Genomic DNA, 281,137 nt, shown 5'->3' with positions numbered 1-281,137 from the left:
TTCTCAGAAATACTCAGAGGAGTTAGATGCCTGAAAGCCTCCAGAAGTGAAGGGCTTTGAGGTGAAACCAGCTGATATATTTGCTATATGGTGCCAGAATTTCCCCGAATGGCTAGAGAAAAGGGGAAGCATGAAAAGGGTCAGCCGGGAATATATGTGCACGTGGGGGAGGGGGGTAAAGAAAAGGCAAAACTAGCTGAGAACAGGCTCCATTTAAATTGCATACAGACCTCACACAAAGCACAGAGAATTGGTCAGTAGATTGAAGCCATCTGGCTGGAGGAGCCATAAGAGGAAAACCCTGCTGGAGATCTCTCCATCACATCCCAACATGGTCCAACATCAGAGCACAGCACGGGCTTCCCCCACTCCAGTCTCATGGAGCTAAATATGGGAAGAAGAGCATGAGGAGGACTGCAAAATGCATTGTTATGACAGAGCCTCTATTCTTCTTACACAGTATTAACCCATCTGGCACTCTCCCACAAACTATTCCAGTCTTGACTCTACAGCCTTGTTACAAAAATCCCCCTTCACTTAGTCCAGGTGTTTGATTCCAGGTGGGAACAGGCTCCAAAGCCAGGTCTGCACTCAGCCAGCCTCATGTAAGTCTTGGCTGGAGTGATCAGAGGCTGAGGTTTTGGATACTGCAGCACTCAGAGACAGGGATGTGAAGCCTGCAGATGCACAGACTGAACACTCAAATGAAGCAGTTTGACAGCAACAATGTCAGTTTGCCGGAAGGAAGGATTTGGCATCACTGCTTCTGCCAACACTGTCCCAAGGCCACTATAGTGAACCTCAGGCTTTGCAGGCAACAAGAGAGAAACTGAGGGGAGCCTACACGTGCTGCAGCCAACAGCAAAAACACGGACACAGGCAGCTGGCTTCAGGCTTCCATGAGTCCCTAGTGAAACACCACCCCAGGGCTCCCCTCATGTGAATGAAGCAGAGGATGCCAGGTCTCCTCCTGCTCATCCCCAACACTTATAAATATGTCCTGTTGAAGGCAAACTCAGTATTTGTTACAATCTAGCCAGAAAACATCTGAAGGCACAACATTTTTATTATAAAAACACATAAATGTGCTTTAAAATGTATAAGATACATTTTATTTTTATACCCCAGATAAAACCTATGTTTTAACTTCAGTTAATGCAAATTAACACTGCTTGTCTTGCAGCTCACTAGTATCCAAACACTCAATGATGTGATGGTCTTTATTATACCAACCACTCCTTACAAATCCAATGTTTTTCATTGTCTGTTTTCTGAAGCCCCTCCTTCACCTGGGTTGGAAAAAAAAAGGCACTTAACATCTGGAAAAATTAAAGTTTTGGAAGTTTGCCGGTCTGATTGTCATGGTGTTGTTACAGACTTTTTACTCCTTATGAGTCTCCATGCAGCCCAAATATTAATTGCTAGAGATCAAATCTCAGTGCAAGTGGTTCGGTTGTTTTCCAGCATTTTGACTTGCCCATATGGAACAATCCCAAAATGTCAAATGTCATTAATATTTTTTAAACACTGAAAATCTCAGAACTTTTCATTTCTGTATCAGAAGTGATTTTCAGCGATCCTAAAAGTTTCCCCTTCTAACAAATGCCACCACTGAGGTGTTTCAGCTAGTGTCAGCAATGCCACAGATACTGGGTACAGGCACAGTAGCAGTGAAAACGTATAGAGAGAGAGGCTGGGGAGAAACAGAACTGAAGTGCTCTTGGAAAAGGCAGTTGGATTAATTTTCCCACTGGATTTTTCTTGTTTACACTTAGCTTGAAATCTTGGAAGGAAACATAATGAAATTATTTCTTGGTTATTTTACTTTGAAAAATAACCATATCCACTGGGAAAATAAGAAAACCTTAAAAATATAAACAAGTTCTTTTCAAGTGAGTCGCTCATTCTCCTACCAGAGTGCCATCTCTCCCTCCTCTCTTTGCAGCATTTCCTTCTTGCTATCTCCAGCCACCTTTTTCTTTCCTCCCGCACTTCAAATTATTACTTTCTGTCTCCCTACCACTCTCCTCCACCCTCTAAAGTCCATCTCAGGCTCCTCACCCTAACAGACTCATGATACTGTTCAATTTTCAGAGAGATTTCTGTATCACAGTAGTTGAGTAGGATGAACTGCATTTTTTCTGCAACATGATTGTTAGTTATTCCCTTCTCTTATTCTGACTAAAGAGGGTTTTGTCACTTTTGGATTTTTACAGTCAGAAATTTGTTTTTAATTATCCAGGCATCTTTTTATGCAACCTTAAAATACTACTGAAATATGCTTTTTCTGAGTATGGACTTCCCAACAGGATAAGCCTGTGAATCTGTGCCTTTCTTGCTGCAACTGAGCATCCCCAGGATAGTTCTTAGGATCTGTAGTATTTAACACATGTACGTAGCAAACAAGGCATTTTGAAGAGCTCACTATATTTCCTCATTTAAAATCCTGGGTTATCAATTGTTGGACCTGAACACATTTCTTCTGCTTTTGAGCACACAACATCAAATTACAGGCTATAACAAAAATTCTAGACATTTTGCAACCTACTCGCCATCAGATTCAGGTCTAACAGTTTTTAAAAAAGGGGGAAGAGGAAGGCTTTTGGATGCAAAGTGAATACTGACCTGCACTGACCCCTTCTGGAAAGCACCAAAAATGTACCATTGGAAACAAACCTGTACTGGTCCAGGGGGCCCGTGTGGGAACTACGTGACCTAATAGCTTTTTCCATCTTGATTTCTATGACTTTCAATCATGTTTGGTTGGAACAGCCTCAGCCTTCATGAGCTATTTGCACGGGTAAGGCTCTGGAGCAGACATATGTGTCATCCATTATCATCCAATGGACAAGAAAAGGCTCAAAGGACCAGAAAAGTTTCTTTGTAGTTTGAAGCAGAAAATAGTAATTTGCTATAGGAAATAAGAAAAATAGAAAAACATATTCCGTTTTTTCAGACAAGAACAGAAGACAACTTAGCACGAAAAGAAAAACGAAGCCTTACAGAACATCTACAATGTCTAATGCCAAAGCACTTCAAACAGGGGGTACTATTCCTTTGAGAACAGTCCCTAGAGGCCATAAACCATTAGAATTTAAGTTTCTCATCCCAAACATGATACTCCCTTGCTCCTGACCAGATCCACACTTGGGAGCACAGGTTTAATTTTAATTCAAAAGGAAAAGGAGCCATTCTTAAATGACTGGTGGCATCCTATTTGTTATTTGGAAATGTTCACATCTATCTAAATTGGATGACCTTCCACAGTGCTGACAAATCACAGACCATGGCTGAACTGACTTAAAGAGAGAAAATACCTTTCTTTTCTCTTGTATACGTGGCCATAATATTAAGGTTTATTTTTCTTCTCTCTGAAATATGAGGGCTTGATGAAATAAACACATTCAAATAGTATCTGCAAGAAATCAGAAATATGTCAAATTTCCAAAGTTGGACAGAGATGATGGGCTTCAACTCAACTTGGCACATGCTTTGTTTATCTCCTTGAGACTCAAAGGTCTGCATTATTAACAGTTGTAGAAAATATACAGAACACAAAGAAAGCACCTTGGGACAAGAGACAATTTGCTCAGAGACTGCAGGTTTTTGTAATTTTACTTTTTACTTCTTTGCAGTAAATTATATGTTGTTTAGGTTCCTTTAGAGACAGTATTTGTTGCAGGTGAGCAAGTGGAATATTCACTGTATCTGAACTACAACCAGGTTGCTGGCCTCTTTCTGTCTGACCAAAAGCCATAGTGCTGGTTAAGTATCTTCATGAAAAGACCCTGCCATGGAGAAACTCCTGAGCAGCCACTAACCTTCTGTCTACATATCTTTATCATGGTGAGACTGCACTGTGCTTAACAACTGTTGGTTCATATCCCATGAAGACAGACACCCCTATAGTTACCCCACCACAAGAAATAAGGAACACAGCAGAAGAAATTGCATTTAACTTAAGCCATTAACTAAACTCTCCTGTCAGTTTGCTGCAGTCAAACTCCTTTCACTACGATAAAACTCTCTATGTAAAGAAAAAAATAAAAAACATGAAAAATAATTAAAAAGTGACTGTGCCTAGCAATGTTCCTTCTCCTCTTAAGGAAGTTATCCCTAGACTAGATGGCAGTAAATATTTTATTTGGCTTTCATGTTTAAGTTTTTGGGCCAAGATAAAGATCACCCTGTTTCTAGAAATCATTATATAGCATAATGCAGTGAGAGAGGAAGAGGTCTCTTTCAGCAAGCATTCTTACTCAATTTGTTCTCTGAATAACTGAGGTGGCCCTGTTTTCATTGCTTGGCATAGAGCACAGGAGCCTGGACAGAAGCCCTGACTTCATTCCCACTTCTTTGCAAAGTCCCAGAGTGCTTAGGTCTGCCATAGAAAGAGATCTGCAAACAGGACTGTAACAAGGAGCAAGTGTAACACACACGAGGAAGGAAGGAGATCAAAGATCTCCATAAAGAGGAAGATCAAATTTTATTTTACATTTGTCATAGTTTAAATTTTACACCACATTCTAGGTAGAAACTCAGAAAAAAACATCATCTTGCAATGAGCATTTTTGATCACTGATGGAACAGAACAGCATGAATACCCATTAATGCACATGACTTCCAAGGTATTTATCTAGCTTCGTTAGCTATGCTTCCTGGGATTTTTCTGAGAGTTGAAATGACAAAGAGAAAGCAAACATGCACTTGGAAACCCCATGAATGACCTTTGCTATGGAGTACAGTTCAAGTCAACCTTAAGTACACACGGCTGAGGAAGTTGGGTCTCTTCAGTTTGGAGGAGACTGAGAGGTGACCTGATTAACGTTTATAAACATGTGAAGGGTGAGCATCATGAGGATGGAGCGAGGGAGTCCTCAGTCACGTCCAATGACAGGACACAGGGTAATGGGTGCAAGCTGGACCGAGGGAGGTTCCTTGTAAATGTAGGAAAAAGCTTCTTCACTGTGAGAGTGGCAGAACACTGGAATAGGTTGCCCAGTGATGTTGTAGAGTTCCCTTCTCTGGAAACATTCAAATCCCTCCTGGATGTGCTCCCGTGGGACCTCATAGGTGATCCTGCCCCTGAGGGGGGATGGACACCATCATCTGCCATGGTCCCTTCCAACCCCTCACATTTCTGTGATTCTGTGTGATCACCATCTAAAATTGTTTGCTGGTGTCTGAAGTCCCACCTATCCGACATGCACCTTCAACTGGCACCTGTAGGCTACTTTCCACCAAAGCAAGAGGAAAAAGCTGAAAAATTAAGTATGATATAAAAAATTGTGGGAAAAGGGATCTCTCAACTGCCTGTAAGCTGCCCCAGACCTACCAGAAGAGATATTAAAACAAAAATGGAAATAATCTAAGATGGACCTACTGCTTACAAGTTTACAGCCTGGCAAAATGCTGCTTCAAATCCTCACCTGCCGAACTGCATAAACCCGTGCAGGAACACGCACTGACCTAAGCATCCCTGGCAGGTACCGATGTGAAACAGTTAGATTTGAAACAAGCCCCTTCCCTGCAACCCTACAGCTGGCCCGAAACACTCCCTGATGTAGGAGTCACTCTGGAACTCAAAACTCTGTAACATGAAACCAACACTACCTCTAGATTCACCTCCACACCAAGATAAATCAAGATTTTAAAATTAATTAATTAATTAATTAATTAATAACGGCTCCCCTCCCTGTTCTTTCCCTCAGGTGACAGGGGCGGGTACAGCTGCTCATCAAAATGGCGCTAGCAGAGCCCGCCTTCGCGCCGGCGGAACCGGGAGTGACGGAAGCGACGGCGACGGCAAAATGGCGGCGCCCGCCCTGCTGCGCGGGGGCTTGAAGCGGTTGTTCACCGGGATCTTCGGAAATGCATGGCCCTCTCCGCCGGCCCGAGCCCTCCGGGAGGGTGAGTCCGGGTGCTGCCCTGCGGCCTCGCCGCCGTCGGGTGTGTCGGTTGCCTTCAGTGTATTTGCACTGTTTCGCTGAGGCTGTGAGTCTCATCCTGTCCTCCCTTCTCTTTTTTTTTTTTTTTTTTTTTTTTATTGCAGTCGTGGAGGTGACGGAAGGCAACACGACCACAGTAAGTCCCGGCACCCTTTCCCCTCAGTACCTGCCCCTGAGTCGCCTCTCCCTCTTTCTTCCAAGCCTGTCCCCCACTCCAGAAAACAAAGGGCAAAAGGCTCTTTTTTGCTGCCTGAAAGACATCCCAGGGTGTGAAGGCAAAAGCAAAGTAGGAGTGCGGTGTTTGTGTGAGTTATGGGTCTGGCACCAAGGGTCAGAAGAGTCCCCATGTTGCTGTGAGGGGTGGGTGGCTTCAGTCAGAGCCACCCATGAGCACCAAACCTCTCCCCACACCGCTCAGAAAAGGTGGAAGTCCTGACCAGAGGCATTTGGGACCCAAAACGTCAGAGGCAGTTCCTTAGTCACGGTTTTGTCAGAGTAGTGACACTTGGCATGATTTTGGGTGGGAGGCATGAAGGAGGTTTGCCTGGTAGCTTTGTCACTTCAACCCTGGGCCAGCAACATGATATGACATTGGAAGATGGCTCTGTACCAGCTGTGTACTATGCAGGTCACTTACCTTAGATCTGTTTTGGGTTTGTTAACTACTGTATGTGCCATCGTGACTGCTGGTGATACAAAAAGCTTGCATCTTGGAGCATATTTGGTAGGAAACATCTTTCATTGAAAGGGGAATCATCAAAGAAAGGTGTTAAATACTGTAGGAAATCTGATCCTGAAAATAAAATTGAAGTTCTGAAATAACTGATAAAGAGCATTTTCTGAGCTATGGTTTAAGACAGGAAGGAAAAGACCAAATCAGTAGAATTAGAATTTTACTTAATTAACACTGTGTGAGCTGTTGAATTCTGTCAAGAGAATTGTCATTTTTTAAAAGAAGCACTGAAATTACTGAGAGGGGAAAGAAGACTGCATTTTTCTGCTCATGTTATATTTATACCAGTAGTAATCTATGCCCTGGCTGGATTCAGGTAGCACAGATATTTTGAAATGTTGAAACATGACGAGTAGAGTGAAGCAGGAATTATTTGGAAATAGCTAGAAGACAGTGCTAACCTATCTGTCCATAAATTATAAGGAGGAGACTGAATTTTTTTGCTTGCTAATGAAACAGACAAAGCCTTATTGTTCATGCCTTTGAAAACTGGATTTTCCTTCTTGTCGGTAGTTGACTTATATAAGTTGACTTATATAATATCAAATAGAATCAGAAGTCTGCAACACTAAGACTGTCAACAAAATTAAGTATAAGGTGTGATGGAAAGTCTCCTTTTCAAGTGTCACACTAGTAATCTTTATGTAAAGAATTAGCAAGCATGCCTTGAAATTGTTATAAACAAAAAAAGGAGGGGAGGAATGTGCACACCACCATATAGAGGATTGCTGTACTTTGTGCTCAGTCAGTTCAAAAGAGGTGTAAATTATAATCATTGAGTTCCAGCACAATAACTGAGACTTGAAATACAAAAGGTATGCATTGCAGTAGCAGAGCCTAAAATAAACAAATAAATAAATAAAGACACCACAAACCCACATCTTGTAACAGTTCTTTCTTGAATTTAATATTTGCTCAGAATTTTTCCTTATTTATCATCTAGCAAGACCGTGCATATTTTGGTCTACAAGGTACACCTCCAATTCTGTGACATTCTCTTATTCCCAGAAAAAAATGTATTTTAAAGCTTCTGCCTTAAGGGCCACTGGAATTTCAAGGCATGGTGGTTCAAAGGAGTACTGCAATAAATGGAATTCAGACATCTATGAGGACTTCACACTGTGAACTAGTTCACACTTAGTAGAACATATACAAGAATTCGCTAAATGGTTCTTTTTGCCCCTTAAATTTGTTCTTTTCCTCAAAGTCTGTGTAAATCCATAGTGCTTTGTTTATCTATGTTTGAGCAAGTTGAATAATGCACATACTGTTGCCCTTACATCTGCACAATACTGGTCAGCATGTTGTGGACTTAGGAAAAGCATTTATCAAGTCAGAGGTGCAGGTAGAGGTCCAAACTATGCCTGATCATTATAGCCTTTGAATTGTTTTCTAGATTGAAGGGAGAATTCTGGAGGATGCTCCAGCACCAACTCCTCCAAACCCCTCTGGCCAGTGTCCCATCTGTCGCTGGAACCTGAAGCATAAGTACGATTATGTGGTAAGTTTAATGAAGGAGAGTTCCTCTATTCTGATAGATAAATGCTGCTCTGAGATCTACATACTGCACAACCTACCCCTCCTGTCTTCTGCTGGGTGTTGTAAAGATAGTTAACTCCAGTTTTGCTTCTCTTGGGTGCAACAAGACTTAATTGCTTGCCTTGGCTGATGGTGTTCCTAGGAAAAAGAAGGAGCTCATATCACATAGGAGATGTAGAATTATACGCATGGCTATCTGATCCAAGAAAGTTGTAGATCTCTTTTGTTCCCAGCTACCTTTCAGCATTGATAGTTCAGGAGAACCAAACTGGAATGCAAAATTTAATTGATTCATTCAGGCCTGTTGTGATTCCAGAGAAAAAGACCTGAATACATCAATTGTTTGTCTTCAAGCTCTACCATTTCTCATTAAGTCATTGTCCACTAAGGTAATAACTAGTTTATATACCTTCTAAAACTCTTGGTGGCTATGAAAAGAGTATGTCTTTACTACCAGACAGAAACAGAAAAACACAGAAAAAAACAGGTTTCATTGAAGATTTTTGCAGAAAATGTTAATGAGAATTCTATTAATTAATGAGAAGATCACTAACACTAAATGTAGAAGATGGGAAGAAAATAAGATGCCAGCCAGTCAGGAACATGCTGTTACTAAGATAAGTAAGAGAAAACTTACTCTAAGTTAATGTCAATAGGATTAGGTTGAGAATGATACAAATGCATCTGGAGGAAAATAAACCTTTGTGAGAAACAAAATCTGTTCATGAGAGTAGAAAGGGACTGAAAACCACCTTGGCTGCAGAATGAATAAGTTGTTTACATGTAGTCCTAGCACACAAGAGAAAAATTATGGTTTAATATCTAGATAGTGTTGGCAATCCTGCAAATGGAAAACAGCAAGGAAAAATAGGTACAGAAGCAACTTAAACACTGAATTAGTTACAGACCAGTAGGCCTGGATTGCACATAGCCCAATTATCATAAGAGCAAATACATTACTTCACTTGCCATATTTTTTTAAAGGGTGAAAAACCATTCTAAGGAACTACCAAATGGCTTGAAAATAGCAAGTAAGATACTAAGTACTTGAGAGAAGAAAGAAAAGTGGATAATTAGCACTTGGGAAATCAAACAAAGCAACTTCCAAGTAAAATGATATAAACTAGGAGTAAAAACAACCACTTGGATAGGACTTATTATGACTCATGAATTATGAAGAACATGAGTACAGAATTAGTGCCAGACAAAATATGTGCAGATACTCCAGGCAGGTGAAACAGAAGATGAGATGTAAATTAAATACCAATTTAGTGTCTTTCAAAGCCTGTGTTGCAGAAATTAGGTTGTCTAGAGTGTTGTCAGTGAGTCTGACTCAAGCTGGATGCAATATTAAGCAGTAAAATAAGTTTGGGACAGGTGGATATTTACCATTCTCTGATCTAGTTTCTCAACAGTCTAGGAAAGCTCAAAATTCAATTAATTTGCAGATGATCATAGAATCATAGAATTGGCTGGGTTGGAAGGGACCTCAGAGATCATCGAGTCCAACCCTTTTACCACCGTTGCGGTTGCTAGACTATGGCACTGAGTGCCACATCCAGTCTCTTTTAAATAACTCCAGGGACGGAGAATCCACTACTTCCCTGGGCAGCCCATTCCAATGCCGGATCACTCTCTCCATAAAGAAATTCTTTCTAATATCTAACCTAAATTTCCCCTGGCACAACTTAAGACCATGCCCTCTTGTCTTGTTGAAAGTCATCTGGCAGAAGAGACCAACGTCCACCCGGTTACAACCTCCTTTCAGGTAGTTGTAGACAGTGATGAGGTCTCCCCTGAGCCTCCTCTTCTCCAGGCTGAACAGCCCCAGCTCTCTCAGCCTCTCCTCATAGGGTCTGTGCTCGAGTCCCTTCACCAGCCTGGTTGCCCTCCTTTGGACCTGCTCCAGGACCTCGATATCCTTCCTGAACTGGGGGGCCCAGAACTGGACACAGTACTCGAGGTGTGGCCTCACCAGGGCTGAAATAAATTAGATATTAGATATGATAATAGATTAGAAGAAATGGCAAATACCATTAAGGTACAAAAAGCACTACAAAAGCAGATCCAGTTTGTCCTGTGGTGCCCATGTTTGAATTCAGATGTTTCTTGCCTCTGTTTTCTTCATGGTCACTGGATTACGTTGTGACCAAAACAGACCAGTTACTTCCACTGGAAAGTACTTTTTTAAGGCTAATATAATTTTATGTGATTTTAAATGTGAGGAGTCAGCATCATCATTAAAGAGTAGTTATACAAATTTCCAATGAGCATTCATTAGCAGATTAACAACTCCAGAGAAACTATGAACTGATGCTCAGGGGTGAAACATGCCATGGGAATGGGTTAAATCTTGGAAATGTATGTAGAGTCTTTTCCTACTGCTGCCTGTGGTAGAAGACTATTGCACATGGAGATAACAGTGCCACTGAGAACCAAAGAAGCAGTTTCAGGCAATGTGATGCTGTAGAGCCCTGAGTACCAGGATTAGGAGGAGGTTGTTGGTCCCAACAATGTAAAGCATGTGTCTTAAATATGTTTGGAGAGTGAACCAGGGTTATGAATTTTCTTCCATGCTTCAGTTTCATTTTTAGATCCTGATTTCTACCGTTAATTATAGAGGCAAGAGAAAAACAAATGTGAGGGGAGATCATGCAGCCAGAATCCTGAGAATCATTGCTGAGATTGTTACTAAGAAATCGTAGTCCTGAGAGACAAAGTAGGAACTTGTCCATCCTGGCTCTCATTCAGTTTTGAGTGCACATGCATCTGATGTATGTATATTCAGTACTTCTGCTGCAAAACAAGGGAGAACTTGGATAAAAAGCGAAAGGGCAATGTGAGTTGGAATTTCAGAACTGTAGAAGGTTCTTACCTCTGTTTAGCAGTTTTCCTCTGTGTGGCTGATGAAAACTAGGAGCTTGCGTTTCTGGAGTAGACCATCTCTTCTACTTGAGTAAGTCCCTTGTATGTTTAAATGCTTTGTACCAGCCATGAGTTTTCAGGCTTTTAAATTAAAAATTTTCTGCACAAAAGTGCTCCAGCTATTTTGTTTTGCTGCAGCAGTGATGAGCAGCAGAATGTTGAAATGCAATAAAATGCAGGCATTTAACTGCGTGGGTTAATTAAACAGTGGCACAGTTTACTCACTGGTGGTTAATTGTCCTAAAAGTCTGTAAATTGAGAATAGCTATTTTTGTTAAAGATATAGCCTAGTTCATACAGCATAACCTCTAATCTGTACTTGGTAAGAGATCAGAATAGATGGATCACAGTGGCTCCTTTGAGATTGATAAACTGAGATCAGTCAGTTGCACAGAAGGGAAAGTGTGAGCTTTTTTGCTTGGGATGCTTGTAATTGGACTGAATGAGGCACTATGAAAAGGGAAGTGTTGAATTAGCCCCTGAGGGAGCTGAGTAATACGACCTCATAGGACTTTCCTTTTGTCATGTGCAACTAGCACAGCCTAAAGTAGTGGCATAATGAGTTACTTTGGCTGTCAGAGAACTGGGGGACCAATGTCTCCAAAGTTATTAATCAACTGAGCAGGCATTGTGCACAGTAGCAGGTCATGATTCCAACCTGCCTCAGCTGTAGTGTGGAGGGCTGCAGTTGTCTTTGCCAGTTCAGACCTTTGTCTCTGCTGAGGCTCAGGATAACAGAGCTCAAGGTATAAATTCCCACAGTTTGTGGTTTGTGTGTGTCTGCCCATGGGAACTGATACCTCAGTTGTGGTTTTTTTCATGTTCTTTGGAGATTAAAAATTTCTGCAGTCATTGTTAGGATGCAACAGTATTGAAACCTGGAATTCTGTAACAAAATGCCTGGAAAATGGTGTACAGCTCACTGGAGTAAGGCAGAAAGAAAAAACTAAACTATGTAACTGGAAATAAGGACTGGCAAACATGTCTGATACAACCCAGTAGTAATTTGGCTACACAGACAAAACTCTTCTAGCAGTAAATGAAGATTTTAATGAATCGTGCGTACACAGTCAAGGATCCTGCCTTTCAAAGCATCTGCAGATACTAAATTCATAAATGCCTCTGTGTTTTGGTTGCCATCCATTCACAAGAACATGCTGTACATAGTATTTCATTTAGCAAGTTTATCCAGCCCTCTTATAGGTGAAGGCTAAACTTGTTTTTTGTTTTCCCCCTTATCCACTTCAAACATCATTAGTCTGAGTAGGCAGTAAATATGTCATCTTGCTTTGGCAGCAATTAGGGGAAACCAAACTGTGAGCTTTGCCTATTAGCCCCAGATTAATTCAATCCAAGTTGTTTTCATCAAATGCTGCAGATTACTGGGGTGGGAATCTGGGTCCAGCCTCATGGGAGCTGTCCAGTGATTAAAGCAAATCCGTGGTTACAGGCTTGGCTGTTCACTAGCACAAAATGTGAATTTCATGGAACATGACGGCACCATGAGAACTTGCCAGATGTTTGGGTTTTTTTTTCTTTGACCACTCCATGTACTGCTTCACTTCCCTCCACAGCTGCCCCATAAAGTTGGCTGTACCTGTCTGCTTTCTCCCTGTGGTAAGACACATCTGTGCAAGTACTGTGGGAGAGGCACCTGGCCTGTTAACTGTGGAGATCTTCAGAAATGGACAAACCTCCTGTCGAGTGCACAGCATTTTAAGCCAAGCAGCGTAATTTGGAGCTGCAGCAGCTGGGACATAGATGATTTCAGTCAAAAAATGACTGCCACACAAGGGCGTTGGTCAGTTGGTTACACTGTTGGTCAGATGATAACAGCGGATTTTCCTGATTTATTTTCCACAGGAGAAAAAGACTGTCTCCCTTTGCTTCCCACCTTCCCCCTTTGCATGGAAACACTTGATAACAACCCCATGACTCCACCAGGCGTGGTAGTAATGAGAAATCACTTGGACCACACACACCCTTCACAAGAGCGTGTGGCCTACTTAGGCTTTCACGGCTGCAAAGACTGGAACAGCCTCAAACTTGCCATCAGCTCCCTTTTTCCTCTTCCCCACAGAGTAATGCAGCAGGCTAGCAGAAAAGTCTAGAAAGTTTTTCTAGGTACGTTGAGTTGGATGGCCCCTTTTTCACTTGGGGAAGTGATATGCTTGTGTTAAATGGCAAACTGAGCTCTTGGTGATTTTGAGAACTGGGTGACCAATGAAGAGGAATAAAGGGGATGGTGTCTTGCTCTGGTTTCCCCAGTCCAGTCCAGAGCATTTCAAGAGTGGCTGAAAGCAGTGCACTTGCACTCTGACTGGCCTTAATCCAGTTTCCACCAGCACAGCTGGTACCAACTGGTCCCCTGGTTACTGATCTTATTAGCAAGACCATGCATTAGCTGGACTGAGGACACTTCACTTCCTTTTTAACCATAGATGGCCTCCTAGGAGCTTTCTGATAGTTGCTCAGATATGCTTTTCTTGTTCTTTGGACAGCATCACTCTGTATGGTGGTTGGTAAGTCATTTTTTATGAGTGAGAAGTTGCCTAATGTGCCATGTTTTCAAAGGACCTGGGTCTGAAAATCAGTCTGAACACATTCATTGTAGACAAGTGGAGGTAGAAAGGAAGCCAGATACGGGAAGAGGGAAGTTGTGTGTTCTGATGATATTAATGAGGGTAGGATTGAAAGCGAGGGAGGGGAAGAACAAAAATAAACCACAAAACTCAAAGCAAACAAAAAAAACTTTAAATTTTGACTGCAGCATTTGTGTGACTGCATCTGTCAGAATCAGTCATTCTCACAAAGCCATACTGAATTCCAGCAGCCCCCTTCGGAGCTGGTGTTATGCAGCGGGGGTGGATGTGTAATTCCTAGATAGCTAAGTTTTCTGAATATTCATTTCATATCCACATGTGATTGTTTGCTTTTGCAAGGGCCGTAAATGAAACTAGAAATGCTCCAGGGAGCTCTTTGTAAAAGGGCAAAGACAAGAGGGTGGGAGCAGGTCTGGGAATCTGTGAACAATGAGCAGACTCTGGGTCACCCAAAGTGAAAAGCAGCAAGTACTCTTTGTTCTTGCCTCTTGCCCTAGACAAGAAGGGGTGTAAAGTGCTGAGGTACCTGGTTTGAGTTCCTGTTCTGTCAGGGTGTTTGCTGACCAGTCCCAGCATGCAGGCAGCCTCTGCATGGTCCAGCTGGCTCAACTGTGAGCATGTTTGCAGCAGTGATGGTGAAGTAAACTCTCACCCAGCCACAAGTCTATCAATAGATGGGGAATATACAAGCACAGAGTCTCCAGAGACCCTTTGGGCCAGTTTATGCTGATGTCAGCATCTCAAGGGGACATGCCCATATTGGTCTGGCAGGGGTATCTTTGCAGTGGTGTGTGTATGTGGAGCATGTATCTAAATATGTTGTACAGTTAATGGGATGCTTGGGGAACAGCTGTTGCTGCTGTTTGCCATCCCAGTTCTGTAATACTATCTGATCCTAGAGATCCCTTTCATTTTGTTTTTGTTAAGAGTGCTTTCTATTTCTAGAGCTCTGAATTGGAAAGGTAAACAGCAGTTCAGTCTAAATGATTCCTGAATCACAGACAAACCTTTGGCATGATTGGAGTGCTCATTCCATGCAGCATGGCTGTAACATCCCCATCTCATACACACACAGTCAAAGGACTGAAGTCAGCAATTTATCCTATTGGGTCTTTCTTATCAGCATGGGTTCTTTTCCTACAAAAAGCTTCTTCGTGCAAGATCTTGGACCATTTCTCTGCACTCCACCCCTCCAGAGAGACGTGAGGGAAGTTCACCATGGGAAACTGGATGAAAGTCTGAAAAGTAGATAGCAGAGAACAATCCTGCTCTGAGGGAACAAGGAGGAGGCCAGAGGTGATCTAACATCTGTGACCTTTAGGATAGCAGCTGTGGTGGCATTTTAAGTTGTGTAAACACTGTCCATCTGTAGGTCTTGTGTAACTGTGCCTGAGTACCTAGGACACATTATCTTAGTTAGAATCTTGGAGCAAGTGACAGTGAAGTAGCAAGGATTGCAGCTGACATCATGTGTTTACGCTGCTGAAGTCAGAGGAAGACTCAGACCATCTGAGTAACCTTACTGAGCTAAGCTAGCAAACAGAATGACAGCAGCAAAGACCACTTGTTGTCAAGCTGCAGCCAAAATGCCTAGGAGGGAATCATTGTTTTGTTTTGAGTTCTGTACACAGCAAGAGGGCTCTCTGTACACAGCACAACACCTCGGAATCCCAGCAGTTAAAGTAGCTGTAGCACTGATCATTTTGCCCCTCACTTGCTCTCTCAGGATGTTTTGCTGCTGAGCCAGTTCATTCGTTCTGATGGGGGGATGCTGCCACGAAGGATCACAGGCCTCTGTTTGGAGGAGCACAAGAAGATTGCTGTCTGTGTGCAGATGGCTCACCGTGCAGGTACCACCTCCTGAAATAACCTTTTACTGTGGGGTACCCATAGAGCCTCCTGAGAGGGGTCTCCCACCAAGTTACTTTAGTTCAGTGAGATGTCGTTGTCCAGCCACCCAGCAAAATCATTCTGGTCCCAGTACTGGGACAGGATGATAGACCAGAGACTACTTGTTCTGGTTTTTATGTGTCTTGGCTTCCTTCCTTGGCAGCATACATTTATTCCTGCAGAAATATCTGAGAAGTTGCTCAGTCTCTAACTAATGATTAAATACTAGCTTCTGAAATTGATTTAGCATAAGCTGGACCTACCCCATTAATAACATGCACCTGTCTGTTGTCTGGCAGGTGAAGACTTTTTAGCTTTACCCTGGTAGTAGGACCCAGGTTGACACAGTTGGAACATTGTGCTGTTCTTCATGCCTGATACCTGAGTTGTAGCCAAGTTAAATGGACTGAATTTTGACAGGGCACTGGTGTCCAATCAGAAAACAATTCCAGGGTGAAAATCTGACTATGTCCTCTCAAAAAGCCTCTTTGATGAGGCCAAGTGGCTGTGTCTTTGGTGTGTATTTGCACTCCACACCCAGCAGAACCTCCTAGCTTCTCTTTGGCTGGGGTGCAGGTTCAGCAATAACTAAAGATAAAATACACTTTCTGCTGCACTTGAGTTTTCACTGTGCTTCCCCTGTGTTGCCTGGCTTATGAGCTGTAATGCAACTTCTGGATACTACAGAAGCCAGGAGGCACCGAAAAATATTCTCATACCTTTCGTTTTCTGTTTCAGGTTTGTTGCCAGACCACAGGCCTCCACTTCCTGAAGGGCATATTTCCAAGAAACCCAAGCTCAACAGGTGAATAGTATTTCCACATCTTTTTTCTTTGTCAGGAGTAGATTGGAAGAGGAAAAGCAGTTCTTTTATAACTGGGTAAAGCATTCCTCAGGCAACAGGGTTTGTAAAGCTTACTCAGCATTTCAGAGGAGGAAGGTGTGTCACAGTATTCTCTTGTTAATCTTTTAAGGACAAACCACATCTCATTCAAACCATTTATCCACACAGGATTAAAACTGACACAGGTTAGTCTGCTCTCCCTTCCTCAGCCACACTTGCCTCCTCATCACTAACACTCAGTAGGGCAGTCACAGGAGGATGCTGCAGAGATGGAGTCACAGCTTCAGAGTAGCTGAGGTTGGAAGGGGCCTCTGGAGATCATCTAGTCCCAGCACCATGCTCAAGAAGGGTCCCTGAAGCAGGTTACCCAGGACTATGCCCAGTTAGGTTTTGAGTATCTTCAAAGTGTGGATCCTTCACACTTTCTCTGGGCAGCTTGTTCCAGAGAACCATCCTCGTAATGAGACAGTGGGTTTTTTACATTGAGATAGAATTTCTTGAGTTTCATTTTGTGCCCATTGCCTCTTTAACTGTCACTGGGCACCACAGGGAAGGCCCTGGCTCTGTCTTCCTTACACCCTCCATTCAGGTATTTATAAACATGGGCAAGACCCCTCTGAGCCTCCTTTTCTCCAGGCTGAGCAGTCCCTTGTCTCTCAGTCATTAGTGCCTGGCCCTCAAGAGCAGGAGGGTACCAAGGGAGGGGTTCCAGCAGTGAGTTGGGGGGCTGAGCAGCCACCAAGAACCTATCACAGGTTCCTGTTCCACTCTGCTCCATCCCTCCCTGCCCTTCCTGTGCAACAGGGTCTCTTCCCTCTCCCCAGCCTGGATGGCCCCTGGCCTTTGGTGGGCAAAGGGAAAGGCTGCCTCCTGCACTATGCTGGGCCCTCAGAGGTGCTAATCCTCTGTTTATGACCTCACACTCTGTTTCCATGGGGATGTCAGAGCAGTTTATGAACTTCGCATTAGCAGGCCATGGGGTTACCAGAGGCCATGGGGCTGTTGCTGGGAGAACTTAGGCTGCAGGGCTGGGGGCAGCCAGAGACTCCTGCAGTTCAGGTCTGGCTCTGTAGTGGAGATTTGAGGTAAGTTTTTGGAAGTGTCCCTTGTATATTAGTAGGCTGCACACTGGGTAGCAGTGAGGCTCAAATTAAAAGAATCTACAATAATACAGCCCTGTAGCCATCAGATACTTCACCTCTGAAAACTTCTTTTTTCCTGGGATTCTTTAGTAGTTGTGTCTATCTAGCAGCTGTGGGGTGGAGCACATTATCTAGTTAGCATTCACATAGCAACCCTGCATAGCAGGTTGAGACAGGAAGTGGTAAATCCTGTATCTTGCTGGAATCACACCAGAACTCCAGATCTGATGCCCTGGCTCTTGTAAATTGTTCCATAGAAATGTAGTGAGAACAAAGAACAGACACCTCCGGGTATGTTCTCTATGCAATTAGGTGCTACAGCTCTAAAATTAAGATACTTAAGTTGGAGATTAGTATCCAGGCCCTCCCTATTGTATAGCAAGTCCCTCCCTACACCACCCTTGTTGTTCTCCTCCCAGCAAGGGAATGCAACAAGGAGGGTGGAAGCAGAGTTGGTAAAAGAGATCAGAACTGTTGCTGAGGAGATGCAACAGCATTGAAATATGCAGGCTTTGGGGCCTGGGTGGAAGCAAGAGTATAGGTTCAAGAAATCAGATTAAGAGTTTTGGTGGTGGGGCTGGAACTAAACAAAAGAGTCCCAGAGCCAGGATGGAGTGCATAGGTGCTTCAGGAGTGCTCTCCTGGTCATTCATGATACTGTCTTCCTAGCCTGATGGAAGGGGAAAGCTCTGTGTTGGGGAGCCTTGTGGAATCTTGGCCATTGCAGTTCTGTGAGAGTTTTGACTTTCATAACCTCACCTGTGCTTCCCACATTGCTGTGTGAAACAGTAGCTGGCACCTCTTAAGGCAGGAGATATAAATTGCTTCTTCTAGCCTGAGGGATACCCACGTGCTGAAGATATTCAACTAGTACTTATTTTGAGAATAAATCCAGAGCTTTTATTAAAAGTTTCCCACATAAACGACTTGTCCAAGCTTACCTTGTCTTTGCCTCCATACTTGTTACTGAAGTTTTATGTAAGTCTGTAGTAATTTGGGAAGCACTCAACCAGGGGTGGTGCTGCCAAATGCAAGGGAGCTGGCAGGGGAGAGCAGAGGCAGAACTGGGCTGGGACTTTTGAGTGGAACAAGCTGCCTTGTGAGTGCCATGAGAAAATGTGACCAGGTCAGCCTGTAATCCTGTCTGGTGTAATATCAGGGCTGCACACGTAACTTAACCTGTCCCTTCACTGCCTTTGTGTCTCCTGGGTTTTTAAGTGTCAGTACATGAAGGGACAAAAGAGATGTACCATATCATAGTAGTGAACATATCATAGCAGACAGTGCACTGCACAGTTCAGTGATGCCTTTTCCAAATCCTTGAGACTCAGCTCTTCTTGAGCTCACTGTATTGGCTGCTCACCTCTGAGCCATGCTTACCTCTGGTTAAATGAGAGGTAACAGTGCCTTTTTGCACTGCCACTATAGCCCTGGGAATGCCAGTGGGGAGAAACTGAGGTACCCCATAATATCCTTGGACCCCTTGTTAAAGCTCTTCCGAGAGAGGAACACAGGTAATGTACATTCCTGAACATGAGTTGAACCACCCCTTGTGCTCTCCAGCTCTGCCTGCAGTGATGGATTTTTCCATGCTCCACCAGTGGGGGTCTTCTCTGATTGTGGTGTCCATCTCCTCTACAATAACTAAGCAGACACAACTTTAGGAGCAGACTGAAGTGACAATGTTGTAGATGCTAGAGCTATTGAATTGCCACCATCTGCTTGAGGGACCTTTGATCTGATCTGTGAAGGAGCCAGGAATCCATGCCCAGCAGCTTGCCCATTGCTGTCCACTGATGTTTGCTAAGGAGAAAGATGTGTCACTTGGCTCTGTAGCAGTCTGGTCCTCCTTGGTCAAGAAAAGTCATGTGGAAACAGGAAACAAGCCAGCAAACAGAGATGGACACAGACTTGTATCAAGGCTGCAAACTGAGATGGAGAGTTCCCACAGGTGGGCTAGTAATATCCAGTATATTGGGAATGTAGTCCATTCCCAGTCTCATGTCCTCTGTTCCTCCTGTCTCTCCATCTCACGCACCTGCACTTTTGTGCCATCAGGAGCTTGCACTGGACATGGAAGAAAGCTTTGTGTACAGAAGACGCTGTTCCTGCTATACTGTTCTGAAATAGGAAGGTGAAAAGAATACACAGAGCACCACAGAGGCTTATAGTCTGTCTCAAGACTGTGACAAGCTTTGCCCTACTGAAGGACAGCATTTATTTCAGTCTTGTCTGTATTTGTGTGCTCACCTCTTCTGCCTTGAAATTCCTCTCACTGCCCCCCATAAACCATCTGTTGTCTTAACTCTTCACTCTGAATGGAGAAATCTTTCGCTTTTAAAGGAGGGACTTCTCAGAAGTCACTGTCTACTCCAGATATTACCCCATATAGTTCTATGAGAATTCCTGCTTTCTGGGGACAGAAAATCTTGCACACAGGTGAAGAATGTTTTGGTGATGGTAGAGCTCTTGACATCAGTTGCTAGGGTGACAGGCCAAGATGAAAGCCTAAGATAACTTTAGGGACTCATTCTACTTTCACCTCCTGAAACTGAAGGAGAGTCACTGGGGAGTGTAACTTGAAGTGGGAGTCAGAGCCCAGCACCTCTACCATAATGTGACCTGAGTATTCACTTACTGCAGGTAGATTGTGGATGCTTAGCAGACACAGAGCAGCACCCCTTGCCTGGCTGAAAACTGATTCTTTTATTTCATTGATAAAATTCTTACTTCATTTGGATGAGCAATCCTTTTCATTCCTCTCCAGTCTTGCAAAGTTCTGGTTGATGATCCATTTAGCTAGTTTTTTTCCAAGATTGTGTCAGTATTTTTGAGAGCAGCTTCATCTGCTGCCAAAAGAGGGACAAACCAGCCTGATGAAAAACTGCTTTGTCTCTGCTCCTTGCCCAGGGGATAATAGATGGGACAGCTTCATAGGAGAAGATCTATGGCTCCTGGGCAGAGGTGCTAAGGAAGTACATAAAGAAGGACTGAATGTCTATTTTTGAGAGTACCCGAAAAGCTGCTACTCAGCTCTTCAGTGGCTGCACTTGTGGCATTCTTGGACAGAATGTTTGGCCCATGTCAGGATCACTCTGTTTAAAGTGATCCAGCTTCAAATACAAAGTGTCTGGAATGCACTAGCTATCACCTAGCTGAGATTAAAATGTAACATGCCGCCGTATGGAACTATCAGCAAACTCTCTTGTTTTAACAAGGGTCAGGGGTGTTGCCTTGCTGTTGATCTAGTGATGGGAAGTGTGGATTTATCACCCAGAACCCCTCTGCTTTCTCTGCCCCTCCAAAAGGTGCTCTTTTGGTGCTTCCACAGTGATGTTTACAAAAAAAAAAAAAAAAAAAAACCACAAAAAACCAAACACCGAAACAGTATCCTTGCTCTGGTTTCTGAAGTAGTTTTATTGTGTTTCCATTGTATGAACTTTGGACATTTCTGCATGCCCCAGATTACTCTGCAGAGAGATAAGAATATTCCTGCTTTGCACTGGGTCACTTGACAGCTGGGCTCCCCCTGCACACCTCACCTCCTGATCCTATTTCTACTATTGAAACGCAAGAGGAAGAGCAGAATGCTTTGGGAAGAAGTGGCCTCCAGCTCCTGCCTTGTTCTTGGTCATCCAGCTGTCTAGCACAGTAAGGGATCACCCATCCAGGATGTAAAGTAACAGAGAGGAGGTGACTGGAACTGCAGAAGAAGGAATTACATGAAAGTGAAATTCCTGTTTGAGCCAAGCTCTGTGTCCTAGGGGTGGTAGGAGATGTGTGAGAACACCTCATGGTCAGAATTCAACTGAGGACCACTCCACAGCTATCTCTTCTACCCCCTGCATTTGGGACACTCTCACCTATGGCAAGGTGAGGCTTGCCATAGTATTTCTCATTTCTGGAACTTCAGTTCTTTGCCTTTTTGCTTTCTGCCTGGCTTGTTTTTTGACAGCAATAGCTCATTAATGTTATCACTGAACTACTTTACTAGCTATGGACACTTCTGCAGAAACATGGCCATTGGAGTAACCACATCATCCATAAACTCGAGCCTATCATCCTCCCTCTCTCTTCTGCATCATTTGTCTGCAGAACTTTGAATATGGAAAACCCATGAAGTTTACCCCCATCAATGCAGAATTACTCCTACAGTTCATTTTCTCATGTTTGGCCCAGGCTAGGGCTTTCACTGTTTCCAAGAAATGATTCCACAAGCAAATGTGTCTTGCAGCCAAGGACTGTTCCCTTATCTTTAGCCTGAATTCTCTCTTTCATAACTTCCTGCTGTTATTTCTGCTTCCATTTGTGTTTCAGCCTGGCATGTTCCAGTGAAATGCTGCAGAAACAAAATATTTTCACTTGCCCATGAGGCTGAGGAAGGTCTTGGGGATTTTACCAGAACTGTGCAGAGTAATGGACTGTTTTCTTATTCCAAAATCATGTGTGTAAGGCCACCATACACCAGAACCATTTGGGAAATGGTCAAGCACAGCTGCAGGTCAGACTTATTTCCTTGCTTTCAGGAATGGAAACCTGAATAGCTCAGCAGTTTTCTTTCCAGCATGGAAGTTGTCACATGGATAGTGTGGACTAATGCTCTGTCTGGAACAGTCCTGAATTCCGGTCAGCACCTAGATGGTCTCTTAACGTAAATATAGCACTCATTTTCTTCTGGCCAGTTCAAGACACTTGTTAAAGTGCAACACTGAAGTTCTTCCCTTTCCAAAAGGACTAAGGGATGTCACAGGTTCCCCAAGTCTGAGGCTTCTACAGGAAGAACAGAACTTGGCACAGATAATCTCCAAGTCAAACCCTCTTCCATCACCCAAACTGAAGAAATTGTTATGTGTTAGGAAGGAGGCAGGTTCCATATGAACTCCTCATGAATTACAAAATTCTCAGGCCCTGTGGACACCTCTCATCCCTGGGAGCAGAATCTGGTTTCACTGCTATCAGCATTTTACTCCAGCAGCATGTGGTTTCTCTCATGTTCATGGAAACTCTGCTATGCATAGCATGTGAATTCAAAAGCAAAGAGCCAGAGCGGCTGCAGGTGAGCAAAGCCAAGAGGTGTCGTGGGAAGGGATGTGGCAGGGAGGAGGCAGTCTTGCCAGCACTTTGATCGAGTGCTTCCTGCAGTCTGTAGCCCTCTGCCTTCTGCTCTTAATCCAAACAAAAGCCAGATTGAAAAAGTTCAGTGAGGGTTCAGAAGTTCAGCCTTGAACGGCACCGATGTGGTCTTTGCTTGGGCTGTGTTCAGGACTGCAGTTGCCCCATGGGTAGGTCATTGCCCTTCCCCAGCACATGGAAGCCCTGTGCCTACTCCTAGGTGTTAAGCAGCAGCCCCTGAGTGGGAAGGCTTTGAGGTCCTTCTGCTCACTAAACAAAATCCATGGAAACAGACTTCCACATGCCACATAGAGGTAGTTGCAATGACTGCAGGTGATTAACCACACTCGTTTCCATCCTGTTTATCTTGCCTTTTCTCATCAGAAAAATCCCACCAGGATTCCCATCACGTTTTGTCCAATTTGTGCAGCTGGAGTCTGGAGATTCTGCTTGTTGCCCAGGATTCTGCGGTACTCAAGGGGGCAAGCAGAGCCCTTAAGTCGGTTGCCATCCCTGAGATTGGGAGTTCTGTCCCCATTTGTCCAGAGTGAGAGCTCTGCACACTGTGATAGCAGGTTAGGAGAATGCAGACCAGCTGCATTTGACATCATCACATGGAGGCTCTGTCCTGACAGCCCTTGTCTGGTTGAGAAAATTCAGACCATCTGCCAGTGTGTGTAGGTTATTGTAATAACTCCCCAAGACAAACCATGTGATGGGATACAATGGGTAGTTGGGTGACTTAGCTAAAAAAGGGGGTATGCTTTTGAGAGTTTAAAGAAAAGTCCTGTGTGCTGGGCTTTGAAGCTCTCATGTGAGGTTTGTGGATTGTTTTTACTCCCAGGGAAAAAAAAAAATCTGCCTGTGAAACAGTAGGAACTGGGGTTAGTCAAAGAGGAAAAGGAACTTTGTAGACTGACTGCTCCCAGGCATCAGGCTTTTGCCACTGCTGAATCAAGGTAAAAAAATTAAATAAATAAAAGGAGGCAGCAAACAAAATAGGACAAGTTTGAGTTAGGGACAAAGCAAGTATTAAAAGCGCTAAAAGCAAATGTGCTCCAGGAAGGGAAAGCGTCCAAATGTCTGTTTCAGCTAACAATGAAAAGCCCCAGCCTGCAGTCCCCAAAGGAAGCCAAAAGCCTGGACCAGAGGGCTGGATTAGACCTGCTCAAAAGAGAAATAACAAAAGCTTTAAAATCAGGCCATTACTAAATCCTCCTTCCTATGCAGAATTGGGGTGTGCACTTCCAGCCCCCACACAGAAAAAGAGGGATTTCTTAAAAAGCCACTGTCTGTCTAAACCTGCACACAGCATTGATGTGTATCTCACATTCACACATTCACTTCTCTCCCAGTGAGATCATTTATTATCACGGGAGCACTTTCCCGTAAGCATGTAGACACGTGACTAGAACCACACTTGGCACACTGATGCATGAAAACAATTTGGGATTTTTTTCCCCTCCTTTAAGTGCAGCCTTGCAATATCAAAACTCACACTACAGACCTTCGCATGCAGCAGAACGGAATGTGAAAAGAAGGACCTAGTCCCATGCACCCCTAAAATACCCCTACAGCTTCTCCCAAAGGATCTGCCTTGCCATGGTTCTTTGCCAGATTCCACACTGGGAACCTGTGTTTGGACACTGAACTCCTCTTGCATGTGAAATCAGAGTCTCTCCTGCTTCCTGTCCTGATGCTGTTATGTAAGGGATTCCACTTGTGCACTAGCATAACATTAAAGGTCAAAAGGGACTAATTTAATGCACACATAGGAGAACAAGTGGCTCGACGCTGTCTCTCAAATACCTCCTGCTGTTGCTTCTAGGTGTTTTAACTATTATGAACTCCTTAAAGCAAAAGCAAAGCATTCCAGAAGTGGCTTTGTTTCAGTTGCAGGAGCCTCCAAATGTGATTAATTTTTCAATTTGTGCTGTTCAATATTGCTGAGGAAGAAAAGTGCTTAGAAAATGAGCTGTTGTTACACAGTCTGTAGCTGCCCAGCATAGAAAGCTTTCTTTGTAGTTCTCAGGAATGTGCCAGATGCGTTCAACAAATGCATTACATGGTCTCTGCCCAAAGTTCTTAATATCTTAAATTTGCAGGATGCAAATAAAAGGTAACAAAGCTGTTGGGGAGAGGATGACTGATTGAGGTTACATTAAGACCATGGGATTACTCAACAGAGGCATGCAAACATCGCTGGACAAAGTTTATCAGTCTGTTCCAAATTCTAATTTGTTGGGAGCATTGTTTGTGAAGATTATGCTAGGGTTTCACTTTGGATCTTTATTGTCTGAAAAGACTCCTCTTTCTCTAAGGGTCTCTATTCCCTTTGCTACTGGTAGCAAAAGATTTAAAGCCTAACAAAACTTCAGGCCACCCAGCCACAGGGTAAGATTTCCAGTAACTGATTCTGGATCTGAAATTCCTTGCCTGTTTGCAAAGCCAAGTTTAAAACTTCAAATGGTAAAAAGCAGAGGGTATTTGCCAGACTTCGCCTTTCACAGAGATTTGTAGATGTGATTATAATTCCATTCTAGTACTTCTTATATTGTAGGTTTTGACTTCTGCACTGGTGAGCTACAAGAGTATTGTATAGAGAATATTAAAGCAAATTTGGACAAATGAAACTACAAGACTAGGCCATAAACCCATCATCTCATGCAGAAAAAATAACCAATCATCCTCTGAAAGTAAACAAAACCTTTATTAGAGACTATGTCTCACTGTGAAATCTTGTAATTAGCTTTCCTTACTGAGGACAGCTGTTGAAATAACACCTCCCATAGAGACTGGATGCTCCTGGCACTCCAGGTTTGCTACAGGTGGACAACTTGCCAGCAGCCTGTAGATTACACCTGATTTGTTTTGTGAGACTGGAAGTCAAGCAGGTGCCAGTGGATTTGGTACAGAGGTACAGCTTAGAAAGTTCCAAACCAAACAAAAATTCCTTTCTAGTGATTCCTTCTGAATTAAGGGAGCTCTGCTTACAGTTATTCCCATTATGAAGAGATGTGTGGGAAGGCAAAGGCTGTGGTGCCTGCTTCTGCTTCAGTCTAAACATTTTATCAGTAATCAGTCTCAAACTGAAATGCATTTGTGTTGTTTTGGCAGGTATCTGACTCGCTGGTCCATCAAATCTGCAAAGCCCATCTGGAGGAGGGGCCCGAAGTGGTGCAAAAAGACCATGCCAGTCGGACACCCTATACTGCAGGATAATGTCAAATATACACACAAGCCTCTCTATTTAAACCACTAGTGGCTTGATTTGGCACAGTCAGTAAGCACAGCTTTTTTACACTGTTCTGCTTTTTTTCCAAGTTTGTCAGTATCTAAAATTTTCTTATTCCAAAACCATCATCAGTACTGTCAGTACTGTCTCCTGTGAATGAGCTGCTGTCTGCTGCTCTAGAACATAATATTGAGCAAAGCAAAGTTCCATGTGCAGAATGATTTGGAGAAAGCATGGGGCAAAGAGTTTTACTTCAAAACCAGAAATTATCTGAAGGCTTTTTGCCTCATTGTGGTCCTGGACTGGGTTTTGAAAAAGTTGTTTTCCTTCTTTTTCCAGCAATGAATGGTGCTTCCTTGTTAAGATGTGTTCCAACTCAGATTTTCCTCATTTCAGCTTTTGTACCCATGACACTGACAGAAGAAAAAGTCTCCTGCAATACTAGGTTTCTGTGGCAGTGACATAAATTATTAATTATTACTGTAATTAAATATTTTTTCACAATCTGTATTATCCATGCTTTGCAGCAGAACAACTGTGGCAGTGGCAGACAGGCACATGTGCACCTTACATGTGCCCCGGGATTCCTAGTTTGTGCTTCACTCCTGGATCTAGCAAATACAGAATGCTGATATCTGTGATGATTTGGCCTGGTTTTTTTCCCCTTGGAATTACATTTTCTACAACTCTTCTCTGTCAGTGATACAGCAGCTTCCTGGGATGATTTGGGGCTGATAGGTATGCATAATTTTCCATCCTGTAATTAAAAGGTGGCAACATTTCTCTCCCATGTACAGTACATGTATGCCTTCCACCTACTAACCACTGTTGTATGAGGAGTGCTCCTTAAGGGCCTGTTACAGGCTCATTGTATTTATCTGGGTCATTATTGCTTTACCTCCATTTCTTTGATATTTATCTGGGGGCTACAAATCAACACAACTTTTTTATGGACTGCTATCCCACTTAACCTTACACTTCTTTCATCAGAATCATCTATTAATAGTTGTTGGCGTGGACAGGAACAAAGAGTAAGCATAAACACATTTTTTAAAAGAAATCAAATTATAGAATCATAGAATCATAGAATTGGCTGGGTTGGAAGGGACCTCAGAGATCGAGTCCAACCCTTGAACCACTGTTGCGGTTGCTAGACTATGGCACTGAGTGCCACATCCAGTCTCTTTTTAAATATCTCCAGGGACAGAGAATCCACCACTTCAGTGGGCAGCCCATTCCAATGCTTGATCACTCTCTCCGTAAAGAAATTCTTTCTAATATCTAACCTAAACTTCCCCTGGCACAACTTAAGACCATGCCCTCTTGTCTTGTTGAAAGTCATTTGGCAAAAGAGCCCAACCCCCACCTGGCTACAACCTCCTTTCAGGTAGTTGTAGAGAGCAATGAGGTCTCCCCTGAGCCGCCTCTTCTTTAGGCTGAACAACCCCAGCTCTCTCAGCCTCTCCTCATAGGGTCTGTGCTCGAGTCCCTTCACCAGCCTGGTTGCCCTCCTTTGGACCTGCTCCAGGACCTCAATATCCTTCCTGAACTGAGGGGTCCAGAACTGGACACAGTACTCGAGGTGTGGCCTCACCAGGGCTGAGTACAGGGGCAGATTCACTTCCTTGGACCTGCTGGCCACACTGTTCCGGATACAGGCCAGGATGCCATTGGCCTTCTTGGCCACCTGGGCACTCTGCTGGCTCATGTTCAGCTTCCTGTCAATCCAGACTCCCAGGTGGTTCTTTTTAGCCTTACCTTGTGAAATAGAAGCTCTAAATTAATCCCCTTGAGCTGCCCAGGATCTTCTTGCTTTGGGAGACAAAGCCTAGACTTTTTTCACTATATTGAGATAAAATCTCTGGGTGACCATCTCTGTTTTATGAAACTTTGAAAACTTCAGCCTTTCAGAATAGAAATGTATTTCATCTCCTACATACATAATTTACTATGTCTTCTAGCCCAGGTCTTCTCAGTGAGCTTTACTAATGGAAAAGTCACTGGATTACACCATTGCATTGAAATAAATCCCAATCAGCACATTTTGCAGAGGACCAGGTGATGCCCACAGTTAATCTTTTTCTACAGTTAAGTTCCATGAGCTGGAAAGATCAGTATAATTTTGGTGAAACCCAACATCAAAATACTCTCTTCAGTATGCGTCTCAGGAGTTCAGGGTTTAGTAGAGATCCCTTACAGTAAGCATAAGCTTTCTACTCTGACTCCAAGTCAGAAACTGGTTTTGTTTGTCATTCATGGATGACAGCAAGCATTCATTCTTCTTGTTTCCAAATGAGGTTTTGTAGCTTTTTAATCAGGCACATGGCCTAGGTTTGATTTCTGACTTAGGGCTTCACCTGTCATGGAAGAAAATCCCATTTGTTACTATCTATAGGATCTGCAGTGACACATTACTGGCAATTCAGTCTGGAGGGGAGGGCTGAGGGATTGCACACAGTCAAGTCCTAGGAAAAGAATCGGGGCTAGAGTCCAGGCACAGAAGAATCCTGCTCAAAGTGCAGTGGTTTCACGCATTTATTAGAACAAAGAATAAACAAAAATCTAAGTAAAAAATCTAAATGTTCTCGAGTGCTCATCCCAGTCAGGAGAGTCACAGCATGAAGGGCAGATCTAAATTCTTCTCACCAGTGCCAAAGTAGAGGTAGCCGTACTGCTTGGTCATTGGGACGTGGTAGAATGTCAGTCCCAGCCACAGCAGGCTTCGTAGCACCACCACACTGTCTCCTCTCTCTAGCTGGACAGTCCAGGACCCTGTGCAAGACATATGCTATCGTGAGTCACTGCAAAGGAGAAAGAGACAGCATTCTGGAGTAGGCTTTCCTTAAGCTAAGAGGATTATGGTGGGTTCTGCATAACCAGTTAACAGTGCACAAGGCTGCATTGGACTTTGTGACGCCTGAGAAGAAGGAAGTTAGGGAGACCAGAAAACTTGATGCCCATTCTTCTTCTGTCAGCTCAGCATTTCAAGCTGCCCTCATTTCCAGATGTCTGCATCTAGCTTCAAACATAGCATGTTCCCACGGCTATGATGGTAATTTCAGATGCATCACAAGAAGGGACCCCCAGAGCTCCAGACTTGTATTCCTGATCCCTAGGAGAGGATACAGCTATTCTTGGCTTGTGAGTGGGCAGTAGTTACTCTAACAAGCTCTGCCACCTACTACTAAGTCTAACTAACAGCTATAGAGAGCCAAGATTAGCTATAGCAATCCTGCACAGGTATGAAATTTCTTCTTAAAATAAGCTTGTAGCATTACTAGTGGGAAGAAGGTGGCACTTTTCCCAGGAGGACTGTTTTTCCTGCTGCAGCAACTGGAAAAGAGGGAGAAAGTGAAAAGCAGGGTGTTTCCTATCTCAGAGAAGTTTACAGAAATGGTTAATTCTCCTCCAGTCTTTCTTGGCTTCACCATTGAGGAGGATGTGCGTGGTAGGGGCAAAGGGATCAGTTTCCACATTAATTTTGCTTTGGCGCTGCAGAGGAGGTTGAGAGCCAGTGTGAAAATTCAGTTTCTCCTGGATGCAAGGAGCTCTGAGCGACCAAGTATTTATTTTGCATCTGACAGGACAGCCTGGGAACAAGGCTGGAGGGGAAGGGGGCTGGAGTATCAGCTTGGATTCAACACCAGAGGGAAGGAGCTGCCAGGAGAAAAAAGTACCAGCTTCAGCACCCAATCTGTAATGCCTGGAGGCTACAATACAGGGAAGAAGGTTCCTACTGAATGTCCATCTAAAAGGAAAATCAGCAGATCCAGATACAAAAAAATGCAGTTGGAGCTGTCAGGCTATTACTGGCTTAGAGTCAAGCAGTCAGCCTATCTGGACCCAAAGCCAAAACTTGCCAATTCCAGAGTAAGCAGAAAGCCCATAATGTGTTGGGCCAGTTAGACAGTATTCATCCTTGTAGATAATTTTAGGCTCATCAATTTATGCTATGACTCATGCTTACTCATGTCATGGTTAGACTGGGGAAGGGCTTCTGTGATTGCTGTCAGCTGCCAGTCCTCCCCCTCCCACTAACTTCTGACTCTTGGCCAATTTTAGTCACATCCAACAAAGGGCTGAAGGGCTTCAAGACCCCACGTTCCTACAAGTCACCACAGGACGTGGCCCAGGGGTTGACTGCAGCTCCTGAAGCTATTTGTTTGGTCTGCCAGGAGGTGCAAGGAGGCACAGGCTGTTTGTCTTGCTTGGCAGCCAGAAGGCAGGAGCAGGCTGGGCAGTTGGTGTTTGCCCCCTCTGGGCTTTTGCATACTCGCAGTACATGTGGCCTCTGCTGCACTTCATGGCAAACTACAGTAGTTGAGGGCTTGGTAGGAGGGAGGTTTAGGGGCAACACCAAAAGGTAGCTGTAGAATCAGAAAGGAACACACCACAGTTCAAAGACCTGTAAAACCAGGTGTCATGTTCTGCTGCTCACCTGTCTCTTTGTATTTCTGCACTTTTCAAAATTCTTTTTGGACACCACTGTTTCCCCTCTCTCCTTCAGTAGTAAGTTCCTTGGGTTTGTTATACCATAATGTGCACAACATTAAGTCCTGTGTCACCTTTGTTACCTTTCAAAGTACCCTCTCCAGTTATGTGCAACTAACCCTCTTCAGTTATGTGCAACTAAATGAAGAGTGAGAACAGCTGCCTCCCCGACTGTCACTGAAACTTCTGACAAACTGACTCTGGCTGCCTGGACAGAAGTACAAAAGAGACATTCACAATCTTTAAAGACTCAGGAGATTTCTGCACTGGAAAGCTTGCTTCTGACTCACTCAGCTCCATGTTTCTACTAAAGACTAACATCTGGAACTGCAGTAAATCAAAGCACTACTTAATATAGGGCAGGATCAGTACAGGTGTTTGCCATCTTTTCACCTTCCTTACACTGTGACGTTCTTTGCACAGGTCCTATTTAAAACATGAGCTAAGGTCATTCACAAGCAGCAGTTTCACCTACAAGCCAACCCCAGTCTGCCATGCAGTCTCTCCAGTGCCACTCATATGGACACAAACCAGATCAAATCTTTGTCATACTTGGAGCAAAACCACATATTTACAGTTCAGCCACTGGGACTACAAATTCTGACTGACTGACTGACTGACTGACTGACTGACAGGATCTCCAACAAAATCTGCATGTTCTTAAGAAACTTCACTGTTTGGAAACTCATATGAAGAGGACTTCTCTACATACAGTGGCTGAAGCACTACAGCTATCTGCTGTCAAAGGATATCTTTAAAACTGCTTTAACTTTGCCTCCACAAGTTTTCAGCATTTACTAGTAGCAATAGCTAGAATATGCTTAGGAGTGTTGAGCAACAAACAGCAAGCAAATAGATTTGCAGGAGACTGTAAACTTTTGGAAGAGTTTCTCTGACAAAAAGATAATAGAATGAGGATTTAGGGCCAGTCCTCTGAGAAGCAAATCTATCAAAAATAGGACTGTGCCTTGCCTTGCTGGATGGTGGAAGCCTTTAGGAATTACTTTGCTAATGCCTCCCAACATACTGGAAGCATCCAGCAGCCTGGGTACATGTGATACATGTGAGAGCATATATATATATATATATATATATATTTTTTTTTTTTTATATATATATTTCCATGTGTAGAGATGAACGTCTGCCCCAAACTATTTACAAAGAACAAAAAGAAATGCCTGGAGCATGACAAGTGGGAAAGGTGAGTGGGAAAACAGGGATATTAGTGTTCTCAAAACCTACATCTGGATTCAGATTTCTTTTTGTAGGACAAATTCACAGAGAAGGTAGAGTAAATCAAGTTAAACTTGATTAAATACCCCATATCTATGCTCTGGGGTAATACAATAAATGGATCCATGGTCTCCTCAGAGCATGTGCCCAGTGTCACACAGACCAGTGTCTGTAAATTATTCATCAGCAGTTAACTCTGCTGATCAAAGGAACTTCCCATGCACCTTCAGTCCTGGCAGAAATGGACAGATGTAATTGAAGACAGCTCCATTCTCTTTTATGCTAGATCTCTGAAGGCTGTGATGTACATCTGTTTCATTTCCCTACCGTCTGTCCAAGCTGCAAACTCTAAAAGGGCTCAAATTTGTCGTTTCATAAATGTGAGGCCTTTGGAGAACATTAGATTGTTATACTTATCCAGCTTTTCTCTGATCTTCAACTCTGCATCTATTTCTATGCAAATATGGATAATAAACTTTTGCTGATGCTGCACATATCTTCCTCTGAAATGAGAACCTGAACAAAACAAGCAGGTTACTTAAGGGCAATCCCAACTGGCTTGACACAACATAGGTTGAAGACAGGAAAAATTATAATAAACTGCCTGAAACTGTAATGTCATTTTCACTCAGATCATGTTTTCAGCCAGAATGATTATTAGTCATAGAGCTGCTCTTTCTTTCTGCACAACCAAACAGCATCAGCACCACCTTCCACCTTTTACTAACCAAGTCAGTGGGGACATTTTTCTAATCCGACTATCAAAGGTGATTTATTCAGTATACTTTTCCAGACTGGATTCTTTCAACACACAAAATCCATTCAGAAACTGCATTTAATATACAATGCTAGTGTCTGACCTCTAAGACAACATCACATTACAGTTCTGGAACCTATCTGCTTGTTTTGGTCCTTTTCTTTAGAGGAAGAAATTAGGGCCCATTATCTCAGTACTTATTTTTACCATACCTCTCTATATTAGCATTTGAGGAAATGGTCCAGAAAACAAAAATAACATTTAAACTCATGATACATGGAGAAAGTTGTTCTCCTTAAGATCCAAGACAACTGTATTCTCTTCCATCATGGTTAAATCTCACAATTTTCAAACAAGAAGATGCTTTTTCAGGCCCACCTTTCTTGTAGGAATTTAAAATGTCAATGTGATAAATCACTCTAAAAGTACTTTAAATCAGTAGCTAATTAAGAGAATGAAATAATAGCTTAAAATGATCAGCCTTCTTTCCTCATTCTAGAGGAAACACCTTAGAAATCCATTTAATAATACCATATAAAAAGAGAACAGCAGAATTATGAAAAGTAAATGCTTTTATCCTTTTTTTTTTTTAACTTCCCTAATACAAATGGTTCTTGGAGTAAAATCATTGCATAGGTAGGTGGAAGTCTGTATTAATGTAAAAATAAAGAAGGAAGATGCTAGGTTGAAATCTTTTCTAACACTGACTTAGAAGTCCCTATGCTCATCATTGCCTCTGTGACAGACAACTTGTCCCTTACTGAAAGGCTGGGAAACTCAGAGCATCAGTCTGAGAGTTACACAAAGACTCTTAGATAAAAATCGTCAAAAAAAAAAAAAAATTATTGTTTTATTGGAGAGAATACCGATAGATCTAGGAGATAGCAAGTAAAAGATGGCTTTCCTAAGGCTAAATACTCGTTTTAACTTCAATCTACGTGCAAGATGTAGCCTGTAATGTCCCTATACCAGTCAGCAGAGTTGACTTCACTCATCATGCAAAGCTTGCTGAGGTGCAGGGAACTGGAGGTCATTGCTCTCACGCTAGAGATTTCTCACAGTAACACTGCTCTGGTGAGGTTTTCATTCCTTAAAATACTTTTGTTTTTAAGGAGCAAGTTAATTCTTAAGCTGCACCCAGAAAACCTAAGGAAGCAAAGCACTGTCTGTGCTGAAACTAATGCCTGTTGCTGCTCCAGAAGGGAAGGGAGGGAGCTGCTGTGTGGGAGGAAAGAGCATGGGAAAAATATCCGCTGGATGAAGATCTGGAGCTTCCTATTCCCTCTTTGGATCAGGCTGCAGCCTCCACCCCTCCAAACACAGGCAGGAATTCTGAGCAGTTCCTTACATCTTTCCCAAACAAGAAAGTGCTTTGAAGATTCTGATGCTCACCCAGTGTTAAACCACGGCCTTTTTTATGGCCCTTCAACAGCTGCCAGGACACCAGGGCTGAATTTCAAAAGTCAACCTCCCTTCCCAGCTTCTTCTTCCTTTCCAGTCTCCAATAGAAATCCCTGTCTCATCCCCCGCGTCTGTCTCAGCTACAGGCTCAATCTTGAAATTCACAGAGGCAATCGGGTGCGTGAGATATTAGCTTTTAAACAAAAACCTTTTAAGAGGGGTGTTCACAGAAGAACTTTCCTGCCATAACTGGTCCACTTTAGTATGACCTCCTATAACATCGCTGCTTTGGAGATGATTCAGCAACGCCTCGTTTCAGTGCAAGCTTGAGAAGAAACAGCTTTGAAAGCTCGACAGCCTGATACAGCAGCTCCAGGTCACAAAAGCTCACAGAGGGTCATAAAAGTGACATTATCAATTCCTCTTCAAAGGAGGAAATGTCTCAAGGGAAAAGCAAATACAACATGGTTGCACTTCCCATTAACACAATATCCTGCCTCAGGAGCAGGTTATAACAGATCTTGCTACAGTCAGCCCTGAGTGAGAGTGAAGTACTGAGCTATATGACAAATATTAACGCCCAGAGAGAGGCAACAAAACTGCTTCCCTTTGTAAAAGCAGCCGCTGCTTGGCTGCATGACCCCAAGCACTTAGGTCTGACAAAGCTACACTACACCCATGGGATTTGGCTTCCATTTCCCTCCAACAGAAAGTCCTACATTCAGGAGAGCTTTCTAGTTCTAATTTGCCATCTGTAGGGAACAAAGACAAATTGCAAAGAAGAGCAGCTGTGAGGAGAGGTCACTGTGCTCTGGCTCTCAACAAATTTTGCCACACGGACATTTCACACACAGCCAGAGGGACACATCCAAACACTATTCTGTGGGGCTCTGACTCCTCCATGCCACTTACTGGCTGCAAACTAAATCTCTTTTCACTTGCTTGACACACCACCTGCACCCCATATGTTAACACTGCTGTCAATATTTCCAATTCTCCTTATAACTATTTAATAATAATTAAATAAAAACACAGACTGGTTGCAGGTTTAGTACTATTTTTAAAAGCCACCAGAGCCAGGAAAACACAGCTTACAGTCAGTCAGATGCTGCCAAGAGTCTCTAGCATGGTCCTAATGCCTGCCACATTTTTTACACACAAATACAACCATGCCCAAACCTCAAAGTAAAATGATCTTACTTCAGAGGCTTTTTCTCTCCATTATCCTCTCCCACTGGGGATGCCTCTTGCAGCAGTAATGATTAAGACAGGCCTGGGCCTTTCGTTTACACACAGAGTACCTGTTTCCTGCTGAAGAGGAAGACTCAGGGACTGAAATGCTGTCCCAGATGAACAGTATTCGGGTGCCTGTGAGTACAGGGTGAAATTCAGACCATACTTAGCAGACATCTGACAACAGAGCTGATTAATCCAGTTGAAGTGGCCTCCACCCTCAAACCCTTTTTCTCCCCCTCATCACCTCCATCATAGAGACCACAGGAGTGTTTATTTATTGCTCAGTGAACCAGGTCAGGGAAACAATCTGGCTGAAAAATAGTATAACTGAAAATAAAGTTATTTTTCCAGCTGGAATCTAGCTGCACAGCCAGCAGTGCCAACAAAAAATAAGGGACAATACACATACATAAATGAGGAAGAGAGGATGGGAAGGATTATAAAAGCTAGAACAAAGTTAATATATGTCAAATTAAAGCCTCCCTTATACTCAGTTTTCCCTTTAGTCCTAAATTCATCTGATAATTAGAATAAATCTCAAATCCTTTTTACCTTTTTTGCTGTTGTTAAGAAAAAGATGCAGACTTTGCAGAGAACAAAGATTTGGAATGGGTCTGTGCAATAGAGGAAAAAACAATAAAATATGCAATTAAAACTTAAAAGGAGTAGGAAAAACTGGTTAAATCTCTGCTATTTGGATTCTGACAAGGACAATACAGATCATTGTATCTTGGATCTTCTGTAGTAAATTTAGAAATCTCTTAGCGTGGCAAAGAACCTTCCTTCCGAAGCACAGGTTTGCGCTGGATCCCGTCACACTCCATATTTCTTGTTCAGCTGGTCGCTGTGGAAACGTTTTTGGAGCGTGCCAGGAGTCACGTAGCATCTACCTGGGGAGCCCCTGCATTAATCCGTCACCTTCGTGGGCTTCGTGAGCCCATTGGTTGGTAGGAAGAAAAAAGAAGGAGTCTCTCGCCCCTCCCTGCTCTGAATGAAAGACGCTTCCTCTAAATCTTGCTACAGGATTTCAGGCTCAATTCAGCTTCTTTGGGGCTTTTGTCACCAAACAAATGTGATGTCTTTGAAAGAAAGATTAACAGTTTGATGAAAGGATGCAATGGACAGCTTTGTTCTAGCCTGCTTCCCCCTAGAGCTTTCGGTCACTGTCACTTTCTTACCCATGGGAGAATATCTGTCTGACTCTCAGAGGAGATTATGGCCACCTTGTAAGATTTTGCCTCTCCTGGTAACAAAGCACTGTCCACTTTGAGGAGGTGATAATGATGAACTGGGGCTGGATTAGGGGCAAAGAACCTCACATTGATCTCTGGATTCTAAGAGAACACAAAGCAGTCAATGCTGGAATTCAAAACCCACCGAATGCTTAGAGCACATCCAATTCACTCTCCTGCAGGAGAGGCAAGGCTACAAGCCCTACCAGTCCCCCAGTTGCACTTCTTACCTCATCATCAAATTAGCAGGACTAGTTAAAAGGGGTTAGGATGAGGAACAGATGGCACACATTATAAACTGTTGATGTTTTTACACTAAACAAGAAACGAATTCTGGCCTAAATTACCTGAAGAGTTTAACAGCTTCTGAGAAGACTGTCACACAGCACAGCTCAGTTGTGTTGATATTCTAGGTAATGCTGAATATGGTTAAGGATCCTCCAATGAATGGGATAACCTAGCTAACTGCACTGCACAACTGCTGTACAAATATACCCACAGATATCCCTTGTCCTTTTCCCTCTACACACAGACAACACACCCCTTCAGCATGCAGAATTCCAATTCATGTGCTATTTATGCACAGTAAACCAACATCTGTTGACTTGCTCCCTACAAAAGTGCTATGGCCAGAAGGGCATCCATCAAACAGCAAAGCAAAGCTATATGCAGGGCTGGCACCAATGCCAACTGCTGCTTGGGCAGGAGCTGCCCCTTCAGAAATAGATCACTCCTAGCAAAAGATGACCTTGTTCTGACTTCAGTGACACACAGGCTGCACTAGGCTTTCCCCGGCAAGTAATTTTTCATCATTCCCTAGAGAAAGGATTAGGCCAAGGCTGGATGATGTGGTGGTAAAACTACAGCTTCTGGTTCTACGAGGCTTTACCAGCATTTCCCATCAGTTCAGCAAGAAGTTCATCTTTTCATGTCCAATGAACCAGGAGCTGAAATGGAAACAGGGGGTAGGCAATGATTTCTTTTACTGTGGAGGAAGAAATTTTAAATTCAATGCCTGGAAAGTTGCTATAAAAGCTGCTTCTCTCCTCACTGCAGCAGTCAGGATGGCAAAAGACTCCACCACAGCTCTTTTGGTGGGCAGTCCTGCTCAAGTATAAACCCATCCAAGACTTCTGACTAACAAGACCCCTGAAGCAATACAGACCTGGGACCCAAAAATGCACTGTTTTATTACCCAGAGACACAAAGCCCAAGGAAAACAGGCTTCTTTCTAGAAATCAAGGCAGGCCATGGACAGCCAGTCAACAGCTATAATATTAGCTGGCTCTGGAGTTCTCCTGCTGTGCTGCCACGTGAGAGGTTCCAGTTTGATCCTGAACTCAAGCTGGCAGCACCCCAGCTGTAGGAGGGACAATATCTCGTATCACAGGCAACTCTCCTGGGTCACTGCAGGAGTGGTCTTAACAGCCCCTAAAGGCTCTCCACTCCACATATCAACAGCAAAAATGAGGTATCTCTGCTTTTGAAGGATGTAGCAGACTTGCTTCTGCATTTCTCTGTGTCCATTAACATGCTGGTGGCTGCTCAGAAAGTTGAGAAAGCTACTGAAAAGTCCAGCGGCCATTCCACTTATTGCCTAAGCTTGAAAGGGACAGTTTCTCCTCCATACGTACAGGAGGTCAGTATACCACACACAGTTTGGGAGCTCAGGCCTTACCTTCTCCTCAATCTGATGCTCTTGATGCTTTTCTTTCTTATTTTACTTTTTTGTGGTTTCCTTTTCTGTGCTCAGAACTGACAACGCTGGCGCCATAGTGCGCCCTGCTGGAAGGCAGCAGCTACGGCCATCCCAGAATATTTTTTAGGGCTAGTTGACTTCGGTTTTAACAAAGAAATTAATGCTCTAATTAATAACCCACTGAGCTAGCTATTCACTTTGATTCGCACATCTGAAAGCCGACTGTTCTGATGCACACCAATCTGGTTTACTCTTTCTCTACAAAAAAAGTGTTACAAAACTTGTATAAACCTCATGTAACTCCTTGGGATACTGTAGCTGAGTGTCACCCATTCACCAAGCCTAAGGATCCCCTCTCCTAACCACGAACGAGGATAGCTGTGAGCCACACTAGGTATTTCGGGCTACGTTTCAGCTACCTCTTTTTTTTATCCTTGCTAAGTCGAAGCACTTCCCTCTCATTCATTATGGGTCTTTTAGTTTGGATTTCAGTGAGACAGCTTGAAAAGCCTTGTCCCCGTGTGGCTCTTGGCAGGCTAAGAAGTAAAGTGCTCTCGCTCTCAGCTTTCACAGAGCTGGGGAGGTGCTGCTTATTGTTAAGCAATGAAAGGGGAGGGCTCAGGTCACATCTGTGAAATGTTAGCGGAGAAGGGAGGCTGGGTGAAAGTAGGTGGCCAGCACAGCAGAGCACTTTGCTGGATTTTGCAAGGCCGCTGGGGAGATAGGCAGCCATTTGTCTTAAGGCCCTGATAACCACCAACTTGCTCTCTGCTGGCTAACTGGGGCTGTAAATACCTCAGCAGACACAGGCTCTTCAAATGGCTGGAGGCTGATAGGGGAGTAATCGTTTGGATGGGGGGGAGGTCGAAAGGGAGTTAATTAGCTGTACTAATGCATGGAGATAAAGCAGGTTTGTGTCTCCTGCCTTCCTCCTTCCAGCACCTGGTGGGCTTTTGGAGCAGCCAAGATGGGGCTACCAAAATGTCCCTTGAGAGTGGCCAAAGGAAAATATCTCCCACTTAGAAATGCAACCTCTCCATTTTCAAGGGCCCATTAAGCACCAGGGTTTGCTAAACCGATAAAAAGCATGCTAATGAAGCTCAGAGGACAGGAGGTTAGTGTTCTAACCCAGGCTACTGTTCAGCAAGTTTACAGAAAGCCTAGTGTCCAAAGCATTCAGCCAGGGAAACAGCCATTAATCCTTTTGTCTGTAATGCTGTATAAGGAATGCTACAAAACCACTGCATTTTTGGGTGAAGAAAGAGAGCTACAGGCTTGAGTGACTGTCATCTCTTCCACAGACAAAATGATAAGAAAACTGGAAATTATCTTCTGCCTGGGCACTTCTCCCTTCCTGCTAACTGAATCTTGAAACACCAAGTGGACAAGACTCACCATGATCCACCATATACCTATTTAGAATGATGCTATAAAATCTCTCCCAGCATTACAGAGTCAGCAACTCTTTCTGAGGGGTCTTGGTTCACCCTCCACAATGGAAAGTGGTAAATCAGGCATCTCCTCAGTAATAATCATGTTCAAGAAGCAAAGCCAGTTGTACTGCAAGTCATGTGCTTGGAGTCACTGTCTCATGAACCCACTTGCACCTTTGTGTTATTGTCCCTGACAATGAAGAAGCCTGGGCTAAAATATCACAGCAGTCATCAAGCTTGCAGCCAGGAGTACCAGAAATCATCTGTTCTGGACCTCCTGCATACCACTAAACTGAACTTGGTTAACTCATGTCTGAGTGATTGCAATTTATGTTTGCATTTGGCTAAAACACAATTCCCAGGAAGACATCCAGCACCACGCTAAGATAGAAGAGACACACTTGCTAGCTGGTTATAATTTCACTGTTAAAAATTGTGTCTTTTTTCTTAGTGTTTCTGGCTATAACTTCTAGCTGCTGAATCCTGCCTTTCTTTGCTATACCAAATAGATCTTCACTACCCAATACTTAAACTCCACAGAGTATTTACACAGTGTAATACAGTCATTCTCATGTTTTTTCTGTAAGATAAACAGTTTCAACTGTTTATGTCTCTCACCAGCCACTGAATCATTTTGTGGCTTTTTTCTGCAACTCTCCAGTTTTGCAATGTGCAGTAATCCAGTTCTGATACCACTAACAGTACATGCAAAAGTAAAGTCACCTCCCTGTCCCTATTTGCTACACCGTTGCTTGTACATCTACAAATTATCAAATTAGCCCTTTAAGTCTCAGATCAGACTGGAAGCTGATGTCCAGTGAGTTGTACCTGGATTTCCTTTAAGAGCCACAGATTACAGAATACAAGTCCATTTTATAGTTCCTGCTCTTAGATATGAAGGTAGCTACACCAAAATGTAATCCATTTTAGTAAGCTGAGTTTGCCAGATCTCCGTAGCCATCTTTCCCTCATCATTATTTGTCTCTCCACCAAACACTTTCTTCTAGATCACTTCTAAATAAGTTGAATAGTGTAAATTATGCTATTGTTCCCAGCTAAAGCCCCTTCTGACCCCTTCCAGAAATACACCACTCAGTGTTTTCTGAATCACAGTTACTAATCAAGATCAGTTTAGGGGAATATCTCCGCAATGGTGGGACTCAATAAAGGTTAGCACCTTTTGGTTTGCCAAGAGATTCGTAATTATTTCAGGAGTACATCTGGCTTTGCCATTTCCACTAGCTGATGAGCAGAAAAGGTTGCCCAACTACTCTCCCTTAGCAAATAATCTGAAAACTGTCTGAAACAATTATTGTCTTCATTTGCTGTGACACCAGATACTTTCAAAAAACAAACCAGGAAAAAAATTGAGCATATCTGCTCTTTCACATTCTTACCAGCCTTTTTACCATCACCATTTAGTGACAGTTTAAAGTACCACCAGTACCATTACTGTGCTTTCATTTCCTCTCAATGTATTTTTTTTAAATCCTCTTTACAGTTGTCATGGATTACTCCATGTTATCCTGGTTTCCTTTGTAATTTTCTACTCATTGACAACTCAAATTTATATCAATCATTAACTGCTAACAACTTTCTGCGTTTCCTTTTATATTGCCATTTTTTTTTTTACATTCTAATTTCTACTCTCACTCCACCAGTGCACTGTAGCAATCTTTCAGCCAAAAGGAGCTGTTTCTGGACTGGGAATTATGGCTTCTGAAAAAACTCTACTCAAAGAAATCCTGCTTCCACCCCTACCTTTTCCTATCTACATTTTTCTTTCCCTTTGCCTCTCACATACCTCCCGTCCTGCATCAGTTTTTAACAGGACCCTGTTGGTGTCTGTCCCTTATCTCCATATCAAAGTGATCTGAGTCAGTAATTTGCCAAAACCTTCAGAGTCAAGTTATGGCTTTTCTGAACTGTAGTCTGAAAGCACCAAAAAGCTGAATTCTCCATCTCCTATTTTACTTCCTCCCAAGCTTTTCATTCTGTACAAGTACCTTAGGTTTTCTCCCATTCTCTTAATTTATCATTGCAGAACATAGCATTGTCTGATCTGATTCCTTAATTACAGTAAAATCATCCATCCCCCTCCATTTATTTTCAATCATCATGCCAATTCCTGAAAAGTAACTTTATTTCATATCAACACAAAACTAGATCAAGTGAAAATGCTGTAGGCACGCTAGGAATTGTTGCTATTTGCTTTGCCATTCCATTATCAACAAGCACATGTAAAACTACCACAACTCCAGTTGCTGGAATGTTATGGCCCATGGTGCTGAACTCCATGCAGCAGAAAGGACCAGGCTGGCAATCTGCCAGCAGCTGAAAGGCTTCATCTAATTGTGCATAAAGTTGAGCAGATTGTCTGCTTAAACTAGAGCAAACAAGCTTATCTTTAACGCAGACATATGGCCAGCAAAACCTACAGATCCCAGCATGCAACTTTCTGGCCAGCTGGCCATTTGGATCAAAATGAAGCATTACATGATCTGATACTGTGGTGACAGAAGATTAGTGTCACAACCCCTCTGTGCTCAAAAATCATGAGTCAGGCCACTCAAATTCATGATTATGGCTCAGAGAGATGAGATTTTAAAGGGGATAAACCAACTGAATTTGCTTTTGAGACAGGGTTCACATTCTCCCACTTTTCTCTACAATCATTATAAAAATGTATTTTTTACTAAAAGCTAAGTCACCCAGTCATTTGCTTCTGGAAGCTGAGACACCAAGAAAAAAACAAAACAAAACCATACAAAAAAAATTAAAAAAAAAAAACAAACCAAAAAGCACCAAACCTACAGAATCACAGTATGTTTAGGGGAAGAACAGGAACATATTCTCAGTCTTAAAACACACAGATAACCTGGCAGATAGACAAACAGAATCTGGAACCTGCGATCACCACAGACATCACTGGTAAAGATAAGGGTGGCAGACAGTCTTATTACAAAACTCCAGGTTTTTCCAACCTTGCACTAAACTCTCTGCTTTTAGCATTGTTTCCTGTGTTCAACCCTGGTTTAACTTCCTTTCTTCCCACCTCTCAGCTGTCATATAAAATTTTCTCTCTGCCTCCAACTTTCCATTCTGTAAGACACCTCTGCGCTCCTGCAGTGACACACCATACATTTTATGACAGTCACCTCCTTGACAGCCGTCACAGATGCTCAGTCTCCAAATTAATAAAGAAAACTATTGCATCAGACTTGTTACTTTTAGTTGGTTTAAAATCAGTCCCTAATCTCTCAGTCTTGCTCTTCAGGTCTTTTAAGATGCTTGGGGAATTTTAGACAGTGCAGGCTGGGAACAGCACTCAGACACCACTCACCCAGGGTCCACTTTTTGTGTATTTGTTGAGGGCAGAGAGAATTCTGTCTTGAGTCACAATTTTAGATGCAACATATTTGGAAATCCCTACTTCTGGTCTGACGATCACTCTTCAAGAGAGCATCTAGACAGGAAAGGAAAGGCAAGAAAAGCTTCAGGTTTTGATATTTGATTCTTTTTGTGGGTTTTGTTTTGTTTTGTTTTGAGGGGATATGCCAGAGCTATGACCAAAATGTCAGGAAACAGAAAAAGCACTGCCTATGCTGCTTCAGGACCAACACACTGGCAGAGTTAAAGAAAGGTAATCTAAGAACCAGGGTTTGAATGCCCTGCAACCAGAACTGAGTGAATTTGGCAGAGTCCTGCTGATAAAATCAGCAGAAAGCCTGTGTCTGCCCCCTGCTCTTCCCTTCCTCCACACATTTTCACAAGCAACCAGTACTTTAGGCAATCTGAATGCTTGTTAAAAGGGGGTCTTTAATGATCTTTCTTTAATGTCAAAGCTCCTATCTGCATGTGATAGAGTGCAATTAGACAGACTACATGTCCTGCTGATCTTGTAGTAAGTTCCTGTCTTATTTCCTTTGCCTGACAAGCTCATTCAATCAATCCCCAGGTTCAGTCCAAAAAAAGCAGGACAATACAGCCAGAGCTGCACAGGCACCACGATGAATCTTCTCCTAGTCCATTAAGAAGCAGTCAGGTGCACTTGAGCTCAAGTAGTCTTTGAGAGGTAACCCTTTTTGAGGAGACTAAGATCAGTGCTAACAGCAACCACCTCACGGGAAGGGGGCAAAGGTTCCCACTTATGCAGCCATAGGGAGACAAATATGGCAGTGGCAGAGCTGAGCCCCACATTCTATCTACCACTGGGTAAAATACAGCTACAAGTCAAATTTGAGTCAAAGACTTCCACAAAACTGTCGTGTTCATGTTTAACATACAGCATGACCTGCCAGTTGCTTCATCCCTTGAACTAGATGAGAAACACTGCAGTATGAGATCTGTAATCATTTGAAGGTACCATTCTCCATCACAGCTGAAGGTGGCTGAACACAGCTCTGTGATGCAAACTAGTCATCAGGCTCTTAGCCCTTGGACCCCCTTGGAGCCTGTTTTCTAGTGGAAACATAGAAAGCGTGGCAGACTTATGTGCTGCTGCAGTGATTCTGTTATTTCAAGTTTCTCAAAAATAAAGTCTCCCTACCACAAACCCTAGGAAAAAAGAAGGAAAAAAACCCATGCAAACAGTAGCAACACCTGAATCACCATAAGATTCTGCAGCTAAAATATTCTGAGGAGGTATATAGAATCTAACCCCCCTTGCAATTTTTGAGTCAAAAGGGCCATATCAAAGAGCCAGAGTATGTAAAAACGTGCGGTCTCTCCAGACGACACTTCTGGAAAATGACTGTATCAAGGACGCTCTCAGTAAGTGGAATAATGGTTTAGATTTTATCACTGCTTATGCTCTGAACAGTCAAAAATGTTCAGAATTTAGGCAGGAGCTCACTAAGTTCATTCTCAGTTTATTTTTGCCAAAGGAAAGATTAAGAGATAAAAATACACACACACACATATATATGTAATATATAAAACAATATCTGAAAAGCTATTTGCAGCACTGCAATCCACTTTCCAGCCAATTCCATCTGGCACAGGATGTGTACTATCCTATCCTGCTACTCCAGAATAGGAAATAAAATAGCAAACCTAAGTTTTGGTTGTGTCCCAAGAATCTTCCTAGACAGCAGGATGCTTGGGCCAATCCAAAAAAATGCAGCAAATCAGCAAAAAGCTGTTAGAAAAAAATAACAAGTAATTCCTGTCTCCTTAGAGACATTTCCTGCCAGAGGAACCCCTGGAAGAGGCTTTACATTTAACTCTTGTCCAGCAGAACTGCAGAGATGTGAACTGAAGATACATTCCAGTATGTACATCTCTCTTGCTTTCTCCTTCCACGGTGTGTAACACTGCTAGAGCACAGACTGTTCCACACTACAGCACTTCTAACACACTTTATCAAAGGAAAGTTTGAGTTCAGCCTCACAGAGATATCAGCTTAGTGTTAATGAGAGCCCATTTAGATAAAGAGCAGCAATACTGGGTGAGACAAGAGGTGTGAAATACTTCAAACCACATAAATTCTCTCTATCACTGGTGGAGTTATCTCCTGGTACAGACATTGTCACAGGCTTTACAGAAATCAGGAGGGAATATGGCACTCCTAACTGCTGCAATGGTCAGAAAACCTATAGTGAGGATGTGACAACCCTGGTACATTTACATCTTACCACTGTAAGTATTTATAATCTCTTTTTAAAAGGAATAAAGTACAATATTTAGAAAGGATAAATTTTTTTTACAGATTCATAAGACCTTCTCCCAAGCATACTGACTCCACAGTAACCCCCACCTTGTCACCCTGGCATTTCCCAGACTGCCTTTCCTCTCATTGCAGCTCTTTGCATCTGACCCTGCTACCTTTACCTTGTGGGATATCATGCTCCAGCGAGTCTAGAAAGTCAGTGGATGGGTCCAAGTCAGCCTTTTCCAGCAGGGTTTTATTCTTCAGGTTAACAGGCTCAGTAAAATGGAAATAGGAACTTAGCTTTTTTGCTTCTGTCAAAGAAAGACCTGCAAGCAACCATCAGTACCATTAATATAGTGAGCTGGGCTAACATACATTATACCATCAAATATCATATTGTTTCTCTAATGCCCACAGCACAGGGCAAAATTACCATCTTTCTCCAATGGACTCCATAGAAGAATAAAGACTTGCCAGAAATGGGTGGCAGTACTCCCTGATGCTGTGCAGAGCAAACCATGCTGACTGCAGTCCCAGGTAAGCAAAGGGCACTGAGTCCAGACCAATTCTCTGAGCATCCTATATCTAGGGATTCACTGCAGCTATAATTGCTAAACATTGACATAAACTACGCAAAGACAAATTAAACAACAGGTTTAATGACTCAGAGCCATTACTGACTTTCCTCCCACCTTGCAGAGCTGAATCATGCACCTGAATATCAGTGGCATTGCATTCTCTCCTCTCTGTTCATATTACCCAAAGAAAAAAATAAACCTTAAATCCAAACTTCAGCTAGAGAAAAAAAAAAATCTTTGCAGCCTTTATGATCAACATACAGTTGATACTGATAAAGAGAATTTACCTTCAAAGTTTCTGTTTTCACACACAGACCCAAGAGGAGTCTTCATCAATGCCCCCCGAGGGATGATACCAACTGCTCTGTCTATCTGATCAATTGTAGCTACTAGACGGGCCTCCTCCTTCATTATGGACTTTAAAGAAAAATAGGCAAATTTTAAAGGCAGGGCTTTCCTTATTGTAATTTCTGAAAATAAAGTCAAAGTGACAATAAAAACCACAATGGACTCATCAGTTTGGAGCCAGGTGACACTAAGATTACCATAAATAGCATATTATTCTCATAAGAACGTGGCTAGGAGTAAGACAGTCTAGACTCACCAGAGAATTAACTGTCCTTCCCTTCATCTATCCATTCCTCCCTCTCAATTAAGCTATTTATGACGTGTCTATTCAGTTCTAAAGTATGGTACCTGAAGTTCCATTGTAAAGCTTCAGACACAGCAGTGAGGATCTGCATTTATTGTGCATAATAAACGTACAGGAGAAAGGATATTCCTGAACTGTGTCTAACTCCAGGAGTAAAAATTCAATCACTGAAGTTGGAGGTCAGTCAAAGAGCCATTGCTACACAATGACAGCAACGAGGGAATTGTGTGTATTCTGCCCAAGAACTGCCTCGGCCTGCTTACTGCAAGCCAGGGGGAGCCACCACCTGTCCAGTGTGAGGGGTACAACTGTAATGAAGAGTTCGAGTGTTTTGGTGTATTTACCTCCTTAGCAACTTCAGCCACTCCTTCAGCATCTTCTGCATCTGCCTCAGGGTTCTCATACTCAAAAGAAGGATCCCCCTGGAAACGGCCCGTCAGCTGCTCAGCCTGAGCAACCATCTCCTTGGTCGCTGGTGGCAGGAGGTTCCACTCCACACAGTTCAAGCTGTCAGCGACAAGCACGACACAGCCCCGAGCCCGTTGAAGAACCGGGTCCCCGTGCAACCTTGTACAGCACCTCAGGGCACAGTGACGCTCCCTCCAGGAGACCTGGGCAGCCCCCCTCGTCTTCCCAGCTCCCATACCGTCCTCCCAAGGCCGTTTAGGCCTCCCCGGCCCCACCTCCCCAGGGAGTCCCCCCTCCCCTGCACGGAGCTGAACCCCACACCTGTAGAGGCGGCTGCGGGGGGCAGCGAGGTCTGGGCCCAGCCCCTCGGCGATATAGTAGGCGCCGCGCACGCCCTGAATGCAGCCCCAGAACCAGACCCGCTGGAAGCGGTAGTCGCGCTGCAGGAGCACCAGCGAGGTCCCCAGCGCCGCCCGCTTCTCCGGGCTCAGTCCCAGGCCGCCGCCGGACACCAGATCCAGGCCAGCGGGGACCGACAGCGACTCCATGGCCTCTCCGCGTCGCCGTTGCCAGGCAACGCTCCTGCTGGGGTCAAAGGTGACGGCGCGGTTCCGCTGCAGGGGGACGGCGTAAAACGTCAATCAAAGTCAGCGGCCTAGCAACCGCGGGGAGGGGCGGGGGAGCAGCCCGCCTCTAGCTGCCATGGAAACGGCGCCGGTGGGCAATAGCGACACCTCCCCGCCGGGACCCTGCCCGCCGGGACCCTCCCCTCCCCGCTAGCCCGATCCGCGCTGCGCCACCGGTCGGGACCCCCGCCCGGGCTAAGCCGAGGGGAAACAGTGAGGGTGTTGCCTTAGCACCTGAGTGTATGAAGAGACGCGGGGCGACGGCGGCTCCCGTGCGGTTCGACCCCCGCCTGGGCCTGGGCCTTCCCCTCGCGGGGAGTTGAGGGGAGCAGGGCAGTCAGGGCAGGGGGACTCTGTGCCGTCTGTGGGTGAGCCAGAGGGTTCCTCTAGGCAAGGAAGGAGAAAGCAGGTGTTCCTCGATTTCAAGAGGCATAAATCCAAAGATAAATTTTAAAAAATGGGAGGGCATACGATGGTATTGCACCTTAGACGAGGTATCACAAAGGGCTCCACTTTCCTCCTTTTTTAAATGAACAGCAGCAAAGAAAAATTATCTGAATTTCACTACTTACAATGTAATTTTTACACATCTAAGTTAGCTTGTGTGCTATAAATAAATGGATTATTTATACATTTTCAGCATTTGGATCACTCTTTGGGTGCTCATTTTGCTGAATCATGTACAGGCAGACAGATACCCATAAAATTGCTCCTGGCATATAAAATCTTGCAGTCTGGCTTAATACAAAATGCCATAAATAAGTAATGAGACTGTGCAGCTGCTTAGACAAATTTAATTTCTGTTTGACGTCTTCAGGAAGTTTAAGCTTTTATATGTGTGCATTATATAAATAAATATATGTGCACTTATGTTTAAATCCATTGGCACGTCATAAATTCTTGGATTTCTTTTTCATCCATTTCCTGTTAACTTCTAAAGAAAACACTGATCCTGGGACCGCTGCCTGCAACAGTCATCACCTGCTTCTGTCAAGAGAGATGTTTAGCAAGTGGTACAGCACACAATCTGACCCATTAGCTTTAGTTATGCTGCACAAAAAGCAGCTTAGATTCTTGAAGCTTAAACACCTCTCTTTGACGTGAATCAGGCAGAACACGCAGCAGTGACTGCAAACTTTTTGTCCACGCTGTCACCTACCACTGTGCCATAGTCTGATTTTCCCTACGGGAAATAGGAATTTCCAAGCTTTGTAAGCTCACTTAATCACAGATTTCTCTGGAACCCCGTGTTAATGTTTTATGTTACAGCTATTATCTGGCCGGTAAACAGTAGAACCACAAGCCAAACTCGTTCCACACGAGTCCGAGAGGCAATCTGAGACCATAATGAATTTCTGACACTGTCAGCCACAGCTGGATTCAAACCAGATGCTAGCAGCTGAGAGTCTCCTTACCCTATTAGGAATCTCCTAAGCCACCCAGCCTCCAGTCTTTGCCTGTCTTGACTGGAAATTATCAAGAAGGAAATCTATAGCTTAAGGAAATTCTTCCTGGTTCAGTAAAGTCTGGTGGGTAACTGTACTCTGCTTTGCTTTGTCTTGACCCCAATTACTAAACACCGATAAGGATCGAGAAGTAAGTGGTTGCATTATTTAACAAATGAAAGGTCAAAAGCGCTGCTATTCAGCAAGGTCAAAGGTTACCATCACTGTTATTAACCAGTTTGAAGGCAGTTTCTCCCATCCATTGCCATCTCAGTCTCAAACAAGGAGCCGCTCAGGGTCAGGCAGCCAGGAAGGAGGAAGTGGCACCAGGCATCACTCAGCTGGGTGGCTTTTCTCCCGGACCTCCTTCATGGAGGGAAGGTCCCGTGCCCCAGCAGTCCACAGCAGCTTCCCTCCCCTCCAGAGCACTCAGCAATCCTGCCCTTCCCCAGAGCAGCATAGATCTCTGTGTGTTAAATCGTTTCTGTTCATCCCCTTAGGGCTAGCATTCTTCTAGGTGAGAAATCAAACTTGGTTTCCCTTGCGCTCACCTTGAGCAAGGCTGTGAAACTTACAGAGGTATCTGCAGCATCAAACATCTTGAAATCCATGCAAGTTGCTGCTGAGTGTACAGTAGCTCCTGCATGCCCTGCACAGCTTTATAAAATATTTTTAAATGCCTTTAATGCTGTAGTCATAAGTGAGTTCACCTTCCTTCATGTTTGTTCATATACATCTCAAGGGAAAGAAAAATAGTTGTTAATGGTGTAAGTCACCATTTCTGCTAGTACAGATTAAGAAAGCTGCCCTCAAAATACTCTTGCAGGACAGCTCTAGTACCTTCCTTAGCAAGCATTAGGCTGATGCTGCTTGCAAGTTAGACTGCTATGCGTCATCCAAGCCTTCATGCGGTGGGGACAGTCTGCAGTTGGTTCTGATGCAGCAAAAAATAGCTGGGGGTTATTCCTCCCAGGTGTATTGAATATGATGTCTGATTTTCCTCCCAGTTATGTCAAAAGTTCAGGCTGTCTCTGACTTTAGAAATATTGCAGCTTTGAATCATTTTCCCACATGTAAGTCATTACTTTATAAGGCAAATATAATAGTAAAAGACAGTAAACAAGAAAGAAAAATACAGGGTTTTTCTCAGTAAGGAAGGCAACATAGATGGCTGCTTGACAGAGGAGATTGTGGATGACAAACAGTTGAACAAACTTGAAGAACGGCAAAGTGAAGCCTTGAGCAATGCTGATCATAAAGTAAGGAGCTGGAGCCAAGTAACAGTTTAACAGCAGGAGAAGAGACCAGGAGCGTCCCTGCCTGGTATAACACAAGCTCTTTCTGCTGTCTTGGAGATGGTACTAAACATGTCAAATCTCTGGGAATACTTTGACTGCAAACTGTTCAAAGAAAATGTCTTTTAGCTTGCTTGGGACAAATGCCATTTTTTCCTTTGGTGAGACCTGAGCTGGCTGTGTGCTGTCACTGGGAGGCTCAGAGAGGAAGGGGTGAAGGTACACTGCGTGCCGTGGGCTGGGCTCCTCCACATCTGGAATCCCCGCAGTAGCATTCTTAGGAACAAGTCAACAAGAAATCAGATTAGTAGGTCAGTATGGGAACAGCTGTGCTGAGATAAAGAGAAAATCTGTGGGATGACTGTGACAAGCCTTCCCTGGAAATTCTTTTTGGCATAATCCTTAGCAGGCAGTATGCCCACAAAAGTGGTTAATCTGCCCTAGTCAGGAAAAGACAGGCACAAGAGTAAAAGAACTTTGTCATTTTGTGAAATGAAGTTCTCTGTGTCTTTCATCACTTTTCTAATAGCATCTACCTTCCTGGCTGCTCTTGGCACAGAGGACAGGTAAAGAGTTTACTGGGGTAAGAAGTACCAATGTGCTGATTATATCATCTTGCCTCAGCATCACATGAGTAGCTGTGATTCTTCCAGCTGGCAACTGAACACTCACGTCTGTCTGAGTGTTTTTCAGGTACCCAGAGGGGTGAGATACAGCCTTCTGACCTTGCACCCACCATGCTGCCTGTCAAACCACTGACAGTCTGAGTAGGAAGACACTGTTAAGGAGTTCTGGGAAGGTCAAAACAGAGAAGCTCTGTAGGTGTAGTCCTGACCGTGGTTAGACTTCAGAAGTATTTAATGCATTGATATAGGTATTATCCACATTTCAGACTGCACATCATCCTATTGTCTTGGCACTAAGAGTTGATATATTCACAAATAACTAATACAGGGTTTTTTTTTTCCTGACATTCTAAGCAAGGCTAGGTACTGCATGAAAGATTGCTGAATCGTTTTGGTGATTCCCTGAAAGCAGCTGTTGACAATGGTGTGTGGTCTTTATGAGTTCATTATTTAGGACTGACACTTGTCACTACAAGCTGCAGTTGCTACAGCAAAATGGTGGAAAAGCACATCTTACAGTGGCAGGGACCTGAATGATTAAGGCTTTTCAGAGCCATGACCAAGACTACATATCACAGAGGAAAAAATCAGCAGCCATCAGTAAGCACAGTCTTGGTCTAACAAGGTTGAGTCAACTTGTCTTTGAAAGCAAGCCCAGCAAGTCAACAGCCTGGAGGTGGCTTGAGGCAGAACCTCCCTAAACCATTTAAGCACAGGGGCAACAGAGACCTGGATGATGCGTGAGAAAAACATGTGGTAAGCTGATGATGGAATGAGTGTTTCTGACCTATGGCCTGAGAAGCTGGAGCAGAAGCAAGGAGGTGGCTCCTGGGGAGTTCTGAGAGCAGAGGTGGACAATTCACAGATTGTCATTAACTAAATATGACATTTTAAGAAAATATCCTTCCTCGAGTAAGCGTTGCTTTTATCTAGGCAAAGCTTATTTGTGTTGGAGACATCTGTGTCTCTCCCTTTTCCAAATACTCAGAGACCACTTGGCTTCTTCTCATGTCCCTTTCTGTAGTGATTTCAATTTCCAAAGCTTTTTTCTTTTTTTCTTTTTTCTTTTTTTTTCCTGAGGAAGATGCTTCCCAATGTGAAATCTCTGTTCAATCCCAGCACCTGCTTAGAACAATTAACTTTTTAAAATGTGCAGGAGCCAGAGACCAATTCAGATTAGGTGGGTGGCTTCAAATGACTTCCTGTGCCCTCCAAGCACAAACATCTGGAGAGGTGATTGCATCCCTGTCTCTTGGGCACTGACTCTTGTCAGCAGAGTTCAGGCATCTTCTCAAGGAGCCTTTTGCCTTTGTGTGGATTCACTCTTCCCACCTGCTGCTGAACTACTTTGTTTGGACAACACAGCTGCGCCGTGCTGACACTTTTGTGTGGTTTCTTCTCACAGTAATAGATTGGAGCCAGGTAAATTAAATCTGAAAAGGGGAGAAAAAGAGGGTTCCCTGCACAGCCTCTGCTTCAGAGCATGCATGTGGCCCTCGCCAGCCAGCCTTGCAGTTCTGCTGACAAAGAAGGGTTTCCCTCATTTTTACTGGAAGACTGAGAAATATGTTCTTTCTAGTTCCAGAGAAAATGTTACTTCTCTGAAATTTCCAGCCTTTCTTTCCTGCCTGTGCTCAGTTCTGGGCAGAAGCTGAGGAAATCTGAGATGACCCAGGAGAAAGAAGAGCAGAGACCTCTGCCTAAACTGTTTGAATAGTTAATACCCTTTCCAAATACTGGCACCTGGGAATCCTTTAATGACTTGGATGGTGCTTTGCATAGACTGAATATCTCCTTTCAGAAACAAAGACTTATTATTATTATTATTTCTCTGTCTTAAATCTTAAAGCAGTTAAAAAGTAACCCTTTCTTCTAATATATTCCTGCCCTTGTGCTGGATATCATGAAGCCAAAGTGCTCTCTCATTTACTCTGATTTAACAACATGTGTAAGTCTAGCTTAGGACAGATACTTCAGGTTTATGTCAAAATTTCAATGAGTAGAATGTTTCCCTATTTATTTAGTAAAATCTTAAACACACACTGCCCATTCATAAGGGAATTATATGTGAAAAAATCCAAATATTAAATAGATGTGCACCTCCACTGTAGCTGTTGAAAAGCTAAGCAATTGTTTGCAACTGCAAGGAGAAGAGTTGTCACTGAAAGAAGTAATAGACCACCCTGTAAAGTGTGTTTTAGCCTCTGTGTTGGGGAAATAGTTTTAATCAACTGAACCTTTATTGACATTTCTTTATTGATAGAGCTCTGGTAGGATAAATTTTTCTTTCTTGTCTGCTTAGAGACTCTTGCTTGATCTAAAGAGAGAATGCAGTCTGTGGTTTTATGGGCATGCATGAAGACTCTTCTTAATAACCTGATCCAGAGTCATAATCCTTTGAAATTAATTTCCTACTGGTCTCCTTCTTGCCTTGATTTGTTTATCATTGTCTGCATCGCTCCCAAGACCTGATTAGCTCTATAAAATCATAATTTGTAGTCTTGACGCACACACAGCTTCTTGCAGAATCCATCCTTTTTTGTTTGATCTCTTTTCCAGTTCTCTGATCTTTAAATAACTGAAAGAATTAATAGCAAAGAGGGTGAACAAGCAAATGCTGCAACAAGCAAATGTAAAATGCTTTACATGAGCCCTACTTACACCTGTGGACTGTAAGTATGGAGAGTCACTCTGTGTTTGTTCAGCACCTGGCAGAATTAATTCTCACCCCAATCTCACTCATTGTCTTTAGTCCACATGGGACTATAAGTAGTGTCACATACAGTAATGATAATGATGACCATCAGCTTGCTTTCCTGCAGTAACTGTTATATTTGCCTTTGCTTCTACTGGCATCTACCTGAGCATTTCATGTAGCATTATGACTTTGCTTTAGTCCAGCAAGGTGTGGAGGACACTGCAGATCTGAGCCATGGAAGCTTCCTCAATGACCATAAGAGAAAGCACATGCCCAAACCCCACTGAGTTTGCCAATGCAGCAGCACAGCGCTGCGCCAGTGGGAAGTGGGGTGGGTCTCACACAGTCAGATGTTTGGGCTCTATAGGCAGCCACAGGGCAGTTTCATGCTCACAATAACCTTTGAGGCACACAGGTACATCCAAAATGTGAGGCCTGGGACTGTTTTCCATCTGGGAGGCCCAGATGTGCACTGCAGCCACATCCTGCTTCCCGTCAGCATGCAGCCCAGGGGTGGAACTGTCTGCCCTCTCTTCCCTCTCCTCCCTGCCATGCTTCCTGCTTTCCATTGGAAAGAAAACCTGGATTGAGTGGAATGGGTGCTGTGGTGGACTCCTGGTTTAGACAGTTATAGTGAATCTTCCAGTTCACCTCAGACTTATCTCAAAGCTTGACCTGGCACAGTACAGTCTCTGTGGGATGGGCTGTTGCCAACTTCTGAGCATCTGAGACATCTTGGGCTATAGCAGTGCTTTTGAAGCAAAATTCATTTCCCAGAGAATTACCATGAGGCAACCTCAAGCACTGTTTTTTTCACAGCTAGCACTTCTAGTAGGGGTAAGTTAAGGTGCAAATGTTTTGGGAGAGAGCACTTTGGGTCAGTACTGACTGATCTGTATGTCTAACTCCAGGACTTCTGGTTCTCTGTGTGTAAATGCTTAATCAGTTTCAAAATACAAACCAATTAAGTTTCCTTTTTGTTTGATCACAACTTTATTTTTGCTGCTGTTAACCCAGAATCACATCTTGGCAGCTTGAGATCATTACTCTGAAATGATGGGCTACAGCTGCATGAGCTTGGCTGAGGGTAGGTGAAAGCTGCATCTTATTTCAAAACATTACCTAATTGATGCAAGCAGAAATAGGAGCTCAGGTAGGCTAGTAGTTGTGTGTGTTGCTGCATGATTGAAAGAATTGTGCTGTATCTGGGCTAAAATATAGGTTTAGTGGCAGCCAGAGGATACTGATCAAAGCCTGGGTCTGGCAGAAGGGAATGGCAAAATTTCATAATTTTTTCTGAATTGGGATATCATCTGTAGAGAGCAAGTGAGGAGCCAATGGAACAGCAGTGGCAGAAACAGCAGTAAAAACATTGAGGTAAGGTCAAGTACAGTGTTTGATGTTTTTCATGGAGAAACAAAATTCTAAAAAGACAATATGAACTTGATAAAAAAGTTAAAATGGTTGTCAGGTGGCTACATGCTCTAAAGAGAAGGTGTAAGATAACACCGTGGGAGATGACAAGAACAGGACCTGGGCTTTGGTCATTGGGAGTACCTCTCTCCCAAGAAAGCTCACAGCTGCTCCATATTACTGACTAATGTGGACTCCTAAGGGGAGAGATGCCTCACAAATTTCTTGTTGTGAGAGCAGCACAGCATGGTTCGAACTCCCAAAGGACTTCTGGTTACAATTATATAACAGTGGTAAAGTCCATTGGACTGATTGCTTAAGCCAGAAGTAACCTTGGCTGATGACTAGCTCCCTTGTATGGTGTAGAAATCCTACTTTATAGGCATTCATAAATTTTGTACCCACCAGAGCACCCCCTCCACTCCTTCAGCATGTAGAAAGAACATCAAGGCTCTCGTTCCTACCCTGGAAGAATTGGTTTGGGAGAAGGCAGCAGGCAAGAAATCTCTTTTCTGTTCAGTTTACACAGCACCTCCTCAGGTGATATGAATAACTCATGAATAGTAGATCATTTCTGCTCTCCTCCTCTGCTTTTAAAGTGAGAAATTTAATGCTGATAGAACCTGAAGGTAGCAAGGGAAGACTTTATTTGTGATTTAATAAGTACTTAGGGTTTTAAAAATAATATTGTATAATGATTCTTTCTTCACAGCGTTCTGACTTTAGAAAAGACCTAGGGTGGATCAAGGAACCTCTCTCTTAGGTGCTGTTCTGTTCCAGAAACCAATGTGAGTTGTGTTCAGTGGGCAACTCCTGTCGATATATTTTTATTTAATTATTTTATGTTACAGCGGCTGGCTCAAAAAAATAATGGGTCTAGTGAAGGCAGTCGAGACAGCAGGGCTGTGAAAGTAGGGAGCAGGCAAAGGAGCAAATGTGGATTTAACTAATCTGATTTTGTACAGCAAAAGCTTGGTAAACAGTGCCCTCTTTGTGTTACGAAGAAGAACGCATGTCTCGGAACCTTGTCTTGCTGTTGCAAGAAGCAAAATTTTGGCTTAGCAGTATGTTGAAGGGATGCCAGCCATTCAGCCCGTCCTGCTTAATCTTTGTGTGTTTGAAAATCCTGCGCAAGTCAGGGCTCCTCCAGCCCAAAGTGGAGACCACAACAAATATTTGAGCATAGACTTCTGTGTCCCCACAGGGAGATCTATCAGACGCAGACACACAAACTTTTGCCAGCAGCAATAAAAATTATCTTTGACCCTTTGTAGGAGCATCAGAACTGTACTCGCTCTAAATGCTGTTTGAATGCATTTAAAAGGCCCTTGGAATCTGGACCCTCTGCAGGACCTAACTACAGGGATACAGTGAGATCCTCACTTTATATTCCCCGTGTCTCTGCAAGAGTCCAGCCAGGCTTGTCACAATCTGCAACAGTCTCGTTTCAGCAGCAGAAAGAAGCTGGGTCTTCTCGGGACCCCTCCTGTTTGAAAGAAACACAAAACACGGAGGTGCTGGGGGCTAAGAGCAGAGGTTTCATGACGTGGGACAATACAAAAATTCCAGTGCTCAGGAGCAAACCTGCTTGGGAAGGATCTGGAAGTAGCCTTATTCCCCAGCGGGGTGGAAATCCGTGCAGCAGTCAGACTGTGCTAGGCGTCAGGGGATGCAGTGGCTGCCGTGCCCGGGGGGTGCTGCCCTCAGGGTGCTGCCTCGGCCCCTCACAGTTCCGGGAACTGGAGGAAGAGGCTGCCAGGAGGAGCAAAGAAAACACAAACTGCATAATCGGGAAAAGGAGATAAACTGTGCTGAGTGGCAGCTGGACTTTAGAGAATGGGCTGTGTAAATACCCCGAGGGCCTTGTGCATCATCCCTGGGAGGCAGGTCCCCAGAGATGGGCTCAGCTGGATCATCACCACTCCACTCTGGAGGTATGTTTACTTCTGCTCAGCCTTCAGTGTTTCCTGTGAGAACATTCCCCTGCTCATAACCAATGTATGCTGACCTTCCAACAAGCAGTGTTTCCTTTCTGTGTCTGTACACATCTGTCTGTGCCAGAAAAAGCCTCCAAATAAATTATTTACCTCTCATCCTCTTCTAGGCACAGAGGGCAGAGGTGCAGGCCAGCCCTTCTTTTCTCAGTGTCAAGTGTGGGGAGACCAGCCACCGAATAACAGGGTTCTTCACTTTGTCTTTCATGCTTGGGTGGCATACAATGTCTTTCTCTACCTGTATGTTCTAACACTGGAAGCAGGTTGTGGAAAAAACTTGCCTGGCATAATTTTAAGTAGCATGTAAGCTGCCAATGCTATGCTGATACTGTTGCAGAGTCCAGGATGGGTAGCTTTTGGAAGAGGAATGCAATTTGCCAGCACAGTGAAGTTTCAGTGCCTGCTGTTAATGTTACTTCTGGCTGTAGCTGTGCACACCATCATTAGATGAATATTTAACAAAAGGTATCACCAATTTGCCCTTATAATTTAGGCTTAGGTCCTTTTTGTGTCTGCTGTGTCCCTTTCTTTTTCTTTTCTGTCCTTTGCTGTTCTTTCCCTGCCCTTTGTCTGTCCTTCCCCGGGACCTCCAGCAATCTGCTTTGTTACATTCACACCCTGCACTTCACTTGTAGTGATGGACTTGCCAGTGCTGGAGGCACACAGCAGGTTGGGCACTGGCCAATGTAATCTCCAGTGATCTTGGAAACAAGAACTGACCCCAGCCTGGAGCTGTGGGTGTCCTTATGGGACTCTGCAAAGACCCCACAGAGCAAGGACAGCAGAAGGAGAGGAACAAGCTGAAATTATTTACTGTGAAACAGTTGCTTTGTAGAAGCTGAGGTTTGGATCAGAAGACCAGTGCTGTCAAAGCAGTGCTTAGGTGCCTTCCAGCTCTGCTTGGTGCTTGGGTTCTAGCTGTTGTAGCAGTGAGATGTATGGTCTTCCAACCAAATCCTTGGGCTGTCTTCCACTGTCCCTAAGATACAGTTTCCACCCTCCTCTTCCATGCTTTTTGTTACCTGTCATCACCCAATATCTGGTTCAGAGAAGGAGCTGTCTAAGAGAAAACTTTCAGTGACCGATTTACTCTAGGAGTATAAGAAACTCTTCCTACTACAGTCCAAACCAACAGCCACACCAATAGATACACCCTGCTCCCTGACACAGATAATGTCCCTGCTCTGAGAAACTATCAGTCTGATTTAGAGATGAAAAATGGCAAGAGACAGCAGGGAAGAAGAGGGATCTGTCCACCCTCTGAAGTATGCACGTTGCTTAGTGTGTTTATTCCATACAAATGAAAAGGAATTGGGGATTAACTGTTGCCTTTACTCTGGAAGTGAGATGCAGGTAGTAGGAACAAACCAGAGAGGAAAACAGAAAGGTAAAGAAGGAGCTTGGAAGTTCAGAAAATGAGGTGAAAGTGATTAATTGCAGTGATTCCTGGGATCCACATCTGAATTTACAGTTCCACTCCCTTGTTCCCTAAGATCCATACAATGTCAGTTAAGGGTCTGAGTCATCTTCTTATTTATTGGGTGTTGGTGATGCCCACAGGCTCTAAATGAGAACAGATAGTTACTTGCATTTACTGCTGTACCCAGGAGCTTCTGCTGTGCATGAGAATGTAATTGTTCTAGGAACACAAACAGAAAACACAGAAGCCCAGGAAAAAGCAAAGTCGCTTTCAGTCTAAGTAGGTAAAAGGAAGAGCTGGAGAGAGAAAGCATTATCACCTCCTTTTCATGGATGAGAACTAGAGCATTAAGAGATCAAATAACTCGCCTAGAGTCAGAGAGAGGGTGGGCTAGGAAGTGAACCCAATCCATCAAGACCCCTCGTTTGCAATTCCATCTCTTCTTTACTTAAGGACCCTGCTCCACTCGTGCAGGGAATGTGATAATTTAGCTACCAGACAGTAGTCTGAAAGGAAACATAGAACTCCTCATTAATATGTAATTTAAGCTGTAGTTTTTATAAGGTATAAGAAATAAACTCTGGATTTTCTGTAAGAACGGATGCTGCTAATGACTGGTATGCAATTCCATGGATCCATGAGAAGGACTCAGTGTATTTCTTTGTTCCTTCTCACTTGCACCTATGGCTTGCCTGAAACTTATAGGAGGAGCAGTAGCCACCCAAATACTAACAGTAATGTATTAGGACAGAAAATCAGGGGAACTAAAGACTTAGAATAAATCTCTGTTTTGTGCTTACTAATTTCAATAGTAACTGTCTCAAATATCCTCTTGAAGAAAGCCTGTCTGGAAGTTGCTGAGTGGTGGGAAAGACAGCTTGTTTTTCCAGAGGCTGAAGTGATTGCAGCCACTTGTTGTATTGCAGGTGGGCAGTGGGCAGGCAGCTGGTGGCTCCTGTGAGCCCATCAATTTGCCACTGTCATCACAGCTGTAGGAGACCCATTCCTGCATCCTGCCCTCTGTAAATAGCAGCTCATAACCACAAAGCACCAATCATCTCTAGTCCAGCATCAGCTCAGGGAGCCAGAGAGCTGCTTGCTGAAAGCTGCCTTCTGTTTGCTTGAAGATGTGTCAATATTTACTGAGTGAGGCTCCACTTTTGCCCATCTGGAGCATGACAGCTTTGCCACTCTTGCACTCAGTGGCCCTATCTTCCAGCATTAACATCAGGAGGTGATGAGTGACCAGGCTGGCCTGGTAAATGAGAAGAGATCTGCAAACAGAGAACAACAAACACTTCCTGGGGGGCTCAGGACACCTGCTGAGAAAGATGTTGGGGTTTTTGCAAGGATCAGGTAGCATACAATGCTGTATCAGGAGAGACACAGGAAAGGTGCCATTGGTGGTGCTGGGTGCTGGGCAAGGTCTAGCTGTGACCGGGGTACATGGGGAGCTGTTAAGGTGTCCCCATGGAGCAGGCATGGTGACATCTCAGAGCTGTAGCCACGATGCTTCTCAGAGCCTTGTGCATGAAGCAGCCTGGAAGATCTGTCCTGGGCACTCCCAGAGATGCAACAGCAAGGATAACCCCATCTCCTCTTTCTGGGTGTGCAGGAGATGGGGGAGGCAGGATCTGTGATACAGTTGTGGGAAAAGTGTCATCAGGGACTGGGAGGCCATGAGCTTCACTGCAGGGTTAGAGCTGCAGTTCCTCTGTTATCAAACATGCTTAGGTGAGCCATTATATGCAGACAAAATCAAGAGGCCAGTATAAGTCTTCAAGCTTAATTCTCTGGGATTTCACAGCTATTTGCAGGTACTATAGTGGCAGGCACATTACAATGTTTGAATTTGGCTGGAGCTTACTGGTGTGTTCTGCCCCGCATTAGGCAGACAATGGCTCCCAGTGGTGGGGACTGGCAGAAGGGAAGGATCAGTAAACAGTAGGAAAGGCTTGGAGATATTGAGGGAGAATATTCAAAAAACAGATAAGCTGTTCAGTTTGGGCTATTTCTTCTTGGTTATTTTTTTTTCATCCCTCTCCATCAGGACCATCTCAGGAAAGATATTTAACTGACTGAAGACTGGGTCTTTCTGTACTGTCTAAATGACACAAGTGCATAAGTTCTCCAGAAGCTGGCTGAAGCACCGCTGCAAATCCCTCAGAGCAGATGTCAGTGTGGGTGGAAGAATTTCTCTGAGAATTTAGAAAAAAAAGAGAGGATGTTATGAGGAGAGGGAGTCCAGCCATTGTATGATTAAGTGGTGGCTTAATACAGCAGAATGTAGAATAAGGGAGGCAGAGTACTGAAAGATAATAAAAGGCAGGAAAAAGAAATAAAAATGGGGAATAACCCAGCTTATGCACTGAGTGAGCGAGAGAAAAAAAGTTTTGGTAGCAGATCTGTGTATAGACTCAGGCAGCATCAGTAGCCTGCTCTGCCTTTCTGATGGCAGCTTTGAATCATGAATGGCTTGACATGGCTTGGGAATAATGAGCCAGTGGTTCAGACCTCCTGTCTATTGTGGATCAGACGGTTCACCTCGGTGGGCCCTGCATGCCACCAATGCTTTTATCTTATGATCACTGAGGTTCATTGAAATTAATTTTTACAGAAAGGTCGCCCCATGAAACCATCTGCCACAGCAGAAGAGGGTACCAGCAGGGCCATACTCAGTACTGTCCTCTGAAGAGCAGTGCAAGGCTCCAAGGATCCCAGCCCTGCTACCTTAAGCTAACAGAGCCTGGGGCAGACAGCAGCTGCACGGAGCTGCCTCCCAGGAGCAGAGTGGACAAGATCAGCCAACATCTGTTCTCCTTTAATCCGTTGTTCCTTCATGTTTTGGTGTAGCACATCTGTGCCTAATGAGCTGCGTGCTCTGGCGCATCCCCAGCGCGGGGCGGTGGTTCCTGGGGCAGGCGGTGCTGCCCGGGCTCAGGAGATCTCTGAGGCCAAGATGTGTCAGGAGACACTGAAGGCTACAGGCTCAAGTGTGGTTCTGATGACTCAGCTCCTCCTGCCCCTCCATACTCAGCAGGATTCCCAGGGTTCACCAGACCCCATCAAGAAGAAAGATGCATGCAAGTAGGTTCCCCTCCATGTCCCTGCTTCCAACTCTTTTGGTTACAAGGGGTTCATCTGAGGACAACCGCTGGGGCTTCCCTCTGCTCACACTGCATGACACAGCCAGTGTCAGCACCTGCAGGTCTGCTCACCTGGAGCCACTGGCACTTTTTACCTTCATGCATGTAACATTGGACATACTTCATTGCATCTAGAGAAATGGAAAAGGGGGAATAATGTGCTACCAGCCTTCCACAAAGGCCTTCTGCTTTTTCAGCTCCCACCACTGCCTCCAAAAATTCACTGCAACCCTGGGAAAGGAGCCAAAGAGTCTCCTGCTGAGAAAAACCCTCAAAGATACTCTGTGGCATCTTTCTCCATTTAACCCCCTGCTGAAGGAACTGGAAAAGCAGCATCCAGGGCAGCAGCCTGGAGGGTGAAGGCTTCTTCTGATAACAGAGGGTTTAAACAGATTTCAGGAGGGGATATGGGGTTTTTTCGTCAAACATTGTATGAAACTCTATGTAACTTCATTCTGTCTTGAATGGGGTAATGAATGAGAGGGCAATCTTGGTTGCCTTCCACCTCTGAGCCTTTTGAAACCCCAGGGCCAGGATCCATGCAAATGTCTGTTGTCCAGGAAATCACCAGCAAGTGGAACATATACAGGACTGAACTTCACTGAATGAGTGAGGCACCAGCTTCTGCACAACAGGAGCAGTGATGATGGTGATACCACACAGGGAAGAGCTGTTCAGATGGAAAAGAAATGTCAGGAATATGCAATGGGACAGATATCGGAGGCCAGCAAACCCAGAGCATGTCCAAAGGATTGTGAAATGACCTTTCTCCATGTCCTTCTGTAAGACAAAGCTGGCTGGATCTATATTCCCAAAACTCAGAGCAAGGGAGGATGAATAAAGTGTTGAGGCCCTAAGCAGAAGGGGCTGCTGGCTTCCAGATTTCCTAAACATAATTTCACTCTGACCAGTGTGTCTTTACTTTGGTGGATGTGTCAAAGGGGGAAAGAATGGAATAACAGCACCCTGCAGCTAAAGTAAAAGCAAGAAAACACCTGGAAGGCTGAGCAGCTGCCCTGCTCACTCATCCAAGAGACAGGAGCCAGCAATGGCTGTGACCTATTCATGATGCAGCAGCAGATATTTGGATATGTTTTCCTGTCCTCATCTCTGTGTTAGGGAGAGGATGCTGGACTTTCTCGCACCTCCTCCCTCAGGGTTGGTGCAGCAGGGAGGGGCTGTCATGGCTGGGGAGCACATAGAGCTGTGCAAAATACTACTGTTTCAAGGGCTCAACCCCGTTTTGTTTTTTTCTTTCACACTCACAGCAGCTTTATTTCCCAGCAATCAGTGAAAACGGTATGATGAAACCAAACTAACCTCTCTGACTGCTTCTCCCAAGAAAACAGCCTATGGGCAACAACTCTACAAAGCCAGAATGGAGCTGCCAGGAAAAACAACACTGTCTCCTAACAGTCACTTCCCCTCCAGACAGGGGGACCTCTGCCATGTCTTCCAGAACAGAACAGTTTGTACCTCCCTCTTCATGTCACTGCACAGGTCAGGTACTTCAATGCATTATCAGATCCACATTGTGTGGGGCTTTGCAACAGTGGAACCTAAGGGTAGGAGATATTAGAAACCATCAAAGAACAATAAACACTTCAATACTGGTCTTCTTTCCCCTTCTCATCCTTGGCTCAGAGATACCCAGTTTGGGAACCTGCAGATGATATGGGTGAAAAACAGGGTTTTACATTGCCAAGAAAGCCATGGGCTAGTGCTTTCTGTTGGAAAATCACTTTGCCTTTTTTCTTAACAATTTCTTCTTACAGTCTTACATGGTCTGGGACACGCTCTGGGTCCCAGCTGCTGGGACTGGATGCATGTGGACCATTTGGGCACAGAGTTTGCCACGCTATCCAGAAGACAGAAAGAGAAATTTGTCTTCTTTACTGGGAACCAGTGGTTCTCAAGACAAATGAACACTCACTTGGTTTTCTTTCCCTAAACAGAGACCCAGGCTTGAATTAGTATTAAAGTCAAAACAAAAGCTGTTTGCTTTTTGATAATTAATCTTTAATGGGAAACTGAAAACAGTAGACTGTGAGGATAATGCCCTATTGGAGATGGTGCATTATTCTGCCTCCAGGGTATGAGATATGCATATATTTCAGTGTTGACTCCTCAATTTCAGGGAAAGGATACTGCTTCAGACTGTAGGAAAGGGATTAGGTTAGCCATATTTGCAAATAAGCCCTCTGAGAGGAGACAACAGCTTTGCCCATCTTTTTTTTTTCTTTTATTGAAAACCTGTCATTATTGGTAAAATCTAGTCCTATAATGGGACTGCTAGAAGACTTAGGATTTTCTTAAGTAGGGGATCTGGGAAGGGAAGGAAGGGTTGTTTTCTTTTATTTCTTTCTGCTTCAAGTCAGTTTAGTTATTTGAGCTCAGTTTGCTTCCTAAATTTTCAGGCGCCGTCACACTTAGGGCATTCCTACCACAGCATCAGTGTTTAATTGCAGCATAGCAACTGTGGATAAACTCTGACAAGGATGAAGTAACAGCAAGACAGAGACTTCCAGAAAGACCAGTCAAGTGTAGTCAAGGGCTTGAGCAAGCTTGTTAGACTACACTGCTGTGGCTTCATTGCTGCTGACATCCCAGCTACTTGGAGCTAGATGAGTCTGGTGGTGCAGCGTTCCCCTCTTCAACTGCATTTTGAATAAGGAACATCTTGCAGATCCTTCTGCAAAGTCCTTGTGTAATTTGGGCACTTTGCACATTGTAAAGGTCCAGAATTGCTCCTTTTTCCAGGGCTCTGCAGTGGCCCCAAATCACCCTGAAGCTTTTGGCTCTGCACTTTTTAAGAAAATGAATCCCAAATCCTGTGCCACTGAGATGCAAGTCTACAGCTGCTAATGATTTCCCCCCAGGATTAGCTGAGCTCCCTCCACTTCCATCTACCAGCCAAACACATATGAAAATTCTGGACAGCTTTCTGTATTTGCAGGGAGCTCTGTGCAAAAACCTGGTTTTCATGCTGATGTGTTCCAAGGACTGGTGTGTCCTCATCAGTAATTAAAGGAAGTGGGTGGACAGAGAGGGAAGAATGGGAAAGCCTGGGATGGGAAGGTTTGAATTGGGGTGCTGGGTGAATGACTGACAGAAGGGGGAGAGGGCAGAGGGGGAAATGGGGAAAGAGATGGCTCTCAGCTATGCCTGTGTCCCTCAGACCTCACCAGCAAGGGATATTGAGAAGGAAACAGAGCAAGAGAGATGGGTTGGTGAGGAATAGGAACTCCAAGACCTGCACAAAAATGCTCACCCAGTGCCATAGGGGAGCTGGATATGGCAGAGGTGCAGACTGGGCTTCGACAAGCAGATGGGAGGTGCCACCCCTGTACTGTCTTGGTTTGTAACTCTTACTTGATTGAGCACTGCTAACCCGGGCAGGCTGGCAGCTCCTGACAAGTGATGGGCTGTGCCTCTGCCTTAGCAGCATTTTACTGTGTTGTGCTTACAGGGGCACTCAGTGCCCCCCCCCCCCCCCGTGAGCATTGCATAAGCTTTCCCCTTCCTGAGCAGAGGACGGATGCTGACCTACCCGAGTGCCACGGCTTTAGCTTTGCAGCTTAGCTCTGCCTTCAGCACTGGCACAGTGTGATCCTGCCAACTATGTACGCTCCCAGGCTACTAAATCCCTTCTTTGGAGAGGCTCGGGCAACAATTAGGGCTTGCAGTGCCACAGCTCTGCCAGCTTACCCAAAGCATCCAGCTCACTCTATCCTATCTTCCTCTTCCCCTTACTGAGAGATTCCTTGTACCTCTCTTCCACCTTGTAAGGCAGCTGGGGAGGGCTGCCTGCCTCTGAGGAGGGACCAAGCTGGGCTGCTTCCATCATGGCCATCCTGTGGGCTGTTAGAGGTGCTCAGTTGTCAACAGTGGATGGTGCCTGGTTCTCAGTCCCTTTGGGTCTATCCCAGCCCACCCCCTCACTACTGGTTCATTAGCACTGCAAACACTTCATCACCCACTGCCCTGAGGCTCTGCCAAAGTTCTGCTGTGGTGGACAAATCCACACAGTGAAGAAGCCAAAACTGGACTGCAGGGCAGGCAAGGCTTCTGTGTCTCCTTTCTAGACCTGACTGCACGTGTAGGTGGCACTTCATGTGAATACTAAAAATTCAGTGCTCTCTTCTACACCTTGTTCTAGGGACCAGCTCAGTGTTTTCCCAGACGAGGATGCCTCCACTCCCTTCCCTACCAGAAAAGTAATTCTCCAGAATTGGAGCAAATGAAGATGAGCCCCATGGGCTGCTTCTAACCACTGTCATGCCCAACCAAGGACCCAAACAGATGCTTCCTTAGAAAGGCATGGAAAAGTGGAAAAGTTGCTCTGGACTGAAATCATTACTGGTCTAGAGCAATCACAAAAAAATGTCATAGGCTAGCAAAGAATCAAGCTCCTTCTTGGGACTTTATGTATTCTGAAAGTTGTGGATGGGGGAGAACAGCTTGGATTTCCTGGGATTTCTTGTACTTTTCTTGGAAGAATGACTTCTCTTTTTCGAAGAACTGACTTTATGGTATCCCTATCTTCCTGCCCCCTAGTGGGTGCTTCACTCACTAGCCATCTCCTGACTGTCCCACAGACTATGAGCTGTTCTTCTTGACTAAGAGTCTCTGTTCTGGCCCATCCTATGCTTACCCTTGACACAGCCTTCATCTTTCATTAGAGAACCTGAATATTAGTCTCTCCAATTCACAGCCCCATGTCTCGCAGGTAGGAAAAACACAAGTGGAAGGCCAGGCACATTTTGTTTGCCTCATTTCCACCAATTACTCATAGTTCTATCTTCCTTTATTATGCTGAATAATTTCTTTTCACTCTTCAAATATTTGGAGACCAGGATCCTGCTCCTAATCCATCATCCCCTAGGCAAACTAGATTTTGCTTTTGTAATGTTTTCCTGCATAGTAGCTCCAGCCTTCTAATCGTTGTTGCTCTTCTTTTTGCAGCTTCTCATTTGTCACAATTTTTCTGGCAATGCTGTTCCTGGAAGCGAGCACAATATTCCAGGCACAGGAGCACCGCACATTGCGAGTGTGATGTTGCCCTCAGGTGGTTACTCCAGAGAGAAGATGCAGCTTTTAAAAAGACCTCCAATATCTTTGGGAAAGAGGTTTGTAACTGCATGGGAGCTGCAGAAAGGATAACGTCGTTCTTTTAAGTGATGCCTTTGTGGCAGAAACAGGATTACACTGCCTTTTGCTAGCTGCCCATCCTCAGCTCTACTTCTCTTTATTTTAAGCACATTTCTCCATGTGGACACTGCTGTGCTTAAAGAGCGAGAAGAATCTCAGCTTTAGTGAGCTACACAAAGCTGAATGTGAATCCTAAGACAAGAGGCTCAAGAACTGACAGTCTGTCAAAATCACCAACTTTATTAATACTAATTTTATCACTACAGCTACCTGTTTTGGTCACAGTTTTCAGCACTTTTGTTTGTCTCAAAATTCATGCATCACAAAATCAGATTTCCTTACTTTCTTACACCAGGTGTTGTGCAACTCCTAGATTATAATTCATAAAAATCATGAAAGGTGCTCAGAAGGTGACAAGAGCCTTTATTAAAGCTCAAGTTAGAAATTCATTGTGCCTGTCTTCCAACTATTCTCAAAGCTAAATAGTCCTTCTTACCCATTCTGTATTCTTATCACAACTTCCACTGTTCTAGTGGTTATGGTACAGGTTTATTGGGGTTTTTTCTTCTTTTTCTACTCTTTTCTGCCCCTTTGTTACTGAAGTGACCATACCTAACTCTGATTTCAAGGTGGAGACACACAGCTTATTTACTTAGGAATTATTGTGTCAAAAATAAATATATACTCCTGACCTATTTAATACGTGACATCTTAATTTGCTTTGCTTATATTAGTTTTGCTTTGCTCTGCACTGAGCTTCTTCTCTCAACACAGTGCTATCTACAGAGCTGCCCAGAACTTTCCCCTGAGATCAGCTCTAACTCAGATTTTTTTCATTTAAATATTAGGTAAGTGAATTTTTTTTTCATCTTCCCTTAATGTATACTGGCATAAGGAGAGCACCATCTCGCACCACTTTGTCCCACTTGCCTAACTTGTGGTTCATTCTGCTCCCACCTGATGTAAATGCCAAAACATGCATCAGGTTTAAAAAGAGCAGCCTCTACTAGAGCGCTCTGATGTTTTTCCCAAATCTTCTGTATCTTACATAGATTTGGCCCCCTCACTGAATACTTCATCCTCTGGATGTGGTGCAAAAGTGAGCTGTGGTCTCACTAACAGGGGCTGGGCTAGATCCTTCTTGGCTGTTCTAGGTCTCAGTGCTCCTCACAGGGGATGCCTTGCAACTCCTATCAGTGCAGCACTGCTAAGAAATGGATCCTTTCTCCTGTGTTTTCTTGCACAACTTCACTTTAGTTCCTTGCTCCCTGCAGAGCTGATGCTTGTACAATCACTTGATGTGTCCTCCCAGCAGCTGTCTGATCTCTTTGCTGATTTCAACAACTTCAGCAAGCAGGGATTTCAAAAGTAGTTCAGAGAGGTGTTTCTACATGTTTCATGCAAACTGATTGCTTTGAGAAGTGTAATTTTATAAATATACCTAGAGAAACCAAAATCTTTGAATAATTCAATTAGAAAGTTTTTGTGTTTGTACTTGCAGTGTACAGGTTGTTCGTATTTGCCAATCGTAGCTCTATTTTGCAAATATATATAGGAAATAAAGTTTCCTTAGCTCTACTGCTTGTGAAACTGCTTATTAATTTTAGCAAAGGTTCATCCTGCAAGTTGTTTTTGCCAACTTTTCTTAGTACCCACTTTTAAAAGATTTTATTCTTGTACCTTTGGGAAGGGCCAGCCAGTTATGTATGTTAGGATTTTGCTTAGATAAGTCTTTCCAAGAATGCTGAAAAGCTGGAGGAAGGACAAAACCTGTTTACTGACTTACTGATAGAGTCTTGTTTACCATATCCAGATTGGTATCTTAAAATACAAAACCTAATTATTTTCCCAGCTGTATTAATGGGTCCTTGTATAACATTTGAGGTCCATGCTTTTTCTTTAAATGAGATGACTGCAGTACTGTTATTACATTATACTCAACCACCCCTGGTTTTCCAGAGTAGCTGTTTTTGATGAAAAATGAAATCATATCCTTATGTTAGAAGCTCAGCTGATTCAGCCTTCATTTTCTTAATGCCTCTGGACCTGAAAAGTTTCTTCATATAACTGTTGTTGTTGTTGTTATACAATGTAGGCATAACAACTAATAACAGACAGTAGGAAAAAACCATAGAAAGAATAAATAATTAATCAGAAAGGAACCCGCAGAAATATTTCCATATAGCTAGCACAGTTCTCAAAAAGGGAAGAAATAGCACACAGGATCAGAGCAGAAAACTTTCCAGAATTTCCAGTGAACTGGGTACATCGTGAGACCAACTCCTCAAAAACCACATCTCCTTTTGTGCATTTCTTCAGGCCTGCAAAGGGGAGCTCACACACTCCAGCAGCCTCTTGGCTGCCTCCCGTTCCCACTGTGGGAGCTCTATGGGTGCCCAGTGCTCAGCTGGTGTCTGTGCAACACCCATGCTTAGATTTAGGCTTCTCCTTTCCCTGGGAAGCCCTTCATTGTGGAGCTGGTTTGGGGGAGCTGGCTATGCAGAGCTATGGCAGAGCAATGGGACAGAGACAACCTGCCCCTATCCAGCAGTGCTCCTGCACCTTGCAGCCACTGGACACTGATGGCCTCCCAAGGCAAGACCTGGAGTTTGCCAAGAAAAGGATGGAGAAAAGGAACTCGGGATCTGGCCTGTGTTACCAGTTACGATTACAGGAATGTCAGCAGTGGTTATTGAGAAAGATGAAGATCATCCTCTGCCATTTCCTTTTGCCTCAGCCAAATATGATAATTGTTTTTTTTAGAGTCTTTTCTTATTTCTTAAATTATTGAGTATAGACCCCCTAAGCACACTGATTTATCTGCAACTTTTGGTTGAAGGCCTTTTTCTCTGCCACCAACATTCCTGTCACTACAGTAATGACAACTGACAGAATATTCTTTTCCACAGGATATTTATAGCTACATTGTCCTACAGATCTTAATACTAGCCTCTCCTAAGTGCCTTTGGTCAGTTGCACCCCTTTTTAAAATGTAATGCTTTCATGCTTTTTTAAATTAAATGCTTAATTTAATTAATGCTTTGTTTGCAAGATTATAATTTTACATGGCTTGGAGCAACAGTTAAGGAGATATACAATTCACTCCTAAGACTGCAAGACCACAAAAATGGCAAAACTGACCAGGAGATTAAATTTGCATTTGTACTCATAGTATGGGGTTTCCTTCTCTATAAGAAATTCTTCATGTCCAGGCTGCTGGGCACCCAGGTGAGAAGAGCTGAGCCGAGCCCACGAGCCTCCACCACACTCACTTACCAAAACTCTAGCAATGTGTCCAAACCCAAGAGGGCTCTGTCTCACATTAGGCTCCAGGATTAATACTCCTAATCCTGCACAGCGTAGCAGGATCTATATCCCAAAGCAAAGAAAGGACCCGTAACACGAGGCTTTTCGTGCCTGGCCGGGTGCACACGACGGACCCTCCCATTTTGTGCATCAGGACTCTGCTCAGGAGCTCCCAGCGCCTGCTCCCTGCCTCCCATCCCCGATATCCTCGGGATTATCCCCAGGGGTATCAGTGACCTAAATACACTGTTTTGGACTTGAAACTTGCTTTTGTTTTCAATGTTGCTGAGTCTCTACCAGCACACGTAACAAGCTCCCTGTTTCCAAGCAGCTGTTGTGTAACTTTGCTCCCCACCCCCAGAGATGTTCCCTGCCATTCATTTAATGGGCTCGTTTCACTGGGAAGTGCCTCGGGGAACCTCTTAGCTCCCTAATTAGCAACAGAAGGGGCCAGTCCTTGCTGGAGGTAGCAGCGAAACATTTGTGAGGTCTCCTGAGAATGAGGGAGTCAGAGAAGGGGCCATTTGCAGCTGGGAAAACACTTATTCAAGGTACAGTGCAAAGCAGAGGATTAAAGAGAAGGTGTGGAGGGGAAGGTACCTACAGAAATTATGATAGGCTTTCTAGGCAAAAAAAAGGAGCATTTGTGAAAGGGGAGGAGGGGGTGCTAGAAATTGGCCCTGGCCCTCCCAAACTGTTCATCACTCCTGCAATCTGAATTTTATATGCCATGTGGTGGAGCAGCTCAGACGCCTGGTGGGCTGGCTGCCGGCAGAGGCCGGAGCAAAGTGTTGCTGTGAACTGTTCTCAGGTGTCTGAGCTGGCTCTTGTTAATAAGAGGCAGGAATTAACAGCGTGGAAGTGCTTAGGAGCTCAGTGTCCTCCAAGGACTTGACCACTGAGGATGAGCACAGAGGCTGCAATTCAAGGCTGGAGTAGACTTCGGTGCAAAACAAATGTCTACCAACCAGCTGAATGTCCTCAGACTTCACTGAGAGGGTAGAAACTTTGCTCATCCCTTGCAGGTAGGGTGATGTGCTTGAGGTTATTCCTTAACTTCAGGACACAGTCACACATGGTAAGCCATGGTAATTTTCCCTGTGCTATCCCTGTTTTTTTTTCATACAATACCAACTGAGTATGTGTGCATGGACTGTCCCAGATTGGACATGTCAGACTGTGGAGGCCATTTTCAGAAGTCATGCAGGGAACTAGAGCATTCAGTATCATTGGCCTGTGAGACTAAATATTCAGCCAAGCGAAGGAAACTTTGTTAGTCTTAAGGATATTCCTTAAAAGCAAAGGAAGAAGGTAATGTTCAAAGATAGTGTGATACCATGGGGAAAGCAGGGTTGCAGGAGCATGCAGGACCACAGGGGAGATCTGAAACTTCAGACATTGCCCTGCCCTGCAACATCCTAGGCACACAGCTCCCTGGTAGAGGCTGCTAACCAGAGAAAAAGGAGAGTTGGCCCCTGGTGTAATTCAGGAGACCATATTCATAAAGAGCCCTTGTTACTGAGGACCATTTGCTCTCTAGTAATATTATTTGTGAACCTGATTTGGTGCACGTAAAAGAAAAACTCTGTAGCAAAGCCTTCCAGATGAAGGGCAGTCTATTACAGCCAAGGCCATAAATCCTAGTGAGGGTCTTGCAATGGGTCTAACTGTCAGAATAATAATTTCCAAATTGCCACACCATCTCAAGCTTTAACAGAGCTATGTGCAAAGCTTTTGTGAACCCTTACCCCTGTTCACTAGCTCATTTCATAATCAGAAGTCCCCAGCTTTCCTCTCTGTGTCTCAGGTTCACAGCAATCATGGAACTGTCACGTGTAGAAAAGACTTCTAAGATCACTGAGTCCAACTATCCACACAGGAAGGAAAGAAGGAAAAGTAAAAGCTAGAAAAAAGCCTAAATAGAAAAAAAAGTTTTATTACATGCACTGTGAGCTCCTCTGTCCCATTGGAGGGCATTATTTGCACATTATTTGGAGGGCACATTATTTGCAGAGGCTTCTGCTTGTCCCTTGGGTATTTTCTCTATCTGCTTTTGGAGTAGCAGGTTACACTACACCAGCATTGCTGAATGGGCCTGGAAGAGTTGGCAGGTTATGTCATGTTTGTCTCCTCCTGCTTGTATCCAGCTGTTAAATCAGATGAAAAAATACAGAACAATAACATTTCCATGTGCCCGTTTTCTGCCCTTGCTGTAGGGGTGATCCTGCAGATCTGTGACAAAAGCAAGAGAGAAACATAGCAAACAAGCTCTCTGTTAGTACATGATTTGTTCAATAGAAACATATAAAAAGCCTTTATAAAATTATGCCAGTGGTAAAGAGCCTGCAGGATGGCAGCAACTGGAAGTTTAGATGAAGATGCAATAGTGAGTTACAGTACATCAAATGTTATTGTCTTTTTTTTTTTTAATCCCCAGGCCAGAATGTCACAAAAATCAGCAAAATCACAGCACTTGGACAGGGGCAGAAAATTTTCTCATGGTGCTATGAGGAGGTTTTGTAAAAATGGGCTTGCTAAGGCAGCTGAAATTAAGGATAAGAGATCCTGCCCCAGTGCGGGGAGATGCTCTGAGGCACTTTTGCAGACCTTTTCCTGTGAGATTCCTCTTTCCATTTACGGGACTTACATCCAAGTCTCTTGGGAGGCAGCCTAGTTGACCCCAGCAGTTTCTGCCTGTATATGTGCATTTTGGCCACTAGAGGTTGTAAGAGAAACGGGAAAAACTTGTTTTCCACGGACAAGTTGCTGCAGCAGCTCAAGGCGGGATTTCCTCCGGGGCGCTCTGATCTCTGCCCATCAGCACTCAGGCAAAACTCCCGCACATACACTGCATTTCAGTAGAGGAGATCCTGACATCTCAGTTCTTTCAGATTTTTCAATGGGTTGTGGGGTTTTTTGCCTTTTAGCCTCAGAGTCTTAATAGCTTTGATGTGTCCCCTTCTATCTTAGGCAAAAGCTGTTCTGATCCTCCCAAATATTTTAGACAGAGCAGCAATTTGTATCTTTTCTCTGCAAGTTTAACTAGCTCTGCTGGCTCTTTTTCCACATTCCTGTAATAGATAATTTCACTCTCAGATGCTTAAGCCAGACCCTCCTCCACCAGTCTTCATGCTTTTTCCCAGTGCTACGTAAGAAATAGAATATTCCCAAGGCCTCTTTTTCTCTTGGAGGCAGCCTGGCAGCTTCCAGGGGTCCTCAGCTACCATCTACATGGGTTGTAATTAGATCCTCTTGTTGCTAATTCTTTAGTCTTCTGACTATAGTGCCTCTGCAATCAAGGATATCCTCTTCCAAGAGGCCCCAAGAGAGACAGTTTTGCTTGGGAAAGAGGACTTTAAAGCTAACCAGTCCCAGATGAACATAACCAGAAATAACAATAGTTACTGAACTTCGACCAAATGCAGAATTTACAAGGTGTTTTTCCTGATGGCTCTTTTTGATGGCACAGTGGCTGCACATGAACTTACAGCAGTATAAGACTTAATCACCACAGATCTCACTGGTGATGGTACTTCACTTTGAGCATCACATGGAGATAGGAATTGTTTCCTCTGACAGTAAAAAGTAGCTCTCCCTGGAACAAAGCACAGCAAAGACACTGCAGCAATTTAAGAAGGTGAAGCCTTTATCCAGTGAGTTTTTACCAGCCATAAGGGAAATGAAATCTAGCTCCCTGAGCTAAAACAAATAATTGATTTCTGTGGGAAAAGGAAAACTTAACCTTTTGGGTTTTGTTTTTCAGGGGGTTTTTTGTTTTGTTTTGGGTTTTTGGCTGCTGCAAATCACAGGTACACATAGAATAGAGCCATGTTATACAGTGGTTGGAAGGCTGTCCTACCTTCTGCTCTGAGCAGGTCAAGGTAGGTCAGCTAGCTCAGTGCCTTGTTCCTGCCAAATTTTGAATGCCTCCAAGGATGGAGATCGCACATCCTCTCTGGGCTGTTGTCCCAGTGTCTGAATACCTCCACGGTGAACTAATGTCTCCTCATATCTGACCAGAATTTCTCTTGTTGCAATTTGCATTCATTGCCTTTTGTCCTTCAGCTGTTGCTCCTCTATGGTGCCTCTGGGTCCATTTTTTCCTGTGCTATTAGTTAGCTATAGACAGCAATACAACCCCACCCTTTGTCTTCTCCAGGCTGAACAAGCCCAGGTCTCTGTCTCCTTGTGAGCTGTGTGCTGAAGTCCTCTGGAAGCTCTCTGGCCCTACACTACCAAAGTTTGGCTTAGTTCAGTCCTCCCTTTATTAGTAAGGCCCGACCTGGACACAGCACTCCAGATGTGGTCTGAAAGTGCCGAGGAGAGCAAAGGATCACTTCACTCAGCCTGCTGGCTAACATGCCTGCTCTATAGCCCTGTGCACTGCTGGCTTTTGCTACAGGGACACCTTGTTGACTCAGGCTCAGCAGAGGACCTCAGGCCACTCTCTGCAGAGTTGCTGTCCACGCATTTGGCACCCAGTACCTGTGCTGGTACACAGGGTTATTCCCTCCCAACGCAGGACTTTGCATTTCCCTCTGTTGGATTTAATTTGCAGCTGCAGGCTTCGGCAATAGGTGGCACTCATGGATGCTGTAGCTTGCAGTGTCACCCAGAGAGCGTCACTGCCGAAAGGAAATCCAGCAGAGGAGGGACCAGGATTGCCACGGTCGGAGCAGCAGCCAGGCGAGGAGGAGCAGACATGTGGCAGGAGATCCTTCCAAACGCCTGGTGAGATCTTGAGAAGCGGGATCTGAAGAGGGCTCGGAGTGGGAGGAAACTCCTTCAGGGTCACCAAGCCATCGGAGGGTGGGAGCATGCGGCTGAGTTCTCCTGAGCATGAGCAGGGGTTTATTAGGAGGTTTTATTAGGCTGAGCCTCCTGTTGTGTCACTGAGAGAGCTGCTTCTGGGACTGCTGTCTTTGTTAGCAGTGCCAAGTTTGTGCTGTTGCCATGAATGACTGATTTCATGCCTCTCACTCACTAAAATCTGGGATGTAAGTGCAAGGGGATATTATTGCCTTTTCGATAAGCTGCTCAGCCTCTGGGGAGGTGGAGGTTGTCATTGTTTGCTCTTAGGAGCCATGTTCTTCCTTCTGTGGGAGAGGGTGAAGGAAATACCTCCTCAAAAATCACGCACGGGCCGTCCCAAGGATTGTTACCGAACAGCCTCGGGGACTGCTGGGGTCTCCAGTGCAGGCACCAGGTTCTGCATCGCAAGTGGCAGTGGGAAACAGTATTAGGCAAAAAGAAACAACCAGCAGACTTGGGTTTTTTACAGAGCTCCGTGTCCTCTTTTGTTTTGTTTTTTGTCTCAAGGTATTGTAATTATGACCCCAAATGACCCCTTAATCTCACTGCCTTCCATAAGGCAGAGTAATGAGACCTTTTCGTGTTGCTTCTCATTTTGCTGGATTTTAGACTGTGCTTTTCTTGCAAGAGACTTTGCATTTCAGCACAGGCTGAAAGGGAACCTAGGAGGCTGTTTTCTTTTCCTTACAGGCAGATGAGACCTTAAAGCTTTGTATCCCGTCAGGAGTAGTTACATGTATGGAAGGTCTAACAGCTCATTGAACTCTGAGCAGGGGCAAGGTCCCGAAAGCCTCTCCTCCTGCCAGTCCCCAGCAAAACGAGACCATGTGGCTTGCAGCAGAATAACCCTTGAGCTTCAAAGTCCCTTGCCAAGGCTGTGCACCTATCGCTATGGAGCAGTCAAAATAAAATCTTTTCCTGGCTGCTCATAGTACACCTACACAGTTGTTTAGTTGCCTTTTATCTAAATTGTGCTGAAGGAGGGAATATTATGGCAACAATCTAGCTAAAACACAGCCCAGGAACAGTCTTTTTGTTCAGAGGCAGTGTATTGAGCCTGTCTCTTTCTGTCCCATCCAAAAAGTAGGAAAAAAAGCATCAGGTCTTGCAGGGCAGCTAAATAGCTGGTGATCCCACGGCTAGGCAGTAAGCAGTGCAAGTAGGTGACCTTTGCACCATCCCCAAGGGCTGATACCATTCAGACAAAACTATCAGAAGATAAAAATCTTTTTTTTCCCTTTTTTTCCATTTCTAGGGAGACCATCTTGTGCCAGATCAGGTGAGTGAAACAGCTGCTCTGTGCTGGGCCCTTCATTTTTTATTAGCACCCTGATTGGGGCACAGTTCCTTCCTTACTCTGCATGACAACAACAAAATCTTCATTCAGTCCCCTTGCAGCCCCCTGCAATAGCCCCAGAGACCTCTACTAATCCCCAAGGGAAGCTGGAGAGCTTGAGACACTAGTCAGAGGGATGGGAAGGTACACTGCATTTAGAACTCCTGGTTCAAGCATTTGGATGGTTTTGAAATAATGATGCATGTCTGTTAAAACCAACTCTGGTGACATAGCTCCCACACCTTAAGAAAGCCTGAAACCTTGCTGTCTAGAACAGAAACAAGAGCACCAGGCAGACAAGCTGAGACCCTTACCCATGGGAAACTGTGGTGCAGGGTCAGTGTTGCCCTAAAAGATGATTGAATCTTTAGGGGAGCTCTGTCTAAAGCCCTTCCAACAGAGGCATGTCCAGCACACCCAAATCTCTCCAGCATCTGAGGATCTTTGTCTCCACTCTTGCTCCTCAGCCCACTGTCTGTGCAGTTCTTATTCCTGGAGGACTCCAGCTGCTCCTATCTCATTAACTCCAGTACCTTCCTCAAAATAGACCAGTCTATATCCTATTGGCCCTTGTCCCCAGGGCACCCTGGTTTCCAGGAGAGGGATGAGGAAGCCTTTTGATCAGAAAGTCCTGATCAGCAAGGACTTGAGGTCCCTAAGAAGTTCTGGTAGATGTAATCCCCAAGTCTAGCCTGTGATCTTGAAAAGTAACAGACATTCCCAGCCCCTGCTGACTCCATGGGATTTGCAGGCATTCTTACTGCTCAGGCCCAACTGATGTGAATACAAGCCTCAGTGTAGTCCCTTTAACCTTAACACTTCAGTTGTTGAACAGTTTTATGTCTCCCCAGGTCTTTTGAATATTCTCAGAAGAATGCAGTCCTGGTCCCTGCAGCTGCCCTGGGGGTTGGAGTGGTGATGGTTTACTGGCTGAGGTCTAGACGTAAGATCAAGACGATTGAGATGGTTGATGGATGGTGGGGCTCAGGTCAAAGACCCCTAAAAGGGAAAGAAGATGAAAGTATTCGTCCCTTCAAGATTGAAACATCTGATAAAGAAATCGAGGTACTGGTGGCTGAAATGTAAGGAGGGTCAGAAGGCTGCAAGGCAGAGCCATTGCACCACACACCTTACTGCTTCCGGATTGTCTTGAGGGTGACAGCAGTGCATTTAATATATGCCAGTGTAGCTACCTACCTCCATTAGCAGATGCTCTGGCTCACCCTCCTTTATGAATGGGATTTAAGCTCATACTCATTGCACTGCCCCATAAAGACTTTCTGAGACCATAGGCCCTCCATGCAGCCTGCGGTTGCTCCTGCAGAAAGGAAATATTTGGAGCAGCAGACTTTGAGATCGAGTCTGCAGGTGGTGGAGCAGGATGGGAGGGCTCCAGGACAGAAGCTGCACCAGTTGGCCTGCAGGACTGAGGGGCCTGTACGGAGGGAAGGTCTGGAAAGTTGAAGAGGGATGGGGTCTTGACTGGGTCACACCACCTCCATCCCTACAATCTCTATCCCCTGTTATTTGGCCATCTAGCAGTTGGCAGCTCAGGCTGAGCTTCTTGCCCAGGTAGCCAAGAAGGCCAATGGCATCCTGGCCTGTATCAAGAACAGCGTGGCCAGCAGGTCCAAGGAAGTGATTCTGCCCCTGTACTCAGCGCTGGTGAGGCCACACCTCGAGTACTGTGACCAGTTCTGGGCCCCTCAGTTTAGGAAGGATATTGAGGTCCTGGAGTGGGTCCAAAGGAGGGCAACCAGGCTGGTGGAGGGACTCGAGCACAGATCGTATGAGGAGAGGCTGAGGGAGCTGGGGCTGTTCAGCCTGGAGAAGAGGAAGCTCAGGGGAGACGTCATCACTCTACAACTACCTGAAAGGAGGGTGTAGCCAGGTGGGGGTTGGTCTCTTTTCCCAGGCAACTCTCAGCAAGACAAGAGGGCACGGTCTTAAGCTGTGCTGGGGGAGGTTTAGATTGGACATTAGAAAGAATTTCTTTACGGAGAGGGTGATCAGGCATTGCAATGGGCTGCCCAGGGAAGTAGTGGATTCTCCATCCCTGGAGATATTTAAAAAGAGACTGGATGTGGCACTCAGTGCCATGATCTAGTAACTGCAGCAGTAGTGGTTCAAGGGTTGGACTTGATGATCTCTGAGGTCCCTTCCAACCCAGCCAATTCTATGATTCTATGATTCTTACTCTTCTCCTAGCTGGCAGTGCCATGAAGATCCTAAGTTAGCACCAAGGCAAGAGTAGGACCCTTGTTACTCCTTGGTGCCCTGGGGGCATCAGTAACTTGTCAAGAAGTAGATTCCCCATATAAATGATTCAGGAGGTTGTGCAGGGAATGCCACTGCTTCAGGAAGGGTCCTGGTATCCTAGAGAACCTGTCTGTGCCTGCCCTGCCACAGGACACAGGTGGGCAGCCTAATGAGAAGGGGTTCATTCCCTCCCAGGACCTGCACCGGCGCCTGGATGATGCCCGCTACGCTCCCCCGCTGGAAGGGGCGGCCTTCCACTATGGCTTCAACTCCAGCTGCCTGCAGAAGGTGGTCGCTTACTGGAGGAACAAATTCGACTGGCGTGAGAAAGTGAAAGTCCTGAACAAGTACCCCCATTTCCAAACCACCATTGAAGGTTAGGAGGGGGTCCTATGGCTTGAGCAGGTCTCACTCTGAAATGCACAAAGAGAAGGGGGATGGGTGGAAGGGGTTACTGTGTTTAGGACAACAGTGCGTGTGACAGCTCAGTGATACCAGTCCCCAAGATAAAAAGGATGTGGACGTGTTGGAGTGAGTCCAGAGGAAGGCCACAAAGGTGATCAGGAGGCTGCAGCACCTCTCCTGTGAAGATAGGCTGAGGGAGCTGGAGTTGTTCAGCCTGGAAAAGAGAAGGCTCCAGGGAGACCGTCTTGGATCAGTGTTGGGCCTAGTTCTGTTTAATATCTTCATTGATGATTTAGATGAGGGGATTGAGTCCACCATTAGCAAATCTGCAGACAACACCAAGCTGGGGGGAAGTGTTGATCAGCTGGAAGGCAGGAGGGCTCTGCAGAGGGACCTGGACAGACTGGAGAGTTGGGCTGATTCCAACGGGATGAGGTTCAACACGGCCAAGTGCCAGGTCCTGCACTTTGGCCACAACAACCCCATGGTTGTTGTCCCCAGCTCCAGGTTGGGCACAGAGTGGCTGAGAGCAGCCAGGCAGAAAGGGACCTGTGAGTCTGCGTTGACAGGAAGCTGAACATGAGCCAGCAGTGTGCCCAGGTGGCCAAGAAGGCCAATGGCATCCTGGGCTGTGTCAGGAGCAGCGTGGTCAGCAGGTCCAGGGCAGGGATTCTGCCCCTGTACTCAGCCCTGGTGAAGCCACACCTTGAGTTCTGTGTCCAGTTCTGGGCCCCTCAGTTTAGGAAGGAGATTGAGGTGCTGGAGCAGAGAAGAACAAGGAGGTCCTGTGAGGAAGGGCTGTGGGAGCTGGGGGTGTTCAGTCTGGAGAAGAGGAGGCTCAGGGGAGACCTCATCACTCTCTGCAACTCCCTGAAAGGAGGTTGGAGCCAGGGGGTTGTCGGTCTCTTTTCCCAGGAAGCTATCAGTAAGATAAGAGGGCATGGACTTAAGGTCTGCCAGGGGAGATTTAGGTTAGATATTAGGAAGAAATTCTTTACAGAGAGGGCAATCAGCCATTGGAATGAGCTGCCCAGGAAGATGGAGGATTCTCCATCCCTGGAGGTTTTTAAGAAGAGACTGATGTGGCACTCAGTGCCATGGTCTAGTCTAGTGGATCAGGGGTTGGACATGATGATCTCAGAGGTCCTTTCCAACCCGGCGGATTCTATGATTCTATGAGACATTATAGCAGCCTTCCAGTACCTGAAGGGGCCTAAAGGAAAGCTAGGAAGGGACTTTGTATAAGGACATGTAATGATAGGACAAGGGACATTAGCTTTGAACTAGAAGAAGGTAGATTTAGGTTAGACAACAGGAAGAAACTGTTCACCATGAGGCTGGTGGGACACTGCTGGCACAGGCTGTCCATGGAAGCTGTGGATGCTCCATCCCTGTAAGTGTTAAAGGTCAGGTCGGATGGGACTTTGAGATACCTGATCTAGTAGAAGGTATCCCTGCCCATGGCAGGAGGTTGGAATTAGGCGATCTTTAAGGTCCCCTTTAACCCAAAGCCTCCTATGATTTTTGAGTGAAATATCACTAGTGAAGGCTGTATTATTAATAACCTTCTATAGATTAAGACCATTACACAGTGGCAATGAGATTAAGTCTGCTACAAGATGGGTTTTATCTGGCTCTGAACCTGTGCTGACTAATGATGAGGTTTGCTATTGCCTTGAAGCCTCCTTTGAAAATTGCAAACTTTACTCAGATTCTGAGTCTAAAATTTCCACCACCCCGTCTAGCCAGGTGAGGTTACACAGACTTTAGGTAAGTGATTTGTAGGTTAAAATTTGATATTGCACTTTTTCATGTTTCTCTTCTTATCATCCACATATTTTGTAATTTTCTCATGGTTTTGCATGTGCTTTTCCTGCATTATACTGTTCATTTAAATGCTGCTCTACTTAGGTACTGTGAGACCAGTTTCTCACGAGATGGAAGCACAATCTCCTGTGACCTGAGTTTCTGGGGCTGGGGTCAATATCTCTGTCTGTGTGTAAAAGATGAGACATAGGTACAACACCAGGAAACCCCTTTCAGCTAGGCATCTTGGGTTGATGGTGTAACTTCTGCTAGGAATGCTAATTAGTTTTGCCACCCTCCTTTAGAACCCAGAGCAGAAACTGTGATGGAACCAGAGCTTTAATTTATCTGTGTTTTATGTGTGGCAGGGATTGATATCCATTTTATCCATGTGAAGCCCTCCTATGTCTCTCGTGGTCAAGCTGTTCAGCCTCTACTGTTGATCCACGGCTGGCCTGGCTCCTTCTATGAGTTCTACAAGATCATCCCCCTGCTCACAGACCCTGCTGGGCATGGCCTGAGTGAGAGTGACATGGTATTTGAGGTCATCTGCCCATCCATCCCAGGATATGGCTTCTCAGAGGCACCACACCAGAAAGGTAAGGAATGAAAAGGCTCTGTTGGAATCAGAAGGGTTTTGGAGTAACACTTCAGCCATCCCCCGCCCCCTGGGCACTGCAATTTGTGAATGCAGATGCTTGGTGCTGCACTAACACTCACGTGGCTCTAGGGCTGGCTTTGGAGACCTGAAAGGCAGTGGTAGCTGGAGGGCAATGGTAGTTGGAAACCAGATCTGCTTTCCACTGAATTTCTTTCATCTTTTGTTCACTTTATTGCTAAGGGGTGAGGCAGAACAGCATAGCACAGTGTGCCCTCACACAACTGCATGCTCATATGCCTCTGTCAGGCCGCGTCTTTGGCCAGGGGATGAGCACTAGGACACACAAGTCTCCTGTGTTTCTCTTTTCCCTACAGGCTTTGACAGCATAGCAACTGCTCGGATATTTCATAAGCTGATGAACAGACTGGGCTTCAAGAAGTACTACCTGCAGGGAGGAGACTGGGGATCTCGTATTGCCACAAACATGGCCCAGATGCTGCCACAGTGAGTAGCAAAGGGAATCAGTGCAGAAAATCTGCCTCCAGTTCTTACCCTATCTTCTGACTCCATGGTATTGGTCCTGCCTTTTTTTGCCCTGCCTCTTATTCCTTTCTGCCTTCTTTCCTCCAGGGACTTCACCACCCCTGTGCATACAGTTGTATTCATACGCTTCTCATTGATAATGGCACAGTTGTCATACTTCCTAAATTTCAAGACTATTTGGCTTCTCTTTCACTAGCTGTGGAAGTAAATTCTGCTGTACTTTGATTTGAGACCTCAAGGAGACAGATCATAATTCTAAATCAGGAAGGAGGTAAATTTAAAATCAGCAGGGAGAAAAGGAAGGAGCTCAGCCTTCCAGTAGCTGTACCATGACGTATAAAACCTCCCTATCTAAAATGCCAAATTGAGACTGATTAGAAAAGACACAAAATTCCTTAGAAGATGGTATCACAACTCATTGTTTAGTATTTAATAAAAAGCTGGCACTACAGCCATACTTATGTGAGAAGACAGATATAGTGGGAAAACTCTTCAGACTAAGTTAGACTGCAGGCTGAGCAGCTCACTGGTCCTGATTGCAGTTGTGCACAGTGCACCCAGAGCACTGTGGCCACACATGATCTACTCAAGCATTTCAGAAAATACCCAATGCAGCCTGGTCCCTGCAGCATGGAACAACAGAAGATCCACAGACAGAGCTCCCAGCATGGGGATGCCACATCCAGAAACTGAGTACCTAAAGCTAACATCATACCAATGGCACAGCTGGGTGGAGATGGCACTTGCTCTACCAGATGAAGAAAGGACAACTAGAATGGGGGGCATATCAGAAAGCTGTCTGGGCAGCAAGTGACCTGGTTAGAAAAGCCAAAGCTCAGTTAGAACTAAATCTAGCCAAGGAGATCATGGGGAAAAGCACAAATTTCTATAGGTATATTAATGGGAAAAGGAAGACTAGGGAAAGTGTGGGCCCCCTCAGAAAGGAAACAGGAAAACTAGTGACAAGTGATATGGAAAAGGCTGAGGCTCTCAATGAGTTCTTTACCTCAGTCTTCACTGGAAAGGGTTCCAGCCACACTCTTGAAGTCACAGATGTCAATGGCAAGGGTTGGAAGGAAAAACTGCCAATTGTAAGTGAAGATCAGGTTTGTGACCATCTGAAGAACCTGAAAGTGTACAACTCCATGGGACCCAATGGGATACACCCTCAGGTACTGAGGGAACTGGCAGATGTGGTTGCTAAACCACTGTCTATTATATTCCAAAAGTCATGGCAGTCCAGTGAAGTCCCCACTGACTGGGAAAGGGGGAACATAACCCCCATTTTCAAAAGTAGAAATAAGGAAGATCCAGGGAGCAACAAGCTGGTCAGTCTCACCTCTGTGCCTAGTAAGATCATGGAGCAGATCCTTCTGGAGGCACTGCTGAAGCAGAAGAATAATGAAGAGGTAACTGGGTACAATCAACATGGCTTCACCAAGGGCAAATCATGCCTGACAAACCTTGTGGCCTTCTATGAAAAGGTCACAACATCAATAGAGTAGGGAAGAGCAACCCACATCATTTACCTGGACCTGAGCAAAGCCTTTGACACAGTCCCACACAACATCCTGGTCTTCAAGATGGTAAAAAATGGGTTTGATGGATGGACCACTCAGTGGATTAAGAACTGGCTTGATGGCTGCACCCGAAGAGTGGCTGTCAATGGGTCCATGTTCAAGTGGAGGGCAGTGACAAGTGGAGTCTCTCAAGACCAGTGTTGGGACTGGTCCTGTTTAACATCTTTGTTGGCGACATGGATGGTGGCATTGAGTGCACCCTCAGCAAGTTTGCTGGTGACACCAAGCTGTGTGGTGCAGCTGACACGCTGGAGGGAAGGGATGACATCCACAGGGACCTTGACAGACTGGAGAAGTGGGCCCATGCCAACTCATGAAGTTCAACAAGACCAAGTGCAAGGTCCTGCGTCTGCATCGAGGCAATCCCAAGCACTGATACAGGCTGGGCAGTGACTGGCTTGAGAGCAGCCCTGAGGAAAAGGACTTGGGGGTGTTGGTGGATGAGAAGTTCAACGTGAGCTGTCAGTGTACACCTGCAGCCCAGAAAGCGAACTGGATTCTTGGCTGCATCAAGAGAAGCGTGGCCAGCAGGTCAGGGAAGTGATTCTCCCCTTCTGCTCTGCTCTCCTGAGACCTCACCTGGAGTACTGCAACCAGTTCTGGAGCCCCTGTTACAGGAGGGACACGGATGTGATGATGGAGCATGTACAGAGAAGGATCATGAGGATGATCAGAGGGCTGGAGCACCTCTCCTATGAGGACAGACTGAGAGTTGGGGTTATTCAGTCTGGAAAGGAGAAGGCTCCGAGAAGACCATATTGTAGCCTCCCAGTATCTGAAGGAGGCCCACAAGAAAGCTGGTGAGGGACTTTTTAGGATGTCAGGTGGTGATAGGACTAACGGAAATGGATTCAAACTAGAGGAGGGTAGATTTAGATTGCATGTTAGGTGGAAGTTCTTCACCATGAGAGTGGTGAGACACTGGCACAGGTTTCCCAGAGAGGTAGTGGAAGCCCCATCCCAGGAATTTTTTAAGCCCAAGCTGGACAGGGCTCTGAGCAACCTGATCTAGTGGAAGGTGTCTCTGCCCATGGCAGAGGGACAGGAAATAGATGATCTTAAAAGTCCCTTCCAGCCATGAAAATTCTATGATTCTGTGATTTCTAAGTCTCATAATTTATTTTTATTTTGAATCATGATGAACTTGAAGGGCTTCATGTGCTTGGCTCAGTTAAATGTTTCTATTACAGCTCCAGTCAGAATTCTTTTATAGAAAATTTACTGACAAAAAAAATCACTTAATTTAACCTTCTATTCATTAATTTAATTTTAGATCTGTGAAAGGGCTTCATCTAAACCTTGTCTTCATTGGCAAACAAAGTTTGAGACAAATGATTTCTGTGATGCTTGGGGCTTATGTCCCATGGCTCGTAGGCTTCACTAGGGAAGATGTTCGTCGAATGTACCCTTTCATCCAGAAAAATTTTCATGAACTTCTGCAAGAGTCTGGATACCTGCACATCCAAGCCACCAAACCAGACACTGCAGGTAACAAACCTTCTTTATATCACTATGAACACTGTATACTAACTGCTTATAGAATCATAGAACGATAGAATGGCTTGGGTTGGAAGGCACCTCAAAGATCATCCAGTTCCAACCCCTCTGCATGGGCAGGGGCACCTCCCACTAAACCAGGTTGCTCAAGCTCCCACCCAGCCTGGTCTTGAACACTTCCAGGGAGGGAGCAGCCACAACTTCCTTGGGCAACCTGTTCCAATTTTTATACACCATAGGTTACTTTTATACATTGTGAGTTTTTATACACCATTATGTGATGAGTGGTGTTCCTCAAGGGCCGGTGGTTGGGGCAGTACTATAGATGAAAAGAAGAAGAATATTGTAAGCAAGTGCAATATGAAATTCAGAGAAAGGAAGGCGCAGCCCTAACACCTGAAAAGCCAAAAGCCTAACATAGTGGGGGCAGTAAAGAGTCTGAAGAGAGCTATGGTCATCTCACAGAACTTTATTGAGTTATTTATATTGGTCACAAATGGTGAGGATTATGGGATATTCCTTTATTGAAATAATCTCTCATCAGGAAAGACAGCAGAACTGTCTCAGACTGGTGTCAGATGTGGAGACCATGAGATGAATAGCTCCCCATCCTGGCAATTCACTGAAAAAGGAGAAATTAAAACTGAAATATCATCTAGTACCTAGCGTATTGCTTGAACTAATCACAATACCAAAGAAACAAAAGGAGACAAACAAGATACCAGGTTGGGGTTGAATTTTTATTTTTTTTTTTAAGAGTCAAACAGTGAAGATAGCCCCAAGAAAACAAAGACCAGTATGTCTAGTTTCTGATCAGAAAACTTGCAAGTAGGAGAATAGATTTACAGGTCATAATGTCACAGGGAAATCAGGCATCGAAAATCAAAGCTCTGGCAGAATCAAACAGCTGTGGACCCAGTAATGGAACATATTTCATGCCCGAAGGAAGTTTTGTTGAGGTTCCTCTTCCAGTGTTCTTAAATTAAACCACCTTAAGAAAAGGATTAAGTTCATGGATTAATAACTAGTTAACATGAGAATCCAAGCATAGGAATAAGTAAGCAAGTTCTAGGGAAGGGAGGGAGAGTGTCACAAAAATCTGTGCTGGCACCTGTAACTTTCAACATGATCCTGTTTTCTTGACAGATAAAAGTTAAAGGTTAAGTGAATATTTGACATCTATCCAGGGTCTGTTTTAATTTAAGCATAACAGCAGAGAGTTGCAAAAGCATTTAAGTGATTGACTGATTAAACTGGCCTATAAAAATGTATTTCAAGGCAGTCCAAAGCAACTTAAGTAGAGAAAGAAAATCACAATATGGTCTAGTTTGGCTGCTGCCATATGAGAGAATCTGAATCAGGGATAGTGCTTTGAAACATCAGCCAGCTCAGAGTTTAAGATAATCTTACAAACTCTTAAAGAAAGGAAAAGGAGACCAAGGCAAAACACTAAATCTATTATATTCAGGATCTGTTGTATCCCTATTCATCCTGTTTCATAAAAATATTTTAGAATCAGAAGAATACAGGAAGCAGAGAAGAGGAAGACTGAAGTGACTGAGCAGCTTTTGTACAAGCACTGTACATAGTCTAGCACTCTTCAGCCTGGAAAAAAGAAAAGTAGGGATGTTGTAGCACACAAGTGTGAAATGTAGAAACAGGGTAAAAAATGTATTCTCTACTCAGTCTCAAGAAATATCTACCTTATCAGTTTAGTTCTCATTAGGCAGGTTTAAAGCAAAGCTAAAGTATTGTTATTCACAAGTTGTGATACCTAAGGTATGGCACGGGTTGAATGACTAATAAGCTGCAAACAGTACTCGTATTTTTGAGCATCTAATCCACAGACATTTAATACAGTGGTTCAGAGACAGCTTTCAGCCCAGCAAATGCTCGACTTCAGATGGGTCATGAGCTAGCAGGTACATTTTAGCCTGCCCTGCTCTTGCTGGTCAGAGCATTCACATGACTTTGATCTGTAGCAGATCAGTCTAGGCCTGCTGTGCAGGGAAACTCTTGTGCCAACACACAAATTTACTTTGTATTAACTCTGTACACCATTAAATTGAGACTATGTTGTGCATCATCTTCTATAAAGTCACTCAGTTCTGAAGTCAGACTTGAGAGCAGTCAGTGCTGGGTATAGTGTGTGGTACAGGAATTTTCCAAGGCACAGAAGTAATCCCTATCCCTGCTTTTCAGGTAAGGACAAAAATACAACACACTGTGTACCTGCTGTGTTTAAAATTTTTGTTAATGCTCCCCAAAGGCAGGAACACAAAACAGATACACAATGCTCCATGTTTAAATCAGATAAAGTGATGAAGAGCACTCAGGGTCCTGGTTACTCACTGTAAGCAGAACAGAGCTCCCAAACAGTTTCTCTGAAATTTCTTTTCAGAGCATAATCCCTTTATATCTGAATTTGCTCCTTGTACCACACATCACCAAGAAGCCAACAGAACTCTTAGCTTACTTTGTATGGGAATTACCCAAATTTGTAGTTACTGTTCCAATTACAGCCTGAATTCCACTGGGGTAAACTTGTCAAGAATAAAGTATTACCAGGGCTAGTAAAATAAACAGAATCTACCAAATTCTCATAGAAAACTCTGAAGAATTCATGAAAGTCCAGTTTAACTTCCATTGAAGCATTGCAGTGCCAGGCAATTTCATTAGCTCTCCCCTTCTTCCCCTGAAATAGGCTGTGGACTGAATGACTCCCCTGTGGGCCTTGCTGCATATATTTTGGAGAAATTCTCTACCTGGACAGATAAATCATTTCGGCATAAAGAAGATGGAGGTTTGGAAAGGTAAGAGAACAGAAGCTTCATTTAAAAGACTTTACATACTGACTGCTAATGAGTTCTTTATTAACAGAAGCTTCTCATTAAAAGAATGAGTGATAACTAATGGTAAAAAACTGGCCAGTCAAAGCTGAATTTTAAGGATGAAAAGTTATATGTGACAAACAGTAGTTTAAACTTACAGCAGACTGCCTACAAACTACTGCATCAGCAGTTTTGCTCTGGGCACATGGGTGCTTGTTTGCTACTTGAAAATGAGTGAAGAACAAGAGGAGCAACTGTTCCACAGGGTGAGCCAACTCTAGCATATTCAGAAACAGCTTACAATTAAATTTCTGAATCTTTCTCTCTCAACAGCAAATACTCTCTTGATGAGCTTTTGACCAATGTGATGATTTATTGGGTGACGTCCTCAATTGTGTCCTCAATGCGATACTACAAGGAGAACTTTGGCAGTGACCCTTATCTAACTCATGATGCCAGGTAATGAAGTGGCAGGTGCAAGGTGCAAGAGATTTGCAAACGTATAAACATATAGTTACATTTGCTGTTGCAAGTGAGAGTTAAAAGAAGAAAAGCCAATTTCTTATTTTCTTTTGATAAATACAGTTAAGGGTCACTTTTGGTTTGAACTTATTATTCACACAAGGCAGCTTGAGGCCAAGACAACACAGAAGACTTATAAAGTCTACTCCATCTTATTCCTGTTCAAAATACAGGTCCATGTACTTATTCACCAAACAAATGTAATCTGTGGCTCAGTTTGGTAAAACCAAACAGAAAATCATGAGCATTTCTAAGTATAAAGCAAATTAAGGAGGATTACTTTTGGATAAATTAAGAACTACAACTATTAAGCACAAACTTGGGGAAGCAATATGGAGACCATACTTTAAAATCAAGAACTGAACCTTCTAGCAGCCACTGGCTTTGAGCTGACCATGAGAGGCTGACCAGCAAAATGCTGCTGAGCAGAATTCTCCAAGCAATTGATTATACAAACAAGTAGGAGAGTCTTTTTCTTTGTAGACTCAATGAGTTTACCTTTCCTCTCCAGGGAGTCATTTGTTACACTGGTACCATAAATTCTAAAGTAAACATGAGCTAGCTCATTTTTTACTTTCGCAGAGGTGGTTGGCATCTTGCCACATATCACAGAGAACTACAAAACAAGGTAAGCCCCAAAATGTGAAACCTTTCAAGATTGACCTGTGTGCAGAGTTGGCTCTACCTTATACATCTTCGGGTATAACACTCATACTCGAGACCACAAAAGAGGTCACTGTGGTGACATCTTGCCAGCTGACTGTGGCATTTACTGTAAGTTTTTAAAAAACTTTCTTAGGGAAACTTCTTTCAATAATGCCATTAACTGATGTCTTCCAGGTTTCCAGTGTATGTTCCCACAGGGATTGCAGCTTTTCCTCAGGAGATAGTACATACACCACGTGTCTGGGCAAAGAAGACCTACAAGAACATCATCACTTACTCTTACATGCCACGTGGAGGGCATTTTGCTGCCTTTGAGGAACCAAGACTTCTGGCACAAGACATATTCCACTTTGCCAGTAAGGTGGAACGGTTGTGAACCTGCAGTTTAGATACACACATAGAATGGATTCAAGTTGTTCTGCTACCAGCAGAATCTTTACTTTGAGGGATTAAATAAAACCAATGCAATCACATACAGAAACCAGCATTTTATTTTTATAACAATTATAGTACTAAACATGTTAATTGACTCTAAAGTTAAAGAAAAAACCAAAACATCTTGTCTTGTTTCATTCCTGGCACCATTTCATTGCTGCATTCATTGTTCAAGTATAACAGAGTATGTAAACAGTTTAATGCAGTAACATTGCACTTATCTGGGGAAAAGAGCCGAAAATAACTGGCACCCTGTTCCTCAGAGCTAAAGCTTGTGGTCAAAAGCTTTTTTAAATACACGGAGTCCTAGTATTCTTAAATATACATTAAAAGCAATTGCAGTGGAAGTGTAAAGATTCTTGATCTCCTGAACACAAACACTACTGCTTTCAAGTTGTATTTAATTCAAGTGACCTGCAATTACATATTCCAGAGGGCAGCTGCACATAAGACAGCAGCTTTCTTCATTCTAACAGTCCTTCCCTTAGAGCTAGTATTATAGCAGTTACTATACATTATAAACAGTTGTTAAGGAAGAGTAAGGCAGAGACAGCACTCTTAGCATTTTCCAAGCTCAAAAATACCAGCTTAATTTCCTTCTAGTTCTATAATTTAATTTCATTCCAAAACGTGAAAGTTCAAATACACACCAAGTGCAGAGGGTTACTTCAACCTTTACCTTCCTTTTGAAGGATTTTTACCACCCCATTGTGCAATTTTTTTATAGCATGAAATTGCAAGCAACATCACTACCAGTAGGTTAAAGTTTCTCATCAAATGGAACAGAGCTCTTAAGATCACTACATTACAGATGCATACCCAGCATAGTTCCTGCATCTATCTAGTTCTGACACCCTGTGCTCAGAGTGTTTCTTTCCTTTCCTGTCCCATTCTGCTCTAGACACCAGGCCAGAAGAAAGGGCTCAAGTTCTAATTCCAAGTAATACACTCTGATTTAGAACAGGAAATTTGACAGGTATTGATCACAGTGATTTTTATCATACTCCCCTTTTTTGTTGTTGATTTAAATCAGAATAAACTAGTATATTGGGGCAGGAATCCTAACTTCCTCTAAAGAGAAGAAGAAACTGCTTGCTTTTAATTTTAAATGTATTCCTAAGCAATTGTTAAAGCTGTTGGACCAAAGGTCAGTAAAACAAATTTAGGAAGATGCACTTCCTCATCTTCACAAGACTCCAGCCTCTTTTCATCATCAATACAAAATCGTGCTAAGACCCCCCCCAGTTGCTTGAGAAGTCTCACTCTCTGGAGCATTAAATAGCTGAAATGGAGTTATGAGAAAATCTAATTTTAACAAATGGATGGGCTAACACTCGAGTACTTAAGCCTGTTCTGACTGCAGGGAAGGTCTTCTTTTACAGGAATAGTGTAGGTAAGAATGTTTATGGTCTTCATAGTAAAGACAAAGTGTATGGATAATCACATACATTATCTAGAGTCCCAAAGACTCAGCTAATGCAGTGATTATTACCAGAAAAATGGCTGCACTAAAACTCAGGAGAGATAAAGCTGTAACCAGTATTTGCCAGTTCTGTAAGTGGGTGTCAGTAAAGTTTTACTCCCCAACACACTAATTCATCTCCTATGCCACAATTCATGTCCCTAAAGAATCACTAGATTTGTGTGCAACTGTGCCTTTTTTTTTTTTTTTTTTTTTTTGCTTTCAACAATATTTCAGGAGATTAACACAGTCCAACTATAGGAAAGCATCAGATGCCCTGGAAAAGAGTTCCAAATAGAAGGATTATAAACCAAAAACCCCCAAACAAAAAACCAAAACCATTTGATAAACTCATCTACACTTAAAACAGAACTAAAGATTATTCAATATTCCATTAAAGTTCTACAGAAGACAGCTTATTCACGAAAGCCTTTGATTGTCACGGGTGCTTGAAACCATATGTAGTCCTCCCAAGTAGAATCCATATCCATAGGCTGTGAAGGTGAGGCACTTAGGTTGATATCTCCACCACAGGATAAGTTAACAGTCAGTTTCCTCCCTCGGGCTGGTACTTTATAGTTGAGCTTGGGGTGGAACCAATCAACACCACAGTCGCGGTGTCCTTGGATCATAACAATAGTGTCCATGACCGGGAGAGCCTTAAGTTCACTGAAGACATCAGCAATAAAGAGTGAGTGGAAGAGCTTGCGAACACAGGATGCAGTTTTCAGGCTCTCCTCAGCACTGCCCTCACAGACACCCTCGAAGCTGAGCTCATAGAACTCCTTGGGGTTCATGACATTGCCTCCAAGTAGAATAAGAACCCGAGGAACTGGTGTCAAATGAAACATTACTTCTAAGTGATGGAGTACCCTCTCCAGGTCCATCAGTGCCTGCTGACACTTCTTGCTTGCCAGGTCCATGGAGTGTGGCTTCTTCATCTCATCTCCATCCTAGAAAACAAACCAAAAATAAATTAGTATACTTCATTATTAGGATATATTAGATGGACCCATCCCATCCCTGAAAGCAAAGGAGGATACCAAGTGTTTTAAGCTCCTTTTAAGAGATGAAGTTAGAATCAGGAGATCCAAGAGGAATTTAAAAGGCTTCTCTAAAGTTCCTCACTTTTAACCTGAATCTTACTGCTGTTGAATTCCCACAAAATGTAGAAACATACACCATTTAAAGAAGATATTGCTTCAAAACCACTTAAGATTTAGAAAGTCCTAACTTTTCTTAGAGTTGTTTGAGCAACAAGCAAAATAGTGTATGCTTTGAACGGCGACCGGGACATGAGATACATAGTAACTCGCTGAATCTTTTAACTGCCTGCGACCATTTTTTTTTTTTTTAAATGAGGTTGTGGTTACATTGAAGACCACGGCAGCAGCGTGCTCTAATTTAGAAGCGATCGGCACCTTAAAATACGAGTTACTTAAAGTACAATTATTTAGCTGACAAGTAAACCTCCTCCCCACCTCCCACGCCACTGTTCCAGGGACCCTCCCGGCCGCCCTCCGCGCGGCCGCCACCCACTCACCTGGGGCGGCCGCCGGCAGAAGAAGGCGAGCTGCTCGTAGGGCAGCGGGAGCTGGTGCCGCTGGTGCAGGATGTGCTTCAGGAGCTCGCAGACGAAGCGGCAGCAGCTCTCCCGGGTCACGGTGCCCGGGAACACCACCGACACCGAGGGGGAAGCCGCTGTGGTCCCGCTGCGCTGAGGCGTCATCCTGCCGCCACAATCCAGGATCGGGGGCGCCTCCGCAATGAGGAGGGGGGGTGTGGGAGAGCCTGGGGGGGCGGCACCGGGCACCACCGCAATGCCGGGAGCCGCCATTTTCTGCCCGGCGATGAGCGGCGGGCTGGGGTTTGAATGGCCGCCGCCGCAGGGCAGCATGGGAGGGACGGAGAGGCCGCCCCGCCCAGCTTCCGGGGGAGCAGGCGCCATGTTTGGTAGGGTGGAGAGGGGTTTCCGCCCGGCTGCACGTCCCGGCCTCAGCCCGGCAGGAGAATCGGTGGGCATCCCAGCCCCGAGGAGTGGAGCGGACTGACCCGTCCGTTCAGCCTCTCCTGCCCCGGGCTTGGCAGCCGCGCAGGGAGCGAGTGCCGGGAGCGTTGCCGGGCCGGCTGCGGCCAACGACCGCCGCGCTGCAGAGTAACCGAAGCGTCTGCGGCAGCCGCGGCTACCCCAGCCCCGCCGCCGCGAGCAGCGTCTGCTGCCTTGCAGGGCTGCCCAAAACAGGACAGCGAGAGCTTTCCTTCCGCCCTGTGCAGCCCACACACAGCACAGCCGCAAGATGAGGGCCAGTGCGATGGCAAAGCCCTGCCGGCCACCCCCGGGCCGGTGAACACGCTCCGCCCCTGACTGGCAACCCCGACAGCGCCGGCGTCTTTGCAGGGGAATTCCCTTCGCCCCGCGGCGAGCTCTGCTTTTCCGCCAGCTGGGAGGCGGAGCCGGGGAGCGTGTGGTGCCTGGGAGCTCCCCTGTTTGGAAACAACGTGGCTGAGGCCCCATTGGGTGCAGCCTCCAAAGCACAGCCGGAGGAGGGCGGTCGCTGTCGGTGGGAGGCGGGAAGAGCCGCTCCCTGGTGTCGGGGGAGGTTACCGCACAGCAGCCTTGGCTGCCTGCTAAAAGCGCCAAGCAGCGTGGCAGTCGGGGGACTTATAAGGTACCTCCGATGCCAAACACCTTCAAAAACGCCTTAGCTCGCTGTCGCCGGTGTGAAGGGGTGCCGGTAGCTCGCTGTCACGGAGCGAAAAGCAGCCGTAAGCTCAGCAGCGCCGCGCAGACCACGGAACCACGAAAGGGCAAACGGCGGAGTCCCGCGGAACGGCTGCACCTCGTGCGCTGCAGTTCGCGGCCGCGAGGCGGCGCCCCCTCCCCCGGACTCCAACTCCCGCCCGTCCCCGCGGAGGGAGCCCATAAGGGCGTGAGCTGCGTGCGCCGCGGAGCGCGCTGGGAGTCGTAAGTCCTGAGTGGAGGGGCGCGGGGCCTGCTGGGAGTTGTAGGCGGGCGGCTGCCGGACTTCGATTTCCCGTGGCGCCGCGCGCTGGTTTGCTGACGCCAGGGCGGCGGGCCGGGGCCGGGTCGGGTTTGGGGAGCCCGGCGGGGAGCGGGAGCCGCACCGGGGCGGCGGGGCCGCGCCGGCAGCTATGGACTCGCGGGTGTCGGACCTGTTCGGGGGCTGCTGCCGGCCAGCGGGCGGCGGGGCGGGAGGGGCGCTGCGAGGGCGCGGGGGGGCCGCGCCCGGCGGCGGCGGCTCGAAGGCGAAGAAGAAGAACGGGCGGAGCCGGGGGGGAAAGGCCAACAACCCGCCGTACCTGCCGCCCGAGGTGAGCTCCCCCGGCCGGGACATTGGCCGCCGCGTCCTGTCAGCCGCGGGGGAGGGGGCTCCCGCCGTCCCGGGGCCTGGAGCCGCGGGGGCCCGCGCTAGTCCCCTCAGGGCCGGGCAGGGCGAGGGGCGCCGCTGCTGCGGGGCTGGCGGGAGCGGAGGGACGGTGCCCCCCGGGTGCCTTGCCGACCGGCAGCACCCTGGACCCTGTCAGGACTGGGCGCGGGTCCAGCTGTAGGCGCTTTCTGGAGAGGCTCGGCCGAGGGTCCCGTCCGGTGTTGGTGTGGGGTCGGGGCGGCAGCCCCGGCCGTGGAGCTGTGTGCCCTCCCTGCCCCGCTCTCTCCTCTGGGGGTTTTGACATGGCGGCACCCAGTGCTTGTGCCCACAGTGCCAGCCAGCTCCCTGCCTTGTCCACCAAACCCTGCTCCTTGGGAGTGTCTCGCTGCCTGGTGTCCGTCTGCGAGGGCTTTGCTACCAGGGAACTAAAGAGCTTCGGAAATAAATCTTTGCTCAACTGGTAGTCAAGAGCATCCTCTTCGCCTCTGTCCCTGAGAGCAGATCTGGTGGGTGTAAGTCCCTTTCCACATGCCAAACTTGTAGACATGGCTCAGCAGGTTCTAGTGACTCGCTTCCCAGCTAATTTGGCAAATAGTGTCTTAAATGGAGATGTAGACGATGCTGACAAGGTGTGAAGCACTTGCCTCTTGCATCAGGAAAGATGGCATTGGTAGTGGGGTGTGTTGGTTCGTTCAGGCAGTTGGTGATGCACTAGCAAGTCTGTCACTGTGGGGGAGCATTAGATTGCCCCAGAGTCAATTGCTTGGCCTCACTCAGTGAGCTTTCTGTAAAGTATGTAAGAGCCTGCGCTGTGAGGGAGCAATTCTTCCACAAGGCAGGGCTGTGACTCTTGGCAAGAGGGGAGAAGAGTGCTTTGCTACTGTTAGATCTTCTCCACGGGCAAGGTTGTCCCCTGCAGCCACAGTTTAGTTTTTGTTCCTTTCAGCTGGAGGCTGGACAGCCCCCTGTGGTTTCAGCACAGCTTTCTGTCCCTGGCTACCCTTTTGCTGTGTGTGGCACAGCAAGTCAAGGCTTGTTGCTTTTCTGGTCTCAGCTGCAGTGGAAGGGACCCACCCCTGTATTTAGAGAGCAACATAGTACGTGAATGCTGTGATTTTCCTAGAGCTAAAAAGCTGGTAGCTGGTAAGAGGGGAAAACCTGCAAGTAGGCTTCTCTCACTGCATAGCTCCACTGTCCGGGAGCTGAGCTGACAGTTCAGAACTTCCCTCTGTTGGCGTTTTGCCACTGTAAGCACCGCTGTGGTTAGGAGCTGAGCTAGAAGGCAAGGAGAGGGCTGTTGCCTCTCTTAACATGCAAATTGGTGTCCAGAGGAAAAGGAAGTGCTTAGTGTTGGCAGCTCAATTTAGTCTGCCAGAGTATGTGGCTTCCTGCAGGCTCCAGCCCTTTCGCAGTGGTCCTGAGGCTGAATCAGTGGGAAAGTTACTTCAGTATTCACTATGTGTTCTCTTCAGAAGTTGGAGTCTGTTATAGTTGGAGCAGCCTTGATGAATACCTGTGCTTTTCTGCTTTGGGCTGTGGCAGTACCTTCAGGCTCGAGCCCTTCCTGGGAAAAGAAGCATGTTCTGCACAGACAGTTACAGTAAGGTCCTGGTTCTCCAGAACTGCCAGGCTAGTGACCAGCTGCTCTACTTCAAAGAAGTCAGTAGCTTGCTTTCTAACGTCCTGCAGTCCTCTCCTACAGAGCAAAGTTGCACAACGATATGAGAAGCATTATTTGTGGGAGGGAGGGTATCAGTGTGCAGGAGAGAAGACAGTGGCTTTTTTATCCCCATTTTCCTGTTTCTATGCACATTGAGTGGGTGGAAGCTGCTGGATAGGGTAGAAGTGGGGTGCTGTAGGTGGCAGTGTGGCTCATGGATGGGTGAGATAGGGAGACTAAATCATCTGTTGGCCTATGCTTTTCTGAAACTGGAATTCTCTCTCTGTGACTGTTACACTGGTCCTATTCTTTACTGGCAGTAAAAAAAAGTCCCCCCAAAGCAGTGTTACCTCCTGCATCACTCTAGTTTTATCCTGTGGTTTTCATCATGTGGGATGTGAACAGCAGAAACAAACCTAAAGTAAGTTCCAGTTGAGTGTAGGAATGAATGGCAGAGGAAGCTGTGACCAAACACAGTATATTTCTGCCATTTTTCCTCTCTCTGAAACCATCCATACAAGCTGCAGAAGTCCCTGCTGAAGCACAATCTAACCTTTGTGTCTTGTTTCATTCTCTTGACCAGGCAGAAGATGGGAACATCGAGTACAAGGTGAGCTTTTTGAGTTTGCAGAAGGAGGTCTTCCTCTCAGTGGGTTAATTAACAGTAATTTCACCAAAGACAGCAGAGAGAGAACATGTCCGAGGAAGGAAGAGGATACTGGATGCTCTGAAGTAATCTTCTGTCTGTACCTAGCAGTACTCAGTACACTCAGTACTGGATGGGTTTGATCTCAGTAGTTGTTTTTAGAAAACTTGTAGGAGGACTCACTGTCCTTTTCCTGAAGACGTCTTCCTTTTGAGAGATAGGTGCAGGTGTCCCCTGATAATAACTTGTCACTCTGTTGTGACTCTTCTGCATTTGGTTGACTCCTTTGAAAATGATAGGCCCAGCAGTGCTGTCTTTACCCCCACAGTAGGCAGGGTACAGATCCCTTTGGTAAGATTCAGTAAAGTGCTACTGTCATATGTATGCACTTTTATGAAACCCTTTATTTCTCACCTGTCCTATGACTTCTGTGCAGACACTAATGTGGGCTGTGCTTTCTAGTGGCATTGCTTGATGGTAATGGGTTAGGGAGTTGCTTCCTTGGGCAATGGGATTCCCTCTGCATCCAGGCTGTGACTGTAACTACCCCCTCTGTTCAACAGCTAAAGCTGGTGAATCCCTCACAATACCGTTTCGAGCACCTGGTGACACAGATGAAGTGGCGCCTGCAGGAGGGCCGTGGTGAGGCCGTCTACCAGATCGGCGTGGAGGACAACGGGCTGCTGGTGGGCCTGTCGGAGGAGGAGATGCGTGCCTCGCTCAAGACACTGCGCCGTATGGCAGAGAAGTACGTGTTGCCTTTCAGCTGCAGGACCCACAGTAGAGGCTCAGCCCCAGGAGTCCCCTGAGGATCCAGTGCCTCCACTCTACAAAGCCCCCGTATGACTGAAATTCCCTTTTCCTGAGGCTCTGGAAATAAAAAGGCAGTGATAGAGTTTTTCCCTGGTATCCCCAGCTTTCATCCCATTCACTTTGCCAGCTGTGATTCTAGAGGTGGAAGAACTGCTGAGTAAAACTGTGTCTCCTTCTTTCTGTGCTTCTGTCAGGGTTGGGGCTGACATTACGGTGCTGCGGGAGAGGGAGGTCGATTACGACAGCGATGTTCCAAGGAAGATAACAGAGGTGCTTGTCCGAAAAGTGCCTGACAACCAGCAGGTAGGGACCTGCACTGCTTGGTCATCCTCTCCTGCTGGAGACTTAGAGGCTTCATACAAACAACTTCCTTTTTGGCTGGGAGCCCAAACCCTAGAGGCACTTTGTAATAGATTGGCCCATAGCAGATGCTATAAAGAATTGCCAGAGGGAGACTTGATGATAAGGCTTTTTATCTCCAAGATTGTGGTTAAGGCAGTTATCAGTAGAGAAAATTGCCTGGGATCAGAGGTGAGAAATTATTTCACTTCTAGGGAAACAGTTTTGATGCAGGCCAGTGTGCTGACAAGGAAGCATTCAGACTTCCTGCTGCAGCAAATAACCTTTTTTGTGGTATCAGAGTCTGTGGTATCACAGGAGTCTGATGTGGTATCACATCACGACTCCTGGAAGCAAGAGCAGAATCTAAACAAGAATAAACTGCACAGTGTCCATTGTGGAGGGAAGGTCTCTGAGGCCCAGTTCCATTGTTACGTAGTGTTCATGCACACCCAACTCAGCAGTGGTTAAGTTTAATGATTTATCTTCCTGTAGTTCTTAGACCTGCGAGTAGCTGTGCTGGGGAATGTGGACTCAGGGAAGTCAACCCTCCTGGGTGTCCTAACACAAGGAGAGCTGGACAACGGGCGGGGCAGAGCACGCCTCAACCTCTTCCGTCATCTCCATGAAATCCAGTCAGGAAGAACATCAAGCATCAGCTTTGAGATTCTTGGCTTCAACAGCAAAGGAGAGGTGAGAGAGTGGAATGCTGAATTCAGAAAGCTGGAGGGATAAGTCTACCTACTTAGCCTAGGGATACCATCCTGTTACAACTATGAGTGGGACGTGAGGGAAGAGGGACTTTAGCCAAACCTGAGTGCTACTTCTCCATTTGCAACAGACTCTCTTTCTTACACCCATGGTGGATGATCTCTCCTCATGTAATCTGAGGTCAAAGTGGATAGATAAGAGTTGGGTTTTCATCACTTGCCTGCTGAGGCTCCTTCTCTCACTGATTCCTTATGTTCCTCAGGTGGTAAATTACAGTGACTCCCGAACAGCTGAAGAAATCTGTGAGAGTTCTTCCAAAATGATCACTTTCATTGACCTGGCTGGCCACCACAAGTATCTGAAAACAACCATCTTTGGCCTCACCAGCTACTGCCCAGACTTTGCTATGTTGGTGGTTAGTGCCAACACTGGCATTGGTGAGTGTTGCCCTGCCTGCATGGATTGACAGCAATATATGAAGAGAAATGGAGAATAGGGGGTGGGGGCCCTTGTTAGCTGAGACTAGCCAGAAAAAAAATATTAGTCTGGAAGCATGTACTGATTTCTTGTAATCCAGTGCCTGGGAGGGGAGCAGAGCTTGGATCCTCCTACCAGATGTAGACCACATGAAACTGTACCTTAGACAGAGAGGCTTTGTTTGGAAATTGAGTGTGTTTGTCAGGAAAACAAAGAAAAAAAACCCAAACAAAATCAAACCAACCAAACAAAAAACCCCACACAGCAAAACTTTGACGTGTTCTTAGGGGTGCTGAATCCTGAAGCTTTGTAAAAAAACAGCTGGAGTTCTCCCACATCTTTCTGTGACATTTCTGTGGGTCTTTTCTAGCAAACTTTAGCCCAAGAATGAAAACTGCTGCATCTTTCTGAATCAAAAAGATCCAAGACAAAAATCTTAGTTGCTTTTATTTTTCTGGACTGATGTTTGGTTTTGTTAAATAGAAAAAATCTACTTTTTCATCATCTGATGACCTAAGCAATTAGGGTGACATCTCCAGAGCAGGCCTGTGGGAGAGCCATGAGACATAGCTGTCCCATAAACAAGCAACAGTGGTGGCTGCTACTGAACCTATGCTCTCGCTTGTCTCCTGCAGCAGGCACAACACGAGAGCACTTGGGCTTAGCCATGGCCCTCAAGGTCCCCTTCTTCATTGTCATCAGCAAAGTTGACTTGTGTTCAAAAGCCACGGTGGAACGGACAGTGAAGCAGCTGGAGCGAATCCTTAAGCAACCAGGCTGCAACAAGCTCCCCCTCCTTGTGAACTCAGATGACGATGCTGTTACAGCAGCACAGCAGTTTGCACAGTCTCCCAAGTAAGGAATAATTCTGTTTTTCTTGCTGGGAATGGTCAGTTAAGACTGGGCTGTTCTATGGAGCTGGGGCAGGGTGACTACAGGGGAGACGACTGTCTTGAACATCTTGGCTCCTCATCAAGTTTCCTACCTTTGCATCTCCTGGAGGGCATTTTTACCTCCCAGGCCTTTTTCTGGCCTCTGGGAGCAAAAGGTGCCCCAGGCTACACTGGTGTTACTTGTCCACTACAGAAGTGTGGGTTGGCAGGGGAATGGTGCCTCAATCAGCCGTTGAGGCAGGGGTTACTGCAAAGTTGTACCTGGCCCACGTGCCTCTCCGTTCTGGCCATTTATTGCAGTAGTCTCTGTTCTCTTGCTGTACTCAGTAGATTCAGAATCCCAGCCACCTTCCGCAGCTGCTCTCTGGCCTTCTGCTTATTCCTGTTTGTTTGTGTCTGACAGCATCACCCCCAATCTTCACACTGTCCAGCGTTTCTGGGGAGAACCTGGATCTCTTAAAAGTCTTCCTCAACATCCTCCCTCCACTAACCAACAGTAAAGAGCAGGAAGAACTAATGCAGCAACTCACAGAGTTTCAGGTGTGTAATTGTAATTTCTTTCCAGTTCTGTTGCTGCACTCATGCTGTGACATGTGACAAACATCTGGGCACTCTGGACACCATGGGGAGGGGGTGTGGTGAACTCCCAACCTGTTGGGAGACATTTAAGTAAAGGAAAGACTCGATCCTCAAAAAAGCCTCTTAGGCTTTTATCCCCGAGATACCTGTCTCAGGTAAGATTTATCTGTTTGGCATTTAAAAGGCAGAGGTCCCTCTAATGGGAAGGTAGTGGGAGCTGGTGAAAGCTATGATACAGTACCTGATGAGCTGAAAGAGAGCTTGCCTCCCTCCACACAAAGGATGGGCACCTCCTTCTCATTCTGGGGTGCTATTTTGGCACTTGTTCTTGTTGTCTTTCTGCAGGTCGATGAAATTTATACTGTGCCAGAGGTGGGGACTGTTGTGGGAGGAACTCTGTCGAGGTAAGTGTGTCCAGGCAGACAGGAGTGGGTGCGAATGGTTGATAGAGCTCCCACAATGTTAGAGTCCCCCACTGGAGACAGGAGCAGTGTGAGGCTCAGTCCTGACTGTTGCCAGATGACTGAGTCAGGTGAGGGTAAAGCCCTACAGAGTGCTGGGAGGTGCTATTGGTCATATGGTGGCAAAGAGAGTCTGCTCTGAAGTTGCTGGATTAGAAATGTGACCTGTAGTGTGCAAAAGGAAGGCATGCTGGGACTCAGAGTTGGCAGAGATCAGCTGTCATCCCAAGATGTTGCTTTCTTCCTTCCTCAAGCAGGGGATGTGAGGAAGTAGAGTGCTCTGATCCCAGCAGAGGTTAACTGCATGCAACCCTGTGAGAAGGCAGCTGTCTCAAGTGTTCAGGTGTGATCAGAGCCCATCCATGCAAAATAGGCATCAGCTGGAGCTTCTCCAACAGAAACAGTGCAGGGTGGCAGAGTACTGGTGACAGAACGGTCCCTGTCTGAGGGATACTGGGTATTCTTGGGAGTGGCAGCATGGCTTTACTCCTGCTGTAGGAAATCCCCATTCCCACCAGCTTTGCATCCCTGTTAGTCTCAGATAAGAGTCCAAAGACACCTCCTTGTCTCTGGGGAGCTGTGCAGGTTGATCTTGGAGGGCAATGATGAACTTGGTCCTGCTTTTCTACTCTGGGCAGTGGGATCTGTCGAGAAGGGGAGAACCTGGTGGTTGGTCCCACTGATGATGGGAAGTTCCTCCGTCTGAAAGTGTGCAGTATCCAACGGAACCGCTCAGCCTGCCGTGTGCTGAGGGCTGGGCAAGCAGCCACGCTGGCCTTGGGGCCCTTCGACCGCTCCCTGCTCCGGAAGGTGAGTCCTGGCTTTTCCAGGTGCTTCTTGGCTCCAGTGAGCAGGACTGGAGGCTTCCCCGGAGAGTCCCCATTAGCAGTGTGGGAATGAAGTTGAGCTGCTTGCAGGAAGCTTGCTGGAAGGGAAGGGAATGTCCAGGCTATGGAGTAGGATGAGTGTTCAAGGCTGAGAATGGGATGCAAACCCAAGTCCCAACGTGGGAATGTGGTTATGGTTTTGGGGACTGTTAAGAAGCAAGGTGACTGGCGCTAACTGGTCTGGACTTTGGGTTGTTGTGCAGGGCATGGTCATGGTGAGCCCAGAAATGAACCCCACCATCTGCTCAGTGTTTGAGGCTGAGATCGTGCTGTTGTTCCATGCCACAACTTTCCGGAAGGGGTTTCAGGTGACGGTGCACGTGGGGAATGTGCGACAGACTGCTGTAGTAGAGAAGATTCACGGAAAGGTAGGCATGGAAGGAAAGGGAGAAAGAAAAATCACCCTATGGGGCTTTTTGGGTTTCCACCCTGCTTTCTAGTAGTACTAGGGGCTACTGGTGTCTTGAGTAGCTCTTTCCCTTCTTAGGAGCACACTCCGTCCCTTTATCCTTGCCCATTTGGTAGATTTTCTTCCCAACATGCTATAGAATTCCCTCCTCACAAAACAAGCCACATGGTGGACTGCAGAGGGAGGTGAACTCTCCATTTGCTAAAACTTGTGACTTTGTTTCCCATGATGTGATGGGAAGGGCTCAAGCCATGCAATCTGAGGGAGGCAACCTGCACATTTAGCTCATTTTCTTAGCACCCACATACACCTCTCTTGTATGCATTGGGATGGTAGATGGGTCCAAGCTCTGCCCTTTTTCTTTTCAGGACAAACTGCGGACAGGAGAGAAGGCAGTTGTCCGTTTCAGGTTCATCAAGCATCCTGAATACTTGAAGATTGGAGCCAAGCTGCTTTTCCGTGAAGGAGTCACCAAAGGCATTGGGCATGTCACTGATCTCCAAGCCATCACCACCAAAAATGGCCTGGAGGAGTCCCTAGGGCCTGGACAGCTGAACTTCTGACTACCACTAGGTCAGAGAGATCTCCACTCACCAGCAACCAGGGAGAAGGATGAAAGCTCTCATGGTTCTCTGAGTAATGCCTGGAGCTTGCTGCTGTCCCGTTCTGGAGTGGGCGTCCCTCCTTCGCACTGTGAATGGAGCCTGAGAGAGTTTCTTGCATTCAGTGCTGTACAGGGGGCAAGTTAAGCATGTTTCTCCACGTCACCTGCAGCTTTATTACCCTGCCCTCTCTTCAGAATACATCAGAGGCATCTGCAGACCTGGGCAGGCGAGTTCTGGCTTTTGTTTACTGTTTGAAAATTACTGGTTGGGAGGAGCAGAACCTTTGAAGACTATCAGTGAAGGGACTTTTTTTTTCCATCTCTGACACAAGGTCTGGTTCCATTTCTGCTCTCTGAGCACTGGGTTGATAAGAGTCCTCTCTTGAGTCATCCTGCAGCCCATCTGGACAGGGGATGGAAGAGGCCCTGCTGCCCACAGCAGGGGTTTTGGTTGAACCTCTCAAAAATGCATTCTGAACACTTTTTAACCGTTTTTATGCTTGGTTGGCTTTAACCTGCTGTGTGTCCATTTGTGTTGGTTTTGTATTACTCCAATTTGAGTGTCTTACTGGACAAGTGGTCCTGTTCCCCACTCACAAGTACACACTCCTTCATCATCCCACTTTCTGACTCCATGTGGCAGAGCCTCCAACATAATGTCGTGAAGGCAGAGTTAGCACTTTCATCTGTTCCTTGCAGCAGCTGGGCAGGAGGCTGTTCTGTGGAGCAGAGCAAGGCCAGGACCTGTGTTGACACGTGCAAGTTGTCTCCATGGATGTTTGGCTGCAGGTGTCACCTCTGTGTCAGCAGCAGCAGTTTGCAGTGGGCTCCTGGTGTAGCTCTTACAGGGCCAGCCCAGCTCGCTCCTCACATGCTTGCCTTAGTGTGTGAGGAGGGCAGGTGGTGTCACAAACAGAACCAGGGGACTTGTGTTGTTTAGATGTGATTTGACAGTGGCATTGGGGTGTTTTTTTTCTGTTTCTCATCAAGAAAGACTTTTCTTTCCCTTGCCACTGGGCGTTTGTTGTCAAGAAGAAAGCTGGGGTTGCCAGCAAGGACTTTGTACACAAAGAGTGGAGCACGTGCAGCTCCCGTGTGATCCTTGCTCCAGGTTCCTCCTAGCCTGGGGGGTGCAGCAGGGGCCGTGTAGCTGTACATAGGCTTTTGGTTGTATTGCTGACTGTTAAGACCAAATGTATCAGCTGTGAGTTGCAGGCCTTCAGACAGCCACATGGCATGGTGTCCTGCCAGCTCTGAATGAAGAAAGGGAAAGGGTCTGTGACAGCACTTGGACACCCAAACAGCCCTTCTGCCACCCGGAGAGCAAGTTCTGGTGCTAGGCTGCTGGCACAGGCAGTGCCTGCAGGGCTGAGCAGCCTGTGGTGGTCTCTGGGTGTGCTGCAAAGTGATGCTCTCTGCTGGCCTTGGGTCTAGCAGGTGGGGAGGTGGTGGCTGCACCCTGTGAAGGGGTGGGGAAGCCAGTGAAGTGATGGTATATATGAAGGGATTCAGAGGCAGCTCAGGAGTGAATTCTCCCTTGAGAAAACAGCACTGACCCAGCTGAAAACTTTGCTTCTTCCCATCAGTCCAGCAGGGAGACAGGAGCTGCTGGCTTAGGGTTCACTGCTCAAGCAGGATCCTTCTTTCTTTACTCCTGGCAGGCTCCTCCCTTTGGTGCTAGTGGGTCACAAAGAAAGCTGCCTGGGGGTGAGGGGGACTCCAGCTGTTTACAGCAGCCCTGGTGTTTTTCTGCCCAAAGCAGGCATGGGTGCTGTCACCTCTGAACATCTCACCTCATCCCTGCCATCTGTGGCATGACTGTTCTTGGTGCCATGCTTTTCAAAATTGTTTTGTTGTCTTGAATTTTTCTAATGCTGGGGGTTGTCCCCATTCCCCAAGCATTTCTATATAAATGTACAGAATAAAGATGTTTTATTGAGCTTGCTGGCAGAATTGTACAATGAGTGAGGGTAGAGAGGGGCTCTTGCCCTGCTGCCCTTGGAGCTGGGTCATGGTTGGAGATGGCTGCCCTTCACTCCATCCTAAGCTTCCTGCATTCAGCCCTATAAATAGCACAGTGTGGTGTGGAAGGAATGCAGGAGAGCTGCTGTTTACAACCGGGTGCTCCCGGCTTATCTCTGCAAGCCTGGGTGTGCAGCCTGGGGTGACAGGCAGCCACGTCACCCTGAGCACAGCACTTGAGGCTGTTGTGGGCGGAACAGGCTGTGACGAGTGCTTCCTCGCAGCCACAAATTCCCTCCCGAGCCTTATTAAAGGGATGCTTTCTAGGGCACATACCTCCAACAGGCAGTTTGTTTTTAAAATAGCTTTGACCTTATCAAGGGGTTTTGCAACTGCCCTCTCTCCACAAGGACAGGTTGCTGGACAAGCAGCATCAGAGGGGCTTCCCTATGGAGGTGAGTTGCATCACGGAAGGGATTTACCTGCTCTCAACTTGTTTTTGTCAGGCAGTGGCATCTGCAGAGTCCGGTCCTGCCAGACACTTAAGAAATGAGACGTGCTGCTGCCACAAGGAGTGTGAGGCAACCCTGCCAGACTGGTTGCTGTTTCTCTTTATGGCTTTAGGAAACGTGTCACTTTGAACCGTGAGGACTATCATTAATGGGAGTGACACCTTAATTCCTTCCTCTGATGATTACCAGGAGAGCTGCACGCACCAGAATGAGCTGCCTCTGCTTCCTGAAATCTTGCAACATTTGTGTTCTCAAGCATTAGACCCCCACTGATAGTAAAGGCACAGCTTCTCAGCACAGGCTGCCTGATAGAAGGTGAGCAGCTCAGCAGCTTGTAAGTAGGACGGCACAGGTCAGAGAAGGGGAAACTGCACATGCAAATACAGCTGCACTTTGCATCATTAGCTACTGACAGGCTCTTTCCCCTGCTCTGGGAGGGGGAAGCCTCCAGCTGATGAAACTCACTGCAAAGTCCTGTCTTTGAGCCCCACCCAACACTGCCCTGGACGTGGCACGTTCCTCCCGCTCTAAAAAGCCGAGTTCAAATTATTGGCAGCTGAAGTGGGGGAAGAGGCAAGCGAGGGAAGTGGCTGTGAGCTGAGCCCTGCTGGGCAGCAGCTGAGGGCAAGCACAGCTTTTGCCCTGCAGCTGGTCAAACCCACTCAGTGCCCGTTTGTCCCCAGCACGATATTCTGCTCTGTTGACTCTACTGTAATTTGTGGAGTGCTGGAGCTGCCGCTCTGTGAACTGTGTGCCAGAGTCATCTGGCAAAGCTCAATGAAAACATACCTGTCATCAAGTTACATGTAGTATCACCAGTCTGAAAAGGAGGAAAAATGTGTGCTGTCTCTCTGATGGAGGAAAACTTTCAGAGGGCTGTGTGACCCTGGCATGTTTTCCATCCCTTCCACAAGTATTTTAACAGAGGACTGTTTATATATCAGTAGCAGTTTCCAGGAACTGGTGCTGAGATTTCAAAAAGCCCTCCAAAAAGTATGGCCGAGCAGAGCCAGCTTCTTCAAACCTTACTTGACAGGAGCTAGCAATAAACATCACACGATGGACTGCTACAGAGGGAACTGCCAAACTTTCTAGAATAAAAATCCTGGTGGGGGGATAAAAATCAGCATCTTCCAGGTGGAGAGAGGAGAAGAAACCACAGGACTAAGATACCATATGTAAATTATACAGTAAGGACAAGGCCTGCAACTGCAGACAGATGAAGAACCACCATGAGGTGAAGGCTTCATACTAAGTAGCCATATAGGGCTTCAAGCCTCAGCTTGGCTGAAGATTCCCTTGGATAGGCCACTGTGCTTACATTCCTGCTTTTCATATGTAGGAAAAGAACAGAATTACTGATCAGTGATGCTATAGAAATACCCATGGCAGGAGATGTAGGCCAGAGTATGATGCAGTTTCTGGTAGCACCAAGCAGGCAGAGGCAAGCTAGCTGTCACCAGCTCAACTGGGTACATGCAGCATCATATGCAATTTACAAGTTCCAGTTCCTCTTAGATTTAGGGTAGAGATAATTTATTTTTTTTTCCTGCATTAAAATCTGACCGTCAGTATAAAAAATTTAACCATACCTAAAAACACTGGTCTAGACACTCCCAAGTGGCTGGATGTTACGGAGGTAAGCGCTTAAAGAAAAAATCTAAAGTTCTTGTCACACCTTCTCTTGGTCGTTTTGCACTAGATCCTGCTGGAGTTTTGGGCTTGGTCTTTCCCAAGGAAGGAGACCTGGAAGCTGCAGCTTTTGGGGTGGGAGCTTCTGCTGGAGCTGCAGGAGCACTGGGCTCCAGGAAGGAGCTTTGCAGCTCCAGAGCAAAGTGGTAGTCCATGTGCTCTGGGAACTCCCACACCAACACAAACTGGCCACACTTCTCACAGTGCTGCTGGTCCCCTGGCGAGGCAGGCAGGAGTGGGGCGAGCTCAGAAGAGGGTGGCAAATTCTGCTCATTTCCCTCTATAGCTGGCTGTAATTTCAAAAGGGTTCTGGAGCTGGGTGGAGTCAAGGGTGTTTGTGTAACAGGAGACAGTGACTCCTCACAAGGAATCTTCTTGGAAGGGGAAGCAAGACTCCCATCGCTGGGACTCTGCTTCACGGGAGACTCCAGGTCACTGTGCACAGAGGCAAGTCCAACACCATCTCTCTCTTGGTGCTCTGGAGAGCTTGGCACAAGTGACTCTGCACTGGCAGCAGCAGGCAGGCTGGTTGCTGCCACCATCTGTGACTGCTGCCTTTCTGACGCCTTTTGGAAAAAATGACTCAATAGCATTAGCTGGCTTCTGCCTAGGCTCTTTGCTTGGGCTCCTGAAGAACTTGACCTTGGTTCTGCCAGATGTGTTTTGGCTGGTGGTAGCAGTGCCATCAGGCTGGGTATCACTTGTCAGAAAGTTGGTGATGCCTCCAGAGAGGGTAGCAGGCTCTGAGAACTTGCTTGCTGAGAGAAGCACTGATATAAGTGGTGGAGACCTGCAAAGGACAGACCAACATCAGCTCATACATAAGCCTGGGATAAGTCTCTTGAGGTAAGACTTTAAGCAACATAATGTTCAGACGCAGAGGACAAGGGCACTGCAGTGCAGGTATCTGGCAAGGGGTAGGAGAAATGTTTTCTCCAAAAAAACGTTAGTATTGCTACTAACAGACTTTCACAGTGGCAGCTGACGTGGGGTTGAGAAGAAGCCAGGCTCTCAGAGCTGCCCTGCTGGTAACAAGTGGATGTCCCCATGCTCCACTCTGCTCTGTGTGTGCTGAGGATTGCTTTTCCTCAGTCAGTATCACTCCTGTTCCTTTCTCACAGGTCATTAGTTGACCCTGCACCTCCTGCAGCAGAACAACCCCTGACAGGGACATGAACCTCTTCCTCCCACACTCACCAGGCTGCCTGGTGAGCTCCAGCCATGTTGCAGTTTTGGATGAGGGCAAAGGCATCGTTGCAAATCTTCTGGGCATCATAGCGGGTCAGAGCACAAATGCGAGACACCCGTGTATCTCCTTGCATGCGGATGACCACCATCAGCTGCTTGGCCACCCGGTGGTTCTGCAGAGAGAAGAGGTAGCTGAGTTTCAAGTGACACCTGCAGGATAGAGCAGGAACAGCCAAGATGGTCTTGCTGCCCAGAACTTTGTGCTGTCATGATGCTACCGCAGCTTGTCCTGCCTGCCTTGATGTCCAAGGGGTGAGACCCAGGACTGCAAGTGCTTCTACAGCTCTGCCATGTTGGATGGGAAGTGGTTAGTCCTTGCTTTCCTTCAAAAGCAGCTGAGCACATTTTCTTGTCTCCCTGCAGACTAATCTCACCCTGGCCTGCAGTCTACCAGCTGGATGGGAGCATATTGCTTCCTCCCACAGCACAGGTAGAGCTGCACCAGCAAAAGGGTTGCAAGGGAGCAGCAGTGCTGCAGCATGAAGGTGTGGTGGCTTTCAGGTCCCTGCCTCTTAAGCATGGGACAAGTGTTCTGTGGCAAAACCATCCCTCCTGGCCAGGCTCTTGCATATCTCTTTTCTTGTGGCACCTCAGCAGACAGGTACACATCTGAGGATGAACAAATCCCCCCCCCCTCAACACACACCACCCTCAGCCTCTTGCAGACAGGTCACAGTGCAAACACACTGCGTGGCTTCTTGAAGGCCAGCAGGGAGAACACTGTCCCCTTCCTTACCTGGATCCTGTCCTTGCTCAGTCTGGATTCCAGTTCCAAGGCCAGCTGCAAGAGCCAGTGTTGCACCTGGACAAAAAGAGCAGAAACACAGGTTGGGACTCTACTCACAGGACTGCCACCAGGCCAGAGCAATGCTCTGCACAGCAGGAATGCTGGAGGGGGATCAGGCTGGGATAGACACAGACTGTCACAAGGCCCTGTATCTGAAGTACTCCTGGAGAAATCAGCCGAGGTGAGGATGCAGTGCTGGAGGCAAGACATTGCACATACAAGTCCTACAGTGCTACTACTAGACATTGCTAAGTAATCTGTGTCCCCTGCCCTGGATCTCTCTTTGCATCTCTCCAACTCTTTGAGAACCTCACCCCAGCTAACAGCTAAGGTCCACCCTCTTTCTTTGGGCTTAACTAGCCAACTTCCTTCTAACAACCAAGCCCTTGAGGGTTGGCACTATAAATACTTTTGGAACAGCACGTGCCCACAGTTCTGAAGTTGGACCTCTTTGTGCAAGAGTTCATCAATGCATTTCTATCAAATGGGAATTTTCCTTATTTCTGGGGCCCAAATCACTTTCTCCCACAGCATTCCTAGGCTGAGTTTCAGGACACCATGACACAGAAAAGCATCAGTTTTGTAAGCTAGTCTCAGCTTTCAGTGTTTTCATTTTCTCCAGTGCAAAGTCCAAGCCTAAAGTGCAAAGTCCTACCTCTTTCTGGGTGGCCAGGGCTATCCTCCCAGGGAAGTTCTTGCTACAGCCAATGGACTGGGGCAGGTGCCGATTTTTCACAGGTTCCTCTTCAATTCCTCTGCACAAATCATAAAGCCAGGACCTGGAAAACACAGAGGAACCATAATGTGAAGACATTCACAGACAGGCAAGCATCACTGTGCAGCAAGTCAGCCTTCTGCTGAGCCATGCTTTCAGCTCTGTGCAAGCTGTGACTCTGCCTCGCATCCCCAGCTCAGCATTTGCAGCCGCAGCTGGACAGGCAGCTTCCTTCAGGCCACAACTGCCTGTCAGTGCAACTCCTCTGCCTCTTCTGAACTGGCAACAGTTCTCCAGTCTGCAGGGCACCCCAACCACTGCTCTGGGCCCAGAAGTGGTGTTTCTGGATTTAGTCAAGCCTTGTAATTTCCTCTGTAATAAGACTCAAGCCTGCCTGCTTCCCAGCCTGCAGGGAAGCCCTTCCACAGCTTGGCCCCATCTTTAGACACTGCAGATGAGGACAGAGGAGCTGGCTGACAGCCAAAACTTTATCCAGGGGAGGGTGCCTGGCAGCAGGCAAGACTGAAACTGGTTTGTGGGCCTGCCAGACCAATGCTTCTCAAACATGTCACTGAATTACCTTCCAATGTTCCTAGTCACTGCAGAACCACCTGTGACCACACAAAAGTCTCAAATCCTGCCAAGAGCCAAGTTGTGGTGAGTGGTTTATCATTACCCAGTTTTGTCTCCAAAGTGACCCTGGAGCTCTGTCTCACTGAACTGTGTCAGCTGCCCGATGTACTCTACTCCCAGGACATCTGTGATGGCAGTGCCAAGCTTGCCTCCCAGGTTACGGCTACAGCACACAAAGAAAGAAAAACAGAGAATGCAAATGAAGCATCAAGAGGAGATCATGCCAAATCTTTATGCAGCAACTGCCCCTAGAGTAAAGGAGTGCTAGGAGCAGTCAGAAAATAGTAGGACAAAAGAGAGCAGCTGCTCTTCTGCTGATAGTAGAAAGACGCATAGGAGCTGATGTGGGAATTGTTCCTTAGCACACCCAGTTTCAGTGTTTCTCAGCTCCATCTTCAAAATGTGATCCCAAACCATGCTTTGACAAATGCTTCACACATTCCCTGCTTCCTCCTACACGAGCAGACCCTTACCTATACACTCCCTCTCCATCCCTAGGGAGACACTGAAGGCACAGAGCAGCACTGCAGATATGGAGAGCAAGACCAGGTCTCCTTTCCTCTAGAGCAGTGGTGCTGGTAACTCTTCCTCCACCAAGAAAAATACTTGTGCAGCGTGGATTCTCAAAACCAAACCACATCTGCTCTCTGGGAGCACAGCTGTGACTCACACTGGGGCACAGTGACTGCTTCCTTGCCTCTGGTTGTTCCATCTTACTCCTGTGCACCCCAGCAGTCACCCTGAGCCCAGCTCTACACCAGGAAAGGCTGTTCCCCCAGGATGCCAGCAGGATTTTCCATTGTGATTCCTTCACTGTCAGGCTGCACCTCCTCCTGAGGGATTACTGTCAGGATTTCCTCTCCATTTCTTACAAGCATTGATGAGATATTTCTGTGGAGTTGAAAGACTTTGATAGCTGCTATCAATTAGCATCAAATTACTCGCTGTCGAGGTGGCCAGGAACAGTTTCCTACCCTCAAGTCACTTCACTTCTGCTCACACAAGCAATGTTGACAAACCAGCAGAAGCAAGTACAACAATGGAGACAAAGAGGGCTTTCTTCCTGAAAAAAGCCAAAATTGCAGAAGCACAGTACCAGCATTTTGAACAGATGCTCCTGCCACAGAGCAGCTAAATGTGAGCCCCAGGCTGCACATATGCAGGCAGCTCCCCAGTACTCACATGTTGCTTACAGGCAGTTGGCTGAAGAGCTGTGGGACGAATTGTGAAGACACCAGTGTCTGACGGTTGGGTTTGTTTAACCCACAGGCCAGTTTTGCCAGTGTCTGTAAGAGAGGAAAGGGTGGAAAGCCTGTTATTACAAACTTTGCACTGACTTTATTGTGACTCTACCTAATGGCTTGTCCTGAATCGCCTCTAAGAGCTGCCTCTGGAATAGCTGCTGGGAAGGATGTACATGTTGTACTGCTACTTGCTCCCAGGCAGTACCCACCTCGGGACCTGGCACGCACTGGCTGGGTATTCCAAAAGCACTGCTGCTTCCAGACTTCTAGCTGTGCAAAGGGCTGGACTCCTGCTCCAGGCAGCCTGGGGAATCTGAGTCTATCTACTGTCAGTTGTCTTAGTTTTCCATCAGGCCAGCATCCTAGAGTTTCCAGAGCATCCCCAAAATCCTCCCCAGGATATTTCTCTCACTACATCTTACTCCTCCATCTTCTGCGCTTATCTTGCTTTTTCTCAACGCCACTGTTTTAATCTTCTCCCTGTGAGGTCCACAGCAGCATAATGCTGCAAAAGAAAGTCTGTAAAATACAGAATTCTAGCTCCTATACAGCTTACCCTCCTGCTCTACCACAGGATCAAGAATACATGGAACAACTTGAAATATATTTAGCTGGGTGTCTAGATTTTTTTTAACAAGTCTAAACAATTTTCTCTTTTACTGTTTGGCATCAGTGGTTCTTGATAAAAACATGGTGTTATCCCTCCAGGTGATTCCAAATAGCTCATTCAAGTATTTAGTCTCAAGAGTACACCAGGAACCCAGCTGATCAAATAGCAAGTTACCTCACTAGAAAGAAAAGCCCCCCAGGACAGTTTGCTTCAGAAAAAACATGAGCTTAAAGCAGGAAACCTCCACCTTAGAGGCAAGTTTCAGGCAAGAGTGGCTGTAGCCAAAGAATGGTTTTTACTGACACAAATTCCCAGCAACTTGCAGGAAGAACACCACCAGTTTGGGGCACCAAGGTGAGCTGGGTTGCTTTTCCTCTTTCTGGTCAATGATTGTTTTCACCCCTGCTGGCCACGCTCTGAGTGATGCTCAGCCAGCTGCTGAGAGCAGCCACTTCATGCATGACAGCAGCTGCAGAAACAAATAAACAGACTTTGATGCTGCAGCTATAGAGGGCTTCCTGCTGGGTGAAGTGCAAGGTGGATTATTGACAGCACCAAGCATTCATTTCATTCTCTGCAGAAAAGGATTGCACCTACAAGACCAGGCTATGGAAGTGTTGTAACGTGTTTTGCACAGCCACATTTAGGCTCTGGTAATCTCCGTGTTGTGCTTGCTCTTGCAGACATACAGTTCTGCAGGGATGGCTCAGCACATCATAGTTTCTTATTCCCTTAAAAAAAAAAAAATCAAGAAAATGCTAGCATAGAAAATGGAAGCTGGGAGAAGCTGCTAGGGATAGCAGGGATGTTCTCTGCTATTCCTGATTAATGAGAGCAAAATGGCAAATCAAACATCCATGCCACTGGAAATTTCTGTGCCAATGATCTTCCCCAGCTAGCTCATTTTTGCCTATCTGCTCTAGTTTCAAGGTGAGCTGGTGCAAAACTAGTATCTGCATATACCTGGTAATATTTTCAGTTGTTTCTGCAGTAGCTCAAGTTAAAATTTCTCTTCCTTAAGTTCCAAAGCATCCATTTAGTTTTTATCCTTCCCTTTTTTAATTGGACCCTCCACTTTCCAAGTTGTAAATGAACAAATGAGCCCCTTTTGCAAAGAATGTAATGAAATGAATGCTTGGTCCTGTCAATAATCCACTCTGCACTTCACCCAGCAGGAAGCCCTCTATAGCTGCAGCATCAAAGTCTATTTGTTTCTGCAGCTGCTGTCATGCATGAAGTGGCTGCTCTCAGCAGCTGGCTGAGCATCACCCAGAGCGTGGCCAGCAGGGGTGAAAACACTCCTTGACCAGAAGGAGGAAAAGCAACCCAGCTCACCTTAGTGCCCCAAACTGGTGGCGTTCTTCCTGCAAGTTGCTGGAAATTTGTGTCAGTAAAAACTATTATTTGGCTACAGCCACTCTTGCTTGAAACTTGCCTCGAAGGTGGAGGTTTCCTGCTTTAAGCTCATGTTTTTTGTTGAAGACACCTTTCCTGGAGGCCTTAAAACACTTTTCTTCTAGTGAGCTAACTCATTCAGGTGCACCAGGAATCCAGGCAGTAAACTAACTGAGTGCTGACTGCACAGGCCACATGTCTAAGAAAAAAACTCTTCCCATTTCCTTATGTCTTATGATTTCCCTACAGCCATGCTCACACAGGGCTGCATTCCCCACTCACCTTCTATGGGAGACTTGGGGGAGTGCATAGAGAGTACCTACAGACCATTCTGACTCTGCTGCTCAGAAGAAAATCAGGCTGATGTTGTTATACACGTACTTTGTTGTGTGATATCCCAGCTGAACACCTGAATCCGGTGGCTGCTTCTACAGCCACCCTTATTTCTTCCACAATGACAGCACCCATGGTTAGCTGCAGGTCAGGACAGTCCAGGTTATCAAAAGACAGCAACGCCAGCCACTCCTCCAAGCCACGTTGCCGCTGCTCCTCTAAAAAAGGGGCCAAAAGGGGATTTCATGCGGAGCCCAGCAAAGGAACCATCCGCAGCCAACAGCCGCACACGCCAGCAGAAAGGAGGAGAAAGGAGCCAAAAAAAAAAAAAAAAGCCACCCATGGGGGGAAGCACAGATCGCATTTCCCATGCTCTTGCTTCGGGAGAGCTGAAGCAGCCCAACTTCTGCCGATGTACCGGGAGCGGGGAGAGGGTCCGCACAGGGGGTCCGAGGGTTGCAGCAACCCGCTCCTTTCTCCCTGCGTTGTGCGACCTCAAAGCAAAGCCACGACAGCCGCCCCCCACGGTCCGCGAAGCCCCGGAGGGTGACCCGGCGCCGGGTACCGATCGATGCGTACCCTTCCCGCCGGGCTGGGGGCCGGTGCCGGGCAGCCCCTGCACGAAGGTGGTGGGCAGCAGGGCGGCCGCCAGTGGGCGCCCGCGCAGGGCCCGCAGCCGCTCCCGCACGCTGCCCGTCAGGTCCAGGTACGCCTCGTCGATGCTGGCCCGCTCGATGGCGGCGAAGCGCGACAGAACCTGCATCACCTCCGCGCTGGCCTCCCGGTACCTGCCGGGCGGTGGGCAGGGTCTCAGGCACCGCTCGGCGTAAGGGGGCCCTTCCCCCGCCGCCCGCAGCCCGTCCCGATCCCCGGCTCCCGCTCACCGGGTGAGGTCGGCTTTGCCCCGCGCCTGGGGCACCCGCGCCAGGGCCAGCTCAGGACACAGCGCCCGCGCCTCCGTCGCCCACATCCCGCGGGACACGCCGAAGGCGCGAGCCTCGTAGCTCACCGCGATGATCCTGCAAAACACGGAGGACGGTGCAGGGCCCGGAACGGCCCCGTGGCGGGGAAGAGTGCGAGGGGACGAGTGACGGCCCGCCGGCGGCAATACCTACCCTCCACCCTGCCACTGGGTGTACTGAACAACGGCGCAAGGGCGACCACGCAGCTGCGGGTCGAGGCGCTGCTCCACCTGCATGAAGAAGCAGTCCATGTCCACCAGGGCCACCACACGGTCCCGACCCCGCGACATTCCCCGGGCCCCGCCGCGGCCTCCAGCCCGACTGATTGCCCGCCGTACGGAGAGGGGGTGGAGCGCCGCGCCGCGCCCCGCCGAGCCCCGTCCCGCCCCACCCCAGCGCCTCCGTCGCCCCGCGGAGCACGCCGGGAGTTGTAGTTCCACAGTCGGCCGGGAGTTGTAGTTCCTCAGTCGGGCTCGCTTTGCGCATGCGTTTCCCCGCCCCCTCCTCCCCCAGCGCACATGCGCTGAGCCGCTGCCGTGCCGCGCGTGCGCCGCGTGCCGGCCGCCCCCTCCCCTCGCCTGTCGGTGGCTGGTGGCGCGGGCACGGAGCCCGCCGCCATGTCCGCCGAGCAGGTGAGCAGCCTCTGCGAGCAGCTGGTGAAGGCGGTGACGGTGATCATGGACCCGGCCTCCACGCAGCGCTACCGCCTGGAGGCACTCAAGGTAGCCGGCTGGGGAGGGGAGGCGCCGGGCTCCGACCACGCGGGTGCTCCGTCCGCACGGCCCCAGGGCCAGCTCGGTCCCGGCAGGAGCTTGGAGGTGTCGGACCGGCCCCCGAGGCGCTGGGAGCCGCTGGCAACCGCGGGAAGGTGGCTGGGGCTGCGCCTGCGCGGCGCTGAGGGGGTCGGGCGTCCCCTCCTCCGCCGAGGGGTCGCCCCGCGCCCCGCCGTGCTCACGCCGGTGTTGTGACTGCGTGTGCGTGTCCCCCGGTCCTTTGGCAGTTCTGCGAGGAGTTCAAGGAGAAGTGTCCCATATGCGTGCCCTGCGGGCTGAAGCTGGCGGAGAAGACGCAGACGGCCATCGTCCGGCACTTCGGCCTTCAGATCTTGGAGCATGTGGTCAAGTAAGGCTGCTCAACCCGCCGCCCCCTGCCCCGGGGAAGGGTCCCAGCCCGCAGCCACGCAGCCCATGCGTGGGTCTGCTCCCATGCAGTGCCTCCTTGCTTCAGGGAGGCACCTTCAGGACGCGGATAGTATGCTCAGCGACGGAGGATAGTTGCTGTCCTGCTCTGATTCTTTCCTCCTCTCTAAGGGGAGGAAAGGAGAAGAAAGTGGCTTTCAGGCAGGTTAGGAAGGTTAATTCATCAAGCTCTGAGACACATTGACATCTTGTGATGTAAATAAACCCACAGAGTTATCTGTGGGTCTTCGAAGCACGCCCTGTCATTAGCCTCATGCTAACAAAGAGCCTTTGTATTAGTTCAGTTCTGAGATTCCTCTCTCTGCCGCCTCGGTGCTTTGTGCCCTGGCTGCTGCTTCTTGTGTCTGAGAGGTGCACGCCCATTTGCCAGCAGCAGTTTTAGCTCACCCTTTTCATTAGGGGTTTGGGTCAGTGAGCTGTAATGGCTCTCATTTAGGTAGAGAAGTGATGGTTCATTGGGAATTAAGTCAGAGATATTTATAAATGTTTTGACTTTATGTTGTTTTTGTTTTCCTCTTTTTTTTTTTTCTGAACTCTTTTGAACAGGTTCCGCTGGAACAATATGCCTCGACTAGAAAAAGTGTATCTAAAGAATAATGTCATGGGCCTCATATCCAGTGTAAGTACTCTCTGCCCCAGACTGTTCTCTGAAACATGATTCTCTCACTTGGAGACAGAAAATAGGAGCAAAAGGATAAAAGACTGCATTTAATTAGTACAGAGGACCTGAATTCAATTCTGTATTCATTATTTTCTTGCTGTGCGTCCCTGGTTGTTCCAGTGCTTTCTTCTGTCTTATTCCTGGGTCACTTAAGCATGTCACCTCACATGGCAGGACATTGTGAGGTTCGTATAACATACATAAGTTACTTTTTCATTTTTTTGTAGGATTAAGTTCAGTAAATACATTAATTTCCTTTGCAAGAATATCAAAGTCATTGTCTAAGTCAGGTTGTTTTTTATCTATTGTTGTGGTTGCTCTCATGACCAATTGACCTTCTTTTGAGGAAAATTTGTCTTGCTTCCCAGAGATCACTAGGTATGGGTGCTTGGGAGGGTGTCATCCAAGGTGGCTGGGATGAAGAGCTACACAATGTTGTGTTTTGTTGTTTTGTGTGGTTTAGAATATTTGCAACCACTGTGCTTCCCATATCAGAATTGTAAATGTCTGATGGTTGCTGTTTTGTATAACACTACTTCTCTTCTGTAACAGGGAACTCAGAGTATTCTGGAGGAGGAAAGTCACATTAAGGATGTTCTGTCTCGCATTGTGGTGGAGATGATCAAGCGGGAATGGCCTCAGCACTGGCCTGACATGCTGAAGGAACTGGATACCCTCTCCAAGCAAGGGGTATGAATGAAACACCTCTCTGTTCTCTTCTGCTTGCACATAGCTTGGGCTTCAGTTTTCCCTCATGCTGAGGAAGGCCCAAGTGAGTCATGATACGGTGAGACAGGCTGATGATGGGCTCCGAAATCCCTGTAAGATTAAGTTACAGGATATCATTTTATCAGTGAGAGGGCCATCCTCCTATCTTGTTTTCCCAAGAAGTGACTTGTATCTTCATGCATGCTTGCTTTGTCTGTATCCCTGAGCTAACCTCTGGAGATGTTAATGTTTGAACTGTGCTGATGGAGTGCGTTTCATTTTGGGACATCAGGAGACTCAGACAGAACTGGTGATGTTCATCCTCCTACGTTTGGCAGAGGATGTGGTGACCTTTCAAACTCTACCTACTCAGCGACGACGAGATATCCAGCAAACCCTCACCCAGAACATGGAGAAAATCTTCAGCTTTCTACTAACTGCTCTGCAGCAGAATGTCAACAAGTACAGACGCATGGTAAGGGACTCCTTCAGTCAGTGGTGGAAGAGTTTAGGAACTGGGTTACAACTCAAAAGTCATTGGAGAAACAAGTGCAGAAACCCTCTGAAATCTGGGGCTGATGCCACAAGATGGGGAACTGCTGTGGCCTGGGAAGCCAGTGCTCATTGGAGAGACTGAACACACAAGGCTGATAGAGTTAGTGTTGATTGTTTGGATTTGCTAGTTTAAATGGTTTGAGTGGATGCCTCATCTGTGCTTTCAGAATGCGCTGCTGACAGGAGGGCTCTACGGCTTAGCAGAACAAATGTGTGGTTGTGGCAGAAATGGGTAGATTTGGGGTATTATACACAACACTGGTAATGAGATGCTGTTCTGGGTTCGCATCTGCTCTCTTACACTGCAGTGGTGTCTTTGAGGTGATACACCAAAATGCATGAGGTTTCAATGTCTCAGCATTGCATCTGGGCTTCTTTTGTCCTTTTCTCTGACAGTTTAGGTCAGGAAGGCTTTTTTCGTCAAGTTGTGGTGAGAGATGTTCCTAATTTTTGTGTAGAGACATTTTTCCTGATTTCTTACCTAGAGTTATGTTATTCAAGATGGATAAGGCAAGTCTCTTATCTCATGTTCCTATGAGAAGGAAGTGGATTTGAGAGTGAAGCACAACTGAGAAGTGTATTTAAAATTCAGTTGCTTAGGTGTATCTCTTGTTCTTTCTTGCTGTGAATTAAAATCCAGAGTTACACTAAATATTAACCTTGAGGCAATGAAAACCCCCCCTCCTACCTGACTTCTGTTCATTTTCCTGATGCATTGAGAGGCTGAACAAACACACCTGTAGCACAGACAGTTCTCTGTGAGGTTCACAGTGGTGGGTGGGATACCCTGGTGCATTTTGTAGTCTGGTTGAAATGCATTTCCAGGTAAGGTTTGAATTGCAGTGTTTGAGGCTCTGAAGTGTGACTGCTTCTGCTAACAGTGGCATCTTTCTGATTGGCAAGGTTGGAGCACCCCAGGAGCAAGAAGCCCTCACCACTCTACAGGTTAGCAGATCTTTGGGATGTTTGTGCACAGGGTAAATTCTGAGGGTTGGGTGTTCAGTTACCTGTCTGCATACAGGCTGAGGGAGATGACAAACAGTTCTCCAAGACAATAGTAATTTGCAATGCTTTTAAGTATGCAGTTCTGGTATGGTGGCTCAGTTGTTAAATGTTTGGGAGACAACCATAAGGACAGTCAGGCATTGGAATGGTCTCCCAGAGAAAGTGGTAGATTCCCCCACTTTCAAAAGTCTTAAGTCTCAGCTCAACTGGGTGCTAAGACATCTCACATAATCTGTAGTATAAGAAGAGTTGGACCAGATGATCCTTGAGGTCCCTTCCAGCCTGACTTTCTGTAAACTGTAAAACCACTGCACTAAATACATTGATGGCCAGTTTCAAACTAAAGCCTTGCAGCAGAAAGATGTGCTTGTGGTATCTTTGCTACTGAAAAATCAAAAGTGGGTATCCGAGGGACTCCTCTGCATTAGTCAAAAGGATGTGTGCGTTGCTGCCAAGTGTTGAAGCTAGGAGTCAGGCTGCAACTTCTTGCCCCAGCTCTCCTCAGCTGCCTTACTGACCATGGACAAATTGCCATTTTTAGACTTCATAGAATCATAGAATTGGCTGGGTTGGAAGGGACCTCAGAGATCATCGAGTCCAACCCTTTTACCGCCGTTGCGGTTGCTAGACTATGGCACTGAGTGCCACATCCAGTCTCTTTTTAAATATCTCCAGGGACGGAGAATCCACCACCTCAGTGGGCAGCCCATTCCAATGCCGGATCACTCTCTCCGTAAAGAAATTTCAATCTCAGTAGGTAAAAGCTACCAGCATCTTTCAGAGTCTGGCAGTTGGATATAAGATGGTCAAAAGTTATTTCCCTGGAGTCTTCCAGGAAGCATCTAAATGTTCCTTCTGTTTCCTTGATGCTTGCTGACTGGTGTGTCATCTTTTTGATTGAAGGAAATTGTGGCTTAACTTGCAACTCAGAGTCCTGTTGTCTAACCTGCCCAGGGGCTGCAGAGGTGGTTAAGATGGCTGCAGCTATGTCCTGAGTAGGTGACTGTGTTGCAGCCTCTGTCACTAGGGAGCTGTTCTGTGAATCTGCTTCTGGCTGCATTCTCGAGTATAAGCTTGTCCAGCAGTGGCTGGGTAGAAGTGTGTGCTGTAGCTGCTCACTTACCAGATCTTGTTTTCTTTTTCAGAAGACTGATGTGGGTCAGGAGCCAAAGGTGAGTGGAGCTGTGCTGGAGTTAGTGCATTAGTCATTCTTAAACCTAAGATTGCTTAGAATTAGGCTTTTCCCAGGCTTTAGAGTCCATTACGTGCAGTTCCCATTTACTGATGGACTTCTTTACCCATGATACAAACCTTGTGAGAAGAGAGAAATGAGAGGTGGCAGCAGAAGGCTCCAGGTCTCTCTCTCTCTCTCTCAGGGTAGTTTCTGATAATGGTCTTTGAGGGAATGGATGCCTTTAGGTAGGAACTGGTGTTTTTCCCTGGCTCTGACCTCTTGCCTTCTCGCTGTTCACAGGCCCAGGCAAACTGCCGCGTGGGGATGGCAGCACTCAACACCTTAGCTGGCTACATTGACTGGGTGGCCCTGAGCCACATCACAGCAGACAACTGCAAGCTCTTGGAGATGTTGTGTCTGCTCCTAAATGAGCCTGAGCTGCAAATAGGAGCAGCAGAGTGTCTCCTGATTGCTGTCAGCAGGAAAGTGAGTTCTTCCTCCTCAGCTACTCTGACCTTGCTTTGTTTTCCTTTTCCTATATAATTCTTCAGATTGAGCAATGATATCTTTGTCCTTCTATTAAACAAGCAAAATTCAAAGTTGGCTGCTTATATTAATGATACTTAGGGTGAATGTTGTGCCAGCACATAGAGCAGCTGTTGGAACCTTCTCCAACTTCTGTGCTCAATTCTAGCAGTTTGGAGATCCCCACTGACTTTTTTCCCCCACTTTTTGCAACCGTGAAGAGGGAAATAATGTCACGAGCTGTGTCATCTGGCAACTAAAGAAATGACAGCAGAGTCTAAACAGGTGATGTGACCCAGATGTTTACAAGCAGTTTAGTGTAACAGCGAAGTGTTCATCAGCTACTTTTAAGTAACCACCTAGTCTGCCATGAAGAAGAGTTAATGTCTCAGGTTTAGTTTTTTTGTTTAAAGTTCCTGTAGTGGCATTTCTTGGGGAAATTTCTTGAGATCAGGAACACCTTAGATTTTTTGGTTTTTACTGAAATAATTTGTGGACTGTAAGCATCTCCCCAAATGGAAGGACAACTGAGCATCTCCTAATTTCACTTGCAAATGGGAATAAGTACTTACGTAGCTGGAAATAAATAATGTTCTGATGGAGGCATTTGGGTTGTTTTATACACAGGGTAAGCTGGAGGATCGGAAGCCTCTGATGGTCTTGTTTGGAGACGTTGCCATGCACTACATTCTCTCTGCTGCCCAGTGAGTACCATCTTGCTGCTGTAATTCACACAAAACTGCTTACAAATGGCTTTGTAGATGTAATTTGCAAAAAGTATTGGTGCTTAACTGCAGGAAGCTGGAACTGTGTAAGGAGAGACAAAACCATCATTTCTTTTGCAAAACCTGAAAAACTGCAAGCTTTTTTCAAATCCCATGATGAAAGGACAAAGTGGTGTAAATATCACAGCTTCCCCAGCTTTCTCTTAGCCTGAAACGAGTCAATAGGGACTCTTTCATAAGAGGCAATTTCAGAGGTTTTAGAAGCCAGTAAAGTGCTTCTTGATGATACTGAAGAAAATCCTACTGCAGCAGAATCAAACTGCTCTAGTCCTCTGTTTATCTACAAGATAGATAGCACTGTGCCTGTTATCTACAGCATGAGTAACTGTGATCTTGTTTTTCCCCCTCCTCTCATTCCCAGGACAGCAGATGGAGGAGGCCTGGTGGAGAAGCACTATGTTTTCTTGAAGAGACTTTGCCAAGTTTTGTGTGCATTGGGCAGCCAGCTATGTGCATTGGTAGTAAGTCTCTGCTAATACCAGCAGCAACCCTGGCAAGGCTAATTTTTGGGGCTGGGGGTGAGGCAACCCTGTTCTAAGGTAGGACCAGGGTTCTCTCTGCATAGCCATAAGGTTCTCTCCACACATTTGGAAAAGGCAGAAATTACTGTGCTTGCAAGTGGGGTAACTGGATCCTGCCAAGTCATAGGAATGTAGAATGGAGGGTCCCTGATTGATCACAGGCCTCTGCTGTAGGGAATCATCTCCTATAACCTCTAAAATGGTGAAGCTTTATTGAAGATTGGTCAATCTACTACTCCTGGAATCTCAGTGTTGGAAGTTTTTAAAATTTCCCTATTAAAAATAACTCAAAGAGTATACTTGGTCATTCTTCTACGAAGATTCTCTCAAGCTGAAGGAAAAAACAGGTTTTGTTTCTGCTTTTTGTCTTTCAAAGCTCTGTGTCAGTGTTGAGCTGAAGTTGCACAATGATGCTTTGCATGCTGTGCTGGATGCTGAATGCTTGCTCCCACTGTTCAGCACAATGCTGCTGCAGTAAGGGAAGCAGGCTGGTTGAGAGATGCAGTTCATGAGGAGACTGCAGCCAGCTAATTTATCCCTAAAAAGGATAGATAGCAAACAGAAGGTGTGTTACTACTTCTTGTGACTTCATTTGCAGTTAGGCAATGGGAGCTGTTAGTCCCTGATGAAGTAATGAGATGGAGATTTGAGTCTGTTCATACAGATTCCCTTGGGAGAGACAGCACTGAGCTGTACAGCTCCAAGACAGGGATTTTGAGGCAATCTGATTGTATTACAGCCAGTGAAGAGTAGCAAAATCTTGAATTTCTGTCTTCAGACAAAATTTACTTCCCTGACAAACTTCCCAGAAAGTTATTAATAAGAGATATCCATAGATTCAATGTGGGAAACTTTTGGAGGAATGGGAGTGGAATCATCTGGAAGTATTTGCTTGTGAAGTATTTGCTTGCTTCATCTCAGTATTGTTGGGTGGGTTATGACCCAATAGGAGTAAAATCATGATTCATGGCAGTAGTGGTTATGAATTAAATTTTAATGGAACTCCAGCATCTGAGAAGCTGCCCTTTCCTCTTGAATGAGGGTGGTGCAGTCTCCAGCATCCTGGGCTGGTCAGAATTCACTGGTCCTCAGGCTGTACTGCTTTGAATAAAAATCACAGTTCTTCAGTTCTTTTCTCTCTACTTCTTTACAGTCTGTGGACTTGGATGTAGCACTCCTTCTTTATCCAGGGACATACCACTTGTGAGCCCAGCATTAGGAATATTTAGTATTCTATCTGAAACGGTTTTTCTTCCTAATAGGGCTCGGATTCAGATGTGGAAATGCCACCAAACTTTGGAAAGTACCTTGACTCATTTTTAGCATTCACAACCCATCCTAGCCAGGTATGTAAAGGGCTGAAAATCTCGTGTGTGTTTGTGTAAGAATGTGTGAACGCATATTTTAATTAACCTGTAGGAGGCTGCAGAATGTCAGCTGCCAAAATTGGTCTCTAGGCTCCCCATTTCAGTTGATGACCTGGAGGGCAGGATGGTTTCTTCCCTGTTACCACTCCGTTAAGAACAGTGCCTGGCACAGAGGTGCTGAGTACAAAGTGCAGGATTTCCTCTCAGCTGTATTAGAGATTTTTGGTGTTCTGGAAGTTTGGGTTGAGCCTTCAAGGTGTTGTGTACTCAGTGAATAGTCAGTGTAATTTGCTGTTGCTTTCTGATAGCAACACTTAACGTTGTCAGTGGAGATTCCAGCACTGAAATCCTCTGTTCCCCTCTTTTCCCTGTACCCCCAGTTTCTGCGCTCTTCTACCCAGATCACATGGGGAGCTCTCTTTCGCCATGAAGTTCTGTCTCGTGACCCCTTGCTGCTGGCTATGATTCCCAAGTATCTCCGTGCATCAATGACCAACCTAGTGAAGGTATGTGGGAACTATCGCATAGAGATAAGAAGGTGCCTAGGTGAACATGGCCTGTGGATCACGGTGGACAAACTGTTTTTATTGTGTCTACCAAATGATCTCCATGATCTCCAGGTAGCTGAGCAGAGAGCTCTGTCTCAACTTTTTACGGCCTTCTCCTTGCCTTCTGTCTTCCCCTCCTTGAAGATGGTGTTAGCTGTGATGAGTGACTTCTCTTCCTCCCTAACCTTGTCTGCTCTGTCTCCAGGTGGGCTTTCCCTCTAAATCAGACAGCCCGAGTTGTGAATATTCTCGCTTTGATTTTGACAGTGATGAAGACTTCAATGCCTTCTTCAACTGTAAGTTGCCATCACACAGTGTGGAAGCTGTTGCCCGTGCTTTTCCTATTTCAGTTGCTGCCTGAACTTGGAGCCTACCATATTGGCTTGGCAGTTTTCATTTGTGTCTTTCCATGTGTGATCTTTTAGCCTGGATCTTGGAGTAAAGTTAATTAGCTCAGGCATTTAATTTTATTTACTCTTTGCTACTGTTTCACTTGCTGGCTAAGGAGGCGGCCTAGTAGTATTTGCTACATAGTGTCAAAGAAAATATGCCTCTTGTCAACTGGAGGAAAAAATGAAACAGCCTGGAGTCCAGCTTTGGTTAGGAGAGGGAAGTTTTATAAGACTTCAAAGTGTCATTCCAGAAATCTGTCTTGGCCCTGCTAAAAGGCTTCTGGTTCACTACCAGTAACTAAAGTTGAGGTATTGAAATAATTTAATTTAAACATGAACATAAAACAACAAATGGGGAGCCCTGGATATTAGTAATTTTTTTTTTATTTTTGTATTTTCTTACGAAAACAGAGGTTGGTTCTCAGTAGCTGGTGTAGTTTGGTACTCACTTGATGGCTGTGAGAATACACTTATTAAATTACTTAAATTTTTACTTTCTGCATTTATGCTTGAAGATTTTGAGTGTTGTGGTTTTTTACTGCATATTAGGTAGTTTGTTTTTACTTAGTACATTAAAAATATTTGGGTAGAAATGAAAAAGTAACTAAATATACAAAACCAGAATTTGAAATAGCTTAGAGGAGTTAAATCATATTGAAGATACTACATATGTATGAAAATAAAACTGATTTAAAATATAAAACACAATTGAAAAAAAAATTGAAACACAGTTAATTGATAAATCAACTGTTTTTTAAACAAGTTGCATCTGTAATCAGCAGAGCTTATTGTTTTGTGTGGCTGTGTACTAGAATATTTTTGAACAAAGGAAATTCCTGTTCTATTTTCATACCTTTGAATTTGAAAACAGGAATTTTTTAAGGTTTTTGAGTTTGCATGAGCTTGCCATCTTAGAATCTGAGCTGGGTTAATTTGAATAATCTAGAAACAGTGTGTTTAGTTGAAGGAAGTGGTAGTTATCTCATTCTGGTTTTCTGTCTCAGTCTCTCAAGGAGCTTTGTAAGCAGCAAACATGTATATTTTAAAGAATATTTTTAATGAAAAATAGAGGCCTAATTTTAGTAAATCTGGGTTTAGCAAAGATTTCATAATTAATATTTCATTGCAGTTCCTTATATGTTAATGCATAATTTTTTTAATCCATTCAAATAACTTCCAAAGTTGCTCCTGTTACACACAGTTTACTGACTGTATATCTGATCTTACTACCCAGCTATTGCAGAGCAACAGTCTGTAATGTGCAAAGCTGCAGGTGAGCTGTGGGACAGGGACCATTTGCAGCAGCAGCTTGTTGCATGGTGTCTGATTTTTCACTCCAGCTTTCCGAGCCCAGCAAGGAGAGGTGATGAGGATGGCTTGTCGGCTCGACCCTCGGACGGGCTTTCAAATGGCTGGTGAATGGCTGAAGTATCAGCTCACAGCTCCTGTTGATACTGGACCCATGAACTGTGAGTTACCTAAAAAAAAATACAGGTGTAAAAAAAATAGGACTTTGTTTTTCAGTTCAAGCCAAGAAGAAACTCTTGGTTTTTTTGTTTGTTTTTTTCTTAAGGGGAAGCTGAACACCAGGTTTTCAGGCTTTTTAAGGTCTTTGCAAGTGAAAATCAAATCAAATCCACTCCAAATTAAACCCTTTGCAGTCTAGCATAGAACAGCTGATGTAAAGGCCGTGGCTCCTTTCCCTCCCCCAAATATCTCTGCAAAACAGATGCAGGTGTGTCTCTGTTAAAATTTTACAATTATTTGGGCCTCGTTATCTCCATAATATTGATTATTTTTGTCTGTGGAAGCTCTGCCAAATTCTGTCAAGTTCTGACTGGCAAATCCCTCTGTCAGGCACCTTGCTTTTCTCCTGTGAAGGAATATCACTCAGTGCTCTGCAAAGTCACACCAAGGGCAGTCTTGCCTGCAGTACTGAGTCTGGGCATGTGGTCTCCTTGCTTTTCCTTTGTGAATTATTGGTGTTGCTCCCTATGGTATCTCAACAGTCAGACTTGCATTTCAGGAGCCTTCACTTGAAAGAGGCAAATCACCTGGGATTACCTTAATTGCTCCCAGTGCATCTCTTCCAGCCATCTGCAGGGAGAGAAACAAATTGTGACCAGAATACTTGAGAGTGCTAAGGTGTTGCACTGTGGGAATTTACTCTCCTGGTGGTGTGCATGCCAAGAGGAGCATGGTGAAAAGCTCCAGTGTTCTCTTCCTTTCAGCTAAGACAGGTGAAGGTCTCTGCTCCGTCTTCTCTCCATCCTTTGTGCAGTGGGATGCCATGACCTTCTTCTCAGAGAGTGTCATCAGCCAGATGTTTCGAACCCTGGATAAAGACGTATGTGTACAAGATGTTCTTGCCTGCTCTCCTGTCTGGTTATGAGTGGGCTTTTTCAACTGTATTGTCCTTGAAAAGTTTGTAGTAACCATTTACCTCCTAGCAAAAACCCAGAGTGTTTGATGAGTGCTTGTGATGAGCAATCACACTTCTGTAGATGGGGCCAAACTGACAGTGGCTTACCTGTCACCTGTGTATTGGTTCTGGACATGATGCCATCAGAAGTCACAGGAGAGTGCTCAGGTGGCTTTCTTTTCCATAGTGCCTTGCTAGAGGAGAAGAGTTTAAGCAGAATTTTTCTAATTTATAGTTTTTAACTATACACTGATTAGATATTTTATTGTATTTTTAACAAAATGAGAAAAATTCATTTTCAGGGAGTAGAAGATCAGATTTACCTCTGTTTTTTGTTCAACAGCATGCAAATCGGAAGGAGAGGATTTTTTTCTCAGTCCGATGTAAACTGACTTGATTCTTTTTTTATTATTGCTCGGACACTTTAGTTCGTCATTCTAATCACAGTAAAATAAATGCATAAGTCATTACAGTTGATTAAACATGGAATCTTTTGCACCCTGTCAAGAGGAGTATTGAGAACCAAACTGGGAGGAAAATTGGCTTTTCCATAGGTATGACCTATAGTGTATATACTACCTCAGGTGTGGTGACTCAGGATGGACATCTTGGCACTGCTGTAGAAGCAGTGGCAATGTTGCTGGGTTTTGGTTTTTTCCTCAGCAAGTGCCCCTAGCAGCAGTTAAACTGTTGTTTTTGCTGATTTTCTTTATGCTTTCAGAGCAGTTGTGTTCAGCTGAGAGAATAATGTGACAGCAGCAGCTCTATGGCCTACCTCAAGAAGTTGTAGGATTTCTGCTAAAGGTTGAAGTACTGAGTATTGCCTCATTTTTCCGTTTCTCCTTTCCTGCCTATGTTAGGAGATTCCAGTGAATGATGGCATAGATTTGCTACAGCTTGTCCTTAATTTTGAAACAAAGGATCCTCTCATCCTGTCCTGTGTGCTCACCAATGTCTCTGCTCTCTTCCCATTTGTCACTTACCGACCAGAATACCTACCACAAGTACTTGCCAAGGTAGGTACTTGCAAACCATGCTAAAATCAAGTAGGCTTTTTGTGGTGTGAGGAGCTTTACTGAACTGCAGGAGTCAATTCCTTTGGCATTACTGCTAGGGAAGGACTATATTTTGTGTTAAAGGCGGGAAAAAATTGAAACTGACTTGTTCAAGGAGAAACAATGCCAAAATAACAGAAATTTTGCTGTTCTTCACTTTAAATCTTAACGTTAGGTGCACACTTTGGCCAGTATACACCATGTTTTATTTCAATGCCTCAATGTTCTGATGGTTTCTCTGTCAACTTAGGCAAGTGTTCTTCACTGACTTTAATGAAATTGCACTAAAGTCTTATGATCTATTCCTGGAGTTCAAAACACACGAGTGCTAGATATTAACAAATGACATGAGGTTTGGGATTTTTCTTCTCTCACAGCTCTTTGCTTCTGTTACCTTTGAAGTCATAGAAGAAAGCAAGGTATGTCTGAATTATTCTCTACTAATAAGCTATAAGGGTTGGACCAAGTAATATTCTGTTTGAGCATGCTGGGTCTGAAGGTCTCTGCTGTATCAGGCTTCTTAAGTCTGAGCCTAACCCTGGAAGGGGTGGGAAGTCCAGATACAACTCGTGTTCAGGGTTGACATAGCCTAATAAGCTTAGGTTCACAGATGTGGTCTAAGGCTAGTGGTCTAGATGTGGTCTAAGGCTAGTACATTTAGATCTAAAGTCTGTGTTGGCCTTCCTGAGAGTGAAATCCCTTCATTAGCTGTGGGTATTCTTCAGTAGTTGGTATATGTGACTGTGAAGAATGGCTGTAAAGCTGCCAGCTGGGGAGTGCTTGAAATCTCAAAGTAGTAAGATGCATGGAATCCTCTGCTTGAGCTCAGCTTATTCAAACATGGGCTTCTTGGGTTGGCTGCTGCTCCAGAGGAAATGTGGTTGAGTATTACTGTTTGGGGTGGGAGGTATGGAAATGCTTTTTTGATCTGTACTCAAGGGTGCAGAAGACTGTATATAATGCATTTTTCTCTTGAAGATACCCCCTTGCATTTGTCTGAACTTTTGTTTTGTTGCATTGAAGTTTGTTATGTCTGTCCAGGCTCCTAGAACTCGAGCAGTGAAGAATGTGAGAAGGCATGCATGCTCCTCAATCATAAAGATGTGTCGGGATTACCCTCAGCTTGTCCTGGTATGTAAATTCATCTCTTACCGTGAAGAGTCTTGCCTCAGTTTCAACTGATTTACGGGAATCTTCAGCTCCTTTTGCTACAGCCACTGCTTTTCTTCCAAGAAATATACCTGTTGTGCAGGTGGCAAAATGTTTTATTCCCTGCACCTTCCTTCTCCCCCATCTGAGGAGATGAAATGTAAAGTTATGAGTTAAATGAAAAGTGAAATGTATAAGGGTGACAAGGATAGAAGCAGCACTGGATTTGTTCTATGGGAATGTGCTGAGTTTCCATTTTGTGACATGTGGTCCCACTTGATTCTTTAGCTGGAAATAGTAGAAATGAGTAATCTCCAGACTTTTTTCTGTTACTTAACAGAATGCAGAAGCAAGAGGAGAATAGTTATTTGAGAACAGAGAAAATAGAGAATAGAGGAAAAAGTGGCTTAGACATGTTCCTCCAGCTATTCTGCATAGTACAATATACCCCATCTCTGCCTCCTCCACACTAAATATATGATATTCTTCCTCTTGCATGTTTTTTCTAGCCAAACTTTGAGATGTTGTACAACCATGTGAAGCAGCTGCTCTCCAATGAGCTACTTCTGACTCAGATGGAGAAGTGTGCTCTTATGGAGGCCCTTGTTCTTATCAGCAACCAGTTCAAGGACTACGAGCGGCAGAAAGCTTTTCTGGAGGAGCTCCTGGCTCCTGTGGCTGGCTTATGGCTCTCCCCAGAGATGCAGAGGTATGGGTCATTCTTCTGAGCTTTTAGTCAAAGGTGTGGACCTCCTGTGCTCTGGGCAGTAGTTGTAGAGATAGCTCTGCAGTTCAGAAACTCCTGAGTCTAAAAGCTGTTTGTTGAAAATATCTAGATAAGAGTCATTGAAGGCTATAATAGAGGAACACTTCCTAGCATGCTGTAAGCACTTGCAGAGAATGAGAAATAAAGGATGTCTTTGATTATCTCTAGAAGGTAGGAAGCTGAGGTGTCCTGCAGCTTTGGGCAGCTGGGCATGCAAAATTTTTCCCAGCGGGACCATGGTCATAGAGATTCAAAGGTTTTAGGTCCCTATGGCCCAATAGAAATGGAGATATTTGAAGAGTGCACGTATCTCTGGTGCTTTTTATCATGTTCCTGTGTACAGTGTGGAGCACTAGCTAGTTTCTCCATCCTGCTGTGTATTTGTTAAGATGTTTACTGATGGTGCAGCAGTCTGGTTATGTTCCCTGGTACAAATAGTAATCCCTGTTGCTGTCTTTTGCTGCTGCTGCCAGAGTCCTCTCGGATCCTGAAGCCTTTATCTCCTATGTGGGTGCAGACAACAAAATTGCCGATCCAGTCTTGGAGGATCCTAGTGGCCTAAACCGCTCTAGAGTGAGTATCCTTACCAGGAGAGGTGTAATTTTTAGTGGTATGGGACTTCTTCCTTTTATACCCCATTTCTGTAATGATTACACGTGAGATCTCCTGATTATCTACTTCCTTAGGGTGTGGATCAGTAGGTTTTTTAGATTGCAGAGGTTGGTTGCTTTTGCAGGCTGTTTTTTCTCTCTTTATGCTACAGTAATTACCATGTAGGCCATGCAAGTTGTTAGTGAAATGTCTTCACTTCTTTCACAGACTGCAAGTGGAGTTGCTATGTTTAGGCCTGTAAAAGACAGTGAAATGCATTTCACAGAGCTTTGCTTGTGATTTGAGGGTAACACAGTTTGACCACTGTGTCATGACAGATCTCTACATCTGTCCCAACACATGAAGAAGATGAGGAAGTGATGTAGATCCTTCCTTTTGGAGGGCAACCTGCCTGGTTGCTTGCATACTCATGAGACCATATGCACTGATGCTTTGTCTAATAGTGAGTTCCTAGGCTATCCTGCAGTGGCCAGGGACACTGAAGATGATGGAACATAGTGTGATCATTTGCTGCATTTTCTTGGCAGCAAACCCACCAGAGTTTGTTCCTGTAATCAGATTACTGTATGTATGCTCACTGTAAAGCATTTTCTTTGAGATGGGGTGATAGCTTTCTCTGAAAACCTATTCAGGTTATGCTCTGGCTAACACTCTCTCTTTATCTCTTTCTGCAGATAAGCTTTTGTGTGTACACCATTCTGGGAGTTGTGAAACGAGCTCGTTGGCCTGCTGCTACTGAAGAGGCAAAAGCTGGAGGATTCTTGTTGGGATACATGCCCAGTGGAACCCCAATCTACCGTAATCCCTGCACTGAACAGATCCTGAAGCTTCTTGACAATTTACTTGCTCTTATAAGGTGGGTCAAGTTAACTTGAAATAATTTGTGTTGACTTAAGAATTTCTGAAAGACAGATTCTGATAATTACATGGAATGCTCAGAGCATGTTCTCCCAGTGAAGCCAGCAGGATCACTGGCTGGTGCAGGTGCCCAAGTACTGTTCCTGACTGTTCTCAGTGGGGAATGGCACTGGGGAAACTGGAGCCTTCTGAATGTTCATTGGCCTGGCCTACAAGAGGCCATGAAAGCCAATGGGAGCTTGGGCTGGGGTTGCCTCCCCCACCTCCGCTGCTGTAAATATGTCTCCTAGTTAATCATTTCTCAACTAACATCTCTGCTCTGCCCTCAGCCTCTACAAGGCCACCTCTCCGTCACCACCAGGGCAGTCCCAGCTCTCATCGCATCCTATTTGTGTTATTCTCTCTTCAGTGTTAAATTAAGCTGGTTTTGCTGAACACAAACACCAGCCTCCTGAAGCACTGTCTGTTACTGGAATCAGTGGATGCATACTCTCTGCATGTCACTGGGGTTGTATACCCATGGAGGAGCAAGAGGAGGGAGCAAGAGAAGGCAGAAAAGGGAAATCCCAAATAACAAAAAAGTTCCCAGAATTATGTAGGAGGAATCTGTCTCATGGTAGCTGTTGACACTGGGATTTTGCCAGGCTTATGGGGCAATTTCATAAGATAATGCTACACTTGAGGCTTTCTTCTTGGCACGAGCCTGTTGGGAAAGAGCATTGTCAGACCCCCTTAAGTTTTTTCAGCTCATAGGGCTGTGAGTAAAGAGGCCCTGTTACTCAATCTCTGCCTGATCAGTTTGTTTGGTAGTCACTGAGCTCAGGACTGTGCTACTTCCAGTGAGAAGCAACATGCTGACTGGTAGGACAAGCACATGGTGTTTTGGCGCTCCCCAATGGTGTTTCTCATTCCAAAACTCTGTTTAGCACAGCAGGTGCTACTTTGGCCCATGAGCAGGGCTGAACCATCTTGTTACAGCTGTGGACCTGTGCTTGATGTGATTTTGCCATTTATTTTGCATGGCTGAAAATCCTATTGAGGAGCTCTGGGGAGAGGTTGTGTAGAACAGAGTTGTCTAAGTAAAGGTAGCCTTGTGCCATTTCTTCCAGAGCCTGGAATATGATCCATATTGTGGGAGCCCAACTAAACCAGTGCCCAAGGTCTGAACAGGCTGCAGTGGACAGACTTTTTGCTTGTGCAATTGCTCTTCCCGCCTGAACTTAAGCATTATTAAAAACACTTGGGATCTCTGTTACAAGCTTAGTCAAATACTGCCATACTCTTACCACTATCAGTAAAGAAGCAGAAAATCTGTGCCTGCTTGTTCATCACCTCCTGGAAAACATGTAAGATCTGTTGCTAGTGCTTCCCCATCTACATAGAGGAAGAGGCTTCATGGCTGGTTTTGGAGATAATGCATCTATGTTGTTTGAGCATCTCCCCTGCAGACCAAGATGTTTTCTGAAGACATGGTAGCAACATAGATGGAGCGGCCTGTACTTCACTCAGAGGTATCCAGGCTTTTTTTAAGGCTGGATGCTCCAACAAGAACCCATGAATGATGTATTAAGAGTGGTAGATTCTTCACTTCCTTTCTTTCCTGGCTGCTACTGGATGTAGAGGCCTCTTTGTTTGACAACTGCAAGCTCATGGTTCTTCAGTGTGGATGCTGATGATCCTTGTATCTTTCTGGAGAAGTTGGAGCTTGTGCTTTGGAGCTTCTGGTACAGTTTAGATGGCTTTGAGTGTCTTTTCCATGTACTGCTTCCTCAGGCCCTTTTTAATACAGACTCCATAAGAGAATATGAAATCTGTAGCAGCCTGCCAACAGGCAGGAAATACAGGGATGTGAGAAGAGCTGGCTGGCAGGAAAGCTGACTGTGTTGAGGATGCCTTCCAGGAACATAGTTGCTTAACTGTTTGGGGATGGATGTTTCTCTTATCTCTGTGTCATCAGGCAGCTTTCTGTGGGGATGAGCAAGGTCCAGTGTTGCTCATGTTGCTTACTGCATGAGCAGATCTGCAAGTTGCAGCAGCACAGATCCTACTGAGCAGCTGAACTGAACAACAAGTCAGGCACCAGTATGCAAGAAAAGGTGTTCTGCAAGCTAAGCAATTGGGGCTTCTGCTCTCTAGATATTTTGTGGCATTCTGCTGTGTTTGCAGAAAGAAGCAGTGAAGGTTGCTAAGCCTTTGGGTCTTTGCCAGCATAAATAGCTTGAAGGTAGGTCATGGAGAAGATCAAAGACCTGAGAGGAATTCTAAGTAACAAGGAAAAGTAAAATAGTTTTGGCATAGAGTGGCATAGACGGTGTGGTGTTTTCCCTGCCAGCCTTCCTTGTCTCTGGCCTGGTAGCTGTATTTACTGAATTATTTTGAGGTTGCTTTGTTAATCACTGCTTGAAGCTTTTTGAGTGATCATTCTCCTGTCATCTCTAGTATATAATTTCACCTAGGTGCTTTCTAGCTTTTTTAGAACTCCTCTTGATAATGTGCTAGTACTGTCAAGGCATTAATGCTGGTGAAAGAATTGTTGACTCAACATGGATGCTATAGGCATTTACAGTGGAGATAATTCCAGGTTTAGATCAAGGTTCTTCAAGCGTGGGCTGTCCTAAAGGCCTCATCTTCTGGCCTACAAACCCATCTCTCTAGGCATCAGGTACTCTTTCCAGTAGAGCTGTGACAGTCACTGAAAATACACTCCTCCAAGTCCTGCCATATGTTCTTTCCTTGTCTTTTCTAAAGGATAAATGTCTCTTGAATTCTGGTTTCCCATGTTCTCCTTTTTGGGGGATGCCCAGGAGCACTACTCACTGCTGAAAGTTGTGGCTGGAATGTTTCTAAGGACTACATCATCATCATGTATGAGGGATGCTGGATGCTTTTTTTTAACCCCCATGGGGATCAGCTGGTAATCCTTTTTCTCTTTGTTAACACTGGGACCTCGCTATAGTATTAGGGGAGATCATCCTGCGAGTGAACATCTGCCCTCCCAACTGTCAAACTTAAGAAAATGCTCCAAGAACTCTGAAACAACTAAGGACCATGGCCTCAGCTTCTGGATAAGACTGTCTGACCCATCCTGCTGGGATCAGAGCAGTGGGATTTCAAGATTCACCCCCACAATTCTGCAGTCCTTTGGTTCACTCCACTGCCTTTCTGCCCAGAATGAGGCAAAGTCAACTTCGGCTTGGAGCAGGCAGGAGACCTACAAGAGGAGATGATTTTAGTGGCTAGGTTTCAGGATAGCCTCAAGCAGAAATGCAGTTTTTTGAGTCAGCTGAACAGCATTATCCAAACTTTTGTGGAAGCTGGGCTTCTTAGCCCCTCTTGGGAAAGTAAAACCAGCTTGTGCCCCCCTTGAGGCCTGTTATATGGTGTTAGATTCAGCCCAGAATGAGAGTATGAGTCAATAAGAAGTAATTTGTTTAGTTCTTTCTTATGAGGCTTGCCTTCCTCACATGCAGTGAGCAGGGAAGTATTTAACACTTGCAGAGAGAAATGGAATAGTTGCTGTTTCAGAGCTAACTCAGGCTCTCTGCAGACTCAGGCAGATGTCACTGCATCAGGGTTGCCAGGCTTCTGAACAGACACCTTAAACAAATTTTTTTAAAAATCATTAAGGCATGAGTGAAAGCTGAGACTCAAGTACACAGTGAGGTCTGTCTGCGCTCCTGTCCCCCAGCCATTCCCATGTACCCCCCTGCTTTGGGAAACATTGCTCTAGGGGGAGATACTGAGTTGCCCTTGATCACCTCTAGCAGCAGGTACAATGGCATTGCAGTTTTGGAGGAGGCTGCAGGATTTGTGCTGTGTGCAGCTGGCGACACCCAGAGTGGAGGTCTGAGGTCTCAAAGGAGAGAGGTAGGTGAGAGAGACACCCCCTGCTGAGTCCAGCTCTGAGTGTCAGTACCCTGGCTAAGAGGGGACCCATTTTGGCCTGGATGGCAAGAAGCAGTCACCCGTGGCTGAATTGGTGTTCCTCGTGGAGAGCTGACTGTGGCTGCCTCCTGAGGATGCAGAATTGTTCCCAGCTGGATGTGTTTTCCAGAGGGCACATGTCTGCCACGAGTAACATCTGATCAGAGTGATGTTCTCCCTAGAGTACCTCCAATGCCACCTGCCATTCTGGGGACTGTGACCCATCCCTGGGGAGCAGTGTGTGTATTTTGGAGCTGAACAGCCCCTCCCTCTGCAGGGGCCGTAGGTGCAGAAGGTCTTTTGAGATTACAGAATCCATGAGTTGTCAGTTTTTAAAATATATTCTATTACTCCTTTGGCCAAGCTAATAAGCTGTTGCCAGGATCGACTGGAGAATTGCTGGGAGTTTTTAGTGCCAGTGCGTGCAAAGGGTGGGCTGAACTGAAATAAGTAGAAGGGGCAGCCAGGAGGGTCAGGACATGAGGTGGAGTCACTCCATGTCTCTGTTGGGTCAGCTTCCCTAATATTTTTGCAGGTGGGGAAGGGGGATCCCATGCACAAGTGCTTGGTCTCACCTTCCTCATCATCTGCCTCAGAGGAGCTGTTCACAAGCTGAAGGAGAGGATCCCACTGTCAAGGGCAAAAGAGGTTGACCCACACAAGTATAAACCAAGTGTTCTTCTATTTCAGGACTCACAACAATCTCTACACGCCAGAGATGGTGGCTAGGCTGGGGGAAACATTTGCAAAGGCCTTAGACATGCTGGAGGTGGAGAAGAATGCCATTCTAGGTAAGAAGCTTTTCTTCAGGAGCAATATGTGGACAGATTCTCAGAGGTATTTGTGGCAGTTGTCCATCAATAGCACTGGAAGTGCAGAAGGGCTGGAGAGGCAGCTGCTTCATAGTACTCACAGTTCAGCTGTGGTTTGAACCTGCTGAAATCAAGAAGATAAATAAGTAATTGGTCTCAAACAAATTGGTTTGTTCTACATTAAATAAAAGGTACTGTACCAAACTGATTTTCCCAGATAGGTGGTAGCCCCTGCAATGGTCTCTCCATTTTAGGCTGGAGAGACTGGGGGTGCTCTAATGTCTGCCTGTGAGCAGAAGTAGTGCTCAGGTGGATCTCAGTGCTAGTGCAGAGAGCTGTGTGGGAGGGCAGGAGTATGGCACTGCCATTGGTTTCCAGATGGTTTATTAAAACGAGGGTTTTGGTAGTATCTTTAAATAAGTTTGTGACTAGAGAACACAAAAGCCTTTTCAGCCAAGCAGGAATGGGTGGCCTTGTGGATGAAGTGTGGACTTGACTGGAAATTGGGGTTTAATTTCAGGTTTTGATAAACAGTGAAATATTTCAGCGAAGCTGCTTCTTTCTTACCTCCATTTCCTATCTGTAAAAAGAGGAGATGCTTCCTTTACCTTTTTTCTTCGACCTGTTAACTTGCTGTCTGTGGACCACTGCACATAAAGCAGCAGGGCCTTGATCTCTGCTCTAAACTTTTTAATATTGAAGCTCAGCAGTAGCTTGTGTCCTGACAGAGATTAATGCAAACCTGAGCAATTAGAGAAGCTCCACAGCTGTCAGCTTTGCCTCTGACTGGGTTCCAATACTTCCAGTAAGTTTTGCTTTAGAGAAATGAGAGGTCTATAACAAACCTCTGCTCTGGGTACAACCAACCAGCACTTGGCTGACCTTTGAGGTGAGGTTCTGCCCAAGAGTTGCTGCAGCTCTTCCCATTTGGCTATGTGTTGATCTTTCCAAGCACTTTCTGAATGCTGTCAGGCTGGCTGAGGGCTGACCAGCATGTTCTGAAGATGCACTGTGCTCTCCTCAATATAGCTGAAGCTAATTCTTTCCCACAGGTCTCCCTCAGCCTCTACTGGAGCTTTATGATTCTCCTGTTTACAAAACAGTCTTAGAAAGGATGCAGGGCTTCTTTTGTACCCTCTATGACAACTGGTAAGAGCACCAGATATCTCACACACAATCTGACATTGCATAGGTGGAGCAGTAGGCTAGTACTGGGTGCTGACTTCTAGAGATAAAACTTCCTGGGTAATCTGTATCCTATAATATCCAACAATGAGTTGCAGTGATGAACTACACTCAGTGGTTGTAACCTACCACAGTCACTGGAAACACAGTCGCTGGAAAAAGTACCTGAAGTGTGGATCTGCTTTTAGCTCCTCTGCAGCTGAGTAGTTGGATTGGAGCACTTAATCTGATACCATGACCTAATTTGTCTCTCTGCCACTTCTAATTGTGTGTTAGGGTATATCAGGCGTTTTAGTATTTAAATGCCTAATTCACTGTCACACTGCAGGAATTCCAGAAAAAAGGAGGTAGCATGCTAAAATTCCTCTATTATTTGTTTATGAACGTGTCAATCTCAAAATGATAGTACTTGTAGCCTTTGCAGGCCAGAGGCATAGCATCTGTTGTCTGGAAGTGTTGCAACTAACTTGTTTTTGTTGAAGTTTCCACATCCTGGGAAATGCAGGCCCCTCCATGCAACAGGACTTCTACACTGTTGAGGGTCTTGCCACCCAACTCCTCAGCTCAGCTTTCATCAACCTCAACAACATTCCTGATTACAGACTGCGTCCCATGCTCCGTATCCTTCCATCACTGTCTCAGGCTGTCTAGGGAGGCTTTGACCACGTGAACTGAAAACCTGGTGGTTTCTAGCATAGCTTTCTATATGGCCAAGCCAAAGAAGGGCCATTGGGAAGGTAAACAAACAGGGATACACGTAGTGTGTATGAGGAGTGAATCTAAGAGGGCATGAGCAGAAACAGCAAAGTGCATAGGGCAAAGAGAATAAATGCAAAGGATTTGTGTGGTCCTGGAGACACCATGATAGGTGGCTAGTGTCTTTTAAGGGGCAAGGGAGATTGAATAGTGTAGAAGCTTGGCAGTATGGTGTCTGACCAGATTTTTTGCTACTTGCTAATTCAGGGCTGTGAGAAGATGGGCTTAAAGGTGTCTGTCACTTGGTGTGCTAGTGGAATGGGCTGGTTTGGGTGCTGCAGTGTCCCTAACAGCTAGCCATAGGTACTGGGTCTCTTCCTTAACTGGTCTGTGCAGGTGTGTTTGTGAAGCCCTTGGTACTCTCCTGCCCTTCAGAATACTACGAAACCCTTGTCTGCCCCATGCTGGGACCTCTCTTTACCTATCTGCATGTGGTAAGAAAATGGTTTGTTTGATATCTGCTCTTGGCAGTCCAGACTCCCTGTAGCAGCTGGCAGCAACATGTGAGAACATTTGTCTCTCTAAAGCCAGAAGAGACAAAGGCAGAGCCTCAATGCTTAGTGATGTTGATGCTCTTGGGGCAGGGGAGCAGAGGTTGAGTTGTGTTGAACCCTGGCTGTTGCACAGCACCCATTGTTGTGAATTGAAACCTGTGGATACCAGCCTCTCAACCTTTAGTCCTTAGAAAAATTGCAGGTTTTTTTTCCTGTCTCACCTCATTTTCCTGACAGCTCACTTAGATTCCTACAGCCAGCACAGCCACAGCATCTTCAGCACAGTTGGTAGCAGTTCTTGTCCCATTCAAAATGGTTTGACATGCAAGCTGTTTTTAAAGCTCTTGTGCTTCTATCAGTAGCTCTCACGTGGACCTCTTTGCATTGTGTCCAGAATGGCTCCTTAGGAAGGTATTGAATCTTCCCTTTTGTCTTGAACAGAGGTTGTCTCAGAAATGGCAGGTGATCAATCAGCGGAGCATGCTCTGGTAAGCCTCCACCCCTGGGAAGAGTACTGAAAGAGGGAAATGGGAAGTGGGATGGAGCTTTGGCCCTTTGCCCAGGGAACAGCCCTGCCAGCAGAGCACTGGAAAACATGGTGCTTACCCTGATGGTGACTCGCTCCCTGGGCTGGGCAGAGGTAATACTTAAGACGTTGTCTCCCTTCACACTCAAACCTGTTTTCCGCAGTGAGGATGACACTGCAGATGACAACCCTGAGTCTCAGGAGATGCTTGAGGAACAGCTGGTGAGGCTGCTGACCCGAGAAGTCATGGATCTCATCAGTAAGTGAAATCAAGCTAGGTCCCCTGGGGTATTTGGGAAGTTTGTCCTAGACAGGACAATAGCAATTTCTAATGTACAGTAAAAGTTATAATAGCCTGTAGTATTTAACATAATCCTTAGAAACTAGCTGTGTGACAGTTAACCCTGTCAGAATACTAGCTAAAACCTAGTAGGAGATCAGTAAAGAAAACCTTCAGAAGAGAGTTTTGTTTCTTTCATTTAGGGCTCCATATTTTTGGCACTGTCCCTGTAGGAGTCCAGTCCTGCTCTGCAATCTAGGTTCTCCTTTTCTGTGCTCTGAAGCCTAATACAGGTCTTTGATTTGTGAGCAACCTGAGGAGTGGAGAGGAGTTTTGTTGCTGGCAATTGATGTGTCTCTATCCAGGTGGAAGAGTCCACCCTCCCCACCAGTTTCCCCTTCTCCGTCATTGTGGGTTGTTCGCCAGCATGGCTTTGAGCAGAGCTGGGAAAATGGACTGCAGAGTGATTACAGGTCCTCAGCCTTATATATCTTTTCCTTCCTCCCTTGTTGCCTTAAGATGCTGCTCTTCTCAGGTTACAGGCTTCAAATGGATTTGCATCTTCCTGGTTCTCAGTACCTTGAAGCAGCCACTGTGCCACAGGTTCCACTGTGGGAGGATGCTGTGGGTAGGGTGTTGTCAGCCTTCCAGGTCGTGCAGTATGTGGTTTTCAGATTGTTCAGATACTGTGTAAGAGCTGGGGGAGCCTGAATCAGCTGTGAGCCCATCAGAGTCTGTAGGATAATCTTTGCATGTTCTAAAGTAGCATCTTCCCTTTCCTGCTCCTCTGACCTGCAACTGTTTTTGCAGCTGTTTGCTGTGTTTCAAAGAAAGGTGTTGAGCATAACACTACTGCTGCTGTAGATGGAGATGGTGAGTAAATTCCCACCTTGGCATTGCAATAACTTTTCCCGTATTTTTATGCATTTCTTGTGGGAGAGGCTGGCCTGCTGCTGGAAGTTCTGTGTGAGGGTGAAGGTTTAGTAAGAAGTACTCAGCTCTGTCCAGCCCAGTATGTCTGGAGACCACAGAAAAAGCATGTCTAGCCTAGGAACAAGTGTGCTGGGGGGTTCACAGGTAGCACGTTGGAGTAACTCACTAAGGTACCAAGAAGTGAGCTGATAAGAAGAGGGTTCATGGTCTTCACAAGACCTCTAGGTCATTAGCTGGATGCCCTTCCTGCTCCACAAAGGCTGAGTGCCTGATGCTTGGACACAAGTGTTTTGGCAAGCTGTGCCCTGTGTGCTGTACCCTACTTCCCAGCTTAGTTCTCACTGTACCTCCCTTTGTCTCACTCAGTCCTCAGGACATGTTCACAGTGCTGCCTTTTCTCTGCCCTGCAGATGATGAGGCAATGGCCACAGAGGTGACTCCTCCTGCCAGCGCAGAGCTCACTGAGCTTGGCAAGTGTCTGATGAAGCAGGAGGTAAGAGTGCATGCTCTGAATTCCACTTTTCTTTATCTGTACTCTTTGTCTGTGGTGCAGCCAGATGCAGCTACAGAGATCTAGGCTGCTGGAGCATTTCCCAGTGTGAAAAACCTTCTCTCATGAGCATACGTGATTTTCTATGGGCCTTGTTAGTGGTTGCAGAAGCTACAAAAGCAAATGGGGGTTGTGATCCAGTGTAATGTGCAACTACAGTTTCAGCCCTTCTGTGGGTGAGGCTCTGGGCATTCAGCCCCTGGGTGCTCTTTGGTTCTGCCTCCATCCTGAGCTTCAGCCTTCATGAGGAAGAACTTCACCCACCAGCTCTCATTTTCTATACAGTCTGGCAGGAGTCAAAGTTATTAATGGAACCCACTGTGCAGAGTACCTCCATCCTGATACCTCTGTACTCCTTTCCTGTGGATGCCTCAGAAGCTCTTGCAGAAGCTTTTGCAGTGACTTGAGAATAACAGCTGATGGGAGTCACTGGTGCTTCAGGGCCTTTCCAGGGGAGATGAAAGCTGCAGGTTTACTTGACATTGAAGGTGCACATTGGGTGCCTTTAAGCACCTTCAGCTGGAGCAGCAGCAGCATGCAGTATTCTCAGAATATAACCCCAAGGACCTCCTGCAGAGTCCCTGGATTGCTTCTTGGCTCCCTTTTGGTGGGATATTGTTTCTCTGACTGTTTTCCCTCTCTGACTCCTCAGGATGTCTGCACTGCACTGCTGATCACTGCCTACACATCTCTCTGCTGGAAGGACACCCTATCCTGCCAAAGAACCACAACACAGCTTTGCTGGCCGCTGCTCAAACAGGTACCTCTGGGAGGAAAAAGGGATTAGTTCTGGCAGGGTTGGGAGAGGAAGCTCTGAATGTAGTGAAATGTGTGGGTGCTTCACTCCTGGCCACCTTTTCCCTCGGGAAGACCAAGGTGCTGCAGAAAGGCACTTATGTATCAGTATCCTGCTTCTGTGCTGACAGTGCCTCTTTACCAGGTCCTTCCAGGAAACCTCCTGCCTGATGCTGTGTCCTGGTTTTTCACAAGTGTGCTGAAGGGCTTACAGATACACGGGCAGCATGATGGCTGCATGGCAGCTCTTGTCCACCTGGCTTTCCAGATCTACGAGGCCTTGGTGAGAAGCTCTGCTCTTTGTCCAAATGCGAGGTTGGCTGGGGAGTGTTGGAAAACTAATCCCATGCTCGCTGGCCCAAGGAGGGCAGGGCTGCTCCTCCAGCAGAGCAGTGTTAACTGTGCTTCCTGCAGCGCCCTCGCTACGCTGAGCTGAAGGCTGTGATGGAGCAGGTCCCAGACATCCAGAGGGACTCTTTGGAGCAGTTTGACTCAAAGCTTCTCAACCCAACACTGCAGAAGGTGGCAGACAAGCGCCGAAAGGATCATTTCAAACGCCTCATTGCAGGTTGCATTGGGGTAAGTGATAGGCTGGAGAAAAATGAACCTGCTTCACTTTCCTCCCGTACCCTACAGAAGTGATGGGGCAGCCTCTCCCCCACCACCCCCAATGCTGTACAACACCATACACAATAGGCTGTTTCTTCGTATTCTTGGTGTTTGTTCTGTCTCTCTTCAACCTGGAGATACAGTGGTGATGGCAGCACAGACTGAGCAGCCTCTGCAGCAGTGAGAAGGGGTGCTTTGCACAAAGCTGCCTGCAGGAACAGGGTGTTTGAGCAAAGCTGCTGGGTGGGTGCTGGCTTTTGTGAGGTTGATGGTGGTGGAGGCTGGTGCATTGAGTTAAAAGCTAAGGAGTGGTACACTGGTGGTTACACCAGTGCCCCCCGACTTGAGAAGATCCAGGCCAAAGATGCCCCAAAATGTAAGCAAGGGATCTAAGCCTAGGGATTGCTCAGAGTCTGGGGTCTGCCTCTGATCTGCAAGCACACTGCCCCTGAGTTGAGTAGAGCTATGAAGGTAATAATGAGTGATGCCTTCTGTCTCTCTGTCCTCTGCAGAAGTCCCTCGGGGAGCAGTTCCGCAAGGAGGTGCATATCCGGAACCTTCCATCACTCTTCAAAAAGGTGAAGCCATTATTGGAGACAGATGTGATAGCAAATGAGGAGGGAGAAGTCCTCACTGCATTCTTTGAGCCCTGAGCCTGGGATGCTGCAACCATCCCCTACCTTATTTTGTCCTTCTTCATAGTATGCACATTAGATTCTCCTTATCATCACCTCCACAAACATCTGTCTAAATAAAGCCCCTTGCAAGTCCTGTCCCATTCTCCCTACATTGGGATGGGGCCTGTGGTGGCATTTGAACCAGTGTATTAAGCTTTCCCTCCTGCCTTCCCCTACCCTCCTTTGGATGAGCATCTTTAGACCTCTGCTTCTTGACAAGGTGGGAGCTGAACCCAAAACTCTGTTAGGTACATCCTGGTGGTCATCCTGTAGCTTTGGGTCACTCTTGCTCTGCTTCCTCATCCCATGAGGTTTAGGATTAATGCAAAAGGCAGAGTAGAACACTATGTGAAAAGGGGCTGCCCTCATCTTCTGGGTGCCTGTGTACTGAGGCTTCATCAAACACTCTTGTCGTGCCTGTCAGCACTTGTCCCTTTGCTGACTGGTACTCTGATGAATCTGTTTCCCTTCAGGATGCTGAGCCTTGGGCAAAGGGCTGTGTGCCAGGAAACCTAGCAGTGCTCTAGGATCTCCCTTGAGATCAGCCTTTCTAAGGTGCTCCCTAGGAGGCAGACACTCTCATGCATATATATGTATTCATATATATGATCATGCAGCTTGTTCTACCCAGAGCCAAATGGAAGGCTTTTATCTTGTGCCAGCCTTTCTTTGACATCTCTCAGGGGGAGCAGGACAGATATTTTTTTTTATTATTTTTTCTTTTTACCATGCCCTGTAGTATATAGCCAGAGCAGGGTACACAAAATCTGGACCAATATCTGAAGCACTGCAAACCAAAAGGGATTGATCTCTTCACCCTGTTGCTGTGGAGGTGACAGTAGCCCATGTTTACCCAGTCTGGTACTTTTCAGAGAATTGCATACTGGGGCAGGAGGAGTGGGGGTTGTACTGCAGTTTGCAGGGGGAGAGACAGGTCAGAAATTGGGTTTTAGATGAGGGAGACTTGTGTCAAACCACTCCAGTCTGCAAATCTGGTTCTTCTGATGTGTCAGTACAGGATCTGGAAGGGCCTGTCCAGAGCTAGCTGGCACTTATGCCATCCAGGAGACAGAGCAAGTAATAAACCATGGTGGGCAGAGAAGGTGGTGTCTCCACATGGACAGACTGGACAGACAAGCTGGGGTTGGGAGGGGTGGGAGCACAGAAAGGAAGCGCAGGCTCTAGGAATCCATTCAGCCTCCTGCCTCTGCTGTTCCACCAGCACCCTCCACTTTCCTCCTGGCCTCAAACTTTTTTAACCTCTGAGCTAACATGGCTCCTGGCTCTAGCAAAGGCTGGGTATATTTATTGTGTTGTGATATTTTTAACATTCTGTGACTTCATGCTAGACACAAGGGGGTTTTTTTAAATGGTTTTTAGAACCTTTTTTGTAGGAATGTTTAAATCCAAAGCTGTCTCTGAACTGGTTGTTACACCTCTGAATGTCAATAAAGCTATTCCAGTTTCATACACATGGTGTCATGGTTTCACTTTTATTCTTCCATCTGTTTCAGTTAGAACTGAGGCCTCTGATCTGCCCACACTGCCTTCCTAATGACTGTTCAGCACTCAGACTCACTTCAGAGAAGAGGCCAGCACCCACCTCCCTACAACCTCCTTTCAGTTGTAGATACCAGTAAGGTCTCTCTCCTTATTCCAGCTACCAAAAAGGGAGCACTTTTGCTAGCAATCAACATAAATTACCAGGGAGGGGATGAACCATTCCAGACTACACGATTAAATTAGAAGAGAAACAGAAACTTGTATTTTAAAGTATTGGTATGTCAGTCAGAGCTCATTTGAAGGGTACATATTGCCAAAGTGAAATCCCTTGTCATGGCTGATCCAGAGTATATCCCATAAGCAATAAGCATAGAAAGGTGCATTTGCTACTAAACGAAGCCCCCAAGCCCTGGCTGGGAGGAGCAAGGCTGTGATAGTACTGTAGTTCAGCTGTAACTGGTGACCTTTTCAGTAACAGGAAAGTGATGGAGCTGTTGCCCTGAGGCTGTTATTTTACCTAATAAAGGTTGTGTGAAAGGTTTCTCTTGCAACAAAGACAGAAGCCCTCAAAGAGGTGGGCCTGAGCAGCCTCAAGTTTTTAGATCTTTTTCCAAGGCCCCAGCTATAATCCAGCCCAGCATGGAAGCTACTTGAGCTTGTTTTAAACTGAAAGGAGCCATCTAGCAATTACTGTTTTCAAATGGGATTAACACCTAGAAGGTGTTGATTAGGAACTATCCACAGTCCAGATGGAAAGGAATTTTTCCACACACTAGCACTGCACCCTATGTTCCTCATCATGTGAGGCAGGTACTGCACAGCTGAGCTGTTAAGTTTTAAGCAAGCAAAAACTGAGAGGTGTCTTGGCTAAGGCTGTTGGAGTTCTAAATGAGGAGGTACAAACTATAGGGCTTAGGTCTAGCTCTTGGGTTCCCAAAGCTTCCTCATAAATGTAATTGGATGAATGAGGCCCTGCAAGATTAGGTTCAGCAGTTCCCAGAACAACCCTGACAGGGAAGCAGCCAGTTTCCACAGCAACCAAGTACCAGCAGTCTTGAAAAAAAAAAATCTGGAAGCAGGGCATGGGTCTGCAACACAGTTGAGGGACAGGTTGGGATTGTAGCCAAGATGCCAAGCATATCTCTTCCCTATCCACCCTAAGATCTATAAAAATATTTAAAGCCTAGGTAACTATACCCCAACTAAAGCAAGCAGAAAAACAGTACAATTTCCTACACTAAATTCTAGCATTCTAGTGAGGATTGCCTTAAAACTGGGAAATACCAGTACTCCCAGCCATCCTCTAAGTTCCATTTCCTTCATCAGCTTGCCAACAGAGACTTTCACAAGCCAAGACCTACCCAGTGCTGACTAAACAGCAGTGCTCACCACTGGGCCTAACTTGCCATTTCTCCCAGGCTTCCCTGGGTGAAGACAGGCCTTTGACTGTCACTTGCCCTCCACCATGCAGTTCTGCTGCAAGGTCAGCCCAAAGTATGTTCGTTCACTCAAAGGGAGAACAGAGTTGTCAAACCTAACAGCTGCAATAAAACCCACCTTACCTTGAGATACTAAAGGAGAGTCAGTCCCAATTGAGCATGTTTTCAAGGCACACCTTTGCAAAAAGAAGCCTAGTACTGTATCACAGAATCATGAAATGGTTTGGGCTGGAAAGGACTTTCAGAGACTGTCCTCTAGTCCAACCCCCCATCCGTGGGCAGGGACATCTTTCACTAGCTCAGGCTGCACAAAGCCCCAGCCAACCTGACCTTCAACACTTCCAGGGATGGAACATCCACAACTTCTCTGGGCAACCTCTTCCAGCATTTTGCCACCACCCTCATCACAGGAAATGGCCAATGTCCAATCTAAGTCTACCCTCTTTCAGCTTAAAACCATTGGCCCTTGTCCTGTCACTACACTCCCTGATAAAAAGTCTTTTGCCATGCTCATTTGCATAAGTGAAAGGCTGCAATAAAGTCTCCCTGGAGCCTTCTCCAGGCTGACAACCTCATCTCTCAGCTTTTCCTCATAGGAGAGGTGTCTCATGCCTCTGACAGTACACATTACCTACCCAAGCACTGGTCTCAAATACCTGCAAAACTGACACTAAATCTCAGTGACCTGCTGCAAAGTGCTTTACTACACTGCCACAGTAGTCCTCTTCACATATTGCATGCAGTCTAAAATATAGGATACCATTCATCTTTAGATTTCTTGCAACTTTCTTCTCTGTATTATGGTCTCACATTTCTGAACAGCACAGGAGGCAGCTGTAAATAAAAGCTTTTATTTTAGTTCATGTCCTCACTGAGGCTTATGACCAACAGAAAGCAAACTCGTAGAGATGGTTCTAGGACTCTTGAAAAGCCCATCTCAAACCTCTTGCTTATGGAAGAGGCATCACCTCTGCAGACAGGTGCAGGAAGCCCAGAACAGCAGTGCAGGGTTATGCTTCCCAGCTACAGCCTGGTCACTCCATAGGCACAGAGTCCAGCTCATTGAGGAAGCGTTGACACTTTCCCATCAGGATCTTGATGGCTTCACTCACCAGCACATCTGGAGGCAAGATACCTGTAGATTCCACTGAAACTGCACAGAGACACACAGAGTCAGCACAGCCACGAGGCAGCTTCAGCCTGCACCTGGCTCCAGCATTCCTGTCCCTCATCTTCCTTTACAACACATCTCTTGACACATCAGACCTTCACAGCCAGAGGTTACATTTGCCAGCAAGAAGCATAAATCCATTCAATTCCAAAGCAACACCAAACCACAGCAGTGTGGGAGAGAAGGGGGAGGCAGAGGTCCAGCTGTACACACTGGCCAGTCTCTGCGTTTGCACAAACCCCAGCAGGGCTCTGTGTTTTTATGGAAAATTAAGTACTTACAGATGTAATGGTTTCTCACTCTTGCCAGGCGCACAAGGTTTTTCAGACCCTCATGACGGAAAACTTCCCTGCTGAATGTGTCCAGCCGTGCATTGGCTACTCTTGCAACCTTTTTTCCTAAAGGGGAAAAGATGAGAATAGCAGATGGGTGTCTTGTGGTGATGACAGGTCCTTACCCCTCAAACATACACTCCCCCATCAGCAAAGCCACCCATAAGAAGAATTAGCACATCCCCAACACATAACTCCAGTCTGGCATAAATGGTTTTCTTGAACAGTTCCAACCCAATCACAAAGCTTGTATGTAGCCTGGGCAGGACACAAGATGTCTTCTCCATACTCAGCTGATGGAAAAAGCAAGCTCACCACCCAGACATGCAGACAACTGAACAGTAGTGGAAGCTGCAGTCAGCAACTGCAGAGCTCTGCAGACAGGCACCCTTAGCATTTCAGGGAGATCCCAGTTCATCACCCAACACCTCTGCACATGACAGCCATTTGTCCATAAAACCAGGCTCAGGTTAGCAAGGATCATTGCTGATCAGAAAGAAATCCCAATGTGTTTCTGTCTCTAAAAGATTTTGCCCTAGTTCTAATCAGTCTCTGCTAGGCTTTTATGGAAAAAAGGTACTTTAGAGCAAGAAGAAAGTACCCTTGATGTTCTGAATCTCAATGACTCCAGGGGAAAAGCACTTTTGCAACTTCTCAGCTGCCTCATCCTCAATAGGCTGCAGGAGAGTAATGTCAGGAAGCAGTCGATAACTTGCTGTAGCCACAGGTGAAAACTTGGCATGATCTTTACCTACACAAAGAGTTCAGGGTCAAGGATAAGGGCAGGCCTCAGAGAATCAGAGTGCAAGGATGCTAGGGCCTAACATTCCAGGAGGAAATCCAGTTCTCCACCCTTCCTCCTCACATAGCTGTGCCCTAGTCCAAGCACTCACACTGCTCCTACTGCTGCCCCAGGGCTCACAACTCACCTATACCCTTGACACAATGCATAAGCACATCTATTTCCTGGCCAGGTCGCAACAGAGCAATGAGGATGTCATCGTGAACAGGTCGGAAGTCAGCATCTGGAAAGAGGTCTGTCTGATTCCCCAAGGGCACCCACGTCATATGCTTACTGTACACTGCAAAGAGAAGCCACAAGCATCAGCCAGCTGCTATATCACAACAGGCTGCTGACAGGTATGGGACTGGAGGTGGCAAAAAGTAAGTTAAGCAGAATGAGAGAATCAGTTCTGTCAGCTCACAGGGCTGAGAGAACAAACCAAATCCTGTCTCCCTAGACCTAAAAAGGAAAATAAGTATTTTCAGGAGAGAACTCACCTTTGTGATTGAAATATAGCTCATTAGGATCGGACGATTCCTTGGCTGCGTGTGGGTTTCGGCTGCACTTTATTTTCAGCTGGAACTGTAGGGTATCAATTTCTGTGCCTTCTTCATCTCCTGGGAAGGAGGGAAGAACAGGAGGCTCTATGCAATCACACTTCTGCTCAGTTTACGTGATCCTGACTTCCTACTTCGAGGGAAACCTTTAGTATTTCTATTTGACCCAAGACTCACCTTGATTTCTGTATTCAAAGAGTCGAGGGTCAGCTCGGACTGGGATGAGGCCCAAGCGATGAGCCAGAATTTCATCCTGCACAATGGATGTGTTGTTGTAAACAAAGACTTTCTCTACAGCCATCGTTGGCACCTCAGGGAGACAAGAGATCAAGTCAGCATAAGATGACTGTTGCACCACATGGCACCAGACTATCCAGCTACTGTCCCTTCTCCCCCATAAATAACTGCCCTGCAGACTCTTTACAGTGCTACTTCTGCCAAATTTAGCTATCCAATACACCTTGACACCCAATTATACCTCTGAACCTTTTTTTCTTTCTTTAATCAGATGACCACGAGAAGCAAAGAGCAGGCTGATCTACAAACACGAACAGCACCCTGGAGAGCAAGAAGTGCTATCTGCTTCTGCTGCTACGGCGCTAATTTGGGATCTTGACACCCATGCAGCACTAACACGCTCTTCTCTCCTGAACCCAGAGGCTGTCTGCAAGGGCTGACCTAAGACTGGGCCCTCCCCGCTCCCCATCACGCAAGTGCCCCCGCTCCTAGGCCGTCCCCGCTGCTCCCCGCGGTACCTCGGCGAGCAGGATGCGGCGGAAGGCGTTGGCGATGGCGGCGTCGATGCCCACCATGTCGAACTCCAGCGCTCCCTCCTCCTCGCGGATGATGTCCACGCGGAACTCCTGCACGCGACACGCGACGCGGGTCACGCCGGGCTCCGCGTGCGGACCCCACGCACACGCCCCCTCGGCCGCCCCTTCAGCCGCCGTTGTCGCCTCCCCCGCCCCCGCACCTGCTCGAAGCGCCGCTGGTCCCAGGCGTCCCGGTATCCGGGGTAGTTGCCGGGGAAGTCGGTGGTGTGGACCTGCCGGGACGCAGACAGGGAGAGCCGTGAGCGGGCCGAGGCCGGGGCCGGGCGCCCCCCCGCCACCCTACCCCGCCCCACTCACGTTGCGGACGCCGAACTCGCCCAGCACCACGCGGTCCCGCATCTCGTCGGTGGCCCCGTTGGCCGCCATGGCCGCCGCCAGCACGGGGCGGGGGGGGGCGGTGCTCCTCCCCACGTGACAGGCTTCGGCCCGCCCACGCGTGTCCTCGCCGCTCCCGGGGAGCGCGGTGCTACCCCGCCGCCGGCCGGCCCGCGGTGACTGCGGCAGCGCATCCCTTCCGCTTGCCCGCCCGCCCTGCTGCCTCCATTACCTGCCTGGGAGTTCCCTCATCCCACTGCGCCCTTCCCCTCCCTGCGCCACACACAAGATGGCGGCGGCGCGCCCTCGGCCTCGCGAGACTGTGGTCCCCGCCCCTCCACCGCTATCGTCACATCCGCCTGCTCCTCCGCTGGCGAGCGGCACCAGCCAGCAGAGCGCGGCCCGGCCCGGTTCGGGCACGATGTCCGCGCCGGGAGCGGGGGCAGCGGGCGGCGGCAGGAGCGGCACAGCCGCCGACTGGGGCGGGTTCGAGGACAACATGCAGGTAGGCCGGGACCGGGGGTGGTGATGGTGGTGGCGGCGGTGGCGGTGGTCGAGCAAAGCGGTTACTGACGCGATCTTCCTCGGCGGCACAGGGTGGCGGCTCCGCCGTCATCGATATGGAGAACATGGACGACACGTCGGGCTCCAGCTTCGAGGACATGGGAGAGATGCACCAGCGCATGAAGGAGGAGGAAGAGGAGGAGGCGGAGGGCGAGGCGGGGGCCGCCGAGGAGGAGGACGGGGAGTTCCTGGGCATGAAGGGGCTGCGGGGGCAGCTGGGCCGGCAGGTGGCTGACCAGGTGAGCGCGGCCCCCTGACTCCCCCCGGCCCCGGAGGGCCCCGCCAGGCGCCCGCTGCCAGCTCTCTTCTCCCCGCAGATGTGGCAAGTGGGGAAGAGGCAAGCCTCCAGGGCCTTCAGCCTCTATGCCAACATCGACATTCTCCGACCCTATTTCGATGTGGAGCCCGTTCAAGTGCGCGCCAGGTGGGCAGGACCCTCCCTACCTGAACCGTCTCCCCCTGGGGGGGCAAGGGCGAACGGGGAGGGGCTGGCGACTTCGTGCCCGCGAGAGGCTGGTTGTGGTCCTACCTATCCCCAAAGCAAGCAAGGTGGCAGCAAGGCTCGGATGTGGGGAAACACACTGTGCTTTGCCTTAGTGTCTTCAATGAAGTCCCTAGGTGGACGGGCAGCTTTGTCACCTGTCACCCAGTATTGCTGCTCAAGGCACAAAAAAGAGCTTTGGAGGATCTTCAGCCTTTTATTATTCAGTTGTGTTTTGTGGCTTCTGCTGTGTTTATAACATGTCTGTGTCCAAAAAGGGAAAGTTTCCTGAGGCTGGATGAAGAAATGTGCCTTTCTTTCCTGGTGTCTTGCCAGTGATCTCCCATCCTCGACTAGATCCCTAAGTGTTTTCACTGAATCCTTCCCTGGCAAAATTAACTCACTGACAGTGAGGTTTTCCTTTTCTTGTTACCTTACATGACGTTTGAGAAAGAATCTCTGTCCCCTGAGGCCTTCAACCACACTAGAAAACACTAGTGATGGGAGTATGGAATGCTTTACTTTTGAAGCATTTTTTTTTTAAACCATTCTCCTGTCCTCCCCACTTCTGATGTCACCCCCTACTTTGTTTTGATGCAGACTGCTGGAGTCCATGATTCCTGTGAAGATGATTAATTTCCCACAGGTGAGTTCCCTTTTGATGAATCAGACTCCATGGTCAAGTGAACATCCCATAGACACCTTGTAAAACTACAGGAGTCCATGTTATTAAGGGGCTAAGTTTGTTAGGTTTTCATCTGCCTGAAAATGTTGGAAAAACCTTTCCTGTGGTTGTTTTAAATTCCTGTCTGCTCCTTTTACCAGTGGTACTGTTCTAGACTTCAAGCATCTTGGACTCCATCACACATCTTATTCTGTCTGGGTCCTGCCAGCAAGGGCCTTGGTGTTACATTTAAGTTGGCTAGGTGATAAACTTCATCCAAAGCACTTATTGCATTGCTTAGGGTGGGGAGCCTGGTATTCAGGAGCACTAACCAAGCCTTCCTTCATCTGTCTCCTTCTGTAGAAGATAGCAGGTGAGCTTTATGGACCTCTCATGTTGGTTTTCACACTGGTGGCCATCCTTTTGCATGGGATGAAGACTTCGGACACCATCATTGTACGTTGAGTCTCGGTGATAAATTGTGGTTTGACTGGATTGTTGTATTGACACTAGAGAGGGAGAGGAAACCTCTCCCATGACTGAATAGCATCTTGCTGAAAAGCAGACTGATTTGAGCAAGAGCCTGTTGATTTAGGGATGGGAAAAAGGACACACCAAGATGTCTTGATGCTCTGCTGCTGGCAGAGCTGGGGTGTAGCTCACATGGCACCCTGGGTGCTGCTAGCTGGGTATTTGATAATGTCTGGAAAGGTTGTGGGAACTCTCCGTGGTAGAATTGGGGTGCTGTCTGGTCAGATCTGTGAGTCCTCCTCATCCTGACACTGTCTCCACAGAGGGAAGGCACACTCATGGGCACAGCCATTGGCACCTGCTTTGGTTACTGGTTGGGCGTCTCCGCTTTCATCTATTTCCTGGCATATCTGTGCAATGCCCAAATCACGATGGTGCAGATGCTTTCACTGTTGGTATGTACAGATGGGGATGTCCCAAGGTGTGGGTTGGCTGCATGGCGTTCCAGCACAAGGGTGGCCTCTGATTTCTTCCTAGAGAATGCAAAAAGTCCTTGTAAATCAGTGGTACCAGGTGACTGCACTGGGACAACCCGGAATTCCAGGATGCTATTCTGATCTGCCTCATTTCAGGCAACACAACACCACAAAGGGGCAGTTCCTTCATGCAGGTCTCCTGCTTTGGATTTCTTGATCTTAGAGTCTGGTGCTAAAAAAACCCAGGAGATACCAATTTGTCTGGAATTGGAGGCTCTTTCCTCAGCTTCCCAAGTTATTACGATCTGTGGCATCACTGTGAATACTTCAGACACATTTTTTGGGTGTGAGCTGTTAAAATTGTTGAGCTGGCTGACTCTGGCATTGAATGAGTGGTTTGTGAAGCTTTGCCTTGAAGTGTTGCAGGAATAAGCTGTTCATGCTCTTGACCAACATCTGTGTGGGACTGCCACTTGTAACGGGGACATTTTTGTTTTGTCAGGGTTATGGCCTTTTCGGACACTGCATCACTCTCTTTGTCACCTATAATATCCACTTCCACTCCCTCTTCTATATCTTCTGGCTGGTTGTTGGTGGACTCTCAACACTACGAATGGTAAGGGACAGGCAGCCTGCTGGAGCCCACCTTTTCTGGGGATGAGAGAAGGGAGGGAAGTGTTGTTTGCTTTCTGGTTTTTGGGCCAGACAGTTCATGTCACAGCCAGTCAGGCTGCTGTGAAGAACAGTCTGACGCTCTTGGGTCATTTGACCGCTGGTGTATGGAGCTGACACTTGGCTTAATACCATCACACTTTCTAACAGCTGCAGGAGTTTTGTGCCCCTACAGCCCCTGCTGCTCTGGAGAGCCATGGCTGAGCATCCTCAGCTCTTGAAAATGCTGGCCAAGATTCACCTACATGAAACAAAAATCAGATTGCCCTGAATTTGGTGATGCAAACTGCAGTGAAGGCTCTGAGCAGTGTTCCCACCGAGTCTCACTTCTTGGCCCATCCTCCTCCTGTGTGCTCCTGGCTGTCATGCCAGAGGCTCAGGCAGCAGCTCTCTTGTCTCTGATCTCCACTTCTCTCCTAGGTTGCTGTGTTGGTGTCACGTACCGTGGGACATACCCAGCGGCTCATCCTGTGTGGGACCCTTGCTGCTCTGCATATGCTTTTCCTCCTCTATCTGCACTTTGCTTATCACAAGGTGGTAGAAGGTAAGCAAGGAAGATAAGAAGACATATCCTGTTAGATCTAGGAGAAGAGGAGCTGCTTTTTGTTCTTTGTGAGAGAAAAGGTGGACAGTTTGAATCTGACCTGAGGGTACCTGTGTCAGTTTGCAACCCAGGAGTGGCCAGCACTAGCTGAATTAGAGGAAGCTGTCTAAGTAGGGCAGCAGGTAGATGTGGGGTAGTCCCTGAGAGCTGAGTTTCATTACTTAGAGTACTTAAAGACCTAAGTTGTAAGTCCAGGACACTTATTATTTCCTCACAAGTGGAGTGTTACAGCAGTCACTGTTCTTGCAGGAGGATGGTCAGTCCCTTCCTGAATCTTGCTTAAGTCAGTTGCTTTTCTCTGATCAGAAAATGTCTTTTTCTTCCTTTGTGTAACACTTTTTTTTCCTGGAGGTGTACAACACTGATAGCAGAAACTGAATCTTCCCTAGTCAGTGCCATTTACCAGACTATACTTATTCAGGTTCCCTTAAAAAACCAAAACAAACAAACAAACAAAAAAACCCAGCAGCAAGCCCCTTTCTGGAGTTTAGGTAGCCAAATTTGTTCATAGTATTGCAGCTAAATTTGCATAATTTATGGTTACAGCACAGCATTACAACTCCTTGTAGAAGTAATTACTGTTCTTTCCTGGATCCATTCTTGTGGCAAAGGCTCTGAGCCTGGATCTGCAACTTTCCAGCAGATTAAATAGAAAATTGCTTGGAGTATATTAGTATATTTTATCCTTCCAGGCTCTCCAATGCTGATTATCAGCCTTCAGAGGGTCACTGACTGGAGATTTGCAGTAGTACATGTTTCCTGCCAAGCAGAAGCTATGTTGACATTACAGTGACAAAAATTCCACATTGCACCACAAGCTGCAGGCCTTGATGTCAGTCAGCAAGTGTATCTCAGGATGAAAACAAACACTTTATCTAAGAGCAGGGTCTGTGCTGGGGTAAGGATTTTATCACGCTGCCTCAGCAAAGCAGTATCCCTGGCAATGTCTGCATTCAGGTCAGTGGTGGGGGACTGGATCTGATACCCTCAAAGTAAAGGAATCTGTGTTCCTCTTGGGAACACACAGTTCCCCTGCCCTGCATGTACCATGTGGTCTCTGAATGGAAGTGTTTCCTGCTGCTCATTCTAGGGGGCTAAATGTCTCCTCCCCTTGCCTCCAAGTGCTTCACACGTCTTGGGCCCTGCCACTACCTGGCCAGAAAGAAAAGCGAGAGAAAATATGCCACCTGCACTTGAACTAACTTTTGCCACTCTTGCCTTTTTTCAATTGTCTGCAGGTATTCTGGATACATTGGAAGGACCCAACATGCCACCCTTTCAGAGAGTTGCCAGAGACATTCCAGTTGTTTCCAATGCTGTACTGAACACAACAACCAAAACGGTTGCATTGACCCTGTAGTTTCACAGGCTTGGACTTGCTTCCTTCACTACTTTTGGGGCTGCATAGGACCATAATAACCTGCTGCCTCTTAGGAACTGGACAGAACATCAGGAAGAAGACTTGGTTTTGTTTGCCTGGAACTGTCCTTTGGTTTGCAGTTTTGGGCAGCTGAGTGGACTGCACTTCATTGACTGAGAAGAACTGTGCTGTTCTCCCACCCAGGTCCCAGCTGTCTTCAGCAGAGTGGCTCTGCTGCCTGCATGTTTATCTGGGATTTCCCAGTGCAGTTTGTCCCTTATCCCTCTTTCTGCTTGCTGATATAGCCCCAGGGCAACTGCCCTGTTCCTGTCCTGAAGAGGGAAGAATTAAATTGATGTTGGTGCTGAGTGATGTCTTATGTTTGAGTCTACTTGAATAACGGGAGAGTGACCTTTGGTTTTGTCCGGGACTCAAAGCAGGACTCTGCAATTTTCTGCTGTCCTACTTCAAATGCTACATGATACATAACCTTTCCTGGGCACCTTTTCTATAGCCAGAAAGGCACAGGAACTTCAGTTTCTCTGGAGATTTTCAGGGACAGCACTATTTTTAACCACATTCTCTTCTTTATCAAGTTCCAGATTGATCCCTCTCTTTTCACTTGGTCCAAGGTGCTATCTCACCTTGCTGTCGCTTCTCCTGTGTATGTCACTAATGTATCTGTCCCTGTGCTTCCATGGAGAGGCATCAGAAAAGCCATCTGCCCTTGTTGCTCTGTGGAACAGCAGTTCTGATGCCAGGGCAGTATGTTGTGCATGGTCTTCTGTGGATATGTGTATTGAAGAAGTCAGTTCACCTCAGCTCCCCCTCACACAGCTTGTTTTCATGTCTCCCAGCTGTGGAAGTGTCACTCCACTACTCTGCTGTCTGACTGTTCAGCTGAGTCAAGCCTTATTTCTGAAAGGATTCCTGGAGCCTAGAGAGTCTGGAAGTATTTTCTCCAGCATTTCCATTAAACAAGGGGAGAAATGGTGGAGTGTAAAACAGTAATAGAGTTGGCAGGTTTATCTCCAGCATAGTGACAGAGGAAAACTCCAGCATGGATGGGGAAGCAGAGCAGCCCAGCCCAGGCTTACTTGGGCTACAGTAACTCAAAATTGCATAGTTCAGATGTTCACTCCTTGCTCAAACTTGTACTGTCCAAGAGTGGAGAGCTGTTAGTAGCTGTCTGCCTTTCATTTTCTCTTTCATAGAATCATAGAATCATAGAATCCTAGGGGTTAGAAGGGACCTCGAAAGATCATCTAGTCCAACCCCCCCTGCCAGAGCAGGGCCACCTAGAGTACATCGTGCAGGAACGTGTCCAAGCGGGTTTTGAATGTCTCCAGTGAAGGAGACTCCACGACCTCCCTGGGCAGCCTGTTCCAGGGCTCTGTCACCCTTACAGTAAAAAAATTTTTTCGAATATTCAACTTGAACCTCCTATGCTCCAATTTACACCCATTACCCCTTGTCCTATCACTGGTCATCACTGAGAAGAGCCTAACTCCATCTCCCTGACACTCACTCCTTACATATTTGAAAACATTGATGAGGTCACCCCTCAGTCTCCTTTTCTCCAAACTAAAGAGACCCAGCTCCCTCAGCCTTTCCTCATAAGGGAGATGTTCCACTCCCTTAATCATCTTAGTAGCTCTGCGCTGGACTCTTTCAAGCACTTCCCTGTCCTTCTTGAACTGAGGGGCCCAGAACTGGACACAATACTCCAGGTGCGGCCTCACCAATGCAGAATAGAGGGGGAGGAGAACCTCTCTTGACCTACTAACCACACCCTTTCTAATGCACCCCAGGATGCCATTGGCCTTCTTGGCCACAAGGGCACATTGCTGGCTCATGGTCATCCTCTTGTCTACCAGGACCCCAGGTCTCTTTCACCTACACTGCTCTCCAGCAGGTCAGCCCCCAACCTATACTGGGACATTGTGTTGTTCTTCCCCAAATGCAAAACTCTACACTTCCCCTTGTTGAACTTCATCATGTTTCTCTCTGCCCAACTCTCCAGCCTGTCTAAGTCTCTCTGAATGGCAGCCCGGCCTTCCGGTGTGTCAGCCACTCCTCCCAGCTTAGTGTCATCAGCAAACTTGCTGAGGGTACACTCTATACCCTCATCCAAGTCGTTGATGAAGATATTGAACAACACCGGTCCCAGTACCGACCCCTGAGGGACTCCACTAGTCACACACCTCCAACCAGATTCTGCCCCATTGACTACAACTCTCTGACTCCTTCCTTTCAACCAGTTCCTGTTCCACCTCACTACCTGATCACCAAACCCATACTTGGTCAACTTATCTACAAGGATGCTGTGAGAGACGGTGTCAAATGCTTTACTGAAATCAAGATAAACCACATCTACCGCTCTTCCATCATCTATCCACCTAGTAATTTCCTCATAGAAGGCTATGAGGTTAGTCAAACATGATTTACCCTTGATAAAACCATGCTGACTGCTCTTGATGACCCCCATGTCCTTGATATGCCTGGAGATAGTGACAAGAACAAGTTGTTCCATCACCTTTCCAGGGATGGAGGTGAGGCTGACCGGTCTATAGTTACCCGGGTCCTCCTTCTTGCCCTTCTTGTAGACTGGGGTGACATTTGCTATTCTCCAGTCCTCAGGCACCTCTCCTGTTACCCATGACTTACTGAAGATGATGGAGAGTGGCCTAGCAATGACCTCCGCCAGCTCCCTCAGCACCCTTGGATGCCTTCCATCTGGACCCATCGACTTATGGATGTCCAGATTACTCAGCTGATCCCTAACCCAATCCTCATCTACTACATCAAATTCCTTATCTATCTTGACTACTTCTGGGGCTAAATGAATCTGGGGCTCATGTGGAAACCCTGCAGGAGTAAAGACAGAGGCAAAGAAGGCGTTCAGCACCTCTGCCTTCTTTATATCCTCTGTCACCAGGGCTCCCATCTCATCCCTTAGTGGGCCAATATTGCCTCTAGCGTTAGTTTTACTAGCTATGTATTTGAAAAAGCCCTTTCTATTATCCTTAACCTGACTTGCAAGGTTAAGTTCCAAGGAGGCCTTAGCTTTCCTAATTGCCTCCCTACATCCTCTGACGACAGTCCTGTATTCCTCCCAAGTGACCAGTCCCCCCTTCCATGATCTGTAGATTTTCCTTTTCCACTTAAGTTTTCCCAGCAGTTCCTTTTTTAACCATGCTGGTCTCCTAGCTCCCTTACTAGATTTCCTAACCATAGGGATGCTCTGATCCTGTGCTTGCAAATAGTGGTCCTTGAATATTGACCAGCTATCTTGAGCCCCTTTATCTTCTAACACCCTGTCCCATGGGATTTCTCTTAACAGTTGATTGAGGAGGCCAAAGTTTGCCCTGTGGAAGTCCAGGGTTTTGGTCCTACTGGGTATTCTGTTCCTTCCACACAGGATCCTGAACTCTACCATCTCATGATCACTGCAGCCAAGGCTGCCATTGACCACCACTTCTTCGACAAGGCCCTCCTTGTTGGTTAGTATAAGATCCAGCAGCGCTCCTCTTCTAGTCGGCTTGTCCACCATCTGCATTAAGAAGTTATCATCAATGCACTGGAGGAACCTCCTAGACTGTGAAAGGCTGGCTGTGTGAGTCAACCAGCAGATATCAGGGTAGTTAAAATCCCCCATGAGGACTAGGGACTGAAGTTGTGAGGCTGCTTTCAGCTGCCTGTAGAAGGCCTCATCAACCTCTTCGCCTTGATCAGGAGGTCTGTAGTAGACCCCCACAACTGTGTCACCCACACCAGCCTGCCCCTTAATTCTTACCCACAGACTTTCAACTTGCCCCTCATCAGCCCCTGCACAAAACTCAACACATTCTAGTTGCTCTCTCACATAAAGAGCAACTCCACCACCCCGCTTCCCCGCCCTATCTTTCCGAAAAAGTACATAACCATCCATGGCCACATTCCAGTCATGTGACCTATCCCACCATGTCTCTGTTATCGCCACCAGATCATAACCCTTAGCCCGTACACTGACCTCTAACTCTTCTTGCTTATTCCCCATGCTGCGTGCATTAGCATACAGACATTTCAGGAAACAAGCAGAGCACACTGGTGGGACTAAATCCTTCCTAGACCGACTGCCTTTGGGCCCTGGTTTGTTCTTCTTGTGTTTGTCCCTAACAGACCCAGTTTTCTCCCCTTCCCCCTTCACATCTAGTTTAAAGCTCTCTCAATGAGCCCTGCTAAGTCCTGCCCCAAAAGCCTCTTTCCTCCCTGTATCTCTGAGTTGGGGAGAGGAGCCACTCCAAAGAGAAGCTCACCTTTATGCTCAGGCTGGAAAAATAATTGAAGATTATTTCCCTGTCCTGGTGTACCCAGTTACTGATGCACAAGGCAGATATCATGTGAGAACTGCACTCTTTGGGCCCTTGCTTATGCTAGTGGGAGGGTGCAACTGTAGTGGCATTCAGACTAGTGCCAAGGTGCAATGAAAGAGAAAAATGTCACCAGGTATGGTCACCAGGCTTGTCAGTGCTTCAGTTAAAACAAAAATGTCACCAGATAGGACTCACATAATTTCAGTCACAAACCTACTTTCCTTTTTGCTTATTCCCAGGTTTGTAATTGGTTCCCCTTCCAGGAGCAATAAGCAGCTAGCAAACGTATACAACAGACATTCTCTCACTCTCTTCTCCTGCTGCACGCCTCTCCCCCTTCACCCCCCCTCCAGCTTATTTTGGCTGAAGAATAGCACCACGCGGAGCAAGTTTTTTTGGGGAATCAAATTAATCAAATTTGGGGTAGTAGTCTCTGCATTTTTTTTGATCCTTTAAGCTCCTAGAACTTCCATTACTTTTAAACTTGACAAAATGTATTAGTTTGTAATGCTGCATGACTGGTATTTCCCTCTTTATGACTCCAAAGGAGATTGTTTTCTAATTCATATTTCTTGCCCTGGCAGCCTAGAATGGGTCTGTTTTTCTTAGTGCAAACCCTCCAAGCACAGGCAGAGGGGAAAGAAAGGAGAGACAGTCGTCATTAGAGCAAGTCCAGCCAAGAAGAAAAAACATTCTGTGCCAAACTATCCTTGCTGATCTATGGACACTGTTAGAGAAGAGCTGTGCTCCTCTTCCACACCTGGCCACTTAGCTAAATCAGAGGGGTGAAGCTCTGCCCCGAGTGTTCACTCAAAGCACAGGAGACCGTGATTCCCCCTCACAGGAGCTTCTGTGTCGGGTCAGATGGGAACAGATAAACCAATCACGCTCTCAGAAGCCGTGGGGCTCGCTCTGCTCCAGTTCTTCAGCCCCGATTAATTCTCATTGCAGCAGCGGCTGGAAGCTGAATTCTTCTGTACTGCCAGAAATTCAGCACTTGGCTGAAAGCTTCAGCACCTCCTTTGCTGACAGAGAGGGAAGCGCTTTTGCAGGGAAATGCATGCTTGCTGCAGTTTCAGGGAGTGTGCTGAGCATGCAGCCCTAGTAAAGTCCTTGTGGGAGGGCATCTCTCAGTGTTTATTCAAGTCCTCTAGTTACCAGGACAAACCTTACAGCCCTTTCACACCAGACTATCTCTGCCTTTGTTTCCTGCCATGGCTCTTGCAGGAGGTCTCAAATAATTCTCTCCCTTTTCCCTTGCAGCAAATCAGAAATAATTCTCCCCTCATCACTACCCCCTCTCTCTATGAGAGAGCTATGTCAGCCCTTATGTTAACATATAAACCTGTCAGATTAGAAAGAGGAAGATAAAATGTGTAGTAAAATATCTTTGACCTCTGCCTCTCCTCTGCAGTAGCTGGTAGTCCAACTCCTCTTACAGTCCATCCTTGTTGCACTAGTTGTCACTTTAGTTGTTTTGGGTTACAGGTAGTCTGGTTTCTTCTCCCACTTTTGTCTTCCTGCATGTAGTTTCACTGTACCTGCTCCTCATCCACTGATTTTCTCTCTGTTAGCCCTTAATGACAGCAGCCTAAAGAATCAACTCTCATTTCTTGTGTCCCCAGTAGGTCAACAATAAACTACCTTACCCATACCTGCAGGGTATGATAGGGAAGCAATATCCAGCCCTTCACAAAATACCACTGCCTAATTCCCCTCTGCATAGCCTTTGAGCCAAAGCTTTGAGCCATTAGCTCCTGTGACACTTCTCCAGATGTATTTGAGCATAAAGCAAGGCAGGACATTTGTCTCCTCAATGTTCTCTTGCTCCTGACAACAGGCAGTGAAGATGCCAACATTAGGGCATCTTCATCAATGCCTGAGGGCTGCTGCTGTCAACTGAAGTGGGACACATCCCAGGGGCTCTCCTCCAAGCACCTCTCTAATTATAGCCTGTTTAACAAAGTATGGGTTAATTAGTGCCTGGAGGTAATTGCAAGGTGAGACTTAGTGCCCTCTTCCAGTCGACCCGTGATGATCAGCTTGGTCAACCCCCTGCCCACCCTGCCCCTCACAGCCCTGCAATACATAGGACCCCATGCTCATCTGGACCATTTAATGTGACCTTAGACATCAGTCACTCTTTTTTTAAAGCCATTACCTGCACACAAGCCAGATGCTTGCCACTGCTGCTCACATCCCAGTGCAGATGTGTTACCAGGCCAGCAGTCTGTTCTTGGCATACCTTGCAGGTACAGTATCAAGCCTGTTGCACTCCTGTGCAGCAGTGAAACAGAGATGTGTAGACAGCACTAGAGAACAGCAACAGATTACTGAAAGGGCATGGTAATATCTACACTGTAAATTAGATGCTGCAGCCAAAGTCTTCAAGCTGACATCTGAGTCCACCTTCTTACCTGCTGCTCCCCCTTGTCTCATTCAGGACCGAATGTGCAGTACTCAGCTCAGGTGACCTGCTCCCCCATTTTTCTTCTCACTTTCAATCCCTCTCTCCTGCCCTGGCCCGCTAACCAAGCAGTAGAGCCTGGGTTTGTCCCAGAGTTACCCACCGGGCTAGAATTCATTTGAGTGCTCCTATGTGCAGCAGCCAGATTAGTTTAGTGCAGAAAGCTGCCTACTTAAAGGGTTTAACCTAATTTCTGCATCACTGGATTCCTTTTTCAGCTCAGTGGAGTTGAAAACACAGGGCCCCTGCTACCTCTTTCTCTCACAGCACAGGATTACTCAACGAGGGGCGGGAAGGGACAAATCCATCTCACCTGTACCTGTGAATTAGCAGGGGTGAGGCATGCCCCTCACACCCCAGGTCAGGCTGAGGGCTGAGTGCTTCCAGGGATATGGAAGCCTGTGGCACTTCCCCCACCCTTCACCGTTCACCAGCTGCCTCCAAGGAACAGCTCTACGAGCCCTAGGCCACACGGAGCAGGTCACACCAACCTCGCCATTAAAATATGGATCCGAGCTCGAAGTGCAGCAGATTTAAGAGTGTCACAAAGCGGGCAGATGAGCGCTGCTCTGCAGACCAAGAACCACCCACAGTATGCCATGGCCCAGTGGCTTTGGCTTTTTCCTCAGCCGGGAGAGAAGCCGGCAGGCAGAGCCCTTCCAAGGGGCTTCTCTCACCCTCCCTCTCCTCCCGCTGTCCCTCAACGCCGCGGACACATCCTCGGCCCTGCCATCGCCTCAGGCGGGCACCGGCGTGGCCTCTCGCCGGGCTTCGAATGGCACCGGGGTGCAAGATGGCGGCAGGGGACGCTGGGGTGGAATGAGGGGTCCCTTACCGCCTGTCCCCTCCTGCGAGGAGGCAGCCCCGTCCGGCGGGGCCTAGAGGGGAGGGGAACGGGCAGCCTGCTCGGGCGGTAGCAGGAGCAGGTAGCAGGAGCGTCGGCAGGGAGGAGGCGGGGCGGCCCGGCAGGTGCGGGCGGAGCGGGGCGGCGAACGGCGGAGCTTCCCGGCCCTCTCCCGGCGATGCTGGCAGAGCGCGGCGCCGCAGCCCCGCGGTACTCAGAGCCCGACGCCGGTCTGGATTAGCCCCCGCCGATGGCTCCCCCGGGTCTCTCCGCTCGCGGAGGGGCGGCGGCCCCGCCGGGTGAAGCGGGGCGTCCCGGCGGCAGCCGGTAGGGCTGCGCGGTGACGCCTCCGGGGCCGCGGTGGGCCGGGCCGGGACTGCCCGGCAGCAGCGGCAGCGGCGGCGGCTTTGGTGCCCGCCCCGGCCCGCAGCGCGCAGCGCGGCTGCCTCCCGGCGCCCAGCCGCCGAGACGGGATCGGCGGGCGGCGGCGGGCGGTGGCTCCCCGAGCGGGGGGAAGATGCTGCCGGGGTCCATCCAGATCTCCGGGGAGACGCTGTCGGGGGCGGAGATCCGGGACATCTGCGAGAGCCTGCGGGAGAACTCGGTGCGGCTGCTGTCGCTGCGCGGCTGCCAGCTCTCCGAGCGGGATTTCGGGCACGTCTGCCGCGGGGTGGCTGAGTCCCGCTCCCTGGCCCAGCTCAACCTCAACCTGGGCATCGTCTCCAACATCAACCGCGTCAAGCAGCTGGCAGAGGCCCTGAAGACGAACCGCTCCGTCCAGTCCCTCTTGTGAGTACGGCGGGGCGGGGGGCTGCGGGCAGTGCCCCCGGGATCCTCCTGGGCGGGGACGGGTCTTAAGGGGGCTCGCAGCGCCGGGTCAGCCGCCGACTAAGTCTCGTCAGAGGAAAAACGCCCCTGTATGGCAGAGGGTATAGCCCCTCGCCCTTCCACCCTGCTGTGAGGGAGCCCCATCTGCCCCCGCCGGTTTTCAATCCCGGCCCCTCCAGCTTGGGTTGCCCCGGCGGTGAGAGCTGCTCCTGCCCCACTGGCATCCCCCACACGCCCTTGTCCCTGCAGGGAGAGGAGAATCGTCGTGGCAGCTGGCTGACCCTCGCAGCAGAGACTTTCCAGTGCTTTTTTCCCACTTGGGATTAGGATTTGTCATCCTCCTCATTTCATCTGCTTCCCATCGGGCTTAGTTAGCCCTTAGGAAGAAGGCTGCTTAGTAATTTTCCCTTTTACCTGCACAGCCTCCATGGGAGTCCCCTGACAGATGCAGGCTTGGCCCTCCTCAACCCTGCTCTCTCCATCCACCCCTCGCTGGTGGCTCTGGATCTAGGAGACTGCATGCTGGGTGATGAAGGCATCAACCTTATCTGTGGGCTCCTGCCACCTGACGGGGCCAAGTCTGGTAAGCACCAGGGGTCGTGGGCTGCACAATGACCAGAGGAGCTTCATATGGAGCAGATGCATGTAGCAGTATATCTTCAGCTCTGGAGGAGGCAGGCTCCGTAGTTTGTCTGGGCTAAGGAATTTCTTTCCCCAACTCAAGTAAAGCAGAAAAGCCAACCAATAGAAGAGCAATTCCCCAGGGCACACATGGGCTTTCTGCTATTTATCTGTCCTGCTGGCAGTGTGGAGCTCAGGGACCAACAGGTTGCTTCTGGCTCATGGTAGGAGCATTTGAAACTGGAGGATGGGACAGCTTGGACTTTGAATTTATTGTTTTACATTTGCATGTTGATAATGACTGATAAATATGGTGTGTGCCTCACCTCAGCATTTGGCTTTATTGTCAGTGCCTAGAGATTGTCCCTGTTTGTGGGATTATTCTGTGGGTGTGTAGTTACATGGTCATAGCCTCAGTGCCAAGACTCAGGTACTTGCAAGGGGTGATCTTTGGTAGTTAGAAGCCAGCAGGCCAGTTTAAGCTGAGAGCTGGCATGTGCTGAGTTTAACACCACCCCTGTCTTCAGACTCTCAAAATGCTTTCCACCTCTCCCCAGCACCTTCTCTTCTGTGTCCTCAGAGTGCCACTTATGCTATTATCCCTGCTGACCACCCCTCCCAAGTGCAGGCTTCAGAGCCTACTCTCTCTGTTATCCTCTTTCCACCTTGTCCTCTTGTCACCTCGCGCCACCCCCTCCTGGTCAGTCACCTTACACACTCCTTATTTCTTCCTACTGTGTTTGCTATTTAGGGCGAGGAGAACATGGGTTGTGAGAGCAGAGAAATGGGGCAGTCACAGCACAGACAAATGGAAGCCTACTGCTGAAGACAGTGAAATATTTCACTGGTCTGTGAAGGATGTGATGACAGTTGTCAGAGCAACCCAAACCCTTTAGCCCATTGGACTGCAGGAGACAAAACTCTCAAAGCTCTTCTGGTTAGCTGAACTAGTTCCCCTGAGGCTGCTTTGGTGACCCTACAGCTCTGATTTGGCTTCTCTCTCTCCTCCAGGCCTCAAAGAGCTAACGCTGAGCGCCAACCCAGGCGTCACAAGCAAGGGCTGGGGACGCTTGGCCATTGCAGTGGCTCACAGCTCACAGCTCCGTGTGCTGAACCTGGACTACAACCCCCTGGGTAAGCTGAGGGGCAGGGAGGAGGAGCAGGGGATTGTGCTGGTGGCTGGCTGGAGACCAAGCTCTGGAAGGGCTGCAGGGCATCACTAGCAGGACAGAGCAGTTTCTTACATTTGCTCCTTCTGGTCTCAGCAGTGAGCTCACTCCACCCAGAGCCCTTGGCTGTAGGGAAAGCCGGCCTTGCTGTTCTGCCTGTGTCAGGTGGCCACACGCCCTGCAGGGTGGTGCAGAGAGGAGGTTGTGCCTTGCCTGCTCCACTGCCTTTGCCATCAGATTTGTCCCTTCATGTCTCTCTTGTCCCCGAAGCCTCGGGTGCTGATGGTAGCTTGGCAGGTGCAGCATGTTCCCGTGCTCCCCCCTTCATCTTTCTGTCAGAGCAGGGAGGAGGAGGAAGAGAGCCTGGCACTCGTTGCCATAGAAACCAACTATCTCCATCTCTGCTGCAAGGTGGTGAGGCAGAGTCTGGGCCATGCTCCCTGAGCAACAGCAGGGCACTCCCCTCCTCACTCCCTCTGAAAATAGAGACTGCCTCCAGCTACCTCCTCTTGGGCAGGAACGGCCCCAGCACGTTACCTGACAGCAGTCCAGTGTTTTCTTCCAAGAGAAAGTGTCACAGTTTTGCAGTATCTTGGCACTCACTGAGGAATGTCAGGAGAACATGCTGGAGCCTTGTCTCTTCACCAGCATCAATCTTTAATGCTACTGGTCCTGCTGTATCTACCCCTAAAAATCTACCTCCTTTACAGGGAAGCAGTACATCAGTTGGTGAAGAGTCCTCTGTCCAGCTCCAACCTCCTCTTAGACGGAGATATTCAGCTCCTTAATCTGTGACTGGGATGCCTTACAGGGACTGTTAAAGGCCCTTACATCCTTAAATAGGAAGGAGATTTGGGAAGATAGGGCTCCTTAGGGAATAAAAACGGTTTCACTCTGTTCCTTTGTGTTCCATCTGATAATCAGTGACTGCTCTCATAACCAGAAAATGGTGCACCATTACTTTATATCTTTCCTCAGTTAATAGCTTCTCCCCCCACCAAGGTAACTGAGATTTGGAGGTTGTCTAATGGCAGAAATACACAGAGGATGTTTCCGTGGCAGCCTCAGGCCCATGAGGGTATCTGGCATTACATGAGGGAAGGCAGGCACTACTGACAGCCCCACTTTGCTTATCCCACAGGTGACCAGGTAGCAGGGATGCTTGCTGTTGCTGTGGCCTCCAGTCGAACCCTTGAAGTTCTGGACTTGGAGGGAACAGGGCTTACCAACCAGTCAGCCCAGGTAAGAGAGCCTACAGTTACTTTACAGCATCACTGGTGTCTCAAGGACATAGGTCTTGGCTATCTATAGAGGTCCTAGGGCCTGAGAATCAGAGCTAAAGCTCTGTGGACAGATAGGAGCTAAGGCTGTCAAGCATAGGCCCTCTTCTCACAGCCTTCGCTCTAAGTGGTAAGAGGGGACAAGCCTGGATATGTGGCAGCAACAGGGTGTAGAGCAGTCTGTTCCTCTTTAGATAGCACCAGAAAATCCAGGCTGAGCTCTTCCTATAGGCAGGTCAGAAGTCCTCAGGTTCTCAGGAATCCTGGCAAAGAGAGGTCAAGGCCAAGGGAAGGCAGAGTTAAGAAAAGGGAGGTTGAAGTTTGCAGGGAGACAAAGCATTGGAGCTTTTGCTGCTGTTTGTGCTGCTTGTCAGCCTGTTTATCTTGCTCTCTGCCCAGACCTTGCTGGACATGGTAGAGAATTACCCCACAGCCCTACGGACACTCATCCTGGCAGAGAACAACATTAGTCCTGAGCTACAGCAGCAGATCTCTGACCTGCTCTCAGAGGGTGAGGAAGAGGAGGAATCGGAGGCTCGTGAAGTCACAGCCAGGGAGAAGAACCCCTGGATCTGCCAGAACAGTAAGAGCTCTGGGACCTGGACTGCGGGCAGGGGCTGACAGGCAGGAGTTGGGGTATCTGGGGTGTTTCTAGTGCCACTGGTCTCTTCTGGTGGGTTGGTGAACAGGGTCTGTCCCTTCTCCCTGTGAACTGGAATCCAGACAACTTCCAGGTGTGACCTTCACGTTAAATAGCGAGGCTGAGCTGTGGCTGAGCTGCACTTGCACAGGCAGCTTCCAAGGACAATGCAGCTGCTGCAATGAGTAGGAATGGTGCCTCAGAGGCATTTTCCCTAATGCTGCATAAGCAAAATCTTTGTGTAAAGTCTTAAAACTCAAGGACAGGAGCATTAAAGATCTTGGATGCCTTTGCCAGATATCCCAGCCAAAACTCCTGTCATTCCTCCCTGCTTCCAGAACCTCCCTGCAATCCACACAGCATCAGCTCTTCTATCTCTGCGTGCCAAACCTGTGAATGGTTAGCCAGGTGTCACAGCTTGTCTATTGTTTGTAACAAAAAAAAAAAAACCTACATTATAGCAATAACCTGCCACATATTGTTTGTATACATGATATTGTATATTGACACACCTACCTTGTGATTCTTCTGGTTTGGGTTTGGTTTTTTACCTTTAGTTGTCTTTCCTCGTCCCCAGTTCTCATTATAGACTAGCAACAGACAAACACAAACACTCCTGGGCCTCAAAACATCTGGATTATTTATTTGAGCTATAAAAATCCATTACTTACAGCTCTGGCCAAGTTTTGGATTCAGTTTCCAGAAACTGCGTCCCACAGTTGAGATCCTACACAGCAGTTTTGAATGTAGGACTCTGGATCTGAAGCACACTGTCACTGAAGAGCTTTTTCTCTGTCACAGTCATGAAAAAAAAATGTATTCTTTTTCAGTTTAAAAGGTTCCTGGACAGGAAACTGTTATCCTGCTGAGTTTTTTACTTGCTATGCATGCCCATCCTCTTTGCAGCTGATTCACTTGGTGTGGGGAGAGTCACAGTGTTCCTGGCTGATGCTCTGTGTTGTCGCAGAGCCAGCAAGCTGCCCTCACCTTCCTGAGGCAAACAGGCGAGGGCTGCACAAACTTTCCATTCATGCATTGCAGAAAGTCAGGGTTTCCAGGCCTTTGCTGCCATAAAATGGCTGCTTGCCCACTGCATTCCCTGCTCTTGGGAAGGCAACACCATCACTGCCCTTTGTGGGTTTGGATAGCTTGCAGCCTGCTGGCTTGTACCACCTGGACACAATCTTATCTAGCTGAAAAAATATTTGATGAGTGCAGATTTGAAGGTCTGCACAGGGCTGGGTAAGGTCAGTATCACCTGCCAGTGTATATAGGGGGGGTTTAGAGCTGATCTTCCTGTCAACAGCCAAGATAACAAATGCAGATACCCACCCTGGGCTCTTGCTGCTGTATCTGCCCCCCCCCCCCCCCTTCCTTCCCTAAACATCGATTCAGTTCTGCTGTGTGGCCAGAGTAGACCTAGTTGCTACTTAATCTCACAATCCTCTCAGCAGTTCACTTCCCACCCTCTATGCAGAGGTTTAATTCCTCATCCTGCCCTCTGGATCTGGCGTACAGCTCCATGCTCTCCAGCAGCCACCATTGCTCATGGTTTTCTCCTTCTGTTGCCACAGATTCCAGCTCCCAGATGGTCCTGATGACGTCAGGTCTCGGTGACAGCCTCTTAGCAGAAACAGAAATGTAGCTGGGCTACCCTGCCTGCTTCTGCCAAGAAGAGCACTGTGCCTGCTGGGGAAGCGAGCATCGTCAAGCCTCCCTGCCTCCGGTGAGCTGCCCCAGCCGTCTTCTCACACATTTCACGTCCTGTTGATGCCTCCCTCGGCTCTTTGCGTGCCGGAGCCTGGTCGGAGGAGTAAATCTCTACACACATCTCCGTGTTGTCACGCACCCCGTCAGCCGCTTGTACTTGTCCAGTGGCCGCATGTGTAGCTCACGCTGCCCTGCTCCCCCCCACCCCCTCTGCCTCCCCGCCCGGCTGTGCCCGCAGGGCGCAGGCTGTATTTATTCAGATGTGTATAAGAGATGTTCTTTCTATTGCTTGTATTGCTGTCGCGCTGAGAGTTTTATAAAGGTCACAGACGTGGCACCACCACTCATGGCAGCCTGAGCCTCCTCTCTCCGGTCGGTACGGGCAGCTGCCAGGAGCGGGCAGGAGCTCGGAGTGCCGGCAGGAGGCAGCAGCGCCCCGCACCCCTGCCCGTCCCGCTGCCTCCCAGCAGGGCAGCTTCTCCACCGTACTGTCCTGGGCCTGGGGGAAGGTCTTAGCCCAATTTGCTGTCCCCCGGGCCTTCCCTCTGCCTAGGAGGTAAGAGGGCTGGACTAGATGCCGTCTGCCGGGAGCTTGGCAGCAGCCGTGCACCCTCTGGTGCCGACACCAGCGCTGCAGGTCTCACCGCTCAGCCTGGCTGGAGCTGGGCGAGGAAGATAGGGTTTCATGGCTCGGATTAGGCTGGGAGATTAAATTGTGGCAGCAGCTGCTACTCAAGGGAACACAGAATAAAATCATTAATAATGGGCACAAAGAAATAAGAAACTCTTCTTGTGTTACGCTCTGGATACACCTAGGTCAGAAGGGCGTGGGCAGCAGCATTTGGGACATGGAGGAAACTTCATCACAGCCCTCTGACCTCTGCAGCACCATTCGACATAAAAAGGAAATGCTTCCAAATGTCCCTATCAGCATCCTTTAGGAACGCCCCTCTTTCAGATTTGAAGGGCTTCCTCTCTGGGGTACACCCAACCAACCCCAACCCTCTCTCCCCAAAACACTAGAATTGCAAAACTCCTATGAACTCCAGAGAGGGTTATGTTACATATTCCCACATAAATCAGTTTCTGAAATGGAGAAATAATACTCTCAAATGACAACTGAAGGCTGGGGCTTAAAGAAAACCAACAAATGTTAGAAGAATTAGCTACACCTCATCCTACTCTAGATCAGCACATGGAGGTCTTTGCCAAGACACAGATGGGACAAAACATTTGAAATGAGGTAGGCAGAATTTTATGAGCTCTAAAGGTGCTTACAGCACAAGCTTCATTGCTAGGTTTTGACAAGCCTAGCCTTTAAGTAATATAAAAATTGCCCACATTGTTTTTTAGTGTTTCTCAAAGCTACCCAATTAATCTGCCCTTTTTTAAAGCCACAGTCAACTTCCAACTCAAAAGTGGCACAAGTGCTGCCACGAACAATGGATTCTGGCCTGCAGGCTCCTTTGAGCCAATAGTACACATTCTGTCCCAGACAGCAGTTTCCAGAGCTACAAAAGTAAAATACTTCAGTCCCATGCACCACTTCTTGCCTGGGACTGCACCCCTTCTCCAATGCAGGTAACTTGATTTGCACAAACACCTTCAACCAGACTGTTGCTAAAGTGGGCACTGAGGACACACAGATTTCACAGCCTCCTGGAAAGCTTACAGGTAAGGGGACCGCACTCCCTGGAAGACCTATTTCTGTATTTATGCAAGCTTGGGACACTGTGTCTTAAGAGGCTCTGCTCCTTCATTTGCTCAGGATCAGTCTGGTACAGGACTTAACCAACAGAGAAAACACTATAGCCATCACCACCTACTTTTAAAATAGTTTATTTCTGGTCTTAAAATATACATCAGTTTGAAAATTTCAGAAAAAGACATTAGTTACAGATTAACAGTCTGGAGTTGGGACACTGAAAATGGGGTCAGCTCAAGGCCCCAGAGCCAATACTGCTGGATGTGAGCAGGAGTGCAGAGGGCACGCACCATGCCTGCCAGGAGAGGACTGCTCCTCTTGAGGCCACTGCTCCCCCTCAACCTCTGCCAGAAGCCTGATTCTATGAAGCAAAAGTGTCTGGTGAGGCACTGGGCACCCCTTTGCCACCCCTCCATTTCTCCAGTTTCACTTTCAAGTCTACCTTGACGTGAAGCAGAGGGAGGCTGGCTCTGCCCAGCACTATCAGCACCAGCTGCTTTAGGAAGAGCAGGTTTTGTCTCCTTACCAACATGCCAGGATTTAGGGGAGAGGGGGCTGAACCCTGAGGGGCAATGACTCCCCCATTGCCCAAGTGGCCATGCTGTCCCACAGGCAGGCCACCAGCAGCCTCAGAACCTGAGGAGCTCATTCAGTGAGCATCCAAACTCAAGTAATGTCTGAGAGACAGGAGCTGGCAGCCTCTGCAGGTTCAAGCCCTCAGCAACACTGCAGAAGAACTGAAAAAAGTGCAGCAGTAGAGAAGCTGATGAGAGCAAAAGGACCCCACAACCCTGCAGGCTCAGAGGAAGCTCCCACTCTCAGCACCAGTCTGTTAGCACAGGTATCAAGTGAAACACTTTAGTGAAATACTGCGTCCCACCTCCCCACCAGGTGGCATCCAGCTTCACATCTGTTTGAGGTGGGAACAAGGCGAGCATGTAGGCAGCAGCTCTAGCCAAGGTAGGTGAACCAACCCACACAGCCACCAGAGGCCTGCAGCTCCCTTTCACAGGCTCTGGAGCCTCCAGGCTCCAGCTGAAGCCCTGGCTGGCCTCAGCTGCAAGCTGCATGCCCTTTGCAGAAACAGGGACTTGGGGAGGGGAGCAGGGCCCCCAGACAGCTCTTGGCTGCACATCTTGCTGTAAGCATATGAACAGGAGCTCCCTCCAGGACAGAGGTTTGGTCTCCTACAGCCCAGTGAAGTGCCCTCATTGAGTAGGGTGGGAGAACAACACAAACCCAACTCAAAAACCAGACAGCAGGCTAAGGACAGCAGAATCTGAGGGGCTACAGCACAGGGAACCAGGCTATTCTCTGCCTCTTACTCCTGGGAGAGTCAAGAAACACCAGGCAGACAAGGACACAGGACAAAATTAAAAGAGGATGCCTAGGCTTTTTAAGCCCTCAAAAAAACCTCAACCCTACACCTACAGACCTCAACCCTTCCCTCCCCCCAACAAGACACTGAGCACACAAGACTGAGAGGAAAAGTCACACGATGTCACACTACACAAGGAAAAACAGGCAGAGAGGCCCTACCCACAAGGGGAGGCTCTGGAGAGGCACCAGAGCCAGCCTGGATCCCCTCAGAGAAAGGGGCACTCAAGGACACCCCAACAAAGGGCTGTTGCCAAACTGTGAGGTAGTGTTTCTCCTCAGCATGCTGCCCTCCCATCCCCACTGGCCCTGCATCCAGCCCTGCCCAGAAATGCCCAGTAGCATCTTCCACACTTTGCTCACCCAAGGTGAGACCTTATTCTTGAGTCCGGAGGGGTTTCTGCAGGCTGGAAGCAAGGATCAGAGGGAAGTGCAGCTCTGAGAGCTGAGCCTCCTCAACACACCTTCAAACAGGCATCAGACCGGCTGCCAACGGCTGCGTCTGTTTATGCAGGGCGGGGATAAAGAAAAAACAATACACCCCAAAACCAAAGGCTTGGAAAGAAGAAAGAAGCCCACCCAAGAGCAAAGCACCAGCACCGTTCAAACAAAACAACAGCACAGAGAGCAGGAAGAAGAGGTGCAAGGGAGGAGACACACACACACTAACCCCAGCACCTCACAGGCAGTGCCTCCCCAACCACCCCAGCAGCCATGCACCCGTGCCCCTGCCACAGCACCACATCTGTGCCCTGCCTCAGTGGGGCCCGGTGCTGAACCCAACGCAGAGGCCAAGTGATGGGGACCTGCAGAGGCAGATTCTGGAGAACCATCCAGAGGGCAGCTGAGGAAAACAAAACCCAGAAAGAAAATGAGACACCAGCAATCCCAGCACATCCTCAGGGGACACAGAACCATCCATTGGGAGAGTCCTCATGCCCCACTCATGGCCCCTGGGGGCCCCCAGGGAATCAGACACCACCACACAGGCACTCTGTCCTGTTGGCACAGGTTAAAAGAGGGCAGAGAAATCCAGCATGAGAGCACCCAGGGCCTCTGGTACCTGAGTGGGAAGGGGGAAGGAAGATGTGAGTGTAAAGAGGCACAGGCACCAGGATGAGGGGTACCAAAAACAAGCTCCGGTACAGGCACAAGTGTGAGGCTGTGAAGAGAGCTGTGAGTGTGCTGGGGCAGTGAGTGTGCTTCCGCACACTGTGTGTGCTGGTACTGTGGGTATGAGGTGCCAGGGAGGGGGACCCCAGCTCTTTTAGGTAGCAAAAGAGAATAAATAGAAAATTTCAGAGCAGAGCCCCTCTGGGAAGAGGGTACTAAGGGAGGTTTCTCCCTCAGAAGTTGGTGAGATGGAGGTATCCCCACGGCTCTGCAGCATCTTTCCCTGCCTCAGCTGAGAAGGTTGCCCTGCTCCTGGCTTGTGTCAGACTGTCCTTGCGATGTAAGTGGTGGACCCCCATCCTCTTGGGGCTGCGGTGAGGCCGACTGACAGGAAGCCTTGACTCTACCTTCTCCACTTTCCTCTTGGGCACCTCCTTGGTTGGTCTCCTTGCCTCCTGGAGCAATGTTTCTCTCTCCTCAGATGGGCTCTCAGGCAAGCCAAGGTCAACATAGTCCTTGTGCTTCTCTTGTGAGGGGCTTCCAGGCTCAGCAGTGCCTCCAACACTTTCCTGCAACAGCTTCTGGGTTTCATCCTGGGAGAAATCTGTACCATAGTCTGAGGAGAAATGACTCCTGCGGGCTCTGGACTCGGTGCTGTCAGTGTCCACACTCGAGTCCCGGCTCACGGTCCAGCTGCAGCTCTGTGCAGACTCCTCCCCATCTGAGTAGATTGAGGCTGCCCTACCCAGCTCCTGCATGGAGCGGCTGAACCTCTTCTGGAGCTCAGGGGCCGTGTCACGGCTGAAAGCTGTGCGGTTCATCAGGACCTGCTCCGAGGTGGGGGGTGCCTTGTCCACAAACATACGCTGCCAGTTGGCCAGCAGATCCTCCTCAGAACTGGCAGAGCTGGCAAAGGCGCTAGGAAATTTGGGGAGGGCTGCTGAATGGGCTGCTCTGGAAGAGCCATGAGCTCTAGCTGCTTTGGGGACTGCTGACAGGAACAGCTGGAGGCTGAACGGCGCCCTTCTGAAGCGGGGCTGTTGGGAAGCGTCCGCTGCCTGTCGCAGCTCTCATCTTCGCTCTGTACCAGGCTGAGGGAGATGGCCTGGCGTGTAGCGTATGTGCAGTTGGGCAGGGGGCTGTTCTTTGGGATCCTCACCTTGTCCTCAGAGAACTCAATCACTTTGCGCCCAGGGTACATAGGATGGGGAGGTGAGGGTGTAGGGTACGGACTTAGCTTCTCAAAGGCAGGCACCTCCTCTGGCATGCTTTCCACACTGCTCTGCGGCTTGCAGCCACCATTCTGCTGTTTCCCTGCATCTCCTCCCTCTTTGCCCACCTGCCTTGTGCTGTTGCAGGCATCAGGAGGGGCTCCACTCATGTCCACGTGCACAAAGACATCCTCAGCCATAGGACAGCTGCCACTGCTAGACTTGGCTGAATTCAGAACCAGAGATTCTGGTTTCCTCCAAGACTCTGGCAATGACTGAAGTGGGCACAACATCAGATGGAAGCCAAGGTGTGGGCTGCCTCTTGACTGGGCCCTGTGGACTCCTGAGTGCTGTGCAAATGCTTATTGACCATGTCCTGCAGCCATAGGGAAGCTGGGGAGAAGGAAAAGCACATTAGAAGGGGGTGCCATGCAAGCCATAGATTTCCAAACAGTCTGCCTTTTCCAACCAACTTTTACGCGTACATTGTACTCCTTATCTTGACCCTAACACTCACCCACCTTGTCCTGAGAAAGGTCTCTATTTCCAAAGAAACCTGCCCCATGAGGGACTAACAAGGTTCTCAAGCTGTGATACCAGTCACAGTCTAGGCTGTAGTTCAATAGGACTCTTTTGTGAAAAGAAGACAAGACAAGACAGTGCACAGACTCAGTCCCCATGCCTGTGAGTACAAAGACAAGGTCCAGCCAGCGCATGCTAGGAAAGGGTCTATTGATCTGTGGAAAATCTGCTAGTGGGTTGCACTGAAGTGACTCAACAGCCCCCAGTGCTGAGATTCACAGTTCTCCCTGAATGTGGTTAATTGCAGCCATGCTGCCCTGGCAGCCTGACAGCAAACCAGAATCGATGTCTTCCCTTGTTCTCACCAACCCTACCACCTCATCCCACTTCCTCACTGTCTCCGTTTCAGATAAGCAAACATGGCACTTATTATCAAAGCTGCAGGACTGGGGTCTCAACAAGGTGTACAGACTGCTCCTTGTTCTGCAAATGGGCACTACTGCTCTCCTCATCACCCTGTGCCAAGATGTCTTCACCTTGGTCACCACACCCATGCACAGTATAAAGTGGAGAGCAGAGCTCAACAAGGCACTCGGTGGGACAGCAAAGGTCTGTGCCATCACAGTCAGAAGGAAATTGAGTCCAATACTGAGGATACAGGCACACTGCATGACAACAGGCTGCTGTGGAGGCAGACTGCACAGCTGCTCAGCACCAACGCCCCCTCCAGTGGTGACCACATGGGATGTGGTGCACTGGGGGGCAGAATTCAAAGCTCCCAGGGATGGGAGACAGCTGGGAGAGAAGTCAAGGTTACTCCAGCAGTAACTGATACATGGACCTCAACAGTGCTAATTTGAGACACAACGGGGGAGGTGTACATTTTGGTCACCTGCTAAGTTAAAAAAGACAAGCATGTGGTTTTTGCTGAGAGGAACAAAAGCAGGAATAAAGACAAGGGGTATAGCAAAGACAGAGCTGGGGTAAGGGCGCTGAATTACACTTCCAACAAAAGAAGTGATGCTACTAATGTGAGAGGCCTAAACTCCACCTTTGCTCCTATGGAGGACAGGATGAACAGAACAGGCCCCATAAAGGGGGAATATGAATTGGGACCCCTTTCAGAAAGCCTAAAAGACACCCTGAATGCTACCTCCCACTTTTCAGTGCAAGAAGTGAAGCAGGGCCATACTACTGGTGCTTGACTCCTTATTGGGCAGTGTGGACCTTCATGTGGCCAAGGGTATGTCCTCCTGCCAGCTCCCAGCAGGCACCCAGTAGGCTATCAAATTCAAGGTTATTGTGCTTCTAATAACAGCTCCTGGCTGAGCTGTGAAATGGAGCTGGTATGAAAGAGGAGCTGGCAGAGACTCTGTGCTGCCTTCTCAGTGGGACTGAGAAAAGGAACCTCCCCACACCTCTGAGGCTGAAGAATGAGAGGCCAACAGCCCTGCAGAGAAAGCAAAACGAAGGCAGTGATGATGAGCCCTTCTTCCTCAGTTCAGCAGAACTGCTACTCACATCAGCAAACTTGTGGTTCCTGAAGTGGGATTTGTTACACTTGAGCAGCTGTTACTGCAAGGTTACAGTCCTGTCGATAGCGTTCCTGCAAAAAAAGGGCACAGATGTGCAACGGTGTCAGACTGGCCCTGTTATCCAAAAAGGTGCCACCTGACTAGGTGCTGTGCCTGATGAACCACTCATGAGGGCACCTAATCCCTCCTCTCTACAACCTTGTATATTTTCATACAGTTCAGCAAAGTTGTCCCTTTCAGTTCCAGCTCTTGCTCCAGGCATATACTCTGAGAGCAACCCCCCCTCTCCCTGTGAGGATGTTAATAATCTCTGTAAGTTCCACCAGGTTTGCTATGCATCCCAGAGCTCTCAGGCATGCCTTGAATATAATGCCTGATGTCAGGCATCTTGCAGACAGACAGACTGGGAGGAGTTAGGATCAGTTTAATAGAAACAACCACCAGATCCAGGGATTTCTGTACTAATGGTGTAGAAAAAACATCAGCTCCCTTCCAGCTCTACAGTAAATGACCCTTAGATTGTTGCAGCCTGGACTTGGGTCAAACCCTAAGTCCAAAAGAGCAAGTACATCAAATGAAGATCAGTTCTTCCTTGCTCAACCCCTCAGACCCTTTTCTGTTTGGTCTGTCCCCGATTATTACATACAGCTCCCACATCTTCATACCACCCTGAAGTCATTCACAGGCTCCTTTACACTAATGACTGAAACAAGAGGAAAAGCCCCCCTCTCACACACTCCACAAGCCACTTGCAGACTGGCACTTACATTGAGTTCCTCCAGTTTATTGATGGTGGTTTTGGCATCAAGCAATTTATTAGTGAGCTCTACAACTCTTCCCAGTCCAGTGTCTTGCGGTCCATCTCTGCCTTTTTAATCTGGGATGCAAGAACCACCAGGTGTAAATCTCCCCTGCACAGAACCCGGTATCAACCACCCACCTCAGCCCAAGCATAGCACAATGACATGTTCAGCTGGATACAAAAACTTCCAGACAGACAGACACAGGGGACAACATAGCTCTTCACCAAGGGAGAGACTCCAAAGGCCAATCAGAGCCAGCCACTCTGCTAGTTAGAGACACCAGGCTGAGACTGAACTTCCTTAACACAGTATCTCGTGCAGCACAACCATGTTTCCTGTCTGCCCTGGTTAACATAGTGCCAGCTGAAAAGTTAGTGGTTCTGAGTAATCAATCCCATGCCACTGGCAACAAAGCATCTGAAGCTGATGACCCAGCCCTCTTCTCTGGAGGCAACAGAACAACAATATGCTCATAAAGATCCAACAGTCAATGCTGAATGAACAAAGATTTGGGTTTGTTTGGGGTTTTTTTGTTTTTTTTTTTTTTGTTTTCTTTGGTTTGGTTTGGGTTTTTTTGGGGGTTTTTTTTTGCATGAAGGGGACACCATGCTTGGAAGAGTTTAAGCCTTGATCTAGCAAGAAAAAGGGCCTTGTAGCTTCATCTGGAACTCAGTTAATGCCTTCCCTAGAGCAGGCAATTCTTGCCTCTTTAGACTCCCTAAAGGTTCAGGTACAGCACTGATAGAGACCCAGATGTAAGAGCAGAGAAGGGCTACAGCTCAGACCAGACCAACCATCCCCTTCTCAATAAATTCTTCCAACACACACAGGGTGCTCTGAGGCTGTGACTACCAGGGCCCAGCTGTGCATCAGGGGTACAGCACAAGTGACACAATGCTTCCCATGTCTCTTTGGCACCAGCACAATGAATATTTGACCCAAGAAATTTAAGTGCTAGAACCAAAGAAATCTCATCCTGGCTACATGGAGGCAATCAGCATCCCAAGCTGTTTGACTTGCCTGCTTATAGCCCAGGAGGGGAAGGAAAGGGAGCAAACAAGGCTCACAGCCATCCACATCTTGTGCAGTGCCACAGATTATGGGCACCACTTCCCAACACACCATGCTCCAGCTGGCTCAAGAGTCAAACACTCTTAAGATGGAGCACTGCAAGCTAGGACCTGCTGCATCTGCGGGCAGCTGCTGGATACCAGGTGAGCCCTTGGCTGGACGAGGGCTGGGGCCCCTCCATCTGGGATGGTGTACGTGGGACTGACAATGAAACCAACAGGCAGAGACACGTAAAGAGGAAAAAGAAAAAACACACAAACGAAAAGACGCAACTGCAAAAATCCAGCTTTGGCTGAGAGAGGCCTGAGAGGTGAGTGCGCCCAGCGTGTGCCAGCGGCAGCGTGGGGAGGAGAAAGAGAGAGAGAAAGAGAAAGGGGGAGGGAGAAAAAGAAACAGCCATGAGAGTTATGAATGCAACACAACAGACATATACGCACGTCAGCCCCTGATCTGACTGCCCCCATCCTCCCAAGATCACCACCCCAAGGTTGGCTGACACATCCCTGGCATTTTGAGGGGGACTGAAGCAACATGACGGAACACCATGCAGTTATGTTGTGGGGAACCAAAGCTCATGTGCATGACCAAGTAAAGGCTCAGTAAATCAAGAAAACAGCTCATTACACCTGCCAGAATGGGTAGATGGTCATGACCAAAATTTCACCCCTCACCCCACTGTCATATCTGCTGAGTAAAGCTGGGGCCCCTTCTCCCATCTGCTCCTAACACAACAGGGCTCTTGCACTTCCTCTCTGTAGTAACTTAATAGGGCACTTACCAGGGCATGCAGCTTCTCCTCCAGGTCTTGGTTGGTTCTCTGGGAAGCAGTGTAGCTGTTCTGCAACCTATAGGAAACAAGATTGTGTACGTGGGAATGAATCTCAGGCACCTATTCAAGTCACCTTCATAGCTGCCAAACAAACTACTAGCTCCACAACTCCAAAAAGTGATACTAAGACAACAAGACATTAACAATACCTCACCTATGCCACATAACAGCCTTCAGACCCCAAGTTACTGGAGGCAGGATGAGGCTGCCTGGCGGAAAGATTTTGCAGGGGAGGGTGTGAATGACTTTGGGGACTCCTCTGAGCTATGTCCTGTATAAGTGACTGGCATCGATATTTAACTGAGGTACTTTCCAAGTAAAGTCCTCAGTGGCTCCTTTTTGCACATGTGGGGTAACACATCCAAGCTGGATCCTGCCTCACATCCATTAGATGAAGAATTCTTTGTTGTTGCCAGCCCCTCATGCTAGCAAGCATTCCCACACTGTACTCTGGCTGCAGAGCCTTTAATTCCACTACAGTTTGGGGTTGCACCTTCCTGTGGATGCAGAATGCCTTTGATTTACACACAGAACACAGCCTGCTCACAGAAGCTGAGGGTGTTCTTGGTGGAGGGATCTGTCTAACTCTACCCCCTCATTTTCTTTTCATACCTACGGAATTTGTCCTTGAATTTCTCCAGTTCCTCGCGGTTCTGGCCCAGCTCCATCTCCAGGTAGTCCTGCCCTGACTCCAGCTCCCTTTCCATAGCCTCCATTTTGTTAGTCACATATGTCAGCCTTCGGCGCAGCTCTTCATTCTCGTGCTGCAGCAGCCTGGGAGCCCACAGGAACAGGTACCATTGAGTGCACGAGGGTACTCCACCACCAGCAGCCCCAGGACACTGCCCCAGTCAAGGGCCCAAGAATCCACCACAGAGGCCCCAGGAAGTCAAGAACTGAACTAGCAGGAGACCACAGCACGTGCAGCAGGAGATGCATTTCTCTTGGAGAGGGGAGACTCAGACTCTCTTGGAGCAGGGGAAAGAAGCACATGTCAGCTGCCCAGCCATGGCTCCCAGATCCCTCTCGGTTACAGTGCTTGGATAAAGCCCACTAGCCAGATGAGATGTGCAGCTCCAGTGAGCCTCAGTGGTTGAAATAAACCTACTCAATAATTTATCCCAGTCTGGGTTAGAAGAGTTGAAGACAGAAAGAATTAAAATCATCTTCTGCCCTGAAACTGGTCAAAAAGCTGTCACACCTTTAATACACAGTGGAAAGAGGACTCCATAAAGCCTTAAGCCCGGAAGCAGAGGTGGTGGAGTATATTTACAGGTGTGATCACAGCTCTTAAGTCCAACCCCATTCCAACACAAACTGGTCTACTCTTTCCCAGCCAGGACTTACCTGGTGGTCAGAAGGGTTTCCTGTTGTTTTTCATTCCTTTGTGCTCAATTGCTTGGTGAAGCCCAGAAGCATGGCTTTTTCTCTGGCAGTGCAAGCCTTCTCCTCACTATGGCTTAGACCTCAGTCCTAGCAGCTCTCTGTGCCCCACATCATGAACAGAAAGGGCTCAGCTCTCAGCCTCAGTCAGCAGCATACTCTGCATACTGCGCTTCTGGTGGCTTACACCAGAACAGGGGCAAAACCAAAAAGGGTTAAAAAAGGCACTCCTCTCTCCACTTATATTAAGGCTTCATCTCCCTACCTTATTTCACACCCATCAACTCCTCTACCTGCACCTGCACTGAAGGTCAATGGTTCCTTCCCCTCAATGAGGAGAGACATGCAAGGCAGAGGCTGGCAAAGCACAGTCTAAAGCTCTACCCACATGGGCCCAAAAAGATGGAAGATCTAAGTGGAGCCCATAGGCTCTGTGGTCAGCTTTGCTATGCACAAGCAGGATGTGAGGAATCAGTACCCACACCGTTGCAGTATGACAGGCCTAAAAGGGGAGCAGGACACTTACTTCATCCTTTCTGCATCCGTCAAGGGTTCCTGCACAGGGAAGAAAACAGCTGTGAGATTACTTCAGAGGTGGAGTTGGTCTCTCACCACTGTTCTAAAGGGCAAAGTCTTGGTTGCTAGACCCTGTCCATGACTCTTCTCACCTGCTCTGACAGCGTGTCATGCTAGACAAGCTTAGAGCTGCCAGGATCTGCACATACCACTCAGTTGTCTGGTGTTCTGGCAGAAGATCTAGACTGCAAACTTCCACACCACACACCACAACTTTACTCTCCCATGGTGCAACTTCAGCAATTCCCATAACATCATCACCTGACTGGTGCTTCAGATTCCTCCACACCCATCCACAAAGTTAGAGGGTAAGGAGGAATCTCACAGGCCAGCATACACTGAGAATTAAATTGTCACAATGGCAATCACAATACTCTTGAAGCCCCAAAAAAAGAATGAAAGAATCATTTGGGAGCTGAAAAACATCTTATCACTTACAACACGCAGATTATGCTGTGAAAAGTGTTTCCTTCTGCAGCTGTGAAACCAGCAACTGTAATTATACCAGGATAGCAGAGGAAACACCAAAGGTCAGCAAAGCCTTTGAAAAAAATAACGTTCTTGGACAATTCCCCAGAGATGGATGGAGCAGGGATCTGCAGAACAAGAAGACAGCTCAGTGACCAAGAGCACACAGCTCAGGTATTCTCACTTCTTTGCAGTATCTGTGTTAACCCATGAGATGACTGCTGCCTGCCAGCACTGCTGGGAGAGATTTAATTAGCACTGGAAGCAAACGTATTTTCTGTGGAAGTCCAAGAGTGTAACCATTCTCAAAGTCCAAGATGCCCATGGATTATTTCTGGCACTTGGTACCAGCAGCACTTCACGTACTCAAGTGCTGCCACACTTAAGACTGTCCATTAAGTGTCATATCCAGGTCAGGGCTGAAAGACCATGCCACAGACATGGATGTGGTTGTTGACCTGCCAGCAGTATTACAGAAGGCATACCACCCTAGTCATGGCCCTGAGACATCACAGGGCTGCTTCCTTCATCAATTAATGCTGTAAAAGACTGGTCCTGTATATATCCTGCTGTCCCTAAAGGCAAAAGCATCAACCCATTCTTTTCCTACATCCTGATTCCACATGGCAATCAGTGAATCCATGCAGTTATCTCAAAAATGCCTCCCTAGCCCCACAAATACACACACCACAGATGTTAGTGACCAGGCAAAGAAGACAATGTGATTCCTATTAAAATGAGGTGATGGCCCCCAAAGGCAGGCTGAAGAAATGAGGAAAAATTTCACAAGGACCTGAAAAAGACATCATACAAAGATCTAGTACCCCAAGACAGCCAGGAGCAGGGCAGACACAAAGCACCAGAAGCAGCCCAACATCTCCTGACAATAGAGCTGCCTGCCTCCAGCATACACCTCCTGTCCCACAGCCTGAAGGGTCTCCAGTTTATATGCATCTGGCAAGTCTGCAGTAGGGAGACAGCACCAGCTGTTCCTAAAATCCTGGGACCAAAGCACATCTGGTTCCTCCTAGGAAGATATACCAAACATGGAGCATCCACAGCATGGAGGTCTGGGGAATGCTCTCTCTCTCCCTCCTCTGGCATTAAAGACCAGATGAGATCCAGGTGGAGCTTTAGTATTCGTAAGACCCCCTGTCCATGATCCCTGGCCCTGGCACCTACCCTTGTTTAGTGCCAGGCTGAAGGAAGGGGAGGATCTAGATGGGGTAGGCCCTTCCTCCAGACTCCAGCATGATGCGGTGGAGAAGGATCCTTCCTCTGGGTAGTTGGTCTCCACTGCATGCTTCTGCCCAAGTTTAGCACACGGATGGTGTGGCTGTAATAGCTGTGAACAGGGACTGCTTTTACCCCTTCTGCCCTCTGCACTGTTTTCCATGAGACAGTGAGTGCTTCTGCCCAGAGGATGCTCCTGCCAGCCCCAGTCTGCCTGCTGCTGCAGCTCATGCTGACATAGAATCTACTACCCTTGCCTCCAGGAAACGAGTTTTTCCCTACTGTCCCTGCTCCCAAGGGTAGGTTTCTTTCTTAGTCTGGAAGCCCTCTCAGCCTCCTCAGCACACATTCTCTGGACGAAGCCCTTCCTAGCCCCTCACGTTTCTTTTCTGCTTTTCTTCTGCTGGTTGGGGAGATCTTTCAGCTGCACACTTGTTTTTGATGCCTTGCAGATGACCCTTCCCCACAGCCTTCTGACAATGAGCTTCTGGTGAAACGGGGAGAGTTCTGGTCTTGTTCTGCTCCCCTGGTCTCTCCCAGTGAGCGCAAGCGGATGGGACTCAGTACCCGCTGGGTAATCTCATCCAAGGAATTTAGAGAACTGCAGTTTTTCCTCTCTGATCTTCTCCCTGCGCTTGGGCAGAGTCAGTGGCATTGCTGCTGCTGGGCACCAGTGAGCGCTTCTCCTTGGGGCTGGGGCAGACCTGAAGGATCACTGTCCTTGCCTCTGCCATGGCCATGGGAAAGTGTCTCCACCGAGCGGGACTTGCGTAAGCTCTCGGGCACAGATCTGTCGTGCTGGTCTGCTTCAGGATCCCTTTGAGAGGCAGTGTGTAGAGGAGACCTGAAACTTCCTTTGTGTCAGGACTTCGGGAGGCTCTTTAAACATAAGTGACCGCTCTAGGCTTTTTGCTCTTGAAAGAGCAAGTAGGATGGTGTCTTTCATCTCCAGACACCACAACTGTCTCCATACTACGGCTCACAAATTTGCTGAGGTGCCCATGATTGCACCTCAGATGATTGCCAGTTTGGGCACTGCTTCCCACTTCGCTGCCCCAACTTCCCACCACGCGGAAGTGTTGGCGAGACAGTCTGACTCTTGATGTTCAGCTCTGCTCTGCACCCTGTCACTTCCTTGTCACTGCTGGACATCCCGGGACCATGGGTGAAGAGAAGTTCAGGTTGCAAACCTGAAACCCCTCTGCCTCCTTAAGCTGGCCTGCCTCGTTGCAACTAAACCCTGTTTGCTGGTGCAATGGTCTTAAGCCCTTTGCCACCCGGCAAGCCGTTACCTTGACTCTGCTCAGCCAAGATGACTCCATCCTGATCATCCCGAATGATGGGCACCTCATGCCGGATCTCGCGATGCTGCGGGGTGCCTTGCGATAAGGCTTCTTTGATGGAGCTGTGCTGACATCCTTCCACCTGCGTGGTCCGGAAGCAGGTTACCTACCAACAGCAGAAAGTGCACAGAAGACAGAGTCACAGGTGCTCCATCGAACCCTAGAAGTGACCCAGCAGAAATTCAGCTCCCCTGGAGTCCCAGAGCAGGTCCCCATGCAGAGTGATAATAGAGCCAGAGAAAGGATGTGGCCACAAGTCCTGAGCAGCAGCTGCAGGAGAGGGAACAAAGTAAAGAGGTAGCTGGATGTCCTTCTCCAGCAAGCGAGACCAGAGGGCTTGGCACATCCTCTCCCCCCCTCTACACGCGTTCACTCACGTAGTTTGTGTTGTCAGGATTATATATAGCAAACGAAACAGACCTCACAGCAGCATATTGATTAGGCTCTTTAGGAAAGGCCTTTTCCAATATGGAAACTGCAAGCCTTTACAGGCAGCAGTGACAGCTGGAGCAGGAGTTATCGATCATGTGCTGTCACTGTCAGCAGGGGCTATGTGGAAGAGATTCCAGCCAATAAAGGGCACAAACCTAGAAGTTTTTGGCTTACACTGGAACCCCAATGGAGCAGACCTTAGAAGGAGGTACCACACCAGTACAAACTGCTCACTGTGCCAGAAAATACGAAATATGCCCCAAGGCACAGGTGATACCAAATTAGACGCAATACCCACTGAAGTCAGTACAAGAAGCAGTTACAAGAGCAAAACTGGGGCAGAAGGAAAGTAGCTATACATCTTCCTTTCAGCCACTTTGGACCACAGTGCAGGGCAGGAAGACTTCCCTGCAAGCAGACAGGATTCCAACCACTTCATTGTACACATGTGCATCTTTGAGATGCAAAGCAGTCTCTGCAGAGCTTGGTAACAGACCTTCCCCAATAACAATATACGAGTCATTAATAATTCCCCTGTGTCTGGGGTAGCACTCACTACTCATTCCTCTTCCCCTGTTGGATCCTAACACTGGTCAAGCCTAGCATCTCTGCAATCCTCAGCATCCAACTTGCAGCACTCAAAGTGCAGGACCTGCCTCAATACAGCATGTCCTCTCCCCTTTTCTCCAGGCAGGACCATTTGACACCCACTGACATACCTTCAAGGCAGTCAATGGGTACCCACTGGGCCAGTGTCCTAGCAGATATCACTTACTGCCTTTTGGCCAGTAGAGTTTTTACATATTAAGTGTCTAAATGGAGCCCCAAGAATTCTCTCAAATTCTTACTCACTCTTGCCTATCTGCATCTTCTTGACACTAAGACTGAGTGCCCCAGGGAGGACTGGCAAATGTGAGGTGTCTGCATCAAGCACAGAGAGGCTCCAAGCTACAACAGGCTTTACACCTCCACAAGAACATCTCCTCCACCCTGTTAAAAACACAAGCTCACAAGAATTCTCATGCTTTTCCAGAGACATGAACAACTTCCTAGGAACAACCTGTAAAGCTCCAACATCAGAATGTGGAAAGCTCACACTTTCCATAGTCATTCCATCAAGTCCCTTCTCCTAAAGACTCAAGCAGCTGAAGAGACTCTAATACTTTAGGAAAATCACATGCATCATACCAAATGAACATTCCACTGCATTCCCAAACAAAACAGATGGGTCTGACTTGCTCAGATGATGCTTCTCAAAAGCGGAATGCTGAAATCCTGACCAAAAGCAGTCTCTCAACAACTCACCATCAAGCAGGTGATCTACAGAGACTGAAGAAAGGGACTCTCCTGTTAATTCCTGCCAGACTAAGGACAGAGATGTATATGGAGATATCCCAAACTGAAATCACAATCTTTTCCCCAGCCCACAAGGACCTGAGAACTTACCAGCCTGGTCTCAGATTCAAAGCCTCATGAAGTAGGGAGACTCACTCACATGCCCTGAAAAGATAAATAGCTCAGCATCCACAAAAACAGTCAGTTTGAAATCTCACCCCATAAATGTGTAAGGAATAGGGAATGTTTATAAACAAGGACAACTAGGAAGGTCATCTTGCTTCCAGTACCTGCCCCAGCCCACATCAGATCTTCTGGAAGTAAAAAAATTAGCTTAGGATAGTTGAGTCCACATAGCCCAGCAAGAGCTGGAAGAGCATCTGGGCAAGGACACATCCAAGGTACAACTGGGACACACAGACTCAAAATTCAAGAAGCAATAGCTTCAAAGGAACCTTGGTTTCAGGAAGGACTAACCAAATGACAAAATGGGACCCTCCCAACTAATCTTCCCTGCTACTGCAGAGGGATGCTAACCATGAACCCTTCAGTACAGAAGGACTGGTAATGCTAACAAATTACCTCACTCATCCTTTTAAGTCATGCTTCTCATCTACAAATGAGCTGGCAATTATCAAGACTTTTGATTGAGCGAAAACATGACATGTTTTGTGCCTACAGCTGTGATGAACCCACACTTCCATGAGAAAGAAGACAAGCTAGTCTGACTTCCACTAGCAGTATTGCCATGCTGTATCGTTGCTGCTAAACAGGCCTGTAAAATAGTGTCCTTTCAACCAGGGATACAACACAAGCTCAGAAACAACTTCCCCTCTGTTCAGATCCAAAGGTACCCATCACTACAAGATAACTGGGCTGACCTGGAAGCCAGCTGTACAAATGTAGCTCTGTGGTCATCACTCTGCCAACTAACACAAGAGAGACTGATGCACTTCTGCTGCTATGCTGCTTTTTCCTCATCAAATGGCACCAAGTCCTGGTAGGTGGGACACAAGCACAGGGTGTGGAGCAGTTGTACACACATGGGGAGAGCCAGATGGAAGATGAACTTGAACAGGCAGGCAATGAGGACTATGCAAACTCAAGCTTTGCCAAAACAAACCATGAGGTGCCCTAGTGCTGGCCCTGCCCCAAACAAGCTGTCTGCCCTCCTTCCTTAGTACAATGCTATAGTCGGGTCTTGACTAGCACAGGAAAGAACCAGCTTCACACAGCAATAAATGCTCTGTGGGGCAAACTGAAGTACAGGAGGAGAAAGAGAGAGAGGGAGAATGGGCACCTCCAGGAAGGACCAGGCCAGCATAGTTTCAATCTGCTTTTTCCACCAACTCCCCATGGGAGCTGGTTCAGCATCAAGGCAAACCATCAGCCACCACAGGCTGGCAGACAAGCAGAGGCTTCCAGGAATAGCTACACTCATGGGCCTATGCATCTTTCACTTTTGGAAGTGCTCAGAATGAACAACCCAAAGGCCTCCCTGTATTTCAGCACACAGTTTCTGAGGTTCAGACAGCACTGTCCTGCTTCCTACCCCACAGCCAGCAACTATGCTAACCTGCCATGTTACTGCCACCTGCCTGGAAAAAATACCAGGATTTGAAACCTACATTCATGATCTCATATCCAGAGACACTTAAATAGTCACAGTGCCTCCATGCAACTTTCCCTCAAACAAGGACTTACAGATCCCAAGTGTCGACGTGTCCAAACATTTCTGGCCGCTTGTCTCCGAAATCAGCTTTCTCCTGTCAGCATCCAGCAGCATCTGGCCAACAGCTCCTGAAATACGAGAAAGGAAACTTGGTGTCAGTCACCTATCAACACAACACATGGAAACAGCCAGGCACACGCACAGAGCAACCCACAGCCAGGTGCACAAGTCAACAGCAAACTGCTGCACCATCAGGCTACTATTTAATGCCCAGAAATAAGCTCCTGGTCTTCACTTGTCCCAGAAAAACAAAGATCTTCTAACCATTCCTTCACAAGCAGAAAGCTGTGCAGTCCAGTAGCTGATCTCTGAAAGGCAGCTCTTTTTTTCGTGATGGCTCCAGGGGTCACTGCTTCCCCATCTGCATTCCTGTCCAGCACCAGAATCCAGCCTGTCATTCTGCTCCAACCACCTTGCCAAACCAACCCATTTTTGTTCTAACAGACTTCTCTACACTGAAACAGCACAGTTAAGCCCTCCTTGCCTACAATACCTCGAGTATCCTCTGCTACCACAGAGAAAGAATCCTGTGGTGGCACAATTCAGGCACACCTCCATTCAGAAAGGAGCAGATATGCTCTGCAGAACAGATGGAAAATTGTGCTTCTAAAGCAGAAATGTATATAGTAATATCCAGAAATAGAAGAAGGCACTATTCTGCTCACCACTCTATTCACAAGCCTTTTCTCTGAAAGGAACATGCTGTCAAGTCCACATTTTGATACTCTGGAGAAGCTCAGCTTTAGACTGTAGCTACAGCAGAAGGTAGCTCCTCAGCTATTCTAATTAGCATTGTAATACAAGAGGAAACTTAACCTCCTGGTTCCTTTTATCTGCCTTTCCATCTCTCATCAGTAAAGTTTCCTTAACATTTACAGTCCTCTTCCTAGCAGGACTATTGCTGCAGTAGCTCCAATGCTACTACCCTTCTACCTGCTAGTAACTGTAGTTCCAGTCTCATTCTTGAACTCACTGACAGTCACAGCTCCACTGTAACCATTGAGGAATACAAGCCTTGGTCTAACACTGATCAACATCAGCAACGATCACATCTTCCAGGCAAACAGATATGAGCACACAAAGGTCAGAAGACTGCAGTGGAAACCTGACAGTTTGCTATTTAATGCAAAAAGCTGAGTATTTCTCCACTCCCTTGCAAAGACAAAACACACACAATCTCTTTACTCCTCACTGTGAGGAAGTGCAGTGACAGCATCTTGTGCAGCTGCACAGGCAGTATGCATGCTTGACTCTAGCTGGTTTTATCAGACAGCATCCATCAGTGTAAAATCCACATGTTCTCTGAGTGACCTGAGAAAGCAAAACCTTTACCACACAGTAGGAACAATGTGATCTAGCACAGAATTACTTAAGACTATTCTGTACAGGCATCACAGAACAGCCCTTGTCATGCATGCAAAGCCCATGCTACTGTTGGCATCACTTTTGTCCAGTAGCAAGAAAAGAGGTCCATAAGATATAAAACAGTCCAAAAAAGAACCCTTTGGACAAAAACGGAAAGTTACAAGAAAAAAACAAACCCCAGAACATTCTTCCTGATACTCAGCAAGTCAATTGGGGCCTGAGGTAGCTAATACTTAGCTTTGTTTCTAGGATGCACACCGTTTCTGCCTCCTTGCTGTTGCAGCAGCTGAACATTCCCTGTAAAGAGGCAGAGGACTTGCAGAGTCTTCCTCATCATCACTTTCTCTTGTGTTGCCTTTTCTGACCTTATGAAAGAGCCTGCTTACCAGCATTCAGGGTCAGCAGTCTCCCTTCCTTAACAGAAATACGGTGATTATGTTGCAGAGAATGTTTCTGACTTCAGGCACCATGTCATCTCTCCAGCCTTTTCCTCTTAAAAGCAGCATTTCTTTAACTTTCCTTTTCATTCATAAAGATAAACTTGTATGACAGAGAAAATACATTCCATAACACAATCACAGTCATATTTGTTTCTAAGAGAGCAATACAGAAACATTCACTATCACAGAGTCAGTGTACTCCAAAAAACTCCAAATGCAATACCCTCATTAAGAAAAAAATGCTGCTGCTGTTCTGTGCCACAGATCTCACCACCATAGCTAACCCAGAATTTTGACTCTGTGTGGGCCAAACTATACTCCAAATGCATATCCAGTACAGCAAATTGGCACATCCTGCTTTGGGAGGCAACAATGTCTCTTCACTAGCACCTGAAGAAGCAAAAGCAAGAGAGACTTGTCCAGTTGCTTTCCTGTGCTTATAGGTAAGAAAGAGACATTACCTTCCACATGTCTCAAGTCACACTACATGAGAAGCTGCTGCAGTAAGCCTGAGCAGTGAGATGGATGACGAAGTAACTGCATCAAGAGATCTTGTCCAGGACAAACAAGCTGCATGAAGTTAAAAGCAGCACCTGTAGCCTGCTGGTGCCGAGTACAATGGAAAAGGAATGCAAGGTTATTAAGAGACACTTTAACATTTAATGAGATCTTTTCAGAGGAAGTATCTCAGTTAAAAGTACATTCAGATCCATTCTGATGCTAGATATTTTGAAGTTAATCTTAAAATAAGAGGATAATAGCTCCTAGAGCAGAAACTCACAGCTCCAGTTCTGCTTGTACATTAGAGCTCACAGTACAGATCTGAGCAATATCATTATAGTGACTCTTGGAGTAAAACAAGAGTTTCAGGAGGATTACTGCTCATTCCTACTTTTCTATACCAATTAACCTTGACTGTTAGACACAAACCTCTGTTCCCTGCATGGGAACAATTCCAAGAGCTATCAGGCAAAAGGGATCAGGCTAGCTGTTGAACAACAGCCCATGTAACAAGCCCTACTTAACACCTAACATATATCCAAAGAAAATGCAATCCCTAGACTCCACAGTCTTACATAGTTCTTGTTGAATGTAAATACCACCGGACATATCATATGTCTGTCATACCCACTGCACCCTGTGGAAGTCTCTTAAAAGTAATCAGAATTGTACTTTTCTTACAGTCCCACTCCCTTCTTCCACAACAGAAAGATCACAGTCCCACTAATTCAGCTGCACTCCTTGAGTATGTATTTTATTATCTACTCTCTTTGCTGTATTAAGAGTAGCATAGCTTCCCTAACTCTTTGATAAAAGCCAGGACAGGATCAGCATTGCCCAAGAAACACTAACATCACTAACACGTAACTAGAATAGAATGCAACAGCTGCTTAACATCTGAACTGGAACAGGACAGGAAGCAAAGGACCCGAATCCAATCCCCAGAAGGAATGTTAATGGAGAATAAAAATACCCAGGGGAGATTTTGACCAGGAAATGAACACTAGCTTTCTAATGCATATAAAAGCATAAACCACCTTTAATGGTTACATTTGAAATTGCTCAAGAGCCAGCTTGGCAAAAGGTCATTTGCCAAGTTACCTTTAGCACTGACAGCTACAAGGGGCCTAAGGACAGCTTCTCACCCAGAAATGCTGACACACCAGAAGCCTGTTTAGTTTGTCCAGAGATCCTGTCAGTTTGATCTCTATAGTTTGTTCAGTGATCCTTTCAACCTCACAAGATGGTTTAGGCTACAAACTTCCACAGCTTCTTTGTCTTTGTGCCTTGGGTTTATTGTCCTTCCCTGCTCTGTCTTCTTACCTGTGTTCTTTTAAAATCTTCCATGGGAAGACTTTTGGAGCATGCTTCTCAGATATTCAAGGAGATGTATTCCAAGCCACTAGAAAACAATTAATGGAGATTGGGAGAACTCTGAAAAGTTTCCTGAAAAAAAATATCTGGGCCTTGCTAGAAAAAAACATATCTTGATACTCCAACATGTATCTGGCAAAAAGCTGGTAGATCACATGAGGGAAATTTAGGAGCTGTTGCCTTAAATTTTCTCAAACACATGCAAGGGAATGGCTACCACAAGCAAACATTTGAAGAGAAGTGAGGGAGAGAATGGATGAATGTTTCTGTAGAAAATCAACATGTAGGAACTGCCTTCCCAGATCTCTGTCAGCTCCTGTGCTGTGTAGGAGGGGAAGAAAAGGGAAAAACCCATCATACGTTACCTTTCTGGAGCAGAAAATGAAAAGGCATTAATTAGGACAGTTAGGAACAGCATAAATTCTTCAACTCAGTAGAAGTAGACTCTCAGCCCCTGTAAGTATTCCCTGAGTCTCATACAAGCCCCAACAATTAATATCAGCAGTTCTCTTATTTCAGCCTTTGGTTTCAGAAGTTCTGGAGAAACTACAGTCTCTAGCTCCTCAGTGCCAGGGACCAAATGTCACTGAGCTGTTCCTTCAGCAGAGAATATAGCAATGCTACAGAATGCCCCATTAACACAACCTATACACTTGCCTCAATACACTCTCCAAAAACATCCCTGCTGTCTAGAAGCCACAGCACTGCACAGATGGCCATCACACTATGCAGTAGCTACACAGCTGGACAATGGAGCAGAGCACGTTATTAGCATTATTTACAGAGGACAGATGGACAAGTTGTTGCAGTAACCCAGCCTACAGAGCATCTGCAATGTTGAGGAGGCATTAAGTCCAGTCCTGATGCTTGTGGGTGCTGCCAAAATCAAATTTCAAGAAGTGAAATGTCTGCTTAGGTCAGTTAGCTTAGTTCTGAAATGCTATCACTATAACCATACACTGAAAGAGTAATTCAGAGCAAAATGTATTGATTAGATTTATCCTTTCCAACTAGAAAGAGAACTGACATCCATAGTTCTTATGTAGTGACTTCTTCCTAGACCACACGTTTGCATATATACTGAGGCACATGCTGGGGATGGCTTGGGGCAGTGACCACAAAAGAGCATCAAAATGAGGTGAAATTTCTTTCAGGCTCTGCTTAGCTGTAGAAAAGTCCAGCTCAAACCTGCTCAGACATCTGATTATTTTGAAACATTAAATGTTTGCAAAAGTTTTGTGCTGTTGCTTTTGCTGCATACACAGCATGCTAACCAGGTCAGCAGGTACTTCAATTGACAGGTTGAGGAGGAACCTTAAAAACAGCATTGTTTAGCATTCAGGGGCTTCATAACTGTTCTAGACAAGAAAAAGCATAACCTATAAGGAGGAGCAATCTACTTTAATTAAACACCATGGCTAAGAATGACCAAGTTGTACAAAGGCTTGCAGTGATCAGTTCACCCATCCTCCACCAACATGCACCACAACAGGCTCTTTCATTCCATGATCACATGGCTGCAGCCAAACATGACTTATTGTTCATCAAGTAATAAAAAGAATCAGCTTTTCCCCAAGGTCTTGTCTACATACACACTGTACTAAATTAAATTGACTTAGAACGTAATGTAAAGCAGTATAACCCTCCTGGGTAAATGTTCCTAATTCAGTTTAAGAGCACTTTACATTGAATCAACTTAAGTTAAATAGATAGATGGAAGACAAACTACATTAAGGATGCCTATACAAGAATGCTGCACTAATATAATCACAGCTGTTTCTAATCTGAGTAAGTTAAATTAGCACAACTTCCTTGCAATGGCAAAACCTTGACCCATATTGGTTAACCCTTTGCTTCCCTTTTCTATTTCCAAAGGTTTTACTGTTTTGTGTTTGCTATGGTGTTTTCTTCTTCCAGTAAAATCCAGAGTGACATGTTTCTCTCAGAATCAACACAAGCTAACACCACACTACACAAGGTAGCAGACTGCTGGGTTGAACTTTGACAGCATTTGAAGGTATTAGAAGTACTGACATTTATATGACTTGAAAGTTTTAGTACTCCAGTGTCAAACATCATAACGATGCTCAGACTGGCATGGCCTAACATTTTCTCTACTGTCCCCAGGTAAGAGGGGAAGGAAGGGTGATCATAAATTCTTGTGCTGTACCCTCTCTTGCACACACCCACGCAGCTTTTGCTTGCTGATGTCCAACATACCTGGAGCAGTTCAGACACCAGGAAGGCAATGTTCCCCACTTGCTCATTCCTAAGGGTATGGCTCACCAAGAGCTTACCTGAGCAAACTGGGAGTGTGGAGTTAGAGCATGTTATCTAACTGCCCCCAGGCACGGTCTCACTACTGCCCCTCTTCCACCAAAAATGAAGTTCTCTTTCTGACTGGGGATGAGTACATACACAAAACAAGCCTGAGGTCACAGACTTCACAGGCTACAAATGCACATTCTAAAATCACCTCTCATCTCAGTACCCACAGTATTTCACCTTGAAATGTATTTGTCAAAATTAAGTTCCAGTAATTCCAGAATTACTGAGATTTTTTCCCATTCCTCATTCAAAACCATCTGAACTGTTCCCTCATGAATATCAAGACTTTTTGTCTTAATTCTTTTGGTACTCTCTTTTGTCTCTACCTGCTTCTTTAATCAGGTGTCTACAAACTCAGTCCAACCCTCCTCACATCCACTTCATTCTCTCCTCACTGCCACTTTCTACTGTAGTCTCTGAACTACCATACACAGAACTAATTTCCTCTTCAGTCTAAGTCTTCCATGTTCAGCAAAGAAAATAGCAGGAATCCTATCAGAGCCTCTTGCAAAGAACTAAATCCTCCATTGGCCTTCAGAAACAAAATTGTGCCAACTCTGAACAACACCAACTCACTGCTGCTGAGTATCAGAAGAAGCTGCGAAATCAAACAGAGTTGAGTTAGTCCATTTAGTTTATTATTTTTTCCAAAGAGCTATTTTGAAGCCCTGATCACACGGCAACAGAGGCTGTAGGTATACACAAAAGTTCAGTTGCTAAGGGAACCAAACTTCCACATTTTTTATTTTACAAGATTTAAGTTTCAACATTCAAATGGCTTCAGGCACATTTTCTCAATAAACTGCTTGGTCTGGAGTCTCAGATTCACACTGGTAGCTACTAATATTTACAAGGCTATATGGCCCCAAATCAAGTCTAGGATTCATGGTCACCATAAACAAATACAATGAGAAGGCAGCAAAAATTTTCATTTCATAAGTAAAGAAATTGAGGCACTAGAAGAAAAAAGTACTTTTGTACGTTGCTTTCACATGAAATCCTGAGTTAAAGACAAACAGCCCCAGCTGTTCTAAGAAAGGAACTGCAGGAAAATTCAGCAAGACAGACTTATTTCTTGCACCTAAAACAACAGTGATCTGGGATAGGAAAGGAAAGTGTGCATGAGCTAAACACCTACCTGACAGCAATTTTGTTGAATAGCCTGTACTTCTTTATAAGTACAAATAGTGCAGCAACACTGAACCAGCAGTAGGAGAACAATATTTGTACTATATTCAATTCTCTCTGCTGCTGGGGCTTAATCCCAGCAAGAATCGTTTTGGTTTAATTAGCTTTTCCCTAGCAGATGGTCATATGTGAGAGGCAGAGAATGGTACAGGCTTAACTGTTGGGTGATTGTGCAGCTGCATCTGTAGCTGAACAGTTAAGCATGTCCAGGAGTCCAGCTGTAGCTTGCACGACACAGTCCATCTCTGGCATTAGCCAACTGTCAGCTACCCTTTTTCTCCTGCTTATGTACCAGTCAGAGGCACTTCCCAAAGGCAGGCAAATAACTAACATGCAGACTCACCACCATCTCCTTCCTCAGACAAAACTCTCAAACCTTAATGAACTGAAGGTCCCTCTTTCTTTGGTGACAGAAGCACATTCAGAAGCATTGCCATGGAAACTTAAGCCATCCTCTGTGCTATTCATCAGAGTATATCTTATAGCACAGAAATATTTTATGATGTCTATGCACTGAATGCAGACAGTAGCCAGTATAATGAAGTAAAATTACAGATTCCATCATTGTGTGAGGATAGCAGTGGATCATTCTTCAACCATGCTGCCTGATCCTCACATCACCCATAATCAGCAATAGCTCCTTATAAGCTTGCAGGGAAAAGCAGCATAGAAGTGACAGAAACAGAACTGGAGTCAGGGGAATAAAGCTATTCAACCAAAGAGAGAAAAGAGAAAGAGGTTCACAACCTTTTCCAAAAGCTGATCAGATCCTGCCACTCTCCCAGAAGAAGTGGAAGGATGTGATTTTGATTTCCTTGCAAAGCAATACTCCTACCAAATGCTTCCCACTTAACTCAAGTCACAGCCACTGCCTTCTCTGGAGACGGCAAAAGGTATTGCCCATCAATTTCTACTCAGCCTCTGCACCCAGGCCTGATGTGGAGTGTTAGAGCACCCACACCTACACACTGGCAGTAGTCGTCTCAACAGGCCACAAAACAAGGCAAAACAAGGAAAGGAGACGGCTTTCAAAAACATGCTTTGGGCCTAGCAGAGTCAGAGCACGAGCCAAGGGCAGGAACAGGCACAAAACTTGTCTCAACTCTGTAAACAATAGAGCAGCACAGCTCCTGAAGCAGAATGTAACCCTGGAGTATCTTTTCTCTTTTTTGTGGTATGGTCCTATAGTTAATCCGCCCCGGTCGGCCTCATCTGTTTTGGTTTTTTGCTTTTTTTTTTGGTTGGGGTTTAAACATTTTTTTTTAATGATGGTCTTAAGTCTTCAGCACTACTGAACCTCTGAGAGATTTTATTCTCAGAGTTCGGTCACAGAATTACAACACGGATTAATGCAGCTTAGGAAAAACAAACAGATCCACCCACCCATCTTTCATTGGTGACCTGTATACAGCACGCAACCGGCTATGGCTTTTCTCTCCACATTCATCCAAGCTACAGTCAGTCCTTCCAACACAAGATCCTTATCAACAGCAGAGGGGGACCCACACCACCATTTCCTGCCCTACAGACTTTACATGGGGAGGCTGCCTGTCACCAGCAGTCACAGGCTGTGCTGACTGCCCTTCTGTATATGCTGTTTCCTATCTTCCAGGCTCACCTTTCTCCATCAGGGGTGACAACCACAGATGCCTCACCTGAGACCAAGCAGCTCTTCCCTCAGGCACAACCCCTCCTCAGGGCAGAGTCAGAGCTCTCACCAGCCATGTCCTTCCACATTTTTCATCACTGCTAGCACCAGTGTTATTCTTCAGCTGGAGCTAATAATGAGCACAAACTGTTTCAGGGGCAATTGCAGAGAAGGCCTAGCACTTTATTTTTGCCACAAGGTCAGCTTGTCCAGACTAGCACTACATCCCCTGCCCAGCATTGCTCTTGTAAAACTGAAATGCCTGATCTTTAGCACTGTTATTCTTTGGGATAGCATAAACCTGTTATTACTCTGAGGTTAAGGAAAAATACCTCCTTTTTATCAGCAAAGACAAGTTCTTCACCTCCACAGGGCTTGTCCTGTAGAAACCCCTATAAGTAAGCTCCACACAGCTCTTCAGAGAACAAGCTGGGAATGACAGATAGTTGAACTGCAAGTAAACACCTATTCTTAAAGGGGATCCAAGTGAAAGGAGAGGATGATAAGCCCCATGCATCCTAAGGAAAGCAAGCCATCATGTTCTAGGTACTTTTTTTTTTTTTTTTTTTTTTGCAGTGTCAGACTGAACCACTCAAAGAACTAGCAGCTCACCACTCATCTAAGGGCAAAGACCATGAACAAATGCCAGCATGACAGCCAGGAAGATGTAGCAATGATAAGGTGTCTGTCCAGTGCCGAGTACAAACTGCTCACTCACACCTTCAGCTTTATGCAGCCACATGAGCTCAGCTCCACAGAGTCTGTGACTCTGGAGCAAGGAATGTCTCAACTGAAAAAACACATCTCCTGCCGGCCCCAGGATCAGATCAATTCCCAATTTTACTGTCCAGCCACAGCCCTGCTTTCTGCTCCCTGTCCCACCAGGGGGAGATGTAGCTACTTGGTGAGGGTTACCGCTTCAGCCAGAGGAGCACATCTCCCTGGCAGAGGTGCTTCAGGCTGGACACAGAAACACAGAGATATGGATTTGTACACAGTCCTGAAGGCCAAAACAAGGAACGAGTCGCTTAGTCCACAACATATGAAAAACTCACTGTCAGGAAAGAAAAAAAAAAAGGTCAAGAATCAGTCTGCCTTCCTCCTCCTTAGCCAATGTCACATCCATTCCAGCTCCCTTACTCCCTTCCTGGCAATTGGAAAGCAACAGCAGCAGCAGCAGTATTTAATCCTGAACAAGACCTCCATTTTTTTAGCCATTGGCTGTTTTGCATGAAAAAGCTGAAATGCCCAATGATAAACATTCTACACAACCCATTTTGCTACATACCCATTTTGCTACACCTCATGTTGCCACAGAGTATATTGTTGGTTTGGCACTGCAGAACAGGGGAAGGAAAACAAAGATTCAGGCAACACACCCATCAACACCTAAGCCTAAAAGTAAAGTATGGAGTAAGTAGAAACTAGTGTGAAATACAATGCACAATTTACTTGAAATCAAGACAGAAAAGTGCTGCATAGGAGTAACTGCCAACCATTTTGCAATGGTAACAGTCTTTTGCAACAAGTAACATTCCCTTAATCATCCATATCCTGCTTGGAAAAGTGGTTAAGTCTTTCGGGAGAGAGGGTTGGCATGGACCTGTCTGCTAACACTAGCTCTGCACCAACTGACCCAGAGACTGTGACAACAGCTAAAAAGCAAAGACTATGCTATAAAGCCAGTGCATTTCTGACACCCAATTCTTTTGTTCCTGCTATGGTTTAAGGATGGTAGTAGGGAAGTCTTCTGAAGACTAACTTTAATATAGAAATGACTGGCAAGTCACAGAGCTTCAGGCTACCAGTTATTTGCTAGAAGGGAAACTGCAAGTTCCAAAGATCAGAACAAACTTAGTAATGAAGCAAACAGCCCAGGGCTTACCCAGGACACTGAAGATGCCCTGCTGTCCTTTCCACAAGCCTTGCCTATGGGCTGCACAGACATAAAGACTTACATAAGGAAGACAAGGATGGCTTGCATTATAGGGGCAAAGAAAACCCGTGACCATTTCTCACAGACATCATGTCAAGGATCTCGAAATAACACATTTGCATCTTAATCTGACATTTTTTACCAAGCTTCCCATCCTCATCTCTTGAGGTACCAGCCAGAAAAAGGAAGCTTTCCAGACGACATTGGAGCAGTTCAGCTGCAATGTATACATGTAAGAACATTTGCTGACCTTCTGATGGAAGCACTTCTGCCCGGGTTAAATCCCAGAGCCCTTCCATCTCCAGGCAGACCTCTCACACATAGTTTGTACTGAGCAGAGCTTGATGGCATGAACCATTCAATCATCTACCGATTGCCAAGAGCACACAGGCTGCACGGAGGACGAGCCAACCTTAATTGGCCTTATCGGTGTAAATTAAACCCTACAACACACCCAAGCAAACAGCCAGTTCCTTCAGAGAAGCAAGCATGAGTTATTTTGCTGCAGCTATAAAGGAAACATTGCTGCTAGGACATGCCCCTGGAGTGACTGTGCCGCTCAGCTCTCCTGCTGCATTCCTGGGGTTGTTTAGCATGGACTAAGCTCCAGCCTTTCCACAAGCAAGAAGTCTGAACCCTGAATGCCATCTGCAAACACAGCCAGACTCCACCTCCTGCATGCCTGCAGGCCACCAGGTGTGGCCAGGAATGGCACAAGCTACACACTAAACACACCTTTGATGTGGAGCTGAAAGCATGTAGCCAGGGGGCATGAACAGCACGCCGCCCGCCGCCGTGCTGACTCCCAGTGCAGGAATGTGGCTGCAACCACAGGCCAAGGAAGGCAAACACATTGCATTCCTCACCAGGCAGGGGAGGAAAACAAGCAGCAAGCCCACACACCCTCCATGCTGACACCCGCCAAGCTCCTCACGCAAGACATCCCTGCCTCTGCCAGGACCCCAACAACACCTTCAGCCTCAACCTCTTCTGCGGGAGAGACCCAGCTGTCCAGACAACTTCCCGAGCCACGGGGCAAGAGAAACAGCAAGGCAGAAGAGTTATCAGTGGAGCATGCAAGCCACGGGGAGAGGACCTGTCACCAGGGCTGGCAAGTAACCATGTTCCAGATCAGGAACAGCTCCGTGCAGCTCCAGCTTCCTCCCTGGGAAGGGAATTTCCCTGATTTTTCCTATAAGACAAGGGGCAAACATAACACTGACACCTGAGCTGAGAGGGCAGAGCTGAAAAAGAAGCTAACTTCGAGCATCAGAGGTGCTTGGAAGGATCCAGGCCTTTTTCTACCTCTAGGAAACCACTCCAACTTAAACAGCTCCTCCAAGATGCAGGTGATGCCTCAATACCCAAAAATCCTTTAGTAAATATTTGTCCTCGCTGCCCAGAGAAATAGACCTGATCTTCATTGTACATTATTCTCCCCATACAGCACTGACACCTGGTCATTTACATGACCAAGAGAAGACAGATTCCAAGTACAAAAAAACAAGACATAGGTAACCTCTTGTCTCAGACCCTCACCGTTTTAGAGTCAGACTCTATGCCCTTGTCAGAAAAAAATATGACTTCTCCTTCACATGGCAGTCCTTAAGATCCCCAAGCTTTCCAAAAAATTCATGGTTGACAAACATGAAGTTACTCTCAAGGGAAAAAGACAGGAATGCATCTGCAGGTGAAGTTGTCAGCAGCATTTTCAAGTCCACAAAAGGAAGGCTGTATTGCAAGGCCCCCATGTTCTGAATATACACTTACTTTGTGTAATACAACTAAACATCAACCTACTCCTAAAAACTCATTGCCCAGTGCTAAGGGCCAGCTGTGAGAGAGCCAGTGTTCTCTCAGCACCAAGCAGGAAAGACAACACTGCCACGAGCACTGTAGCAAGAACATATCCCACTTGAATCTACAAAAATATCCCAAAGGCTGCCAAAAAAAAAAAAAAAAAAAGCTTCTGTCTGCTGTGTTTCACAGAGTAGGTTCTGAACCTTAGCAAAGAACAGGAATGTCAGAAAGGAGCAGGATTTCATAAAGCAAAAATGACAGAAACTAATTAACATAAACAGATTTAGCAGAACACGTATTTCCTTCTACCTTCCAAGAAACAAAGAGCACATACATGGAGGGAGTCCTTGCTGTCACTGCACAAAACACTGTCAGCAAATTCAAACAGCAGGGACTAAGAGCTGAAACACTGTAATCCCTGGGGAACCCAAAGAGGAAAGGTCAAGGTAGCCACAAGCTCCAGAAACATGCCAATACATCTAGCAAACTGCTAGAGCAAGGATGGTTTATAAAGCTGCAGCCCAGCTGCTCCACACCCCACATGTGCATTTCAAGGCCTTCATAGAGGGGAATGTTCTGGTATTAGGTAACAAGAACAGACCAGAGGAGGTCCAGTAGGCTTTCCCATGCCAATAAAAATTCAAGGCCTCAAGCTACCTATTCCCTTCTAAGCCAGCAAGGTAAGCTGCTGCAGTAGCTCCAGTAGTTGGAAGAAAGAGACATGAAAGGCCAGATTTACCAATAGATTTATATACCAAGATATAAATAGAAGCCTGGCAGGATTTACAAAAGCACCCAAACAGATTAGGTGTCTAAATCACTGCATGCAGGAGAAAGGGCTTCTCTACGTCTAACCACTCCATAGCTTTCCACCCCCAGCCACCACAAGAAAACCCATTTCAGAGAGGACGGAAGCCCCTGCTGCTCTGCAAGTTGCCAAAGGCCATCCCTGTGCAATTGGCTTCGATGGTGAGGGCACTCAGAACTCCCACAAGTCTCAACAGTGCAACCTTCAATGGCTGCAGCACTCACAGAATGTAGGTCTGCCCATCTCCCAGAATAGGAGCTGCTTCTTCAGTGTCTCCTCCTCCCTTCCCCCACTACATCTTTATTTTTCATAGACTTAATACTGTTTCAAGGTACAATCCTCATCCTGCCACGGGTGGGCGGGTGAGTGGGGGAAAGGGGCCCTTTATAATTGTAGTGTTGCAATCTGCCAGCCCGGCCAGGCGGCCTGTTCCCGCCTGCACTGTATTAAATACCTTATAACTGATTACACCCCCATGGGGCATGATTAGCAGCCTTCAGAGAACAAAGTCTACTTTCATAGAGAATAAGAACAGACACGTACTGCTAACCTACTACACAGCTGGGCAGGTGAGGAAACAGGGAAAAAGGGGGGGGAGTTAACAGTACTGCTAGCTCTGTTTTTTCCTTCCCTCCCCTATCCCAGCATCTCCAAGCTGAGATTTCCACTGCCCTGAATTGTCCCCTTCAGACCTACCCCAGAAGACTGAAGTAGTCTAAGCTCATAAAGAAACTGCTGCCTGTAGAAGTTGGGCAAAGTCCTAACCTGGAGAGGAAGGGCCTTGAGGCAAGCAGATTGAGCTTTGCCCTAGGTGACAGCGATTCCTTCACACCAGTTCCAGGGAAAAGGGAAGGGTGAATTCCAGCAACAGCCTCAAAAACTGGGAGAAAAGAGGGAAAGCTTGAAATACGATCACATACCTATAACCCTCTCTAATCTCTGTAGATATCTGGAAAGCCTATGCAACTAAGTGCAAAGCACTGAAATCAATCTGGAGGTTAAAAGCTCTCCAGAATCAGGTGATCTTTTTTTTTCTTGTGGGGAGAAAGCAGGAAAGCCCTCTCCATCTGAGAGAGATAATAGGGATCCCCAAACATACATAGTCCAATTGCACTGCCACAACAAAGAACCTCCTTGGTGGAAACTTAGCCAATCTGACATGAAATGACCTACAACTCATTAACAGGTGATTTCCAAATCTCAGATGCCCACACAAACAGCCACAAACATTACTTGGTGCTATCTGGCCTTCATCTCAACAAAACAAGAAGAATCAAACAGACTGTACAGCCTATCACCAAAAGGAGTAAGAAAAATGGAGGCAACTCCTGGGCTCAAACAAGCATAAGATAAGCTCTTCCAGCTGCTCTCCCAAATCTACAACAGAGGAAAGCAGAATGGAAAAATCCAGGAAAATGGTGCTTTTTCAGAGAGATGCCTGTGCAGCAGCTTCAACAACATAGTAAGAACGGTTCTAACTATGTCATTTTGGAAACAAAGTTACGTGCTTTACTCAGAACCTACTGACTTTGCCTGTGGATGCTCATGGTACGGTCTGGCAGCACTTATGTTCAGCTGATGCATCTAGAAGGGGGAGTTTTGCTGACACATTCCATCCAGATTCCTACTCAACCCACCCAAGAAAGGATTTGCTGACGGAGACACCAACCCAGCTAAAATGATGAACTTTTATCTATTTTATGTGATACCAGCTGCTGCTTCAGCCAGCGCATTGGAGGTATCTGAACTTTACTGTCTCATTTGTACAGCAAAATCTGCATATTCTCTTTATTAAAGAAAGACCTGAAGGCACCAACTGACTTTAGGCCCTGATGTACTCATCACTAAAGTAAAAGCATCAATAAATTTAGAGTTATCAAACAGATTGTGCTTCCAGGGTTTGGACAAATGGAAGGTTTCATCATAAACACAAGTTAATAACTAGAAGTTCCAGGCGGTAATTTAAATTATCACAGCTAGCATAAATACAATCTTACTTTGGGAACTGAAGTTGCAAAGTTGTAATAAATCCAAGTTAACACACTAAAACTTTTTATAAAAGCTTAAAATTAGTTGTGAAGCCCCTGATGGCCTTGTATATAATTTGATTATGATACCACAAGCTACCAAAAGGGAAACCACTCTTCATGATGTAAACAAAAAAAAAAAAAAAAAAAAAGAAAGAAAGAAAAAAAAGACCCAAAACCTCCAAAACCTCCATCACCCTAGAAGACAGGAGTAGTCTGCTTCCATTTCGTGTGTGTGTATATATATATAATACACACAAGTAAAATATATAAGAATATCAAATATATGAAGAAAATTTTTAAAACATACAGGTATCATTGAATTTTTCAATCTCCCCACCATGCTGGACAGCTATCAATCAGGCATCTGAACTCAAATTTGACCACTGCAACCCAACATTCTTCCCTGGCTCCTGTACCCTCACAGATTCCCTGCACCCAAACCCCATTCCCAGAGCAAACTGCCTTCCATTGCAGCAAAGCACTCCTGCTATTCCTACTGGTATTCACCACCAGGACAAGAGACCCTAATTTAGCCCTGCACGGGCCTTCTGCAAACTGCTAATCCCCCCTGCACAGCTGCTTTTCAAATGTATGGGCATGAGCAAACTGTAAACGATTTATGGCGCGTGGCAGGAAGACTCCTGGTTCCCTGCATAGGAGGGGTTTTGGGACAAGATCATGCTTGGACTAATGTTTATATTGCAAGTTGTCAGTCAGGTAGTAAATCATCTCTGGGAGAATGCATAGTAAAACAGCTCTCCCCTGCCAGCTGGAGCCCTTGATGACAACTGATCCTGTGATACGCCATTTCAGATACACCTGGGGACTTATTTACAAAGACATCAGTCTAATCCAAGAAAAACTAATACACTTTTAAGTAGACTCTACAGAAATTCTGTAGCCAGCAGTGGTGATTTGCTTTCAGGAATCAATCCAAACCAGTACGAGAAGCTTCCCAAAAAATGACACTCTTTACCAGCCTTAAAAGAAACTGGATAAGTGCCTACACAGACATCTATTGACAGAGTCTTGCTAGCAAAGTGCAGTTATCTGAGAAAAATCCTTCTACACAAAGTTTTCATTTCCTGGTATTTACATAACCATAGTGCAAGGAATGTTCAGAAATTCAGTCCTAAAGTTCAAGTACTATATTTTGTATATTCACTGCATGAGATGCTTTCTGTTCAGAAAATTAAGCCCCTTAGAGGTAAGATGTGAAGTTTGAAGTCCATTCTAAAGAAAGATTACTTTAAAAACAACCTTAATTTTAAACAAACATCCTGCCATTTTCCATTATTTTCTTTCCCCACTGGAAAGGGTTTGTGCACATAATACACTGAGTATGATCTCCCACAGGTAAAAGGGATAGTTAAAGAGTTCTCAATAGGAAAAAATGATAAATAAAACCACAACATAAAATCCCAGAACAGTAGAATTAGCTGTAATCATTTTTCAGCTATGTGAGATAAGCCAGATTGCAAATCTCTCTCTAGAATATTTTAACCTTCCACTGGGCCAGCAGCAGAGTTCTCACTTATGAACAGTAAAGGTGCAGAATGAGATCTGATTTAGTAGACAATGAAGCAGGGCATTTTGGGGAATCATATACAACTCACACAGTAAGACATACCCAGCCTATAGGCAGTTACCCTGAGAAGTATATGCTAAAAATAATGGTCAAAGACCTTACTGCCGCTAGCAATTATCTAATTATTAACTTGGGAAAATAACTTACGTTCTTTTGAAACAAATGTTATACAGTAAAACTTGCCTAAGGCTTTTTATGAGCCTAAGTATAATTCCCCAATAGTGAGAGAAACTACCTCTTCTGTGCCCTTTGATTTCAAAGCCATGCATGAGTGTTACATTAATGCAGTTGGACAACTGAGATGTTAAACATGAGTAAGAAAATCCAGTTACAACTCCTACAACACTGCCAAGCCAGTTTTAGCCCTGAACCAAAATTCAAATATAGAACAGTAATTCACTGTGGAACTCTCCATTCTGTATTTGCTGATGCACAGAAATCAGAAATTTAAGCCAGTGCTCTCTTGACACTACCAGCAGGTCAGATTTTCTGTGCCTAAAAACCACCTAATCCCTGCAGTAAACCTTACTTCCCAGTCCGACCAATTTCACTTCCTTAGCAGCAAAAAACTTTCTGTGAAAGTCACCAGATCTTTACTCACAGCCTTAAGGCCTGTCACAAAAAGGGTTCTGCTGTGCCCTAAAGCATATTGTTCTCAGAAACAGCCCACAGGGAGGAGAACCATATAAGGATCTCAGAAGTCTGCATGACCTTCTCCTAGATCTGAAAATTCCCCCTCCCTTCCACACTCTTTCCTTCAAGACTTCCCTCTGCACTTAAGCAAACATTGCAAACAAACACCTTTTCATACACATCTCCACACCACTGCCACTTACCTCCATCAAACAGAATTTAGGCTTATTTAACCAAACAGTACTGGTAATTCTCTTGATCCACCATACAAATTGGACATGAACACAGGACACAGACTGTGTCTTCCCAGACACTCTTACATTGAGGCTGATGCTTACAACATACCACAACTCACTTGAACAGCCTCAAAGCCCTTCCTCTCAGATACCTTCCAGACTAAAGTCCACTACAAGACTGCAATGTGAGAGTCCAAACTCCACATGTTCTTTTCCCTCTTACAAGAAAGGCAAGAAGCAAATGGCACTCTGCCTGCCCACCTGGCATGAGAGACAATAACTTAGATGTCTTCACATTCATGAATTAGAAAGTCCTCATCTATGGACTGCACTATCTTTCCAAGGATCCTTTCTCCACCAGCTTAAAATCCTCAACTACCAGACCTACTGGTAGTAGCAACTGGAGTGCTTTGTGGGTTTGTTCTTTGTTGGAGGTTTTTTTTTTAACCTTAATGGAGTTATCACAAAAAAAAACCCCAAAAAACAAAAAACAACAACAAAAAAACAAACTAGAGGGCAACTTAACATAGCAAATAAGTGTGATTCAATACCTTGCCTCTGACATAGGTCAATATGAGGTGGTTTAGAATATGATCTAGAAGCCTCACTGGACAATTACGGAACAAACTGCCCTTCCTTCAAACCTTTACCCTGTTAGAGATTGGGTTGTGTCTGAAAAATACACCTCTAAAACAAGTTTCTTTAGCTAAGCAAGTCTGAACATTTCCCACTCCTAAGTGCTTGATCTTTTCTGAATCCCGCTCAGCTCTTAGCCTCAGTGCTATTATGTGTAGTGAATTTCCACAGATTAGACATCATGTGAAAATACTTTAAAATCATTATTCAGTTTGATGCCTATCAGCTTCACTGAATTACGTTCACCTCAACTGAAGAATACATTCCAGCTCCTTCACTTCTGCACAGCAGTCTTCCTCAGGCTTGGCACACAGCATTGTTGAAAAGCAGAGGAAAACTGAGCCCACCCAAGTGATGCTTATCCTGCATTCCAACAACTGCACTCACTCTCCTACAAGGCCTTCCATGCCATTTCCTTCCTAAGCACAGCTCCCAGGAGGATGTTCCAAGAAAAGATGGCTCATGTCATTCCAAAATGAGATAGCCTTCAAAATGCTGCTCTTGGCCCTCTCTGTCTGAGCATATTAGCAGTAAGGCCATACATGCACATCCTGACAATGAAGAGAACAATTTCCAAGTTTGGAACAAACAAGGGGGCAAAATAGAGAAAAAGATTAATTAAGTCAAAAAGATATAGCCAGATAAGGCATTATAAGCTGTGGAAACAAGCAAACTGCTCCCAAGCAGGGGTCTCAAAGTGCCTTAAACAAGGCATGGCACAAGTTGCACCATAGCAATTTCACCACACTACAGGCAGAATGGGGGATTACAGGGGCCTGCTTCATTTTGAAGTCATGGTTTAGAACATCCTTTTCATCTCTCCTCCACTGAGCTTCACCAAACCATTCAACACCTCAACAACCAAGCATCTTATAGCACTTACGGACTCTTACTCAAATTACCAATAAAATGGGTGTCGATTGTATTTTGCAAACAAAGAACAAAGAGCAAGGAACAGTGATTATCTTAACACATTCACACAATAAATCTGTTGCAGAATTAGGTATCCAACACCACAGTTCAGAACTCCTGATCCACATGGTCATCCCTCCCCTCCAACCAGCTGTAAAGACACTTCCATTCCAAGTAACATTCTTCCTACTACATTCTTCCTACTACAGTTACAAACCCAGCCAACCTAGACCCAAGGAAAAAGCCCTCAGGTAAGGGAACTGGCAGAGAAACACAATGGACAATTTCATGCCCTAAGGCACTAGCCCTGTTGGCACAGATTACACACATAGTTCCTTTGCAGTCCTGTGTAATATTAATTTCAGAGAGGATCACATTACCAAGTTACTAGTGACTTGAAATACACACAGCTAACACAAATACCACAAGCACTCCCTCTCCATAGCTCGAGGTATCCTAAAAAAAAGGACATATCTTCCCAACCAAAGATGAACATAACCAGTTTCCAGACCTTAAATTTACTCAAAAGACACCAAATGAGTCAAAAAGCCAAGAAAATTTGTTCTACTATGATAACTCCAGTTCCTGACAACACTAGTCAAAATAGCAGAGGTGAGTGAAAAAGGTGTCAGCCTAGATCCTCATCTCTTAGCAGAGGAATCTTGTCCCCAATCTGTATCACATGCAGACCCCTTTGAGACCCCTACATGTTGCATTTCTCCAAGCAACATCAAAGGCACAGGCTTATTAGCCACTAATGCATTATTCTTGTCACATTATGCTGTAAATGCTAGGTCTTAGCTGACAAAGACACAACACTTATAATTCATTATGATCTAAACTCCAGAACTACTTCTTGGGACTACACTGTAGATGTGGTGACACATGTCAATCTCACCAAGTCCAGTTCTCAGTGGAGCCTCCATAAAAGTTCAAGGAGCTCATCTTCAGGAAGATCATTAGCCTCCACGATTCACAAGCATCAAGACTACTTCAAACAACTACCAAAAAATACAGCTGCATTTTACTGAAACTTGTATATTTGGCTATTATTCTAACAGCTTTGCTTTCTTCACCTTTTCAAAAGCACTTTAAAGGCCACCAGCAGCCACAAATCCTTTCTCCAAGGCAGCTCTGATACCCCTCACATCAGCACTTTGACCAAAAATCATTTGTCCCATCTGACTGTACTTGTCTTGCTTTGGGACAAAAATGGGTAGATCTGCAAAGGACTATACCTCTTTCAAAGCTATAGTCTACTACCCCTACATACTATGACACATGACTGTACCTGAAGTAGACAGCAGAGACAAAAATTCAGGGTTTAAAAGCTGCAAAGCAAGCCAGTTAGAAGCAGTCAACAAATTACTTGAAACAGGTGAGAAAAGAATGCAAGGTCATCTTTGGTTCAGAAAGCTGGTTTGAGGAGGCAACAGGTCTTGGCATGTAACTCATCCCCTCCTGACCCAATTCTAAAGATGAAGATAACCATGGGCTGCACTTAGGCACTCCACTCACCCTGCTGAAATGCATTCTCATGATTTCAAGAGCACTGGGTGCCTGAGAAGGAATGAAAAGCAAAAAGTTGCTGACAGCATTGCTAAGACCTGCTACCTTAAATGACAATTTCATCTCCAGAAGCTGAAACACGTGGTATGCTAAGCACTGTGGGGGCACATACACTTTTTGTAGTGATCCACCAAGAAGTGAAGAAAAAAGAAAGGAGATGTACTAAAAGTGATTTGAGAAGCAACTGAAACGTATAAGCAAGTCAAAGGGACCCAGTTCCTGGATACCAAAAAGCTGCCCCTCCAAACTGAATCTCAGCAGTGGGTTCAGGAGAGGACAGAAACGGTCAGCAGCACCCATCAGGGATCAGTTAAAATACTGGTGGAAAAAAACAATGTGGTAGAATAAAAAAACAGAAAGAAAAGAGGATGACTAGAATTACCTAACTTTGGTATCATGATGATTGCATGAGTAGGATCATTGGAAAGGATTTAATTGGGATTCTGGCTGGGTGGATCTCTTGCAGTTACACTGAGAACACAACTGCTTCAGACTGCTTCTCTGAGTGGTGTGGAGAGCACAAGGTTACATCTTCAATTGAACTTTTCTTCCCATGAAAATCCCACTGATTTTTTCCGTGTCACTCCCACTTCATTGACACCCTGGCCTCTTAATTTAGGCAAAGTTGGCCTACTATGATGCAGAGAGCACCACAGAGAGGAACAGTTTTTCAGGTATGTGGTTCACACATTCTCAAAAAATTCAAGTAGTGGAACCAAAAGAACACAATCAGACTCAGCATCAGCTTACTCCTGGCTTTCTTACCTGCTGTGTGATGCTTCAACAAAGACTCATTGCTTCCTCTTACATAGGCCTTTTATCCTAGTTCTTTCTCTGAATCTGTAAAACATAAATGCATACCTCTGAAAAGCATTCTCTGGCATAGAACTATCTACATTTGATGGATGATTCTTTCCAACCTCCACCCAGCATCAATCAGATCTAGGTCATTCTCAGCAAGTCTCATGCCAGGCTTGCATATGAGCTGCACAACCTGATGCCTACCAATGCAATCTCCTGCCCACCTAAGAATCCATTTATTAAAACTCAATCTTTTACTCTTCTCCTTGCTGTGTGCTTGAGCCCAGAGGCAGTTCAGTGTTTATTGTTCACCTGTTTTTCTTTAAAATCCTCTCCTGTTCCCAGGGCTGCTAACTAGTTCTACAGCAGGAAGCATCCCTTGTACTAGAGACAGTGTGCAACCTGACAGAGAATTTCCCATTCCCCCCTGCCAGGTTTGACACCACAGGAGTGCTGCTCCCTCCCCTCCACCTCTGCCTCTGTCAGTTGAACTCAGTTTTTTCACATACACACTGGCCCAGACTTGTTCCATTTTGCAGCTCCTACTCCAGCAAATCTCCCTGCAGAGATAGTGCTTTCTCATCCCTCATACCACCTACCCCACCGTCACCCAAACAAGGTTACATCCTGTGTGGACCCGGTTCGGCCCGCCACTTCCATACCCACTCTGCTCCCTGCCCCCCCGGGAGAGAGAATTCCCGGACGCCCCGATGACCGAGGCGATGGCATTAGTACCCTTCCCCACGGGGACGGCCCTTTCCTTGGAGCCGAGGCTGTGGCGCTACCACACTCCGTACCCGACCCCCTCCGCCGCCCGCACCTCCCGACTGATTCCCCCGCCCAGGGTGCCACTCGCCCGGACCCGCTGTCCTCGGGGCACTCGACACCTCCTCCCGACCCCGAGCCACACAGGGGAACAGGGAGAGACCCGCCCGCTCCCACGGCGCCTGCCCGAAGCCCCTCCGGGAAGTCCGCAGAAGCCCGGGGACAAGGGGTGAGGGGGGGCCCGCCCGGGCCCGGCCTCGGTCCCCAGCCGGTCGCCATCCCCGCTCCCCTCCCCCGGGTCCCCAGCCCGGCTCTGACCCGGTGGGGCTCGGCTCCGCCCAGGGTCCCAGTGACTTTGCGGCCGGTTCTGCCCCGGTTCTGCCCCGCCTCGAGCCCGCCCCAAACTTTGCCCCCGCTCGACCCGGCCCCACGCTCTCGCTTCACGCCGCCATTTTGCCGCGGGGCAGGCCGGGTAATCCGGCGGAATCCCCACGCCGCAGCGCAGCTGCGTCATCGGCTCCGCGGGACGGGGCGGGGCCGGCCGCGCGCTGCGTCTCTCCCGTCACCGCGGCAACCCAGGGGAGGGGCGAAACCAACGGGGCTGAGCGAGGGGGGGCAGAGGGGGGGATGGCGGGACAGACCACCGAGTGCCAAAGAGCGGGGGGCACGGGGAAGGCCTCGGTGCCGGTGCTCTGCCTTCAGGAGGGTCCGGGCAGGGGGTGCTGCGGTCCGGCCCAGCGAGCCCCTCCGGTCTGGCGGGGTCCCGGGCCGTGGCGGCAAGCGGCGGAGGGCAGCGGCAGGCGAGGGGAGCTCTGCCAGGCTGTTTGGGCTCCTTCCCTGACAGCCGCCGGGGAGCTTGGGCAGCTCCCCAGGGAGAGGAGGTTCCCGTGGGGACGCGGTCACCCCACGGGGCTGTGTGTGAACATCGATGTGAAGTAAATCTCTCTGCTGAGACAGGACGGCTCAGAAAGTGCCGCCAAGGGGATGGACCAACAAACCAGGAGCTTTGTGCCCTCGGGTAGGAAACTGGGGGGGCTCGATCACAGACTCATCGAAGGGGGGGACCTGAAAGATGATCCGGTTCCAAACCCCTGCCATGAGCAGGGACACCTCCCACCAGACCAGGTTGTGCAAAGCCCTGTCCATTGGGATGGCTTCAAGCATCCTGAAGGACACAGGGTAAGCCAACAGGATGTTCTCCTGCCTGTCACGACATGGCCCTGGCAGGAGCCTCTCGCCTGGACGGGGAAGGATGCAGAACCTGCCCCTACCCCTGCTCCTGCCACTCTGTTTGCTTTAGGGGGCTCCAACAGAGCAAGTTGGCTGCAGGCATTGGTCCTCCAGAGTTACACTGTTGAGAGCAGACCTTTGAAAGAGGCAGCTCATCCCCTGAGACAACAAAGATACCAGGAAAACAATAGGCTGGTCAAAATAATTAAAGAGTCTGTGGGACGTGCTCAGGACCCCAAAGTGGGCTTACAGTAACTGCAAGTAATCTTCCATCTTCAGGTCTTCTCCAGTCGGAACGATTCACTATGATCTTCCACACTATTATTCTGGCCTTGGGACAGAACAGAACTTCAAGAAGTCAATACATTTTAGTTTTGAACCAGATTTCCCATTTATTCCACTGAGCTCACACAGGTACTTTGTCCATTGCCTCTCATGCCTTACTCATGCCTTACTCATCTTCTGTTCCCCTTCCTTATTACAATTTCTTTCACAAACATGTCCTGAGTTGATTATTCATATGGCTAATAATGTGCTCAAGCCCAGAAGAAATTTGTGTGGTCAAGAAAAGTCTGAACAGTATTTGGATATGTTCCTCATTGCACTACATTTAGGAAGCTTTCAGTTTTGCATTCAGGTAGCACCAGCCTCACAGTGCTGCAAACTCTGCCTAAATGGTCTCTTCTCTTACACAATAATAGACAGGTGCTCAACAGTACCCCAATTCCATGACCTTGGGAATATTGTGCAAAAACGCCTGCTGTGCACCCAGCAAGTGCTGTCTGCACTGTGCCATGCGTCAACGAGGGATATTTCAAGAAAGACTTCAGTACTTGTGTCCCCATAAATTCTCCAAATCCTCCCTGTGCTGGGAGTCAGATAACAAGCAGAAGGACAATGGCTCCAAGAATCCAGGCTGCCCATCTGCTCTGCACTTCCAGATTCTTGCTTCCACAGCGCCAGCTGATGAAATTTTCATAGCTGATGCGGTTTCCCATTTCCACTGGGCCTTGCTGCCTTGGAGCCTTCACAGTTGTGGTCTGTTCAGGTTTCTGTGGGTGTGCATTGATAGCAGCAATGATTAGAGTCATTTGCTTTCTTTTGATGACCTATCAAAGTAAGATCTTGAAGCTTTTTGCAAGTCTGGGTGACATAAGCCCTTCAGGAAGGAGAGACTTTGATTTTCAGAGGGTCTCGGCACTTACTGCTTCCCTTAAACTCAATTCTTCTGAAAATCAGATTCCAAGGTCAAACAGCCAAAGGAAGGCAGGATTTGAACTTGGGATGCCTGAACACCAGTCACCTGCTCTGAGCATCAAAGCCTGCTCTTTCCTCAGATCCCAAAGGCCTTGAATCCCAACCCCTCTCCCTCTTCCTCCACACACATCCGCCCTGCCTTTTCCTGTATCCGGTGTGCTTGGGAGATGGACTCACTGCTGCCCTGAGCCCAGGGATGTGACATGATGCAGGAGCATGACGTTAGGTTACATTATATTCATTTATATAACACCATTAATGCCAAACTGCTGCTCCCTGCTAGAGCCAGTTGCTCTCTAAAGCCTCTGAAGTTCAATTAACAAGCACCAGGTAACCTAACACTTGACTCCCAATAATCCTTTTATTTTAAGGGGCCTCTGGCGGATGTAAAGCCCTTGGCGAACAGTCCTGGAAGTACATTTGAGATTCTCTCAAATACCAGCTGAATTTATGACCCTTAGTGAAGAGCAGTGAGGAATCTCTTTAAAATATTTTCCAGCTGGCAGCACTTTATATAGACCCCTGTAACTGTATAAAAGGAACCCCTGGAGGGGCAGGTGCCCACCCTGTGGAGGGACAAATCCCTCTGAAGTGCCTACAGTCTTGACTGGTGAAGAAGTAGACACCAGAAGTAGTGTGCCCCCACCAGAGGAAGGTAGTGCAGGCTTGATCCTCTCAAGTTTCCCACCAACCCAGGTCAAGCAGGGAAGATGGCAGATGCTGGACCACCCTTTGGTTGCTGTCTCAGAGGTTGTCACATGCCTGAGAGTTGCACAGAGTCCCATTTCCTCCAGCTTGGATGCTGCAGTCCTGAAGGGATTCTGAGGAAACAATTGCCTCCTATACTACTTCTCTAACTTCAGCTGCACAGACCTCAACTGGGAAGAGGCAGAAGAGGTTTCATGGAGTGGTTGAGCCCACTATAAAAAAACAAGTCATGCTTTGAGCAGATCTTGAACTCTGGAATATATCTGGAATATCTCTGTACAAGAGAAGCCCAGCACCCCAAACCAACAGGATCTCAGGAGCAGTAGGAACAATGAAGCACAGACAGCCTGGGATAGCCAAAAAATCTGAACATGCACCTTCCAGAAAAATAAAGCCCATCAGTATTGCTAACAACACCCATGTGTAGAGTCCATCCTGCTACATAACAGCAAGGGTCGAGGCCCAATTTTAACATGAAGATACTGCCTTCAAAAAATTTGGAATTTTTTTTGTAGGCAAACACTTTGAATCATAGAATTATAGAGTCAGAGAACGGTTTGGATTGGAAGGGACCTTTAAAGGTCATTTAGTCCAACCCTCCCACAGTGAGTAGGGCCATCTTAAACTCAGTCAGGTTGCTCAGAGCCCCTTCATGTCTGACCATGAATGTCTCCAGGAATGGGGCCTCCACCACCTCCGGGCAACCTGTTCCAGTGTTTCATCCCCATAGTAAAGAATTTCTTCTTAATGTCTAATATAAATCTACCTTACTCTAGATAAAGAGCCTTGCTCCTGTTTCTGTCACTATACACCCTTGTAAAAAGTCCCTCCCCAGCTTTCTTGTACGGCCCTGACTTTGCAGACAGGATCCCCAGCAACAGCAGCTGAATAATGACCCATCCCAACTAAAAATGCTGCTCATCTTACAGGGCTTCCTAACATCACCCACCACAGCTGGGTGTAAATGTGCTGGGCACTGCACAGAAAGAGAGGCAAGCACTATATCCTGCCCCAAGGCTTCAATCTCTGAGTCTCTTGAATCTCAAGGAATTTCTGCCAATGAGGGATGGAGGATGGAGGAAGAACTTGAGAACAACAATGAAACCTACTGGCACAGTACGCTGGTGCTTGGCACAGCTTGGTGTTTTCCTGTCACCGTGGGGCTTGAGCAGAGAGGGATACACAGCTCATGCTGGTATTTCAGACATTTCCCCCCAACCTGTATACTCACTGAATACACTGCACATCAACACTTCCCCATTATGATTGCTGCCTATGCATTTTTTGTATGTTTATAAATGCATATGTATAAAAATAAGACAAATAGATATAAGTGACCCCTACTGGCCATTTTTAACTAGCCATAAAATAAGGCAGCAACAGCTGGCTCTTGCCTCTTGCCCTGTCCCTACTGCAGTCTTCCATCATGGGGCAGAGCTGCAGAGCCTGGCAGCAGTGGATTTGTGTTCCCTGTGCTTGCTTTGCACTGGCTGCATCACTCCCAGGGGCAGGCAGAGAAATCAGGGTCTTCTGGACTCAAGTAGTTGATTGTGGCATCCCCCCTCATCCCTCTGCTTGCCATTGGCTCCAAGCCACTCTCACCCAGTGAACAACTCTTATTGCTCCAGGGCTCTGCAAGGGACCAGGAACCATCCTGTGACCTTATACCAGGTGTTCTGCCAGAAAAAAAAACCCTGCTCCCAGTTGGGACCCACACCATGATTACCATTGCTCCCTGGAGGACCTCTCTGCAAGAGGAGCTGCCCCAGCACTGCGTTTTCTCTTCACTCTCCAGCGGGTGCTAAATTCAGCATGGGTGCCGCAGAGACTGAAGGGCAGTCTCCCTCCCACCCCAGGGATTTGGCTTGGTGAAGGGGTGGAGGGAAACTGCACGTGGGCCTAAGGGGCAGGGTGGCTGCTCCAATGCAAGGCAAAACCCCATGGGAAGCAACCGCGTTTCAAGGGGTTCTGCCTCCCTTGCCTTTTGTCAAAACTTGTTTAGCTTGTCATGCTAATAAAGTGTTTGAAATGAACCGAGTTAAAAGTATGTGGAGAGGAAGAGGGGGGGATGTCTCATGGGAGCGTGCAGGGAGGCAGCGGAGGGGTAGGTGCACAGGTAGATGGGCTTTGTGCAGGTTTGGGTTCAAGTCCTCACACTCGTACAAGGGGAGGACACTGCAGGCCAGGAGGTCATGGCCAACACTTCACCAGGGTGCACAAACGGGGGGAAAGGAACTGACCCCCCAAGTTCTCTGAGGCCAGAGCAGGGACTCGCAGACTCTCAGGTAGAGACACGTGGCTGTGTGTTGTCTCCTGAGGAGACCTTCTGTGTACCTAGCACATGTCTCCAGCTCAGAGACCTTTTTTTTTGGGGTGAAATCTGCAGCACTGCTCTCCCCGTGCAGCTCTGTTTGTTTATAGGGACGGGTCCAGGCAGGCCGGGGAGGAATTACCTTTCCCTAGGACACGCTTGGTGCTTGGCTGAGCACACTACTTCCCTGCTTCATGGGAGCTGCTGAAGGCCAAGGAGCCAGTCAGTCTGCAATTAACCTTCCCTCCAAAACCTGGCCACATCCCCTGGGGCTGCTAATTATGGACTCCCCTTCTCTGCACCCAGGTTCAAGACTTTCTGAGCACGGGCAGTAGTTTTGTAAAATGACCTTGAAATTCATTGCAAAACTCTCTTGCCAACTTTCCCTGAAAATGCCAAGATATGGAAGCCTCTGTAAATACCCAGGAGCAAGCTTGGAGGCAAGCACTGAGGAAGCCCAAAACATTGGCTTCAAGAGATTCCTGTTAAATGCTTACATGCTCCTGCTAAGATTAAGAGGTTTTATTGCTAGAGCTGCCAGCCAGAGAGGGAAAGGGAGAGGACATGGCTAGAGGTGGGCTTTGAGGCACTCATAGGTTTGTGCCAGAAAAGGGAAAGCCGGGCAGATATCTCCTTCCTGCTCCAATTTTTCCTGGCAGTGGAAGGCAGGTGGGGGAACGGGTACACCCCCTGAAGTCTGTGCCCTTGGGAGAGCCCTGACGTTACCTGTCACATACACACACATGGAGGGAAGCCAGAAATCACAGGGCATAACAAGATCCTCCACCTTTTCAATGAACACATGGGGGTTTTTGAAGGGGGATGAGTCAGTCTTTTGAACTGCGGGGGCTCAAGATAAGACACCTTTTCTATGGCCACTCTCTAGATATACCTCCATCTTTTTCCATCCTTTTTAAGACTAACTCCTTTTGCCTCCAGGATTTCAATTTTTCTAATTTTTTTTTCTTTCTCCTGGTGGCTCTTTCCTGTCTTGGATAGACATACCAAGGACATAACTTGTATCTGAAAATAATGTGTGACTTAAGCTTCCTTTTGTAGCTCTTCACAGCAGGCTTGGAGGCTGCTGGATACTGAAGTCTGTCACAAAAACATCCGCACTCTCCTACAGTCAGAGGATCTGTTTTAATGAGGGAGCCCAGCAAGCAGTCAGATTTTAGCTAGTCCCAGCATAACAGCTGGTAGAGGCCAGTGCAGGGTTCAGACCCTGATCAGCAGCAGCAACTCTGATGATGAGGGACTCCCTGCAGCTGGCTCAGAGCAGAGAGAAGAGGAAGGATTGTGATGAGAGGCTTGGAGGGAGGCTGACACATGGCTTTGAACACCTGGAATCACCTCTCCAGGACATGTTGCAGAGTAGCCAACCGTCCTTGGCCTTGGTGATGGAAAATGTTTGCTGAGCCACCCTTCTGTCCAGTAGCTGTGTTTGGATGGTGCTTCCTCATGCCCATAAAGCATCCTTTCTCTCCCTAGACTGGGTCTGCACAGCTCATGGGAAGATACAAGCAAACCTCTGAGCAAAACTACTGAAGAACTTGCCCTTGTGGAAAGCTGCTCCTTACCTCATGGCCTGAAGATCATCTTCAGTGCCTTGGAGCAGAAGGTTTTATAGCTCTCCAGAGTTAATTTCTATTTGTTGTCTCTAGCTATGTAAATGTCTAGTAATTTTTTAAAATTAATGCATTTTCTTGTTACACAGTGGCAACAAGTTTCCCAGATCATCAATGCTTAGAGTAAAGATGAGCCTGCCTGTCATTTGTTTTGACTGCCTTTATCTCTGATTTTGCTGGATGTCCTGGCAGGCTGCAAAGGATGCAAATAAAAAAGGCTCATGGTGATCCTAGGCAGTGTTCCCAGGGACTCTGGGGTCATGGGGAATGTGACACTGGGCTTGGGCAACATTCCTGGAGGCTTTGGGAAAACACAAAATACATCCTGGGGTAGCCCAGAGTGGTTACCATCAGAGCAGTACTGAAACAGAGGAGGGTGAATCCCAGGGCAGCTTCTATATGCTGAGCCACCCTTTGCAAAGCCACCAGACTAAGGGAATTGTGTACTTTCCTCTCTTGTGCTATTTCTGGTGGCTTCAGCCACCAAGCCAGGAAGGCTTGAAGAGCTTTTGAAGGCTGACCTTGTACAGAGAGCAAAACTTAGGGCAGGGTGACACAGGATGGATTCACCCAGACCACGGCTTAGCCTTTTCTCCATCCTTCTCCGGATCTGACACCAGTTCAACTGCTGAGTGTATGCACTGCTGTCTGTTGACCTGGCCATGCTCTTCAGGGTGGCAGATCATGGAGATGGTGCATACTGGAAGGGAAGAGCCAGGAGATTTTGCACCTTTGACCTTCACCCTCTCCCTGCTTTTCTTTCACCTACCCCCTCCACTTCCCTGCTGCCGGCACAAACACCTACTGCCCATGGAAGTTATTTCTAAGCAATCCGGGGCATCTAGGGAATGAGGCTCTCAACAAATATCAGACCATGAGTGTGCAGTGGGTGCACACACACACACAGACACACACACAGACACACACACACAAAGACACACAGAGGCACAGACACACACATACACACACACACATACACAGACACAGACACACACACATACACACACACACACACACGCACACACACGTACACATGCACACACACATACACACACACACGTACACACACACACAGACACACACACACAGACACGGAGACACACAGACACACACACACAGACACAGACACACACACACGCAGCCACGGTGCTGCTGCAGAGTCAAATATAGACCTTGGGGAAGGGGAAACAATGGCCAGGGTTGGGTTACATGGCTGCAGGGCCAGAGAGCTGCTGATGTTTGTTGTGGGCTGGGGTGGAATGGGAAAAGTAAGGGGGGTGGGATGGGGGAGAACATTTGTTTTAACCCGGAGACCCTGGGCTGGTGCTGTGCGTAAGGCAGAGAGGGTGACCCAGGGGGAGAGCTGCAGGAGAGGGTGATCATTTGAGTTGGCAACTTGGAGGCGTTTGCAGTCTTTTTCCAGCTGGTTTGTGCTGCTCCTCTGCCTCCCTCAGGGGATTAGAGTGGGCAGAAAGAGGTGAGTTTCTCCAGGTTTCTGCACAGGGAAGAGTTTCTTTCTTTGGTTCGGGAAGGCTCCTTGGTGGAGGAGAAGAGGCAACGTCACCTTTTTCCTCAGCCCAGCATCTGCTCCTTGCCTGATGCCCGGCAGCCTTCAAGGTGCAGGTTCCAGACACTGGAAGAAAGGGAAGCAACTCCAGCTGGTTTTGACAGGTAATTCCTCTCTTGGTTTCTGTGCAGTGATGGTGCATTGGAGGAAAGACAAGGGAGGGAGCCTGAGACTGGTACGTGTCAGAGGGGGAGGCTGGTGACAGGTCATTCTCGTTCCCACTCCAGGTCACTGCTTTGTGGGATTTCCTTCACTAGAGGGAAAAGCAGTGGAGGGACTCTTATGGCTAGGAAAAAATCCTTCCTAATTCTGAACCAGCAGCTGTTCCATCCTAGATGCCTCTAGGGATGGCATGGCAGGGATTAGAGCCCAGTAGAGCAGGTTCCAAGCCAAGTGCAGGAATCCCCTCCTCAACACCCATTTCTTAGGTCTGCAAATAGAGCTGCTCTGCTTGAATCACACTGGGCAGCCCAGGGACTTTCAGAGGAAGACTGGGACTCAGGAGTGTGCCCAGGGACAGGATAGGAACCCTTCAGTGCTCAGAAAGGAGTGCACCCAAGGTCCAGAGTGCTTGGAGTTCCCTTCAGGTTTGCTTCCCCTCTTCTACCACCCGAACCTGCCTGCTTCTGTCTGTGGTACTTGCACACAAAACCAAACCTCAAGCCCAGAAAACCATTTCCTCAAATGCACCCATTCCCTCAAATGCACCCATTCCCCATCACCTTCGGAATCTCACCCTGTTTTCTGTTCCCTATTCACCTGCTTTGGTTTTCTAGTCTCCAGCAACCAACTTTATACCACCTCAGACTGGACAGCCCTCATTCTGTGCCATGGCTCTTACTTCCCTCTCTTGGTGGCATGGGGAGAGCCACGCGTCTAACTCTTCTAACTGCAACCTAATCCCATGTCCCTCTCCCACAATTCTTGTGTTTTGGGCATAGATACCTATGGATATATATATATGCACAGTGACCCCTCAGCAAGTGCCCTCCTACCTGCGCTTTCAAATGCACATATGGTGTCCAGGAGTTTTCTTAGGTATGTTTAACCAAGCAAGGATTAAGAGCACCCAGGCATGGTTGTGCCATGGCATTGCAGTGCAGTGTGGTGAGGACCTGGGTAGATCCCAGCAGAGGAGTGCTGAGATCCAAGTGAGGATGTTGCAGGAGCTGGTGTCACATCGAGGCAGTTGTTGTAGGTAGAACAATTTTAAGGAGGAGTTGAGGGTGAGGCTGAGCAGCCCAGACTCAGTGTTGGAAGTGCCACCAGTAAAAACTTGGCCTCCAACCATGAGCAAACAATGAAAGGCAGGGTACTGTGGGGGTCAGAGGAGAAAGGTGGGTCCTCTCAGGTCCTAAAGAAGCAGTGACTGAAGGAGACATTGTCTGTTTTTTAACTGAATACCAGGAGCTGTGCTTTGCCTTCAGCCTCTCCCTTTTGCTCTAAGTCCCAGATACAGTGTGAATCAGGACTCAGAAGCAGGCTGAGCTTGATATGAAGGATTGGAGCAAAAGAATGGATGGAGAAACACAGGCAGCATCTGAGAACAAAGCTGGTGCATACCTGTCCCATAAATAATGGAGGAGCTGGTGGAGCAGCCTGAGCAACAGGATCTCTCTGACCCTTGGGGACCTTGGAAAAGTTAAGTGGGATGATGGAGATAGGAGGAGGCAGGCAAGAGAAGAAACAGTGCTCCTGGCCGACAGAACAGGAAGGAGGCATCTCCTGTGGCACAGGGTTGGAGGCTCCCATGTTATTGCTCAGTAGGATTGTGTTGTCCAGACCTGCCAAGGATGGAGCAAGCAGGGGTCCACAAACAGAGCCAGAAAAGAGCCTCTTTGATGAGGCTGCTGGCTGTTGGGCTGTCTTGGGGCACTGGGGCCTGCATTGCCACCCAAGGCTGCCACAGGGGGTGTGGTGCTGCCAGGGCTGTCAGGAACAGCAGAGGGCTGGGGGGACTGGAGAAGGTGAAAGCAAGGATCGGGTAAGCTTTGTCTGGTGAGATGAGATGGCATATGGAAGCATCCATGTAGGTATGAAATGTAGGATTAGGTTCTTCTCCCATCCCGATGGAAAATATCAAAACCTATGTGGCACAGGAGTAGAAGAGGGCTGGCTGAGGTGAGCTTGTAATCTAATTAAGGATTGCTAGGACCTTTGAAGGTGACAGATACAATCTTGTGAAGTAGCAGAAAGGCTATGCAAGGTGTGGAGGAGAGCAGGCAGCTGTTCCTCCAGAAGGTGTGATGGCCCAGCCCCTCCCTCAGTACGGTTCTGTTCACTGAGGTGCTGGTGTCCCCAGCTTGTGAGCAAAAGTGAGAGAACTGAGGACCACAGCTCTGCCAGATGGGTTATTTCTTGTGGGGTGACCACTCCATAATGCACTAGTGCTTTAAGAATGGTTCCTTAACCATCATGTTTGACAGCTGAAGTGCATTGGTGGCTCCTGAAGCTGGCAGGGAGTGGCAAGAGCAGTTTTACTTATTTCAGGTAATCTAAGCAAAATAATAGAATGATAGAGTAGTTTGGTTTGAAAGAGATCTTAAAGACCATCTGGTTCCATCCCCCCTGTATGGACAGGGACACTTCCCACTGGACCAGCTTGCTCAAAGCCTGATCCAACCTGGCCCCTGAACATTTCCAGGGATGGGGAATCCACAGCACCTCTGGGCAATCTGTTCAGTGTCTTACTTTTGTCCCGAAACATCACCACTCTCAAATCAGTGCTCGGATCATCTCGCACCTCTTTCTGAGAGGCTGCCAGGCGGAGGTGCCCTACAGGAGGCCGGCAGCAGCGGGTCGGACATCTGCCAGAACCTGTGTGTGCACCCGCCAGGGGTTGAGCGCTACAGCCCCCAAGCCCCGGGGGTGGGGGAGGGAGTATCCTCGTCCATCCCCTCGTCCACCCTCGTCCATCCCCTGCGGGCCGGTCCCGGGGGTCGGGATCGGTGACTGGTGTACCCCAGGTGGTACGGAGCGGGCGGGGGGGACGTCCGCGTGGGTCCGTGCCGGGCCCCCCCAACCTGCCGCGGCGGCGGGAGCAGGGCAGGGGTGAGCGGGCAGGGCGGGCCGGGCCGGGGGCTGCCTGAGGTTTGGGGCGGCGGGAGGCGGGATGTCCCGGGGAGGGAGCGGGGATGTGCAGGCACACGCAGCCGCTGGCAGGCGGCCGGGGCTGCACGGCGGCGGCGGCGGCGGCGGGCGGAGCGGCGCGGCCCGGCGCGGCACACGCGGCGGCAGCTCCCTCCGCAGCCCCGCGCCTCCCCAGCCCCGCCGCCGCCGCCCCGGGCATGGCCGCCCCCCGCTGCCGCGCCCCGCGATAGCCCCACGACCCGCCGCATCGCCGAGGTGAGCAGGGGGGCGAGGAATGTGTGTGTGGGGGGTGAGCAGCGCGCCGCGGGGGCTGGCAGCACCCCCCGACACCCCCTGTCTCGGCACCACCGCCGCCCCGGCCGCCGGGGGGCCGGGGGTTCGGAGAGATGTGGAGCTTCGCGGGGCTTCCCCTCCGGCTGGCCGTGGGGTTGGGGGAAAAGCGGGCATCCCTGTGGCCGTGCCCCCTCCAAGGGGCACGGGGGGCTTCGGGTGGTCCTAGAGCCGCGGGAGGGAGCGGGGGAAGGGGGGGGGGGGGGGCTTGCGGGGGTGAGGCAGGAGCTGCGAGCCGCAGCGGCGCGGCATCCTCCGGGTTCCCAACCCCACCCGTGGACCCCCGGAATGGAGGGGGCCCCTAGACTTGGGGCAGTACCTTACAGCTCCCTTCCTGGGGTTTTCCCTGGTAGGCCCAAACCTTAGGTCCTATTAGGTCCCTAATACCCCCCGAGTGGGCAGTTAATAGTCCCCGGGGGCATCCCTAATAGCCTGCAGCCCGTGGGGGGCTGGTAGACCCCAAACTGTCCAGGCAGTAGCAAAGGAGTGTTATGGAGGGAGCTCCCTCCCGTGTCCCTGCGACCCAAAGCCAGGCCTGCCCGAGTGCTGCTCACACCTTCCTTGGGCATCAGCTGCTCCCCTGGATGGCCCTAGAGCCATGCTGCGGTTTGGGACAGCCCCCGGGTGGGAGCTGGGAGCAGCACCCTTAGGGTGGCTGTGTCAGGAGGTCTGAGAGGCTGCACCTCAAGTGGGGAGGCTGTGGGGAGCCATGGGGGGAACAGCCTTTGCAATGATATGGCCAGAAGGTGAGCTCCTCACAGCCCTGGAAGAAGAGGATACTGACTGTTCAACCCTAAATTATTTTATAAGTTTCATAGGAATTTCTTCACCTTCCCTTGAAATGAATCTAGTTGTTCACTAGTGCCCAGAGTTTTGGGGCAGGATGTGAAGGAGGGTCCTGTGAGTATGGTGAAAAGGGGACTGTGGGGAGGGAAGATGCAGCAGACCATGCTGGGGAAGTGACAGTAACATCCTGTAGCCCCTCTCAAAGTGCTGCATCCTTCATTGCTGGTGGTTAGTTTGCTGGAGAGATGCTTCAAGCAACATCAAATAGCTTTTGTCGGCTATTTTTTCTGGTCCAGTTAGTTGAAGCCCTTAGCAGGGACCCCAGAAACTCTTCCTGCAATGCATTTGTACTTGTAGGTGGGTGGGAGGCCTTCTTTTCTCCTCTGAGGAGCCTTTCATGCAACTATTGACCCAACACAACCCTCCCTAGCTAAAGAATCAAGCAGAAAGTGGAATGGCCCCTGTCCATCACACCCACACAGCTGGATGGAGTCTGCTCCATACCTTCACCACTCTCCTAGCATAACTGTTTAACCCCTCCCATCTCATTATAGTAATATATTTATGATATCACCCTTGAATTTCCTGCCCTTAACAACCCCAGAAGGCTGGGAGGGAATGAAGTGTTTTTGGAAAGTGTTTAATGTTACTTCAAGGGGGCAGGAGTAGGTGGGAAAAAACATGGGTGCAGGAACCCTGGTCTGACAGGGCTCTCTGCAGGACAGCCGGGGAAACGGACTGCACCCAGCAAGAGGTGTGTGTGTGCCTTTCCTACATGGGACTGCAGCCCATCACCTGCTTGCCCATCACTTCAATCCCTTGCTCAGAAAAGCAAGTAGGGTAGCCTGCTGGTCTGCTGGATCTACTCAATTCCTTGCTCTTCTCAAGGGCTCAAAAAGCAGGCTGGGCACCATAAGAAGACTCAGCCCATCTATTCATTTGAACATACACAAGAAGGATCTTTCTTAACACAAAGCTGAACATCCACAGCCCCCCCTGAGTTATTACATGCTCAGGATTGAGTGTGCATGCTCATTTCTTCTGTGAACACATTTTTAAAAGGCTTTTTGATTCTTAGTGCTGCAGCGTTTCTTAAGAGGAAGTAGTCTCGAAGGACAGAGGAGTGCGGTGACAAGTCTGTACAAAACTGGATATTTCAACTCAAAACTCAGGTAGAGAAGAGGAAGGGATGCATGAAGTGAAGCTGTGGTGTGATTCAGGGGATTTTTCTAAGCTTGCTCTTTTTCTCTCTGTAGGTGTTCATCTCGGTGGGGTCACGCTGACCATGCTCAGGAGCTTCTGTCTCCAGCTCATGTCCTTGGTTTGGATCCTCTTGGCCCATCACCAGTTTGCCCAAGGTTAGTCTCTCTCCTTCTCTCCATCCTTCCAAACCTCTCCTTGGCATTGCTGAAGTGTCCTTAGTTTTCTGTGCAAAGTGGAGCTGGCCTGACTTGGAAGACCAGAAAATGATGCCAAGGGGGGACACTGTTGGCAGCTGCAGAGACCATCTTTCTAGTGCCCACAGGGGTGGCAGTGCCTGAGCAAACCAGCAGCGTGAGGTTGCACTGCTCTGTCTCTCTCAGGATGAATGGTCCCTGAGCAGATAACCAGAGAGAGAGGCAGGGCAAGGGAGAAAGAAGGTCCCCAAACTTAAGCACTAGTCCTGGATCGTGTGAAACAAAATCTCTTCCCAAAGATTAGTTTGCTCTCCCTTTGATCCAGATAAGCAATGAATTCCCAAAGCCATCTTCTAGGAGAGATGGTTATAAATAGGAAAGCAGCAATACCCGGGCTTGGGCTGAGCAGTTCCAGGATGCTGCTCCAGCTCCACAGAGGCTTGTTTTGGGGGGCTTTTATCCTGAGCAGTGGGATCTGCTGCCTCACTGAAGCAAAAACACATGCATGAGGGATTTCTCCTCCTGGTCACTTCCTAGGCAGCATATTGCATAGCTTGGGGAAAGCCTGAGCATGCCTCTGGTGTGGGGGCTGTAACCTGCTCCAGTCTGGGCCTTAATTTAATTTCTTTGCACTTCCTGGAGAAGTTCCCTCCCTCCTGACATTTGCTGTAGCTCTGCTGCCCATGGAGATGGAGTGAGCCAGCTCCCTGGGGGGGCTAAGATGCAAGAAAGTGATGGGGGAGAGAGGAAGATGGAGATGATAGGGGACACCTAGCTAGAGAAAGCAGGCCAGCACTGAGCAGAGGATGAGAAGTTGCATGGTAAGGCCATGGCTTGGTTACAGCTTCTGTGGCCTTTAAATAAATAAACAGAACTGGATACCAGGTCCCATGATATGCCCAGTCATGCCTCCCTGCACTGGAGCAAGAGCACTAGCAGCTGGGTCCTGATGGAGGACAGGACCCCCAGCCCGACTGCTCCGTGCCAATAGCTGTCCCAGAGAATAGGGACATCCTGGGAGATAAAGAGGAGCTGTTCTTAAAATTTCTATTCTCAGTCTCTTTGTGCTCTTTGCAGTGCCTGGTCCTGAGCTTTTCCACCATACTTTCTACAGAACCATGGGGCCAAGGTCCCAGGTGGGTCAGGTCCTGTTGCACAGGTTGCCTCAATGCTCTGGGAATCACCAGAACTTTTATCCAGAAGGGCCTAAAGTCTAAAAGAAGCTGCAGAGAGAGAGTAGAGATGATGATCAGAGACTGGGTAGTTCTGAAGTATAATTAATTTATCAACAAAGCCAATGTTATTGTTGCTTGGGTGACTGAGAAACCCTCATCTCTCATGTGGCATCCATCCATTAAAAGGAAGGCCCCTCCACCTTACAGTTCTGGGGAAGGGCAGGCTGAGTGCTTAGGAAGGAAAAAAAAGCTCTGAGCCAGCAGGGACACCAGCAGATCTGGAATAATCTATGGTCTCTGCTTAATGCAACTCCAACTGTCTCCTGCCTTGTAGGTGATGACTGCAGCGAGCGCTGTAACCTTGCCCACGGCTGCTGTGACCAGGATGGGAAGTGCAGGTACAGCTTGTCCTTGTCTCTCTACTCCTGCTGCCCCTGACCCTAGCTGCTCTCCCTCTCTTGATGCTGTGTCCCTGATACCTGCACCCCCACCCTTAGTTGAAGCTCTTCCTCCACTCACCCACAACTGGAATTGATGACTTTGCTCTCTTTCTACCTAACACTCTTTGAAGTGGTAGATTTTAATCCCTCAGCCTCTTGCTGCTTCTCTCTAGCCTTTGCTTCAGTGCTTACAGGGTCCCTGCTGCTCCACACTGTCTGATGTTGTGCTGAGGCTTTTTTGTCTAGACTGGAGTTTAGGACAGCCCAGCCATTCCTGGATGATGGGAGACAGGCTTCAGGCTCAGATACAATGGGGGAAGTGATAAGGCAGCAGGGCAGGCTTGGGGGTCGGTCAGCTTGCTTGGCCTCCTCACTGGATAAGATGGGGATGGTCTCACTGGGGGCATGGAGGAGAAGAGCTGCCAGCGTGCACATAATTGAGTGCAAAAAGGGGTCCTCTTGCAGAAGCCTGGGCTGTGGTGGGGATATCCTGGCAGACTCAAGCTGGGAGCTACTGCAACAGAAGTGTGTGCATGATCCCAGGCATCCCAGCTCCAGCTGGTCCCTAGATCTCACAGGGGAAAAGCTCAGAGCCTGACCCCACACTTTAGTCTTAGAAGCAACCACGTGGCTGCCCTGGGCTGCTGCAGCCCCGGACACTGCCTCGTGTCACACTGTAGGGCCACCTGGAGCCCTCATCCTGCAGGTCAGGGCCAGGAGGAGAAGGCTGCTCCGGGCTGGCACAGAAGCCTGTGCTGCAAGGGGACAGACTGCTCACTGCCACCCTGTTCTCCTCACTGGGGCATGCCCCTTTCACAGCCCAGCCCTGCTCTTTTGGGTCCAGAAGGCTCATTTTGCACTGCAGGTTTTCCTGTGGTACTGCCCTTGTGAGCTGGCTGATGGGTCTGTTCCATACACCAGCCATGGCAAGCAAGGTTTCACAGCAGGATTACGGTGCATTTCGGATGAAAAATTATGTAATGTGTAACACAAAGAGACACAACAACACACATGGGCCTCAGGCACCTCTTGTCCCTTTTCATCAGAGAGCTCAGGGTGAGGGATGGGGCTTTCATCTGCCCATCAGACTGCCTGTGCAAGGGAGCTCATGCTGTGGTGTGTATAGAGCAGTTGCCTGGAGGAGAGCAGTGGGACATGGGCACTAAAACCAAAGCTGCTGAGTATCGTTTCTGGCCTCTCACCCTTCCTGGCTGCAGACGGTGTCTGCTCCACTCTTTTCCTTGGAAAGATGAGGTGATGGTACTTACTGCCTCTGGAGGAGGGAGTCAGCAGGTTCATGGGCATCTTTGGGAGGGTTTCCAGCGCTGCTGTATCTGCAGGAACCCTGCACAGCAAGCAACCAGCTTTTCCCCAGCTCCTGCTTTGGTTTTATCACGCTGCCATACCTTGTCCTCCTGCAGGTGTGACCCAGGCTGGGAGGGCGAGTACTGTGAGGAATGCGTGCGTATGCCAGGGTGTCTCCATGGGACGTGCCACCAGCCTTGGCAGTGCATCTGTCACACCGGCTGGGCTGGCAAGTTCTGTGACAAAGGTGAGTTGTAGGCTGGACGTCCTAGCCTCTGGTGCTGAGGGCAGAAGCCCAACACACCTGCATGGATGGGTGAGCCAGAAAAGACACTGACCAACCTCCGGAAATGGAGCAGATGAACTCACTGCCTTTCCCACAACACTGCTGAGTTTCAGGCAGAACCTCCTGCTTCCTCTGGGGCTTCCTGCCAATGGCAGGTGGCTAGTGGACACCCTTCCTCCAGCCTGAGAGGCTCCTCTGAGCCAGGGGGTCTTCACTGGCCGGCCAGCCAGGATGCACACCAGCTTTATATTGGGCAGATCTGCAGGATAATTTTTCTCTCTGCACCCCTAAGCTTGTGCATTTTGCAGACTGTAGGTGGGAGGGGCTGTGTAGGCACTGCACTTCTGTTGCTGCAGGTGCCTGTTGGAGGGGAGGAGGGAGAAGCTCCTGCCGTTTCTGCATCCCCTCTGGGTTTGATGGGCTGTGTTTGAATTGAATTGGCCACATTACCCCTCTTTTCTCACCAGCTCCCATCTTTTTCTTTGTCTCCAGACATACACATCTGCGAACACGAGTCCCCGTGCCAGAATGGGGCTCAGTGTGTCTATGATCGAGATGGGGAATATTCCTGCCTGTGTCCCGAAGGCTTCCATGGGAAGGACTGTGAGATGAAGACAGGACCATGCGAGAAGGCAGGGTGAGACACAGCAGTGAGACAGACAGCATTAGATTCAGGTCACACAAAGCCAAGCGGTGGCCTGGCTTGGCTCATTGTATGTGGATTTCCATGTGCTAATGAAGTTAAAGCAAAACCATCTTTGTCTTTGGTTTAGCTGCATGCACTGCACAGTTCCACCAGGGCAAGGCCTTTGTTGCAATCTGGAGAGGTTCCTATCCCTCACCGCTGTAGATGTGATGAGCTGACACCCATCATACCTTTAGGGAGCACCAGGAGGGCATGTTTTCTCTTCAGATCATTTGCCTGAAGACCCCCTCTGGTGGGTGGTGGACACATGCCCAGCCACAGACTTAGAGAAGGTCCCATAGCTCACAGTTACAGAGGCAGAAAGTTGCTTCATTTTCTTCTTGAGATAGCTGCCCCCACAGAGAGAGCCAGTGCTGGACACACTGTCCACATGAAGTTGTGTGTGTTTACCTCCCTGGGCAAGGGAAGCTGTTTCCTCTCCAAAGCCATGACCTAAATTTCCTCTCTCTACATAGGTCTCCATGCAAGAACGGGGGGCAGTGTCAAGATGAAAATGGCTTTGCCAGCAACTTCACCTGCCGGTGCCTCGCTGGCTTTGTGGGGACGCTCTGTGAGAACGATGTGGATGACTGCTTGATGCGTCCCTGTGCCAACGGTGCCACCTGCCATGATGGGATCAACCGCTTCTCCTGCCAGTGCCAGGTGGGCTTTGAAGGGCGTTTCTGCACCATCAACATCAACGACTGCGCCAGCCAGCCGTGCAAGAACGGGGCCAAGTGCTACGACCGCATCAATGACTACGACTGCGTGTGTCCTGAACGCTTCACTGGCAAAACCTGCGAGATCTCCATCCCTGAGCCCACCTGGGCTGCCCCCTACCACTCTGCAAACCACGAGAACAGTGGGGATGTGAAAAGCACCACCAGTGAGATGCTGGGGGTGACGCAGCCAGAGATTGTCAGGACCGCAGTCACGGGGCGGCGCTTGGGCAACCACAGTGAAAAAGAGCTGGGGGGAGGGTTGTTGAAAATCTCTGTGAAGGAGGTGGTGACCCAAAGGGACTCAGGGCTGAGTGAAGTCCAGCTGATGACAGTGCTGGTGTTCGGGGTGCTGACAGCAGTACTGGTCCTCATCACCATCCTTCTACTGCTGAGGAACTGGCAGAGAGGCCGTCAGAGGTCAAACTGGTGCCAAAGCCCTTCTCAGGCTGCAAGGAAGCTCCAAGACCAAGAGTGTCAGGTGGGCATGCTCAACACCATCCTGATCGAGCCCAGGAAGACAACAGAGCTGTGAGCTGTGAGGACTCTGAGCCAGGCCCTGGCAGAAAGGTCATTGTGCTGGCAAACCCTTCAAACTGCATCATTGGGAGCTGTGATGGCACAAGCTGAGCAGAGGGGAAGGGCTCCCAGGGCAGCAAACATGTCAATGAAACCCCTGGGCATGGAGCATTGGTGTGATGGCCCCACCTGGCTCTGAGCTATCTCCTGCCTGGCCAGCACAGCCAGGATTCAACAGCACCTGAAAACAGGGCTGTGTTGGGCCAGCCCTGCAGGGGATCAGTGACACATGGCAGCCCACACCATGTGGTGGTGGTATCATCTGAGCTCTCAGAAACAGGATGGGTAGGGCTGGAAGAGGGCACAGCCTTCCTGCAAGCTCAAATTCTGCCAGGCCCTTTATAACTCCAAAGGGGTTTTGCCCTCTTTTCTTCTGGGGTCTTGGGGACAGTCATGGCTGCAGGGGGCCCCCCTGCCCTGTTACTGGATGGGGTGCCTCACAGCTTTTTCTGGAGGCAAACATTTCAGATGCCACATCCCTAGAGAGCGAGCAAACACCCTTGCTGCCTGGCCTTCTGGTTCTTTGAGCGAGTTCAAAGACACTCCAGAGATCATTTGTGGTCTCCTTGTGCCTTTCTCCTGCCCTGGGTGATGCTCCCTCCTCTTGCTGTCAGACTTGGGGTTACAAACACATTCTGTACTTTCCTATTGATGATCCAGGGGTCTTCTCCCCCCACTCACCAAGCCGTCCTTTCTAGTCTGGCAACAAATGACCAAGCTCCTTCCTCTCTTTGGAGCGCACTTCTGCCTCACTGTTTGCTGCTGTGGAGGAGCATGGCCTGCTCCCCTCTGAAATCCTCTGGGCCTGAGCTGGTCCTTCTCATATGCCATTGCAGGTGAAACTGGAGATGGACACAGCTGGAAGTGTGCTGTGAGTGGTTCAGGAGTAATACAAGATCCAGATCCAGATCCTCCTTTCTTCTCCCGGTGACTCCAAGACAGGCAGCTGGCACTAACCTCAAAACAGTCATTTTATTGTTTCTTGATAGCGCAAAGGATAAGCTCCCATGGTGGATGTGTGGACAAGCTACAGAGGCTGGCATGACCATAGGAAGCAGATGCAATTCTGCCTTCACCATTGCTAAGTCACAGCCAAGAGGCAGTAGGTGTCCAGGCCACTTAGCCCTGTCCTAGGGCTGTTCTTGCCTGTGCTGGTCTGGCATGCAGCAGTCAGGGTCTCTGCCAGGACCAGGGTTTTCTGTGCCTCCTCATGGGGATGGAGGATTAAGCAGTGGGGTTAAGAATCCCACAACCCAAATCCTACTGCTGGCCTGTAGTGTTGCAGAGCTGGGTTCAAGAGTGTGAAGGGATCAGACTGAAGAGTAAGCAGTCAGCCAAGAGGCAGACCTGGGAGAGGGGACTGGGGCTTCATCAGAAAGATTTATTTTTTTAATACATGGATGGATGATGTACCTTTATCAAATAAAAGAAATACAAGCCCAGAAATGGTGTATTGGAGAGTCATAAAATAATGTAGATTGCAAGGGACCTCTGGACACCAAGCTCCTGCTCTCAGCAGATCCAATTATATCAGATTGCTCAGCTACTTTCTCTGGATATCTCCATCACTTCCCTCAATAATGCAAACCTGGGTTGGGGCATGGGAGTTTTCCTGCCCCATGCTCTGGCTACGTAATTGGAGATGGCTCCCACAGCTTCAGGGAAAGGACCTTTCTCAGGACAGCAAAGCAAAGGTGTGTGCCTGCTAGGTGTTGCCTTAAGAGTGTTGGGGAGAGGTGGAAAACACTGAGTTCAAGGGTGCCAAGGTGAAGAACAATGTGATCTTAAAATTGAAAACAGCTCTGGGTTTGTGAAGCTGTAAGCAGGAAAGGAGGCATAGCAAATTTCCCATGGTAAAGGGGTCCTGAAATGAACCAGCCCTAGAGGTCTCCAACATAATTACATTATAGCCCTTCAGAGGAAGGCATTCACCACTGTAAACTGGACGAAGAGCAGAGACATCCCTGGGTTCAACCTTCTGGGCTTGGAAAGGTTGATGCCCTCTGAAAGCAGCAGGGAGCAGGTAGGGATGTCTTTGTGCAGAGAGGGCACCACAATTGTATTTCACAAGGAAGTCTGTGTCTGTGAGGAAAAGGGGACAGAGACCCAAATAACAGCTTCATAATCACGTTTCCACTTTATTTTAAATTGCACATATGAGACTAATTCTCAGACTAGAGCCACTGATTCTTCTGTGAGTGGAAAATCCCTCTGTAATCTCAAAGGGGAATCTTGCAGGGAAGCCATATCCCACCCAGCATGGCCCTAAACACCAGGCTCCATCTTCCCTGCTAAAGGAAATGCCACAGTGCCATGCTCCCATCCCTGAGGACACACCATCACTGTCTGCAAGCATGAGTAACATTTTCCTCACCTCTGCAGCTCCTTGCCCTGCAGGGACAAGGATGATGGCTGAGGCAAGACCTAGGAGGACAGCCTGGGCTCAGCCCAGAAGGGAGGTCACTGCTGCCCACTGTGCAGGAGGTGCTGGAACAAGGAGCCATCTTTCTGGCTTAGGCGGGCGGGTGAATCCAGCTCTGCCACTCTCCCTGCTTGCATCACCAGCACACGGTCTGAGTCCAAGATGGTGTTCAGCCTGTGGACAACAAATGCCAGGACACACACTGCTAGATATGAGGAGGAACCCTGCATACTGCTTCCCTTGCTGTTGAGGGGTGGCCCAAGCTACGCCCAGCATCAGAATCTGTGGTGCATCTCAGGGGCACACTGTATTCTAGATCCCCAGAAAGCCTCTGCACACTGCTGAAATGCAGCACCTCTAAGGAGAGCAACAGTGGTGCCTCTCTGTTGCTGGGCATGGCAGGGCACCAGAACTGCAGAAGGAAGCTCTGGGGAACAAGATCTTAGGGCACATCTGATTCCAGGGTTGCAAAAGATGTCTCTGTTCCCACAGGAGACTTACTGAGTGGCTTCTCCTGTATCGAGTCACTTCTTTCCAAGTCCTAGGTTTCACCCATTTCATGAATGGTTGACCCGAAGCTGAATGGCAGGGAAACATGATGGGTACAAAACCCCTTCACTGCCTCTCCCTCCTTACTGCTCTCCCAATCTCCCTTCATCCTGGTGGAAGAAGGGCTGGGGCTATCTTCAACCCAGACTCACTGCCTTGCCTTCTGCTACTCTTTCCTCTGCCAGTTCTCCTCTTTAATTACCACTTCACCAGAGGTGGACTCCACCTACCTAACCCAAACACACACACCTCAGCCCATGATCCACTAACCTTTCTACTCTATTTATGCACAACACATAATTCCTAGTGTAGGAAGCATGTTCCCTTCACACCCCTCCTGTCTCCCTCCTATCTGATGCATTTAACCAGACCCACTCAACTGACTTGCCAGGCCCAGCCCACCCTGCCTGTCATCCATCACTCCCACTTCTGCACAGCAAGATGACAGCCCCTGCCACCTGCTCATTTGATTTTTATTTTTGTGGTAAACATTTGCTTTGAAAACACCCTCCATACAACTGCATACAATTCTCCACTTGGCAAGAGTAAAAGCACCTGGAGCAGAGAGCACTGCCTAATGCTGACCCATCCCTTCTCATATCAACAGTATTCATGTTTCGCCCTCCTCCCACTGCCTACAACCATCTACTGCCCCTCCTCTTACACTAAATCTCTCAACTGTCAGGCAAGCAATGTTGCCCTGTCTGACCTGGGCAGTATCTAGCTTCCCACCATCAGGTGCAGGCTGGGATCAATGCTCAGGCTTTTGGAAAAGAGAACTATCCAGTGCTCTGCCTCCCCCAGCCAGGAGTTGGCTTGCAGCCCTCTGATGCCAGCTGTCCTGCAGTGCCCTCTGCTGAGTGCACGCACACACACCTGCTCCTCCCCGCTGTCCTTCCTGGAGAATAGTTTTGTTCTAACTTGACAGAACCAGAAGGTCCTATTCACTCCTCCTGCCCCAGCAGACTGTGCCCAGGAAGATCCACCTGCCATACAATGCAGCGTTTTGCCCTTTGCCATACCCCAGTTTCTGGATGCAACACTTTTCACATCCAGCTGTTCTCAGACCCCAGGGGCTAATAAAGCAGAAAAGGCAAATAGACAATGTCCAGCTTTTTGCTCTTGAAAAGCCCTATCACAGTGATCTCCCTGCTCAGCTCAAGGCCCAGGCGTGGAAGACACAGCTAACACTCCCTGTGAGGCAGTAGGGTGAATTTAGGCACAGAGTGCTGCTTCCTCCCTACCTGTGAGCAATAGTCAAAACAGTTTTGTCAGCAAAGCGGTGGCGGATGGTCTGCTGCAGCAGCTGGTCTGTCTGCTGATCCACACTGGCTGTGGCCTCATCAATGCACAGCACCTGTCAGGAACAGACAGTGAAGGAAGCTCCCAGGCGCCACAGAGGATCCCAATCCCTTAGCAGGGACAGCCCGAGAAGGTAGCACAGGATGTCTGTTCCCATCACACCTCCAACACTGGGAGCACTGTGCTATCCCCACAAAGCCATCAACAGCTTGTCCTCCCACCCTCTCCAATGGAGGCAGGGTACTTACCTTGGCCTGTGTCAGGAGGGCTCTTGCCAGACACACCAGCTGCCTCTGTCCCACAGAGAGACTCTTTCCCCTCTCTCCCAGCTGGCTGTCCAATCCACCTGCAGAGGTCAAGCTCAGCAGTCACCCCACCAGGCCCTATGCAGGGCACCGAATGGCTCTGGGTCTGGGTTTTCCCAGTAACACTCAGAATCCCAATCCTCCTCAGGCCCAGGCTTCAGGAACTGGAACCTTTACACTTGGACACACGTAACATTTGTCAAGATGTCACACTTCCCTAGAACTATGGGCTGGCTTATCTCTCAGGTTCTGCTCTAACATCTGCTAAGGCCTGGTCTCTTCAGCAAGATCCTGTCACCTAATCCATCACCTGCCAGTCCCTTGCCACTAAATCTAAGGGAATGCCACTGGGTCTCACTAACCTGTTCTCACCTTGGTCATTGTGAGGCCTTACCTAACCAATTCTCTACTGCATCCACCTGGCCTCTTTCCTCACCTCCCTGACTAAGCTGAGACCTTCTCCCCTTTCCCAGTACCAGGGCTCACCAAGCTGCTTCTCACTGAGTTCCAGACTCACCCATTCTGAGTAACAGCATCCCATAGGTGGCACTGCTCTAGCACCTCGTGGAGCTCAGCATCTGTCCGTTTCCCTTGGGATCCAGGTTCTCCCGGATTGAGCCACTGAACAAAAAATGGATCCTGGGGGATTATGGCCAGCCTGGATCTGCAGGCAAATGAGAGCTGAGGGCTCATGTAGTAAATTCTGCTGAAAAGACCCATTTTTTTATTATATTTTTTTTACCCCTGGGGTGGGGCTGTCTGAATTATTGGGACAGAGACATGGGTGACAGTCAGCCTGGTTTCTTTAGCACAGCTGTACAGCAAACAACACACTAACTTCTCAGAGCTGCTACAATCAGACAAGAGTGTGCCACGCCAGTCCTTTCCTCCTCACTCTTCCCTTTGGCATGCAGCCACTGACAGCTCTCAGCCCACAGACCTCCCAAGCTACCCTCCACTCTGCTCAGCCCTCTGTACCTCAGATCCTCCAAGCCCACCAGCTGGCTGTCAACACCATCCAGGAGAATCCGGCCGATTTCAGCTCCAGCATACGGAAAATGGCCAGGAAAAGGGTGGATTTTCCAGATCCTGTGCGACCCCACAATCCCCACCTTCTCTCCAGGGTAAACAGTGAAGGTCACACCATCAAGTGCATTGGGCAGGCCTGCTTGTAGGCCAGGACTACCTGCTGGAACTCCACAAGCCCCTGGCTTGGCCAGTCATCAGCAACCTAAAAGAGATACCAGGGTGGACACTGTGACTGTGATCTGCTGTCATCTTCATCCTCACCTCCCCACAGGCCAAGCCCCATCCATCCCTTTGGTTGCTTCCGAGCAGACACTAGCACCATGTCCACCCCTCTCAGAGGCTTGTTTTTCTCTCACAGCTTGGATGTAGCACTTGATCAGCTCTCTTACCTCCTCCCATTCATGCCACCCTTTGCTAATGCCTGCCATCACTAACTCCGGCCAGACATTCATCTCCCAGGGGACACACTGGTAAAGGATGAGCAAATAAGGTGGTTTCTGTGGGTAAGGGCCCTCCACTCATTGACTGGAACCTTCTGATCTCTCCAAGAGGCAAGTGCAGGGCACAAAGCCAGAAGATGGGCCAGTCCCTGAGAGCGTAAGTATCTTTTACCTCAAACCAGTTTATGCTGGGGCTCCATGGGATATCTGTCGTGTATTCCTCTGTCCGCTCCATGCTCACCATCATGGTCTCTGTCACAGTGAAGCTGGAAATGAGGCCTGAGAGGCAGGTTTGTGACAGACAGGGCATATGAGAAGTGCCAGGCCCACAAGTCCTGCAAGGACAAAAGCAAAAGCAAGAATGTTACTAGCAGGGAAGAAAGCTGGATCTTGGTGGCAGGACAGAAAAAAACAAAGGAGAAGTCAGCCCTGGAGTCTGGGATCCCACTCAAGGATGGGGACACAAAGAGGAAGGACAGGAGCTGAATGAAGCACTACAGTGTGGTTGAGTTGTAGAGGGACAGGGAGCAGGAGCTCTGGATCTCTACCCTATTGTAGGAGATGGGCAGCTCTGGACTTGAGAGGAGGAATCCAGGGACACACTCTAGGAGTGGGCATAGAACAATCCTCAGCAACCTACCTGGATTTCCCAGTTGCTTCTGATGCTGAACGATGGCAATTCCTGCAATGGCAGTAATCACAGCAACCCCAATCATCTGCAAGCGGATGTCCAGCCACTGCATTGCTGTGTTGCTGGCAAAGAGGCAGCGCTGGTTCCGCTCCAGGCGCAGCTGATTCTCTAACTCAAACCTGGCAGGCACACAACAGCACCGCTAGACCTCCATTTCTGCCTCTTCCCTGCCCCAGACCAGGGACGTTCCCGCCACCCTATAGCCAGCCCCTCATCAAGACAGCCCTGGTCTATAAAGCCAAAGAATCTGGCACTCTGGGTTCTCTTTCTTTCCACTCACCTCTGTGTAGCCCGCATGGCTCTGATGCTGCTCAGTCCTGAGAGGGTCTCTGAGAAGTGAGTGTTAAATGGGGACAGAGTGATGCTGCAAAAGCGCTTGAGCTCCCGGGATGTGCGCCGATAATAGCGCTGGATGGAGAAGTAGAGAGGCAGACAGAGGGAGTAAGACCAGACAAATCCAAGGGAGGCCATAGATGATTATCACCAGCATGCCCAGGAGCCCATAAGACATTGGCCAGAAACGATGTTAAGCATAAATGGCAGAGTGTCATCCACACAGTACAGGTCTGAGGAGAAAGCGGTTCAGGATCCGGCCTGTTGGTGTGGTATCAAAGAAGGTGACTGTGGCCTGGCAAGAAGGGAACCAGAAAGTCAGTCAGCTACAGTGAGATCCCAGCCACAGAACAGTCCCCGGGAAGCAGATCAAGACACAAAGAGGTGGCTACCACAGCCCCCTCCTTTCCTCAGCTAGAGAAGCATCCCTCACAGCCAAACAGCTCTTGCTGTCTGTGTGGTTAAAGGATGAGTCCTTCTGTGGCAAACAGCAGGCAGCAGTCACTCAGATCCCATATTGGCTACCGGTAGCCAGTGAGGTAACCCTGTAAGCCTAGCCTCTAATCCCGTCTTCCAATTTCCTAACTCCAGCCTGAGGACCCAAAGAAGCCCAAATCCTAAAGGAAGTTAACTGGCACATGCCAGCATCAGCCCTAAATCTTGCTTAACTTACTCCTTCTAATCTCATCTGAAACTGATCTTGTATCCTGCAAAAGCTACTTTGATTCAACTCACCTTCATCATGGCTACGATAATCTAAGCTTAATAAGTGAAGAGATGCAGATGGCAGCTATAAAACATGCCTCCATTGTATGGAACACGCCTTACAAGACATAATTTTGAACCCCAGCTCCTTGGGCTTGTTGGCTGGCTGTGGTTGCAGCCCTTTTTGGGACATAGTCCTATGGGGGAGCTCATCAGCTAATACCAGCAGAAACCCTGCTCCACTTCCTAAGCACACCCAGCTATGAGAAGAACATCAAGGCAAGGCAGGCTCTAGCCTGCCCTGGACTTTCTGACCATTACCTTCAGAGCCCTCTGGGAGCAGTCGATCATGAATGACAGTGGCAGCACGGAGAGCACCATAAGCAAAGAGGAAGGCCCGAAGAAGAGTGAGGAGGGAGTTGGCCCCTGCAATGCTCCCATAAAACCACCAAGTAGAAATTCACATTGCGTGTGCCATTGGGAGGGTCTGGAGTGGTGTCCATAGTTTGAACGGCGGGAGCTGGAACACAGAAGAAAGAAGATTATCAATGTGCCAAGGTAAATGCACAGGCAGGGCATGAGAACCCAGAAGCAAACTCAAGGGGAAAAGCAGGATATTTCCATCTGAATCTCCAGTGAGAGACCACACCTTTGGCATGCTGGGACAAACACTCATTATGCATCCAAGGGTCTTCCATCAGCCCCAGGCAGAAAACCCTTTGGTCAGAGATTTTGATTCTCTTTCTTTGGCAAAGCAGCCACACAGATGCCCTGCAGTTAGAGCAGTTAGTTTATCCCTGCTTTTAAACAAGGGCCTTCACAGGAAATGCACTTAAGGGGAAAACGGGAGTGTTTCCAACCTCCTCTGGCATCTCCTGACAAGATTCACTTACACAAGCCCAACAAGCGGAAGAGAAGCAACTCTGGGGAAGTCATGGAAGCTGAGCAGACCATCACTGAGGTATTTTCTGTCTGAGGTAAGCTGGAGATCCAGTATGACAGCCACCAATCTGCAATATTTCTGGATGCTACAGAGAAAGACAGACTGCATAAAGAGGGTTTCAGACTCCTGATCAGCAATTATGAAGCAGAAAGGTGGAGGGGAAGCTGCTGGACAACACCTGGTTTTGTCTCACTGCACCAGTCTAGTATTCCCCTGCCTTTATTCTACACTGTTAGTAGAGCAGGAACCAGGGAACAGCCTTGACCTGCTAGGCCTGCTAGAAGAGCAAACCTGCAGCTGCAGCAGTGAACAAGAGATCTTGTTCCTTCATCTGCCCCCTCCCAACTGTGCTACTTTAGTTGGAGAAGAGAAAAGGGACTTCATGCTGCAGTGAGCAATTAAATCCCTGGCCTCCTTTTCTTCCCTCCACAAAATCAGGGACATGAGAGGAGAGGAATGTGAAGAGATGCGCTGATGGGCCGCTGTCTCACCTGCATCAGGAGCAGCGAGAGAGGATGGATAATGCCAAGCAGCTGCCCACTGCCACCCAGTATGCCTTGTAGACCTGAAAAGCCACTGCCCCCTTCTTTCTTCTCCTCTTCCTTGTGGATGAGATAATTGTTCTGGGGTTGATTCTTCTTCCCTCTGCCTCTATAGCTTCTTTTTGGCCCTGTTCAACAGGGCTGTGGGGATGGAGGCAAAAGCAAAGGTCAATGTGACACTAAGTTCCTCCTGCAGCTGCACCTTGCTGGAACAGAGCAAGTCTAGGCTGTAAGGCAGACTTTTTTCCCATCTCTCTCCCCTTTCAAGACAGGTGCACCAGTCCTGGCAGACCTTCAACCAAAGCTGGACCACAAGTGAAGGCGGATTTCCAAACCCAACTTCCAGCCAACACCCAGTGACACATGGGCCTCTTCTCCCTCTCTGCACACCACTAGTCCACAGACTAAGCCACTGCCACAGCCACAGCTCTGCGTCTAAGGCTAGCAGCCATCAGGGTTAAAAGTTCTGTCTGGGTGCTCAAGCTGAACTGTGCTGCCCCCAGCCACCCTCAAGCTCGCCAGGTACAGACCTTTATCTTTCTGCCTCTTGCTCCACATCCTTGATCTTGGGAAGGCTTCCACAAGTGCAGGATATCAGCTGGTGTGCCTGTGAAGAGAGACACGCAAATGCTTCAGATTCTGCAAGGAAGAGATGCCAGCTACTCACTGTCTCTTGCTATAAAATGGCCCAGTTCTTTCATAACACTCCTTATTTTCTCTCACAGAACCCGCACCCCTGAATGCCCTGCTCCATACAACCTGCTATGATCTCCTGCATTACCAGGTCCCCATCTGTAGGGCTGTCCTGTTTATCTGTGCACCAGCACACTCCCTTGCATACAACCTTTGTCCATACACAGTGTCCTCAAGTCCTTTATCACTGGGTTCCCCACTAGTTAATCCTACTTCCTTACATTTGTCTTTACTTAAGCTGTTCCAAGATGGCACACTGGCACAAATGAATAACTAAGAAGACAAACCAGTGTACCTGTTTTAAACTATCCTGCCATTGTCTATCAACACCAAGGCATCAGCTTTCTCCAAAAAACTCAGTCCTGTGGGTGCAAAGGATCCTGGTCTTGTGTTTGAGAACTCCAAGAATGCATTTCTGCATTAAGATGGTTGGCTACATCTGCCATCAACAGCAGCCAGGGATCATCAAGGAGGTAAAGCTCTTTCTCCTGAGAGGAAGACAAAAGACAAGGATACAGCTGCCAGCCCTGAGGGAGCAAGAAGTGCTTGCAAGTGCAAGTGCAAGTGCCTCTGTGTTGCTCACTGCCAGCACCTTTAGGCCAGCACAACGTGGTTCTCTGCTGCCAGAGAACACTGTACAGGCTGGGTGCTTCCAGCTTCTTACATCTGACTTGGCACTGGGTGCAATCTGCCACAATGTGTCGGCTTTGCCCTTTACCTGATAAATGGCTCTGGCAAGGGCTATTCGGGCCTTCTGTCCCCCACTGAGTGTTCACACCATTTTCACCCCACCTCTGTCTGGTCACCTGCTGGTAAAATCTGAAACATTCAAGACAATCCATTTAGAAAGGAAAGAAACTACTGGGACCAAGCCAGGACACTGAGGTCCCTCTCCTGCCTTTGGCAGGAATTCCTTGGGGTGCACACCTTACCAAAAAGTAAACAAAGCAAGAAGTCTATAGGCTAGTTCTGCAGACAATTGACAAGCTTGACATTTATGCAACTATACTCTCTTACACTCCAGATTAGGGTAGACACATCTAAAGCTAATAAAAAAAAAACTTCTGGTATAACTCTGAAATTGCATTGGAGGAATTTTCTGAGACAGTAAAAGCTGTGCATGCACTAAAAATCATGCCAGGGCCCATCCAAACAGTTTAGCAGTAAAAACTAGTTTCAGTGCTGGCAACTGTTTCCTCTTGATTTGGTGGCACAGGCATAGTCTACGTTTCTCGATACATACTCTGCCTTCACAGAGTAGCCACAACTCCTGCAAAGCAAACAGGAGCTCCTAGTCCTTGGCACTTCAGAGTATCAGAGATTAGTTTATAAACTGGAAGAAGGCTACCATCCTACCATATATAACAGCCTGGTTTACTGATACAGCTATAAGACTCAAACCTAGCATATGTGTAATACTGATGGGAGGACCACAGACTCAGCCCTTGGGGACCCCAGGGAAGTTCCTTCCAATGCAAAAATAACCAGCTGCTGCTAGGTTCTTGCCTGAAAAACCTGGCAGTCATCAGCTCTCCAAGAATAATACCTCCTTTCCCCAGGATCAAAAGCTTTGCCTCATCAGAAGAAGAAATCATCTGAAGTGCTACCAGAGGATTTCATACTTTAAAGAACCGCCAGGGCAACGTATGATCTGGCATTGGTAATGCACTGTGACTGCAAGACTGGAAAAGCAGACTGTAGCCTGAGAGAATGAGAAATGCTTCCAGAGAGGCTCAAGCTGGATGTAAAAGCTGCCCAAGAAGCCCAGGCATATTTAAAGTTTAGGCACTCACATTCAGGTCCTCAGAGAGGCACAGGCTCCACCACTTCCTCATACAGCCTGGCATCATATTCACGCCCCAAAAAGGATGTTTCTCACGGACAGTGGTAAACTGTATCCAAGGCTCCTGTGTGGCCAGACCAAATCCTTGCTCCAGGTCACAAACATGCAGTTGTCCACCTTGTCTGCAAGCACACCAGAAGTGAATGGAAAGGGCAACAAAGGAGAACTGTTGTTGCTACACATAAGGATAGCACCGGAAAGTCCCTGTCTGTTGTAGCAAGGAAGGACTGGGCAAGGAGAAGTCTTCAGGATACTTACTTAATGAGTTCTCCAGTGATCGCTGCAAGCAGAGAGCTTTTGCCAGAGCCAACCTTCCCAACAACTCCGAGGAGCATCCCCTGAAAAGGGAATTGAAGCAACATGATGTGCTAGGTAGCACATCCAGATTTCTTGAGCCACACATATCCTGTAAGAAAGCTGACTGCTGTCTTAAACTAGGACTGTCTCACAGCTTCAGCAGCAGAGATGGTACAGATTATCAGGTAACCTGAAAATGCAGGACATGGGTCTACAAGGAGTGTTAACTTGAGTCCCAGCTGTGTTCCCTGCCTAGTCTCCTCCCACAGTAGTGGTGGAAAAGCAGAGGGAGCTGGTTCATCTCCTATCTCTAAGCCAGGCCTGTATCTCCTCCAGAATTCTTCAGCTCTGAGAGATGCAGAGTATGTCCTGTGCCTCTTGACCATGGTTTGTAAGGCAAGGGAAACATGTCACCCCATTTATTTGGTTTCTCCAGTGTCATTCTTCTCTGTTAACTCCTGCATCCTTGCTCACCTTTCTCACCGTTCAGGTTCTCAATGTACAGTTGCAGAGTGCCTGTGGATAAGGGCTGCATGGTGCTTTCCTCCACAACTGGTGTCCATGAGAATGCTGCACATTGCAGCTCCACAGCAGTATCAGTACCTGGGCTATCTGCAAGAGAAAAGCAGCACAGCACAGCACTGCACTACTATGAGAAAGCCAGAAAATGAAAGGCACTTGGTGCCTTCAATCTGCCTCGAGACAACCGAATGTCTTGAAAACATGGATGACAGCCCACTACCCTCCAGTTGCTGCCCCTGGGACTTATGCCTCAGCTCTCTGCTGCCAATGTCTCATGCCCAGGGTCCCAAGCCCAGCAGCATCCTTCCCCATTACCTAGGGCATAATAAGTTTCCAGGTCCTGGTCTACAAGTTCAAGAAAACGCTGGATTCGATCCAGTGAAACTTTGGCTTCCAAAGTCCCGTTCAACACCCATGGAAGTTGTTGAGGGGAAGAATGAGCATTCCTACGAGGGCTAGTGCTGTGAACACCTGCATGAGGAAAGGAAACACCCAGGAATTAAAAGCAATAACTCCCTTGCATCTCATAGCCTCCAAACAGTTTCACCAGTGAGAGTCTGAAGAACTGTGGGGAGAGACCAGGCTGGGTTTATTTCTCAGACCTGTTGCCTCAGGACTGCAGAAGCACTGTAGACTGCCCTCTGCATGAGACAAGGTCAAAGCAATCCCTACTACCTACTCACCTTTGTGGCAGTGACGCTGGTGACCCAAAAGGACATAAGTGATGAAGATGGTAATGGAGACAACAACAGGCAATGCTGCCCACAAATACACACACGCAGCAATCAAGTACTTGATGGCTCGTAGCTTCTGCAGCTCTTTTAGCCCGGGCAGGCATTTATCCTGGTGCTTGAAGTGCTTCTCCCAGGTTAAAACTTGATCACACGAATGCCACATAGGAACTCTGTCATTAGCTGCAGGCAAAGAGGAAAAGCAACATAGAGGAACCAGTGGCTGCCTAATGCATAAAATGCCAGCTAGATCTGGGCTGAGACCAGGTTTGCAGTTGCCTCCTACTATGGGTCAGGCTAGATAGACGAGTGACCATTATTGCTAACAAAGACAAACTCAAGTGGCAGCTACTGGGAACTTGCTCTCATTCCACCAGCTTCCTCAGCAACCTGTGCGTGTAACAGCTCTGGAAAAGGCCAAATACTACATTACTTCCCAACTGAAGGATGTACAAAAACAGGTGACAAGATTACAGAATTATTTGACTCCCAGGCTGGATGCCATTTACTTACTTTGAGATACTAAAACCTGACTCTCAGGCCCAGTGCTGCCACGACAACAGAGCCCAGCTGGCTCACATCCAGCAGCTCAGGTGTCTTGCAGCATACTGTCCTCTTAATCCTGCTCTCAGGTCAGTATGTGCAGAGCATATGTGCCTTATATGAAAGAAAACTAACACAAGTTTTACTCAGCAAATCAGTCTTACAATAGCTGGAGAAAGTCTATCATACCCCGTACAATTAGATGCACTGTTGGGAAAATGTCATTTTTAAAGCTCTCAACAATTCTGCCATGGAGTTGATGCTTGTTTCATGCTTCCAAAGCATGATGGCAATGGCGAGTTACAGTGCTGTCCTCTCACACCAGAGATATAAGGCTAAAAAGGTGGGAATCAAATGCTTGGCATGTGGTGAAATATGGCACTACAAATATGCAAAAAGCAGTGGAAAAGATAGACTTGGAGTGGATACAAATTCAGTATGTCTGCGATTGTTGCCTTTGACTGCAAGCTACCTGACCACTGATGGCAGCAGCAGGATGGAAGTACCTGTAGATGAAGCAACTGGGAGTCTCAATTACTACACACAGAAAAGAAACCTTCAAGGGAACCTGTATCAGCCCAGGGGGCAAGACAAGCATTAGAAGCTCACCATCTCATGGGTTGGTGAAACTGCATCACCTTTGATTGATGCACTTTTGAACCAAGTGTGTTTGTGTGTGTACATGTGCCTCCTCCAGCATTTTACCAACAGCTGTGATTCAATCTGCTTTGGATCATGAGAAGCCCGATCATGATCATGGCAGCCAAAAAGCCAACATTCAAAGGCCACATGGGGAGAAAACAGAGCAATAAACTCAGAGCCACCAGCTGCCCCTCACCTTGACCCGTGTGTCCTTGTGTTTCAGCATCTCCCTGTTGTTCACCATGATGCAGCTAGCTATGACCTTGTTGATGGGCACAAGCAGTAGTGCCAGGGCAAAGACTCCCACAAAGGCGATCCCCACTTGCTGGTAGAGGAGGTAGAGGGTAATGGCAAATTGGAAAGGCAGGCTCCACACCTCATGGAAGCTGCTGAAGAAGTTGAGCAACCTACTGGTGTCCGTGCTCATGAAGTTGACGATTTCCCCACAGTGAAGGAGGAAAGGCTTGTGCTGCTAACACGCACAGCTTTGCGGTAGATGGCAGAGATGACAGTGGCCCGCACCATCAGCACCACCTTGTACAGCTCATAGCTGAACTGGTTCCGCAAGACAGCAACCCAGGAAGGAGCCAGCAAAGAGCCAAGGGCATAGAGCACCCCATGGCTCAGGGGCTCCTGCTGTGACTCCATGAAGCCTCACTAGCAGGTTCAGAAGCGGGGACCCGAGAAATTCAGCAGGTTGCCAGCCAGCTTCAGAAATCCAAGGGAGTAGAAACGAAGCCAAAGGCTGCGTGAAGGACTGAGAAGAGTCTGACAGCCCCCTGGGCATGGTGAGAGCTGCCTGGGGCATGGCTACTCCCATCATCTCCAGCAATGATTGGGCTAGTAAGGAGACACTGACTCCTCCTCTACTTGACGCAGAGCTGCAGCCTTCTGCCAGCAGGAGATAGAACAAGTCACAGACCCTGGTGGCATTGGAGCTTGTCGAGAAGCACAAAGACATCCTGTGGCTGGTTCAGCTTCCACTGAATAGCCACGTTTCATAAGTGGGTTCATCCAAAGATAAAGAAGCGTGAGAGCCAGCTCTCACCATCTTCTGCCCACCTCCAGCTGATCAGGAACTGGGATCTCTGGCTCTGAGATGGGTCGGTGTTCCTGCCAGGAGTGATTGATGGAGAAGTCCTGCCTGTAGTGGTGGGTAAGAGGTATCCAATGGCATAGACAAGCAGAGAGACCAGCTGGAGACAGAGAATGGTGAACCTGCAGAGGCAGCAGGGTGGGCAGGGGACCAAGCTGCCCCGCTTTGGTAGTACCACACCAGAGTGATGATGGAGGAAGGCAGGGGTAAAAGAGTGAGGAGAGCCAGGGCTGCAGGACCCCTGGTAGATCTGCGAATGGACCTGAAGAGCACGAGAAGAGCGAGGCCGGTGTGAGCCATGCCAGAGCAGCAGTGCCATTGGCCAGCACTTCCAGGTACACAGGGCCTCAGCTCCTGCTGAGAAATGGTGGCTGGGATGGTGTCAGCAAGGAATAGGCCAGAAAGTATGAAGGAGGAGGCAATTCTGCATACCCAGCCTGGCCTGCAAGGCACCCCGGAGCCAGATCTAGAGAAGAACAGAAAAAAAATTGCAGTTGAAATTCCACCACTCTTCAGACAGTACTCTCCTTTCTTCCCATCTCTTTACCTCCTCTATCTGTTCACTCTTATTTAACCTCCTAGACTCACCCTCATAAGATCTATAAACTCTTTAGACTGTAGGCATTGCTAAACTAGATCAGGCCAATAAAGCTCAGTATCTGATCAATACCAGATATTCAGACAGTACCAAAGAATAGCATTTCTCTTACAATTTGATTGCAAAACTGTGGTATGTTGTGGCCAAGTCAGACTCCAATCCTTGAGGGTTTAAAAAAAAAGGTGTATTTAATCTTTCTAACAGAAATTCTATGTCATCAAATTCTCTGTGTCTCTGTATTTTTATCAGTATTGGTTTCAGTGATTACAGGGTATGTAAAGCACATATATATATATATATACACACACATATATATATATTATATATATATACCCTGTATACCAACAATCATTTCACAAATGATTCACTATCATTTGTAGGCCTTTCAGTATCAGTGAACATTGCCCATGTTTATGAATTTCAGAGAGGGTAAGTAAACAACTTTTTGTTTCTCTGAACCCTTTACTACTGTATACCCATCTTCTGTGCTACCTTGGATTTAGATCCTCTCACAGAAGATTTCCTCATTTTCCATCCCCACTCACTGAAATTCTTTCAAATTATTTTTGATTTAAGCTCACCACCCTCTCTATTCTTTCTGGATTCCTTTCTGCAGTGGAGGCACCAAAGCTGTACACTGTACTCTTAACTGAATTAGGACAGATGCTGACATACATAATAGCATCATAATATTGCGTTATTCTCTAATGATGTCTTTAGCACATTATAGGGAGATCTCATTTCCAGCCTTTCCACCCCACCTTCAGTCCTGCATAATAATCAAGACCTAGACAAGTTAGTCATCATACCTTGGAGTGCCAAGGAAGCAGGCACTGACCACTGCAAGCACCACATGAGGAATCACATTTAATAATAGCTGATTAAAGCAATGGCCAATGTTGCCACCAACCCACACGGGGAGGGGATCTTCTGGGCTGGTGCCACACAACCCAGCCAGGATGTTCTCCATCCTTCACTGGGAATTCAGTGTGAGAGACAGGAGGCCCTAGGGTAGAAAAGAAAGAACAGCATGAAGTACAAAGAGAAAAAAAGAAAAAAAGAGCCCCAGTTCAAGGAGGCCCATGGTAAGAAATGGACAAGGGGCAAGAAGCAGCTTTCTGGGTCACACAGTTCAGGCCCTGCTATTGCACATTTGCTATCACAACATCTACTTTATAAAATGATCAAGCTCCAGTTTATAACAAATTATGTTGTTGTCCACATGCATCACCCCGGGACCTCAATGCCCTGGGAATTTGAAGCCTTCTGCTTGTTTGCAGGCAGATTTTTTTTTCTTGGTCTGCTCTAGGTGCCTGCTAGCACCAGGAAGCACTTACCTTTCTATTGATTGCTCTGAGAAGTATTTCGAAGCTGCTTAACCAATAATCTACCAATTATATTTCCATCTGCTCACAAATCAAGTCTCACAAGGGTGTTCCTTGAGACATCGTGTCACACTGAACACCCCCAGGAGGCAGGGAGGACGCTGGTGTCCCCCGGTTTCCCCGGAAGAGCAGGAGGCACCTCCAAGCTACACGGGGCAGGGAAACCACCTGAACCCCGCCCTTGCCCCGGCTTTACAGCGACTTCTGTTCGCACCCGCTAGAGAGCCACGGGCTCGGCACGCCGGAACGGGGCGCTCTAACACCGAACTCCGGTGACCGGGCCCTGCCATAGCGGACCTCCCGCCCTACGCCGGAACAGACCCCGGTGCGGGGAAAGCCCGGGTCAAAGCCCCGCTTGGGGCCCGCCTCGCTGGGCCAAGGGACAGGTAGAGCCGCCGGCACGTGGCTCCTCATGCAGCGGGCGGGACCCCCGGGAACCCCTTAGAGGGCTCCCCCGGTCACTCCCCCGGAGCCACGCAGAGCAGTACCACCACCCCACCACCGCCCCACGCCGGCACGCACTGCCGCTCCACGACCAACTTTGACCACCGCCTCCCGCCGTACCTCGGCTGGCCCCGCCCCGCCCTCCCGCTCACCGCCGGGAGAGAAGCGAGGGGGAGGCCGCCGCGTGCGCCCCCCGGGGATGGGGAGGAGCCGCTGCAGCCCGGGCAGGGCGGGCACCGGGGGGAGACACTGCGGGGCTGAGCGGCAGACGGCGGGATGGGAGCGTGAGTCAAACCGGGCGATCCGGACTAGGGAGGCTGCTCGGAGGCGGGAGCGCCAGGCCCCGGAGGCGGCCGAAGCCCCAGGCCTGGCTGCGGGGCCGCAGGCTGCCTGGGAGGTAATGCCCGAGGGCCCCGCGGCTCCGGAAGGAGCTGTCATCGCTTCCCCAGCAGCTCCACCTCGACCGCCTTCCAAGCGCCGCAGCCCAGCGGATGGCGAACCGCAGGGAGTCAGGGATTCGGGTAAAAGCAGGAGGCCGAGATGAGGAGAAGCAAATGAAATGAACACGTGCAGTTCATTCAGATTTACCTTGTTAAAAACAAACTGAAAAACAGTCCTCTGTCATGAACAAATGTGATTTTTCCCAAATTTTATCCACTTTATTATTCCTGGTGATCTTATTTTCCTTCCCTTTCTGCTCCTATCATATCTGGCCCCCCAGGCATGTTTTTACACCCACACCACAGCCTGGCAGCCTGACTGTCAAACAGCACAGGCATATTTAAACACCAGAAGTGTGCATAAATAAACCTAGGTTTTTCCACAGTGTAAACACACCTGGGCAAGCAGCATCCGCACTCACTTCTTCCTACAAGCAGATATTGCTCTCCGGGGAGGTGAGTAAACCCCTCAACTTTCAGCTGAGGAATGAACGTCAGGGGAGAACCTGAGAGGACATCCAGTCTCACCCCTCTCACCCAAATAACAGGTGTTTAACTGATACTGGTGATTTTACAGCAGGCACTCTGGATACTTTCCCAAATCCTCCCTCAGTACTTCCATTTGCCAGGGAAAATTAGCATCCCCCTAACAGCTAATTCATCACAGGTAGCAAACTTGGCTTTCAGAACACAGCTCACCAGGGATGCAATAAGCATTCTCTCAGCTTAAGAGTGTTATCAGTGGGGTGATAAGGAAGGAAAGTATCAGTAACATTCCTGCCTAAGAGAAAAACTCTCTGGCTTAGACAGTGTGAAACAGCTGAGATAACAGCAAGAGCTTGGAGGCCACAGCACCCTCTAACCAAAGTTTCCTTGAAAGGAACAGGAGAGTGCAGTGTTCCTTCCTAAACATACATACCACTCCTTGTTTAATGGTTGGCTCTGAGGGCTCTGATTTCTCACAGCCCTCAAAGTCATCCTTGCCTGCATGTCGGAGTTGCATGGCTGCCTTTTCATGACCAAGCTACCTACTGACACTGTACACTGTGGCCAGTCTGCTTTCTCTCACTGGTCATCCAAAGGTTTCTAGGATAAACTTTCCCGTAGAGGCCTGGATAGTAAGTTTGATGTCCTCTCTGCTTAAAGTAGCTTCCCTTCACAAAAATGCTGTGAAAATATCAAACTCAAGACAGCAAACAGATGTGTGAGGCTGCACACAAGTGAAACTTTCAGATTTTGTGGTTCTGCTAAAAATTTAAATATTTATTTTCAAATAATAATAGTATTTTGGTTAGACATTAGGAAGAAGTTGTTCACTGTGAGGGTGGTGAGACATCAGGACAGGTTGCCCAGGGAAGTTATGGATGTCTCATCCCTGGAAGTGTTCAAGGCCAGGTTGGATAGGGCTTTGAGCAACCTGGTCTAGTGGGAGGTGTCCCTGCCCATGCAGGGGGGATGGAACTAGATGATTTCTAAAGTCTCTTCCAACCCAAACCTTTCTATTGTTCTATGATTCCAAGTGAAAACCAAACAAAACCATAAAAGCCTCCAGCCAAACAGACACTTCCCTCTACTTAATAAGATACTAGAGAAATTCTCAAATACCAGGACAAAGACCACCCTCTCCCTCCTGAGATAATCACTCCCACAGTATTTCCATCTCAGCCACAGTGCACTCTAGCATTCCCCTTTTTCACATGCTGCATTCTGCTTGCTTATCTCTCCTAACCTCCTTCCACTTCAACTGAAAGTTGGACAGTTTTCAGGTGCCATAGATACCTTTTTGCTCCAGACAGCATTATCTATACTTACTTGTATGGGATAAGAAACATAAAGGGTATTAAAAAACAACAAAAGGAGCCCTAGGGTAATACCATAATACAATCTGAAATCCCTGATTCCTGTTCTGTGTAAGTGTACTTAAAAAGGAGGAAAGCAAGAATACACTTAGATACACGTAGATACACTTCTTTTTCATACCTTCTTTGGGTATTTCTTCTCTTCCTGAATATTGCTGGCTGTGACATCTACTGCTATGTATTTCACTGATTTAAGATGTGCACCACATGGAATACAGCATTGTGGGTACATTGCTTACAAAGTACCTTGGACACTACAAATAATTCTACACCTGACATTTATCAAAAAAGGAGAGCATTCAAAATGGAAAAAAACTTCCAACACTAGGTTTAATTTCATCCACACCCACTGGCCAGTGCAAGCCAGATTTTCTTCATTGTCTGCTGAGTTTTTTAATGCTCTAAATTGATATACCCATGGCTAGGAAGAGCAATCTGGCAAAGAGAAACCATCCCCCGCCTTCTTTTATGAGTTTCTTTTGTAACAGATTACTTAATACCTCTCCCAGGACTGGGAGAGAGGGAATGAGTGTAGGCTGCATGCCCATTCCATATCCCAGATAAAAGTAAATATTGAGCTGAAAGAGAAACCAGCCTACACAAGCCTTGAATTCAGAAATATCAACCTTGTAATTACACATGTAACATCTCTGAAAGTAACTGTCTGGATGCATTTTCTGTTCTCCCAGCCAGGGCTCTGCTATCAGCTGAACCATCCTCAGGTTCCATGACATCATGACCAAGAAAGGCTCCATTACTTGGCTCTGAAGATACAACACGGATATTTAGTCCAGTTTGCCAAAGAAAAAACAATGTTCAGAAGACAGAAGAATACCTTCCATTGCACCTTCTCATCAGAACACGTGTTTTGTCATAAAAACACAGAAATTGTCTTTGTTCTTACATGCAGCCTAGCCAGTTAGCATTGGAAGGAGTGCTGCATGCCACTGGGTCTAGTCTTGACCAGACATAAGAAGGTAAAAAATTAAATCTTATCTTTTTCTGTGTTACTGTACTGCTTTTTAATCTAATGGTCCACCCAGAATTAACTTCAATTCTGGTTTCTGTTTACTTGTTCATATGAGCTACTGCTAGGTTTTCTCATTCTGTTCTTTTCTCTCAATGTCATTTGCTTCCCTGTTTTCCTCATTTGAGACCTAGTGAGAACTAAACACCTTATTACCTCAACAGTGCCCTCAGCATCCACTTAGCTAAAATTCCTTCAAGCAGCAGCTAATTGCAAGTTCAAAGATGAGCTCTGGAATTCCAGAGGCATTTGGGAGCTGAATATGTAGCAGGACAGACTGACTGGCACTTCCTGCACCCATTGAATATTTGTACTATCAATTGCAGAACTACAAAAAAACTCTGCAAAGCTGGCAACAATCTTGCCTGACTTTTTCAATCCCTAAGACAAACAGTACCACTTCCCTTGCAAAGACATGAAAACTCAAAATTCACTCTGGACCACATCAGGCCCAAATTTCAGTATTAATTGTATTAATAATTTAACTGAATCCTACTATGGGTGCTGAGTCCCTTTAGAAATGTCACTCAGTAAGGTATGTGACTGAAAGATGACACTATAGCTGAGTTTATGAATTGTAAAGTGGATGCTCAGTAAGATGACAGGGTGCTACAAGATGCTAGTGAGCACTAGTTAGTTAAGTATTCTCTAACAAATGGCATTTTTCTCTTCTGAACTCTCTTAACAACACAATGCATGTGTTGTTTTCTTTTTATCATTCTTCCCTTGGGCTGTTTACGTATTGGTGTATAGATGGAAGTTCTAATGAACTTTTCAATGATTTACTGGTATCTAGATTCCTTCACCTTCCAAATGCTACTGAAAGCTACTAGAAACCACTAGGACATCTCCTGTAAGCCTCCCTTGGCTACAAGGAAAAAAAGAATTAAAAAGTTGGAAGCTTTTAGTTATTATGGATATGTGGATAACTTCATATAGAACTTTGACAGAAAAAAAAAAAAGCTGGGTTTCTTGGTTTTGTGGCTTCTTACTCCTGACTGTTATGAAACCAAACTGTGGTTTAAAACCATTTTTACAACTGCTGTAAAGAAACGAGCAGCCTGGAAGAGATGTCCAAAACAAGACCATTTTATCCTTCTTGCTAGGCTGTTTTTACTTACTTCAGTTGGTGAAACTGAGCTCTTGACTCAGATGCCTGACACTAATGCATGAAAATGTGGTTTTTCCTTTTAATGAGGAAACAGAACACGTTTGAGAAAATAGTATGTTCCTCATGACATACTTGGATGTGATCTACAGTACAAAACCAAAGGGAACACATCAGTTTTGTACCTGTAATCAAGCACAACTCTGCGTGCTCTCTGAGTGCCACCAGGTCTGCTGCTTAGCATAGTTACATGGAACAGGTTGCGTATCCACTGCCTCCACAGTCATCATGTTTTGCTGCCACCAGAAAATCTCCAGTGTGCTGAGCATATTCAAAGATGAAACTCTTGTCCTAGGACACTTGTAATTGAGTTAAGGTCACTGATGAACATTATCAACCTTAGAAGGGGGAAGAAGGGAGAATAATGGGAAATGAGTCTTTATATAGCTCGTGCTTATTTTGATGACTGGCATAACCAAGTGTATTTCCTGAGCCTGGGTAGTGGTGCACTCACTCAGAAAATGTCAAGGTGGGGCAGTTAGCTATAATTGTACCCAACCACTCCCAGCAGAAATACTTCATTACAGTATCAGATGGACACCCACCCATCAAGCCTGCTGCTCTTTCTTGCTGCTGTTAGGAGTAGTATGCTTCAAATGTTATGTTCTAGCAAATACATCCCAATAAACACAGAGGTTTCATTCAAACCTGTAAAAAACAACTGGGTCTTCAAAGATAAGCCCTCACATGTCATCTACGTAATAATAAAATACAAATATAATGGGTGACACTGACCCTTAGTTTCCAGGGAAGATATAAAAGCTCAGGAATTTGAAAAATGGAGAATCAGAACCTTAATTTACCCGGATTCATTTACTTCTGCGGGCTGCCTATTTCAGTTAATTGAAAACACACTTCTTGCTTCTCAGCTGAGACAACCCTCAACGTGAAGTAAGAGAAATGTTTAATTCTTCATCTACAAGAATTGAAACTGTCACACTCCGTGGGCCGCACAGAGCATGGCGGGGAGCAGGCGCTCAGGTGACGGGAGGGAGCAAGTGGGAAGCGATTCCTTCCCATCATGGCATCCTGGCTCCCGGCAGTCACAGCAAGGAAATTTCCTCAGAAAATTGCTGTGCTGGAGGTTCAGCCTCACCTCATCGAGCAGCCAGATTGCTCTTCGAACACATCTCTGCTCAAGGAAAACACCCGACAAGCTCCACAGCACAGTGTGGGGAAAAAAGAAAAACAAACAAGGTGCTGTTCTTGTGGTTTCGACCGAAGAGCCTCGGCGCGTCCCGTCGGCCTCCGTGAGTGGGAGGTCCCCCCACGGCCTCCCCGGTGAATCTCCCTCTCGTCGTCGCCCCCCGGCCGCTCTCCCGGCCGGGAGCGCTGAGAGGGGAAGGGCAGCGGGCAGCCCCAGACGAAACGCAAACAGGATGGAGCAGCCACCTGCGCGCACCCGAGCGTGTCCCCCTCACGGCCCTGGGGACTCGGAGCGGAGGGGGAGGGAGGAAGCGGCTCCCCGCACCGCCGAGCGCTGCTGCGGTAGCCCGACCCACCGCACGTGACCGGGGTTCAGCGGCCGCCATTTTGTGCGGGCGTCCCCAGGCAACGCCTCCCGCCCCCCGGGCTGGGCTCACCCCGCCCCCCCCCCTGCCCCGGGCCCGGCGGTGACTGCCTCGGGAGCGCGCGCAGGGCGGCCGGCGGCGCGCACGCGCGGGGGGCCGGAGGGGTGCAGCCCGGGGGGGGGGTCAGGTCGGGTCAGAGGAGTTGGGGTGCCCGTGCAAGACCGCCGGGACCCCCGGGCCGCTGGCGCCATCATGTACCGCTCCAGCAGCGGTCGCTCCGGCCCCCCGTCTTCGTCTCACCGGCTGAAAGAGGGCAGTTCCTCCGGGTCCCGCGCCTCCCGGTCCGGCACATCGGGGCCGGGGCCAGGCCGCGGCCGGCCTCCCCCGCCGCCTCCCGCTGCCGCCTCTGCCGCCGCCGCCGCTTCGCCGCCGCGCTCCGCTTCGCCCCGTCCCCCGCCGCGCCGCCACCGCTCCCCTTCGGGCCACCGCGGCGTGTCCCGCCGATCGCCGTCGCCCCACCGCAGGAGGTTGCCATCGCCGCCGGGAGGACCGGGGCCCGCGGGGACCCGGGGCCGCCGAGGGAGCGAGCACGGAGAGGGCAGCACTAGCCGGGTAACTACCGCCGTGCGCTGAGGGGTCTGGGTGCGGGGCTTGTCCCCTCCCTCGGGGACTGTCAGGCCGTGGGGGGTCCCCACCACCGCCTCCGCGGCCTCCGGTGATGGCGGCTGCCTCCCCCCGCGCCCGGCCGGTGGGGGCGATCTGTCCCGGCCTCCCTTCAGCGGTACCCCAACCCTCGGCGGTGCCGGTGCCCCAGGGTTAGCCCGTGAGGCGGGCTGTGGGGAGCAACGGGGTCAGGGCCCCAAACTTGGCGCGACCAGGGTTGTCCTTACAGAATTGAACTGGCCCCGATCTCTCTCCAGGGGGAAGAGTGGTTTTCCCCCTGATGAGAGACGAATGGAGAAAAAACCAAGATCACTGATGTCCATTCTTAAGTAATAATTTTCCTTCAATTTCCATTAAATTCTGTTTCTCTCTTTTTGGCAATTTTAGACGAAGCTCAAAGATTATGCTGTCTTTCCCTAAGGCAAAGCGTGTAACTAGTTGCTTTCCTCCATTTAACACTAGTTTATGTTATTGTGTAAATATTGTTTAATTTGTGGGACGATAACTTTTGTTGTACAATGTTGAATGAGTACTTTGTGCGAGTTCTTCCTACTGTCGTGGGTGTACAGAGGAGATTGTTACAGATTTATGTCTTTGAGAGAAGTTCTTTGATAGGCAACGCTTTGTAGTTGGAACTGTGCACAAGGTGTTTCAGTTGTCTCAGTCCTGTCAAAATCTGATTTGGGCATGTGAAACTCTGGCTTGCAGTTTGAAGTGGTACTATTTTGGTTGAGATGCCTTCATACTAAAAGTGTGTAGCTGTACTTTTTTCTTTTTGTTGAGCAAGTGACATTTGCTTTCTTAAGATTTTCTCGTCTTAGCTCCTTGGTGCAGTGATTGTCTTGTCTGACAGCTGTTGCCCGTGATATGTATTAGATTCACGCTGTGTATTGTGTTGAAAAAAGAGATTTTTCATACTGAGATATTTTAAGCTATTGTTCCACGGTCACTCAGGCCAACTTATGTACAATTAAAAAGAACATTCAGTTTTTCCTCTCACTCTGCTGTATATCCTCTCATCTCCTTTGTGCTCACACTTGAATTTGTGAAGTTGCAGTATGAACTGATTTGAGGAAACCATGTGGCTGGAAGTCAATCCAACAAAAATATATTGTCTGCTATGACTCATTGCATGATGAGACCCCAAGAGAGAATGGGGATTGCCCTTTCTGATGGTAGTACAGGTTCTTAATAGATTTCTTTGGAGCTGTGGCCATAGAAGAGATCACAGGTGATTGCAATGGAGTTAAAATTCAGCTACTAGTGTTGTTTGTTATTTAGAGGTTATTTAAAGCTGATCTGAAGGTATGGGAAGATAATGTTGTACTTGACATTTAAAGCAAGCCAGGCTGAGAAGCTTGCCTCTGGCCATTTCTTTTCAGGCTGTATTTTACCAATATTTCAGTCATTTAAGTTGTCTGTGGGTAGCCCTGTAAATGCATTGCTAGTAGGACCAATCTAGAAATTAAGTAGTTCTATAAAAGAAGGTAATTTTTGTTCTGATTCATATCAGCTTGTATTGTGACTTGATGGATAGTTGCACAGTCTCAGCTGAGAGGATGAAAAGCTGGAATACAGGAGCAAAACTTTCATAAACTGACTTCACATTCACTCAGCCTGCAATTTCACTCTATCTGTGACAGGCTGTGACCCTGTGCCAGCTGTAGCAAAACTTTCAATGCTGAATGTGGTTGTGGTTTGGACTCGGAGAAATTTCATCTATGCATTTTTGACAGAAAGCCTCCCACTCTCCCTTTAAGGAAAGTAAAAAGGACAGAAAATCCCTACTTTACACAAACATTATTCTTGACAAATACTACTCTTCCAGTATTATTTTGCACCATTCTGGCTCAAGTTACAGAAAATAATCTCAGCAAATTGTTGTAGATTCTTGATGTTTTTCTTGATCATTCTAATTTCAGAGAAAAAGAATAAAAAAAATTATTAATCCTAAAAAACAGGTTTTAGGGTGTTGTCTAGTGCTGAAATCCTTAGCCAGATAGATTTTTTTTGTCTATTTATAAGAATATTACTGCATTTCAAGAAAACCTTTCTCTAGGAAGCAGCAGTCACAATAAGGAGGATCTTGATTCAATGGAATACAACTCTTTATCCTGTATCGTGTTGTCTTTTGGATGTGCTAAAGCCCTGTGTAAATAATTCTTAGGGTATGTATTGTGCACATATTTTCCATGGAAGTTTTTGACCTCCAAAAGTTGTTTGAGCAACACTGCTACTTTAAAAGTGATAAATAGCATAAAATTCTATGCAGGTTAATTTTGCTTTTTAGAATTACTGTATACAAAATTAGCGTTAATCAGAGAAAGATAAAAGCTGCGATTATGCCAGTGTTTTCTAAACAGCTCAACTAAGTGAGATCAAAACAAAGCAGGCAGCAGAAATGTTGGTCTCCCTCTCCAGAAGTTTGAGGAAAGGGCAGAAATACGTAGAGTTACACAGATATGTTAGTAAGTGATGTTTTGGAATTGCCACTGAAAGGAGATGACTGAGGAAGAGGAATTCAGGCTTCAATACGAACGGATGACTTGGAAGAGGGAGGTGCATGTGTAAAGGTAGAAGTTGTGGGATGTGGAACAAAGACACTGATGGGTAGAGGTATGGGACTGAAATGTAGAAAAGCTTTGAGTACAAGCTCTTATTATCCCTAACCTTCATATTAATTTGAGTATGGAAGGAGCAGCCTTAGTTCTTACTCCCTTTTCTTGATTCTGGGAGTTGCTATATTTTTGTTTTGTTTTGGTTTGGTTTTATTTTTTGGGTGTGGTTTTTTTTTTCTTTTTGCTGTTTTGTTTGTTTTGGAGATGAAATGCATACATTTCAGGTTATCAGCATCTTTGCCCATTTTCTCATATATAGCTGGGATGCTCTCAGTGTAGCTGTGTGTTGAGCATTTTAAGTATGGATGATGTTAGTTCCTTAGTAGCTGGGAAAAAGTTTGTGGGAATTGGAATAGCACAGAGTGACAGCGAAAATTTCATGCTAGTTTTGAAAAAAGTAATGGAAAATAGGAAGCTCAGGGCTGTAGAGTGAGAAATTTTGGTGGACTTTATTTGTTCTTTCAAGGCTGACATATTCTGCTTGTATTTGTCCCTGCTAACATGCTTGTTATTCTTATAGTTTCCCTCAGCTTCTTTGCTTTCTTGTAAGAAAATTGTCTGAAGTTAGGGGGTGTGAGTATGTTGGGTCAACAGAGAAAGAAGAAATGAAGAGCTGTTGTGCTACCTGTGCATTTACATGGCAGTGGTTACTGTGGCTTAGGCACCAGAACAGGAAGGGAGTAAAATGCAGTGCACTGAATAGGCAGGAATGCCTGGTGGCAGTGTCCAGTGCTCCAAATAAAAAAGCTGTTATAACTGCAGTTTCTGAAACTGAAAACAGACAATTGCAAAGCTCAAATATGTACCTCTGTACCTGCTGTGTCTGAGTAATCTGCATGGCACTCATAGGCAATCCTGACATCCTAAATTTTCTAAACGTAACCTATGATGAGAAGTTTGTTTTGAGATGTACTCATCAGTTCTCTGTGTTCAGTTCCTGGAGATGGTTGTCTTGGAAGTGCTCAACTTGCCAGCAGTCTTACTGGCAAGAACATGTCCTTCGAGATAACTTTGTGAGGTAGCCCTCAAAATCCAGTGTTACGGTGAAGATATGTGAGCCTTCAGAGTGTATTTGTATGAAACACATGCACATTGTAGATGTTGTATGTCATTCAGGCTGTTGCAGGATGCTATGCAACACAGTTGGTCATAAAAAGTAACTAAAATATGTTCTGGTATATGCTGAGATTCAGATTGATGGAGCAAAACAGAAATGCCACCTGAGGACGAGGTTATGTGTACAATGGATTCTGGTGCAGATTTGTACTGCAAGACATTTTTCTTCCAGGCAATTTGTGAGGGAATTATTTTGCTTTCTTTTTGGAGATTATATACTGTTTGTCCTTTGGTCTCAGATGATTGAGCTGAATCTGCTGCATCTTCTTAGAGCGGACACAGAGAACATAGCTCACCTGCTGCCTGCAGTTTTCAGTGGTGAGAAGCAATGTTCATTGCATGACTGGTTTGGCAGAACTGAAGCTGGTTCATTGCTTCCTGTTAATCAGAACTTGAACCATGTTGGTTTAGAAAAGTAAATCAAGTATCTCTGTCTTCAGGCAGTCTTATCTGTTTCTCATGGAACTCTCATGACATTGATCATTCCCGTATCTAGTGCCATATTCTAGAGGCATAACTAGGCATAATTTACAAGTAATGGCATTTTCTGTGTTGAGTGTGTGTCTGAAGGAAGGGCTGTGCAGAGGCAGTTAGCCCAGGTTTTCCCTGCTGTAGTTTTTCAAAAGCAACTTTTCTTAGTTCTGGTTTAGCCCTATAAATTATAAATAGTGATGATGGGAATTTTGTTGTAGAAGATGTTTCTATAGGCACTGGTATTTTTAGTATTATGTTTCATTGCAGCATGAGGCAAGGAAAACTGTTGAAAACATCATTGCTAGGAAAATCTTTGTGTACACTGGTTTATACTTCAGTTCATGTTGTTGCTAAAGTGAGAAAGGGCTAAAAATCCAGGCACTTTTATTAAGAAATTCCTGGCACTGTTTCTAATGCAATGTTTGCTTAGATGCTTTTCTACAAAGAAAGGAGGACAGCAGCTGTCTGGGACTTCTTGAACTTCGCTTTTTCCACCTTCCATAATGGTGCTTTATGAAATGTATTTTTGAGATGAAAATTTCCCTTCTAGATAATATAACAGAGCGTGTTACTGGCAGCTGGGATGAGAAATTAAATGCAGTCAATACCCTCCCCTTTCTTTAGTAACTTTTAAAATACAATTGAAATATTTGGAACGATTGTTCTTGTATCTTGATTTTTTTATTAGATACATCCACCCCGAGTGTCACGTGTTAAGCAGAACAGAATTGCCTTTCTGTAGCCGCAATTAACGTTCCCTGATTGATGGGCTTGCACTCTTTCTTAATTTACAGAGACGTTCACCGAGTCTCCGCTCTGAGTCTTCCCTGGAACAGAGTTTGCGGATTACTGTTGGTAATGACCGGTATTGCATGGGCACACCAGAGAGAAGGAGGCTGCCTGATAGACTGGGCTCACCAATTGATAACCTGAGTGACAGGTATGGTCCTCCGCAGGTGGGGATTCAAGTGTGTGAAGCAGTAAGAATGTTGGAATGGCTGTCCTTCTGAGACCAGACATCTAATTAACCCAGTGAATGCCTAAGGGATGAGGGTAAGAGGGCAAGCATGTAGTGATGCTTCCCTGCAGTACTTCCTCAGCCTTCAGGAAGTTGTGGTGCAGGGAATTCCTGAGTAAAAGTTGCTGCTGGTGTTCCTAGTTACTTTAACAGATTTTTCTTATCTGATTTTTGTCAGCTGCTTCTAAAACCCGTATAAACTGAAAGTGCCCAGAGTGTATTGCAGGAGTATGCTGCAAATGATGCATCATTTGACATTTCACAGCTTCAGCCACCTTCTTCTGCCTCTTAAGAACCTACCTAGTTCTGACTGAAAGGAATGTTGTTTATAGATAGCGCAAAGCTTCAACTTTCTCACTTACTGAGAGGAATAATATGATTTTTGAGAATAGCCCAGAAGAAAGGTTGAGTGTAGCTTCAAGAAAATTAATTATTTTGATTTTAAAAACCCTGCGGAAGAGAAGTGAATGTAGTCTGCCAGTCTCATATATGGTAAGTTCTAGAATTGTTAGGGTCCCGTGATTGGAATTGGAGAGAAATAGTTAATGAAGAGGCATTGTTAATGTTAAAAATACTGTTGTGAACAGTGAAGTGCATATATTGGTAGATGCTGTTTGGAAGTTTTTGCCCTCAGTAGGAGAATAGGTATAATTTTGCAAAAGAAGTAAGATCAGAAGACTTAGTGCAAATAAAATAGTTTTCTTTTTCTTGTATTGCAAAGTTAAAGATAGCATAATTTGTGCCCCAGAGCAATCAGTTGCAGCTTCAGGTCACGGATAAGCATCCAGCACAAAAAAAAGCTCAATATCTTCTATTTTTGATGCAAATATCTGCAACTGTTTAAAAAAAAATGAGAGAAAAAAAAAAGAAGGAAGTGAACAGAATAAATGAGTTTCCCGTCTTTCTCAAATATTAAGTTTCAGCAGGTGCAGAAAACAAAATGAAAGTTTAGTTTTCATAACTGTCACTTTTATGCCTTTGCCTCAGTTCTCCTGGGATCAGTGTTTGATTTGTAAATCCCCTGTGCAATCTGCAGTCTTCTGAGTACAATGAGTACATATGCCCAGAGAGGGTACTGTGGCTGGAGGGAGCAGGAGGTGGTTTGTAGAACTGGCAGTGCTCTGGCAAATTAAGAACCTGTGGGTGCAGGGGAGTGTGTTGTGGTAGAACCCTTCCTCTCTTGGGCCCCTTGGTACTTGGTGTGATTCCTTCTCCCTGGGCCCCACACCAACCTAGAGTAATTCAGGTATGGATTGTGAAAGGCAGTGTAACAGAGAGTTAAGGTACCACCCCCTTAACATACCTGTCTCCTTGGGGACAATAATGACAGTCTGTTACCTCCTGACAACATAGTGCATCCATATCTAGATCATAAGCAGCTGCCCAGATTGTTAAGGCACCTGTCAACACAAACTGTGCCTGCCCCCTCATTGCCTGTGAACAGTAATGACAGTCACCTCCTGACAGCCTAGTACCTCTGCACTTGGGGCATGGCTAAAAGCAGACTGATACCAGATTTCGAAAATCTAGCAAGTTGTGGGCCTTTGCAACCAGTGTAAAGAACCAGAATATTTCATGATCTGAGTTGGGCTGAAATGGAAAGTTCCCTGACTAAATCCATTTATCTGAGATCCCATAAAAAATGATGGGAAGAGAGACCCTTTGAGCTCTCCTGGATTGCAGCAGGCTGTGACCAGAATCTCCTGTAACCTGGGACACCTCTCAGGTGTAACTTCCTCGATGACTGTCTGCCAGAGCTTTCACTATAATATCACTTATTAATCTTTAAATTGGTTAATCATTAAATGATGCTAAAATTGAACCTCTTCATCTACCTCACACCATTAATAAACTTTGAATTTTTGCTAAATCCTAACCATATCAAAGCATTTCACCTCCACCAGAGATGTTCTTGTCCCATTGCTTTATTTTCTCTTGTGAGTTCTTATGTTTGACCTGTTGTGTGGTTATGATGCACGGTTAGAAGTAACATCAGGTACGCTGGAGTTTATTTTAATGTAAGTGAAAATGTTTAAGAACTTCCACCTTATATCTGTTACAAGACCCGTAGATGTAAAAAAATGGTCAGAACAGACTCCTGAGAGAGTATAAAGTGACAGATGAATCAGAATGAGAGTAAGAGAAAGTGAGACTGTGCAGACCTCAGTTTATCAGTGACTTCTTATATGCTTGTAATATTTGTAGTTTAGGGTTTTTTTTGTGGTTTTCTTTTGTCTGATCTGTGTTGGCTGCACTTGTCTGAGTGGTTCCCACTATGCAGAAGCTTAAAGGGTGTAAGAATCTAGCCATCCCTTAGCTTTTCCTGAATCTTCTGGGTGCTGCTTCTGACTTCCAGGTTTCTTCACTGTTTAGCCATTTTGGCTGCTATTAAAGGACACTCTGTATCAGGTTAAGGACATTGTTTATCATGAGGTTTTATTGTCACCTTTGTTTTTTCCTTTTCTCTTTTAGAGGCTGTCCTGGTACTGGAACACTGGGCTTTAAAGTAGTCCCTATTGTGAATCATCATTTACACTGGGCACATCACATTGTCACTTGGCATGTGGCACATTCTCATACTCTGAAGATGTCTCTTCAAATTTTGAAGTAATTGGGGCAAATAATTCCCAATTTAGTTATTCTTGGCTATTTTTGCTAACTACTCTGAGATATCAAGCAATCACTTTAACAAATTATCCTCTGTAATTTGCAGGGCCTTGGCATAGTGGAGAGGCTCATCAGCCTATAAAGTAAATAAAATAAAAATTTATGGGGATGCTTTTGCATTCTCCTGCAGCAGTGGATGTTCAGGATACCTCTGGAGAATTGCTCAGGATGTGTGTCCATGTGCAGGTCCATCCTAAAACATCATTAAGATCTTTCCCCAAGTTTCTAAGGCAGCTGCATATGACCTCTTGCACATGTAAGCATACTGAATGCTGCTGGACATGACCTCAAGGTCACTTAAACAGCTTCAGTTTTCTGCTTCAATGGATTTTTTTTTTTTCTGTCTCCCAGAACATGTCTCTCAGAGTGAAGAATGTATCTTAGTCATCTTGCTGTCTTCCATCTCTCCCCCTGTCAGTATTTAAAGACATTCTGCTACTGCCTGAGCTGGCCTAAGCTATCCAGAACATTCTACCAATTTTTTTATCTCAGGCTAATCCCAAAGGCTATGCCATACCACTGCAAGACTTGGTCTGTGTTAAGCTATGCTCTGAAATAGCATTTTTTGGTATAATATCAGAAGTGACTGTTGGCTTGAGCATGAGCAGGTCATTTAACTTCCTATTCGAAGACAGTTGAAGTGGAGAGCTATTGGTTGCTGACAACAGAATACCATGATTTTTTCTGTTTCTGTGTATGTGAATAAATACACCAAAAAGTAAACTTACCTTACAGTAGCTTTAGTTCTCTGATGCATCGTGTCTATATAGCTTGTGGTCTGTTCTGTTTCTCTGAAGCTGCAAATTCCAGTAATTCATTACTTTTATGTTGGTGAAAGAACTGGGATGGTCACAGTTATGCCACCTTGTATCCTGTCTCGGGAATCCACTAGCCTGTAGTGGACATTGCTGACTAAGAGTACCCAAACCAGTTAAGGGGGACATACCTCTTTTGGACTGTATTTACAGAAAACATTTCTCAAAGAATCACAGTTTCTGTGAGGCAAGTAATCCTTTTTCTGACACCTGGATTTAATTTTTGTGTTTTAAATCTGCATTTTAGCTGTTCCGAGTGTATTTGGAACATTTCTAATTGTTAGCTATTCCTTTCTTTAAGAAGTATGATTAAAGACCCCTTTTGCTTTATTCAGTGCAGTCCAAGCATCTGAATTGTAGGTGACATGTGGCAAGCATATGTGCAAATTATTTGCACAAAAATCAGCAGAGGGTGTATGGTGAAATACATCTGTTACTTCACCAGATGTGTTCATACAGTTTGTGTAGGTTTAACAGGCTCTTGGAAACAGTGACCCTGGTGATAGACATACCTTTATGTAGGCAGTGAACAGCAACATTTATCTATGAAATTTAATTCTAGCTACTTTCTAGATATTTTGATGCTTTTGGGAGGGGGTAGATGTGCCTGTTTTGCTGGAAACTAGGAAGGTACCATCTTACACTGTGGGTACTGTTATATGCTGTATTAGCCTTATAAAATGTATTGGACTGCTGAAGAATCTAATAACAAATGAAATGCTTTGCAATGATGTTGGTTAGAGATAAAGTGAGGTTTTGTGTTTGTTTTGTTCTTAAAAATGCATGTGTGAACTATGAAAATATTGAAGAAAAAGACCTTGTCTGTTAATGTTTGTTATTTTTTAGTCTGCTGACTTTAAAAGCTGGGGCTGTAATTTATCTGCAGATTTTTAAAATTACATTATCTGGCATGAATTGATTTATCTCTTCTCAAATCTATGGAGGGACTTTTCTCAGTAGGAGGAGGTGATTTTTGAGGATTCAAGCAATCATAGGTTTTTTATCTCAAGCTTGCCTTGATTACTCGGGCAAGACATTTTCCTAGGGTCTCTGTCCCATTGATTTCACTTAAAGAGCAGATTTGCTTCCCATTGTTGGAGGATCTTGCTATATTTTATTAAATACTTGTGAGTGAAAACAGCAGCTGGTTTGGTTTGTTTCTTCCTGATCTACAGAGTGGTCACAGAAAAGTTTTTAGAGGTGGGGAAAAAAGCCTTAGTTAAAATGGTACTTCCAATTGGAGGTTTCTCTAGGAATCAGTCCAGAAAAAGATACTCTAAGAGATGTAGCTATTTATTCTGCTGTTTTGCCAGCTGCACACCCACTGTGTGTAAAAAGGCAGAGGCTGGCACAGAGGAATGATACTATTACATTTACTGTCCCTGGTTCAGAGATATCTTATAAAAAAACTGTGCTGCTTTTTGAGTATAGTAGTTCTGATTAGTGACAGCCCTGTTTATAGATCACTTGCAATGGAAAACGGTGCTAAAATTTGCAGTCCTTGTCCACAGCTGAAGATAAAAAGAGGATTTGGTTGCATTTGCCAGTGTGAAACTGAATTATACCTTGAATAATTCATATGAAATGTGACCTTGGCATCTTGCTGGGAGAGATGAGGAAAGGGATTGTGGTCTGAAATATGATAGTAATGTTTTTTTAAAATGTGTAGTCTTTCTCCTTCACAGAAATAAATCCATCCTATCAAATTTTTAAGGCTCTCCTTCTACAGTATGATTTGAATTGTTCATGTCGCTGTGTTTGCAGATGAGTTCCTAGGAGGATGTATAGTACTATTATAAATAAGTCACCCTCTCTCTCCTTTCCTTTAAGTGTATAAAATGTGACTTGCATTTAGTGATGTAGATGCTGTTCTGGTACCAATTTCGAGATTTCTTACTGTTGAATAGGAGTAAGATTGAATTTACTCTGACTTAAGTACTTACTTTTATTCTATATGTTTTTTACACAGGGAAGATATGGCTGATGGTCCAATATTCACTAGAGGCCTCTCATGTCCTCGAGGCCTTGAGCGGTACCCATCACATGAAGATCAACCTTTAAGTCCCTTCATAATGAGACATGATGAAGACTACCGCAACCGAGATGTTTTCCTCCATCGTTCAGATTATAATCCTCATTATGGTCGTCGAGAAGAGCTGCCTCGTGGATCTGACAGAGATAGTGACAAACTCAGGAAATCCTCCTACCCACTGAGGCCGGAAGAGAGGGGACGAGAAATAAAGCGTCCACGATACGAAAAGGATGAGAAGATGCATGGTGTGAGTGGAGAGCACCAGGGTTTCTCATCAGGAACACGAAACTATCGCAGACGAAGCCGCAGTAGAAGCCCGAGCCCATCGTACCTGAATGAAGAATTCCGAGAGCTTGACCGTGCAAGGAGGAAAAGAGAAGAAGAAGAGCGTAGTAGAAACTTGAATCATGATGTTTCAGGCAGTTGTTATGTGATCCCTGGCCTGACTAACACACTACAGACTGCTGAGCCTCGGTATACATATAGGCCTGAGGAAATCCCATCCATGCCCAAAAAATCTATTTTGAAGAAACGAGTGGAGATGGAAGTAGAGTCTCCTATTCAGGTTTGATCTCTGTCTGTCTAGATGTTTGTACTTTTCAAAACAGTTACTTAATGGTACAGACTGTTAGCTTGGTTTCCAAAATAGAAAAGCCAAGTTGTTGTTTTCCTGCCTCTGAGAGAACAAGTATCATTTTGCAGGCTTATACAAGTTAGGCTTGCATTGGAAACTTTAATTGGTGAAGGCATTTAATTGTGTATCATATATATATGTACATGTTGAAATTCAGCACAGGACGCTGAGATCTGGCCCAGTTTTTGTAGAAAAGCTGGGTGTTTTTATACCACAGGCAGTCAGGACATTGATCAAAGCTCTCTGCCTGTCACTATTTGCATTCCTGTTTCTTCATAGACTTAAAAAACAGCCTAATGCATCCTCAGTTCTTCTGGCTGAAAACATCTTTGAGTTTCCTAATTTTTTCACTTTCCACTTTAGGCCCAACTTAAATCAGCCCAACTTAAATTCTATGCAAGTCATACCATTTGAGTCTCAAAACCAGAGCAATGCAAAGATAAGCAGTTGCGACTGCTGTAATAAATTGACTTCTCTCACATTTCAGCACATCATTTTTTATCTGCCTTTTACACTCATCAGTGTTGGTTTTATAGTGACATGTCTATCTCAGGAAATGTTTCAATACTGAGGACCCCATTCTGTCTATTATTGGAAATCTTATTTAGCATGCCATTAATGATGCATAGCTGAAGAAGTGACAGAAAATAACCCTAGTGCAGTTGTTTTTACCTCTCTTAAGGTGTTGAAATCCAGCGTGTCAGTGATTAAACTACCCACATTTATGTTATGGGGTTTCAGTTTAAAAGTTTCAGTTCTTATGTTTGCAAAAAATTAATGAAATAAAATTGTGAATTTGTGTATTCTTTGATAGAAGTGTCTGTTGCTGGGTATGACATTTCAGAATCATTAGGCAACTTGTTTTGTAATTTGCTGCCTTTGCTTTGAACTGTGTATTGTCTTTTCCAGTTCTTTTCCTCAGCTGTGAATTCAACTCCTTTGTTTGTTCTATGAGGCACATTGTCCCTTTAAAGGTGCTGTAGTAAATACTAACTTCTCTCTTTTTCAGTCTGAGGGCTTTTCAAGCAGTCCAGCTCCCAGCAAGGATCTTCCTCTCCTTTCTAGTCATTCATCTTTATCCCAGAGCAATGACACAGCTCCTTTTACATCTGAAGTGGAGAACTTTCTCAAACGGTTAAACAAAGACTCAATTGTGGAGTCTGCAAACAAGGAGTTGCTTGACGGTTTATATGAGTGGAACCCACTTTCTGGGGCTTCCAAAGACACTTTCATGTTTGAGGAGAAATTTGGAAGTTTCTTAAGTCACAAGGAAAAGGTAGAACCCAAAACAGAGCCTGCTGATCGCCATACTGACTTCCTGCTGCCTCATGAGAGGGCAAGTCAGGATGGCAGTGGTTTCTCCCGAATTCTGGGCATGATGGCTGATTCTGCCAGTGCTCAGGAGAAGAGGAGGCGTAGTTTTCCTGACATTGAGGATGAAGAGAAATTTCTTTATGGTGATGAGGATGAAGATACCAAAGCTGAATCCCTCCCCCTTCAGAAGCCCCCAGTGAGTTGTGGCAATGAGATAATAAGCCAGAAAGTGAGCCCACCTCCTTCTCCTGCTTCAGCTGTCAAGGTGGATCCTTTAGAAGAGCCTAATGCTGAGTATGCAAAGATCCATGACTTACTCAAAACCATTGGACTTGACATTGGTGTTGCTGAAATTGGAAAATTGGCTGTTCGTACCCAGGAACGCCTTCATGGCAAGAAGTTGGCATCTCGCTCTCCCGATCGTCGCTCTTCAGACCACCGCAGAGGGGACCCTTGGGACTTGCGTCGCAGCCGAAGTGACACTCGTTCTCCTGATCTGAGCCAGCAGCACTCCGCATCACCTCCAGTCTCTTTTCAGCAGTCAAAAGATGCCTCCTCTCTTCAGAAATCAGAATATACTAAGAACAAGCCCGTGGGACAGGATATACCTCCGCATGTACCAGAACAGCCTATTCCTTCTGTCTCTCTCATTCCTTCGGTTCCACCAGCTCCTCCTAGTTTGCCACCTACACCTGCTACAGTTTCCCAATACCAAATTCCCAGCTATTCCCAGTTCACTGCTGCTCAAATGCCTCAAAACTATCCACCTCCCACAATGGCTCCTCCAGGATATGATGCATATGGGCACTATATGGCATATGCAGCTCCTGGCTGGACCATGTACCCCCCTGCCCAACAACCTAATCCTACACTGCCAGAAGCTCACGGACTTCTTACCATGGCCATGTCAGCGAACCCCACGCGCCCCAACCTTCGGGTGATTGAGACAGTCTCTATGGCAAAGGATGTCCCTGATTCAAAAAGAGATGGTTCTGTGCTCGTTCATGTTCCTACCACTCCTGTTCACTCCAAAGTGCCCCTTCGTCTGAATTCACACCCTCTCAAAAATACCACAGAAAAGATGTCAGATGAAAAAAATCGGGCAGCTCAGAAGCAGAAGGTATGTTGCCTATTCTGATACATCAAAATATGTTAAACTGCTTGATTGCTGTAAAAAGCTTTTCCTCTTCAGGTGTGCCCTTTTTTTTTTCCTGAATGGTTCGTTTAAAAGCAGTTGGCCTAAATGTGCTTTTGTTAGAGATATTTAAGCATTTGTGTGTATTACTCTGTGACACTTCAAAAAAATGCGTTTAAAATCCCCTAAAGTTGTATGGTCATGGATGTCACCTACATATGCATGTTTGCTGCATATTTGCTCTGCTATGATTTATCGTGTTGGTAGGTCTGCCAGTAGAGCACGTGGAAGGTTGGAAGCTTTTTGCCTACTCAGTTGCATCACACTCTTCAGAACAAACCAGACAGTGGAAAGGTGAACCACTGAATCCAAGAGACACTCAAAAGAAGTCACTTCAAATTTTCAGTCTTGAGATAACCTCTCTGTTTTTCATTTGAAGTGACTTAAAGAGGAGTACAGACACAAAGTGCTACATCAGCAGACAAGTAATTTTCACTGCTTGCAGAATAATAATTTCTTCAGGCAGGGTGAAAGGCTGTGAAGTCTTTTGTCACTGATAAAATGTGCTATCTGTAGAGATACTGCATGAGTTTTGAAGAGCCATTTATCATTGATCTTGCTTCTCTGTAGAAGATAATCATCTGAGCTTAAGTGCCATGGGAGATGGTGCAACAAACAAGGCAGTTCTGAGGAATACACTTCAGAAAAGAAAAAAGTTGCCTTCATATAGGGTTGAAATGTGAGCACATGATATAGTTACCTGCAGATGCAGAGAATGAGGTGTATTTGTTGTGTTAAAATACTCAAGAACATTTTGAGAATAGTGAGCAGTGTTCTTTGACTGTGTTGGGAAGAGGAGAAAATCCAGTCCCCTTCCAATCTGTTTAGGTTATAGAAGAGAGAGAAAAACTGAAGAATGAACGGGAAGCACGGCAGAAGAAACTTTACTATCTCAAGACCGAACTGGACAGGCTTCGTAAACAGCAAGGTACGGTGCATCTCCCCCAGCCCCCACTTTTTTTTTTTCCACTGGAATGTGTCACAAGTCCCAGTACCTGCTAGGAGAAGTGAAGACCAAAATAATAAGTCTGTAGTTTAGTGTTTTCATACTCCAGGCAATGCAGAACTCTTGAGAAAGCAGTGACCTAATTACTATATTAGAATTATTCAATCAGAATTTGGCTGTTAAACTGAAGCAAACTGTTGTTCTTGCATTTTCTTCATCAGCTTGATAAGTTAAATTAATTGTCGCACTTTGTGCATTTTAGTACTTCTTTTCTTCTTTAGTACTCATTTCTTCTAGAAGAAATGAGAATAACTGAAGACATGTCATCACCCTTTTAAATTTTTCATGAATCTTATTTGGAGGAGAAGTCCTCTCTAGACAGAACTAACCTCTTTATTTTTAAGACTTTTTTTGGTTCAAGTAAACACAAATTTCCCTTGCCTTTGGAAAATTATACGTTCAGGTTAGAAAGTGCTTGTTTGGTCCCTCAGGGAAATAATGATTATTAAATTGATTATCTTGAGGATTATGGTGCCTCTGTTTGAGGTGTTTGTTAAGGCAGTCCTTATAGAGGTAGATCAGGCAGATTTAGCGATGCTGTATCTGAGAGACAGTTCCACCTTTACAACTTTCTAGTTTATATTTAGCTATAATCTGTATAAGTATTTTACTTGTTGCTGGAATAGTTATCTAGATCTTAAGACAATCTTCCTGCTGCATTTCCAACTCTTTCACTTCCTTGATTGGCTCAGGAGAGATGTTGAGGAAAAAACGTCGTGAGAAGGATGGACACAAAGATCCCTTGTTGGTTGAGGTGAACAGACTACAAGAGAATATTATGAAGGAGATTTCAGAGCTGCATAAGGAATCTGATGCAGCTGACAAGAAGCAGTCTGAACTTGACAAAGTAGCACAAATCCTGGGGATTAACATATTTGAAAAACCCCGGAAGCCATCTGTGGAAACCAAAGATTCCTCGGAAAAGAACAGCAAGTCAGAAAATGTGAAAGCTGTAGAGAAAACATCTTCCACCAACAAGGTAAAGTTTTCTGGCTTGTGTGCTAATGGTCTTCCTACTAAGAGACAGGGCACTGTAGCTGCTCCAAAACATTTACTAGAGGATCATTTGATGTAATTTGTTGCTATATCTCATATGCTGGTTATGATGGTGCATGCAGGTGAGAGTAAATGTATCATCAGTGTTAATAATTTTTCACAGGGTTTGTGCAATTCAGTACCATTTACTGGGGTTTTTTTTGGTATTGCTGAGGTGCTGGTTGGATTGAGCAGTATCATGAGTGTTCATAGCTGTTTGGTCTCAATGCCATACCAGGAGGACACACTTTTCTCTACAACATTTCTGGCATATCCTGTCGAGGGGGTGTGGTTGTAGCAGCAAAGCTCTCTGCAAGGTTGGAGCATGTTGATGTTATTAACAAATCTCAAGACTTACATGTGATTGTCTACTTAACATGAATATTGTGTACATGCTGTGTGTTCTCTCTTAAGTGTCAGCTTCGGTATGGTCTACATAACTGAGTGCTGGATTTACCAAAATAGGCTTATAACATTTGGGAAGAAGGTTTTTTACTGTGGAAGTAGTGTATGATAGTAACATCTGAAAAGTTATGCATGTGTTCAGAAGATTAATTATCCTGCTTTTCAGATGTTAATTCAAATATATAACTGAAATAACTGATGGGAGATGATACATGCTTTTTGTGTAGAACTTACTGTTTGTTTTTTTCAGAGAGAAAAATGTTAGTAGGGTAAGAGTTATTTGCAAAGAAATCACTGAAGTCTGTGTGTTCTGTAAACTTTTCCTTATGGTTCATTCTGGTCTGGTTCAGAGAACTAATCAGATGTCTTTCGTTTCAAGGCTTGCTTTTGTGTTGTGTTTTTGTTGTTTCTTGCAACATCAGTGGAATTCAGTAGCCACTTCTAAGTATCATTTGCTTCAGTCACCATATCATAAAACTGAAGTAGACAACAATGTCTGTTAAATCCTACACTGCATTGTTACATTGCTTTCTTTTCTTGAGATACAGCACGTGTGAATATGTTTTTCATTATTTAGCTTCCATTATTTGTACTGTCCATCTGACGATTACTTGATCCTGTTTTTATAGTTCCTTATTTTATCATGGAAAATTCTGAGTTTTGTCTGGGAACATTTAGCATTTTCACATATCTGTATTTACATAGGATACTTCCTTTAATCTCTTAAGATTCACCTTGTAGTTCTGATTATTTTAACTTTTTATTTAAAAAAAAATGATGGTGCAGATCTTTTGACATTGAGGTCAGTTGAGTGCCAGCCCAAGGGCAAAAGCAAATGCCTTTCTGCTTATTTGCAAGCCACCTTGTGTTTGCTGCCTTGCTGCTGAACCTTTGTCTGTATGTTACAGTGACATAGTGCAGAGGGGAAGCTCGCCAGCCTTGTGCTAAACAGACAAATAATCCCTTCTGGGCTCTAAATCTCTAAATAGCAACAAATTATGAAGGCGTCTTTGATCTGGAGTTAACAGTTGGCTGTCACCTAACTGTGTGAGAAGCATTGCCTTTTTAAAGTCCTGATTGAGGTAGTATTTTTACCAAATATATGGAATGAGTGTATGTCTGTAGATAACATAAAGAATGACACTTCTCAGACATCATGAGTACCCTTCCACGCACTTATGCACTTCATAAGATGATGTTCTCATTGCTTAAGAGAATGTCAGCTTTTCTGTGTCTTGCAGCCAGAATATATGCAAATACTCACTGGGTACCTTCCTACTCTGCTACCAAGAGCTAGATTGTACTGGGATATGGGTATCTGTGGGGTGCATCTGGTGTGTCTCTTTGTTGTTTGCTTTACAATGAATGTTGTGTAGGGTGGTGTGAGTAGGAAAGAATCTGTCCTGTTTATCAAAAGGATTTTCAAGCAAGGCAGATGTTATTTAATAATTTTGAATCTGCTTAAGTAAATTAGTTCAACATCCATAGTAAGTAATTTGGAAATCATGCAGCTAACTTGGGTCTGCTAAGTTAACATGCTGTTGTTCTTTCTAGACTGCCATGCAGATTAGAAATTATAGCACAATCAGCTTTTAGTCATTGAAAATGTAACTTAAAACCCAAAATACATTTTGTACAGTTATAATCTAAATTCAGAGGGTTTACTCATGATCAGGGGTTATTTCTTTTGCTGCTCTGCAGTGTTAACTTAGTAATAATTTTTGCTAAAGTCCTGAAATGTCTCTGTATGATGGTATGGAGTCTTTCTGTGCAAATCAATGTAAGCGCAAATATCACATGCTTAAATCACAGGATGTTTCACCTTCTATACTTAGGTTATCTAACAAAGCACCATCTTTCTATTACTGCTAAGTAATGAGTCTTCCAAAGAATTCAGGAACTCTCAAATAAGCTTACCAAGTTAAATACTTCTAGTCATCTAATTCTTAACTTTCTTTTTTACTTTGCTTTTGTCCAAGCTACTTTTACAGTAACTTCTGAATGCTTCTAGGGAAACTCTTTTAGATCTTCTGGGTACTGCTTGGCTTGTGCAGTAAATTAGAATTATTCAGATCTTTATGTGAAACCCATAAAGTGGGAAAGGTGCATGCCTTAGGGAATTTGTTCATTTGGTTCCTTGATTACCTACAACCATCCAGCCATTACATCTGGGAGCCTTATTGGAAGCTCTTCACTGCGGCCATGCAGCATCTTAGTCGGCAATACCAGCGCTCTGAAACAGTGGAATTAGCCTGGGCACTGAAAAGCAGGTGATATATTTTATTTTTTGTGTGTGTCTGTGGGTTCTGCTGGAGGCAGGTTCTGAGTTCTAGAGCATTGTGTCTGTCCTGCCTAATCTTAGAGAAGTGTTTCCTTTTGTTCGCTTTAGGAATCAAAAACTACTAATGAAAAATCCAGAGGTAGAAGCCCGAAGCCAACAGAATCCTCTTCACAGTCCTCCAAACATCCTTTCCAGTTGGCCAATATTTATGAATATTATGATGCAGGGAACCACTGGTGCAAAGACTGCAATACCATCTGCGGGACCATGTTTGACTTTTTCACACACATGCATAATAAGAAACACAGACAGGTATGTTGCAGGCTTCCTTCACTAAGTGCATTTCATAGTGCTGTAAATATTAACACTACAACATACATCACAGAACTACATTTTACAGGAGAACTTGAAGTTATCATGAACCCCAGAGGTTGCTTATCAAATTATTTTTCCCTAATGTTGAACTCAAGCAGTTGGTACAGCTACCAGTGTGTTCTGACTAGTGCAAGTGTGGCCTGTGTTTAGTATGCTGGGGAACTAGCCTTTCATATTTGTGTTTCATATATTTACCTGTTCTTTGCTATCATTTACATCTGACCCTTTTCACAGGTTTTTTTCATTATAAATTGCAAAATGGGAGGGGAAAAAGAGGAAAACATAGATTCCTGTAAATATTTGCACATTGCTTTTAATGTTCAGTGTTCTGAAAGGATGTTAATAAGGAAAAAGACAAGTGTACTTCCCTTGCTAGTGTAATATATGAGCCTGTATACCTCTGTCACTGTGCAAATAGACCCTGGATCCTTACAACAGACCTTGGGCTTCGAAGACCCAGAGTGAGACCAAACAAGACTCCATAAAACGCATCGATAAGATAACTGTTCCTGCCAAAGGTAGGTTAGTTTGTTTTTCAACTGGGATATCATCTCCCTTTGCCCTCCAGTAGGTTCTAGTTGCTCATGAAAAGGAATTTCAAAACTTTACCTTCTTCTGGGAGCACATACAGATACTGTATTACAAGGTGAAAGGCAAATTATTTCATTTCTTGCTCGTCTAGTGAAAAAGGTCATAAAATAAAACTGTAGGGGGAAATAGCATAGTTCTTTATCTTCTTGTTAGAGTTTGTTTTTTTGTCTTTAATACCAGGAGACATTTTCTTTCTCCAGTGTAGTTCTGAAATGATTTTGCTAACAAGTAAGAATTCAGGACATGACCACAAGAGCTTGATGTGTTTCTGTAGATCTTGTGCAGTACTCCACACAGTCTTTCAACAGGCACTTCTGTTCAATATATTTTGGTAGAGGTGTACTTGGTAGAGTATGGATACAGAGAGTGAGAAAGCCATATGGAAGGGGCTGAAAGCAATTTGGAAATTAACACATGATTTAAAATCTGAATATCTAAATAAACCTGCCAGTGATCAATCTCAGTTTGTTAATATGATACTTCCAGCAGTGCCTGCTGAAGGAGAGTCTACAATGTGCTAGGTAAATGCAGCTGCTTCTGTATGCACAAGGATGCAGTCTTGCTGAGCTTCAGTAAAAATACTTGTGTTCTTTTCATATAGCAGGTGTTTAGTATTTGAACAAACTATACAAAGATGGACCATAGATTGAGAACTAGGAAATGTTAACCTGCTTGAGTAGGGGATAGCCTTAGTATGATGGAGAGCACTGCAGTAATTTTTGAAATTGTAGTAATCAAACTTCTTCACTTCACGTGTTTGCTTCTGGTAGTGGTGTTTTCCATAGTGGAAACATAAGGAGAGTGACATTAACTATTCCAACAGGAATATTGCTGGGGGTATCGCTGTTGTTTGTTCTTTGATATGTTTATCTGGCTTAGTTAAGAGCTTGGCATTTATTAAATTTTGTTTCTCTGATCATTTTCTTTGGCCTTTTCAGGCTCTGAGTTTCTGATTCCTATCACTGGATATTATTGCCAACTCTGTCATGAATTTTTTGGAGATCAGATATCAGCAGAGCAGCATGTGAAAAGTCATCCCCACAATGAGAAATATAAGGTTGGTAACTGGTGTATAAGGAGTGAGTCATTCCTTGCGTCAGCTTCTGCTTGTTCTTTCTTTCCTGAAGAATGACGTTTGACTCCTCGGAGCATATGTATTTGGCTACATTCTACTGAACTAATTAAGCAGAACTTCCCACTGCATAGAGATTAATCTTTCATCTGCATAATGTTGAAACAGTGTTCAAGTCTCAGTGGTGATTTTCAAATGCTTCTGTAAAGTGACAGCACTGCTGCGACCTCACTCAATTCACATTAAGTGACAGAACTTACAGGAGTTTGTAGCGTCTCAGTTTCACGGTAGGAAGAAGTTCGCTGCTCTCTTAGTGTTGAGATGGGATGGCACTTACCAAACAAGTAAAAATTGTTACAGTTCTGAATTTATTAATTTATTTAGTTATCAGGGAAACAGTGGCTAAAATTGTGCCATTTTTTTCCACAGAAATACATAGATGAAAACCCACTCTATGAAGAAAGAAGAAACCTAGACCGTCAAGCTGGACTGGCTGTAGTTCTGGAAACAGAACGCAGGCGGCAGAGTGAGCTGAAACGGAAACTAGTTGAGAAAGAGGAAAAGGATGAGAAGAAACAAAAAATAATAAAGAAAGAGGATGCAAAGAGCATCCCAGAGCTCGGAGAAGGGAATAGTGAAACTCAAGGGAAAATAGATTCTTCAGGGCGAAAAATGGGTATCACACTTAAGCTGAAGAAGGAAGATAAGAAGGAGGAGAAAAAGGAAGAAAAGAGAGAAGAATCTAAAAAGGAATCACCAAGCCAGACTTCCTTTGGGAAATTCAGCTGGAAAAAGACTGAGAGAGATGATAAAACTCCTGGAGGAGCTATTCCAAAGGAGGAGAGTACAGAAGGAACCAAAGAGGAGAACAAGTGTCAGTCTGGGAAACCCCATGTCAAGCCCATTGAAATCAAGCTGTCTGGGAAAACTGTTATTCCACACACTAGCCCATGGACACCAGTTGTTGCCACACAAACACCAGCAAAAATTCTACCCAATCTACCAGTCCCCACCATGATTTTCAGGAAGTCTACTACTGCAACTGTTAGCAAACCAGCACCTTTGAACACCTTTTTGTCCATTAAATCCTCCGGAGCTACTGTCAAACCACTGCCTGTAGTAAAAGAAACCAGTGGAGATGTTCTGCTGCCTCCAGATATAATCTCAAAAGCTTTTGGGGGAGAAGAAGTAATTTTAAAAGGGGCAGAGGATGATTTGAAAGCAACAGAGAAAAGTAAGTCTTCTCAGACTTCTGATACACCTCCTACACCAGCAGTCCAGCAGGCAGCTGTCATCCCTGCAGATGAAGTAGCTCCAGGTGTGTCTGAAAGTGAACAGACAATGCTGACAATGCTTGTGAGACCTCCACCACCACCACCTTCAACTGCATTCAGTGACCAGGCAAAAAAAGTAGAGAAACGAAACTCTTGCTTGGCCACAGCCAATGCTAAAGATCTCTATGGTATTTTCTATAGCAGTGGTGGAAAGGGTTCAGCTGACAGCAAGCTTGCAAATTCTTCTGCACTTACAAATGGAGAAAATTCTAACCTAACAAAACCTGCAGACTTACCTACAAACCCTAGAATGAGTAATAGCTCATCCTCCTTGAAAGAGGATTCTCTGAATGTGGCTGCTGAAGTTAGCCAAGCCCACTCAGCTGAGAGGGCCTCAGAAACAGAAAAAACTGATGTTCAGGAGACTTCAGCACTTCATATGGACATAAACCCTGAAACTGAAAATGGTATTCAGAAAGACATAGGTAAAAAAATTCAGACTTCTCTTTCAACAGAAGTTCAGACTAAATTGAAAAAAGATTACTTGCAGTGTAATAATCAAGTAAAAGGGAGTGGGCTTCCTGGTGAGAATCAGGCTGAAGTGAACAGGAAGCCAGTCCAGCTTCAGGAACTGGAAATGTCGGTCACAGAATTGCCAGAAACCAAATCCGGTTCTGGTATCCAGATGCCTTCAGAAATTGGACTTGTGGATATAGGATGTAGTGAGCAGGTAGACAGTCAGAAAACAAAAGTTCAGGAGAAAGTGGGACAGGAAAATGAACATAAAACTGTGGTCACTAACACAAATGTTCCTGGTACCTTGGAAAAAGATGCAGAGATTAAAGTAAAAGTGGTAAAGCCTGAGCATACATTACACCCAAAGTTTTTGTTACCTGAAACACAAAATGAAAGTCAAAGTTTGGGAAATTCCCATTTGGTAGAGGAAATGTTAAGTGGTAACTGTAGGACTCACACAGAAACCAATAGTTCAGAATTGGTCTGTGATTCTCAAAACACTTCAAAAGAAAAAGTTTTAGTAACAGTGATGACAGAGCAGAGTTCTATTGATGCCTCCTTAAAAGATGTGAAACTGAAAAGTGTAGATTTGGAAGTGTCTCAGCCAGGAGTCCGTGGTGCAGCTCATCAAATTTCAGAAACCCAAAATAAGATTTCAGAATTGACAAGAAACCCTGGTGAATGGGACACTTCCAGAACTAGTAATGGAAAAGAGCAGGCCATCACAATCCATTCTTGTTCTGAAAGTGGTTTGAATCTACCAAAGACTCCAAAAGTAGAAGTAAAAACTGGGCCTCATGAAGCTACTGCTTCAGAATTGACAGAGATGCAGCTAGACACATGTCCCACCAACAGAGAAAGTAAGAGTAGCATATTCAATGCTCAAGAAAAAGTTAGACCTGAAGCTTCAGGCTATGCAGTATTAAATAGCCAAACCCAAAGTCAGGAAGTTGCATGGTTAGTCAATGCCTGTTCAGCAAACATTGTTGAACTGAGATCCAGTGTAGAGTTGGTAGTTGAAGCTGAAAAAAAAATCATTAAGACAGAATGGATCTGATGCAACTTTAGGTAATGTTTTTATCAAAAGAGATGCAAAAGAAGTAGAGACTGGAGGCTTTTCTAGGGCTTGTTCTGATCTTGTCCAAGAGTCAGTCCTTACTTTATCATCAGATTTCCATAGGGAGCATCTTACAGAAGAAGCTGTCCGCTCCTCAGAAACAAAGCATGAGGTTGTAAGAACCTCAGCAGACTGTGACTTTCATCTGAACACCACTCACGCAGGACTGAACACAGAGCAGTCTGAAAGTCTCTCTGCACATGCTCGTGTGGATAACAGGAAAGTTTCATTGACATCAGAAGATGTGAAACAGAACGAGACTCCCTGTCAGAAAACAGAACTTGAGTTCAGAAGTACTGATTTCAATTCAGGAGATACTAAGGTAAAACCTGAATGCTTCAGCATCCGTACAGCAGGACATTTAAATGAGAATATGGAAGAAAGCTCAAAGCAAGATACTGTTGCATCCATTAGGTTGGAGTCTGGTAAAGTTAAGAAGCTGGGCATTCAAAAAGCAGTGGATGAAACAGGGATTACTGACATTGCTACACGGACTTCTGGTAGTCGGGAAGACAGATTTTGCACACAGATTTCTCAAACAGATACGCCACAGCTTGGATTACAGTCCTTACATAGTGACACAACAGAAGTGGTCATGCCAGTTCTAGAAATGCAGGGCATTTCTCCCATGTCTGAGAGTCTCCTGCAAGTGGAGGGGAGCAAAGGTGGAGTTGCTGAAATGCCATCACTGAGTTGTGATGGAGGCAGCACAGCAAGCCAGGCTTCTGCCTGTGTGGAAACTTTCCTTCCTGGGCTTAAAGAAACAGACAGAAAGGAGGGTGGCCTAGGAGGCAAGGAAGTATGCACCATCCAGAGCAAGAAGACTGAGCAAACAGAAACTGGCAGTAGCTTGGAAGCTACAACAAATTCAGGAATCACTGAAAGCTTAGCAGAAAGCCCAGTGGGTTGAAGTGAACCCAGCCAGTCCCAATATTTGAGGAGCCAGAGCTGGGATTATGTATATGTTTTTTGTTTGTGGGTTTGTTTTTTTTTTTTTTTTCCAGTTGAAGGGTTTGGGTGTACTTTGCATCCTGTGGTAGGACTTGACTGAAGTGAAACTTACATCATCAGAAACCAGACACATACTTTATTCTGTACATAATTAATTGTGTAAAATGTTTTTTCATGTGAATTTTTTCGCCAATTTCTTTTCTACACTCTGCTATTAAAATGGAATCTCACGTTTATAATGTGTGCGTCTTTGTTGTTTATTTTGGGGGCTTTTATTCTTTGACCATTCTTGGATGATTTCCAGCTCACCCTGTTTGTTTCAGTAGCACCATGAGTAGCCCAGCTGCTGGGGCAAGCTCAAGAACAGCAATTTAGAACTTGAGGAAATGGAGACTTTCAGAAGAGCTAAAACTGAAAATTTCTTTAAACTGTAATGCACGATTTTGTTTACTTTCATTGTTTGAAATGAAAAAATGTGACTTTTTTTTGTTTGTTTGTTTATCTGTCTCTGTGATTTGTAATTACTGTTGTATTACATCTGTATTTAAGCTGTTTCACTGTATTGTATAAGCACATGTATGGATGCCACATCACTAAGCAAGGGGAGAAAATCTGTCCGACTGCCTTGTGGAGAAGAAGACTAATCGGTAAGGCTCTGTGGCCTGACACCTGGACCAGACATATTGAGGTCACTTACATGATTTGAAATGGGCTATCTTTCATTGTATTGTGATCCAGTAACTGTTTGTGTTAAATCATTTAGCAGCTGACCAGCTCTGAAGAAGTAGAAGATCAGAACCCTGGTGTCAGGAGTTGGACTCGTCTCATGTGATACAGACACATGCATGCCTACCCTGAATGGTCCCTGAGCTGTCAAAAGCTCCAGTGTGATGGTTCTCATTTGTATAGCGTGTTGAAGACTTAAAGTATTAAATGTGTTTGCTTGGATAAATATAACATTTTTATTTGTAAATTGTTTAAAAAAATAAACATATGGTGGTCAACAAGTCTTTCTTTTTTATTTCCTTTTTTTTTTAACTTAAGGAAAGTGGTTTATTTCAATTAGTTTATAACTCCTGTAGTAGCTGATAAAATTGAGAAGCTGTAGATGGTGAAGCCATTCAACAATTAGACTGGTCAGTAAAGCCTGATTTATTCCCATCTGAACTCAGTGGACTACTGTCAACATCATCAGTGGAAGTCTGTTTGAAGTCCTGAGCTTTACATGGGGCTCAAGATGGGGGGTCTGGGGCAGAATCCAAATAGAGTTTGTATTTCTCTAATCACTACCAGCATGTGGACCTCCAGACAGGGGAAAAAGACATCATTTTTCTTCCATGACCATGTGAAGAAGGTATGAAACATTTTCAGAGTCATTATGGTGGTTTTCATACTAGAAATGTAAGAACTGTAAGCTGAATTTAAAATCTAGTATAAATTTTTCAAGTTAAAAAAAGGTATTTAAGAAGCGAAGAGGGTTTTGAGAAAGGTTCTTCAAGCTGTTCTTGTGATGCTGAGCAGTTACTGCATTGAATATATGAAGTCTTTGTTAGTATTATTGCCCTACTTTCTTCAAATAACCATCTGCTGTCAAAACAAAAAGTTTGACATGCTTTGATACTTTTAATGGAACTGGGTAATGAGTAGAGAGATTGGTTTATAAAAAAGCCCTTTGTTGCTATTTCTCAGTTTTCTTTTATAGATTTTTAAATTATGTATTTAAGTTTGTTTAAATTTGACAGCTAAAATTTTTCCCCAGTTTTCTCTAATTTCTTCAGTGACGTGCCTGCTCCCTTGTAAATGCACAGAGGAAGAAGGGAACTTCTTTTCTTGCCTGCCTCGTTATCAAGGAATATCAGTGCAGGCAAGGGAAGGGAAGGATATTAAAGGGAAGATATTAAAGGGAAGGCTGAATTTTTGCACAGTTCTGCATTTAGGATAGCACTATTTTGGAATACCTACATGCTTTCTGGTTAGTTTTGTTTTGTAGATTGGTTTTCATGAAGGTCTCAGTGCACGCAATGGCAAACAATCCCTTGAACAGTTGTCTTCAGACAGCCATATCCAATGTTGGGTTACCTGTGTAGGACATACTCTTGATCAGTTTAATTTTTGGGGAAAATATATCAATATAAATCTAATACCCTTGTTATTAGCTCTGCTACAGTTGCTTTCCCAAGTAGTGGTGGTGGTCAGTGCAGAACTTGCCTGACTACAAATGGAGAGTAATGAGCACCAAGGGAAAGTAGGAGCTTTGCAAATGGGAAACTGGGAATTATTACCCCATATTTGTCTTCAGCTTTCCTGAAGCTGAATCTTTCTGTGGTACAAATTAAAAAGTACTTCTCTTCATGCCCTTTTTAATCACATAATTATTCTATCCCTGAGTGGAGCAAGGCTTTCTATTCCCTACTGGAAGAAAGATAATCTGTTGTTTTTATTATGGTTTGGTTTGGTTTTTTTTGAGATAGGAATAAAATGTACTCCTGGAACTGCTGGAATGGACAAGATTATGACATCTAGGCAGACTGGCAGTCAGAGGCTTTAACACTGTCTTGCAGTTTCATGAAATGGCATGTATTTTTATTTATGTATTTTTTTTTTCTTATTTTTTTTTCTTTTTTCT

At 46.6% G+C, this 281,137-nt stretch overlaps 14 protein-coding genes and 2 long non-coding RNA genes across 30 annotated transcripts; 8 read left to right on the top strand and 8 right to left on the bottom strand.

Moving 5' to 3' along the window:
* The first annotated feature begins 5,775 nt into the window (after positions 1–5,775).
* On the top strand, positions 5,776–26,612 carry MRPS18A (mitochondrial ribosomal protein S18A). Of its 4 annotated transcripts, none has more exons than XM_030448124.1 (7): positions 5,776–5,910; positions 6,053–6,084; positions 8,078–8,182; positions 15,475–15,598; positions 16,377–16,443; positions 25,854–26,019; positions 26,368–26,612. In XM_030448124.1, the coding sequence occupies exons 1-6, from the start codon at positions 5,811–5,813 to the stop codon at positions 25,996–25,998; spliced, it is 573 nt and encodes a 190-aa protein (XP_030303984.1). In that variant the 5' UTR covers positions 5,776–5,810; the 3' UTR covers positions 25,999–26,019; positions 26,368–26,612. The 4 variants fall into 4 exon arrangements, with proteins under 4 accessions (XP_030303984.1, XP_030303983.1, XP_030303982.1 ...); XM_030448123.1 differs by having other exon boundaries at positions 26,311–26,612; XM_030448122.1 differs by having other exon boundaries at positions 25,854–26,612.
* RSPH9 (radial spoke head 9 homolog) lies at positions 21,215–47,298 on the bottom strand. Of its 2 annotated transcripts, none has more exons than XM_030448121.1 (5): positions 47,066–47,298; positions 46,681–46,843; positions 45,972–46,101; positions 45,286–45,432; positions 21,215–21,327 (listed from the first exon to the last, which is right to left on the bottom strand). In XM_030448121.1, the coding sequence occupies exons 1-5, from the start codon at positions 47,290–47,292 to the stop codon at positions 21,284–21,286; spliced, it is 711 nt and encodes a 236-aa protein (XP_030303981.1). In that variant the 5' UTR covers positions 47,293–47,298; the 3' UTR covers positions 21,215–21,283. The 2 variants fall into 2 exon arrangements, with proteins under 2 accessions (XP_030303981.1, XP_030303979.1); XM_030448119.1 differs by lacking the exon at positions 21,215–21,327 and adding an exon at positions 28,583–28,743.
* Positions 47,299–66,110: 18,812 nt separating this feature from the next.
* On the top strand, positions 66,111–89,199 carry EPHX1 (epoxide hydrolase 1). The gene is made up of 11 exons (XM_008495590.2): positions 66,111–66,136; positions 74,464–74,595; positions 75,932–75,955; positions 76,864–77,077; positions 78,467–78,647; positions 80,851–81,081; positions 81,458–81,587; positions 84,480–84,694; positions 87,408–87,516; positions 87,868–87,993; positions 88,897–89,199. Exons 1-11 carry the CDS (start codon positions 66,126–66,128, stop codon positions 89,096–89,098), a joined length of 1,575 nt encoding a protein of 524 aa, XP_008493812.2. The 5' UTR covers positions 66,111–66,125; the 3' UTR covers positions 89,099–89,199.
* Positions 89,200–89,290: 91 nt separating this feature from the next.
* MAD2L1BP (MAD2L1 binding protein) lies at positions 89,291–93,074 on the bottom strand. Its single transcript, XM_030448079.1, has 2 exons — positions 92,163–93,074; positions 89,291–91,572 (listed from the first exon to the last, which is right to left on the bottom strand). The coding sequence occupies exons 1-2, from the start codon at positions 92,640–92,642 to the stop codon at positions 91,036–91,038; spliced, it is 1,017 nt and encodes a 338-aa protein (XP_030303939.1). The 5' UTR covers positions 92,643–93,074; the 3' UTR covers positions 89,291–91,035.
* A 698-nt stretch (positions 93,075–93,772) lies between these two features.
* GTPBP2 (GTP binding protein 2) lies at positions 93,773–104,427 on the top strand. Its single transcript, XM_030446816.1, is given in 13 exon segments — positions 93,773–93,952; positions 96,252–96,278; positions 96,878–97,062; positions 97,322–97,430; positions 97,962–98,159; positions 98,440–98,614; positions 99,290–99,509; positions 99,951–99,957; positions 99,959–100,087; positions 100,472–100,530; positions 101,226–101,397; positions 101,678–101,842; positions 102,252–104,427. Coding segments are annotated over 13 exon segments (1,821 nt in total). The 3' UTR covers positions 102,447–104,427.
* Positions 104,428–106,421: 1,994 nt separating this feature from the next.
* On the bottom strand, positions 106,422–114,951 carry POLH (DNA polymerase eta). The gene is given in 11 exon segments (XM_030446817.1): positions 106,422–107,231; positions 107,233–107,443; positions 107,851–108,014; positions 108,638–108,703; positions 109,344–109,467; positions 110,080–110,199; positions 111,219–111,322; positions 113,667–113,836; positions 114,198–114,406; positions 114,503–114,637; positions 114,734–114,951. Coding segments are annotated over 11 exon segments (2,079 nt in total). The 5' UTR covers positions 114,871–114,951; the 3' UTR covers positions 106,422–106,592.
* A 164-nt stretch (positions 114,952–115,115) lies between these two features.
* Positions 115,116–144,119, top strand: XPO5 (exportin 5). Of its 8 annotated transcripts, none has more exons than XM_030447091.1 (34): positions 115,116–115,302; positions 115,581–115,702; positions 116,326–116,398; positions 116,993–117,130; positions 117,441–117,623; positions 118,607–118,648; positions 119,857–119,880; positions 120,183–120,368; positions 121,035–121,111; positions 121,554–121,653; positions 122,976–123,059; positions 123,461–123,586; positions 123,834–123,924; positions 125,361–125,489; positions 126,252–126,367; positions 127,303–127,458; positions 127,875–127,916; positions 128,521–128,628; positions 129,156–129,355; positions 129,886–129,985; positions 130,699–130,880; positions 135,497–135,597; positions 136,671–136,767; positions 137,286–137,422; positions 137,896–137,993; positions 138,495–138,541; positions 138,744–138,838; positions 139,670–139,732; positions 140,203–140,285; positions 140,995–141,102; positions 141,283–141,420; positions 141,552–141,716; positions 142,259–142,324; positions 143,938–144,119. In XM_030447091.1, the coding sequence occupies exons 1-34, from the start codon at positions 115,198–115,200 to the stop codon at positions 144,061–144,063; spliced, it is 3,708 nt and encodes a 1,235-aa protein (XP_030302951.1). In that variant the 5' UTR covers positions 115,116–115,197; the 3' UTR covers positions 144,064–144,119. The 8 variants fall into 8 exon arrangements, with proteins under 8 accessions (XP_030302951.1, XP_030302950.1, XP_030302952.1 ...); XM_030447090.1 differs by having other exon boundaries at positions 119,854–119,880; XM_030447092.1 differs by having other exon boundaries at positions 119,854–119,880; positions 128,539–128,628; positions 143,938–144,118.
* A 2,076-nt stretch (positions 144,120–146,195) lies between these two features.
* POLR1C (RNA polymerase I and III subunit C) lies at positions 146,196–149,679 on the bottom strand. The gene is made up of 9 exons (XM_030447044.1): positions 149,340–149,679; positions 149,183–149,254; positions 148,965–149,072; positions 148,387–148,519; positions 148,150–148,269; positions 147,798–147,950; positions 147,470–147,619; positions 146,818–146,934; positions 146,196–146,518 (listed from the first exon to the last, which is right to left on the bottom strand). The coding sequence occupies exons 1-9, from the start codon at positions 149,406–149,408 to the stop codon at positions 146,400–146,402; spliced, it is 1,041 nt and encodes a 346-aa protein (XP_030302904.1). The 5' UTR covers positions 149,409–149,679; the 3' UTR covers positions 146,196–146,399.
* YIPF3 (Yip1 domain family member 3) lies at positions 149,572–155,017 on the top strand. 2 transcript variants are annotated; one of them, XM_030447042.1, is made up of 9 exons: positions 149,572–149,862; positions 149,954–150,160; positions 150,239–150,345; positions 151,003–151,048; positions 151,430–151,522; positions 151,861–151,992; positions 152,516–152,629; positions 153,106–153,229; positions 154,528–155,017. In XM_030447042.1, the coding sequence occupies exons 1-9, from the start codon at positions 149,647–149,649 to the stop codon at positions 154,647–154,649; spliced, it is 1,161 nt and encodes a 386-aa protein (XP_030302902.1). In that variant the 5' UTR covers positions 149,572–149,646; the 3' UTR covers positions 154,650–155,017. The 2 variants fall into 2 exon arrangements, with proteins under 2 accessions (XP_030302902.1, XP_030302903.1); XM_030447043.1 differs by lacking the exon at positions 151,861–151,992.
* LOC115598028 lies at positions 151,987–162,423 on the bottom strand. Its single transcript, XR_003987333.1, has 3 exons — positions 162,307–162,423; positions 161,166–161,316; positions 151,987–152,070 (listed from the first exon to the last, which is right to left on the bottom strand). It is a non-coding gene; the product is annotated as an uncharacterized LOC115598028 (long non-coding RNA).
* A 260-nt stretch (positions 162,424–162,683) lies between these two features.
* LRRC73 (leucine rich repeat containing 73) lies at positions 162,684–168,903 on the top strand. Its single transcript, XM_030447342.1, has 6 exons — positions 162,684–163,104; positions 163,566–163,726; positions 164,776–164,898; positions 166,075–166,175; positions 166,613–166,796; positions 168,428–168,903. The coding sequence occupies exons 1-6, from the start codon at positions 162,833–162,835 to the stop codon at positions 168,496–168,498; spliced, it is 912 nt and encodes a 303-aa protein (XP_030303202.1). The 5' UTR covers positions 162,684–162,832; the 3' UTR covers positions 168,499–168,903.
* A 1,483-nt stretch (positions 168,904–170,386) lies between these two features.
* TJAP1 (tight junction associated protein 1) lies at positions 170,387–185,434 on the bottom strand. The gene is given in 17 exon segments (XM_030447438.1): positions 170,387–173,075; positions 173,078–173,150; positions 173,152–173,216; positions 173,219–173,746; positions 173,749–174,223; positions 174,225–174,269; positions 174,271–174,353; positions 174,356–174,362; positions 176,013–176,063; positions 176,065–176,097; positions 176,794–176,859; positions 176,862–176,903; positions 178,679–178,745; positions 179,342–179,503; positions 180,639–180,670; positions 183,686–183,838; positions 185,353–185,434. Coding segments are annotated over 17 exon segments (1,932 nt in total). The 5' UTR covers positions 185,374–185,434; the 3' UTR covers positions 170,387–173,046.
* Positions 185,435–208,171: 22,737 nt separating this feature from the next.
* Positions 208,172–210,249, bottom strand: LOC115598050. The gene is made up of 3 exons (XR_003987357.1): positions 210,108–210,249; positions 208,989–209,063; positions 208,172–208,214 (listed from the first exon to the last, which is right to left on the bottom strand). It is a non-coding gene; the product is annotated as an uncharacterized LOC115598050 (long non-coding RNA).
* An 8,272-nt stretch (positions 210,250–218,521) lies between these two features.
* On the top strand, positions 218,522–229,238 carry DLK2 (delta like non-canonical Notch ligand 2). Of its 3 annotated transcripts, XM_030447921.1 has the most exons (7): positions 221,785–221,835; positions 223,775–223,868; positions 223,953–224,054; positions 225,603–225,666; positions 227,130–227,260; positions 227,792–227,936; positions 228,461–229,238. In XM_030447921.1, exons 3-7 carry the CDS (start codon positions 223,982–223,984, stop codon positions 229,236–229,238), a joined length of 1,191 nt encoding a protein of 396 aa, XP_030303781.1. In that variant the 5' UTR covers positions 221,785–221,835; positions 223,775–223,868; positions 223,953–223,981. The 3 variants fall into 3 exon arrangements, with proteins under 3 accessions (XP_030303780.1, XP_030303781.1, XP_030303782.1); XM_030447920.1 differs by lacking the exons at positions 221,785–221,835; positions 223,775–223,868 and adding an exon at positions 218,522–218,594; XM_030447922.1 differs by lacking the exon at positions 223,775–223,868 and having other exon boundaries at positions 221,799–221,835.
* A 2,174-nt stretch (positions 229,239–231,412) lies between these two features.
* ABCC10 (ATP binding cassette subfamily C member 10) lies at positions 231,413–247,376 on the bottom strand. Its single transcript, XM_030446638.1, is given in 56 exon segments — positions 231,413–231,878; positions 233,498–233,610; positions 233,804–233,915; positions 234,378–234,453; positions 234,456–234,492; positions 234,494–234,524; positions 234,839–234,896; positions 234,899–234,959; positions 234,961–235,031; positions 235,034–235,091; positions 235,502–235,615; positions 235,617–235,643; positions 235,645–235,664; positions 235,970–236,139; positions 236,301–236,446; positions 236,448–236,540; positions 236,543–236,596; positions 236,598–236,648; positions 237,380–237,394; positions 237,396–237,500; positions 237,502–237,578; positions 237,952–238,103; positions 238,493–238,684; positions 239,070–239,130; positions 239,133–239,150; positions 239,524–239,590; positions 239,592–239,660; positions 239,662–239,724; positions 239,955–240,008; positions 240,011–240,055; positions 241,030–241,054; positions 241,056–241,096; positions 241,099–241,201; positions 241,338–241,417; positions 241,851–241,862; positions 241,864–241,988; positions 242,214–242,318; positions 242,321–242,369; positions 242,582–242,596; positions 242,598–242,720; positions 242,723–242,812; positions 244,011–244,261; positions 244,264–244,551; positions 244,554–244,662; positions 244,664–244,717; positions 244,719–244,745; positions 244,747–244,800; positions 244,802–244,839; positions 244,842–244,872; positions 244,874–244,962; positions 244,965–245,036; positions 245,039–245,200; positions 245,203–245,257; positions 245,259–245,376; positions 246,318–246,514; positions 246,846–247,376. Coding segments are annotated over 55 exon segments (4,623 nt in total). The 5' UTR covers positions 246,479–246,514; positions 246,846–247,376; the 3' UTR covers positions 231,413–231,742.
* A 6,148-nt stretch (positions 247,377–253,524) lies between these two features.
* ZNF318 (zinc finger protein 318) lies at positions 253,525–279,518 on the top strand. The gene is given in 11 exon segments (XM_030446637.1): positions 253,525–253,954; positions 259,008–259,153; positions 264,683–265,310; positions 266,389–267,813; positions 268,717–268,816; positions 269,587–269,873; positions 272,724–272,927; positions 273,409–273,508; positions 274,520–274,638; positions 275,083–277,470; positions 277,472–279,518. Coding segments are annotated over 11 exon segments (6,756 nt in total). The 5' UTR covers positions 253,525–253,594; the 3' UTR covers positions 278,471–279,518.
* Positions 279,519–281,137: the final 1,619 nt, after the last annotated feature.

The sequence above is a fragment of the Calypte anna genome, chromosome 3 (genome assembly GCF_003957555.1).
Source record: "Calypte anna isolate BGI_N300 chromosome 3, bCalAnn1_v1.p, whole genome shotgun sequence".
NCBI lineage: Eukaryota > Metazoa > Chordata > Aves > Apodiformes > Trochilidae > Calypte > Calypte anna.
Note: the sequence above shows the minus strand (reverse complement) of the source record. Positions and strands in the feature narration are given on the sequence as shown.

Excerpts from the sequence above, each read along its gene's own strand:
- XPO5 (XM_030447090.1), top strand. The coding sequence starts at position 115,198 with ATGTCCGCCGAGCAGGTGAGCAGCCTCTGCGAGCAGCTGGTGAAGGCG. Across the intron at positions 115,303-115,580 it reads ACCGCCTGGAGGCACTCAAG|TTCTGCGAGGAGTTCAAGGA; the intron begins GTAGCCGGCTGG and ends GTCCTTTGGCAG. Across the intron at positions 137,994-138,494 it reads TCTTTACCTATCTGCATGTG|AGGTTGTCTCAGAAATGGCA; the intron begins GTAAGAAAATGG and ends TGTCTTGAACAG.
- YIPF3 (XM_030447042.1), top strand. The coding sequence starts at position 149,647 with ATGGCGGCGGCGCGCCCTCGGCCTCGCGAGACTGTGGTCCCCGCCCCT. Across the intron at positions 150,161-150,238 it reads GCCGGCAGGTGGCTGACCAG|ATGTGGCAAGTGGGGAAGAG; the intron begins GTGAGCGCGGCC and ends TTCTCCCCGCAG. Across the intron at positions 152,630-153,105 it reads GACTCTCAACACTACGAATG|GTTGCTGTGTTGGTGTCACG; the intron begins GTAAGGGACAGG and ends CTTCTCTCCTAG.
- RSPH9 (XM_030448119.1), bottom strand. The coding sequence starts at position 47,292 with ATGGAGTCGCTGTCGGTCCCCGCTGGCCTGGATCTGGTGTCCGGCGGC. Across the intron at positions 45,433-45,971 it reads TGAAAACAGAAACTTTGAAG|GTCTTTCTTTGACAGAAGCA; the intron begins GTAAATTCTCTT and ends GGTTGCTTGCAG. Across the intron at positions 28,744-45,285 it reads GGAGCATGATATCCCACAAG|GGTCCTGGACTGTCCAGCTA; the intron begins GTAAAGGTAGCA and ends TGTCTTGCACAG.
- POLR1C (XM_030447044.1), bottom strand. The coding sequence starts at position 149,408 with ATGGCGGCCAACGGGGCCACCGACGAGATGCGGGACCGCGTGGTGCTG. Across the intron at positions 148,520-148,964 it reads GCCGCATCCTGCTCGCCGAG|GTGCCAACGATGGCTGTAGA; the intron begins GTACCGCGGGGA and ends TGTCTCCCTGAG. Across the intron at positions 147,620-147,797 it reads GCATTGTGTCAAGGGTATAG|GTAAAGATCATGCCAAGTTT; the intron begins GTGAGTTGTGAG and ends CTCTTTGTGTAG.
- LRRC73 (XM_030447342.1), top strand. The coding sequence starts at position 162,833 with ATGCTGCCGGGGTCCATCCAGATCTCCGGGGAGACGCTGTCGGGGGCG. Across the intron at positions 166,176-166,612 it reads TTACCAACCAGTCAGCCCAG|ACCTTGCTGGACATGGTAGA; the intron begins GTAAGAGAGCCT and ends CTCTCTGCCCAG. Across the intron at positions 166,797-168,427 it reads CCCCTGGATCTGCCAGAACA|ATTCCAGCTCCCAGATGGTC; the intron begins GTAAGAGCTCTG and ends CTGTTGCCACAG.
- DLK2 (XM_030447920.1), top strand. The coding sequence starts at position 218,522 with ATGCCCGGCAGCCTTCAAGGTGCAGGTTCCAGACACTGGAAGAAAGGG. Across the intron at positions 224,055-225,602 it reads CCATCACCAGTTTGCCCAAG|GTGATGACTGCAGCGAGCGC; the intron begins GTTAGTCTCTCT and ends CCTGCCTTGTAG. Across the intron at positions 225,667-227,129 it reads GACCAGGATGGGAAGTGCAG|GTGTGACCCAGGCTGGGAGG; the intron begins GTACAGCTTGTC and ends GTCCTCCTGCAG.
- MRPS18A (XM_030448124.1), top strand. The coding sequence starts at position 5,811 with ATGGCGGCGCCCGCCCTGCTGCGCGGGGGCTTGAAGCGGTTGTTCACC. Across the intron at positions 5,911-6,052 it reads GGCCCGAGCCCTCCGGGAGG|TCGTGGAGGTGACGGAAGGC; the intron begins GTGAGTCCGGGT and ends TTTTTATTGCAG. Across the intron at positions 6,085-8,077 it reads CGGAAGGCAACACGACCACA|ATTGAAGGGAGAATTCTGGA; the intron begins GTAAGTCCCGGC and ends ATTGTTTTCTAG.
- MAD2L1BP (XM_030448079.1), bottom strand. The coding sequence starts at position 92,642 with ATGCCCACCGATTCTCCTGCCGGGCTGAGGCCGGGACGTGCAGCCGGG. Across the intron at positions 91,573-92,162 it reads TCTGCCGGCGGCCGCCCCAG|GATGGAGATGAGATGAAGAA; the intron begins GTGAGTGGGTGG and ends TTTGTTTTCTAG.
- EPHX1 (XM_008495590.2), top strand. Across the intron at positions 74,596-75,931 it reads GAGATCCTTCCAAACGCCTG|GGAGACCATCTTGTGCCAGA; the intron begins GTGAGATCTTGA and ends TTCCATTTCTAG. Across the intron at positions 87,994-88,896 it reads TATCTAACTCATGATGCCAG|GTTTCCAGTGTATGTTCCCA; the intron begins GTAATGAAGTGG and ends GATGTCTTCCAG.